Genomic DNA, 287,780 nt, shown 5'->3' on the forward strand with positions numbered 1-287,780 from the left:
CCACCGGCATTAAATAGTTACGTATTATAGAGCCTGTTTATTACTAACGGTACGTTTTGCGTATTATGCACGTAGGCACGTGTGCCGCTCCTCTGCACCCATACACAGTGGTGAGACACACATCAGTGGCAAAGGCAGGGTGTCATTTTGACAGCAACACGCTTGCTAACAGTCATTTGATTCGGCACGACCGCTGACCCCTAATTTCCTTTATTTTTCACCGCTTTGTTAAAAGGCGAAGGGGGAGCGGCGGCTGTCACTGGTTCTTTACCCTTTCCCTGGCCCTGCTGTCCATCTCGCCGGCTGGTGGCTCAGTGAAATTGCTGCACGCCATAATGGACTCGGGCATTTGGGCCGGCATACAATGAATGTTGTTGTAATTTCCGCTGTCACGGGGCAATGAAATGGCCCGTGTGAGGTTTTTTTTTTTTTTTTTTTTTTTTTTTTTTTTGCTTGTTGCCCCTATGTGCAGAGAGCAATTTACATGGAGACATTAATGTAACTGTCATGTTCCATCCAAGAGCAGTGAGACAGAACTGCCAAGAGACACCGGCTAGGGCTGAGGGTGCAGGAGATTGAGCTGCAATAGCAACTTAATGGAATTAAGTCAAGAATTCCTGCCATTTAATACTGCGTGGAGGCGAACTGAGGGAGGAAAAATAAAGAGGAGCATAGAAATAAGCACCATTCAGAAGTGTGATGTGATATTACAGATTCTGTTATGCATATGACTACATATAAGAAACCCAACACATTGTTCATTCATAATTAACGAATGAACTTTGTGATGTACAACAATTAATCACAATAGAGATTCATTCATTAGACTAATGCTTGCGATAATGTTTAATGACAAATCAGGCATATTATTAATAATTTATTAATTATTAATAAGTAAAAAGAAAAGAAAGAAATATATATATATAAAATATATAAAAATATATAAAAATAAATATACACACACACACACACACACACACACACACATATATATATATATATATATATGTGTGTGTGTGTGTGTGTGTGTGTGTTGGTGTTGGTGTCAATTTATACAGATATAGTACGTCACCATTAATCAAGAAAACACAATCAAAATCTGTAGCCCCCGTCTTTGCATGAGCCTTCTGCCAATCTCGGCTTATCTCGCTGGCAAGTACAGTAATTTCGAGTGCGGACAGACTGTAGCCCTGGAGTCATTTGGCTCCATGCACAAAAAAAATATATGTACGTCTGATGTTTTCATTAGCCATTGTTCCCACTCGAAGCTGTGCAATTTTGTTCTTAAACTGCAAATTTGCTCCCTGTGGGTAAAATGCTGCACTGCAAATAGACAAAGAAATAAAGTGTGATGTTTCGGATTTTCCTCCAATTATTTTGCAAGCCTGGCCATGTGCAATAAAAATCCATAAAGCGCACATAAATTGGACCGCATATTTGTTTTCCAAGTCTGGGAAATTTTACCACGTTTGTACAAGTGACCACACTGTGCTGCGCGAATAGTTTTGCCCTATTATTGCCCATATCAACGCACATGCAAATTCACATATGCCACATTTGACAAACGTTCCGAGGAGAGCTGGCATAAATGCACTTTAGGAGTATGCGTGCGCAGAGCGTGACACTAATTCAGTTGTTTATTGTTTACCCGACACATACTCCCCACTTTCTGCTCCCCGAGTAATGCATCGAGGGCCGCCCGAGACCAGGCCTGCCCCTTCCGTCCCTCGCGCTGACAGGAAGCTTTCATTCCGGCGCCGGGGTCCGAAGTGTATTGTGTTTCTCTGAGTTGGAGGTGCTGGTGGGGTGTTAGCGGCAAAACAGTTTTCTCTGTCAAGAGACTTGAGCGAAGGGGAGAGCCCTTGTATCCTCACATTAAATGTTCAAAGCGTGGCTTGTTTTCAGGATGGAGGTGGGGGGGGGGGGGGGGGGGGGGGGGGGGGGGGGGCAGCACAGGGTCCAGGCGGTAAATGGAATGCATGCTGGGGTGGCCTTTTTCATGGTGATTAACTCCACAGACGGACAACCAAGGGGGACACTGGCTGGCTCACATTAATGCCTTTTAGAGGTAGACGGCTGGTGCGGCTGGTCTGAATGCGTCTGCACCGAAGAAGGGAGCAGAGCGGGCCGGAGAAGAAAAGAGAGAGAGTGAGAGAGAGCATTTCCCATTGAAGAACGCGCCTCTGCCCTCCCAGTGTATACTTTAGACACTCTCCGCATTTTATTTAATAACGGCCTGCCACGTATTCCTTTATTTCCCTCCGTGGATGGAGGAGTGCTGACATCTTTCATTACCGCAACCCCCCCACTACCACCATGGACACACACACACACACACACACACACTCACTTCCTATACCCCAAGTGTGTATGCTACTAACCAAACGTTTTTTAGAGCATCGGTGTGGAAACTGCATCGGTTTGACCTTCCGCAGAAATAATAATAACTATAATTGTTGTTAATTAGATGTATAATTATTAAATAAATAAGCCACCCCAAGTTCACCTTCCTCGATGCTCCACGTGTCTGGGTGTCGGATGCTTTGAAGGGCGGATGATGAGGTGGGGGAAATCGTTTGGTCATGGCTGAACCCGCGCCGGCCCGCCTGTCCCCGAGCATTGTGCTCATTTATCATTAATGATTCATTAATGCCCTCTTCACTAATTCATAATCGTTTGCGGAGCCCTAATCTTAATTGCTTGCTATGATTTCGATTTGGATCGCGGCCAGGCTCCCTCTCTCTCTCTCTCTCTCGTTTTTTTTGTTCCAGTCAACAAGAGCCATTATGATATGACACGGTGTAAACAGTTTGCTCGGAACAGTAATGGATCATTTCCTCCGGTTTATAAGACTCCTCTCACCATTTGGGATCTTTCCACCCCAGACTGTGCCAAAGTTTCCTGTGTGTAATGTAGAGAGCGTCGCTGTCAGTGAGAGCAGAGGGCGTTCGTTCGCCCAGGTGGCACCAGTCTTGCATTCACAGTATCACTTGTGTCAAAACTGTGTGCAGCACAATACACAGCAAAGTGAATGTCAATGTTCTTAATACACACCCAAATCATATATGTAAATGAGTAAAATGACTTGATAAAGAGAATAAAGGAGATTTTTACGTTGGGTAGTTATACATTTATAATACCTATGATACACATTGATTACCTTTAGTCTTCACACAGACATAAAACGGGTGCGTTTATGTGCTATTTGTGTGAGTGAATGTAAATACATTTAAGGATATTGGCTGTGTGTATATATATATACACACACACACAGCCAATATCCTTAAATATATTTACATTAAATATATTTACATATTTACATATATGATGTTAATTATGTTAAAATACATGGTCCACTGAAAGACATTAAAAAAATTTGTGTGTGTGTGTGTGTGTGTGCGTGTGTGCGAGTACCTGTATGCTCCCACTGGCCCCCCCACTTGTCATTTAACCTCAGTAATTGGCCTTGTGTGTCGTCTCTCTCTGCGCCTGACCTGTTGCTCCTCTCGTCTCTCTCTCTCTCTCAGGCGTTTCAGAGTTATCAATGTTTCACTCGCAGGCCCCCCTTGCGTAGTTCATCCATCTTTTACTGGCTGCATTGTCTCCGCTGCTATCATTGTTAAGGCTCCCCTGAATAAATCATTCAGAGCCACGGTTTTCGTGCCCGGATGAATAAAACAGGAACGGCATGCATGAAAAGTGAGATAAAAATACATCTTTTCCTGTGTGCTGTAACAATGCGCTCCGGGAGAATTGAGTTGGAATTGACTGTGATATTGTAGAACGCAGAGCTCTCTGCGGGATAGAAGAGAAAAAGTCATTTTTCTGAAACACAGACTTCAAAACTGTGAGGTTTGATGTCTTAGTCTCAGGTTGTTAAGACTGGGCCTCAATTGATTTAAACACTTTTGACCAGAATGGCAAACAAAATCTATGAAATTATTAGCTTGATATCAAAAGAATTGTAGCTTTTCTACAGAATCATCCTTTGAGAAACTTGAAATAAAAACGTTATATGTATTCCATTACAATTGCATAATAGGATTCAGAGGCTCTCAAATGTTAAACAATTCTGAGCCATGTGTATTCAAAATGTTTTTTAGGATATACTATAGGGTTTTAATATAACAACATTGGCAGCATTGATCCCTGAGGATTAAATTCAAGAAGAAACTCTTTTAAAATATTCCACCGGGATTCTTTTCTGAAAAAAATGCATCGCGTTTATGGAACGTGGCAGTCTTGTAATGAGCTGTTACTGTCTAATATAATGAGGAGGGCACACTGTAGCACTTTCTCAGTCTGACATTTCACACGTCTGTCACACACACTGTCTGCCGATTTTGTATCAGATGCCAAATTACTATTCACGTTTAATTTTTGCTTATTATTAATACAATTCAATATTATATTACTAATATATTTGCATGAAATTGCATGCTGAAACACTCCTTAACCAAGAATACATTATGAGAGAATCATATCATATTGCGGCAAATACATATAAGAAAGAAAAAGATGTATTAATTAACTACTCATTTGCTAAAAATTGTGTCTTGAAGGAATCTTTCTATGCAAAGTTTCAGACACGATGAAGGACAGGATGATGTTCAGCCTGATGCAGAAAATGTGGCCATATTGTAAATGTGGTGCAAAATCATGGTAAAATCACATTGTAAATACCATAATTGCGCATAATGCCGTTGTTGTACCTGCAGGTACTGGAAGAAGCGCCACAGACCAAAAGCAGGCGTTGCCAGATTGTGACCAATTCCCTCATTTCCTCCTGCGCATTGATTGGTCAAGTTTAACACGTCAGATTCTGGTGGAATGTCTCACCACAACACTTACGCTTAATTAAACCCGCATAACAACAAGACGGATGTCACAGGCGTAATCCTTTTAGCATTCTCCAGATCTTTTGAGGGCGTGTGTTGATTGCCGATTTTTTAATTGTCGCCTCTCATCTCGTGCTGTTCTGTCTCTCCTCTCTGTCTGTCTCCTGTCCTCGCCATCTTTTGCTCTGTGTCTTGCTCAATGTGCATCACAAATTCTTCGCCTCATTCTAGCGCCAGGCAGCACACGGCGTCTACAGTCATTTAATAAGTACAAATCAGACTGGAGTTGAGGAACAAATATTAGTAATGATGAAAAGCCCTTCAGGCTCGCGATTCTCTTTACAAAATGACTGACTTGAGTGTAGCAGACGAGCGTGTATTAGGATGTATACGCCGCTAATTACTGATTAGTATCGTGGCATAAAACATCCGAGTCATTCAGCGCCCCTGTAATTTTTCCCATGTTTAATAAGCGTCACTGAAGCATTACCCTGCCCTGTTGCCGACAGGACACGCTCGCTCTGAAAGGGGGTAAAAAAGAGGGAAAAAAAGAGCGGGAGACGCAAGCATGCACGTGAGCATGCGCGTGCACACACCGCTCTTTTAAGTGAGCTGCTTTGAACACATCACTTAAATGTAATTTGGTGTTTTATATGAGATTTATTCAGAATTAGGCATAATAAACAAAGCATGCCTCCCTGTGCATTCCGATAAGCCGGAGCACATGTCACATTCGCCCCCCTTGACAGGTCTGACTTCAAAAAGCACAACGGTGGCGGTGAATAATGAAACAGATAAGTTGCGAGTGATTACTGCACTACTTTGCTTCATCTCGCTCTTTGAGCATATGCTTAGTATGAAGCATCACCCGATCACCTAATTAACTCCTTCTGCGCTACACAACAAAGCGACTTCTCCTCCGAGCTGTTCTGGCGCGTTGCACCGACACAAATGCGTCGTGAGCATTTATAATGTAAATTGAATTTGAAGGTGCCATACAGATTGTTAATAGCTTGCAATTTGGGAGTGCTCGGCTATTTTACCCTTTTAGTGTGGTAATAAGAGAAGCATGGAAAAATAAAAGAGGCCATGCGAGGGGGGGGTCTGGAAATACATGCATGAATTTCTGTCTAATTTGCCCTTTTTTATGCTTCATGAAGGCAGTGCCATCAACACATTCCTACGTCTAAGCTGTCTTTTTTTTATATCCGTTGGGTCGATATCCATATGTAAAAGTAGGCTAGTAGTAGCACTTCCTAGCCTACAGCTAAGACTTATTTCTGCTAGTTTTCATGCAGCAAGTCAAGGGCCCATCAGGAGCCTCAGATAGTTGTAGTGAGTGTACAAAAGCCACAATATCTGTTGGTGTGTTGACTGGCTATTGACAGTTATTTTTTTAACTTATGGGTTATAAATTATTTAGGGTTAAATGTACAGGAAAACATTTAGGGTACTTGGATTATTTCATACTTAATCTGTTGGCAACGTTGGGTTCCCTATCCTGTCTCTTGGGCTGAGGATACACGTAGCTATGGTGTGAGGGCATGATGCCCCTGGTCCACCAGGTGTCACCAGCTCACAGGTGAGTTTCACAGGTGTACCAGGTTTGTGTCATGATGTCATGGACCCCCTGTAATTTGTTAATTTAAACTAACCTCACTGACCTGTCCTTGTGTATGCTACGTTCGCTCGTTTCATTGTTTTCTGTTCAGTGTACGCCCACCTAAGTGTTTAGCTCATGTCTATGTTCTAATCCTCTGTCAGTACTACAGTCAAATGCACATTTTGTAAGGATATGTACTGTACTGTGCAATGCGAATATTCAGCTATGAATATTAACTATACTCTTTCCTGGCCAGTAGCAGTAGTGGGAGCCCGTGTACCACAGTTTTGAGAACCAAGGGTCTAGACATTCTATATAAAAAACTGCAGATAAAAAATGTTGAAACTATTTGTTTCTGAGGCAGAGGCTCTCCATGGAGGTCACAGAAGGGAAGTGCAGACACTTCTTTCCACCGGCCGCTCACACTGCGTTCGCGTAATAAGTTCTCTATGTGCTCTGCTGGCCTGACCAGAGGGTAGTGCCGCTAATAAGAAGTGGCAGCCTACATGTGCTCAAATACACACAGACACATGCCTGCACAGGTAGGGATCATTTGGCTTTGTCTTCAGGCTGTGGTTCAGTCTAAAGCAGCAGGTAAAGCCTCGGCAAATTATGGCCTGGGGGCAGACTTTTTTTTTTGCCCCAGTGTTCGTGGCTGTTTGATGCCGTCTGTCTGGAATTTATGTATTCCCATTATCACAGACTGGGTTTGTTTTCCCTGTTATTCTGTTCTGATGACATGTCAAAATAAAGAATATCTGACACGTTTCATATGCAAAGCGTGAATTTGCCAAAGGAAATTTGTTCTCAATTAACATGTCTGGTCAAACGAAGACAACATTCATTTGAAAGAAAACAGTGAATCCAGTGCCTCATCTAAGCAAACCAAACCCAATACAGAATTTTTACTATTTCTGTAAGGTTAAATTCATTGTGTTTTAAAGTACTGTCCTACAAACCAAACTTCACAGCATCAAATTCTGAGATTTTCTAGATTTCTATTGACCAGCGTGTTTTGAATAATAATTTTGAATATCTCTTTCTCACTGAGCACTACTTCTGCAGCTCTCATTCTAAAATAAGCTTTCAGGTGTGCATGTACAGTATAGGGTTTGCTCTTGTGCATGGGGGTCTTCAACTAACTGAAGGTCAGGTTTCAATTGATAGTGTGAGTGGCCAACAAGTCCAGAGAGAATGAAAATTTTCCATTCTGATGTGTAAACTCTTTACATTCTGAAATTGTTGCATTTGTTCTCGTAATGAACGTTGGCAATCTTGCCATGTTGGTGTGTTTTTCCCCAGTTGTTCACATATGGTTACCCACATCCGTCACATCTGTCTCCTCTGCTGAAAAACTAAATACGATTTATAATTTATATATTTGGCCTAGATTTCATTCCTCCCCCCCTTGACAATTGGCGATTGGAGGAAATCTTCTGGAAATGCGTCGTGTTTGTTCAAGAACCTTGCTTGGTTGACAGGTCCTCTGCTCTCTGTTTATTTGCCGGATGCTAAATCCGTCCAGAAGTCAGCTGGTACGACAGAGCCGTGCATTTGTGAGAATGTAGGTGCTGATTGAGCTGATGGAGGAGAGGCACTCATAGCTGTGAATATGTCAAATGTGGAGGAAGAAAATCATGCACTGGCAGCGAAACAGAGGCAAATTGTGTTTGCCGTGTGTGCGTGAGCGTGTGAGAAAGAGAGGGTTGTGGGGTCATGGGGCTTTGCCTGATGGTAGGACGTGATTTTGTTCTCTGAGTATGCAGGATCTGTTTGACATGCTCAGCGTCTCGTCTCTCTCTGCTATAGGCTCTGCTGGCTATAGCTTGTGGTGCTCCCAGTGGAGTAGGCTCTTTCCACTAACAAAATGCAAAATACAAAATTAATAAAAACACCCTTTGAAACTGACAAATATGCCTCAGGCAAACTATCGGCCCGCCGGCTGCTTAAAATTTAATCAGTATTTTTTTATATATATATATATCTTTTTTCATTATTTATTTTTTCCACGGCCATGCTGATTTTTTTAATAACACGTTGCCAAGATCGCGTCTGTGTACAAAGTTCCCTCCCCTTCAAGAATTACATGTTTAATTGGTTCTGACATTTCATGGACTCTCGCTCCCTCGGGGTGTCTCTAGCTAATAAAATAAACACAGGGGCTTTATCTCTTAACCTCAGTCCTCAGCCGTTCCCAATGCCCGCCCGGACCGTACCAGCCCCTAATAAACGTCCTCTGCCCATTAGGCTCCTGAGTGAAATGGAAACCACTTCTGCCAGAGCTGATGTTGTTTAGTTTCATGTTTACCGCTTGTTTACCACGTTGTTGTTTTTTTCTCCGACCAGTAAGAAAGAAGCATATTGTTGACTCCAAGTAATATATATATATATATATATATGCATAAAATTTTCAGAATCTGTTATGGTGTCTCAGTAATGGATGTCCCTCCACATAATCAAATTAAATTAAGATGGGTTAATAAAAATCAAGCGTGACAGTCTAAATCCTATCGCTGGTGTCAATCAACATAATATCATAATGGCAAGAAATACCGCCACAATCGCACTCAATTATTCATTGACTTCTGAGAAGCCGCTCAACTTGAGGCTAAATTGATGTATATGTATTAGTCATTCAAGGAAGAATTTTCATACTATAAAGTGCCAATGAATTTGTGTGACTTGTTATGTTTTTTTATATTTAAATAAATACTAGGGCTGGCAATCGATGAAAAATTTTAATTAAATCAATAATCAAATTTCTTATGACTTAAGTCCTGCACCTTATTTCAAACTGAAAGTCCCTTTTCATCATTAGTGATCTATGGTGTCTTCTTTTGGAATAAACAGTATTCTTGCTCCATTAATGAGTGTACTCTCCATTATAGCTTGCTGGTAAAGTAAGCATAACGCTAATGCTGCTGCATGAAAAACCGTATATTGTAGCTTTGATGAAGATGTTTCAGTGTTGGGTTGCAGGAAGCCAGGACGTCATTTGGGAGCAACAGGAAACTGCTGATTGATGAGAAAAGAAGCACCAAGTAAACATCTAAAATAATCCCGACTCAGGCCTGATTGTGCGAGTGCTGATGCGCTCGCTTCCTTGCCGAAGTTTTCTCTCTTCGCCGAGCACCAACCTGAAAGTAGACCAGTGGCCCCTTGTTCTCACACGTAAGTGCATCTCCCCCCTGCAATAAATTCCACATGGCAGGGTTCTCTCTTCGGCGGAGAAAGCCTCCGGTTTTGTGCTACTTTTCCCCTCTTTCGTGTTTCTCAGTTATTAATTGAGATCATGAGCCTCCAGTAAAAGAGCAGGGCCAAGACAAGAAATACTTGAAGTCCTCCGTCATAAATATTCAATCCCAATATATTATGCATATTATTCTTTAAATACCACATAAAATGCACTTTTTTTGTGACTCGGTCTTAATTTTGCATATGCTTTTAAGTAGTATACATTAAATAATAATTACCATTAAATTGATGGCAGAGGCAGCTTTGGTTTTGTCAATCAAGCCCGGCCAAACCCTCTGTGACATTCCTGTCTCCCATCACTTAGTGTTGCACGGCCGTCATTGTTGGCCTCAGCACTTGCACAGCCAAGCAGAATCAGCAGAATTAGCTGCACTTAAAGCAGAGAGAAGTGCGGCGTGGCGCGGGGACGAGCGGCCGCGGCTCATTCGCATGCTCCCCACCTCGCGCTCGGCTCCAAAAAAAAACCCAACCCCCTTCCAAAAAAAAAAAAAAAAAAAAGTGGGCTGTCAGAGGCGAACAATCCTCTTTATTAGCAGCAACGGCGAGCGGTAATTGTCGTGTTTGATGTGGGCGGCGGAGGCAAGCGGCCATATTGGTAAAAGCCGGTATTGATTAACGTCTGAGGCCTGATCGCGCGAGCTGCTCGGGCGAGACGGGCGTAATTTAACAGCGGCCTGCTCCTGGCTTTCTGGGCCCGGAACGCCGCTGAGCGTTACTGGCTTCGACGAGCCGCCGCTGTAATCACACGGCATCAAAACACGGCGGGCCCCGCGAGGCCGCCGCCACACAATGAGACGACTGCGGCGAATAACACATCATCGGCAGGAGTGTCGGGGGAAGAGTGAGTCGGTGCTTCGTGCTTTGTGCTTCCTGCCGTCGCCAGATCCTCGGTTTCACCCAGCCGACAGCCAATCCCACGCCAACGTCTCCAGAACGCCCCCCCCCCCCCCCCCTCGCGTCTCAGCCGCGTAACTCTTTACGGGGGGGGGGGGGGGCGTCTTTGATCTGAGCGATTTGCAAGGGGCTTAATTATACAAACTGGATAATAACAATGGAAACAACAAGGCGTCTCGCGCACGCCTGTGTTTATACAATATACCCTCCCTCTGTTTACAGGCGCGGTAACACCCCGGAGTCACATTACCGCACGCACCCTCGCACTTAATTCTCAGTTGTGCCGAGCATTTCCTGCCACGAGTCGGAACAACAACAACAAACAACAATAAAGGCTTCTTATTAGACAAAAAGGGGCATCATTACAGATAGATAGCAGCAGAACGCCGTCGGAATTACTTCCAATTAACTGATATGGAGTCTCGTCCCCTGATTCGCCGCTCAGATCTTGGCACTTTCGAGCCTCCGGGGGGAGTCGAGCGAGCACAATGAGGAAACGCTGCTAGTCTGCACCCCATAATAATTTATTAACTTATTTTGCACTCCAGGATGGGGCGTCAAAGCCTGGGCCTGCCGATGGTTCGCCATCGGCCCTTCAGGAACGTTCGTTCTCTTCTAAAAAAGCTTCTCAATTAGCAGGTCTGGAATAACTGGAGAATCTTTTATTCTCCGCCAGTCGTGCCGAGGTCTTGTACAGTTAAAGAATACAAAACCTTAGATGTACTTTGGAGAAAGCGGGACAACCGGTGTAAATTTTTGATGCGAGACAAAGCCCTTTTTGTCCGACTGAGGGAGAATGGCTGGCGAGCGCGGTTGGTCTCCTGCTATTCGGAGGGGAGTTTCGCCTCATGCATTACTGCCGCATTAATTTTGGAATCATGGCCCTCTTTGAGTTCAAATAATGAGCATTTAATTATTGACACCAGATGAATTTTTAACAAAGGCGCCGGGGCTTCACTTGGTTGGCCGCATGTGGGGAAGTTTTAAAACAGGCACGCTGTGCTTATGACCCAGAATCCTCGGCCTTTCGCAGAAAGGCGCGCCCATCTTTCCTCGTCCGCCTCTGAGCACGATCAGCTGCATTATGGCCCATTAAACGCCGACCGGTAAATAAAAAAAACTTTCCATGTTATCGTCAGATTGCATAAAACATCACAAATGTCCTGAAATAAAAGCCACTTATTTTGCCGGTGCAACATCGTTTCCTGGCGAGGGACTTCGTTTCATTTATAATTTCACAGATAGCCCCGGAAAGGATTCGCAATTCATCTCGGCCCCCGATGTGAAGTGAAACGCGGCCCGTGCCCGGGGAGCGTTATTTCCTGATGATGTCTGACGAGCTGCTCGCTGCCATTGTGAAGCTGTACTCGGGGGCCGCTTGAAGTCCCAGCGTCGAAGGCCCTGTCACCGTCCCTCCCGCCCCTCCCTTCCTATCGCATTGAAAAGCCCTCCACACACTACCCCGTGCCACCCCTTAAAAGCCCCTCAAAAGTATCTTGTGTGTTCTGGAATGAAAAAAGGATGAGAGATTAGGGGATGACAGCCTGCGAGAAAAGCCGGAATGAGAGATCGTCTGTTTTTCTGTGGTCCGGCTGCGAGCTCCAGAGGAAATGACTAATTTAATGCTTGTTTTAAGAACTTTCTCTTTGTCACTTTCCTTTTGGAAGGGGACACATCTGGTTCCGAAAAAGTTCCGGCCTCATGCGTCAACTCTAAAACTCAGACTGCGTAACGCTACATCTGATATCACAGACTTCCTGCCTGATCTGCCCACTGTGAAACATCCACAGTCTTTGTGTGTGTGTGTGTGTGTGTGTGCGTGTGTGTCCAATGGCTAAACGCAACTGTCCCAATCAGGATGATGAGGAACTTCCTCTGCCCTGGCCGAGTCCTGCAGCAAAATGTGTTTAAAATGCCAGCACTTCACAGCGAATCTGCTTCACTAAATCACAGGCCTTTGCATTTTGGCTCGATCCGGCCGCCAGCTCCCTCCGCCGCGGCGGGTTCCCTTTGTAGCGGTACCGTATATCACGCGCGCGCAGATCCTGCACTGCAAGTGACCCACGCCAGCTGACATCTTAATTAAATCTTTAGGATCCCGTTAAACCTTTTTATTGGACGGGAGAAATATGGGCTTGTTCTGGAGCCAGGAAGGCCACATGATCCCGCCGTTCCCCCCCCCTCCCGCCGGATCTTTGGCATTGGACGTATTCACTCCGTGCTGCACATGCATTCACTTTTTATGCTTTTTTTTCCTGGCATCAATAGGTGGAGCCTTCACCAGTGACAACACGAGCCCTTGGGGTCCAGGGTGTGGATGATCATTTATTCACCCAAATGCTCACAGGGCGCCCCCCGCGAGGCCAGTGACAGCTGAGAAATGTCATTACAGAGGCTAATGAATAATGAAACCCATCGCTCTGTGGCCATATTTCCAGCCTCAAATTTAATTAACGCCACTGAAGGTCACTTAAAGCGCGTCGCCTTGTGAGGTTTTTTTTTTTTTTGCGACTTTATTTGTGTTGTCACAATGTTTGCCGACGAATCCGCCGACGGATTCGTGCCTGGTTTCAGGGGAGAAAAAGGGACGTGTCTCAGCTTCTGTGTGTTTAGCCTCGCCTGTTTAACCCCACATGTGAAGCGCACTTCCACCAACAAGTGGGCGCAAAGGACACAGAATTCCAATGGCGCCGATTTGGCAACGGCGCGCCATACCTTCACACAATGTTCAATCAGGGCTCGTGCATTTCAACGTGTGCCAAGTGAGACAGAACGGCAGATTTTGCAGATAATTTACGCCTTTTCACATGAATATGATTCTGAAAAAAAAAAGTCTCTTTATTGTAGCCATTGTGCAGCATTGGATGTAGGCGAGCCTGTAATGAAATCCTGTCGCACTGCATGGGCTGGGTGGGTCTGCTTCGCACCCCGATCCTTCGTCACTGACCTCGGCGGGACACCGACTTTCTCTTCCGCCACCCCCAGGAACAACAGAAGGGCGAAGACTTCCTCCGCAGCATCCGTTGTTCCCCACAAGGTTTTTTTTTTTTTTTTTTTTTTTAACAAATTTCCTGTCAATCATCCCCTTATTAAAATCCAAACGACAATTTACTCCATTTTAACCTTGTGTCAACACCAATCAGCGTCTGTAACCAAGATAATCAGTGGCCAATATCATGCATATTTCCATGTCTGTATTCGCAACTGCTCCCTCTCGGGGCTCCTGTTTCTCTGCGTTGGAGACAGAAAGGCAAGGTTAATTTTTTTAATTGGCTGTGAAAAAGGTAAGGAGAGTGTGTCTGTCTTTAATGTGGCCTGCTTGCCACTAATTGCCTGATTATTTTTTGACTGGGTCTTTGTGTTTTTTTTTGTTTTTTTTTTTCCATTATCTCTGTAGACCAGTTATAATAAGAAGGCGTTTATTAGCAATTAGTTTAAATCATTTTCTGGAATTTAAGTCAGTGCAAACAACTGATGAAATGCATATTATTTCGTTTTTTTTATTAGCAAATATCCTTTAAATCTATGGCCGCCTGCATGTATGAATATGCTCTGTGTGTTTATTGCCTAAAACAGTGGCTCTCAGTCCCCTCTCCTGCAGTACAGCAAGCCTGAAAGTTCTCATTCCAGCATTTGCTTAATTAGGATCAGTTGATCGTTAACCGAGTGCATGAGGCGGCCTGGAAGCCTGGAAGCCCCGAATCGCGCGCCGAAAAACTGCTGGGCCGCGGGGCCTGCAGATTTAATAACAGCTGACATAATAGTTCTGTGCTCAGGCACGTCCATCCATCAGAGGGGGAATCGCTCCGCGAGTGGCACCGAACGAGAACGAGTGTTTCAAATTAAAAAAATAACCCGCGCTGCCGAGGGACTGTCCCCAGAAGAGTCCCCGCTGGTTTGCAATGTGCATTGTCATGTGGTGCCTCGGGTGATGTCTCTTCATTATCCACTTATCCCCTAACAGCCATGTTCCACATCCACTTATCCAGTTATTCCGAGCGCAGCTCCGCTCTGAACTTGGGATGGTTTTCTCGTGCACATCTGTTTCGGGGGGGGGGCGATTGGCTGCAAACTAAACACAAAAGTGGAAGAATAAAGTCAATGGCAATGCCAAAAAAGCAAAAGATTTATTTTACTGTTTACATGCAAGAGGCCACAGTGTCCAAGGCGGCAAATCACAGCTCGAGACGAGGCCGCCTCGTAATTCCCTTTTTTGAAATTCTCCCTACAGTGGCGATGGAGTTTTGTGTCTCTTCCTCATGCCGCTTGGCACCGGTTCTGATTAAACCTTGGAACTTTAATCACTCCTATTCAAATAGAGCAGCCACTGATTCTAGCGCAGCGTTATTTAGCATCAGAGCGATTTGAAGGGCCGCATTAAAAGACAAAAAAAAAAAAAAAAAAAAGTGCACATACACATATGCTAGGCCACTGTCCAGCTGGGGGGGACTCTGGACGGCGTTCGGACCCTCACCGTTGCCGGGCATAGGAGAGAAAAGCACGCCTCGGCCCACCTGCCACAATGAAGGTCATTCTTGCAGCATTAAAGAGAAATCCGTGAATATGCTTTTAAGTGCCAAAGAGTGAGACCTTTTTTTTCTTTTACTCTCTCTCTCTCTCTCTCTCTCTCTCTCTCTTGAAGCTAGCATCAAGCCGCTAATGATTTTAATGAGAGCTCCTAGATTCATATTTTTTTCATAGAACACATCACACTAAAACAAAATCAATGAGCAACTTTAATTAGAGGCCTTTTAGACTGCCTCCGCTGTATTTTTACTTTTTTTTTTCCCGCTTCAGCCTCTCCGAGCCTCGCCAGATGAGAGATGCTGGGCTGTATTTAAACCCAAGTTATCTGACATTTAGATGTAAGAGGAATAAAAGGAAGGGAAACAGCAACAAACACGGGGACAATTTTTGACAGTTCTTTGTCACACAGGAGAGAAGAAAGGGTCTGACTGTGAGACAGTACTTTGAAGCCCTGGAAATTTGTAATGAAAAATTTAAGCTACATACAGAGAGAGAGGGAGAGAGGGAGACAGGGAGAAAAGGGGGGAGAGAAGAGGAAAAAGTCAAGCCATTCATTTGGCTCTGCATACATTAGTGCTTGTAATTCAAAGGTTTTGCCATGTGTTTTTGTAATTTTGCCTCTAATAAATATCTTAGAGAATTGCTTTGATATTCCAAGATTGTCTCCATTAAGAGAAAAGAGGGGAGGGGGGGAGCGTCAGGACCCTGGCTCTAATGAGAAGGTCATCTCTCTCTAATTATCACAGGCAGCTCAGACTCAGCCCATCAAAGGGCCCCAGGAACGCGCCGGCTGCAGACAATACTCTTCATTTACACACACACACACACACACACACACACATCAGTGTAGCGGGTAAACAAGCTCCGTGTGCACAAGTATATATCCTGTGTTGTATACACGGTGGTGGGGGGGGGAAAGTGATGTTCCCCTGGATCCGGCCGGGCTGCTGAGGGATACTCGTCACCCCGGAGCCCGGGGGACCCAAATTGTTCCACTTTATCAGCGGCGGGTAATTTTACCGATGCATCGCGGGCGTTAATCCTTCACAGGCCATTGGCTGTCTTCGGCGCGAGCGAGCCGCGCCACTTCTTCCCTGCCCTCCGCCTCAAATGAGGAGTGGAGGAGAGCGACAGGGGCAATCCATTCATGCTGCATTTATTTTAAAATAATTAAAATGTGTGTGTGCGTGTCTTAGGCCTTTGTGTAACGATGCTGAGAAACAAATGATAATTTATTTATGGGGTGAAAACAGGATTGGGGAAATAGCACACACGTTTCATTATTAATGACATTTTTCAGGCAGTCTTAATTTATACAGTCCTGTGATATTTTTCCCCTTCTTTTTTTTTTTTTTATAAACCAAGCTGGAGACTGATGGGGGGAAATGTTTGCGTTGCTGTTTTTGTGTAGCGCTGATGCGTCAGGGTGATAGAGGCGGATGGCGGTTCCACCCACACAAAAGGATCCAGCACACAATGAAATGTGGGAAATGAATGTCATATGGACAGGGCCTTTTTGCGGCCTTGGCCTAGGCTCCCGAGTAAATCACGCCGCAGAATTAATCCATTTAAGGAGGGTCAGCCTCGGAATGCCAGAGTACAGTCACAGTCAGCTGCGGCCGAGCTGCCAAGCCAGTACCTCTGAGTAATCCGCTCTGCGCCGGAGGCCAATTCGGCTTCCAGAAACTACGGGCTGGCCCACCAACGTCACTGTAGCGCTGGCTTTGGTGGCGAATGAGTCAAGGCTATGATGCACACAGGGCTGTGTTTGTTAATCACTGAAGAGCAGTCGCTAAACGAATTGGAACCAGTGGCATCAAAAGGCAAGGGAGGCTTTGTTCTGACTTTCTGTCTGGCTTGTTTATGGCCTCTTGGTCCTTTGAAAATATTGTGCGGCTGAAGCAGATGAAAATGCACTCACACATGGAGACACACAGCACCACCACGGTTTTCATATCTCTGGAAGAAATTTGTTTTGTTGTCTTGTGCAATGTCGCCGTTCGCAGCTCATTTTGTACATTTGTTGCCCCACATGCTGTAACGATCCGTCTGCCATGCGGTACACGCCGTGCACAAGCCAGCGAATGAACGGCCGTGTGTGGAAATAAAACTGTATGAATCGGATTTTGACAAGCATGAAATGGCTGCAAAATCCCTGCGGAGGACAGTGAGGTTGGTGGTTCATTGAGGAAGGTTCGTGACTGTCTTTCTTTAATGAGTCTCAGACACCCGAGTGTTTATTCAGAGAGAGTAGAAACCATGAACCGGCCGTACATCTCCGCATCATCTAATGATGATCTTGCTCTGGCAATGCAGACCCTATGGTCTGTTGAGACTGTGTGGATGCATTGTTGAAGGTCATGTTTGCCTCAGAACTCATTAAATAAGTGTAGCAAGTCTGACTTTGGTAACTCAAGAACGATATAGATACACTAATTACACATCTAGGTTATTCATTAATTATTGTATTAATCTCTGCTCGTCGATTTTTTTCCATAGATCATCAACAGCAGAAACCCTCTGCAGCATGTTTCCTTACACCGTGTACCATGTTTCTGTAAAAGTCTAACAGTGTGTAGGTTCTCAGAATGCCAAAAAAAGTTTTGACTGACTCCATGGTCCAATATATACCAGTATCCTGTCCGTTTATGTGATGCCATTTTCCTTCTTCCTGGACTTCCTGAGGTTCACAGAGTACACATGACTAAAAAGGGACTTGAGGCTGTGTATAAACAGAGAGTCAAAATGAACTGCACGCCTCCTCCCTGGTTTCTAGTTGATCTTAGTGTGTAGGTAAAATGTATTGATTAGGTTTTGGACCTTTTGTTTGATCTTGTGTTAGTCCGAGGGTTTTGGTTTTAGGCCTTGTGTTTGGGCTACAGATATGGATGTTGAGTTTTATGGATTGGTATATACTTTTGATGGTGATTGATTTTTTGTTCTTATGTGTTTTGGGAGTTTTATCAGCAGTGAATAAAGAATTGTTCTGTGTCATTCATCCATATCCCATTCTACACTGATCATTTGTTGTGTCCCATCACCCCTAGCACCATTGAGACATAGCAGTGTTGTATGTTCTACATTTCAGCTCCACCCTTTGACCAATATAGTGTATGAAGATAAACTGATCTTTTAAATTATAGACAAATTGGAAAACTGAGGTAATAGACCGAATAAAAAACTACTGAATGCCTACTAACATTCTGAGGGTCAGCCAACATGGGTTGAGGAGAAAGAGTTAACGTCTGGCTAATCCTTTTGACTTTTTCAGGAGGCCCCAGGGGGAATTGATGAAAACTAGTTATATCATGTGGTTTAGGAAGATTTCATGAACCCCTTTGAGGTCTTGTTCAAATCAGGAGATAACATTAGCACCTGTAAGCGCTTGGATGGAAGTCTGGTTAACAGAAAAAAAAAAACAGATTTCACAGGCACAATGCCACAACTGGCCTTTATCCATTGTGGGATTTAGGACCACTGTTCATCCTTAATTTACATTTGTCACTCACTATCCATAACCACCCACATAGTCCTTTTACTCAGGGTTTCAGCTGCTGGAGCTCATCCTGGGACACTGGGCAGGTACTCACCAAGGGCAGGGCGCGCACACACTCACACCTACGGTCAATTTAGAGTCAGAAAATCGCCCAGTGTGCATGTATTTGAACAGAGAGAGGAAACCAGAGAATGTGGAGGACACGCAGGTCAACACAAGGAGACCATGCAAACTCCTCACACACAAGGTTTGAGCCAGGTTCACAACCACTTTTCAGCCCTATTTTTTCATTTATATAAACAAAATAGACATGGACATGTTTGCTGATTTCTTCAAAATAAGAGGTTTGGTATTTTGTGTCTACAAGAATGATTTTAGTCTAGTCTTTTCGTCAAGTTGTCGTTTTAGTCTTTAAACTAAAGGTCTGAGAAATTTAGTGATACTGTAGTCAGATTTATCCATGAATATTTTAGTTTAGATTGCCATAGATAGCTTTGTTATCTGATTGTGTATAGCGGAAGTGACGTCATCGGTGTGAAGGGATGGGGGATACAAGAAACAGAAACTGTGATATAAAAATGGGATTAAACAAGAGGAAATAATGTCTTGAAATTGAAGAGAGATTTTAGTTTTTATCTTCTAAACCATATTTAGTATTTTTTTTTATTTAAATTTTTCAGTAATATTACATGATATATTTTGTTACAGTTGGTCATGACCAAAATTTAATAGGTGACGTGAACCAGGCATACTACATCCTAACAGGTCTAGTTGCTGTTCATCAATTTCATGAATTCATGGCCATAGATGGAAACAATTGGAGGAAAACTTGGATCTGAGAAAGTTATGGTATGGAACATTTTGCACAAGGGGCTAGTGCAAGGGGCTTGGCAACTTTATGGCCATTGTAAATTATTAGTGCAGTTTCTTCCAAGCAAGCTAGACTGGCCAAATGGCCTCCTCTCATTTATACATGTCTTATGCTTTATGTGGCTCAGCCCAAAAGACTTTTATTACCACGAACAAATTGAGCACTATTGGTATAAAATGGACTGATACCCATGCTCTCAACATTTGAATTGGAACGTTTTATTTAAATAATTTGATTCAAAAGAATCCAATGCCCAAAATGAACACTTCAACAAAACAGCTCATCTTCTCCAACTCCAGGCTAGCATTAAATTTCTGTACAGTAGCACTCTAGTTCAGGAGTTCTAGTTCAAGCTCTTGTGATAATACAAGTGTTTCCTTTTCCTCCTCTTGTAGAATACTGTATGTCTGTTTCCACCCCACTTCTCTAACAGCCTTATCAATCGACCGCCGCTTTCTGCAACAGCCTCTGACCCCTAATGGATTTCAGACGACATCGGTCTCCAACCTCATGCACACTGAGCCTGGCTCTAACATGACAACCATTTGCCTCTTCTGATGTGTGCATATGTGTGCACTAGAGTGTCACATGCTGACCTGTCCCCCGAGTCGTCCTTGATTGTATTCACTCTGACAACCTCCAGCCCCAGCACACAATCCCAATGAGCCTATTATCATGACAGCCTGTGCACACTGTGCATTCTGGGAAAAGTGGCACATAAAAGAATGATCAGGGGAAGCTTTCAGACAAGGGGGGGGGCTGCTGAGGGGGTTGTGTGTAGACCGGCTCTTTGTTGAACAAAATGGAAATGCGAAGGTGGACCTGTTGAGAACCCCTTGCGGAGTTTGTAGCACTTGCATGTGGCATTATGTGTGGTATTATTTATACGGGGCTGCCAGACTAATACTGTGCGCGGGTCTCCCCCCGGAGCACTTTCTGCCATCCATGAAAGTCGCAACGAGAAACACCCAAAGTTTCTTAGACAGAGACCCTCTCACCAGGGACCTTCCTTTCTGCAGACTTCATACACTGCTATTGACATAATGCATCTGTGCCGGCTCAGATAAGCATTCTTTTTCATCTCGCTCCTTCCCGCTGTTTCCTCGCATTTTATTATATTTTCTGCATCTAGCCCACACTGCATTTTTAAAGGAGAACGTCGAAAGAAGTCACTTCACATCTATGCGAGTGTGCAAGTGCAAAACAGTATTTATATGTGACAATGATGAAACAAACAGTGCATTTCATTTGCAAAAATAAAAAAACTGAGAACTGAAACCCACCCTATTGACTGCAGCAAATTGCATGCACTTATCAAAAACAGAAATCTAGCTGCATCAAACATACTTTTTTTAAAGTGTAAGGAACCTGAGATATAGATGCATGACATGTATTTAAGCATCATAAAACAGGCTTATTACACATTACATTTGACAGTGTTTATATGTTGACAATTTCCCCATTACTCATATTAATAATTCACAAGTTTTGGGTTTCAGCTTTAAACTTTGTTCTTTATTTATAAGAAGTAGTCAGTGAAGCAGGAAGGAACTTGAGTCCATGCACTCTGCACTTTATGCATGTTTGCACATTTTTACATTTTCCGAATTACTTTGTTATGCAAGAAATAGATATTATATTCTGTAATTCACATTATGTGTCTGATTTTTTGACTGACAGACTATCTTTGTGTAAGCAATTATTTTGTTAGATGTCATCCATTATATTCATGCAAACTAAATATGTTGATTTGCCAAACATACCGTTCCTGAAAAGTGACTTTTACTTAGTTTGATTCGAATTTTGATTAGAAGTAGATTTTTCTCATTAAAGCATTTCTATTATCCACCAATAAATAACATATTCCATTTGCATTTGAATCCCCAGTAAAGCACAGTAAGTTCCACCATAATTAGACAGAATTCACTGTATGACGAACCCTAACTCTAATTTTCAAAGACTGTTTAGTAGTAATATGCAAGAAAGCCTAACTGAATGTACAAAAATGAACTGTCAGCTTTAGGGCTGCAAATAACGATTATTTTTTGATTAATCATAGAATCGGATAAAAAAAAAAAAAAAACAAGAAAAGCATTCATTTCCAATCCTTTATTCAAAAACAGAACCAAAATCTCACAAACATGTTGCTCCTTGAGCTGTTATAATAATATTAAAATAAAATAAAAATGGACTAACACAAAAAACATACACATGTATGCTTTACATCTGCCAAATATAGACTTTTTTTTTTTTAATAAAGTGCCACCTGAGCTGCCAGAACGATAAATCATTAATAAAAAATTAAAGAACAATACAAATCAGAAAATTTAACAGGATTTGTTTGAATGTCAGAACTTGTGTCTCTACACTACACTGCAGATGCACACACTCACAAACGCTCACACTGACACACACACACTGCAAAAAATGCTTTTCTAACTTAGTAGTTTTGTCCTGATTTCAATCCAAATCTCTAAAAAATCTTAAATCAAGATACATTACTAGACACATGAAATAGCATAAGAAATTATGTCTTGTTTTCTGATAAAACATCTCAGAATTAAGTGATTGTTTATTTAAAACAAGCAAAATTATCTGCCAATGGGATAAGAAAACTAATCTAAAAAAAAAAAAGTGAAGTGATTGTCAGATGTGATACACAGCAGCACAGCACACGGTGCACACAGTGAAATTTGTCCTCTGCATTTAACCCATCACCCTGAGTGAGCAGTGGGCAGCCATTACAGGCGCCCGGGGAGCAGTGTGGGGGGACGGTGCGTTGCTCAGTGGCACCTCAGTGGCACCTTGGCGGATCGGGATTCGAACCGGCAACCTTCTGATTACGGGGCCGCTTCCTTAACCGCTAGGCCACCACTGCCCCTTATCTTAATGAGATATAATGTCAAACAGAAGTTTTAAGCATCACTTAATTTTCTCATGCCATTTTTCTTGTCTAGTAATCTTGATTTATATTTGGACTGGAAACTAGACAAAATTACTAGGTAAGAAAAGCTTTTTTTTGCATTGTAGCTATACATGACAACAGACTGAAAAATGAATGGTCCAAAAAAGGCTAGTGAATAAAAACATGTCTTTAGTCTTTTAATGCAAAGTAACTATAGCACCCCTGCTTTACTACTGTTATTAACGAGCTAACGCTAACTCGTCATGCCTGTCAAGCTGGATGACGGGTAAACATTTACATTTACAGCATTTATCAGACGCCCTTATCCAGAGCGACTTACAGTCAGTAGTTACAGGGATAGTCCTCCCCTGGAGCAAGTTAGGGTTAAGTGTCTTGCTCAGGGACACAATAGGAGAGTCGTCCATGTGGAGACGCAGAGAACAGTCCGAACGCTGTTTCATCCCCCCTCCACACCTGTAGGTGGCGCTGTAAGTCCCTGTCTAGTTCTCCTCCGTGGTGAGTAAAACACCAGCACCAGGGACATTACGTTCCTCACTTCAAAACGGAACAAAAGTAGGATTCTGTAGCTACTTACCCTGCTGCTGAACTCCCTTCTTCCTCCTCAAACACTCCAACATGTTTGGAGTGTTAGTAGCCTGGGGTGGTAGTAGCCTAGTGGGTAACACACTCGCCTATGAACCAGAAGACCCGGGTTCGAATCCCACTTACTACCATTGTGTCCCTGAGCAAGACACTTAACCCTAAAATTGCTCCAGGGGGACTGTCCCTGTAACTACTGATTGTAAGTCGCTCTGGATAAGGGCGTCTGATAAATGCTGTAAATGTAAAATGTAAATGTTTGCGTTTCAGGTGCTGGATCATTGCCGTGGTGCTCCCGTGCCGTGCCATGTCGCTTTTGCATATTTTTGCGCAGATTTCTCTGCCTCCGCCATGTATCTTTCCTCTACCTCCGCTTTTTTTTTTTTTTTTTTTTTGCTCCGCGCTGTCTATGAGGCGCCAAACTCTGCTAGCGTCTGTGCGCGAGAGAGACCGAGTGTGTTCACTCCGCTCCGCGCTCAAATAAAGTTTTTTTTTTAATAATCAAACGTCTCCGCGTTGCGCGACATAACGAATCGATTAGGAAATTCGTTGCCAACTCTTTTAGTAATCGATTTTTATCGATTCAGTCGATTCGTTGTTGCAGCCCTAGTCAGTTTAGATCTGCTCTTTGTGGTCTTTATTGTAGTCTTTATTATAGATTAGATATTGTAAGGAAATTCGAATGAACTGAGGAAAGCAAATGTTACATGGCTAATTGTAATACACAGATGGCTTAATATATCAATAAAATAAATATTTGAAGGCATCGTGTATGCATTAACTATATTTATAATAAAGATTAAAAATAAACTGCACTGTTTAATTTAATATATAGTACAACTATGTATTAAATTGTTATTGCACTTGTGTATATTTTTGTGTCATGTACAAAATTAGTGTGTTTGGTCATCACTACTAGACTGTATTTCTCTAATATTTCGGCTGGTTGTTTTTTTTTTTTTTACCAAATTTCATTCTTCTACTGACAACGATTGAAGCCCATTACTGAACTACTGCATCAGAAAAAATCATTTGCACAGGATATGTATGAAAGGGTTAACTGCATTGTTTAGTCATCTGTAGCGGGTGACATTCTTTATGCAAGAACGACCCCTGATTAGAGGGTGAGCTTTAATGGCAACTAATTAGCTAACCTCTTTAGCCCAGGCGTAATGATCAAACGAGCTGTCACAGAGTACCTGTTACAATGATCCTCTCGCCTCTTGATATGATATTTTATTCCACCGCAATTATGCCTCGCCCCCTCCGCTTGCACCACGTGTGTTTATTGCCTGGAGCACACATGTCAAATGAAAGAGCAGCTTATGCACCTGATATTTAATTATTGCCTCCTGCACTACTGCGCACAATGGGGAAATGTCAAAGCAGCAGCTAATGCACCACGACGCCACGCGCTCCCAGATGAAACGCAGAGGCGTCTGTCAAAAGGAAGACAGGAATATTTACCTTTTGGATACACTACCTTTACCCTTAATCTTGATGTTACATTTGGAATAAAGTTTGCATTTCAAAACTGGACCATAATTACTTAGTCCTTATATGTTACATGAATTACTATCAATTAAGGAAGCTGTAGTGCTGTCATTTGAGAGAAAAAAAACATATATCAATTTTTTTTATTACCACAATTAACAGAACCACACAATTGTCTTCCAGTCATCGATAACAGATCATCAAAGATCACCGAGCACTTCTCTTATTGAAAGTCAAGTCTTAATTTGGTGTGGCTGATAAAATAACGAGCTTTATGCCTTAGAGAGGGAGAAGGCCGAGCATGTGTTTTTAATGGATCATGAGGGCAGGATTAGCTGAGTGGAAGGCTGTAATTTAGAAGATAATTTGCTTATTTTCTTTTTCTTCAAACCATAAAACTTTTGTTCTTCTTTAACCAGCATGTGAGATTCCAAAGATGGGTGTCTCATTGGTTGTGTTTTTTTTTTTATCGAGTGTGTAAAATGTGATTCTTATTATAATTACTGCATTGAACACACTGTTTGCCCCATCCTTAAAAACCAAAATAGCTCATTTATAATTGACTTATTCTTCTCATGTATTGAAACATTACATGGTGGTCAGAATGTTCAACTCCACCTCTTTCCATTTTTGAGGCACTAGCAACATTTTACAAAAATGAGAATTGCTTTTTCATTTCTCTTTCAAGATATATAGTTATTTGAATCAAATTGAATGCTTTTTTTCTTTGACATTTTTTCAAACCTCTGTGGACCTCTCTTGGCCTCTCACACCCTAACATTCTGCCAATAAATACATATTTATGAATGTTTATTCCACTGTCAGCACTCCATTCATAGAGCCGATCTGACTGATTAATGAATGTTGCATCAATGCATAGTCTTCAGTTATTGATGGTAATAAACAGTAATAAACATCAATAAACACTGCAGCTACAGCACTGCAGTACCTTACTGAAACTTCAGACGTTTTTACCAGTAACAAACTACCAAAATAAATAACCAGGCCATGGTCATTGTCAAATATTTTCATTTATTTTTATCCAAATGTATTTTATTTATTGCTTTTATGTGTTGCATTTTTTTCAATTGGTCCATACATCCATGCAATTAGTCTTTTTTTTTTTTATAAAATTATATATTTTGTTCTTATTTATTTGGTACAATCCTGACAGACATGACCAGCAGACAGAGGAAAAAAGAGAGAGAGAAGTTGGAGACAATGTGGACATATAGTGGAAGCAGAGGGTGGAGGGGAAAAATGGGGAGGAGGGTTTGGAGAAGGATAGGGAACAAACACCGACCAGAAGATACATACAAGAAAAGAACCAGCAGAAAAAAACACAGCAACAGGCAGCTTCTATATAAATCACATTAAAACACGGCCCTTATGTGTAGCCCTGGGTGCACACCTGTGTGTGTGAATGCGCCCATGCCCACAAAGTTTCCCCATTTAAGTGGTTAATAGTGCTTGTGAGAAGCCACAGCCCTGCCCGCCCCAGCACATGAAGGCAACATGTAGGAGGCCCAGAGACCCTCACGGAGGGCACAGGAGTCCTAAAGAGTAATTGAAGCCCCCTTCCCCCTAGAAAAGGGCAGAGGAGAACCCCGGACCAGGGAAGGGGACACCTGACAGCCACAATACAGGAGCCCCAGGGGGCCACAGCGGTGAGCCTGCACCAAGGCAGACCAGCGACCCAGAGATCCAAGGACCCCCACCCCCTGTCAGGGACCCAACAGAGCCAGGAGATCCAGGACCCGCCAAGCAGTCCCCGGGATTGAGCCAGTGTACTACTGGGCAGCTGGCCCCAGATGCTGAGATCCGGCAGTCGTGGGCATCATCCACTGGCATGGAGTGTAGAGGTGGGGGATTGACTCCCACCCCTGGGGAAGCCTGATATGTGAGGTGGAGTCCAGGACCTGCCACATAGTCATAGACATGCAGGCACCCCCAAACACAAGCATTCGTTCCCTACATACACACATATGCAGATATTCTCACAACATGGAGATTGGAGACACACATCGAGATTGTCCTCTCGGCCCCCAGCCCCAGACGGTGAACAGGGAGCGAGGGTGTGAGAAGACCCCCTGCCCCGCCTCGCCTGCTCAAATATATTTAAGTTGTGATGAAGGTGGCCACATGGGGACAGAAGAGGAATACCAAGGACATACACCTGCACCTCAAGGCCCTACATGCATGTTGGTACGACGGAGCAGGAGGGGGGAGACATTTAGGGATGGGGAGGAAAGGATTGGGGGGCTTGGCACCCCCCGTGGAAGCCACTCCCCTGCTGACCCCCATAGGCACCTCCACTCCTTGAAATCCACCCTGTCTGTGCGTGCTGTGAAGATGGACTTCGAGGGTGTTGAGATGGAGTGAGTAGATGATCGGTGAGATAGGAAGAGGGAGAAGTGAAGAAAGCATACAAAGGTGGTTGGGGTGGGGTGTAGGAGAAAAGAGGAAAGACTGAAGAACGTTTTTGTGGAGCCTGATGTTGCAGGATCTGTTGTGACCTCAATTTAAATAAGCTAGATAAATGATAATGAAAGAAGAGGAGAAGAATAGAAGAAAGAATAATCAGGTTATGGTCTGGAGTGGTGTTAATACAACCAGGGAAGGGTATTGGGGTCCATGCTGACTATCTACAACAGAGAGGTCCATCTACAACAGAGTGAATAAAATAGATGTTTTCATAGTTGGGGTCCTAGTGAACCGGAATTGATCTCTTCATCGATGGTAACTTAAGCACGTTGTAAGTCGCTCTAGATAAGGGCGTCTGCCAAATGCCGCAAATGTAAATGTAAATGCTGATGACAGCTCAGGAGAACTTCTGGGAACTGGTCATTTATTCCTTTCAGCTCTTCACCTTCTCCTTCTGGTTAAAGTAGCTGAATTTGGCCATGACGTGGTCTTACCAGGCTTCTTCGATGGACTCTTCCGAAGCGGATATTTTTCACAGTGTCCTCTGGAAGCCTCAGATGGGTCTTGATGAATGATTTTACAATGATTTCAGCATCTTCTTCTGCAGATTCTGAGATGGCTGAAAACACCAGGTTCTCTCTCATGCTGAGGGCCTGGAGATTGATTACAGTCTCTTCATTTTTTAAATTTTCTTCCCTTAGATACGTTACCGTATCAGTTAGAGACTTGACCGAGTTCAGTAGAGATGCATCTTCAGCAGAGTGTGTTTCCACCTGCTGCTGCCTGAATTCCAGCGATCCTCGGTGCAGAATCTCAACCAGCGCCAACCTTGCAACCTTCATCGAGTGCAGGATGTCGCCTAGATGGAGGAGAGTAGCTCATTTTTGGCTGCTGAAGGTAAACTTTGGCTTCTCTTTGTCAAAACCCCAGCCCGTGAATTCATTTACAGCATTTATCAGATATTTACAGCATTTATCAGATGCCCTTATCCAGAGCCCTTATCCAGGGACACAATGGTCGTAAGTGGGATTTGAACCTGGGTCTTCTGGTTCACAGGCGAGTGTGTTACCCACTAGGCTACTACCACCCACTACCACCAATTCCTGAAGAGTTTCTAAATTCTCCTCGCTGTCTTCACCTACAGCCTTTCCGGTCTGTCCCCTACCTAAGACTGATTGCAAAAAGACATGCTATTAGTCTTAATGGCATAAAGAGCTGCGCACGTTCTGCATGCCCAGATGTGTGTGTGTGTGCACTTTTTCACAGGCAGTTCCCATGTTAGGTGCGAGGCCTGCATTAGAACGGGTCCGTTCCAGCATCCTCTGTTAAGGAATTTATTCACGTGCGGCAGCCATCAACACACGTTCTATCCTTCTCTTACTTCGCAGTACAGAGGTCTGGCGGACAGATTTTAGGGTGTTCTCTCGAACGAAGGTCAAAGTGCGTCTAACCACGTCAGAATTTCAACGTAGGTTTCAAGGTGCAGCAACCTACTCTAAAAAAAAAAATTGGCCCGAGTCTAAACCGTTTGCACAGAGCCCAGAAGTCAGCAGGCGAGAGCGGCGGAGGTTCGGGGCAGATTTTCCCATCGCAGCTCAGACTTAGCGGGGAGCACCTGCTCGCTAGATGCAGATTGGGCGCACAGGCGGTGGAAGTCCCTTCAGTGCGCCCCAGATGCCAATATAACACAGATGTCACGGTGTTGTTCCAAAGCCACAATCACAACATATGGTAATTGCTGCGGAATTATTTTCTGGAAGCCTCCAAACCAGGGCTGATAAAGTGGAGAAGTCAGCTACTTAGGCTGCCCGGAAACGTCCAGGGCCCACCAGGTAAAGCCATTAGCAGCCGCGACTGGCCCGGCAGTCCTGGCGGCGCGGGGGTGAGCTGTTCCGCAGACCTCTGAGCGCACACGCCCTGGATGTCCTCCTGGCCGGCCCGTGCGAATCTGAATATACGCTCTGATCCGACACCGGGGGGGGGACCAGGGGACACGGGACACGTAAAGCCGCAAAGCGTTCCCCTTTCCGAGAGGAACAGAGCCAGGCAGAGGCAGCGTGTGAAGGCGCGGTAGTTTCACGTGTCGCCACCCGACTGAGTCGGGAAAGAGCAGGAGGTGTTAATAGTAGGGAAGTCGTGCTGCCGAGGCTGAGGTGCAAGCTAGAGATACCCCTCGCCTGCGAACCCGCCATGTTGTTCCACAAGCCTTCAACATCTGTCTGAAGCCCTGTAGCTCCGCAGCTCACACCGCACGCCGACACAGGGCACTGGCACACAGCGGCTTCCGCGCCATTTCTGCCAGTTTTTCAGTTATTATGTTTGTTTTTTGCTTATGAAAATGACATTTTATGCACTTTTAATACTGCATCGAAAAAAAAATCAATACTACAACTCATAAAACTACAAATGCAGTATTATGTGCAAATGTTCACAAAAATCATATCCTAAGCACATTGGAGCTGTACAATTGTATTTTTATATCTGTTGTATATCTTTTGTTTTATGCAAAATTTTGGAATCAGAATAAACAAGGAGGTGGTGTAACAATAAGAGATGAATTCGATTTCGAGCTATAATAAATCCGTGGATTTTTTTTCTTCCCCGTCATCCTTTAAATGAAGTTGTTTGAAGGCTGTGTGGAAAGCGGCGGCTGCCGGGGCGGTGTGTTACCTGTGAGTGTGTGAAAGTTGTTCTTTCTCTCCCCGTGGCGGGTGGAACATACACATGTGAATTTGGCCCTTTCTCCATTCTGCGCTCTCATTCATTCCCGCCAGGTAAAATTGAGCTCTGTGTTCTGTTTTTTCACCGGAGCACGCATAAACACACACACACACACACACACACACGTCTACATACAAACACACTCAGATCTTTACTGGCCTGTGGGGTTACTACTCCTGTCCTTGTTCTCTTTTCACAGCAATGTCATTCTTATTTGAGTTTTTGGCGCCACCATCTGTTCTTTTAGGGAAAAAAAAACACAGTTTCCGCAGAAATTCACTGGACAAGGTGAAAAACGCACAAGTTACACAAAGACGCATTTTGTGCCCAGTCCTGATGACATGACTCGACTGTTCCGGTTTTGTACTTGCAACCAATTCCTAACGGTGAAATAATGCTCCATTTTCAGAGCGCGTTCGGGGCGAAGTCTGCCCCGCCTTTACAACTCGGCTGATGCTTTTTAATCAGCCAACAGAGCGATTACTCGGCATAAGCATTTCAAAAGGGGTGTTTCGGTCCTGCTCTCACTCTGCCTGCCCCGCACCACGCACCCTGCGCCCTGCGCCCACCCCGCAGGCTGGAGGCCTGGGAGTAATTGGCTCAGTGCTGCTATTGATCAGAGGTGTATAAAAATGCCATGCAAATGTCAATTGTTAAATTCATCGATTAAGCGGTAAAGTTGCTAATCCTTGGGAGGATTTTCCTCCCTTAGTCTCGTGGCAGCGCTGTAGAGTATATAAATGAAGGGGCTTTTAATGAAGGAGCATATAAATAAACATTGGGCTCTATGGAGATTGGAGGGGGTCACTGGGGTAGGAGGATTAAAAAAAAGCAGTTTCTTCCTCAATATTAGTCTCATTTATATACTCTTGACTCGTTTATCATTTCTACATCATTTATGCCTGTAAAAAATATCATAATTGTATATAAAATACATATATTTCTCATTGTTGCTTGAAGGACGCCTTTACCAATAAATATGGTTCTGATCATGATGAATTGTTCAATGATCTTTGTTCTTTTCAAGCAGCCTTGGTTAAATGTAGGGCTGGGTGTTGGCACTACATTCTCAATATGAAAATAACACGATACAGACAGCACACAATTTCATCTCCATTATTTCAAAGGTTGCCCTTAAATTGATGATCGATTTCATGGTAAAAACAGCAGCAACTGTGCAAATAATATGTGTCGAAGTAATGATGATACATACACCAGTATCACTGAAGCATAATTTCTTCGGAAAACTCTGATCAGTCACATTGACTGTGCTTAATGAATGGTGGCAGTATTCATAATCAGCGCTGTTATGATCCCAGCGTTTTTATCAGGCTTATTTTACTCAATGGTGTCCCTGTTTGAAGGACCCTCGCCCTCACCACTCTCTCTCTCTCTCCATCAGCAGCGAGCACTGTAGAGGTTGAAAGAAGGTAGGTGGTGGACGGGATGGAAAAAAGGGAGGAAGGGGGATGGATGAGAGTGTGTGCAGAACAAGAGAGGGGCAGGTTGTTTGAACAATCGATCGGTTCGGTTCTCATGCTGACCCTGCTGTTCCCTGGTTACTGTTGCCGTGTCGCAGCTGCAGACGAAGGAACTCTCCACCGCAGACGGACATCATGTCCTCTCTAAAAGAGTCCATTAAATTAAACTAACTAGAACCTGTGGCAACACATCCTGGATGATTTAGAATTGTGATTGTGTGGAAAGTCCTGTGCTCTTCCGTGCACTGGAACACATGTATTTACATACTGTGCCACTCTAGAAGGAGAGATGCATGAGATTCAGAACCAGAGGGGCACAGGTGGCATTCCGGCTGAAACGGTGATCTGCGTATTGCACCCTTCAGCTTGCAGCATGGCACAAATCCATTCATTTTCAATTACAGCAATGGTAGTCGTTGAAAACCAGCAGATTCATTTGGATCAAGCGAGAGGCATGCTGCTTTGATCCTCCTGTAAAGTTGGTGAAATTACTCCCGCTTGTGTTGAATTCCTTGCCATAGAAATCAAATCAGAAATCTGAAAGCAGTTACTTCTGTAGAGCCCTTTCAGTCCAGAGTTGCCTTGCCCTGTCTGTCAGGGAAGTGCATGGTGCAGATGTGACTACTGTAAAGGTTAAATGAAGTCTAGACAGCTTCATAAGGGGTGAGTCCCATTGAGGATTACTCTGAAAGAAATAAAGTGATGTGATTGTCATTGTACCACACAGCATCACACACAGCGACACAATAATGTATTTAACCCTGCATCACCCTTACTGAGCAGTGGGCAGCCATGAAAGGCGCCCAGGGAGCAGTGTGTGGGGACTGTACCGTGATCAAGGGGACCTCAGTGGTAGCTTGGTGGTTCAGGATAGAAGCTTCAGTTCTGTTTGTTTTCACTTGTATTGTCATTTTAACAGCAATTCAATATTTAGTGGATAATATATCATTTTGGCCTGTTAATAAAAAATTATTATACATTTACAGTGCATTTTTATTCGTAGACTACGATATCAAAGGTGAGAAACAAAAATCCTCTCATCCCTGGGTTTCAAACTGTGTCACTCAGGCTCCCTCTAGTGGCACTGGCCAGGAGAAACAGCTGCTGCAAGTTTAAATAGAAATTATTCTCAATATCCTCACTTCAGTACTATTAATATCTTCATTTGCTACGTGTTTAACTGCAGTAGTGAATGTCAATAATTATAGTGATGATAATAATAATAATAGTAAGTAGTAGGCTTTTTGAATAACCACACAACCACCCAGCGTCCTCCCCGCTCTGCAGCAAGAGCTGTTTTATTCTGAGAAGCAGTAGGTACTTCCTCTACCGAGTCCCACTGCGCAGACCCCTGTCAGTACACTAAAGCCAACAGTGTAGAATTAGCCATGCAGAAGGTGGTGGGTCCAAAGAAACAAATGCACTTTAGATGGATGGGCATCTAACCCCCCCGCCCCCCACCCAGTCTCTGTGGTCGTAATAGCTGTCTCTTCCAAGCATAGGAGACTGAATGATTATACAGACGCAGATATGTGAAATGCTGGATAAATGTCCATTTTCTTGGGGTTGAATTGCTTTTGACTTAATGATAAATAAATATGCTCCAGTTTCTACAATGAAAAAATACGAACTCGCCCTCCACCCGCTCCTTACCCCCTCCGTTCAAAAATGAAGGCGAAAAAAAAAAAAACTCTCCTTCTAGGAAGCAGCCTTTGATGTGTAATATTCTGTTTGATTTTCCCATTTTAAATTACATTTGAATTATTTACATGGGCTGTTATGGTGTCTGAAGCAACAGTGTGGACATTGTTTAGTTGGGTTTGAGTCGGCCCGCTCCGCACCCTCCTTAAACTACGAGCAAAGAAGGCAAAACAGGGGAGAAATGCGAGGGAGGGGATATGAGAGCCCCCCCACATGCTTCGTACACACACACACACACACACACACACACAACATACAAAGCAACCCAATAGAAAGCTATGCCACAGTTAATACAACCAGTGGTGATAATGACATTGACATCATTCACCTCTCATGTCCTTACCTTTCATACAGTGGGGGAAATAATCATTTGATCCCCTGTTGGTTTTGTACGTTTTCCCACTAACAAAGAAATGATCAATCTATAAGACTGATATAGATTGCGGGCAAACTTACAAAATCAGGGGTTCAAATATTTATTTCCTCCTCCTTATCCCACACAAAACCAGTCGTATTCAGTTATTTGGCAATAACTTTTTTCATTGTTGTTTTATTTTGCTCGCTGTTGCTATTTAAAAAACTGGGTAAACAGACAGGTTATACAAATATCCGGTTCTCTAACTACATTAGTCATTTTTTACTGTAATGCAGTGATGCTGGACACATAAGAACCTGCGGTGACGAAGACAGGCAGCGAGCAGAGAGCTGGATACAGGAGGCAGAGGCGGGTCGGTAGATTAAATAATTATAGCCATGCACCAGCACACGTGTGAAGAGGGAGAACTGAGATTGTCACCTCCTGCTGCTTCGCCTTTAATATTCACACTGTGCCACCAGTGACATCCTGTCTTTGGGTGGAGAAAGACACACAAAAAAAAAGCAGGAGCAGGGTGAGAGCGAGAGTGAGAGAGAGGCAGAGGGTGCACAGAAGTTTTCTGTGCAAAACGTTGGACTCCATTTGCACAATCAAAATGTTGGGGCCAGTTGTCACAACATCGCCTGCCACCTGGCTTCAAGTACTCTGTGAAAGGAGAACGGCGCCGGAAAGAAAGGCGTTGTGATTCGATGCGAGGACGTAGTAAATCCTCCAGTACAGCTGTGATATCTGACGCAGCTTTTGAAAAAAATGTTTCATTTCCTTTCATATTCTGGGTGTCTGTGAACGGAATCATGATATATAACAAAGAAACCTTTATACACACACCAGTCAAAAAAGTTTGGATGCACCTTCTTTGTGGCGTTAATGGAGACTAAGATGGAGCCATTTTGAAGAATCCAAGGCAAGAAACATATTTAGTATTTGTAATTTCAGGAGAATGTGTGTGTGTGTGTGTGTGTGTGTGTGTGTGTGTGTGTGTGTGTGTGTGTGTGTGTGTGTGTGTGTGTGTGTGTGAATACATACACATACACAGTACAGGCCAAAAGTTTGGACACACCTTCTCATTCAATGTGTTTTCTTTATTTTCATGACCATTTATGTTGGTAGATTCTCACTGAAGGCATCAGAACTATGAATGAACACATGTGGAGTTATGTACTTAACAAAAAAAGGTGAAATAACTGAAAACATGTTTTATATTCTAGTTTCTTTTGCTCTGATTACTGCTTTACACACTCTTGGCGTTCTCTCGATGAGCTTCAAGAGGTCGTCACCTGAAATGGTTTTCCAACAGTCTTGAAGGAGTTCCCAGAGGTGTTCAGCACTTGTTGGCCCCTTTGCCTTCACTCTGCAGTTCAGCTCACCCCAAACCATCTCGAACTGGGTTCAGGTCTGGTGAATAGACCTGCACAATCGGTTGGACCAAGGATGGATGACGTATCTAGCGTGTATTTGTGACTTTGGAGCTGATTGAGATGAAAACTCAACATGTTGACGTGTTTGAAATCTCCCTTAGAGAAAACCTTGCGGGTCACGCCCTTGACATGTACAGCATTAGTGAAGATATGGAACAAGTCCTCGCCATCTCTCAGGTGACTTGCATCAGGTCAGTTGTGAGAATGTTTCCTCAGTTGCAGTCCAGTGTTTTGTTTATTGCCTATAATGGTCACATTATAGGTCACATGCAGCCCGAGGATCTTAGTACAAGAGTAATTTACAGTTGGTATTGAAACAAATAAATAATTGTCATAATTTTTTATCAATACAAGGATAAGGAGGGTACATTCTTTGTTGACTTGCCTTTGTTCGATCCCATGGTGTTAAATTAATGTATTTCTTTTTATGTGTGCATGTGTCTGTGCATGTGTGTGTGTGTGTGTGTGCGTGTGTGTGTGTGTGAAAACATTGTCTCTGAAAATGATTATGCACCCACCCACAACTCTGGTCCTACTGTACATTTTTTACCAACTGAGATGCTGAGGTGTAAGAAGAGGTCATGGACCTAAAACCATGATCCAAACAAAAACTGGATGCATAATTGATGATCCACTGCATCATGGGAAATCTCCCCCTAAATGAGTAAATAAACCGCATTGTAATGTTCGAGGAGCCTGCCCCTCAGTTAAGTAAAACTTGAATCCCCTCCATTAAGGGCAAAGACGGTTGGGCTTTGAAGATAATTAGCAAACACGCTCTGGAACGCTGGCAGGGCCTGGCAGGTGCGTTTGATCAGTGACATCAGGCGAGATGCGCGCTGACAGGGGTGGGATGTCGGGGGGGTGGAGGTGGGAAGGCGAAAGGGAGGAGAGGCAAAGAAGGGGCTGGAAGTGTGTGTGTGTGGCGGATGTGTTGGGGAGCAACTTACTGAGTCAATTTTAGCATCAAAACAAGTACAAAGAACCTCCTTTAAAACCAGTGCGAGCCAGAGCTGATTTGAGATTTAATAAAAAAAAGGGGGGCAAGCGTGGACCGTGCAGCAGAAACTAGCCTCTTTTCAAGCAAATAAAAATTCCCTTATTCTCCAAATAAAGACAGAAGTGTGACTAACCCAGGTTCCTTCTCTTTGATTTGCATACTCTTATGAGTCCCTCTGAAAGCCATTAAATAAACCTCAGTTATGTCTGCTTATGATTTGTGTTCATTATAAGCTGTGCAAGATGATGAAATGGGGCGGCATTAAAAAGAACTTTGAAAAAGTCATACTTTTTGTAGATGGTTATACCAGTGGTTATACATTCGGATGAGACCGCTGAATAATTGAGAAACACAGGGAAAGCAAATCCTGTGTTTGTACCAGTATGGGTGGCAATCGCGCCCCAACCTTGTTCACCACCACCTTTCACTACGGCCTCCTTCCGTTGACTTCCCTTGACTCGTTTCTGACATGATCAAAAAGGTATTTCAGCATTTTAATAAAGTCCTATTTCATCTCATTCTGAGGTAGTCTGGCCTGTTTTTTTAGTGTTTTTATTGCTTCACATGGCATCCCCAGGAGTGGTACCCCACTGTGGGCGTAGTACTGGTCGAAGGAGGACAAGTCTGAGGACGGGGAGAGTTACCTGTGGCAGGGGAAGTATCGTGGTTTCAACCGTCCCCCTGTGCCCACGATCCTCTCCCCTTGATGGAGGATGAAGACATTGAGTTTCCGCACCCACCAGACCCGGAAGCAGTTGCCCAGTTTCAGGAGAACAGCTGTGTAGTGGACAGAGTGGAGTGGACAGAGCCAGAGGGGCAGGGTTGAGCCGGGACAGAGCCCGACAAAGCTGACTGAGTGTCCGAGTCCACCTCCAGTGACAGCCTTTGTGTTGTGCCCGAAGAGGTGGTGGCTCTGTGAAGCCTAGATGCCCATGGCACTGAATCAGGCATGAATGGGTTCTAATCACAAACATCACAATGTTTGAATCTTTGTTTTTGTGAAAAGTCCCTGTTTTGCTTATGTGTTTTGGCCATCGTGGCTTTTTTCTTTTTTTCTTATTAAAGAACTTGTTAAGTCTCTGTCTGATTTTATTATTATTTCAAATCAAGCAGGGGAACACCGGATTGTAATCTTATTAATAAAAGATCAGCTGACAATGTCACCTATAAATTAAGTAGAGCCCAGAGGGGTACACTCTTCCCTCACACAGAGATATCACAACAATATCAAATAATCTTTTTACACATTGCACCATTAATTAAATACCTGCAAACAATGGAGCCCAACTCAATAGGTTTTGTGAGGGCTCATTTGGTGAGTTTATATATAAATGCTACTACTTCAAAGTCAAATTAAAGTTGAAAAGGCTCGTAATAACAATTAATTACCTCTTGTTGTGCCCCCCTCCCCCCTCCATTAACAACTTTCACTGACTGAGACATTCGCAAGGCGAGTCTTTAACATTTAAGGACCACAAAGATACATTTCAAAGCGCTGAGCCCTGCCTTTGATGTGAGTATTCTCTGTAGATTAGATATTATTTTAAGATCCCTTTGTTTAAAAATTAATTTTTATTATCGCTGCATGAAATGCATGCCAATTCCCCACACAACCAACCATCAGTGTAATTAACATCTTCGATCGAGACCATACTTCTGATAATTAATACAGACTTTGTACCTCCCCTGTGATCGCTGGCAGGCCACGGCTCTTCCCGAGCAACCATTCATTTACCGAATCAGTTTCATCCTAATAAAAAATGAAACGTGAAACTTTAATGAACAAGCCTTGACAGCAATAATGATAAAGACTTTGAAACAACACCAAGGCCAGCAAGACACGCAGCCGAGCAGAGCTTGTGTAGAGTCATCAAACCAATTAAGGCTGGTGATAAATATTAAAGCCAGTGGGTGTTCAGAGAACACGACTTGAAAAATCCAAAGCTGTAAACAAGTGTTTTTGAAAAGACTGCCATTAAATCTGTGTTCCAGTGAATTAGAAAGCATCAGCAGACATCGGGGTAGCTATAATTGATCTGTCCATAAATTCAAAAGGAGGATTGGTGAAACCCAGTGTTGCAGAAATATTTGTAGAATTAAGTCATTTCCTTTACCTTAGACTACATGTAAATGAACTTAATGAAAGCAGTAGAAATGTCCATGCAGAATGCATTTGTTAAATTCCAGACAATGTCAAATAATATATGATCCTTGCAATAAATTCATTTCATCTTTGTGTATGTGTATTATTTTATCAGTGGCATCTGAAATGTTGCCTCTTGCAGAACATGTTTCCCTCCGGAGGGACCTAAAGTGTTTGGTGGAAGGGGCACTGCCAGAAGATACAGAGCATGAACAAATCCTCGCCTGACCCACAAACACAGTGGAACCATCATCTTCAGCTCATCTGGAGAGAGACTTGTTTTTGGTAAAATGTGGTCTGGATGCGCCTCAGCAGATAAAAGCAACATCATCCAGTACTTTGAGCATTTTTATATCATGTTTTAATATGTATAGGATGTTTTGTAATATATATGTTTTGTTGCTTGTAAAATATTTGCGGCTTGTAAGTTTTAAAATGAAAAAAGTGAAAGTGATTGATTTTGTCGGAAATGTGTGAAAATGTGTCTAAATGTGTCAAAAATGTAAGTCATCCCCCATAGTGATTGCCATATGGTGATTCATATGTCCTGAACAGTATGTGGGGACTGTACCTTGATCAAGGGGACCTCACTGGCACCTTGGTGGTTCACTTTCTTACTCGCTAGGCCACCACTGCCCCATAATTTAATTAGGCATCCTCTGATATATCTGGTATCATTGGTATCACCTGATTTTGTACTGCGTGACTAACATTGGATAATATTTAAAACAGAAATTTTGTATGATTTAATACATTGGTACCAAATTGAAAGGTATGGTTAGAGTGTGAACAGCCAAATGACTGAATAGTTAAATTTATTTTTCAAATAATGATTTCTGGTTTAAACCTTAAACCTTATCCTTATGACAAGGATCTTAATGTATATGAGCCTTTTGGGGGAGGCAGACCCCCCATCAAAACTCATGTCCTAAAATGAAAAGTGGTCTCCAATGTAGATAAGAACCATTGACCCTCCAATAATAATGTCTACAGAGGGCTTTAGAATTTTAAATGTAACATAATTGCATTACTGTTCATTATATAAAATTGCATGCAAATTGTTCCGATAACAAGCTGCACTCATTTAAGCCTTAATTAAATGCTCACTTGTTTCTACTATGTGAACAACGTACTAATCTCTCACAAAGGGGGTTCAATTCCCTCTTATGTGGAGCACATGGGATGGGGGCACATTGAGGGGGGGGGGGGCGATTAATTAATTAATTAATTAATTAATTAATTTTATACATAAAACGCAGTATGTTGCCCTAGATCTGGGCCAATTGAACCCCAATAAACTACAAGCCATTAAGTTTGATACATGTCTACAGTGGCCTATGACGTGCACATGTGGATCATCTTTAATCCATATAAAGGAGAATGATCTATATGCATTCTTTATCTTACATATTTAATATTCAATCATGCCTTGAATGTATGATTTGAGACCATTTAATGCATGGCTTTTGAACAAAAGGAACAAGACAAAAATACAGCTCAAATGCATGTCAACCAAAAGAATGAAGTCAAGACCATGAAATTAAACATTATATACAGTTTCAGAGATTAAATTACCTAAATTAATGCATTAACATAGTGCATTGATGTGTAGATGGGAGATCAGGGGCATGGCAATTTTTTTATTCACTGTTCTTCATCTTATAAGTTCTTTTGCAGTGGGAAGTGATATAAATGTACAATTTCATTTCAAGAGGTACATGATACGGTATTCAATTTTTTCCTTCCATACCCATTCAGACACATTTATGACTTTTTTCTTCTTTTATACTTTTGGGAATTAAATTGGGCTTTATGCTGTTATGGTACTTTCATTATTTAACTAAAAAGAGCTGACAGTCAAAAGAAACACCCTGTCATAAAAAGGCCTGTGTGTTCATATGAAATGTCTGGGAGGTCCATTCTGTCCATTTTTTTATCTGTCCACTGGCCCTCCTCATTTCAGTTGCTACATCTGATGACCACCTCATTTTACCTTGTTGAAAGTGAAAGTGAAGTGATTGACCGAGGCTGCTTCCTTAACTAGGCCACCACTGCCCCAAAAGAATCATGGCCAGTACAGGGGTCGAACCCGCAACCATGGCGTTATTAGCACCATGCTCTAACCAACTGAGCTAACCGGCCTTGAAGTGTTGAAGTGAATAGTTAAAACAACACCATAACCTGCCTAATGTCACAGAGGATCCTTGGGACAACAGGATTGTCCCTGAGTGCTGATTGCTGGCCACGGCCAGTTGATTCCCCACAGGTGACATCTTCCATATTGCAGCATCCCTGCATCAGCGCTGCGAACCTTGCGAGTGACGGAAGACACGTGTGTGCTCAGACGCTGGTATTTTGTGTCTTTGAGAGCCTTGGTTTTTGGAAGTCTTGGTCATGGTCTGCAGCGGTGTGCCTCTGGGGTCTTGACTTGTGTGTTGTGTTTGGTTTTCAGGTGGTTCATGTATATGGAGTGATCCCCGTGTGAGTGGTGCTTTTCCTTCCTCCGTTTTCAAATCCCCGGCCCACAAGTAGAGCTCTATATGTTTGTCCATCTTAAATAAATGTTGTTCCATTTATCTGTGCCTGGGTCCTCCTGCTGCAAGGGGCCTGATTTGTACAAAACTTAACACAAGGCCTTTAACAGCAGTCTATGTATTGAATTATCGATAGCTCTCTGTGATTCAGAAAGGACCATCGAAACCTGACTTCACGCACCATATCTCCAAATTGAATTATACATTACATGAGCCCTTTATTTAAGTGAAACCAGATGAAGAGGCCAATGACCAGGGGATCAAATCAGCAACAATCTCCAATTCAGTCACCACTGTCTAAGCACCTGCACATTTTATAGAAATGTGTTCGTGGCCTGAAAATGAAAAGCCTGAAGGGGAAAAACCAGCTGTTAAGAGAGGAAAAAGGAGGAAACCGTAAAAGAAAGTATGGATTAGGTAAAAGGTGGCAAGGTTGCCCGATCACATTGAGAAGTGAAGATTATTTTTAACTTCACTCGGGAAGGGAAGCCACCAGCTGGATTTCAATGAGCGAGCAGAGAGCCTGTGATTGGTTAATTACTGCAGTGATGAATATGCTCTCAGCTGGCAACATCTTAATTGATGCAGTGAAGACCATCTAATTTCTTAAACCAGCGTTTTCCAACCCTGGTCCTGGGTCTGTCAGTAAGTGTTCATTCAAACCACATGTCCTCAGGACCTGCCAGGACCTGATCATCGGTGTGGCCACAGGGATGGCTGGGGGTGACAAGAAGTCATGTCCAGCCAGTTTTTCAGACTTGTCTGGGTGATTAAACATTCATCACGTCATTGGCACATGTTCGTTCTAGTAAAGCTGCTTTCAGACTGAACGCAACATGCTGTTTTTTTTTTTTTCTAGTGATTGTCATTGTGAAACATTTCAGCACAGCACATGGTGCACAGAATAAAATGTGTCTTCTGCATTTAAACCATTACCTTCGTAAGCAGTAGGTAGCCAAGATGGCCGCTTGTGGAGCAGTGTCTGGGGATGGTGTAAAATAGATGCAATGAAGGGAGGGCATCAGAGAATTGCATTGAGCTTGTTCATCTGACTCCACTAATTGGATGTTATCTGGACGTACAAAGGCATGGCACAATAGAAGTTAGAAGGAAAGAATAGTTTGTAGTTTATTAACACAGGTAGTTTACTATTGTAGTTGGAAATATTGAATGTAAAATGGTACCAATGTTACAGAAAAACCCAAATTAAAGGAAGGAGACTGAGAAAGGGAGAATGCTGGGAGCCAAGCTTCAGAGAGGGAGCCTGGACCTGGAGAAGTGGGGGAAGGGGGTCAAGAAGCTATGGAAGAAACCCCCAAAGGAGGAGGAAAAATAAGAGATGGTAACTACGAAGAGAACCTCTATTATGCCCGGCACTACACTTGCAAAAAAAGATATTCACAGACCAATCAGATTGTCCAAACAGAACTCCTGATACAGGAACAGAGTTGGCATCAACAAGACTTTCCTGTCATGGCACCTCAGGTGATTTGTTGGCCTTTTGGCACCCTGGTGATGCCTTCTGCTCTCAAACAAGAAGTTACAGCTTGGAGATAAATTGGGGGTTTTCATTAGACTTAGAATTTCCAAACTTACATCGGTACCTTGCTCAAGGGAGCCATAGTGGCACCTGGCGTTCCTGGTGTCAGGTGAACGCAACCGTTTTTCTGCTCATTTGAGCAAATCACATGGGCGTTCTGTCAGTGACGAGCTCGGATGTCGTCAAATAAACGCTGCATGCAACACTTTCAAACTACAGTTTTTCTTTACTTAACTGCATAAACTGATGTGGTTGAGGGAAATTAAAAACTTCAGTGGAACAATGACCTGCCACCCACCACCTACGATCAGCCACCTTTTGATTAAATGTGTGAAAATGCTAATAAAATCAAAAAGATCATTTAAATACCATTAAACGTCCAGTGTAGTTCTTCAGAAATTTTGGTTCGCATTTAATTAGCTTTACACAAATGTTAATAACTATAAGTGTGAATTATTTTCACCTAACAAACTTCTCTGGCATTACAGCTGTGAACAGGTTTACCACACGAATAATAAAGCGATTTGCATTTTAGTGAAAATATGAAATGCTGAAGAAATGGTAGGCACAACAAATGTATAGCAGATACTTTATCTACTATACTTTAAAGTGTTAAATCCCTTTCCATGCCCACCTTTCCATAACTACTCAATAACTTTCCACACACACATATTATTATTATTATTATTATGCAAACTAAGAATCTATGCTCAATTAAATAAACAAAAATAAAAAAACATAAAAAAGCACTGCAATATGCTCTATATTTTAGTGAAAGTGACATGTGACAGTGTGGGGAGCAGTGTGTGGGGATGGAGCTTTGCTCAGTGGCACCTCAGTGGCACCTTGGCTGTTTGGGATTCAAACTGACAACCTTCCGTTTCTGGGCCACCAATGCCCCATACATTGTTGGCTTGGCATGACCTTTGATATTGATAACTGAGATTAGGGGCTTCTGTTCAGCATGAGGAAATGTGGACAGAAAGGAGGAAGAATTGAATCTGATTTTAATGGACCTTATGTCATCCAGGCAATTTGTGGCAAGCGGGCTACGCAGTCTAATTCCGGAGGGGCAATTTTAAAGACCAGATACAACATAAACCCCAACCCCACTGATGTGATGTCCCGTGTCAGGGATCCCACAAGGTGCCAGAAGCATGTGAGACCAGTAAAACTTCCTCTAGCCCAGAGCTTCTGACAATAGACAACTGGCCTGGTTTTTCTTTTTAAATAAAAGAATGAAAATAAAAATATATTGGACACACCTTCTCATTTAATGTGTTTTCTTTCCAACTCCTTCAAGACTGTTGGAAAAGCATTTCAAGTGACGACCTCTTGAAGCTCATCGAGAGAATGCCAAGAGTGTGCAAAGCAGTAATCAGAGCAAAGAAACTAGAATATAAAACATGTTTTCACTTATTTCACCTTTTTTGTTAAGTACATAACTCCACATGTGTTCATTCATAGTTTTGATGCCTTCAGTGAGAATCTACCAATGTGTGAAAGTGAAAGTGAAGTGATTGTCACATGTTATACACAGCAGCAAAGTACATGGAGCACACAGTGAAATTTGTCCTCTGCATTTAACCCATCACCCTGAGTGAGCAGTGGGCAGCCATGACAGGTGCCCGGGGAGCAGTGTGTGGGGACGGTACTTTGCTCAGAGGCACCTTGGCGGATCGGGATTCGAACCGGCAACCTTCTGATTAAGGGTGTAATCACTGCCCCTGGTGTAATGTAAATGGTCATGAAAATAAAGAAAACACATTGAATGAGAAGGTGTATCCAATCTTTTGACCTTTACTGTATTTAAACATTTACTATAAATACACAATTTGAAAAGGTTGTCTGTTCAAATCCCAATGCACCAAGGTGCCACTGAGCAAAACCCCACACACTGCTCCCCAGGCGCCTGTCAGGGCTGCTTGCTGCTCACCAAGGGTGATGGTTAAATGCACAGGACACATTTCGTTGTGTCACCAGGTGCTGTGTTTCCCAATGACAATCACTTCACTTTCGATGTCACTTAAATCTGCTATTGATTGTACTAAGGTAGAATTTTTCGAAAAGGCGTCAAAAAAACATCAGCACTACTTTTTAAGTAAAATAGCTTGGTTTCAGTCATGTGGTTATAATGACATCTGATTTGTGCTGGAGGGCAAGAAATAAAAATGGAGAAAATGTCTAGGGAGGAAAGTGTTTAAGTGCTTTCCAGTGTCTAGACAGCAATACAGGCAATTAATTACAAAAATTTGTTGGACATGGCCCATATCTCATGAGTAAGTTTTTGATAGAACTCGAAGATATGCCAACAGTCAAGGCTGTTGATGTTATAAAGAACTCCCCTAGCCTTGCCTCTTCTTTACATTTTACATTTACGGCATTGATCAGATGCGCATATCCAGAGCGACTTACAATTAGTCTGGCAGGCATTACACCTTAAACCTGTCTTTCATTAAACATGTCGCTGTTTTTTACACCAAATGCGTTGCGAGTGCCAGTCGGTGGGCCACAGTTTAGTAATCATCACGGCTATATGTTACTGTGTTACATGGCTCACCGAGTCTACATAAAAAAAAGTGTTATCAAATTCTATATATGTAGATTAATGTGTTAGCAATTTTTCATTGTTTACATTTTTATGCCCGCGTAAAATGTATTGTGTAAAACGTATTAAATATGATAACAGTGTAATCGGTGTCTTGAGGGTCGCACAAGCTATCGGTGGGAACTCGTCACACCGCGTACTGACCTGCCATTTGTGGAAAAGAAAACCAAACCAACCAACCTTGTAACAAATGCAATTTTGTGCTGATTTCTTGACACAAAGGAGTTCATTTTTGACATTTATGTTGTGAGGTGTAACTGTTCTTTTTAACAACTGGAGCACCCGTAAACTACAGAAAACATGGACATCTACTTCACTTTCTGCAATTCCAGCTGAATTTTGCGCCTTGCCGTGACATCACAAATCGTCCACGTCTGCATCACAATGCATTAATTTTGTCATCCCTAGTTACCACCCAGATCTTCAGTTGGATTAGATGTGGTGGGACATCGAAAGATATATACGCAGTATGAGTTTGTCCGCTAAATAGAATTAATTAACAGGTTTTCCATCCATTTCAGTTTTGAGCAGGTCAACAGCTAAAAGTGAACTGGTTTTAAGTAGCAAAAAATGAAATTGATGGGCCACTGTTGGAGTGTAATCTCACCCCAGACTTCTGATGGATCTTCTCATCCCTGGTTTAAGTGTCTGTTTATTCTTGAATTTTAAGATGCAAGTGATAGTCATCATATTCTCTTCTCCTACACCCTCATTTTTACCAGCAGCATTTGACTGAAGTAACATAAATTGGAAAACTTTCTCATTCCACTCTTAAAAAAAAAAAAAGAAGAAGCTGACAGTCAAAAGAAACATTCTGCCATAATAGGGGCGGTGAGATGAATCTGAGCTGGAGATCTGAGATATCTTACGCTGGGAGCCTTCATCCTTCTTTTCAGTTATATCAAATTATGCTTTCGGATTCGGTTTCCATTTCGCTGGACAGGTTTCGGGTTCAGGCTGCAAGTTGCCTCGAGAAACACTTTTGACATCCTTCACATTTGAGTGCTATTAGATCTTCGCCAGCATCATTTAAGCTTACAGTTGTCTCCTTTTGTGCACGGAGCAAATGCATGAAAGTTTAGAGTGTGTACTTTAGGCCAGTCAAGACCGGACTTCTGCTGAAATGCCACCGGGACGAGAATCCATCGTCCCCGAGTTGGACCAAGGCCCTGTGTGGAGAGCGCCGAGGATACTAATACGTCTGAAACTTAACACAAGGCCTTTAAACAGTGGTTGTGCTGCTTAATGGGGTCTATGTGTTGAATTATCCATAGCTCTCAGTGATTCAGAAAGGACCATCAAAACCCGACTCGCGCACTCTGTCTTGTAATTGAATTATACATTACATGTGGCAATTATTTTGCGCGCGAGCCAGACGAAGAAACCAATAACCAGGGGATCAAATCAGCGACTGTCTCCACACCCCTTGTGACCAATTACATCATCGCCGTGTAAACACCTGCACGGCGCGTCTCCACGCCCGTGACTTACTGAGGTGGGAGCACGGCCTTTAAGACGAAAAACTCTCACAGAGAAACGGGCCCGGCGTGTAAAATAAGAGCAAATCAACAAAGACCTCAAAGTAGCTTTCAGAGAGAGAAGGTGGTGAAATGTTTGGTTGCAGCAGGTTGCAGAATCACATTAACAAATCAGAAAGGGGGGAAGAAAAAAAAATGTGTATTTGAAATATGCGGAGTGCTATAATATCGTTATAGCGGCCTCGGAACGGAGCTATCAATTATTCAGCGTTGTTTAGCTCCAGGCTGTATTCTGTGCATTACGAACAAGGGTCTGATTAAGAAGAGTGCGAACACCACACAAGCAACAGCTGTCACACATCTTGCCGGAACACTGTGCGATCGCTGTTGATGCAGATACGGTTCGCTTTTGTCCAAAATATGCCCAGCTATTGGAAATCTCAATATCAAGTCTCATTAAACGGGGGTGAAAAGAACACTGGCGACATCAAAGACCTTTTTCCTTTTTTTTTATCTTTTTTTCTGACCAGTGAATGCTAATCAGAGTGATTTCTTGCACAATCTTTGCTTTAGAGCAAGAGCCATTTTCAGCAGCTGCTACCTTGTTCTTCCTGTGCAGAATTATTAATGTCAGTCTGACTGTAATAGAAACGTTAGGGCTGTTCAAAATCCAAAAAAATCATCTAATGCTTCAATCATCTTTTCACATTTAACAGACTGTAATTGTGGATAATTACAGTACGGGCCAAAAGTTTGGACACACCTTCTCATTCAATGTGTTTTCTTTATTTTCATGACCATTTACGTTGGTAGATTCTCACTGAAGGCATCAAAACTATGAATGAACACATGTGGAGTTATGTACTTAACAAAAAAGGTGAAATAACTGAAAACATCTTTTTTATTCTAGTTTCTTTGCTCTGATTACTGCTTTGCACACTCTTGGCATTCTCTCAATGAGCTTCAAGAGGTCGTCACTTGAAATGGTTTTCCAACAGTCTTGAAGGAGTTCCCAGAGGTGTTTAGCACTTGTTGGCCCCTTTGCCTTCACTCTGCGGTCCAGCTCACCCCAAACCAACTGGACTGGGTTCAGGTCCGGTGACTGTGGAGGCCAGGTCTCCACTTTTTGTTAAGTACATAACTCCACATGTGTTCATTCACAGTTTTGATGCCGTCAGTGAGAATCTACCAATGTAAAAGAAAATACATTGAATGAGAAGGTGTGTCCAAAATTCTGACCTGTACTGTACATAGTTCAGACTAGTTCTTTTGTATAATATCCAACTAGCATTGTACCTTTTTAGAATAATGTGAGGAATCATATTTTTGTAAATGTAAAGTTCTAGAAACCTTCTGAAAGGCCGTGTCTAATCTGAATCTCCAGAAACTAAATAAGTCAGAATGCCCCTTCCACGTCTGTTTGCTGGCATATTTTCCTTCCACTTGCCGCATATCCACGGTGAGTGGCGTGAGCTCAGAAGTTACATTTACATTCAAGGTCAGAAATGCTTTTAAAGTCTATGTTAATGCTCAAGCCAGTGGACTCTCGGGCCGAGTGGTGGATCTTGCCTCTGAATTAAGGCCAACAACACAACAGGGCTCATTAGAAGGCCACGTTGCGGGCCGCTTCCGTCACTGGCTGCCCCATTAGGCAGGAGACCGAAGTGGTGCAGCGTTTCGCACAAAAAAAAAAAGTTGCAATAAAAAAAGTTTCCCCTTTAAATGCAGCTGCCTTAAGTTGTCATGTCCACCAGGCGACAGACTCCATTTGCATAAACAAATTGAACAGCATTGACCTTTAAAAAAAAAACTGTTGACTTATAATGAATGGATAATTGTAACAGCTACTCTGGATATCTGAGCCGTTTTTCGTCTCTTTCCACTGCCCATAGTGGGGCTTTCAGTGAAAGATTAACCGCCCTTTTGTGGATGGTCTTGCTTATAATATTAATTAAACAAACCGCTGTAAGTCTAGAATGAGTTACTGTACCCTGCAAGAGGAGAGCTGCCCTCTTTCTTTGACTGCCTTCACACTGCAGGACAAATGTGGCCCAAATACAAATTCTTGTGCATATGTGGCATATGTTTTTTTCTCATAATTGTATGAACAGCAGTCACATGGAATCAGTTTTTGCCACAATTCAGATTTAAGTCACTTTAAATGTATCCACATCCAGTTCCTTGCATTGTGGAAATCGAAATTCAAGCGAATTCTGCACATCTCTGCATCTGGTTGGCAAACACGGAGAAGCACGCAGAAGTCAGCCTGTGGCAGTGGGCCAGTGCAGTACGTTCAAATCTGCTACTGGCCACATTTACAGGCCAGTGGTAACCCTTTGAGGTTCTGAGCAGGCAGGTGACGTCTGGAGATTTCCACTGACCTCCACTTTTGACCTTCACAAGTGTTGCGTAAGCGTGTATCTGAAAATATATAAATCGCAGTCCATGACTGTGTAAACTCAGTCTTTGACACTGGGTTGAACGTATAAGACCTTGTATTTGCATGTGCCTAAGGTGGAGGACAGCACTTTCCTCGGTGGCATGCCCATGTATTGGGGGGTGGGGGGGTGACGAGGATCTCATGAAATAAAAATTGTGTGATGGGCTGGGGCACTGCGATCCTCTGATGTGGGGAGAAGGAGAGAATGAGAGAGTTGCCGCTGGAGAGGGTTTTAGAGGAGGTTAGAACATCCACAGGCTACCAGAACCAAGACACGCAGAACCAAAGGACTTAACATCAAAAGAACCGGTGTTTTCAGCCCTTCTGTGTGCTGCATTTGCATTGCATATTTTATGAATTCCAGATATATCTTCAGATTCTTCTCTCCATTGATAATAGTCGAGAATCTTCCTGGACCCCTTGCTTCCCCACCTCCAGAAATTTCTTTGTGTTGTTCATGATATTTGTTCTGCTTTGAACCTTGTTTTTTTTTTAAGAAGAAGAAGAATTTCAATTTCTTTGTATCTTTGTAATACTGGCGGGAGATTTCTACAAACAAGTGGGCATCGCTGACCTGCGCTACAGAGGACGCTGCCCAGAAGGGCAAAAGAAGAAAGAGGAGCGGGTCTGAGTCGGTGTCTGCACATAAAAGAATCAAAGTGACCTATGGTCTGGGCCAGGCCTTGAAAGAAATGGATGACAATCAAAAGGACAAATGTGTCGGTTGTCCCATGCGACGGGCCGGGGCGAATGTGAAACGGCCCGCCAGCCCTGTGATGTCTTTGACCTGCCGGTTCAAAGCCCCCTGTCAAACCTTTGGGCCTCGCCCTGAACGTTGCTCCCAGACAAAGGCTTTGTTCATAAAAAAACATTGTTCCTTTGAGGCAGAATGCCACAGAAAGATCCAGAATCATAACAAATCAGCGTTTAAACCCCTGTTCTGCTGGGTTAGCAGATATAAAATTTCTTTTTTTTTTATCGTTGAGCTCTTCTTTCATGGCTAGTCAGGGTGAATATAGAATAGTATAGCTCCTCAATTGGTGATTGACGGGACTAGTTTTTGGTTGTTTGCTTTTATTTCTATCAAAAAGCAAAGAACTTAAATCAAGAGATGTAAAGTAGAGGACGGCTGATGTTTGATCTCGGCAGCGCTGAGCGTAAACGTCTGAGCAGGCTTCACAACGCTGGACATTCATCAGACTACCTGCCATAACAGCACTGACAGTCTCGGGCCGAAACCGCCGCTGAGTGCTCGGATAATCTCCTGGCAACTTGTATTCATGCGGAGGAACTCCCTTTGGAAACATCAGGCTTCCGTCTGGTTAAATTCCATCCGCCCTGTCTTATAAAAATGTATAAAATGGAGTGCAGGGAAGGTCGCCCGGCTGCAAAAATAACCTATAGCCTTCACTGGACCTACAGTCCCTCACAAGTGGGGCTTTGTGAAGCGGCGCACAAGGGCAGCTCTGTGTTGCCGTAGTGACCGTCTCCGTGGAAAGGTACTACAACATGGTTGTCTGTTCCCCATGATTCCCAGTGCAGCTTGTAGTTGCCAACACTGAGCAGGAGCTACTTAGCCTGTGGCCATAGTTAACCATGACAGCAGAGAGAGAGAGAGAGAGAGATAGAGAGAGAGACTCTCAGAAGGAACCAAGTTCACCAAAGGACCACATGCTGCAGTCTGATGATAAAAGTGTGGCTAGGAGACAATGTGCAGCTTACTGATCCTCGCTGTTCTGTAGAGCGACAGCCCATATTCAATTAGAACATTTGTATTTTTTTTTACAATTTTTTGCTTGTTTTTTTACAGACGAAATTGCCCGTTTTGCAATTAATTCATTGGAATGAATCAATTAATTTCAAACTAAAGCCTGCTAAAAATGCATTTTTAAAACTGTGATAGAGACCAGAGATGGGAAATGACAGGAAGAAAATGTTATCAGCATATCTGATCAACATACAGGTCAACAATCAAACAACGGTTAATGACTCTTTTATACCAGTCATGAATCTCAAGTAATGAGCCCTGTGTGGCCTTACAAATCAAAGCAACCTGCATCATTAAGGCAGCATTCGGCCGCGTATCGACAGCGAGCCTTCATTTGCGCTTAATGACGTCTGCATCAGTCACAGAGGCATCAGACATTGTATTTTACGTTATGTTTCATCGTGTGTAGGGCAGAGGTCATTCCAGCATGCGGCAATAAAACAAGAAGTGTGTCGCGCCGGCCTCCAGCTTAGCGCTGGACAGAGCGGGAGACAATAATGCGGCACTTACGGGCGATTACGATGGAGAAGTTAACTTTGATGGATGAACAGAACCACACACACAGTCAGCAAAGTCCACAAAGCTCCAGCTGTTCAACAGATTGAGAGTAAAAAAAAAAAAGTGAAATATAAATACATTACATCATCAACCTATGTTGATTTGCATGAATTAATGTAATAGATGTTTGATTTATTTATGTACCCTGATTGGAGAGCCCATCGAATTTGGTATTATCCTCCAGCTCCTCCCCCCTCTTTGGGCTTCATGTCATATGATTTCAAAGTGATCAAAGGCACATATAGAAGATCTGTAAGGATCCAAACTAATTAGTAATAGTTGGGGAACGGATGATTATAATTATGTCTGGTGATGACAGGTGTTTGTGGTGGTGGGGGGTCTGGAATGGGAGGCTGTCTGAAAGACTCAGCGTGGCCTGCAGAGATGAGCTAAACTGCTACGCTTCTGTAAATTACCTTGGATGCAGAGTCACAGTTTTAAAGTGTGAAAAACGCGGTAAATCCTCCATCCGTCCTAATTTCTGTCATTAGCTCTCAACTTGGGTTCGGTGCTGACAATTTTTCTTAATTACATAACACATACAGAAAGTTTTAAATGCACCCTCCTCCATATTTTACATTGGCAGGGTCTTGGTTTAAACCTGTCTTGGTTTAGTGGCTCTCGTGGCACTTTGCTACCATCTTGAGGCCTGCAAAGCAAATGACAGTGAAACCCACCAAAATTCAATCGTCCCTACAACGCCACAGCAGAGACAGTCACCCTGCATTAAATGCACCCTTATTTTAGCAAATAAAGGTCTGTAAGAGAGACCAGCTGTAAATTTGAATTTGAACTTCAATCCACATATCAATTTGCATAGTAATCTAAAGTCATTTCAAAAAGCATCTCATTTGCTGAATGTCCATTTAAATGTTGTTTTTAATTAAAACATAAGTTATTTATTATTTCGCTCTCTGAATGCAGATAAATTCTGTAAGAAGAGGACTGAATTGGATCTTGCTGAGACTGAATCACATTTCTTTCTTCATTATTTTACTCTCAGCACAATTATAGGCCGTCGGGTTATGTTCTTTTGAAATTTAATGCTAGCAATGGAGATTCTTGTGAAAATCTTGAAAGTGTGAGAGAAACTTTCAATTGCATGAAATCTAGATCAAATACAAAAGTTTCATTACCACTGGCATGCAGGGAGGCAAATTAGGCTCTGGAATTATGTAAAATTAAACCCAGAAGAGCCAGTTTCAGTGTTCGCTATAGTGCATTATGAATATAATATGAATGTCTTGTATAATTGAAAAGGCTCCTTCAGCATGAGACGCGGTGAGACATTGTGGAGAATGGGCTGCTGCCTGTGTGAATTTGAGCTATGTTAAAGAGCTATGACAAAAATAATAAAAAATCAAGGTCAAGGGTAACTTTGGAACATTAAATCCTGTTAAAATCTGAAGATGAGTGAATATGCATAGCTGAACAATAATGAAGTTCATTCAGCAATGAGCCAAAATAGACAAATAATGTAAGATATGGGGTTCATAGTTGAGTGACCGTTTTTACCAACCTTTATAAACTGCCCTGATTTAAATTAGAAAATTGGCAAGAGCCTTTGATTGGTTTGATCAGCTGTTTGAATGGAGCACTTTCCTATGAGCCTGTGCTTGTTTTTTTTTTTTTTTTTTCCTGAATGTCTTGCTGCCCATACATAAATAAATAAACACGTAAATAAATAAATAAATAAATAAATAAATGAATGAATGAATTAATTAATGAATGAATGAATAAATAAATAACTAAATAAATAAATAAATAAATAAATAATACATTTATATTGCAGGGAATGTTGTGGTCATATCTGCCTGGAAGCATGCTCTAAATGTTTTGTCAAAAGATGGGAAAGTAGGAAACAAACCATATGCCTGACTTTAACATAGCATGTAGAGACTTTCACATGAAGTGTATTTAGAATCAAGTACAAACGTGTTCTAAGTTTATGATGATTCATGCTGGTTTCTCATTCCACTCTTCCCCTCATTTGAAATGATTAAAATTCTACTTGAAATTCCCAGGTTGCGCCACAGAGGGGCAGTATTGCACATCAGTTTTCACCCCTGTATAGAAACTGTACATTGCATGAAGTTATCAGTGTTATCAGGACGGTGCTTTGCTCAGTGGCACCTCACTGGCACCTTGGCGTTTCGGAGATTTGATCTGGCAACCTTAACCGCTAGACCACCGTTGCCACTGAACATGGTTTGTAGAAATTCAAAATGATAAGCAAAAGAGAAGGGAGTTACAGTAATCCAGTTGTGAGATTACTTGGGACTGAGCGAGTATCTGGGTGGCCTGTGTTGATAGATACAGTGCATCCAGAAAGTATTTCCACATTTTGTTAAGTTACAGCCTTATTCCAAAATAGATTAAATTCTTTCTGTTTCCTCATAATTGCCCACACAACATCCCATAATGACAAAGTAAAAAAAAGTTTACTTGTAACTGCTCCCAAAGATGCATCAACAAAGTATTGAGCAAAGGCTGTGAATACTTATGTATATGTGATTTTTTATAGATTTGGCAAAAACTCAAGTAAACTTTTTTCATGTTGTCATGATAGGGGTCAGGCATAGAATTCTAAGGAAAAAATGCTTTTAATCAGTTCTGGAATAAGGCTGTGACATATCAAAATGTGGAAAAAGTGATACGCTGTGAATACTTTCTGATCCAGGGCTGAGTTATGCTTATGTATCTGAGAACAACATAATAGCAATTTATGTATCTTACTACAAAGTAATAGCAATAACATTCGAATTCCATGTTTCAAAAATTTCATCTTTGGAATATGTTACCATCAGATTGTAATAAATGTTTTGTCCAATCCACTAATATGGTACATTAAAGTTTTATAACTTTTATAACTATGTTTTTTTTTTATTCCACCATACTCGCTTGATCATTTCAGCTGCATGCTACCAAGTAATGATTTAAAATCTGAAATCTCAGTAAAAAGTGTCTGTATAGATTTTTTAAAAAGGATTAAATGCCGCTGTTTTCTCCATGCCCCCCCTACTACTGCTCAACTCAACAATCTTACTGACCTTCATAGTTGGGTCAGTAAGAATGTTCAGAATCAAACACCTCCATGAGGTTCCTGTTCAGTTTTAAATTCATTAACAATCAAATTCAATCTAAGCTCTCCTAAACAGTCCCGGCATCTGCTGCAACAGTTAAATGGATGAAGATGCACATTCTATCAAATATGGGTTTTTATCCTTCCCAACATGTCTCTGTATCAAATGTGATTAATTATGTATAAGGAAGCCATTTTGCAGTGAAAGCAGTCTGGCTGACCAGATCCATGTTACGAGTCTTCAGAGGAATCTGTTTTTAATGAACCTTGACCGAGTTTGTGAGGTACAAACCGATGTTCAGACGATGTCCCATGAGTTTTAAGTAGGACTATAAGCTTCAAACAACAGACATTGCAGGTCACTGAACATTATGCAACACTGAAGTGCTCCACGTCATCCTCTTTCACCAGACATTACTTTTGGACCACAGGAATGCAGTCATAAAATAATCTACTGTCCCCATAAAAAGATGATGGCCTGTGGTTCGTAAACTGATATTGTCTGCAAACCACCCATTGCTGGAGGACTTGGAGAATTATTTTCTTGTCAGGATTACATCCCATGTACAACATGATTTTGTTATCATATAGTAAGAGTTTTATTGATTAAATGCTGAAATTTAAATTGATTTCCCTACACCTACAAATTCAATTCATCAGGTTCTCAGCTAAATCCCATACCAATACCAACATGAATGCAATATTTTGGATTTTAGTTGCCCTTATCCAGAGCAACTTCCAATCAGTAGTTACAAGGACAGACACTCAGGGTTCAGTGTCTTGCTCAGGGACACAATGGTAGGAAGTGGGGTTTCAACCTGTGACTTTGTGGTTAATATGCGAATGTGTTGATTTTTACATGCCTGGTAGGGAGCAGTGGTGGCCTAGCAGTTAAGGAAGCGGCCCCGTAATCAGAAGGTTGCTGGTTTGAATCCCGATCTACCAAGGGGCCACTGAACAAAGTACTCCACACACTGCTCCCCGGGCGCCTGTCATGTCTGCCCACTGCTCACCAAGGGTGATGGTTAAAAGCAGAGGACACATTTCGTTGTGTCACCGTGTGCTGTGCTGCAGTGTATCACAAGGACAATCACTTCACTTTCGTGCTGTCTTATTACTGTAGTAATTGCACTGCAGGGTAGTGGTGGCCTAGCGGGTAAGGAAGGTTCAAATACCGAACGTCCAAGGTGTCACTGAGCAAAGTACCATCCCCACGCACTGCTCCCCGGGCGCCTTTCACCAAGGTGATGGGTTAAATAGAAGGCCCATCTACCGATTAACAACAGCAACAATCATCAGCCACATTTAGGTTGTTGTCCTGTAAGAGCATAAAACATGAAAGGCAACACTATACACAGGTGAAGAATAGCATTGGTATGGGCACTTGTACACACCATACTGGGATCCACCTGGCTGTTTAGGGGTCCTGTTTAGATGGAACTATGCATTAAAAATTGAGAATATGCTGAGGTATATGAGCAGTCAGGTCCTATCAGTATGCTCTCCTGATACAGCGCTCTGCTTTTCAAACCAATCTGTCAAGATGCCTGGTTTCTCTAATGGAGCTATGCGTTATTGATCTTGGGTTACACATGCATGCTCAGTCACACTGCAGATAGGCTTTTATCAGTTGTTTGGGGAAAACAGATGTCCGCTAATGGGCCTATGGGAGCACATACTATCACAAGGCCTTTTGACTACACTCTATCAGAATAAAGGGGTATGAAAATCTTTAATTGGTGGTATCTGGTGGTATCAGTAACTGTTGCATACTCCTGTTGTCTTCTTATGCTGCTGTGGAATAAGAATGTAGGATTCTGTTCTACAGATTTATTCAACATTGGCAATTTTGGTTTGTTAAGTTAAAGATCATGTATACATGTGTAGTGAATGAACATGTGTGCCAGAGATAGGTTGAGATTACCAGATATCAGATTGAGATCAAGATTCAATCATATCTACATTTTCCTATCCGGAATATTTTTTTCGCTCCAAGCAACATATTATTCACAATATTTAGGCAGTGGGGGCCTAATTAGGGGCAGTGATGGCCTAGCGGTTAAGGAAGTGGCCCCGTAATCAGAAGGTTGCTGGTTCAAATCCCGGTGCCACAGAGGTGCCACTGAGCAAAGCACCGTCCCCATTGCTCCCCGGGCGCCTGTCATGGCTGCCCACTGCTCACCAAGGGTGATGGTTAAAATCAAAAGACACGTTGTCAGTATGTTCTGTGCTGCAGTGTTTCACAATGACAATCGCTTCACTTCACTATGTTTTTGGTAAGAAACCTTCTCCAAAAATGTGAATAAGCTGAAAAACAACATTTCAAATAAAGTCCCACATTGATTGAAAACTGCGAGATGCCTAGCACGAATATTAAATTCTTTACATAGTTGAATGTGCTGAGAACAGAATCAGACAAACATTATCGATGGAAATCAAATCCATTGAGGTCTGGAGTCACACTCAAAATTAAAGTGGAAAAACGCACTAAAGGCTGATCCAACTTTGATGTAATATCCTTAAACAACTCAAAATGACCAAATTTTTGTTGGGTTGATTTGTGGGTTTCACATGTGCTCAGTGTGAACCTGCTTTCATCTGTGAAGAGCACAGGGCGCCAGTGGCATATTGGCCAATCTTGGTGTTCTCCACCTGTGACCCCCACCTGTGGACATAGGGAGCTCATGCCACCTTCATGGTGTCAGTTTCTGACCGTTTGAGCGGACACATTTGTGGCCTGCTGGAGGACATTTTTCAGGGCTCTGGCAGTGCTCCTTTTGTTCCTCCTTGCACAAAGGTGGAGGTATTGGTCCTGCTGCTGGGTTTTTGCCCTCCTACGGCATCCTCCACATCTCCTGATGTGCTGGCCTTTCTCCTGGTAGCGCCTCCACGCTCTGATAACTATGCTGACAGACACAGCAAACCTTCTTGCCTCAGCTCGCATTGATGTGCCATCCTGGATGAGCTGCACTACCTGAGCCACTTGTGTGGGCCGTAGACTCCATCTCATGCTACCACCAGATTGAAAGCGCCACCAGCATTCAAAAGGGACCAGAACATCAGCCAGAAAGCATAGGAAGTGGTCTGTGGTCACCACCTGCAGGACCACGCCTTTACTGGGGATGTCTTGCTAATTTCCTATAATTTCCACCTGCTGTTTATTCCATTTGCACAACAGCTTGTGAAATTGACTGTCAATCAGTGTTGCGTACCGAGTGGACAGTTTGGTTTCACACTTTGGTTTCAAAGTGTGATTGACTTGGAGTTGCATTGTGTTGTTTAAGTGTTGCCTTAATTGTTTGAGCTGTTTGTTTATTACTTTATTTTTTATTTTTTGCTTCAACTAATTACAATATTTAGTCATTGTTTTAAATATAATATTATTTCAGCTATTTTAATGGCTGAAAATGTTTTTTTTTAAAAATGCGCACTTTATTGAATATGACTAAAAGTTGACTAAAACCGACTACGGTATTCTTACACACTTTCTTTTCCCCTATAAACATTTTAGATGTAAGATATCTAAAGCAGGAAATGAAGCCACTGGAGATCCAAGGTTTTTGCTGACAGTTTGGGGGCTCAGAGTAAGTTAGGCCTGTCACCAAGACATGATTGTTTGAAACACTTGAAACACACTGCTGGCTTGACCCTAAACGCAGAGGTCAAAGGCGAAAGGAAGTGGAAATATGCTCTCTAGCATTCATTTCCCTCGACAGCTCCCCCTTAATGAGTCAGCATTTTCATAAAGCTTCATGTTTCAGCGTTGTAATGCTGAACTAAGTGACAGCTGAACCATATTTTATGTAGAAAATTACTCTTGCATGTGCAGGATTTTGCATTGATCCTCTTGTTGATCAAGTCCGTCACCATCAACTGGAACTAGGTTATGCGGATAACATATGTTTTATTTTAGACATTAGCATATTTGACATCTTTTGTTTCATGAACATTTTACGACTATATCTATTCAAGGTCCACATGCATGACATTCTGAACCTAAATATTTTTTATTTGGTAAACACAGACACTTACATCTGTTGTGATGACATTCTATTACAGAATACAGTATATTGTTTTTGATATATTGTTGGTGCTGTGAGTATTATGGATAGTTGCTCATGGTCTATAATAAGGTTTAAACATGTAATGATTTTAGAATCATACATTTTCACATGCTTATTACTGCAGTAATTGCAACTAATCTGCGTAAGTGAAGAAAACATCTTATTCAGTGGATGGACAACAAGAAACAAATCTGTCAACCCTCATGTATCTAAAATACATTTTAATCTTGCTTCAAAGCACATTTGTTACAATAACGAATATCTGCTTTCATTTTTTTTTTGTTCTATACAGCATGGATGTCATGTAAAGTGGTTTACATCAAGGCACAAGACACAGCCATGGACAGGATAGCATCTGGAGATGGAGATTTTAATGTTGTCCCTGAAACCTGCAATGTGCTGCAGACAGAGGAGTGTGGATCACGCTTCACATGCCGGATGTGCTCTGGGCTGCCAGAGAGAACAGAACCATGCTTCTCCGCACTTTCAGAACGGACTTGGCTACACAGACACTAAGCTTCCTCTTAACACATGTAAACAGAAGTGTTACATTATTCTTGGATCATTCTCTTTTTTCTTTTTGGATTTTTTTATTTTTGCTCCAGAACAAAAAAAAAAAAAAAAACAAGAATTAATACTGCATTAAAAAAAAAAAGATGAGCTGGATGCAGGAGATCAGTGCTGTTTGTTTGGAGGCCATTTCTGGTGAGGGTACAGAGGTTTCATTCTCAAGGGTCTTGTATAGGAGCTGATGTTTTCTTACAATGTCTGCAAGAAGAAAAAAAATGTGCAGGTGTTTTCACCAGTCACCTTGAAACTGAATGTGGCCTCGTGTGAACTGTTGAAACGGTTTAGACTTCTCACCAAATCCACTGGCCTGTGAATTACACCTGGCTGCTGTCTCTCCTTCGCCGTCCAAAGGCCTGAGCGCCCACGTTGGTGGGGACGAAGTTGCTGTTGGCCATCCCCCCCGACCGGCTCAGGAAGTCTGCCAGGCGATGGGTCACGCACGTGGCGGTGTTGCAGGCCCGCTTCATTGTGGTGATACTGCTTTTGGGGAGAAAGGAAGTCAGGAATTCTTCGCTTACCTAATCTGTACATAGACTGATTAGCAAAAAACATTAGATTCCTATGCAGTTTTTTTTTTACAAATTTAACTTGAATCAGTCAGAGCTTCAAACACACAATGCAATGTTGGCATGATGGCCTTTTTAAATGTTTGATATTTGGTTAGTTTCTTACCTGATTATGTTGAGTTAATTTGCTTTTATAACAGACAGTGTATATTCCGATAAATGCCTAATGCATATCTAACTAGATACTAACGCTTCACATAATTGTCCTGGGGGAAAATTGTTTATTAAGATAGAAACAAAGACACAGAACAGACGGGTTTTTTACTGCTGTGAAATAGTGCTATATCCATTGACAGTGAGTGCACATAAAGCTTTACTCTCTAACTGTAAGATTTTCATTTCAGCACTGAATAGTTTTCTTTAGATTGTCTTGAAGTAACATGTTGCTCTGTCTAAATGTATTCATTAAAACATAAAGGGGAAAAGTAAATGAAGTAATCTCAAGTCATTTAGGGCAAGCAGAATCCACATGCAGGGACACTCTCCCACCAGGATGGGGCTAGGGCTAGGGCAGCTAGGGCCGGACCATGCAGCTCAGTTGCGCGTAAACTGCTCTCCATAGCCTGCAAAGAGATCAGTGTCCGGCAGACTGCGCCTCTTCCCCGGCGTGCCCGCTCCAACATTGGTGCGGGGGTACGTCTGCAATTTGTGCAGCTCCTGAGAGAGCTTGCCCAGTGCGCAGGTGCTGAGGTTGGAGCAGCGCTTGGACAGAGGTCTGTCTGGGCTGTTAGGAGAGACAACATGCAGGAACAAACTCATAGAAACACAGTCATGCACAGAACATTCCTTCTAGACCAAGGCTGGGTGCAATGATGTAATATATATAGATCCACTATACACACACACACACACTGTCATGGTCAATGTCCATCTGCAATATTGCTTAAAAGTCCATTTGCAAATTAATGATGTACTATGAATACCAATATCCTGCAGTAATTTCTTGAATTGTATTTTTCTTTAGGTAAATCTGGCACTTTCTTTATAATTTCAAATAATAATCAATACAGTCCATTGTGACATATTGTGCAACATATTGTACTATTGTAATAATAGTACAATATAATTTACAGGAATTTTGTCTGCCCCAGCCTTAGACTAGTATACATTTCAATTACAGGCTCAACATCATGCAGTTTTTGAATTGCATCCTCCGTTTTTCATTAAAATTGCACTTTGCTAGGGAAAGTCCATCATGCTGCCACCCGGTCCTCAGATACTGAAGTAGCACTGCAGGATGATACTCAGCCAAATGACGTCAGCCATGCTTCAGGTTTACCGTATGAGCCTAACTGAGCCAAGAAGCCCAGCCTCCTGCCATTCACAATGCTCTTTTGGCCATGCAGTCTACCCCGTTGCCCATATCTGCATTCCCATTCACATGCACTTCACGAGCAATCAGGCAGCTCATCGGTTTCTAAAATAAAAAGGGTGTCCCATGCAACAGCTACACTCTGATAACTCAATATTCTAATCAAAATAAATTTTTCCTTCAGTTTTTCCCTCTGTAATTGCTACACATACCTCTTTCCTGCATGACAGCAGGCCTGTCAGCTATTGAATGCACTGGCAATGAATTTCAGGGAAAGGGTTTCTGTTTCTCACCGGCCGAAGACGTTTATGTGACGGGCTAAAAAAAGAGTCATTTAAACAGCAGTTCATATTTTGCCAGTCGCCCGCTTTCAGAATTAAGGGACTGTACCTGTTGCCATCGTTGGCTTGCTGCTCCAGGTCCTCTGCAGTCATTTGCACAAATTCTTTGGCGATGGCGTTGAGCAACCTGCGTGTCTCGTAGTCCGTGAGCGTGACTCGATTAGGCAAGGACTCCAAATCGGATCTGCACATGAAGAAGTAACATTCGTTTTGCCCTAAAATCCGCATCTGCGCAAGACAAATTGTTGTCGGGAGATTTTTACTGTAACGACTACTTATATTAAAAGCTGCTGTCAAGAGAACACAGAGCCATTATTTAAACAATCCACTTTAAGCACCCCAGCTAAAGGTTGACAGGTAGCCAAGATCTAATTTATGGCAAAATCAATATTGTAGTAAGGACAGAGGTTCCTGGCAGAGGCTCCTCGGATAAAATCTCTTAATTCTCTCAATGAAATTACGGATTTTTTTTTTATATATAAAAGCAGAAGGTCTCATGCGGTGATCTTTTTCAAGGCAACATGCAAAACTACACTGTTCTAAAAATTAGATAGTGAATTTAGTTAAAGCCTCACCTTGCAGGAGCAGCATGTAAGCAGGACATCTGACAAATTATCAAAGCATAAGCGACAAGAAAAGAAGAAATCTTCAACATAACCATGGTACCTGTAAAAAAAAAAAAAAAAGAGAGACAATTTGCAATAAATTGCAATGAAACACACAAAACATATGTCCAGTGAGACTCACAGTGAAATAAAAATCATGCCACTGTCGTTTTTCTTTTGCCCTTCAAAGGCACAGTAAGTGATCCTAAGGTTACAAGACAGAAGTCTAACTGTTATGCCTTCCAATCCAGGCTCAGGGCAGCTCATTTTCACACGCTCTAGAACTTCCCTGCCACTGTCCAATCTTCTGTGAAGACCCTCATCCAGCAGCACCAGAGACGCCTCAAGTCTGCACTGCTGTTCTTTTGCTCTCGACTAAGCCAGCCACTGTGGCTTTTTGCCGGAGTGATTTTTATAAATACAAGGAGCTGCTGACAGAGGCTCCTAAGGGACCCCGTGCATTAGTGTAATGAGCTGCGGTCCCTGCCGAGGGGCAGAACAGCAGCCCGTTTATCCTTGAGAAGGCGACCAGCCCAGCATTTCTCCACTGTCGGAGCAGAAGTGGACGCCGACCTCGTAACCCTCACAGATCTCACAGATCTGTCATCTAATAACAGATTTAGGACAACGTGCACACCGACCAGGTCCCTGAGTGGAAGTAGCCAGATGTTTTCTCTTACCTTGAGTGTTAGAGCTGCTGCAAATGAACAGAAAATGGAGGAAAGTTGGGTTAGTTCAACTCGTAGACCAATTCGGTGAGTCTGTTGCATTTGGCTACTATGCAGCCCCTATATACCCGCCACTGCTGCATGCATTGACTGTGTAGCTGTCCCACTGACCAATCTGAGCCAATCGAAGAGCTCCGCTTCGACAGACGCCCAATCGCCTGTTCCGTTAGGTCAGTAGAAAAAAGGGAGGAAAAAAAAAAAGAGTACAGTACTCCAGTGACATCATACCCAAGTCACAAAATGCTCCATTCACAAAAATTTGTCATTCACCTGCACCGCAAGGTATAAGCTGGTGGATAGAGAAGTATATAAATCCCCAACTGCATGCTTTAGAGCTACATGCCATGTATGACAGTTGATTTGCATAATAATAATAATAATAATAATAATATTAATCTACTTTATTATACCTTTTTACATAGCAATATTCTTTTTTTAATATTGAAAGTAGTGACATCAAGTTTCAGTCAATTTATTCGATTGTTTGCGCTTCCTCTTTCAAGTGGCCTCCAATGAAAATCAAAGAGTGGCAAATGACATGATGGTTTTTGGGCTGTTTCTTTCTATTTTTTTTTTTTTTTCTGAGCCAATTACAAAACTGTTTGTCAGGGGGCACCATTTGATTCCCTTTACTTTCCATGATTGGTTGAGGCTCCATAAAGCATCTGGAGCAAGACGCCTCTTTTGCGTCACTGAGGAGCCCCATTAGTGCGGATGGGCCTTTTAAGGCTATTGAACTGAGCGCCAGACCGATGACAGCTCCAGTAAATCAGGGGAATTGGAGAGCACTGGGGTCCCCCCCAACTATAGACACACACACACACACACACACACACACTGCCCCTCGATGGACTGCGTGGAGCACAGAAACTGCAGTCTCCCCGCCTCTCCGTAATGAATTACCACTTCCGGCCAGCATCTCTCTCTTTTTTTTTTCTCGCGGCAATCCAGCCCTTTTCCAAAGATCAGTGAATTGTTCAATTGATAAGCAAATTCCGGCTCAAGTTTTCGTCTCAGTGAACAAAATAAAAGTTTGAATCGATACTGTAACCTTTCCAGGCGAGCAGTGCTCCAGCGTTCCATCGTCTCTTCCTCCTAGACTGAGTTATTCCAAAAGACAGATAATCATTTTTGCGAGAGATATAAAAAAAAAAACATAAAGCAAATTGCACCGTGCCTGCCTGGTCTGGAGTGTACATGGATGCATGCACGATCGGACCAGATGTTCCCATGGTTCCTCTGCAGATAAAAAAAAAAAATCAAAATCCAGTGGGACCACCGAGGGCTCCATAATTACTGATAATAACTCTTCTACGTCCTGAAGTCCATATTTACCCCATTAAGACCAAGAGCGAGCAGTTCTAATCCCACACTTGTGCAGAGAAGCTTTTCCTGCGTATGTGTCCACTTGACCGGGTGTTTGGCCACCTGGCAGAAGGAAGATGGCCAACGTCAGGGAAGCGTTCGTCCAAGAGCCGCCCGGAAGGCAGCTGCCCACTTCAGGTGGAGAACAAAGTTTTCCGAGCGGGGCCACGGACATTAAGGAAATGAAACTGAATTAGAGAGCGCGGCCCATTAATCAGACCTTCGCCACAATATCGTCCCACTCATCGCTGGGCCTAATAAAGCCTCCCACTGTCCCCAGCTCCACTTTATTTAATTGCGCGGTAAAATTTGTGATTTGTTTTCATGCAATGAAGAGGTAAGCAAGGTTGGTTCATTAAAGCGGCGGAACGAAATCCGGCGCTGGGAAATGGGCCGCATGCACTAACAAGGGGCTTTTCATTTACCGTTCAATAAATCACCTTTCCGTGTTATTTCATTAGCGTTGCGCTCTTTCGGACACCCCCGGAGCGCGCTGACCGCACATCAGCTGAGACAGGGGGCGAGAGGCGGCGCCTTATTTCCTGTGAACGTCCTCATTAAACACCAGTGACAAATCCCAGTCTTTGAGAAGGATCCCCCCTCCGGGACCTGTTTACAGAAAGAAGGCCGCAGGACGATGCTGCTAATGAGGCTCAAGTCACAGCAGAGCGGCTGATCGAGAAGAGAGACGGCGAGGGGTGGGCGGGCGGAGGGTCGCGCTCTCACCGCCGAGCGAAAGCGTCTACGTGCGTGTACGAGGGGGGCGGGGCTCTGCGTGACAATAATTCCCCAGATGTAGTTCTGAGTGACTCCATCTTCTTCCTGTAAGCGGGTAAGGAAGCAGACCCGTGATCGGAAGGTCGTGGGTTCGAATCCCGAACCGCCAAGATGCCACTCAGCGTCCCCAGGGTCCATGGCTGGGAGTTTCATAAGCAGCACCGTGTGTCACGTCCCCGTCTACGGGCTGGGAAACGTGACAACGAAGGAGAGGGATGTCTGAGGCGGGAATACACACGTACCAGGCCGAAGTGAAATATTGTGCTTTTACTTGCAGTGAGAAGTGAACAACCAACTAGAACCTAGACATAACATAACAACAACAACCAACAGGACAAACAACACACCATAAAAGGAGAGACTATACAGTTTTACTTAACAAAAAAGGTGAAATAACTGAAAACATGTTTTATATTCTAGTTTCTTTGCTCTGATTACTGCTTTGAACACTCTTGGCGTTCTCTCGATAAGCTTCAAGAGGTCGTCACCTGAAATGCTTTTCCAACAGTCTTGAAGGAGTTCCCAGAGGTGTTTAGCACTTGTTGGCCCCTTTGCCTTCACTCTGCGGTCCAGCTCACCCCAAACCATCTGGATTGGGTTCAGGTCCGGTGACTGTGGAGGCCAGGTCTCCACTTGTGTTCATTCATAGTTTTGATGCCTTCAGTGAGAATCTACCAACATAAATGGTCATGAAAGAAAGTAAAGAAAACACATTGAATGAGAAGGTGTGTCTGTACTATAGGCGGAGCCATAAAAACCCAATCTCCACCCAACAGACAGCCTAAGAGAGTGAAGTGAATGTCACATGTGATACAAAGCAGCACAGCACACAATGCACACAGTGAAATTTGCCCTCTGCATTTAACCCATCACCCTGAGTGAGCAGTGGGCAGCCATGACAGGCGCCCGGGGAGCAGTGTGTGGGGACGGTGCTTTGCTCAGTGGCGCCTCAGTGGCACCTTGGCGGATCGGGATTCGAACTGGCAACCTTCTGATTACAGGGCCGCTTCCTTAACCGCTAGGCCACCACTGCCCCAAAAGGGAAACTCACCCCAAAACCACTCTACGGCCCAAAGGACTCAGATGTTGACCGAATGATCCACACCTGCCAACACCCAGCTTCCTTATATCTTGTCACCATCGGTTGTTTTAGTCAGGAACTGGCCTTTTATGTATGGGTGATATCCTTAAACATGTCACACAATGTTTTATGCAAGAAATGAGTTTCATTTTTGTTTTGTAGGTTTGCCAACTTTTATTTTTTAACAATTATCCTGATCTAAATGAGCTTACTGTGCTTTAACTTGTTCGTAACCATGATAAGGCTGTTTAATGTAGATAAGAGTGCTGCTTGCATTTATTTACTCCCCTCCTTATAAGGCAGGTGAGCCTAACAAGCTCAGCAAGCAATGTAAGCAAGAGGTGTTTTTTAAAAAGTGGCCATCATATCTAGACACTGGAGTGTTAATTCATTTAAGACATTTTTATACTGCTGTAATGTAAAATACAGGCTAAATTTACAGACCTGTTAATTAATTAATCTTTAATTTACCCTCATTTTACACCTTAAAAAAAATGTAAAGTACATCTATATATATATATAATCCACAAAGGTGAAAAAAATGGTATTAATAATTATACCTTGCTTTATTAATATTTAATTATCATGAAATCACAAATATAATGACATGAATATTGCATCATGATTTAGCAACATTATCAGTTATTAGATGTGCTGAAGTCAAAGCATATGTAGTAAATCATTAAAAAAATGTTTTAGTTTATGTCCCAGTGCGGTACTTCTCACGCTCGGGTTCTAAATTGTGGATTAACGTGGAAAGAGGCGCCCTCATAGCTGTGATCTCTGACATGGGCATGTTGCATAGGATCAGCGGATGAACTCAAACAATAAGAGCGCCTAGTGCACAACATGGGCCTCTAACATATAGATGTATTGTTTTTATTGGGTCAGATTATAAGAATAAAAAATGTATTTTACGTAAATAGGCACAAGGCACTTTATTGGTATCATGGAGCCGCTCATATGAGGACATTACTGCAGTGCATCCCATTCAGAGTAACGCACCCCAAATCATAATTTGACAATGTTATAAGAGATGGTTCTTGGGGCAATTATGAGGTCGTTTTTGTCTGCGATTGGCCGGTGGGGATTTGGGGGCGGGGCTTTTCTACTGCTGGGAGCTGGGGGGAGGTTGCCCCTACCCCCAACTCCGCCAGTGATTAGAACTGACCTTTAACTTGCCAAAAAAGGGTCCCATAGCGCTCCAGGCCAAAGTTTACGGCCGCAGGCCTGTGCGTTCTGCACACTGCAGGTCTGCAGCACGACCACGTGCGCATGGAAGTTATATAAAAGAAAAAAATCCGTCCCGTTCTGCGGATTTGTTCCCATTAAGAGGTTTTGCGACACGCTTCCTTGTAAATGGAACGGTGGCGATTTCACGAGAACGCCGCCATGTACCTGACATTGATTTATCGAGAAGTGGGCGTGGCTACGTTCGAAACCCAAAACGGATCAATGGTGTCCGGCACTGGCCGCTTATTTTAAAAAAGCTTTTCGGCCCGCCGGGCGATCGCTATACACTTCCAGGGGGGGGGGAGATGCATGCAGAATTATAATATTAGTAAAACCACCGGGCGCGTTGATTCGTAACGGCGGAGGTGGAGGTGGTGGAGGGGGAGCAACATGTGCAAGATGATCCACGAGTCTTGCCGGGGAGAAGAAGTCCCCCTCCTCTCGCCGCACTAAGGGCGACTACTCAGGATGGGCTCGGTCGGCCGACTGGCATCTTACGTCCCGCTCTCCTCCAGCCAAGCCCTGTGCGCGCTGGGCACCTTGGCGGTGACCCTCCTGTTCCTGGTGGTCGTTCGGCAGCTGGTGAGGCAGCGGAGACCCCGAGGCTTCCCCCCCGGGCCGACCCGGTTCCCCCTGATCGGAAACATCCTGTCGCTCGCGTCCGAGCCGCACGTCTTCATGAAGAAGACCAGTGAGACCTACGGACAGGTAAACTGGATCGTTCCAAAGCGCTGTCTTTAAATCTATACATTTTTGCATTTTTTTATTTTAGAGAACTGGCATTAGTGTTTTTTATACTGGGTGGGGAAAGTGGCTTTTCAGAGGGATTTTCGGACTCGCCTGCAATGCTTCATTAGGTGGCACCTCCTAAAAATCCTAAAAAGCACACGGGCGGATTTTTATACCCTGTCAAATTACGGTTTGCTGCCTGCAACATTCACATTTTTCCTCCCTTTGTTAAGCCATAGACGCGCCGTCATACGCAAGGGACCGTCTGTAAAAGGGCATTTAGTGAAAGAACGAACAAGTCAACGCGTATATTTTAAGTCACAGCATTTAAACATATGCATGTTTGTACAAAATTAATATATATCCTATGTTTCTGCAACAAAAGACTTTGTTGGGTATGCACAGGGCACACAATAGGTGCGTCCCTCATGTCTGGTGACACCATTTATGAGCTCACAATTTTGTGACCTACACCAGCCAGGTCGTTTTGTTTTGTTTTGTTTTGTTTTGTTTTGTTTTGTTTTGTTTTGTTTTACTTTACTTTACTTAGCAGAGACATTTATCCAAAGCGACTTACAAGAGGAAGACTGTTGTGGGCTGTTGTGCCCGCTGACATGGGAACTTCATGGACCAGGATTATCCCAAAAGATGTCTCTGCAATCAGGACTGGTCCCTACAAATGCGTATTTAGGCGTCTTTGAAACTTAGCACCCATATGAATGCGGCGCCCAAGGTTTTTCCTGCTGAACATTGCATTCGCTGGCTAGCCTTCTTGTGTCCTGCTGTCAGCAGTTATGCAGATCATCAACACACACGCACCTGGACTTCCACAGAACACCATCAGCCGTTGCATTGTTAGTCCAATCACCTATTTGCACTTTGTAAGAACTTTCAGTGGAGGGTGGGTGATCACTGCCCCATAAAAAGCATATTGCATTGCCAACATTTTGCGCTATATAGTATCTCTTGTGTAGGATCAGCGCATGTCTCCCTCTTTTATACTTTTTACCTGGGTGCACTTTTTAAACGCTCCCTTGACAGTGAAAAGATGGTGGAAGAACTCCCCAACAAAAAAACGGCCACATCAGCCAACATATACTGTAGTGTGTCCTCCGGTGACACGAAAAATGTCAGTTCGGTCCACGCGTTTATGGGTTTGCAGTAAAAGTGCTGAGGAGTGCAGTTTTGAGACAGGGTTTGGGTCTGCTGGGGTTTCTAAGAAAACAGAGCAGCTGTACATGATGCGATCCAGATGATCACATCTGTTTTATTTTCTCCGCAGATTTTCAGCCTGGATCTTGGCGGCATCTCCACCGTGGTCCTGAATGGGTTTGATGCCATCAAAGAATGTCTTTCACACCAGAGCGAGGTGTTCGCAGACCGGCCCTCTCTGCCGTTATTTGTGAAAATGACCAAAATGGGAGGTGGGTTTGCAGTGCTTATGGTTGCAGTAAAATCAGTGCATTTTGTTAATTCAAACCTGTGATGCTGGAAGAAGTTCCTTGCTCCCAGTAAAAGGTTGTAGCCAGGTTGACTACAGGCAGGCCCGCACCCAACACATTTGGAGGCCCTGGGAAGATTTTAGGTGGTTTCTCCTGGCATAAATCCCACTGCCAGTTAGTGTTGTTTGCATCAACGAACCTTTATGATGTGACGGTTATGTGATGTGATTATTATTATTACCACTACTACTTAATAGGCTTTGCTAAGCATGTACATTCACGTGGGCTTATTCTTTTCATTTTAAGTCACATTAATTCAAAGCACTTTTACACTATTTTCCCTCCTTTGTTGGTGGCGCCCTTAGCGTTTGCCTATATTGCCTACGCCACAGGCACATGACGAACTAAACCAGGCAATTCAGTGATTACAACATGTTGTAATTAAATTAGCGGCTGGGGTCGTGGCTTTCACCACTGTGTGGGGCCTCCCCTGCTCATCTTCAAGTGCCGTATTTTATAAATGCACCATCAATGGTATTTTATGTGCTGTCAAATTAAGTCCCTCTTTGTTTTCCCACCCCTCTGTAGGACTTCTCAATAGCAAATATGGCCGCGGGTGGATTGATCACCGGAAGCTGGCTGTTAACAGCTTCCGATACTTTGGCAGTGGCCAGAAGATGTTTGAGAGGAAGATCTCTGAAGAGTGCATGTTCTTCTTGGATGCCATAGATGAGCACAAAGGCAAGCTGTTCAACCCCAAGCACCTCATAACCAACGCCGTCTCCAACATCACCAACCTCATCATCTTTGGTGAGCGCTTTACTTATGATGACCGGGACTTTCAACACATGATTGAGATTTTCAGCGAGAATGTGGAACTGGCGGCCAGTGGGTGGGCCTTCCTGTACAACGCTTTCCCATGCATTGAGTACCTCCCCTTTGGTAAGCACCAGAAGCTCTTTCGAAATGCTGCAGAGGTTTACGTCTTCCTCCTGAGAATCATCGAGCGTTTCTCGCAGGGACGGGTGTGCCAGTCACCCCGGCACTATATCGACGCCTACCTCGACGAAATAGAACAAAATGTCAGTGACAAAAACACGTCTTTCTCTAAGGAGAACCTTATCTTCTCCGTTGGAGAGCTCATCATTGCGGGCACCGAGACCACCACCAATGCCCTCAGATGGGCCATCCTTTACATGAGCCTCTACCCCAACATCCAAGGTGGGTCAAAATTTCATTGTACCAAATAACTCCTGATGAGTAGCTGTGAAATGGCGTTGCTGAAGACTGTATTTTCTGTACAGAAAGAGTGCACAAGGAGATTGACAGCGTGCTGCCAAACGGAAGACCACCCACCCTGGAGGACAAACAGAGCATGCCCTACGTGGAGGCCGTCCTTCACGAAGTTCTCAGATTCTGCACCATCGTACCGCTGGGGATCTTCCGCGCCACCTCACAGGACGCCCAAGTGAGTGGGTACACCATCCCCAAGGGCACCATGGTCATCACCAACCTGTATTCGGTTCACTTTGACGAAAAGTACTGGAGCGATCCGGGCATCTTCTGTCCGGACAGATTCCTGGACAGCAACGGTAACTTCATCAGACGAGAGGCTTTTCTGCCATTCTCATTAGGTATGTCTTCCTCCCTTTCCACAGCTCCATACTTTTAAACCTTTATTCATCAACTTGTTGGCTACATTTCCGAAATAGAGGTCTGAGCATGTCAGTTTCGTCACACTTTCCAGGTAGGAGACACTGCCTTGGCGAGCAGCTGGCCAGGATGGAATTGTTCCTGTTCTTCACCACCTTGCTCCAGAGGTTCCACCTTCAGTTCCCTAAGGGCTGTTTGCCCAGCCTTTCTCCCAAACTGGGCATGACTCTCCAGCCTCTGCCCTACACCATATGTGCCGTCCGGAGACAGCCTTAAATCCTTGTCCCTCTTCTTCAAATCGCAGCAGCCTCAGGGGTTCTTTCCAAGAAACTCCAGAACTTCAGTCTGAACGTTTTTTTTTTTTTCCTACATCTTTACTCGAGTGCGAAATCTGACCCCTCGCCCGTCTACCACTGAATTTCCCATTCTGTGAACCGGCTCCCTCTCCGGTTTCACAGAAACCTCCAACACTCAGACTATGTTGCGGGTTGCATCATGCGCGCAGCCATCGACTGAACTTTTGGCAGCCGTCCGGTGCCTTTGACTAACGTGGAAACTGTGTGAAAGGAGGTTCATCTAGTCAATGATTGACAGGGTTTGAGAGGCTTGTGCGGTGGCGTAGGGGCTTGTACTGTTTTTTCTTTCCTCGAAATGAGAACATGCAGTCCTGCCATTCCTGTAGCTCCTCCCCCGGGGAGATGTTCTGGGGGTATCACCAAAAAAAGCACATTTCTACCTGATTCCACTTACTCATAAGACCTCTATGTCGTACCACATTATTATTTTTTGCTGTCTCTTGATGTTTTTTGTACTGCAAATAATTTGCTAAAAATAAGACATGAACAAATGTATTACAGAAGAGAAATAAACTCTTGATTTCCACGTCTGGCTTTGGCAAAACGCTCCCGAAAGAGTGTCTGAAGTGAAACGTTCTCCTCAAGTGACCTCTCGTTTTGGCCGGGGCCACACACTCAGAGCTGGACTGAATTAATGAGTCATGCATCACCCCAGACAAAGGCGGCCGCGCTTCACGTGTTCGGCACAAACCGCTTAACAAGAGACAGATGTGAGCCAGAGCCGGCTGCGATTACCACGTTTCCCCACGCCAAGCGGGACAGGGGTCCTCGGCCCCCAAAATGATGCTAATTCCTGGGCCAATTTGGAGTTTGGGTTCCATTTGGGTGCTTTGCCCTGTATGGTTGCATTAGACTCTTCGGTCTAGTCCAAAAGCACAGTCAAGGTGACCCTGAAGTCTGAAGTCTGCGTCCCTCTGCAGTTATGGCACAAAATCCATGCATCCATCAAATATATATGCAAGTTCTCTCATTGCATCAGTAAAATGTAAAACTAATGTAATGGCAAAATAAATAAACCAGTGATTAAAATTCTACCCAACCCAACATTATGGAAGCCAACTCTGGCCATAATAAGTTTATTTAATCTTTATGGAAAGTTATGGAAAGTGAGGGTGTGAGTATGGTGGTCAAAAATGTGAAACGACGACCTGTGTTCCAGGGAAGTGAGTTTATAATCATAAATGTATGGAAAATGTTTAAAATTATTTGGTTTGAGCGCTTAAACAAAAATGATCAATTTGGGACATTTCCCTTATTTGGATTATTTATGGGTGTATAATCTGATATTAATAACCCCAATAAGGAATCATCTCTTCATAAAACACTCCTGGTCTTCATCTTGAAAATGAAACAAGACGCCATATGCTGCTTAAAATCATCCATGGTTGGTGCTGATGTGCAGTTGATGGTCCACATAATGGAATTTAAAGGAGGAATGTCACACCCCCTTCCCCGACACCTCCCCACCGAGACCTCTGGGTGAAGTTGCACCTTAAATCTGCCGTACTCTCGCACTCTAGCTAGAAAAATATAAGAGCCACGGGTTATTTTAAGGGCTGGTGTTTTATGACAGATATAAATAACAACAAAATAAAAATTCCCCCACAATTCTCAACAAACAAAAAAAAAAAGCCTGAACGGTTATACTGATTTCTACTGTTGCTACATAAAAGGTGACAAGACAGCTGTTCATAAATGTTTCAAAGGCAAAGGGTGTCACGGTGGTGCACAGACCTACACATTGAGAAGCCAACAAACAATTTGCATTCACACAACATGAACAATAAAATGAAATAAAACTTTAAAAACATAAAAAAATAAAAGGAAGTGTGTGGTGGGGGGTGCAGGTAGACTATTGTCCGGTCTGATGACACACAGGGAAGAAAAAAAAAAAACGCACACGTAGACAGCATCGTACAAGGGAAAGCTGAGACTGGCGAGAGGCGCTGAGGTGACAGGGCACTACTGACCTACACAGACTGCTGCTACTGAACAGGATCTGGTCTTAAAGGGTGCTGCTGCGTGGTGGTTTTTGTCCTTTTTTTTTTTGGAACATATCTGATGTTCCTGGAGAAGAAAACTGGACTGTGAGCAAAAGGAAACAAGCTTCTGTCACAAGATGCAAATCACAGTACCTGTGCACAATTCCTCAGAGCAAACGCTCACACACACACATACACACGTACACACACACACCAGGCTCCCACGCAGAACCTCAGTGCATGAGTGCAGCATGGTCCTGCAGCGCTTGAGGTGACAGCACCGAGCTTAGAAACGGCTGGTGGGCTGGAGAGTGGTCATGATTAGGAACACAGACAGTGTTAAAAAAAAAAAATAATAATAATAATTACATTTAAAAAAATGGGACAACGCACCCTAAAACTCCACATCTTTAGACAGTAGAACAAACTCAGGAAGCAGATGGTGATAGGTACAGGTTCTCCATGTACAATGCAGCTATATGTAGAAAACAGATGGACTCAGCTGATTAATTAAAAAATATAATATTTATATATATTTATATATATGTATGTATATATGCAGATACTCTTCCTGTGCAGAGGTTAAACACTTTTTGGTAGTAAAATGTGCACATTTATATCTTATTCTTTTTAAATATACTACTTCCTTTGATTTTAAAACTACCCACTGGAGAACTTTCTTCTTCTGATAAAATATCTGTTTATTAAACAGCGGTGGAGGAGCATGGCGTGCGAGTCGCCGTTGCCCCCGACCGCTGTACACTTCTAGTGGAATGCCTAGAGTTCTCGCTTCAGACAAAAAATATAGAACTATTGATATTAATCCTGCCTCATGTTGAATAATAATAAAAAATAGAAATATTTTTAAAAAGTACAGCTTTCCAGGCAATACCCTGGATCACATCAAACTCAACCACTGGCCTTGGTGTATGTGTGTGTGTGTGTGTGTGTGTGTGTGTGTGTGTGTGTGTTTATGATGTGTGATTTGGCAATGTTGCTTTTGTGTGTTTGTTTCTATGAGGATGGATCGCTTTCTAGACCATTTCTAAATTGATGGATGGGGAATGGGGAATTTGATAAAAACAGACCATTTTCAATCATCAAATGCCTTTTTCTTTTGATTCATAAGAATATTTTAAAATTCAATTAAATATAAAAAAAATGATTTGTCATATTGACAAGGATTCTGAGAAACTGTGAAAACAAGAAATAATATATGTGTGTGTGTGTGTGTGTGTGTGTATAAATGTAATATGTATGTGTGTGTGTGCATATATATCCCTTCATGAGAACAGCTTTCGCATTATGGTTCGAGGGGGAAAAAATAAAAATCATCAGTTGGCAACTCAGCATTCCTGTAGAGGACAGAATACACACACGCGCGCACACACACACACACACACACACTCACACGTAAAAACACATCAACAAACAGACAAAAAGTATTAAAAAAAAGGCAGGTGGTACACACATTAATAAAAAGCATCAAAAAACGATGCAGGTATAACTTTCCACTTCAGTCAAACGTCATTGTGTCTCCGCTTTCCTTGAGACCAAGTCTGTGATACAGTGTTTTGTGTCGCCAGCATGAGGAGGAAACCGCACTGGTTAAGTGCAGGATAACGTGGCCCAACTTAGTCAGACCGCCGTAGACAATAAATGTTCGGACAGGCACATTAGATTCATGTTTCGACGATATTCCTGAGGCTGAGCCTGAGAGCCTGAGCCTCTCCACATTTGAACTGTTCGCTTTGGTAACGGGTGTCACTTCAATGTGATTTTGTTTTCCTTTACTTTTAAATGTATATATGTATGTGTATGTGTGTGTGTGTGTGTGTGTGTGTGTGTGTGTGTGTGTATATATATATATATATATATATATATTTTTTTTTTTTTTTTTTTTTTAATCTTTAGATAAGTACCTATGGGAGAGTCAAACAGTTCGCAGTTCATGGCAGCATCACAGCCGGTTTCACCATGGACGGAACGGATCGAGCCTGCTTGGCTCCTCCCTTCAGCAGAGTCCTCGTGGAGCTGCGTTCCGTCTCTCAAATTCTCCATGGGGTTGAAAGTGCATAGGAGTGGGGTTTCACGATTGCAGCAACGATCCTCTCACAGTAGTAAGGCATTTTTTTAAAAATGTATGTTTGTTTCGTTTCTTTCAAACGTCATCGGTTGGCGTCTGAGTCTGAGGGTCGACACAGTGACGATTTCGGCATGTGGACACCCTGCAGGGTCTGTTTATGTGAGAGTGTGTGTGTGTGTGTGTGTGTGTGTGTGTGTTGGAGGAAGAGGGGTGCTCGCCCTCACTCTACCCCCCTCCCTGAGCGTTCCGACTCGGTGCGCACTCTTCCTCCTGCTACTGGCGCTCTTCCTCCTCCGCTTCTTCCTGAATGGCTTGGATATCGTCTGAGGGGGAGGTGGAGGGCGGCAGGGAGGAGTCCTGTTGCTGCTGGTGTTTGGCCAGCTCTTGTCTCTTCTCCTCCTCCTCCTCCTCGATTGTCTTCTTCCACACCTTGTGGTTCTCTGTCAGGTGCTGCATGATGCTGCAGAAGAGCCGACGCCTGCCCTTTCTTCTTTCTGTCAGAGAGAGAGAGAGACAGGTGGGGGGTAACGGGCGTGTGAGTAGTTCAGGTCAGAAGCCGTCACCACCACAGTCACATTTACATTTACATTTACATTTACGTCATTTGGCAGACGCCCTTATCCAGAGCGACTTACAACGTTTCGCTTTCAAGTTACCATCGATGAAGTGATCAGTTCCGATTCATTAGGACCCCCAACTATGAATACAATCTTTTTATTCACTCTGTTGTAGATTCTGTACACAAGTTCGACAACAAGGAAGTTACAATTTAATCTAAATATTCTTTAAAGAGGAAGGTCTTGAGCTGTCGTGTGAAGGTGCTCAGTGACTGAGCTGTTCTGACCTCGAGGGGAAGTTCATTCCACCACCGAGGGGTCAAGACGGAGAAGAGTCTAGATGAATGTTTTCCTTTTACCTTCAGAGATGGAGGGACCAGGCGAGCAGTACTGGAGGCTCGGAGTATACGAGGTGCAGTGCAAGGTGTAATAAGAGCTGTGAGGTAGGATGGTGCTACTCCATGTTTGGCTTTGTAGGCCAGCATCAGTATTTTGAACCTGATGCGTGCAGCTACTGGGAGCCAGTGGAGGGCAGAGGGGTGGTGTGGGAGAATTTGGGAAGGTTGAAGATCAGTCATGCTGCTGCATTTTGTATGAGTTGTAGAGGTCGGATGGTACATAGTGGTAGACCAGCTAGAAGGGAGTTGCAGTAGTCCAGTTGTGAGATTACTAAGGACTGAACCAGTATCTGGGTGGCCTGGGTCGACAGATAAGGGCGGATTCGTCTGATATTGTAGAGAAGGAATCTACATGAGCGGGAAAGATTGCTGTACAGAAATTTGTCAGAAAATAAAAGAAATGCTTAGCCTGACAGACCCTCAGACGTTTGATTTTCTATTTACCTATCCTTCAAATTAAGATCACTTCAAATTAAGGTTGGGCGAGATGGCAAAAAAATTCTTGCACAATATGCTTTCCCATATCAAACAATTAGATTTTTTGAACGATTGTTATCACATTTTTTTTGCTATTACCATTCTGACTGAACAGACTGAAACTTTAAGGAAGCGGCCCCATAATCAGAAGGTTGCCGGGTTCAAATCCTGATCCGCCAAGGTGCCACTGAGGTGCACCGTCCCCACACACTGCTCACTAAGGGTGATGGTTAAATGAACATTTCGCTGTGCTGCTGTGTATCACTTCACTTTATTATTTATTATTACTTCACTTGCTCCATGTCGCATTGTCGCATAACCAATATGGTGACCGGCCCTTTTCTTTTTTGCCAGCTTTACGCATTGAGCCCCGTCACTTGGTACCGTGTGCATTGCTTCTGTATTCCAGCACCTCAGTAGCCGGATATAATATCCAGCGGAATTTAATCGCAATCACTGATCGTATAATAGTCCAGCCTTACTTCAAATTGTTCGGAAGACTACGACGTTGTACTTAATCAGAACTTTGATCAAAAACACGTACTTGGTTCAACCTCATCCTCCAAGTCATCATCTTCCGTTTCAGCATCATAGGATTCATCGTCCTCCTCTTCCTCATCAATCCAGTAGCCGGGCAGGAGGCCCGCGGCATCGTAGGAGTTGCAAAGTGGCCCTACGATGTGTGTGATGAACGACTCTTGAAGTTTGGCGAGCTGCGGTGAAGAACGGTCCATGAATGGGCTGATGGGTAATCCTAGACTGGCCTCCTCGTCACCCTGAAAAAAAGGACAGAGGTTGGATACACCTTCTTACAAGTGAGTTTTTTTTCTATTTCACAGGGGTTTTCTACCAGCATTAATTATGTTACATCTTTGTGTAAAAAAAAAAACTCAATTTGGATAATTGGAAAAATAATTTCCAACACTAAGAAATTAGTGGAGGACTAACTGATTATATCACGGATCTATAAGAATAAATATGCTATATATTTCATTTCTAAGACCAATATTTGCATCTAATCAATAATTATGCATGCTGTTCTGATTTAATCTGTTCTCATTTATGCTTCTAACATGTAATTCTTCATAAATAACCCACACAGCAATGACACTGTTGTAAAATATCACCTGCCATCTTTCTATGAATCAGACACAGCGTTCTTTGTAATGTATAAGAGTGAAATTACACTATTTTCCTGATCCTAAAGCCACAGCAATGCATTTCTGGAAGCCAGGAACATTCCATACTTGCTCATAAAACTCGTTGACGATGCCTTCTGTCCACTTTAGGTGGATATCTCGGCCTTTGGCTGGCCCATTGATATCTGCCAACTTAATGCACACTTGGCACACCAGCAGTCTGTCGTTCTCATTAGTCCAGTCAATTCCTGGACTGTTCACATCATTCGCCTATTTTTAGCCAAAGAGAAATGGTAAAATATTATTCAGCAAACTGTGAGAAAAGCTGAATAAAAAAAAGCAGCCATTGCTGCAGCAGTGTGTTTCAGTCAGCCCTAAGTTTAGGTTCTGGTTCTCGGAAAAGCTGCATGCTGTAACAAAAATGCTACAGCAAAAAAAGCAACATGCAAGTTGGACTAAGATGCTGCTGCAACCCCACTGACCTTTGCATTAAACTCTGCAAGGAAGTCAAAGTGCTTCTTCAGGTCTGTGGCGAGGATGGCTTCAATGACGAGAAAGCGAAAGCGTTTGAACTCCACATGGTCCAGGTTGGACAGAAAATTGTGTTCCGGCTGGGACAGCAAGAGGCTCCATGCAGCTGCAGCGTGGTGGTTTTCCAAGACTGACCGGTCATTATACAGCACCGCCTGTGGTGAGGACACATGGGTGACACACAAAAAAGTCATGTCCTGCTATTAAAAAAAACACAGACTCATCACTTCAATAGCTGCACAATTAACCACAAATGACGTGGGCCACTTTACAGCCCATGAATTAGTAATTACCTGAGGAGCATTAGTGGCTACGAGGAATGCATTTGTGCGCCCAGGATGGTCATAATCATGCATGGCTGCTGCTACATATAGGGCCATAAGCTCCAGGGCCGGAATGTTCCAGGCCAGGCATCCGTAGCTGTCGTCTGAGATGCTGGAGGTCTTTGAGGTGGCATAGGGAACTCGGCCCGGTGAGATCCCATTGTCAGAGTCTACAGAGAGAGACAAATGTTCAAAAAACACAACCTTTTATTTCATTTACTGTGAGGTATGCTCCCATGTATGTTTGTGTGTGGTATTCTGTTTGTATGTGTTTCTTTTAAGGAGGAGCCTTCGAGGGAGGAGCTCCATGCAAACTGGCTCCGCCTTCTGCTTGTTCGTTGGCCACCACAACACATATAAGGAAACCTCAGAGACTTCCTTTTATTTTTAAAAAGTTTTATTTCATTTTATTGTTCGTGACAGAGTATTTTTTTACTCAGTTTCAGTGTAGTTGTGTTCTGTGCTTAGGTTGCTTCGTGTGTTAGACCCTTCGTTTGTGTGTGTGTTTTGGTGTTTTTTGATTCGCTGTAGTATTGTTAGTAGTGGTGCCTGTTCATGGTGTTAGATCTGTTTATTGCTGTAAATACTAAAAGCACTGTTTGTACATTTGGTTTAGCAATTGTGTGTGTGTCTGAACCCTCTTCACACCTTTTTGTGGATGTGACACGACTTTCTATTTCATGGGTATCGCACCTGCACAGTCTAGTGAAACTACTGTTCTTGCAAAAATAAATCAAACTCACATTAAACTATTATAGGCTGTAGCACTGTAATGGCATTTAAATATCACTTTTCATGCAAATGCATGTGAGCTGGTGTGAAAGTGATTGTCATTCTGATACACAGCACAGCACATGGAGCACACAACGAAATGTGTCCTCTGTTTTTAACCCATCACCTTAGTGAGCAGTGGGCAGCCATGACAGGCACGTGGGTAGCAGTGTGTGGGGACCGTGTCTTGAATTATGGGACCTCAGTGGCAACTTCCTTACCTGCTTACCCCATGGTGTGAGGTTAAAGGTGCCCTAGGGATTTACATAAATAAATAGACAAAACGAGGGAGAAACATGACCTTTAATGACGTTTGTGCATGTGACGTATTGACTGGTGAATGTTTAAACCAACCAGAATGGCAAAGAAGCTTGTGAGAGAACTGTCAATCATGGGGCTCCTCCCATGTGTCTACAAAAATCAATAAAGATTGTGTTCTGAGTGATAAACAATTACCACACCAATAAAAGAGGACAGTATTCAAGAAGGCACCGTTGACCTTTTAGTATACAAGCCCCCCCCAACCCACACACACACACACACACACACACACAAAAAGAACCTCAAAAGCAATAAAACAAGAACAGGATGTGAGGAAACTCAAGCATGCATCTCATTAACTGAAGTGGTTAAAATGATGATGATTAAAAAAAAAAAACAATACATTCTATACAATATTGTTTAATTTCTGCAGATTTCACTTTCTTAGCTGCAGTGCCAACATGGAAAAATCCATTAGGACCAGAACGCTGCACTCCGAAATGTTCATTCAGTGTCCATAAACCCTAATGTGGTCACTTCACTGTGGTGACTAACACCTCGACATCCCGAACGCTCTGGGCGCCGGAGACAGATGCAGGTTACGGCAGTGGCTGGGTGACTCAGACCCCGCTCCATTTGAAAAATTAAAAGGGCCATCAGCCGAGTTTAAAATAAGCCCTTAAACTTGCTGATCTCAGCAGCAGGGGTATCAGCCCCACATCTCAATCACAACAGCGGCACCCACCCTCTCTCTCTCATCTTCCCACAGCTGCCACTCTGCTGGGGAGGAGAGCTGCTAAGGGGCGTCCACGTGCAAAGCAACTTCAATCCAGCTGACGTTCCGGTCACTGGTAGCGATGGAAAGTCTGCCGAACTCGATTTGAAAGTGAAGTGATTGTCACACGTGATACACAGCAGCGCAGTGGACACAGTGAAATTTGTCCTCTGCATTTAACCCATCACCCTGAGTGAGCAGTGGGCAGCCATGACAAGCGCCGGGGAGCAGTGTGTGGGGACGGTGCTTTGCTCAGTGGCACCTCAGTGGCACCTTGGCGGATCGGGATTCGAACCGGCAACCTTCTGATTATGGGACCGCTTCCTTAACCGCCCCGATTTGGTGCCACCCTTCAACCCTACAGGTCACTACTGTCACTTCTGTCTTGTGGGGCAGAGGTGGCCTAGGAAGGAGACTCGTAACAAAACTTGATCAAGGTATCGTCCCAACACAGTGCTCCACCACTCACTAAGGGAGATGGCTTCAACGCAGAGGACGCATTCCATTTATGTGCACCATGTGCTTTGCTGCGGTGTATCCACAACTTCTGAAGAACCATTTGGGCCACCAATTCCACCATGTGCTCATGCCTATCGACAGCATGAGAAAACGGGCAAATCCGGCAAATTCCAAACACACAACTCCACACACACAAAGTCCGGATTCGTACTCTTGCCCTTGGAATCGTGAGACAACGGCACTAACCACTGTGTGGCACTACGCGTCTTACCTGTGTCACTGCCAGTCACATGCTCATTGTGGATCTGCTGGAACCCTGGGATTGGCCTTGTGGTGAGGTACCACACCGCATGGAAGACATCAGTAGCATGGACACGGTTATGATCTGAACAGGGACAAGTTGTTGATAAGGTTACCTTTCCACAACATTCCACCAACAAACAGATCACCTCAACTAATAAAGTGAAGTTCCAATGGCGATATCATCAAACATCTCGAGTTCCGCACAGACTCACAGGGAATATCCCGATAACCGTTCTCCAAAGCACAGAAGTACGTCATGAATTCCCGGACGGGGATTTTAAAGATTTCAAACAGTCCTGTGTCCTGGAACAAAGTGTAGGCAACCTGAGGGAAATCAAAACAGACAGAACCTCAATTAACAGCCACACAGGAGGAAATCTACAAGAAACCAATTCCCCCAAGAATCACCGGGCCGGCAGAGCATAACAACAGAAAGCCGGCGAAGGTGGAAGGCCTCGCGGAAAAACAATGTCATGCACACCCAGAGCGCCCATCACAGTCACTTATGCCGTAGAGTAGCTGTCAGTGGTTTTATTTATATATTTCAAACTTATGTCACACTCTGACTGAACCGATATTTACGGACATCTGATGTTTACTGGATCCAAGAAATAGACCAGGTAAACTGAGCCTGTATGTAGGTTCAATGCACAAAATGGACAACAATGCTTTCCTCCAAGGACAAATCAAACAGTGTCCACCGTTCTTGTGTTACGTCTATTTAGTGAGGAATTCTGTTGTTTTGTGGGATATGAGATGAGAAGCATGGCAAAAGCAGCTTCTTTTACACCAGAGGACTAAACGTGTCCCAGATTGGGACATGTTCAATCGATTCCTATTTCAATCGATTCCCCCAAATCAATTAATTCACTGATCACTGGGAATTCTCTTTCCCACTCAGTCCTCTCTAACAATAAAATGGCCTGGAATGACTGGGTTTAATGGGTTGTAGTGGAGCCTGAACCTCCATGGGACACCGTATAACCATATAAACTGCTGCGAAACATCAGCTGGTTTGTGAGCAACATGATAGGAAGAGTTGCAGATGAGCGTTCCATTATTGACCACACTGAAACACCAACTGTTTTGACACCAGCTGAAGGACTGACCGATTTCTGAGAATGATGCTCAGTTGACGGGACAGATGTAAATAAAGGTGTGTAACAAACTGGTTATTAATTACAATGAAAGTTGAACTACAGAAACTTTGCACATTGAACACCACAGACAAGTTCAGGACATGACATCTCAGGTTTTTGATTGATCAGAAGTCATGATGCAGTTTTTGCATAATCAAATCAGGTTAACAGGGCACAACTCGTGCTGTACTGACATAGCTGAGAATCCGGCCTGTTTTCCCCCCGGTTTTGTCCATCAGGTCGAATATCTGGAAGTTCCAGGTGTTTACTTTCTCCATCAGGGCATCCTGGTCATCGAGAATGGGGTCCAGTTTAAACTCCTCATCACCCTGAAGATGAAAGTTAGTGGTCAGCAGGAAGACAACATTTTTCGGGGATTAAATAAAATTAAAAATGTAAAGACAAAGTGCATCATGACTCACACAAGATGCACTTACTTTCAGCGAAGCATAAACAGAAAATTGGCAAAATCACAATATTCACATTAAAACGGCACTACATCAAACTGCAACATAAGTTTATTTTTTTCCTAATATGTGTTCCTATTTTGCCAGGGTAAATAAGACATATCTTAGAATTTGATTCCGGAAGTTCTTAGCTAGAACTCAAGTGAACTCTAACCTCAGCCGCAACGTTACACAATAAAATCGAAACATCCATATCTGTACGAGGAGCCCTGCGGGAGAGTGGGGGAGAATTTCCGCAACCCGCGCCCGATTTACCCTGCCGGAGAACTTTGATCTGTTGCTCAAAAGCTGATCTTCTTTAACAAGGACTATAGCATCCAATAAAAATGTGCGTGTGTGTGTGTGTGTGTGTGTGTGTGCGAAAGAGAACATGAAGAGAGAGCCAGTAACCGTCAGTGCATTTCGGGTCAGGCTCAAGTGACTACTCAGCAAACTGCGGAGGCCGTGCATACGTGACTGAGCTCAGAGACGTAAGACGATGACTCACAGAGCGACACCAAGCTACTAATGTTTCCTCTCAGGACCTTTAAGCAACAACACGCCACAGTGCATTATGGTCTTTTTGAAGGGCCATTACGTCCAGTTTCCCCCAATAAAGCCAGATAATGTATGAGAAGTGAATGTGCTGTCAAACTAACATTATTCTAATGCGTAGTGGAATGTGTGCCGATTAGATTACTATTATCATGTTACTAATAAATTAGTGTTTTCTTAATGCATTAATGTTCAAGAATACCAGGGAGTAATCTCGCTGGGTGGCTCTCTTGATTCCAGCATCCAAAAACAGTGGTTCTAAAGAAGAGGGTTATTGATGTAAAAATATTAAGTCCACCATGGCCAAGTCAGCTAAGCTTAAACAAATTAGGCCTTCTTTTTCTGTCACTATCACTATTTTTGTAGTTGCTTATTTTGGCTCACTCTTATCTCCTGTCTCTCACCACCACTCCTGCATGATAAACTGCCTGGTCTGTCCCGTTGCAGATCACCTTCCTCACTGCCCTACTTTTACAACCACCGCCTGCCACCGATTAATGTTAAGTTATTCGTTCATTTTTTGCAAATGGACTTTAATTTTGTTTTCTAAATGTGGCTTTGTGTTTCATTTGAATATGTCTACACCCCTCTGTGGTTAAATAAATGCAACACTGTGTTTTCATGACAGTTGGACAGCGCTGTGAACTATGAACAGAATGTAACGGTGAGCTTCATGAGCATGAAGGCACCTCAGACTCCTTGTTCTGCTGGTCTTGTGAGGTCTGTTCCTCTTCCTCTGTCTGTCCTTCACTACTGGCGTCAGGAGTCTTCTGGTCCTGTAGCTCTGCCTCCACGCTCTCCTCTATGATCAGTCTGTCTGCTCCATACTCTGGGCCTTCACCTGCTGAGACACCGACGAGAACAGTTGCAACTCCTAAATCATCCAGTGGTGGGTGACGGCCTCTCCCAACAGAACAACTCTTTCTCTACACACATAATATCATGAAAATAAAGAAAATTCTGCAAAAAAAAAAAATATGATCAATGCTTACAAAACTGCTTGTAGTTCAGATAAAGAGTGGTTCTGGTTTCACTGTTTTGACTTTTGAACAATACTCTAAATGGGTGCCATTTTCAAACTCCACCTGACCTTACACCAGCAAACAATTTCTGTGCTTATCAGATCAAAAAACCTTCACCCTATATGTTCAACCAGAGATATTCATGTGTGAACACATTAAGCTGACTGTATATTAATGCAACATACCCGATCTTCTGCGTTGCGGCTCTCCGGGCGAGGGTCCATGGCTCTCTGCTGATTCTGGCGCTAGCCCGCCCTTGAGCATCTGCCGGCCACAGCTGGAGGAAAGAGAGGGCATCACTCAGCATCACCTGATCAGCTCAAGAAAACTAGGAGCCACCGCCACAGAGCCAGACATCCACGGTCCTGAATGCCCAGGGTAAGTTGCTGTGTTTCAGAGTGGGGGGCAGCAAAACACAGCATGCCAGTGAAACAACACCAGATACAGTCTGCTTCTTCCTACGGCATGAAGTCATACCTGGTGCAGACAGGCACAGAGGACATCATGCGCAGCTGCTGTAAGTCGGGGGAGCTGAGCGTGTAGCCCGGCGGCTTGTGAATGCTCACGCTGGGCCTGGTCAGGAAGTCGGCTGTGTCTGGGAACTCCACCGGGGAGCGTGTGACCAGAGAGCAGCCTGCCACCGGAGGACTGTGGCTGGGCGAGTTGACAGGACTCAGACTGGGGGACGTTCCTTCAGACAGAGACATCAGGCAGTTCAAGTTTGTGAATATTGTTGCCAGCTTATAACAATTTTTAGGGAAACGGAAATACTTTCAGAGCTCATTGTATTCGGAAGATGGGAATTTTAGACCCACTTTTAAATATGGATTACATGTATAAATTAATCTGACTGCATACAGAATGAACACGACTAAAGTTAAAGTGAGTTAGTGGGTTAGACACTCACCTGTTAACCTTAAGACCACAAACTCCCAGGTTTACTACCATTGTGTCCCTGAGCAAGACACTTAACCCCTGAGTGTCTCCAGGGGGTCTGTCCCTGTAACTACTGATTGTAAGACGCTCTGAATAAGGGAGTCTGATAAATGCCGTAAATGTAAATGAGTGAATAGTAAGCAGACAGAACAATGTCACAGTCATCTCTACCTGAGCCAATTCCAAAATCTTATCACCTTGAAAGGGTGGGCAGACTGGCAGTGTTATATCAAGGAATATTATCTGCTTTTCAGAGGCCGTGTAATTCAATAAATAAACTCCAATGCTGCCAGGACCGTAGTGGAAGCATAAAACAAAGTCAGGAACACAGTACAATTGGGAAGAAGTAAAAAGAAAATTGTGACACCCACACTGACTAATACATGAAGGTCAGACGATCAATTGTCAAGGATCAATGTTACCCGAACAGCTGGAAAAGTGTGATCGGTCACTAACGCAGCACACTGACCTGCTCTCCTGGGAATGGCGTGGTACGTTAGGGTCACAGAAGATGACCTCTGCTTGGGGATGGTCAGCAAATTACTGTTGGGGCCATTGGCAATAGATCCTTGGCTTTGGGACGGAAACATGGGGACCACATGAGCATGCTTGTTAGACATAACATTTCTAGACAAAAATCGATGCTACACTGTGTATCGACAGGGTTTTTTTTTAGTGACTCAAGGACCTTTTCTTCCATGAGAAAGAGCTGTGTGTGTTTCGTTACGCTTCAGATTGCAATAATAACAACTGAAGGTCTGACACAGCACCCTGGGTAGATGCTGGAGTGAGTCATCCAAAAGTTAGAACAATGCCAGCAAAGGCTTCATCGGAATCCATTATTGGACCCTTTGCCAACTGCTCTGTTCAACACTGCCACCCTGAGGACACGTAGGGGACCTGCAGGAGGACCATGGAACACGAGGCCAGATGAGGAGGCCAGATGAGCAGGAGGAAACTCACTTGCTGCTGGTGTAGTCAGGGTGGCTTCTCTTGCCGCCACGTTCCCAGCGGGAGGACGCGGACTCCAGGGAATGGGGGAGGGGCGAGGAGGCAGAGCTCCTCCTAGGCTGGGTGTTAGGAAGGCTGTTCCTACTGCTCAGCCCCTGCGAGAGAGAAGGTCAGAAACAAGGTCAAGGTCTCCCTAGGTATTTAGTCAATTTCTGTGGAAGACCATTTTTAGAATTGGTTACTCCACAAAGAGCTACAGTTTCTTTCTCAAAGCTGTCAAGATTGTGCCTGCCTCACCTTTATAGGTTTCCTCTCCCCCCGTTCGGTGGAATCCTCCATCTCCGTGCAGGGGTAGAAGCCAGGGAAGGGGGTGAAAGGATTGACCCGTGGCCGACACGACCCTGAGAAGGTGCCCATGAGGCTGCTGATGGTGTGCAGTGACGTCACGACGTGAGGGGACAGGGACGAGTCAGTCAGCAGCTCCGACACCAGGTTTCGCGCCTCGTTTATGACCGAGAGGTCTACACCATTCCCAGTGACTGCACCCTGCAAGCCAACAAACCAACACGCACACAGACACACACAAATACTCAGTTCAGCTCCAGTCATTCTCACACTTCAATAAAACAGAAATCCTGCTTTAGGAGACATTTTTCACAAATGTTAACAATTTTATTACTTATTCACGCACTTCCATAACCGTTTATTCCTAAACAGGACTGCATAGGAACCTCAAAGGGCGGGAACTTACTTACCGCACCACACACCATATACTCACACCTATAGAAAATTTTGAGTCACCAGTTCGCCTAGTGTTCATGAGTTTGGTTGGTGTGAGGAAACCATGAATGTACAAGAGGGATCAGAAAATAGTTATCCTGTCAGCTACAAAAAAGCAACACACAATGGGCAATCACAAATAATAATCTAATGTCAGGTAAAGAAAGTTGTGGATCAAGTTAAGGACATCTTTGGACAAAGAAATTGTGAGGAAAGCCTACCAGGACTTATGTTGGTAGAAAGGTTTATACACAGTACAGGCCAAAAGTTTCAACACACCTTCTCATTCAATGTGTTTTCTTTATTTTCATGACCATATACGTTGGTAGATTCTCACTGAAGGTATCAAAACTATGAATGAACACTTTTTGTCTCCACTTTTTGTTTTTTGTTAAGTACATAACTCCACGTGTTCATTCATAGTTTTGATGCCTTCAGTGAAAATCTACCAACGTAAATGGTCATGAAAATAAAGAAAACACATTGAATGAGAAGGTGTGTCCAAACTTTTGGCCTGGACTGTAAATGATGTTTAGACGCACACGCAGACAGACGTTTGAGTGCTGCCCTCTTATGGTGTACCCTGTCAACGGCGGCTGACGTCCCTCCACTGTGGCACCTCAACCAACTGGAGGGAGGAAACTCCCCCTGCGCGCGCTGTTTAACAGCAAACCGACCCCACGCGCAGGAAGGACACGAGACGTCTCCACCACGGGGAGGCCGGGTTCTATTCCCAGTTCCCGCGGACGTCAGAGTGCACTTTTGTGAAAGCACACTTAAAGAATAGCAGTTAATGGAATTATGAGGGTTTTTTGTGTGTGTGTGTGTGTGCGTGTTTGTGTGTGTGTAGCAGGGCCTCAGAGTTAATCCATTTCCAGTGACGAGACGCACACACGCTTAGCTCATCCTATCGATTGCATAGAATGTAGAAGCAGCCTATTTTTTTTGTTGTTGTTGGAAGCGATGTAAAGTAATAAAGTAGAGTGGTCCTGCGGCCACGGCTCATGTGCTGCTGAGGGAAAATGAAGAAGTGCACCGCGCACACACACCCCACCCCACCCTCAGCATGGTGACGTCAGTGAGGCGGGCCTTATGCAACCCGCTCACGCTCTGACGCCTATCTCCTGTCCAGCATGCCCGCTGTACCCGCTCTCCAGCTGAACTGATTTATCAGTGACGGGCAGACGGAAGGCCTACGCAGGCCCGGCATGTTGGGAAGTGTGTGTGTGTGTGTGTGTGTGTGTGTGTGTGTGTGTGTGTGTGTGATGCACCGAGAGCTGTAAGAATAACGGACCCGGGGGTTTGTGGCGTTGCTCAGCACAGCAAACATCCTGTTTCACCTGACGTGTGTGAGGTGTGCAGTGGGGACCGAGCCCCATGGCAGAGGCTAGACACAAACACTAATTACCACACACACACACACACACACACCTACAAAAAAGTAAAACCCTGGGACAAAATTAAGAGACTGCAGCAATTTTTTAAATGTTCTCCATTTGTTTCTTATTTGAGTTCCTGCAGATAAACACATTATAACAGTCATTAACAGCCAACTTTATGCTCATTGCCAAGTAAAATAAATAATAAATATTAGTGTCCAGAAGTGGGTTTTCCTGTGTTTTTTGAGAACATGTTCAGGTGACCATCAGACCAGTATCACATTAAGTTAAAGAAGGTGTGTAGGTGTTATAATTTCACAAATAAAGAAATAGATAAGTCTATGGAGTGGTCTCTTAATTTCCTCCATCGGCGTGTGATGGCTAAAGAAACGGCAGTAAATTATACACCGCAGATGAGACACGGCAGTGTATTAGAAAGCAGAGACAATGCCCAGACTCTGCACTGACCTGATACTGGGGCTTGTACCATTGTTTCAGATCCCAGTCCCACAGGATCATCTGAAAGACAGGACAGGCGCGAGGTTAGTCCACATTCAGCATTATTTCGTCATTAAAAAAAAAAAAAAAAAAAAAAAAAACAATCTGGCTTGCTGCATGTCTGCTCCTAAAACGTGTTTTAGTAAAAACTCAAGCTGTTGCTTGTGCCCTTTTCCATCAATATTCTTGAGTGGTTCTCTAAACACAAGATGCTTTTTAATTCCCACCCCCTCTGCACAACATTATTAAAAAGAAATGCAATACATTTATTAAATATACACCCATTAACTGCATGTAAACCCTGTGGAATTATCTGCTTTTCTGCATCTCTACCTTTATTTACACAAGCTGTTCAACAAATACGTGGCTGCATAAGACGTGTTTGGCCTTCATCATTTTGACGTTAAATAAGACAAGCTACTTAGATAAAGATCAGATGACATTCTTTCACCCGTCACAACCGAAGGCAGACCCACACCCAGTCCAAAGTTGGGCTACATCAAGGTTATGCTTCCACGGGCACAGTAGACAACAATGTCTGGCCGCCTGTCTAATGAAAGCGCGTGGTGTGAGGCGGCATTGTGTCACCGCGGTGTGAACAAACTACGGAAGGCTGCAAGCACGCTCGCGGGTCCACGGGTCGAGAGGCTGGGCTCAGGCACTTTCGCAGAGGGAAGAGAAAGAAGCGAGCAAAGGGAGAAAAAAGAAAAAGGCAAACCGCCGCGACCACAATGAAACGTCAACAATGGCGCTTTCAGATGCTATCTGGCCAAACTACGTCAGAGAAATGCATTTCCAAGTTATCTGTCAGGCGCAGCGAGAGAGAGAGAGAGAGAGAGAGAGGGAGAGAGAGAGAGTGAGAGACACGAGAAAAAAAAGTCGCCAAACTGGAGCACACTCTTACAGCACTAGTGTGCTAAAGGCCTGCAGATAGGTCCCTTTTTTTGAAAATGTTTATTCAGATCAGCATGCGGGCAGCAGTACGAAGATTTGTGAAGAACGTGCGGCAATGCATCGCCACAAAAAGACCCTACATAATGAATTGCACTGATACCATATATAAGTGCAAATCTGTTGCTATGTGGAACCCTAAGTGAACACTTGTTGTGGGTGATGCAGTGCTGTCTTCAACCACCGGGTGGAGTGCTGGAGGTGAATGTGCTTGTGGACAGCGCGTGTATGTGTGTGTGTGTGTGTGTGTGTGCAGACACAGAGATCCAGGGAGCGCGGACCTGACACTGGCCATCTGCTGCATGGGTTCACTTACCCTCCACCTTGAAGGTCCAACAAAAGTAATGGCCTTTGGTTCAAGAATTATAGCGCTAAACATGCGTTAATTAGGGCCAATTAGGGTCGAGCAGCATTTTACTTATACGACATCGGATATCGTCATCCACACCTCATCAGAATACTTTTCCAACACGTTAGTCAGGAGTTTTATTTTGTGCATCAATTGCTTCCAAACACAATCCAGCTGTATTGTTTGGGAACATTCAGCTCACACCATAGTACCAGTGTATAACGTTACCAACATTACTTTAATCGCAATACTAATGTGATTATTTATGACTGTTGCAAAAATAATAAAAAGAAACTTAAGCTTTCATTTCCACAAAGAAATGTAAACAGTGCGAAGCGATATTCACATGCATCAGAGTTCCTATATCATGCCACTTGTGTTATCCAATCAAAACAGCGAGTCAAAAGTAACCAAAGTGAAATCGTATTTCGGTTTTTAGATCTCTCAGGCATGGTGCTGACCTCTTCATCAATGGAGTCAGGCAACCGTCCAGGCGGCAAGAGCCAGCCCAACAATTCAAGTGTGCGTCTGCATACGCGTTGTGATGGTTTTTTTTTTTTTTTCAATGAGATGTCTTTCATTGATCAGAAGGAGTCGGCCCCGTGTTTGTCATCAGCATCTGTTAAACACAGCAGGACATTCAGTACGGCAAATAAGCACTGCCATAGCAACGCGACAGAAAGCAAGCAAACAATGATACAAACGCCATGGCGACGTGGCGGCGGCAGAGAGAGCCGAACTGACGTGCTGGAATTGGGCTTGTTGGTGCAGGGGGGACCTGTGGGGCTATTCTGCTCTGGCTAGCCGGTCAGGTGTGCTCAACACAAACAAACTGTCCAAAAATGTACAAGATTTTTACAAAAATGTGGAAATTAAATAGCCCAGATTAAAATGCAAACAGTTTAGGTGCATTCGTCTGTGTGCATTTTAAGGATATTACATGCAATCAATAAATAATAACAAAAAGATTGCTTAATCTATTATTCATATACTCACAATTGTTGTTAAAACTTACTGATTTGCCCCACTGATCACAGGTTTTAAGGGGGGGGGCTACAATAAACTGAAAGGCCACGGTGAGACAGTGCTCCCGTCGTGGGGGATACGGGTTCGGGGACAGCACGTGACCCATTACCCGGGACGTGCGCGGACTGACGTACTGTAGCTAACACACGCCGCCTCTCGGTTACACATTCCCCTCATTACCGGCCCATGAGCTTACCCAAGGCACATCCTATTCTTTCCGACAGAGATTACCTTGGAGAATCTTGTGGGGGGGAAAAACATGTGGGCCTGACGTATCAAACCGTCAAGCGGGCAAAACATACACGTTTAAAGGACCAGTTATTGTTTTTTTCACCAGATGCTGTACACATGGCAGTTGCGCTAGTATCTTTTTTTTATCTTTTATCAAGGCTTCCAGTAAATTATTTGGTGCTTATATAAAAGGGCCTGCTTATCTGTTATTATAAGGCAATACTGTTATATATCAGCGTGATAAGATGTTTACCACTCAGGTAAAATAAGGTAGCACTACACAGCCTGGGCATTTGGACATAAAATAGAGATAAGGGCCCTATTTTCAGTAACAATTGTACAATAATATTTCACACCACAGCATTAAATAAACAGCCTTAAACTGCCTACAATTAAGTTCAAAAATTAAGTTCAAAATATAATGTCTTCTAGATGATAAAAAAAAACAGATATGAAACCATCCGATATGAAGTGGAAGCCATGTGAACTCAGGAGCAAAAGGAAAGGATACAGAGAACACAAGTTATGTTGGCCTACTGTCCTGGCTAGACCCTACACTGTTAAATGACTGACCTGCAAGCAATGACAATACAGAGTCCCTTTAATGAAAATATATTTTCTGCTGACAGACAACATTGTTTAATAAAGAAATAAAATGGGAAAAAAGAAAGTCCTGTCTACATCTGGCCCCATAAACTGGTTTCATATTAAACTATTTTTAACTCTTCCACTATTGTTTAAACCATATTTAAATCTGCAGAGCAATTTATTTTCACAATTTAATATCCACGCCCACAGCTGCACAGGAAAAAAAAAAACATTTACAGCATTGAAATCTTTGGTCTGTACACAACTTCATTGAACGCAACTTCACCCAAAGGTTAAAACAGTTCTCAACAACAAAACACTACAATGCATGAACAAAAAAAACAGCAAACCATTGCAAAAACTATTAATTTAGAAAACGCATATTCAAACTGTACACAGAACACAACGGGTAACAAGTACAATAAAATAATTGTGCGTACAGTAAAATCCAGTGTGGCTGCTCTCCAGCGGGGAGAGCTGCTGATTTGAAGGGATGGCCATGGGCTTGTCAGGAGGAGCTGGAGGGGCCATGGAAAATTCTTGGGAATGGAAAGGAGGAGTCGTGCGGGCGGATGGGTGGGGGCATCAGCATCACTCCGTGCTCTTCACACAGATCTATCACTTCTATCCACAGGTGTTGTTCTGGGCTAGAGCTGCGATTGGCCGAGTAAGCCTGTACTTCGCTCTCACATACACACACACACTCAACACTGCCCTCAAACAGAAGACTTTCCAAACTCCCAACAATTGAGATAAATTTCCTTGGCTTCAAAGTTAATTTCAAGGTTTATTTCATGTTTCAAACAATACATGCAACCAGCATACTTGATCTTTCACCACCCTTGGTTCGTATGTGACCTTCTGACTGGCTGACAACAGCACGGCATCAACTGTGTTATTCTAATTATGACAAAAACTTCATTTTTGTGATGGAACAGATCTATGGCCCAGCTGTTCCTAAGCAACCTGTATTCACATAACACCTAAACACTGCAATAATGTGGAATGATATTTAAAGATATGTGTCATAGTGACAGTAACGTGAGACGCTGTCACTCCCCGGAGTTCTCACAGCCAATCAAAATGCCAAGTTGGTACTAGATGTGCTACCACAGGGTCCCTGCTGGTTTAAGGAAGCCAAATTTATGACTTTTTTTAAGGCCACTTTCATCAAATGTAAGACCTTGCATCAGGGTCATCAGCTAGATTTGTCCAAGGGTCAAAGTGTTTTCTCAGCAGACACAAAAATACAGAATTATTTTATATATCTTTAATATAATTAATATATTATTATTTGATATGTGAAATTCTGTAATTATTTGCCTGCTGCAAGCCACTTGGGGGCAACAGCAATATTTTCGGTTTGTTATTTGTGACGGTTTTTGATATGGGTGAAATGGGCCGTTTTTTTCAGGGCTGAAAAGTATGCTCGCCTGAGATAATTTTTTTAAGTACACCCTTAAATGATAAATTCTGGTGAATTCTGTGGAAATAAATGAACTACATTCAGACATTTGACGAACAAACCCATTATATTTTCAGTAGCATCTGTGTAGAGAGCATCAGAGCTCTTGAGACCATGGGCTTGGTAAGCATGTTCAGTAATCCATACCTGCTTTTAACTAGTCACTTGTCCACCCAATTTGCTATTAAATATATAATAGAATGTAAATACAAGAAAGAATGTCACTACTAAAAGACTTTATCTTCTCAGACAAACGGACACGGTACCGATCACTGTTTTCATCTGGCTGGGCAGACATACTTGGCTTGATTATGCGCATTCGTCTCACAAGCCTTTCTCAGCCAATCAATGCACAATGTAACACACAGTGACGCACAGAGTAAAAATGATGAGTGGATTAAGTGTGGATTTGCATGGTGGAGATGCCGTTACGGAAGATGCAAAGAGTAAGAACACGCAACATCGCCATCAGACTTACAGCAATAAATGGGAGAAAGACCCCAGTTTTACTGGGTGGTTAAAGCCTCTAGCTAGCACTAACAGTAACGCTTGGATTAAGGACAGATTGAAGGTTTCATTTGATTTATTGGGTAAGAACTTTAAACTCTGGATTTAAGGAATACTAGTCATTTTTTTTATTTTTAAGGCCTTAATTTTGGAAAATCAAACCAAGACTCTTTAAGGATCCGCAGAAACCCCATACCATTACAGCAAATAAAATAGGAAAATGAAACAATTTTTAGTCCTTATCTAATGTCATCAGATCTGTGTCACTGCAATGTGAATGTAAATGTAATGTAAACCGTCCAACATGGAACTATACTGCGACTGCTGTGCGTCTAAAAGAAGAATAAAAGGAAAGAAAAAATGAGCTGGAGGTAAAGGGCAGTCAGAAGGTCAGGCTGTTAATGCACGGCTGATGAACACTTAAGGCCAACTGTCAACACAGGCGAGCCTTGGCTTAACACTTCAAAAGCCCAACAGTGACATACACAGACGGCCCATCACAAACTGATCAGCCTTCCGTGGATCAGTGTTAGCGTCTGTTTTAGACATCAGGTTGCGTGTTTGGGGATCCGCTGAAGGAAGGGGGGGTGCGTGAACAGTCAACTACAGTATCTATGGTTCATCAGACTGGGGGAGGGGCTTCTGTTTGGGCTTGTGGTTCACTGTGTTGATGTAAAGGCCAGCTGTGGATCCTCATTGGAATAATAAAGCTAGGAGAGGCTCAAGAACGTATAAAAAGAAATGAGAGGGGGGAAAAATGTTTTAAATGCTGCAGGCATGTAAGTCGAAGCTTTCGAATATAAATGGAAAATGAGAGGGAGACACCACAGTAACGGCAGCCTTCCCCCTGCATAGTTGTGACCCAGGTCACCCAGTCCTGGCGGCCCTCAACCTCCCAAATGCCACCTCACACAGTGTGAAGAGAAGATAAAAAAAAACATATACATCTGCATCAAGAAAATGGTCTATGCAACCAACATCTGGCACCCTTTTCTAAAGTTTGTGTAGGACTTCGAAGCTAATTTAATTTCTATGCCGTTATTATTATATGAGACATGAAATGAAAACATTTAAGACAACTGGCAAATATTCCCTGTAATTCTGGTACCAATATTGGGCAACCTTTTCTTAATTTTGCATAATATTTGGATGATAAATTAATCAAGCTAAGTTTAGTAGTAGCCTAGTGTACAACACAGCTGCCTATGAACCAGAAGACCTCAATGTCACAGGTTCAAACTCCTTGAGTATTTCTTGGGGACGGTCCCTGTAACTACAGATTGTAGGTCTGATAAATGCTGTAAATGCCAGTGTCTTGATTATTATGCAATTTATTCCTATCTTCACACTGGTAAACATGTTTTTCTGATGTGGTGTGCACTTACATGTAAGTGAGTTTATATTGAGAATACATATGTATGTGTGTGTGTGAGGAAATTGCACAGAGGTGTATACAGTGCAATTAACTGCAGAGCGTAAATGGGTGTGTATGGCTGCTCTGCCTGTGCGATTTGCAGCAAACCCTCGCTGAGGTCACCTGCCCACAGCCAAGCCAGATGCAGATGACGCAGGTTCGAAAAACTTCCGTTAGCGCACCAGCTTCTGGCCCCAGCGTGGAGAGGTTTCGACTCCAATGCTTTCACCGTTGAATGTGACACTAGACACGTGTGTGTGTGTGTGTGTGTGTGTGTGTGTGTACATCGAGCGGAACCCTGTCCAGTCAGGCAGTAAATTCGAGGCTGAACGTGTTGTGTCGTTGTGTGTAGTGAAGCCCCGGCTCTGAACTCTTCCCCTGGTGATGTTCAACCCCCCCCCAACCTCCAACATCCACGTTTTTCTTCAAAAGCCTCTCCTTGCGGACTCCAGCTGCACAGCTTTCACTCTTCTCCAAAACCAACAAGCGTTCAATGCACACAAGACATAACAAAGATCCACTTTCTCATCTGTACTTACAAGAAGCTCTTAAATTTTGGGTGTTTCAACATTCGTTTAGCAGCATAGATTCTATATTCTATTGCCCGGTATATGCATTGCTTGAAGGAAAAAAAAAAAAAAGAGGAGAAGATTTAAATCGGCACTACATGCTTAAAATGAAAAGAGTGGTACTTGTGCGGCAAGTCGTACGTTTGCCTACATTTGCTCGACGCTGAAAAAACTCGACTCGGCTGTCAGTCTGCCGCTCACACTTAGAGGAGTTTCTTGTGCTGGCGACTCTCCAGCCTAAGAGGAGCTTGCATAATGACAAACACGTGTTTTGCAGCAACAACCGAAAAAAAAAAGAAAAAAAAAGAAAGAAAAAAAAAAGAAAAGAAAAAAAAATGCCACAAGCTGAGGAAGGTCAACACTATTGCGTCAATGATGAACTTTTTCCCACAATGGCGTGCTTCACATTCGAACGGCCCATTTGCAGCGCGCTCAGTTCACAAACGGCCCTCGCTCTGTGGGGAAAACAAAGAGCTTTGCTGCAGCCATGGAAGGTACAGACATGCAAATCCTTAAGGAATGGTGCTAAGACTCAGATAATATTCATAAAAGGTTCGATGTTTTTTTTTTTTAATGCATTAAATCTTTGCAGGGAATTAAACAGCTTTCTGTGGTATTTTGTGAGGGAAACGCAGCTAAATTAATCTAAGTGAGAAAAAAAGAACAGTGCCTCAAGCAGGCATTTGACCCAAACTTTAAAATGCAAGAAAACTATCAAAAAATACCCAAGAATAATCTAAATCTATGAGACTATTAAACAGGGACAGGACACAAAAATTATGTGGCAATATATTTAACATATTGTGATATTATCATCATTGTCGGCAGTACCTTGTGATAGCATCATTTCACTAATTCACACCCCTCTAATCAGAATACGTTTTGCTTAAAAAGATAATGAATTAATACTGATGAAATAAATATATATATATTGTGTTTCTAAGGGTAACAGAAAGTAACTCCATTTTGAACTCAAGCAGCGATCTGATGCACAAATGGGACACGGCTGCTGGCTCGGAACTTGTAACAGTGAGAGTGATGTGATGAAAACCACGGTCTGTTCTACAAAAAACGAAGCAGAAAAAATTGTAAAGTTAATTAATAATTATTTACATTTTTTTAAAAGAAATATCCTATTCTGCACCGGCCATAAAACCCTGTTAAAACCCTTAAAAATGTTTTTAACTATATAAATAGAGTAGACCTGAACTGCTTACTCTGACTTGCAGGACATTGAGCACATAACTTTTCATTTTTTTATGAATGTTATTTAGTGGATGTGTCGCGGTGAAGAGAAGCGAAAACAGAAAAGGAAAAGAAAAAAAAAAAAAAAGAAAAAGACGCTGCATTTACTACACATTTTATTACCAGGTGCAACATAAACATGTTTTCTTCCGCTTTGCAAGCCACAACCACAGCTACGCCACAGCCGGCCAGGGCAGCCGGGCCTGGACACGGCTCAAGTGAAAACAGGCCTTTTCATCTCGTCAGATCAGAAACACCACGCAGTGGAACGGACTGAGCACAGGCGCAGGCTTCACGGCTGAGCTGTCCGGTTTGCCTGCACGTTAACAAAGGAAAGGTTTTATTATATATATGAATTATATTATATATATGTGTGTGTGCGCGCCTTTCACTCATCCTCCATATTATTTAGCAAGAAACGGCAAGCAAGCAAGCAAGATGGCTGGAGGGCTGGATAGGTTTCATTTTTAAACGGAGCGTTTGATCCAACATTTATTGCAAACTACTTAGTAAGTCATACCCCCATAAACAAGAGGCCGACAACGTTTCATGCAGGTTAGGTTTCATCTGCGAACCAGATCCCGCGTTGACCTGGACCTCAGCAATGCGCGATCGCGTCCGACAACAAATAGGGCTACATGATCTGTGAAGGGCCACACGCCGCCAATGCCCTGCCTTCGAGATAAGACCCCGCCGGCTTTTGTTTTCATTAGTGAATCGGCCCTTTCATGAGCAGAGCCGAGTTTATCAAGTGGCTTTCTGACCTGAGAGTGCCGGGGAGCTTGGGGCTGCACCATCACGATCATGGCAACCGTTTGGCTCATATCGCACTGGAAATTCATTTTAAATGCAAATCAAGGATATATCAGCACTAAATGTTTTTGGTTTGAAAGTTACACCGCAGATGTAAGCGCTACAGATGAATAGCTGAATATATTGGACATTGCGATTAATATTGTATGAAAGTATTGCAACAGGCATCAAATATCATATTGAACATCAGGTTCTCTCATGGAGTCTCAGTCGCTTTCACTGAAAAGCATGAAATGAACGCTCACAATAAAACGCCTCTTTGCGTTGGGTGGGTAAGTGGAGGAATGCGATCTGAGACACAGCGCCGCTTGTCTTGTAATGCACTGTCCATCAAGACTGCAGCTATTCATACGGGACGGATACTTTGCTGTGTGCCATGTTAAAATGGCTAATATAAAAAAAAAATATTTGTTATGCCAACAGGTTCACTTTTTATGACCTTTTGTGATTTTTTCTTTTTTTTTTGTGAATTTATAAAACCTACTTTACTGCATGTGAAGTGCTGGTATTTTTAATATGAATTTTCTCAATGAGACCAACTACGACTGCTACAGTCGTCAATAACCAGCTTGCTGAAGGCCTAACGCAAGCCTAACACCTAGATAATAATGAAATATGAATTGAAGTATTAAAAAGTAGTAAAACGGTAAAATGCAGGATGTGAACACAGCCCGGAGAAATGGAAAATGGAACAACAATTCCTTCACACGAACGTAATTTTTCTGCAACCCAAACTCCCAGACTTCCCTCTTGTCACATAGAGGAAACAGTTATATATTTTCTGCAAATGACTTTTAAAGGGAGGAGCAATAAATTGCACTTCCCAACAGACTGACGTTTATGCTGCAATTACCGTGTGAATGATGGAGGCAGGATTAAAGGCTGTGAAGCCACGGCGGCCAGAGAGCGTTCAATGTGCACGTAATAATGTGTGTGTACATATCTACATATATAATGTATTCATTTATTGTTATCATTTGGTTTTAGGGGAGGTGTCAGGGTGATCTGCGTGTACATGAGCAGGAAGTACCAGGAAGGCCTGGCGTTAAAGTGCTTAAATGAACTTCTGTCGACAGGGGGTTGGAGGTGAGACACACACACTCACACACAGGAAGGCTACACCTTATATGGAGATGGCTGTCAGATTGTAGGGCCTAGAGACCTTGTAAGGGAACATCTGGCTTTATCGTGGAATCAGCGTGCTCTCTTCACATAAACAGAGCCGCCTCTGGAACTCCAGCCAACGTGGTGCATGTGAACGGCGCCGGCGAGCGGGCCGCCATCTATCACGCCGCAGCACCCCTGAGAAATCTCCTGTTGACAAGTAAATCATTTACAAACAAGTGGCCCGGCCCCGGCCTCGATCATCGGAGCCGTCGGTCAGCTCACCTGACTCCCGCACGCGCTCCGCACCTCAAGCTGACAGCCGCACCGAGGTCCGGGGAGCTGTGTGATGGTCACTTCCCTGGTTCCAGACATTAGAGCCTTCTTAACGAGTGCTGAGATGCATCATAACTACCCAAAAGTCATAAAGCACGACAGGTGAGTTTCTGCAAACACCAGACTAATATCCTGGAGGAATTTGTGTAAAAAGAGTGCAATATGAGATGACAATACGAGTGTTCAGAGTCACAGTGATTGCACAGTGACGAGAAATTTGCTTGTACCTTTCAATTCTGTAAAATTATGAAACAAATGCGCAATGCCATCATTTTAAAACCTGCCCATTGAACACACCTAATGTTGCTTTGAAAAAAAAAACAGCTTTGATAAAATATTTCAACAACTCCACATATTTCTATGCAGTTGAATGCTGTATTGAGAAATCCTCAGATTCTCTCAATAACAGTAAAAGCACATGCATCATATTAAACCCTATTTTGGGAGTGCATGACTCCAGGGTTGCTGTATCTGAATATCATACTTTTAAAAAATATCATATAGCCACATATCATATAGCCACCAAAAAAATATCAAATATCATATAGCCACAATATCATATAGGTCTGTAGAATATTTGTATTATTTTTAATATAAATCAGTATTATCACCTAGAGAAAAACCAAGTGAGAGTCATAATAACTGGACAGGGACAGTGTCCCAAAGGGCTACTCTGTGTGTGGAGCGGGGGCGGTGAGGGCCGGCCCAAATCCCACCACCCTCCCCCTGGGGACATGAAAGGACACTGCACACTCGCCAAAGAACAGGCTAATGAGGATTTTAACACGCGTGCCACACTACAGGTACTACACCACAGATCACAGATAATGCACAATATTTTCCCTTCTACCCCATCCTACTTTTCTTTAGTACCCCGTAATTCAGTGTCCACGGCAGTTTTCATACAAATAACACGTACAGGGCAGTGCGCAAATACAGACATTTATCCAGTGGCCTCTCTTTGGGACTGAAACGGGCCTGGTTGTCCGTTTCGGGAATGGCCCTCAGCATGAATGAACTACCGCTCTCCGGATATTCGTCTGCGCTGCACACGCCGGGCCAAGCAAAGCGGCAGCAAAAAAAAAAAAAAAACAACCCTCTCCTTAACACTCCTCATTAGTCACCGTGCGAGCGCAGCCCCACGCCAGCGAGCGAGGCGTCCGAGCGAAGAAACAAATATCTGAAATGACCGCGCCGCTGGAAAAAATCCACAGATTTGCCTCCTCGTTTTGGGGAGGAAGAACAAGGCTCCCTGCCTCAAGCTGCCTGACGGGATTCTCCCCAGAGCCACTTAAACAATGGCCCAGAACGCCAACGCGGGCCGGGCGTGTTGAGCGGTGATTAAGGGAAAATACCCTGGGTGGAGATGCCAAAGTCACGTCGCAGGAATGTGATGGCAACGAGAGATTCCATTACCGGCGGCGGAGAAATCCAGCACGTCGGTGAGGCCGGGTTCAGCCACAGTTAACGGCCGCGGCGTCCAAGGCCTGCCTCGACGGTCTCCTCGGAGACTAAATAAAATAAATTGCAGGAACGCGGAGGCAGGGAGACATTACTTGCGATGCGAACATTTCACATCCCCTCCAGTATGTCAGTGGGCCACTCTTGACATTTCCCAGAAATCATTTGTGTTTACTAAAAAACGAGGACGTTTTCTTTTGGTTTCTTTCACGATGTCGAAGGAAACGGAAAATGACGTTACGTGCTCAGGTTCTAGTCAGCAGATTTGCAGGTGCATGCTACTCCTCAACAGCACAGCGCATCGTGATGATGACGGCACATCGCAATGCTTATATTAAAATAAGATGACATGAAAGATGTGCATTACGGGTTGCTATAAACTCTAAAGCCCTTATGTACTATGTTACCTTGATCACATGGTAGTTCCACAATTTGGCGCTTCCATATATGACGCTGAATAGGAATAATCTCATCTCAGGGCCCTATTTTATATTGAAATGTCAGTGAAAAATTTCATTCATCAAATTTAACAGACAAAAAAAGCGTAACTTGAATGACAGTGTTTCTTTCTCCAAGTTCGTGCAAGCCTGAGCCAGAGTTAAAATGAACCCCACCAGGTTCTGGCATCGCTCATCAGCTGTAATTTACACTTTTAAAAGGAGAATATGGAATATGGAAGCAACACACGCAATACCATGTGACGTGGTTCACTTCGTAAAACCAGCAAAGATTCTACAGACCTGCGCTAGTTTTAAACATTGTAGTTGTAAACGTAGAAAAACATCTTACGGGTACTATGTACTTCATATTATACATTCGTCTGTTTTCAATGAATTTTCCATATTGCAAAACTTTTTCACTTGCATATTTGGCAGTGCTCTAGACTAAGACTAACTTTCTGCACTGGTTGCACCTTTTCTTAGGTGCACCAAATTTTCTACGGGGTCGCTTTTAAAAACAGTTTTACAGGTGACCTTTTTTTTGGAAATTTTGACTTATTCTTGTTCTTATTAAATAACAATCTGGTTACCATAAAGTTCTGTGTTTGAAGCGCAATTCTACATGAAAGGTAACTTGCTGAAAATGTGTCGGTGCCTAAAGTGCTCCACTGAGCTGAAATTAAAACCAGACATATTAAGTGCAAGTGTTTGCTGTTTGATCTGTTTGCTGCTGAAAGGCAGTGGGAAGAGGGGACACTGTGCCAGCAAAGTTATCTAGGGCTGAACCGATTACTCAAGCAACTCGAGATATTTGAGGTAAAACCGTTTGCCTTGAGGCACCATTTAATTAATCACCAAAGTGCATCTATTTTCACATCACTCCCGCTTTGCAGGCTACTGCGCAGCACCGGTTTCATTGTTTTTACAAATCAAAGTTTTAAGGCGCGGCAATTTATTTTATGCTCTATGGCAATGGCGGACAATTAAGATATCAGAGTGTGTAAAAGGTTGCAGCACCTGAAACAAAAGCATCCTCGCGTGAACTGCGCTTCTCCAAGTTATCGTATTTTTATGATTGCTAACAGGTTTGTAGCCTGTGTTACAGGGCTGCGTATTTATATGATCTTATGCGATTGATGATAGTGAAAGTTTCCAGCTCGGCCTTGAGAAATTTACTTTACTTTACTTTACTTTACTTTATTTAGCAGACGCTTTTATCCAAAGCGACTTACAAGAGGAAGACACCAGCAATTCTCGTTCGATTTCTATAGAATATTGAGTTTACAAACTAAGAGCCCTGATAAGGCTCAACTTGTCAGCGAAGAGCATGCTCAGAGATTGTTAATTGCTAGACGAAGAAAAAATTATAATGTATATATACATTTTTGTATTGTTTTGTGCAATACAAATTAGCATCTTTGGTGTGTGTTACTTTTATACCCCCAAGTGTCCCAGAAGTTCCCGGAATCCCGCAAATTGCATAAAATATCAAGAAAACTAGAGCAAGTAAACAAGAGCGTTAACATTTGCACCCCGTGCTCACATGACAGAATGAGAAAGACTGCATGTGCATGTGTGGATCTCTGCGTGGGTTTCCGATTCCACAGACAAACAGCATCCTGATTGGTTTGCTTGGTAAAATAAGCCAATCACTTTTACTTCTCTGGGAGGTTATGATAACTTCAAAAACTGATGACTGTTATCAGTACAGTAAAGCATCATGAGCCTATTTTAAATGTTGTTGCTTCTTGGCATTGGAAATAATACACTGAAATTATTTACAGCAAAGAAAATAATAGTAATTAATTGAAATGGAACAATAGTAGTAATTGAAATGGAGACTAGTTCCTGGCAATTGCCAAAAAGCAAAATCTGAGTTGCGTAAATAAATTTGGCCATGAAAAATAAAGTTTAAAAAATTTATAAAAATTGTACATAAACCAGTCAGGCATCATTCAAGGATTCATTCCACTGCCAAGCGCAGATGGCACATTGGGGTGCTTATGCATCGTTCTAATTAACCGGAATTAGCAAGATCAATGTAGCAAACTTTCTATACTTTATATATGAGCAGTGGCCCATAAATGAAACAGAAAATGATTTTTTTTCATATTTTCAAAGTGATGTCAGACTTCAGGACCCTGAGGACTAATAGAGGGTAAACAGGAAGTATGAAGGCTTTACATTTGATCAAAATCGGTTTTGTGTTCCATTTTTTCTATGTAACACACCACTGGTTGTTTTAATCTGTGCTTTATAAATAACTAGACTGACTGATCTGTGCTGACATAACCAGATTCAGTGATCGGCATCGGGTTTATTGAGCTCGTATCTAAGCCTGATCCTTTGCTTTACGTCACACGGAGATTAAAACGAATGCAGGCAGGAAAATGCAGAGCTGGCAAATCCACAAAGTGGAATTTTACACCCGACATATGAGCCGCGAATGGTTGAACCATGTCAGACCAACCTGCTACGCTGAAACACTGCCGGAGAACTTATGACCACCTGGAACGATGAAATTGTGAAAAAGAAAATCTAAAAATGTTTCATTTGTTTACATTTGAATTTATACCCTGTGTGGTGTTCATATTTTTGTCAGTCCAGTGTGCAGAGTCAATGAAAATGGGCCAAATTCAAGGAACCTCGGGTGTCAATTCTAATTATTTTTTAAATTGGTTCCAAAAAATGTTCTTAAGCATATTGCAGAAATGTAAAATTGCCAATAGGCTAATATAGTACATGCTGTAGTATATGGTATAGGCTAATAATTATATTAAAAAAACTGCTCTAATTTAATCAAACAATTTTGCAAACAATTGTACTACTAACGCCAGCCTGGTTCAGGGAGGATCTTGTCTCTCCTTGTGTGCACAGAGCCTGCCGGTCCTGTTCTACACTCGGAGCTCGTCAGCAGGCACGGCAAAAAGCAGCCCCGTGTGAGCTGGTGCCCACTCTACCCCCCCCCCAGGCTGGCGCGGTGCCCCGTCAGGGTAATACCAGCCAGACAACGGCGCAGCCCCGCGGCGACGCGGCCGTCGTCAGGTGTCGCGCCGGCATCGGGTTGCGGCATTTTGGCCCTGAAGCGGAGGCCTGTCAATCACCAGCCGAGGCCTGGCGTGGGTTCTGAGCCCTGCTCATCAGCGGGTCCTTGTCAGTGGGATCGGCCTAATTACGGCGATGAGGAGAGACCGAGAGACCGGGCATCTGTACACACAGCAGCTGTCACTGTTTTCCGTATGCAACCACAAGCAAATGAAACACACACACACACACACACACACACACACACACTTATTTAACCCATAACAGCTTTTCTAAAGACAATACTCTCTGCAGGCTCTTTAGTTTTCCACCTCGGACATGCCGTCATTAACGGCTGAAATTCCTCTGTTCGCGCTGCTGAAAGCGCGCGGCAGGCCGGCGCTGCGCTTTTCAAAGCAGGCCGAGGAATCTAAGTCGCGACCCCGCCGGGGAGCCTGCGTGCGTCATCGCTGACAGTTTGGGTGGGCCGCAGACCTCATTTCATCCGAGGCGCAGTAGGCGGCCGTTTAAAACGTCGCCGGCGGAGCGGGCCGCTCACGTGGTTCCTGTGGCTGCCTATCTCTGCGCTCATTAAAGGCCTGAGGCTAAAGTGGCTCACTTATCACTAATGACACAACACATAACTCTTAAATGACACACACACACACACGAACACGCAGCGCGCCGTGCGAAAGCTGCGAAAGCTCTTCTGAACCGGACATAAACACACTCGGTCGCAGAAACCGGAAAAAAAAAAATACGAAACATTTACAAAAAAAAATCATCAGTAATTGATTGATCAGCTATTTGTTTTTAATTGCATTGTCCTCTGTGCGGCGAAACACACGCGCAACGGACAGAACATTTTTTTGTCTTAGAAGGCCCCGTGTTGCTTTTGGGCCCGCGCGGGTTTCGCTGGCGTCGCTCCGCGGCTCTAATCTCCAGACAGGCTCTGAGGGAAGCCAGGTACGAACTGGACATAAACCAGAGCCCTAATACTGAACTGTTTGTAACCGCCGATAAATCAAACGGACAACGGTTTTCCTTTTTTTCCCCGTCTGCCCAGTGCGAAGGAATACCTTGCGTGAAAGGAAAACACAGACGTGGTCTGTGCGAAATTGTCTTATTTTAATTTTTTTTATAATTTCTATTCGGCACGGTTCTTGAACTCTTACGAAGTGCATGTGAGTTTGAGCAGGTTCTTCCGCGGGACGGCTTGGGGGGAGAAAGTCTGCAGCACTCCCGCTCCGGCGGGATACCGGGAGACCTTCCTCGGGAGCCGGAGGCCGACCCCCCCCCCCCCCCACTCTCTCTCCTCTGACGTCATCGTAGCCGGGACGCTTGGGGGAAGGGCGGACTGCAACTTCGAATTTAAAAGCGTTCAGCGCTCTGCGTTCCGGGCCGGTCTTCTCCGGAGCGGCGCTGGGACGGGGTCTGCGCTCCGGATGCCCGAGTTTAGGTTTTCGTGGCAGTGACTAATAGGGCTCCGCAGTTTTGCCCTTTTCAGCAGGGTTTGCCCTCAGCAGCTAAACACACAAACCTTCCTCTGTAGCCGCGACTGACGTCAGCGGTCACCTAGCAACAGCCTTTTGGTGTAAAGGCGGCAGCGCCGACACTGTTTTCAATTGAAAGAGAGCGAGAGAGGGATGGAGGGATGGCAGGGGGGGGGGGACAGAGCGAAACAAAGAAAAAATAAAGCACGAGCGCCTGAGCGTGCGGGAAAAGTTTGTAAAGTGTTGCGCAGTTTACGACACGGTAATCCTGTCAATTATTTCCCGACATTTGTCTCTCTCTATTTTTTTATTCCTGTGCATGTGTATTGCAGGGAAGTAAATAAATCGGTAATCGGCGCATCAAAGAAAGAGACTTTTACAGATCACATTTGGCGTAAAGGTAGACGTGCACCCGCAAAAAAGAAAAAATAAAAAGACGTGCGAGACAAAGCAAATAATTACAATGCAGAGCACCACAGCCGTCACACGTCCCCCCCCCCCCCCCCCCCCCCCGACCTCCCACTCCCGCATTAAACACACGCTGGACGCATGCAAAGTTCAACAACCTCCCCTCGGACTTAAAAGCTACTAAGCCACCTCAAATGTTTGAACTGCGGGGTGCCTTATGGCGCAATAAAGCTTTCAAGATAAACCATGCAGAAAATCCCAGATCCACTTACATGAATGGGAGAGAAGTGCTGATAGGGAGGCTAATACGGGGTCATGGGGGTTGGGGGGGTGACCTTTTTTTTTTTCTTGAAAAAAAAAAACATGGGAAGAAAAAACAAAAAAACTCCATCTAGATTTTTTTTCAGAGACTGCAGGTATCATCACCGCGTCGTCTCGGCCTCTCTCGCTCACACGCTCACTCCCAACACCGCCAGGAACGAGTTCTGCCTGCTATCGAAGCTGACGCAGTGAAGCGTACCTTGCTCAGCGATACTATGCACGATACTAGACTTGTGGAGCTGCGTGGAAAAGAAAAGAAAAGAAAAGAAAAGAAAAGAAGGAACTCTGCTTCACGGGACCTGCTAATATCCCATGCAAATCATTCGGCCTGCATATCTGCAAAGCCTGAAAGTGCCGTACAACCAGCATCAAAACTCGAAGCACTTCTACCAGTCCCTGTGTATGAACTGTGTCGTAGAAATAAGTCATGCTTAACTGCATGCGTGTCTTGTTGAAATGCACGCTTGCATATAGAAGCTGGCGAAATGTTTGGCGTCTTGGTGCAGCGGCCGAGCGGGGAGGCGGCTGTAAACGGCGCCGCGAGCGCCTGCAGGTACAGTACATACTTCTGCAGTCGGCTTGGCCGGGGCTGCGCTACCCCGGGCGCTACACAGAACAAGCTAATTGCTGCCGATCGTGACGCAAACCGGTTTCCAGGGCGACGGAGTTTTGGAGTACCCGCTCCTGCATTTCCTCATCTGTTTGCACTCAGAGCAGCAGGCTGACAATGCAGCGGCTGCATCCTGTTTCAGAGCGCAGGCAGGCAGGCAGGCAGGCAGACCTTGTTTAACCCTTTCACAGCCCCGGAGGAGAATACAAACATTTTTTTTTTTTTTCTAATTAAACTGACAGTGAACCCAATCTTGCATTCAACAGTTATATCGACAGCAGTGAAAAAAAAAAAGTTACACTCTTACAGCATGCAGGAACACGTGTATGTGGTTAATGTGTGTGTGTGTGTGTGTGTGTGTGTGTGTTTCCAGTATAAAAACAATAAGAATAAGTGAACAGCAAATCTTCTAGGCATTCAATACTGTATGCAGTAAAAAAATTATGCTCTTACAGCATGCAGGAACGTTTGTGGTTAATGTCTTTGTGTGTTACCAGGATAGAACAAGTAATACTAATACTAATACTAATTAATAAAAGTGTAATAAACACATGTTCCCAAAGCATAGGAAAAAATAACACTGCTAAAATGTTATTCCATCACCTGTCGTTAGTAACATTTACTACATTTACATTACAAAAGGAAAACAGATACAGTGCATATATTTTTATTTTAGAACTGTTTTTATGCCAATCTGTTACAACTGCATCCATTTCATATCCAGCACGAGTGTGAACAAAGCTACATCTTTTTTTAACACAAAGAAAAGAAAGAAAGAACAGATTCTTCTCTTCATGGCACGAGGCAGCTGCCAAACTCTACAAGGCGATAAGTAACATGCTTTTTTTTCCCCCCGCAGTCACACTTCGGTACGTCATTGCACAGTGACGTAAATGTTATATCATTCCACATGGCTGGAGAGGAGAAGAACGTGACAGCAGAGCGGCGCTCCACCGAGCCGCCCCCACCCGCTTTCTGTCCCCCCTCCCAACCGGCCGCTGTTCTCCCCTCGTATCTCTGACCCCACCCCCCCACCCGGCCCAGCCCACTGTCACAGCCACGGCTCGAATCTCCGCTTTCTCTCGGGGTCTCGTGGCCACCGTACCTGCCCTCCTCTCTCCCCTGCGAGGCCTGGCAGGTGGGTATCGGAGCGCCTGCTACGTCAGTCATCGATTCTCCATGACACAGCACTGCGGGATACTATTACAGCGCCCTTCACCCGCCATGCTAAGCAGCATGTCAAATTCCGCCGTGGAGGGAATTTTACAGCCCATGCCCCCACTCTACGGCTGCTAGAGTTTTACTTTGTCTGACGAAAGGCGTTTTTTTATTTCGTTAAAAAATGTGTGTGTTGTCGTTTTTTAATTACAAGCTTCGCCCACCAATATTCAACACTGCAACACATAAAAACAGCAAGGCTCAAGACTCAGTCGGCATCAGCCGAGACGATGACCAGCCCACATTCAAACAGGACTCAGAAAAGCCCATAATATTAACATTAACATTAGTATTAAGAATATATTTAAAAAATATATTGTATTATTAACACATGAACAAATCCAATACTACTAATTTTTAAGTGTAATAAAAAAAATACACTTTACACAAATTGCACAACTGAGTTTGATGTGGGCATAATATCATAATACCAGACACATGCTGAAAAATTAGAATTTCCTGAAAACGTCTTGAAAACGTCCTTTCCCGAACACAAGCTACGAATAAATGCAGGTAAACTACAATTTTCCACCATAAAAAGCAGCACATTCAGCAGCACAATTATAAGTGACAATTATACACACACACACACACATATATATATATGTGTGTGTGTGTGTGTGTGTGTGTGTGTGTGTGTGTATAATTGTCACTTTTATCTAAAGAATAATAGATAACCAGTATAAAATGGTCTACCCATTATAATATATTCTATATGTCTATATTCTTTTGGAACGATAAACATAATTCTCCCCTCATCCAGGCCTGTTTTGTGACACGGTCCTGATGTGACAGAGGTTAAAATCTACCGCCGCTTCATTGGTAGTTGACACCGAGGGATCAAACCAATCAGACACAGCTGACAAGTTTCATTACTGGAGACACAACATCCTCATCAAGTGGAGCTCCAGAATTGTAGTGCCTACCATGTTCAAACCACATCAGTGGTGGGTGTGGCCACAACAACACCAACATGCAAAACATTAATTGCTCTATAATTAGTATTATAGCACTTTTTTACATCATAAATGTGTGTTATATATTTAATTACTTATTGTATTATAATTGTACTTATAATATAATTACGTATTGGAGCTGTGTGGGTAATTTATGTTCTGCTGTTCAGGCATTAGAAATACAATCGTGGTTCATGGTGATGTACCTGACAGGGGCTTTTCTCGGGTTACGTCGTGAACTCTTAACGTCTGCTCCTCACGTAGCACCCGTGACGGAGGTTCCTGGTCTGAGATTCACTGAGAGTCACCGAGATCGGGTGGTTTGTGAAAACCACCAGCGCCTGCACTTTCACGCATGACCCCACACACGAGTCAGGAAATACACCTCGTTTCAATCCACCCTTTTTATTTTTGCTTCAAAGTCTGAATGATCAGGCTGAAGCGATGGCGTGACTGAATCGTGTGATGTGTCGCTGCTACGCCCATTTCCAGTATCAGTGTCGTCACTGAGCGCTTAAAACTTTGAGGGACAGCATACAGAAAAGCAGGCAGAGATCAACCTATCTGTCGCATTCAAATTAGTTTTTTCCCCAACGTGTTAGTTATAGGTTCAACAGAAGGAGCAAAACAAAAGCAAATGGGGCGTCACACAATTACCTGGTAAATAATGACACCAGAGACCTCATAATAAATCATTAGGAGGATGGAAGCGCTTAACTCAGATTCGCTGAGGCTGAAATCTTAGCAGACGCTCAGAAAAGCTCTCACACACGCAGGCACACACATTATTAATCACGACGACTGCAAATGTACTACTGCGCGACTCCAGCCAACTGTGTCTCTGGTCGTTCGGTGGTTCCACGGTGCTCAACACAAGACAAATCTTTCTGATTGATGAAGAACCATATTGGGTGGAGTCTGATCTATCGAAAGTCGTTTTTTCTTCTCCTGGGACCTTAGAATGCCTGTGATTTCCCTGTAACTCCTGCCTTCCAAAACGGTTCACAACACATATTAATATTAACAGTACTTTCTTAAAAATTACAATCAGGTTTTCTGATTACAAGAATCAATACATAATAGGAAGAGTAAACAAGATGCAGTATTGTAGTTGTAGATTTTACAGTAGATCTGGAGAATGTTGAACTTGCAGATGCCGTAATGCATGTGCCAGTAAGATACTCTACTGTTACTACGGTCCCTGTCATTAGGAATGGCCTGGATTAGAGCTTCTGTTAAATGAAGACAAGCAGATGAATAAACATCTAATTCATTATCTATCATTATGATGATTAATTAGTATTCCATATTATATGTAGTATTAGATTTAGTATTTCAGCAACTGTGGTCCTAGACACGTTTTTTGGACTCGTCCATTGATGTCAGTCGGGACATTTCTGTTGTTTTGTCACAACTTCTTTTTATCCACATCAGGGGACTTCATAAAAAATCGTTTTGCAGATTGTTATAGTCGCTGACTAAAGAGATTCAGTGACATTAAACCAGACATCAATAACCTACAATAACAAGCGTGGATGCTTCTCTAAAAAAAGCTCCCTGGACTGGGCCAAGTCACGACAAACTTCCTCGTGCTTCAGATTTACAGATATGCCGACAGCTCACAATACGCGAGTTTAAAAGGCAACAGATAGAGCGGCCCTGCGAGGACGATGACGTCCGCGGGGTTTTAAAAGTTAACCAGACCTGTTAACCTTCCACAACTTCCACTTGACTTGCCACTCTCCGTATCTTCAGAAACGGCAGAATGTTTAGTGTTCCGTCACAGGATGCCGGGACGTCCCACGTGTCCCTTCTTTCGCGAAGGGCATGACAAACGTGTCAAACAATGGACAGAAATAGCCCCGTGGACTGATTCCCGGGCCGGCAAAACAGTCTGCTTTCCTTCACGTCGGGATGACGCCCACCGCTGACCGCTCGGCGCTAAAATAGCGCCGAACAGAGGTGTCCAAGGGCCTACGCCGCACGCACTGTTTTACTTTTCCAATGGTCACATTGACACTGGCCGCTACCGACACAAACCTTTCCTCAAATACAGCAACTCCCCGCCCGGTTTGTGTACGTTAAGGGACATAACGTGGATTTTAAAAGGTCGAAACGGTAATATAACACAGTGGACTTGGCTCGCGTCCTCTTCTGGCCCAAGCTGATTGGACTTTGTTTTAGTTGAGGCGCGTGAAGACCTGGGGCCATCCGGCCGTGGTTGCACCTTCAGTGCCATAATCCTGCCGTGACAGGCTGTAGACGGGCACGAGCCCGGCGACGGTGAACGTGACAGCAAGGCCGCTATGAGTCACGGGTGCCAGGGGAGAAAGCGGGCAGTTTTGAACGCAGGGTGCCAGCAGGACAGTCACGAGGGCACCGCGCACCAGCCTGTGCAACAAAGTGTGCCATATTTCACCCGTTGCGACCAAAAAGCATGTACGGCAAATGAGAAGATGACAGAGAGTAAGAATAAAGAAATCTGATCTAAAATGCTTACTTCTTGAAATTCTGAGTAATAATAAAAATAAGCATAATGAATGAGTAACGCCAAAAGGAAGAAAAGTGCCCCTGCTGTGAATGATTCGTGCCAGACATGTTAAACGTATGCAAAGTGACGTTACAGGTCACCAGGGTGACCAGAGCAGAACGCCCCATTCACATGTTCACCACCAAACTGGTTCTTCACTGGTCCTGGAATTTCGGACTGAGCACGACGCTCAGCGCACAGAGAGACCGTCTGAGCGTGCATCGCCGAAACCACGGCGCCGCGAGCAATGTGCTGGTAGCCTTGCCTCTGGACCGGAAGACCCGGGTTCAAACCCCACTTACTACCATCGTGTGCCCGAGCAAGACAGCAAACCCCGAGTGTCTCCGGGGGCGGGGGACTGTCTCTGTAACTACTGATTGTAAAGCGCTCTGGAAAAGGACGTCTCATAAATGGGGGAAAATGTAAATGTAAACAATGTGTTTATGCAGCATGCACGTTGTATGCATTTTATTAATGTTGCCGTGCATGACAATATGCAATGCATTGCCACATCCCACCATCTATCTTTGCATTTTTGCACATTTACACATTCAGTACTGTCAGCGTTTAAACGTCCAGTTGTGAATGTTTAGTTAGATGCTCTGCGTGCTGGTAACTACTCTTGATTTTTTTGTATTTTGCATGATGTGAACAGTCCTGTGCTTGAAATGACAATTAAAACCTACTTATTTACCAGGTGTGAGCAAGAATTAAAAGTAAATCTCCGTTGCAGGTATAGGTAGTCGTCTGCATGACGTGATGGACTTTTATTGGCAATCTCACGGGTGGCTCCCAGCAGCTCGCTAGAGGTCAGTGACGGCGTGCAGGTCTGCTCGGACCTGTACCCTGGTCTGAGTAAAGGTCTCGGAGGTGCACCGCCGTCCCACCACGTGAGCAGTGCCGATTCCTCGCTGCACAGCGTGCGAATGAGAGTCGGTGTGCGTTGCAGGTTATTAATACTCAAAAACTAAAACCCTGAGGAAGTGCGTCTGCGCTGCTTCCGGGGGGGAGAAGGCCGCTGAATTTGTAAAAGTCGCGGCTAGTAAAGTAAGTCTAAGGAACAGTGTGCATTGCACTAAACTTTGGACCCCTGTCTAAAGCGATTTAAAATTCTGAATTGAGACATATGTTAGACTCGTGCATGCTTACAGCAGGTAACTTTTTAATCGGCTTGCTGGAATTCAAACAATCAACTGGACCTGAAGTTACCACACCTCACCACAAATATACGTAAAAAAAATACGCGCACACACACACACACGTCCTTAAAAAAAAAACTTTACAGATACCGGAGAAATAAAAAAAGTTTTATGCGCAATAAAGCAGCCGTTTACTTAAGACGTGAGACTGGCCAGACTCATTTTTATAGGCCAACAGTAAAATGTACAAAATAAAAAGTAGAATGATAAAAAATTATTATAATAATAAATTGTAATAGTTGTTGTTACTGTTTCTACTATAACTATGAATTGCATAATAGTAACGTTACGCAGGTACAGCCCATTCCAAGTTATGCTGGTAGAGCAACATCCACGTAATTTATACATTTGAATACACATCTAAAACGACATTATAAATGTCGTACTAATCTGCAGCTAATGTAGATCTCTGGACGAACGTGGAAGACGCCGAGAGAATAAGAGATGTGCACCAGGCGTGGATGGGGCTGCTGGAAGGCCTCCTACCTGCTCCCTGGAGATGCAGGGCAGAGACGGCCTGCGGGGCATCTTGCAGCTGCCGTAGTAGCTTGTGGACGTTTCCCCCAGGGAGACGCAGCTGGACCTCCTCCTCGGCCTGATCACGGGCACCTTCTCCTCGGCGCCGGGCGCCCTGCTCGGGGCTTCCCGCGGCGGGCAGTAATGGTCGAAGCACAGCGCCATGAGGGAGCCGGAGAGCCCGGCCAGGCACGCCAGGACCGGCCGCAGCAGCGGCGGCAGGCAGCCGAGGCTGGTGAAGGAGACCAGCCACACCAGGCTGGCGAACACCAGCACCAGGACGCTGTGCTTCAGCTTCAGCGTGGGCACCAGCGTGAGGCTCCCCACGCAGCCCAGGACGAACAGCAGCCGGCCCGCCATCTGCATCTGCTGCTGCTCCTCGCCCCACTGCGCGAACCGCAACACCAAGAAATCCCCCAGGTAGCACGACGCCGGCAGCGCCGCCAGCCAGCCCCCGCCGCTCTCCCGCTTCTTCCTCCGCAGGTAGAAGGTCAGGAAGAAGTAGGCGCAGCCGACGCTGAACAGCGGGCTGACGCACTGCGAGAAGAGCGACAGGAGGGTCCGCAGGTCCGCGGCGCCGGAGAGCAGGAGCGACGCCGCCAGCATCGCCAGCGCGCCCCCGTAGAGCGCCGAGAGCCGCGGCAGCCCGGAGCCCGGCAGCCCGCCGTCGCACAGCCGGCACAGGCTGAACAGCGCGCCCCGCCGCCGGTCCGGCTTCAGCGGGGTGACGCAGCTCTTCACGTAGCCGTTCCTGAAGCCCTCCGCGCCGTCGTGGTGCCTGCTCCTGCCGTGAAAAACATCTCCTTCCTCCCCTACAGCCATGTTCTCGGCGCCAGACCCTCCGAACGCGCCTCAAGCGGTCATGTCCCCCGGGTGCGTCCAGGCGCTAACGCTCCGCTACATGACGGCCGACGGGCTCCATGGCGGCTCGGTTCGCGCTCGGGCTTTGCTACCTTTTTTTTTGTGTGTGTGTGCGTGTGCGGCGCGGAGGAAAAGAAGGTGAAGTGTTGTTGTTTCTTTCGCCTCCGACGGGTTCGCGGGCGCCTCCTACAGACGCGACAGTTGACCGAATAATGAGCGCCGGTCCCTCCAAACTTCGTTTTTTTTTTTTTTTTTTTTTGGCGCGGGAATCGGAATTCGCGGAGGGCATTCCGGCTCGTTTCAGCGATCCGAATCTTTTGACTCGGTTCCACTGCAATGTCCGGCTTTGTTCGGATCCCAAACGACTCCTCGCCGAGTTCAGTCTGACAGCTGGGGGATTTCAAATGTACAGTACGGGCCAAAAGTTTGGATGCAACTTCTCATTCAATTTGTGTTTTCTTTCTTTTCATGACCATTTACGTTGGTAGATTCTCACCGAAGGCATCAAAACTGTGAATGAACACACGTGGAGTTATGTACTTAACAAAAAAAGGTGAAATAACTGAAAACATATTTAATATTGTAGTTTCTTCTAAATAGCCGCCCTTTGCTCTGATTACTGCTTTGAACACTCTTGGCATTTTCTCGATGAGCTTCAAGAGGTCGTCACCTGAAATGGTTCTCCAACAGTCTTGAAGGAGTTCCCAGAGGTGTTGAGCACTTGTTGGCCCCTTTGCCTTCACTCTGCGGTCCAGCTCACCCCAAACCATCTGGATTGGGTTCAGGTCCGGTGACTGTGGAGGCCAGGTCTCCACTTTTTGTTAAGTACATACCTCCACGTGTGTTCATTCATAGTTTTGATGCCTTCAGTGAGAATCTACCAACGTAAATGGTCATGAAAATAAAGAAAACCCATTGAATGAGAAAGGTGGGTCCAAACTTTTGCCCTGTACTGTACTTATATCTTTACATTCAACAACTACGTCCTAGATGCCTAGAATCACTAAACAAAAGAAAAATGAAAAAAAAAAGATGTTATTATTGTTATGACTAGTATTTTCCTTACCCAAAGCACTGTACACAAATAAAATATAATTACAGCCTTTAAGCATTAATAAGATGCATAGTAATATTAATAATATAATACTCTCTGTTATATTATTTGAGCGTGCTGAGGGAGGACATCACACTGAGCAAGGTTTCTTTCACCTATGGTGACATTTTATATATATATAAAATTTGTTATATATTTATAAATATATATTTATAATGTGTTAACGATGTGGTAATTAAGTAAAGCATTGATGTTAAAAATGAATGAGCCACAGAGCAGATGAATAAGAGGATGAAATTAGGTGAAAGGTTATAATATTCAGCAAACATCTACAGCATAAACTACAGTAAAGTTCAAAGGTTTTAGGCAGTTTTGAATTAAAGGTTATTCATCTTTCCAACAGTATCTCTGAAATCATTCTGGAAGGCATAATCTAAAAACAATGATAATTAAAACAAAAATCAATATTTAACTAGTGTTTGACAAAGGTTTACATGAACAAAATTACTTGCAGCTTAATATTTTGTTTTTCACTGGTTTATATTGGTGCCTATGACTTTTGCACAGTACTGTGTACTAATATCTTTGTCAGGAATATGTTCTTGGAGGATTTGGTGACACCAGGGTTGTAGAGTAATCAATGATACGATTCCCCTTTGCCCACTTCCACAGTCTTCTCTTGGTTCATTAATATTAATGAGTAACCCAAAGCCACTTCTACACTTGCTCTGTAACATTAGCACAAGAAACACTTATTTTCTTTTGCTATATTTCTAATACAAAATGTGTTTTACATGAAATCTCTCCTCTGTAATCAATATGGACATGTAACAAATTCAGCATCTGGAGTCCTCAGTCTGTCCACGATCAAGTGAACAGCCAGTTCTTGGGTTGTTGTGGGGCATCCCCCACATGCAGAGTAATGCAGTGGCAGTGGTGGCCTAGTGGTTAAGGTTGCCGCTTTGAATCCCAAATTCGCCAAGGTGCCACCGAGCAAACCGCCGTCCCCAGACACTGCTCCCCGGGTGCCTTTCATGCTGCCCACTGCTCAGTTAGGTGATGGGTTAAATGCTGAGGACAGATTTGGTTGTGTCACCGTGTGCTGTACTGCAGTGTATGACAATCACTTCACTTTATTGGACTCCAAAGACACATAGAATGAGGTAGGACCTCCAAAGACCCCATCATAGGGATCTTGTAGCATTCATTGACTGTTTTATTGGCTCATAAATTAGTGTGGATCCATTAATCATTCTTTATGGTTTGACAGCAAATGATTTTTGAGCACTAATCAATAAATCCATTAGCCTTTTTTACACTAAAAACTCGCAAAATGTTCCTGTGGGAAGAAGAGGAGAAGAGGAGGCCGGTATTCCTTACATAACGCAGCCAAGAAACCGGAGAGAGCATCCAGTAGTAATGGCGCTCACGCCCCTGAAGGGGGCGACGTGCAACCGGCGTTGCCGCGTCTGCAAACGCGGGGGGGTGACGTCATCACCCACTGCCACGAAGTGAGGCGCAAACCGCAGCACTGCGAGGGTGACGGTGAGTGTCCTCCGCCGAAACGACACGTAGCCAGCGAAACGTCGAATCGTGCTTGGCCCCGAAAAGTGTGCCGTGGCGCACACGTTGTCGTAAAGACCCACCCGGCCACTCGCACAAACTTTGCCGCGGTCCCTGAGAGCTGTCGTTTAATAGTCACTTGTTGGCACAAATCGTCCGCCTCGTCGATTGCACACGAATAGGCGTTCCTGGTGAAAAATGTGTTTTATATATAAAAAAATATATATCCAGGAAACTTAACGCTACTCGCTCGCTCGTCCCCGCACAAGGAACGCGACGCATTCGCGTAAACGCGGCCGCTTCGGCTTTTCGCTGATATGTACGTCATGTGGCGACGCCTGCACGGCGCCGCGAGGCGCCGGCCGGTATTGACAGATCTGCGCGTCCGCGCCGCCGCTCCGCGCTGTACCCTTCCGCCTGCAGTAGAAGTGCTGAGGTTTGGGTAAGCCGCCATTTTGGATGTCTGGTCCGTTCCTCCCTCCGTCGCACGTAGAAAAGATTCCAGTGGCTGTCTGGCGTCGTTACGGCTGGTGAGTGCGACTCGGCTTTTCGCGGCGCGCGTTATCGCGAACCGAAGAGCGCTGTCGTCAGACGCGGGCACGGGCGTGCGGGCTTTCGGCGCTGGACTTCCTCGTTCGTCCGCGCAAGTAGTTGCGTCCGGCGGTGCTGCAGAGGAAGTGGCCGTGCGCGGAGGTGCTAACGGCTTAGCCACCGAGCTAACAGCCGCTTGGTAGCCGCACGTCCGCGGTTTGCGAGACGAGTTCGGACGCCCAGCGACGCGCGACGCACTGTTCAAGCGGGCAGGCCGACGAGCAGCCGCTGTCGCGCGTCATGTGAAACGCTAACGCCAAAGAGCCTTGAGGACAGAATAGCACCCTGGCCCGTTAGCTGACTGCTAATGCTAGTCCACCCCTCGAGAATGACTGAAGGGTGTTGAGGTGTCCAGACGCGGACGCAGACCGGAGACTGCAGTGGCCTGTGACTGCGATGGATTGTCGGCTAGGCGTTCTTCTCCCCGCCCGCCCTGACCCCAATCAGCGAGAAGTACGCTGCTAGCGGTCCGGCTAACTTAGCCGCTAGCTGCTCGTACTTCGTCATCCGCCGGAGTTGTTGGCGCAACTTGTCCCCCTTTTACGTCAACCTTGCTCCGGTTAACGCAGAACAGGGGGCCGTCCCGGCTGCTGCTGCTGCTGCTGGTAACTAGTTCGGAGCGAGGTCCCTGGAGCGGGGTGTCAGCTGATCGGCAGATAATGGTCAGTTCAGATGGCTGTTTAAATAGTTTATGGTCGCCGTCTGCACAGAAGCGGGCGGAGTTATGCGAAAGAGGGGTGCCTAGTTCACGTTTTTCGGCACATCTTCACTAATCAAGTGGTGTGTAAGCTTCCAATGGTTCTTTTACTCGACACTGTGGGTTCTTTATCGTTCAGGTTAACTATTCCAAGAATTCAAGGGTCCTTCGAGCTTCCAGTTAGTGTGGCACTGCATAATAGATGCAGAACTGTGGACGGAGCCTTCCGTTAACAAACCAGAAGTAAATCCAGCAGCCGGCCAGGGCCAGATTTCCCACTGCTTCATCATTCCCTTTCAGGAGAGGAAGGGATGTTTTCCTTCGATAAAACAGAACATGCGTTTTACAAAGGTTTAGGAAGCATTCAGTGCTGTGTTAGTTTTTTTTTTTTTTTAAAGTTGGTTTCGTCTGCTTTTGGTCTGTAGAAAGCTTATTTGTCTGGTGACTGATGAGTTGTATGAATGGGTGGGTGTGTTGAGGTGTGTGCCTGTCGAGAGTAGGAGCAATGGTCACGTGTTTGCTGACTGGGATGACTTGAGTTTCTGTGGGGTGTTGCACAAAGCATGCTTGCTGAGCCTCACTCACACTCACGTATATATGTATGAATCCATCTTTATGGAAATATGTGACAAATATAATTTTAAGAGTGCATGCAAAATCTTATTTAGTGCTGACAGGAGCAGAAAGGGGTTCGTTGGCTGTGAGCTTGGCCGGCGCCCATTTAAAAACTGTAGCGTTGCTAATTGGATGTTTGCCTCCTGCTTTCATGGTGGATGTGTTTTCTGTTGCCTCATGGTTGCTAGGCCGGGCTGTCTGCTTGTATTCCTTTGCGGAGCCTCTGGAGAAAGCTGGCTCCCACAGCCAGGATGAGTTGAAAGCCAACAGTGACTGCTGATCAATATCATAAACAGCACATCACTTTGAAGTCCCTCTGATCATCTGCACGTCTTGTCTCACAGTCTTGTGTCTTTGCATTTTCTCTCTTAATTTAGTTTTTGAATTTGAGCCATGGACTGAGAGAGTTTTTTTTTTTTTTTTTGTGCAGCAATGGCTACGTGGGAAAGGTTATGTAGTTACAAGCTGCAATGGCAGTTTTTATATATATGATCTAAACTACTTTTAAGAGCAACAACAGCTCCAACGCGTCCCACAGATACTCAATTAGACTGAGATATGGGCAGTGTATCTGTCAAGTAAATATCTTGAAAGAATCCACTGCCTTTAGGGAAAACTGTTACCATGACTCAGTGAACTGAGACCTAGGTAACATTCACATGAAGACAGAACACTGAACCAGAATATTGCACGGAGTCTGCCAGCATGCTTTCTTCTCATAGTACATCCTGCTGGTTAATGGCGTACATGCAACCTGCTATTAATCAGACCAGCACACCTTCTTTCTTTGCTCCCTGGTCCAGTTCTGATGCTGTGACATAGGGATGAGTGATATGGCAAAACAATGGATCTCAGTATACTTTCCCATTTTGAATGATTAGATTTATTGATAGATTTTTATCTGAATCTTTTCGGATATTGCCAGACTGAAACCAAACAAAAGATTTCTCTTTTGAGATGATTTAACATTAATATGAGTTCCCCTAGCCTGTCTATGGTCCTGCAGTGGCTAGAAATGGTGATAGGTGTAAAGGGATCTTTGGTCATTCTGTTTCACCGTTCAGAGAAGGGATCTGGATTTGTTCCTCTTGTGTCGTCATACAGGGAAAGGTTACCTCCCCTTCCTCATACTTTTACTGGTCAGAGAATTGTCCACCCCTCCCCTGTAACATTATCTCCACCGACCGTCATGGCTTCCCAAGTTGCGAATCATTGCAGTTGCTCGGAGATTGGATGTTAAAAAGAGGACAAAAGTTCAGTCATGTAAGAAGAACCAGTGGATAATTTTTTTTTTTCTGGAAAAACGCAGACATGACGTCCTGTCAGCGCCAAAAATTTGGTGGGTGGTGAATGGTGTTGATGTAATTTCTGAGAATGCCCGCTCAACTTCTATAGGCTGCTCTCCTCCTCGTCCCGCCTCTCTCCTCCTCATTAGCATTTAAAGCTACAGACACCGAAACGGCGCGTCCTGGTTAAATCTCATTGTGGGACTGGATCAATGTGGCTGTAATTCTGAATTTAAACAAGGCTGAATTTCAGAAAGAGGCTTCAGATACTGTATTAAGATACCACTTAGACCATATAAAAGCAAAAAAAATATATATTCCTATTAGGGTGCCTTCAACATATTACACCATGACATTATCTGCCCTCCTCAACTGGGTTTCCCAGCATTTTTGCTTTTTGACAGCTTTCTGCAGTGGACCATGTCACGTTGCTGTAGTATTCCAGCACTTTGTCAGCCATGTCTGCTCAAATCTGATCAGAGATCAAGTCAAATATTTCCGTGATCATTGATCGAGATCGCATAATTGCCCAGACTTATGCTCACATATTACCAAGGATCCCACGATACGTATCATGATACAATTATATCATAATATATTGTGAAACTGTTCATATTGCGATATTCTTCAATTTACTGAAAATGTAAAAACAGCTGAAATACAAGATGCTAAAATCGGTCTGTCATGTTTTGCGATTTCACTCTGAAGGCAGTAATTCAGAACCCAACTAAACTCCCCCCCCCATATACAGCAGATTTGCCCGGCAATGTGTCTCCATCATGGAGGTTTTCAATAACAGATTTGTGGGCTCGTCTTCATCTGACACACTCAGTGGGCAGTTCAGTAGTTGCCCTTCCTTGCGTTGCTATTTTTTATTGTTTAGTTTTTGACGCCCAAGTGGTCTGACATCACAACTTGCCGACTGTTCCCTTACTGCCTAATATATCCACCCCTTGACAGGCGCTACATTAACAGTATTAATCCATGTTCTTCACTTCACCTGTCAGTTTGTGGCCGGCTGGTAATTATGGCGAGTGCCCTGTGTGAGGTACCCCTCTCTTTTTCCTGTTCCCTTCTGCTAAGTGCCGAGGTAGGCATAATCAAACAAACCTGCTCTATGACTATGAAATCAGTTTTATTTTAATCCTAAATTCATTTTTTCAAATGAATTCACTCAAGCTTAATTCTTCTGAATTCTATGTTTTCCATTGCAAGGATACTTATTCACCTAAAACCGTGATTATGGAGTGGATGTGGAAAAGAATATGCAATAAGCATTTCAAGCCATAGGGCCCTATACACGTTTGCGAGTGTAAATCTTTTTCCGACTTCCTGCTGCCCTATGAAGGCGTGTCAGGGTAACTGCTTTGTTGACATGGGCTTTACTAACCTGCTGAATGCCTGGGAGCCAGAGGTCCATGGCGGGGTCACAGAGCGGAACACTGCCGCTTTTATCATGCGAGCTGATGTGGGGCCTTGCAAGCTTGACCTTGGTGAGAGTTCCTCTGGGCGTCGCCTCACGACCATTTGCTGAGTGCAGGTCCCTCCGCACCTTTGTTCACTCCCTGCCCGTTCATTACGCTCAGCCCAGTGGGGCTGGGAATTGAAAGATGCTTTCGGATTGTCTGGTCCATCTGGAGTGTGTGTCTCCAAGGTCGATGCCAGCATGGCTTGAGAAAGTTGCACTTGGCAGCCGCTCATTCATCATGCAGTCATGCTTTTACAGAGCTTGCCGTTTCCGGTGGATTCTTTTTGCTGGATAAAACTGAAAATGTCATATTTGATTGAAGAACACATTTTTGTTGCCTCTGAGTGTTCTGCTATGACCGTTGCTGTTTGTAGGAACACAGACTGTGTACAATATGCTTCTTTGTTTCTAATTCCTCTTTTTACTTGAACATGGAGCGGCCAATGTGTACATCACTAAATGTAATTTGTACAAATGACAAGGCTTTTGAAACTTTACACTTAATTTTTTCTGCGTGTTTATGTTGTAGAGTTTACCTTGTGAATGTTTCTGGTCCAAGTCAGGGGTGTAGCAGGTCTCCAGTGCATGGTTACCTACACTTGCTGTGATATAACCCTAGATTATTTTAGTCCAAATAATCATAATAAAGTGAGATGTAACGCTTCTCCCAGGAGATGAAAGTTAAAAGCTTTGTTTTCTGTTCATTTTATTTAGCCTGCTTTCTCTGTTTAAAAAGCTTACACAGAATTGGGAGGATTAAGCTTTTATGCATAAAATAACCTCTGTCAATAATTTGGGTCTAAGTGTGCTCATTGAGATTTAGAGTTTCTCATTTATCACTCCTTCAGGAGCACCGGTCACATTAAAGGGGACCTGGAAAAGCCAGTCTCCGGCTGGAGTCTTGAGGAATGTGGACTCAGTGACCCTCCCTCTTTCCCCTTTGATCAGGGGCGGCCATATCGGTTTTTGCACCAGAAAACGGCATCCCGAAGGGAGAAAAATGCAGAGAGCAGCCGCTGGGATGCCGTTTTCTCCTCGCAGCTCTGGCACACGACCCAACCCGACATCTCCCTTTAGAGTACAGTCTCTGACCTCAGTGCAGCTTCATTTATTCGACATCATCTCTCGCCTCTCTTTTGCGAGCCGTGGTCTTGCTGTGAGGTACGTTTGAAAAGTCAGAGCAGGCGAGGTCTTCAGCGGAGCACCAGCAGCCTCCATTTAAGCAGTCAAGTGAAAGGAATTGTACAAAAGAGCTATATTTATTCATGAAACATTTGACGCACCTCGTACCCCCTTCTAAATGTCATTCCCGCTGAGCCACTTGCGTGTGCCTCATTAATGCCACCTTGGCTGTGCCGCTAGTGACCATGCTGGTGACCCTTCTTGTGAGAACAAGTGCCACCAGTGAGCCATGTTTTACGGTGGTAAGCTCCAGTGAGATTTGTGCCTTCACTGTGGGAGGCTAATTAGATATAACAAGGGCTTCTCTCCCTCCTGTATCAACCAGGACACACCCGCTGCCTGACACTCAACCTCCATGATGTGATGGAAAAATGGATCACGTACATATCTGTTGTGTGTTCATATGTTCAGGTTTCTGGGATTTCTGGATTGCCATATTGGAGCGCTGTAAACACTGCGATTGCATAGGCCGCTCCTTAGTCTGGTTGCATTTGAGAGGAGTGTGTGTGTGTGTGTGTGTGTGTGTGTGTGTGTGTGTGTGTGTGTGCGCTCCTTATTTCTGTGTTCAGTGGCGAATCAGCATTTCACATATCTTGAGTTGGTTATACCATGCAGTGACATGCAGCACTGCTTTTACTGGAAATGAGTAAGTCTTGACTTTTTTTCTCTTTACTATCTTCATGCATGATGTTGACAGTATTTGCTAGTTTAGATGTTGAATTTCTCTTCTTGGTATACGTTTTAAGTCTTTTGTTTGTCAAGTTCTTAGAACCGTGAACTTAGTACTTTTTTGGCAATTACAAATAAAAAACAAAAAAACAAGTTGGTCCCTGTAGCTGCCTTGGAATTTATTAGAAAGTTCTGTTTTCTATTAAAATGTTTGCTTTTCTTAAAATCTATTTAATTTCTAAGATTTACCAAATTGCCAGATGAAATTGACCGTTTTGGTCCCTCGGGAAACACAGACCTTGTGTACATTTTATCAGAGAAAGCACTGTTTCAGATTTAAACAATCTGTGATACTTTTCAGTATTCAGGAAGTACACCCTACATGATGGTTTAGTTCTTTGTAATTCCCGTTCCAGTGGCAGAACATTAAATTGTGCCAGTGTACGTTGTTTTTCATTAAAGGTAGCTGGTTAAATTCCTAGTTGTATTCGTCATAGCAACCATGAATAGGCTTTTATTGAAGACTAGCCTTTTTTGACTTGTCATTTCCAACAGGAAGTTGCTTTTTATCTCGCTGAGCATCATTTCATTAGACCCTCTTTCAAACTTTATAAAAGCAGGTTGCTGTGGCCTGTTGTATAATTCCAGTTCTCATGGCTAAATTTACTTTAATTGCGATTCATTTGAATCTGGGTAACCTGGAAAGAAACTATTCTGAAATAGCCAGTGAGCCACATGAATGTCACAGCCATTCTTTTGAATAACATAATAAGTAATAATCTGGGGGAACAGCGTTTGGTCCGCTTTTCCCTATTCCAAAATGGATGGAGTATCTCACGCTGTGGAAGCTTCGTTAACAGATAAAAGCGCAGCTTCCTTCTGGGAGGGGGAGCTGTGAAGCTCTCTTCACTCTTCACCGAGGAGACACGTCTAATAACTCGTTTTTGTCTGTGTGTGTGTGTGTGTGTTTGCTTGCCTTGTCTGTGGGTGAAAGAGAGATGGTTCATTCGATTTGGCAGCCGAGATTAACACACACTTCTTTCAGCTGGCTCTTCAGTGCAGTAAACAAAGCAGAGGTCCCGGGCACTCCTGATCTTCCCATGATCTTCTGCATCCCACTCATGCGTTTCATATATTTATTCATTTTCTGCACATCGTTTGGCGAAGGCCATCCAACCATCTGCGTTAGAGAGCCTCAGTAGGGTGGGACCAGGACATGGCCTGCTCAAAGTCAAGTGTGTGCGTGTCCCCGTTCCTGTGTAAAACAGGCCAGTGCCAAGAACACTCCTGCCATGTGCGACTTGTGCTCGTCATTGTGTGACTCATAATGTCATCATATTTTATGGTGTTTTGCGATGACTTCTTTCATCCCATCCAAACAGCAGGGGTGGAAAAAGGAAAAGTCGGGCGCAATATATCTCAAATATCACTTATTCAAAGGGGCTTAAATTCTCATGCCGGCCCTGCTTATGTTTTACTCTTGCAAGGTCTGGTTTTATTTTTCACACGCACTTACTGTTTTTTTTTTTTTTACATTTGTTCAATAAGAATATAGACATCATAGTTACGCTTTGCAAAAATGATTTCGATTTTATAGGCTGATTTATTTCTTGAGTCAACTCTTCACACGTTCTTCACCCAAACATTGCACACATTGGTGCAGTAAGCATGCAAATATATAATATTGTTTTTCTATGTATGTGTCTGCCCCCTCTCCCAGTTATGATCAGGTCTCTTCAGCTCCCTGTTCACATGGGGAATCCAGAAAGAGATTCCAGAAACTTCCCTGGAAGTGAAGCAAGACTCCGTTTGTGGAGTACTTTAAATTCTCTACAACTGCGCTTAGTTTTTTTTTTTTTTTTTTTTTTCCATAAATGCAAATTGGGTGCATGTCATTGGCATGGTTGCCAATTCTGCTCCACCTGAGCACCAACTTTGGGAAGAGTATTATAGCGTGTGACTTTCTCGGTCAGATCTGCATAATGCCAGTCTTCATTCAAGCAGTGCCTGCAAACAGCAAGGTTGTAGTCTCTTATATGATTTTGTGTGGATTTTGGTAATGCTATTATGTTGAAGCTTGTTTCATTAGTCACCAAGTTTCCTCTCATATAAATGAATTCTGTGCAAGGTTTGATTTATTTTTTCATGTGCAGTTACATACTGGTTTGTTGACATTTGTTCAATAAGAATATAGAAATCATAGTTACATTTATGCACTGCTCAAGCTGAATGACTCTGTGTTCTCTGGCGATTAGAGGTATGACCCTTCACTGGTCTCACGATTCCATTCCGATTATCAATGCCGCGATATCGATGCCTCACGATGCAGCCCATACATTTTTTACTAAGTCTTGCAGTGTTTTCAATTACAAGAGTTAAGGTCTCGTACAGCTGTGTGGATGCTTTGATTTGCTACGATGAGCAAGGAAATTGATCTGTGTTCAGTCCGCGCTCCCCTGACGCCACAAACGGCAGAAAAGTATGGAATAAGGGGTTTCGTCTCATTGCCCTGGCCAGCAGGTATTTGAGTGACTGCTCCGTTCCCGGAACTCTGTCACTGCGAGATACATGGGCTTCAAGGACACACAGAGGTGCATCAGCTATTACCCATCACATATGGATCACATCATAATCAGCGTATTCTTTCAATACTTAAAATTGGTTAATTGTGTGCACAAATCTCATTCCACATATGACCGCAAATGGCTGTTACCTCCGTGCCTTCGCATCTTGCTGTGATGGGGTTCAGAGTTGTGATTGGAAGTTCGGCTCTTTTCAGAGTGCCTCATATGATTTATCAACACACAAAGTATTCATATTTGACAAGTAAGCCAAAATATGAGGCTACAGATGCCACAAGAGCCCCTAGTTCTGCGGAATGGAGCTGTCACTCAAATATCAAAAATCAGCATGTTTTTTCTAAACTCCCAGTGAGACTATAATGTCAAGTTGTAGATATCTGGACACTCATAGAAAGACCAGCTTTTCCTCCATTCCTGCTTCGTGTGTGTGTTTTTGAAGTGGCAGAAAGAGCACTCACTCGCTTGGATTCTATTGGTCACACAAAGCGGTCAAAGGTCAACAAAATGACTGTGGTGCCAGACTAAGGAAACCAGGTGCCGCACCGCAGTGTCAAACTTTGTGTACCCTGTAGCAGCTACAGTCACTACCGGCACTACTTTTTAACCCGAATTTTTAAACTGCCGCCAGAAAATCACCAAGCAACGTCATTATGATAGAATCGATTATGTTCTACACCGCAGCGATGCAATATCGTCCAAGTCTGCATCAAGATGTATTGATTATATGATTAATTTCAACACCCCTACTGGCGATATCCTCTAATGTGGCGTTGCCATGTCAATTGTTCAGTTGCTGCCAAATCTGTGACGTGCTGGAGGGATGAGAGCGTTGTCGTTTTTTTTCCAACTTCCCAATAAAAGAGAGAGCGTTTGATGCTTAGCAGTGATTTGGCAACTCTAAAGTCCAACAGGTCTGATTATATAATTCTTTCAGACCAAAAAAATCCTCTTGGTCTGTCAAGAAGCTGCTGAAAGTGGTGGTAGGGGGTACTGCACTTGCGCACACATTGTTTTATCATGGCAACCTAGGTGTCTTCAGTTGCGGGTCCATGGTGAACTGTGCAAATATTTGCGACTTTAGTACGTTCTTTTGACATTGACTCTTTCCCCACCAATCTACTGGGGACACAGCGAGGTCTGGAGCCATCTCTGGCTGTACCTACATTTACATTTACAGCATTTACCAGACGCCCTTATCCAGAGCGACTTACAATCAGTAGTTACAGGGACAGTCCCTTCCTGGAGACACTCAGGGTTAAGTGTCTTGCTCAGGGACACAATGGTAGTAGCTACTACCACCCTCGTACCTGCTGTTGCGCCATGTTCTGCCAATGCTCTTCTGTGTTACACGTTGTGCCGTTCTTGTTACTCGCCCAGAGAGAAAGTCTGGGATTGCTGTGTAAAGTAACCTTTTGGCCTAATACAGACAAAAGAGAAAAAGAGAGCTTGGGTCATGAGTGGAGCAGGGGCTGGACTTTGGACGTTCCTTGCATTAGACAAAACCGAAAAATCACTGTCTAGAGCGTTAACTTTTAAACAATTACATAAAAAAGACACCGTGTTCTTTGGCTGCATCGATTGTTGAGTAGCTAACGTTTCAGCAGTCTGGTTAGCATGGTGGAGGATAGGTCGCGCTGTGGAAGTGGGCTTGTGCTGACATCCCCACTCCCGCCCGTCAGTGTGTAAATAGGTGAGAATTTAATCTTGCCGGCATGCATGTTTTCCTCTTAATTTTTAATCAGTTTCGAGCAGCCTGAAACCTTAGTCGTCTCTGAATGCTCTAGAGAGAGAATGGAATTTCACATTCAACTCGCACATTTTAACTAGTTTTGCTACGCCACCGGTATGGTGATGTTAGAGTCCCCCCCCCCCCCCCTTTTTTTTTTTTTTCCTTCTTTATATATATATATATATGTCACACAAGATACCAGAAAATCAGCGAAGTGAAAACTGCAACAGATTCAAGACTAAAGTAAAGTGTGATTTGGATTTTTTTTTTCCTTTTTATATATATATATATATATATATATATATATATATATATATATATATATATATATATATATATATATATATATATATATATATATATATATATATATATATATATATATATATATATATATATATATATATATATATATATATATAGGATTGGATATATATATATATATATATTGGATTTTTTTCCCCTTTTATATATATATATATATATATATATATATAAAAAAAAGGGGAAAAAATCCAAATCACACTTTACTTTAGTCTTGAATCTGTTGCAGTTTTCACTTCGCTGATTTTCTGGTACCTTGTGTGACATTATGATGTTATTTAATAATTGTGGAAACAGGTATTACTAACCATGATATTACTAACCACTTGCCCTCTTTCAAGGCTGTTTACACTCTTGAGTAACAAATCCACTGTTTGCAGTTAAGAGCTGTAAAGTGTAGCATATCTTCAGAGAAACACACCATTATAATGCTCACTGCTCAAATATATGAATAAAACACAATTTTCTTAATACTAATAAACAGGATTTTTACATATAGTGTATATCGTTTTTTTTTCACTATTTGTTGTGGAACCCATTTAATCTTCATTTAGGTAAATAGATAAACACCGATGGTACCCACTGCCCTTAAACCTCCTACAATTTCTGCTCATTCATTATAATAACAATAGTAGGTACTAAAGCTCCACTGCATTCCTGTGCTCTCCAGAGGATGCCAGCTCCGATCAGACTGCGGGAGCTGATCCGGACAATCCGGACGGCTCGAACCCAGGCGGAGGAGCGAGAGATGATCCAGAAAGAGTGCGCCGCCATCCGCTCCTCCTTCAGAGAAGAGGACAACACTTACCGCTGTAGAAATGTGGCCAAGCTGCTCTATATGCATATGCTGGGGTATCCAGCACACTTTGGGCAGGTGGGATTATGTGAAATATTCTTATGTTGAGATCATTCAAAGCACTTGTCATTACATCACATACTTAGAACTGATTTACTTATTAAACGCATTTTTATTTTATTTATTTATTTATTTTGCTCTTAATTTCCTCCTGTAGCTGGAGTGCCTGAAGTTGATTGCATCCCAGAAGTTCACTGATAAGAGGATAGGTTATTTGGGAGCCATGCTGCTGTTGGACGAGAGGCAGGATGTCCATTTACTAATGACAAACTGTATCAAGAAGTAAGTGTTGAGTGTGGAACATGTGAAGCTACCGGGGGTGGCCTAGTTATATTGTTTGTTTGTTTTTTTTTTTGGTTCCCACCCAGCTGAAAATGAATAGTCTTGTTTTAAATGCATCTATAATTTTTCACCATTTTTATTATTCTCCAGTGATCTGAACCACAGCACACAGTATGTCCAGGGCTTGGCCCTGTGCACTTTAGGTTGCATGGGTTCATCAGAGATGTGTCGCGACCTGGCAGGAGAAGTGGAAAAGCTCCTCAAAACATCAAACTCCTACCTGAGGAAAAAGGTACTGATCTGTTTCCTGTGTTATTCTACTGGTATTCTGTTGTACTAAGCTGCATCACACAGGTTCAGAGATGGCTAGTAACATGTTACATTTACTTACTAGTCACACTACCTACTTACTAGTAACCGTTTGATAATGATGTACTTTATGGGAGGTTTACAACTGAACTATTTATACTTGATTACATTTGTGAATTTGCTACATTGGGCAACACTTGACTGCTTACTCATTTTAAACCATTTATATGCTTTACTTTTGCCAGACAGATGCTGCTGGTAGATCTCATATTTTACCATTCAGACATAGAAACATCGTTTCACCAGTCATGTGTACCCGTGCAGTCACATTACCAGGTGGTTGTAGCCTAGTGGGTAACTATGAGACCCGGGTTCAAACCCCACTTACTACCATTGTGTCCCTGAGCAAGACACTTTACATTAAGTTGCTCCAGCGGGACTGTCCCTGTAACTACTGATTGTAAGTCGCTCTGGATAAGGGCGTCTTATAAATGCTGTAAATGTAAAATTACCGCACACAAACTGATCACACAGCAGACATATGGAAAATGGCAGATGCCATTGTCTCCTGCGCTAAAACCAAAGGTTACAAAGAATACAGAATCCCTGTCTTTCATGTCGACCCTATTAGCGCTTGTTAACATTTTGTTAAATGGTACCATAAGCCAAAGTAGTGGGGCAGTGGTGGCCTAGCGATTAAGGAAATGGCCCCGTAATCGGAAGGTTGAAATAGACATTTTCTGTAGAGGAGGGAATAAGCATTATCGTTTAGCTGTTTTATTTAATATACCAAGGCTAACACACATAATTACCATATATAATATAGTTTATACGCTAAGATTTATTCTATTAATAATTTTAATTGTACTTAAATAATGATGATTATTATTATTATTATTATTATTATTAATAGGAAACTGTCTGAATTTTTTTCTGTCTGAATACATTGTTTCTAAAAATAAAATAAATGAATAAAACCAAATTACAATTAAACAGTTATTCTCTACTTGAGTAGTTTTATCACTAGCTACTTTAGTATCTTTCTTGACTACTTTTTATTTGTACTTCAGTATTATTATTTTGGAGTAACTTTAGGAAAATATTTGGCCTCTCTACGTACCCCTGCCCAGGACAGACCTGCTCATCATGCATGCTGTTATTTACTTTAAGCACAGTGGTAGTCACTGGAGAAATTATTTTTTAACATTTCCACAGGCAGCTCTGTGTGCGGTCCACGTCATCAGGAAGGTCCCAGAGCTCATGGAGATGTTCCTCCCTGCAACGAAAAACCTGCTAAGCGAGAAGAACCATGGTGAGATGTGGAACAAGGCATGGGGTAAAGAGGGATGTAATTCCTGAAGCTAGATCATTGGACGCGTTACCCACTGACAGTAGTTCTGGTCCTTGTATTTTGTATATAGCCCTTAAAATTGGTGGGATATGCGCTGTGGTGGCCTAGCGGGTAAGGATGCGGACTTGTAACCGAAGGGTTATAATTCCTCTGTTCCAAAGAGCCAAATCGTCCACACGCATTGCTACCCGAGCACCTTTTATGGCTGCTCATGAGGGTGAGGGGTTAAATACAGAGGACACATTTCATTATGTGCACCACATTATCAAGCATCACCACCAATACTACTGGAATCTTGATCATGACCTAGATTATTTTAAAATGATAGGATTTTATATATATTAATACTAATATATTAATATTGTATTTTTTTATATATGATATGGTAATCAGTCATTGAGCTAACCACAAAAAAGAACCATGGCGTAAGTTGGAATTTGAAGTGTCAGGGTATGCAAGGAGTAGCAGCTTGGTACTAGAATGTACATACCAGCGACTCTTAACCTCCACAGTGGCACGAGCCCGGCTTCCCCATTCCTCATCCAGTAATCAGCTCTTGCGTGTTGCCTGTGTACAGGAAGGAAATGTAAAGTTTTGCCCAACAGTTTTGCATGTTAATTTGCATTTGTCTGCAGCATATTTCTCTGCCATGTTGTGGACAATGGAAATCTGTGTTACTGATGTTATGTTTGTTTGTTTACCAAAATGTGGAGCGTGTGAGATTTTAATGCCATCTTTTAAGCGCTATAAATGTCTCTCACGGGTCTTAGAAGCGAACGTAGGTTGCAAATGTGCGTCACGTTGATCCAGCTTTGTGAGCTGTTGGTTCCCCTGTTCCTCTGTTGCTCCAGTTTCTCCAAATATGCATTTCATTTCTATATGACATTTATTTCATCATCTGCACCACACCACACATCTGATCATTTTCAATGCAATAAATGTGAAAGGAGAATTAATGGAAGAAATGAATTTTATTTTCAGTTGCCTCACAGACCAGATAAATGCGCATGTCAGATTATTTTCTGTATATATTGACTTATGCTTTAAGTGCAGTATGTAAATGACTGTGTGTTCTACAGGTGTCCTACACACATCTGTGGTTCTGCTCACTGAAATGTGTGAGAGGAGTCCAGACATGCTGTCACACTTCAGAAAGGTATTGATTGCGTTTTTTCATTCTGCAGTAACCATATGCCAAGTTGTTATTAAAATACAAATGCCTTAGGTTTAATTTAGTTATATATTTAATGCATTTATGTTAAATTAAAACCGTTTGGTTTAATTAGGTTTTCGGTTCTTTTTTTTTTTTTTCTTTTTTCTTTTTTTTTGCCTGAAGTGTATATGTCGGTTATTTCTCCCTTTCCCCTCTGCTTGCTCCCTTTCTCTTTCTTCTTTGATACCTGCCTATCCTCAGCCTGAACTGCAGTGTCAGCACACCCACCCCTCATGTTCATGATCGTAACATTATTTTAAACGCTCTGAAAGTGACTCTCTTTCCAGTTTCCCCCTAACATCTACCTCATATTTTTTCTGTCATTTGTCTGTTACAATTCCTGCATTGTGTTAGAATGAGAAGGTAAGAGGACATTCTGGTTTATTAGCTGGTTGCATGCTCTCAACAACAAAAATTAACTTCAAAATGGTCAAAGTAGTTTTTTTTTTTTTTCATCTGTGTGTCTGGATTTTTTTTTTATATATTAGATAATTAGAAAATGCATTAATTTGATCACATGGTTCTTAAAATTTGGTCAATCAGCTTAGGCGTTGGAATACTGATCAGCATTATTGCAACCCGAACAGGTTAAGGTAATTTAATTGTATAGAAAGGTTTAATTACTGCTAATGAAGCAGATGAGCTCTGGGGCTTCTACTGTTTCTTGCAAATGACAGATGTTCAACAGTCTGATCTGTTTTACCATAAATAAGCTTATTAACCAAATGAAAGATAATGCACCATTTAAGACACAATCTCGGTACTGTGAACACTATAAATGTTTATTTCTTTTGGATAAACATTTATCAACACTTTCAGCCACTGTCTCTGTGTTTTTAAATGTTGTTGGTCTTTGGTTAAGATTCTGGATGAGTTTGGGTTTCTTTTGACCTGTTTCTGATTCGTCTGTGGACTTGTCTCATTCCTTATGTTCTAGCTTGTTCCGCAGCTGGTGAGGATCCTGAAGAACCTCATCATGTCCGGTTACTCGCCCGAGCATGACGTTTCTGGCATCAGCGACCCCTTCCTGCAGGTCTGTTTTTAAAAATTGCTGCATCCCATCTGAAGTCCTTGTTCATTCAAGATCTTTTTGCTAGCACAGCACATGATTTAATGTCAATATATGCATTTTAAGATGACTGAGGTGCTTCTTTTACAACTTTGTGGAAAATGTGTGTCATATTTTCAGTTGCCTCATTGATTGTTTATAGGCTGTTCACAAGGCATTCAAGCCATACTGTTACTAACCCTCAAGTCAACAGCCGGTTGGTGACACACTCAAGTCTTGTGAACAGTGAAAGCTCTAGACTAAATCAAGCATCCTTGCACACTTTTATGTTTTGATTTTTAACCTGTAGACCATTGAAATGGGAGGAACTTGATAACTAGTCAGAAGGGCCTTCTCTTTGTGACAGCTCGGCAGCTATTTAAATTCCTAACTTTAATATGGGAAATGATCCCAGATTAATTAACATGCTGCGTATGTTCTTCAACTGTATTATATACACTGATCAAAAAAAAAAAACTTTTGGGACACAAAATTAAGACATTGATTGAAATGAAATTTATTTGATTTCCATGGAGATGTGGTTTTGGAGTCAGTGTGAAAAAACACACTAGAGGCTGTTCCTAATTTTATGTAATGTTCTTAAAACAAGTCAAAATGAGGCTCAGTAGTGTGTGTGGCCTCCGTGTGCCTGTATGACCTCCCTACAATGCCTTGGAATGCTCCTGATGAGGTAGCAGGTGGTCTCCTGAAAGATCTCTTCTCAGACCTGGACTACAGCATCTGCCAACTCCTGGACAGTCTGTGGTGCAATGTGGCGTTGGTGGATGGAATGAGACATGATGTCCCAGATGGGCCAAATTGGATTCAGGTCTAGGGAAATGCCACTCCACACCCTTAATGACCCACTACCAAACTGGTCATGCTGGACGAGGTTGCAGGCAGAGGATGTTGCAGCAGAACATTCTCCTCAGAGTCTCCAGTCTGTCACATCTGACATCTGCTCATGCTCTGCTTTCATCTGTGAAGAGCACAGAGGGCATGTGCTCCTACTGTTCCTTCTTGCACAAAGGCGGAGGTAGCGGTCCTGCTGCTGGGTTGCTGCAGCAAGATGCACTACCTGAGCCATTTGTGTGGGTTGAATATTAAGTCTCATGTACCACTAATGTGAAAGCACCACCAGCCCACCAAAACATCAGCCAGAAAGCATAGGAACTGAAGTGGTCTGTGATCACCACCTGCAGGACCACACCTTTATTGGGAATGTCTTACTAACAGCATGTGGAATTGTCAATCAGTATTGCTTCCTAAGTGGACTGTTTGATTTCAAGTATGATTGACTTGGAGCTTCATTTTGTTGTTTTAAGTGTTACTTTATTTTTTTGAGCAGTGTATATTCACTATATGAAACCCTATTTTATTCGTATATATCTTGTCATGCTTTTTCCTTCTCGTGATTTTACAGGGTGCACAAAATGAAGTTTAAATCTTCCTTTACAGGTCCGGATATTGAGGCTACTGAGAATTCTGGGAAGGAGTGATGATGACTCCAGTGAGGCTATGAATGACATTCTTGCACAGGTGTGACTTTAGTACATGCTTTCAAACCACGTCCATCAGTATGTTCAATTAATGGTGATTTTATCTTTTCTTTTTAGGTCGCGACCAACACAGAAACAAGCAAAAACGTAGGCAATGCAATCCTTTATGAAACCGTTCTCACCATAATGGACATAAAATCAGAAAGTGGTTTAAGGGTAAGTTGAGGTTAGAAAAATATTTCCGTGCATTTAAAAAAAAAAAAAAAGGCTTTGTTGTATGGAATTGTAAAATGTGTAATTAAAACACATTTTCCATTGTCAGGTGTTGGCCATTAATATTCTTGGGCGTTTTCTACTCAACAATGACAAAAACATCAGGTTAGCAATTCAGTGATCTCAACTAAACCACCCTTGTCTAATTCTAGGCTTCTCAAGATTAGTTTACTGTACCATATCCTTTCATGCCCAGGTATGTGGCTTTGACGTCCCTGCTGAAGACTGTGCAGACGGACCACAATGCTGTGCAGCGGCATCGGAGCACCATTGTAGACTGTTTGAAGGACCTGGACGTGTCCATCAAAAGGTAAATGGTGAAACGGTGCCGCGTCTGCTTTTGTGTCAGAATCTTAGGCCCAATCTTTGTTTTCTTTACTGTTGTTGCATTTTTTTTTCCAAGGCGTGCAATGGAGCTCAGCTTTGCTCTGGTCAATGGGAACAACATTCGGGGTATGATGAAAGAGCTGCTCTACTTTCTGGACTCCTGTGACCCAGAATTCAAGGCAGACTGCGCGTCTGGTGTGTTCCTAGCTGCTGAGAAGTAAGGCTTACCTTTTTTTTTTTTTTTTGACTGTCATGGAAGTCGTGCACTCTGAACGTTGGTGGTGAGGGTCGAGTTTACTCTAAGACATCTCCAAACCCTCTCTGTGTGTGCTACATTTATTATTCATGTGCGTATCATAAAAGTGAAGATTTGCAGTATTATGTAGGGCACACTCAGAGTTAGTATGGCAGTTTTTGCAATTTGATATGTGGGGGATGAGAGCTTGACACATTTTTTTATTCTGGAGGTGTTCTGTCTCCTTAGCCTGAGTTCAAAGGCCAGTACGGTAAAGGCCTGGGTAGTCTGTGTAGAGCAGAGAACCGCTTATAGCGTCTAGCCGATAGCCCGCTACTTTTTTAAAAACATATTTACGTCTTTTACAGTCTTTTTAGGATACGGTTGACACCCTTGTTTTCTGAGCTCTTTCACAGCTCTGTATCCTCACGTTCAGTAACAGATTTCCTCTGCTCTACCTTGCAGGTATGCACCATCCAAGAGGTGGCACATAGACACCATTATGCGGGTTCTGACAACGGTAAAGCCCTTTTTCTGTTTTATCTGTCATCCTTTTTATGTAGCTTGTAGCTGTTGAGTGATGAGAGCATTGAGTGATCCATCGACTGAAGACTGATGACCACCAGAAACCCTGACAGCAGCTCATTAGACATCCAATATAGAACATCGCCTGTGTGAAAGTGGCATGGTTATAATGCTTATTTTTTCCCCTATAGGCGGGGAGCTACGTTCGGGATGACTCCGTCCCCAATCTCATTCAGCTCATCACAAATAGTGTGGAAATGCATGCCTACACTGTGCAGAGACTTTACAAGGCACTGCTGGATGACATCTCTCAGGTATCACGTCTGGCTCCTATCCCGTACAGCTGGAAAAACTGGGCTGGTTGGCAGTTTGCGCTGCATGGTTTGGTTTTAGATACAGGTTTAGTTAGTCCAGCTTAACTCGTGATTGACTTCTGATGCATCCTGTACTTAATGTTTTTGGTCTCCCACAGCAACCTCTGGTGCAGGTGGCATCTTGGTGTATAGGAGAATATGGAGACCTTCTGGTTTCTGGCCAGTGTGAGGAGGAGGAGCCCATCCAGGTAAACTGGTCCCCACCTTTCCCCTCTCGGTCTCTCTTTGCAGATCTGTCACACATCCCACCACTTTTTTCATAATTATCTAATTTGTGTGGATCCATTTTGAAACAGGTCACTGAAGATGAGGTTTTGGATGTTTTGGAAGGTCTTCTCGTGTCCAATTTGTCTGCCCCTGTTACACGTGGTTATTCACTGACCGCTATTATGAAGTTGTCTACTCGTTTTAGCAGCGTCAAGTAAGTAAATGTACCAATAAAGCTATTGAACATTCTTTTAAAATAAACAATGGGGTTAATTAATTGTCCAGATAAGGAATCTAATTCTTAAAATCTGCTTCTTTAATTAGTGTTTTATGCCTCTAATGCGACACTGTTCATTACCTTTCTATTTTTAAACGTGAAATATACTGCTATACTATACTACATATACTATGCCCCTATATATATATACTATATATAGGGGCAGTGGTGGCCTAGTGGTTAAGGAAGCGGCCCTGTAATCAGAAGGTTGCTGGTTCGAATCCCGATCTGCCAAGGTACCACTGAGGTGCCACTGAGCAAAGCACAGTCCCCACACACTGCTCCCCGGGCTCCTGTCATGGCTGCCCACTGCTCACTCAAGGTGATGGGTTAAATGCAGAGGACAAATTTCACTGTGTGCACTGTGTGCTGTGCTGCTCTGTATCACGTGTGACAATCACTACACTTTCACTATACTATGTTTTTTACTTTGCAGTCGTATCAAGAAAGTAGTATCCATATATGGTAGTAGCATAGATGTGGAGCTGCAGCAGAGAGCTGTGGAGTACAATGCACTTTTCAAGAAATATGATCACATGAGGTGAGACGTCAAACAAAAAAAAACAAAAAAACAAAAAAAAAAAAAGTGTCCTATCGAACATTATTACTGTTGGTCAAGCTCTCTGTTCTCATTTTTTGCCCTTTTTGCCTCAATCTAAACTCTCTCCCTTCTCATTGCAGGCCTGCTTTATTAGAGCGCATGCCAATCATGGAGAAGACTGCAACTAATGGCCCGTCAGAGATTGTGCAGACCAATGGAGAGACTGATTCCACTGTGCTAGACACAAAACATCCGCCCACTATTACTCAGCCACCCAGTCAGGTAATACGACCTCACACACTCACACCCACCCCATCTGGATTGTGCCAATCCAGTAGTAACACTCCCCTGCACCCGCCCAGTGTCCTCCTTAGCAAACCAATAAAGTTCACATGACTGTGACGTTTTCTGTGGTATGCATGTTCAGAATGAGATGTAGATAATGAATCACATTCTTCTGGTTTAAATCCATACCATACCATTTGTAATTAGTTTTGTAATTACTTTTTTAATAAAACTTTAATCAAACATTTTAAGGCATACAAGCCACAGGAGGAATTCAAATCCACTGCTTGTCTGATGAAAGGAGGACCCCTGCTGGCTGACATATTACCTTGGTCCACAGTCATTTCCAAGATTAGTCTTGAAATGCCACAGCCTGCTGTGCTTGGATATGTTGTCCAGCTTAGATCTTTGTGTAAAATGTAATTTTGAGCCTCTCTTTTTGTTTTAGTACTTTTAGTATTTCAGCTTGTGAATTAAGAGTGTAGAGAAACTTCATACAAGGTCAGAAGTGCATGAATCTGTGCAAAGCCCTAGAGGACACTGATCTTTGTGTGTGTTTGGCGTCCTTCAGGGTAATGATTTATTAGACCTGCTGGGTGGCAATGACGTGGTGCCAGTCATCCAGACATCTCTGCCCACAAAGCCACCCTCAGCTGGGGGAGAGCTGCTGGACCTGCTTGGTGACCTTTCTCTCACAGGTAGGACAACCTCACTGTATTATTTCCTAACTTATCCTCATCAACTACCCTCTCATCCAGATCTTATTGGCCTGTGTGTCTGGATTACATTGTTGTTTTTATATTTTATTATAATGTGTATTTTTCATGATCACTTATCTCAGACTTGGTAGGGAATTCTCTCAATGGTACTATTAACATTCAGCTGAAAGCCCAATATGGAGGTCTGAGCTTTATTTCTTCACTTACTCCACCACCTCCGTCTACCTCTGTCCTTTCCCAGGTGCTCCACCCCCTGCCCCTGCCTCTGTTCCCTCTGTCCCCATGTCCCAGCCCCCCTTTCTCCTGGATGGCTTGTCATCGCAACCTTTGTTTAATGACATTGGCACAGGTAGGATTACCTTCTGTTTGACTCCATCATATCGACTTAAAATTGCACTTTTACCCTGCTGCGGTTTTTGTGTGAGAGTTGTGGGTTGCAACTCTTCTGCAGGGCTGATAGCATTCAGGTGGCACATTGGCTGAGAAAAAAAAATTATTTGATTTCCATGGAGATCTGGTTTTGGAGTCAGTGTGAAAAAAATCAGGTTTGGAACCGGTAATCATGAGCAGGCTTCTGCACTTTGTGAGCAAGATAGCTGCTCTATGGAACTAGCGGGAAAAAGTTTGGTCACGGCACAAATTAGATCCCAGTCATAAAGCAGCAGTCCAAGCATCACACCTCTGTCCTCCTTGAGGCAGCATGTGACACATCTTGTTAAACACAGCCTCTTGCCAGAGTTTTAAAAACATCTATCTGAGAAGCTAAAGTGAGCTATATTTTTAGGTTTTCTATTTAGATTCTATCATTTATTAAATAGCCAATTTTTAAAATACACTTTAGTTTGCTAGTGTCCTTTAGTCAATGGCTACTAATCAATTCCTAGTTTACTTTGGAGTACTATAATTGTCACCGTCTGACCTTTCTTCCTGTGCCTGTGGTATGTCCATTGGTTGGGACTAGCTAAAAGCAGAGATGGATTACTGAACAGGTCCAGGGCTCCCTTCCCACAGATGATACTGTAAATATAGGCTTATACTGTGTTAGTTCATCTCATGTCTGAATATTTTTCATTTATTTCTGCAAAATTGGTCATCTTTAAAAGAAATTCTGACTGTCTGGCATACCCATGGATCCTGCCAGACAATAATGATGATCAAGGTTATACTCAAGCTTTTTATATATCTGGGCCCAGGGACCAACAAGTTATGAGTTAAACGAGTGTTGCGTACGTAGCACCAACACCCATGCTGGCCTCCCGAGCATGGAAAAAAAGTTCAGGCTCAGGATTTTTTATTTTTGCTCTCAGCCCTGCTTCAGTCTTGTTGTGTGTTGAGTGACACAAATTACCTCTCCCCAGGAATCCCTCCCATGACAGCGTACAACAAGAACGGCCTGAAAATAGAGTTCATGTTTGAAAGGTCCAACCCCAACCCTAATATTGCGGTCATCACCATCCACGCCTCCAACTCCACAGAGGCAGACATGACTGACTTTGTTTTCCAGGCTGCAGTACCAAAGGTAGTTGTCCCAGTCATTTCTTCAGTTGCATCAGCATCACTAGTTTAGTTAAGCAGCCTGTCTGTGCTCTTTATATTTTCTGCTTGACTAACAGTAGGCATTTGGGGTGAAGCATGGGGTGCATCATGGCTTTGTTTCTTCTCCCACAGACATTCCAGCTGCAGCTCCTTTCTCCAAGTAGTAATGTAGTCCCAGCGCTGAACCAGGGAAACGTCACACAGGTCATCAGAGTACTCAACCCACAGAAGGTAGGGCAGCTTGTCTGCTGCTTGACATTCATCTGCCGGTGCAAACATTTATTTATTCTTTTACATTTATTCAGAAGCTTTTATCCAGGACAGCCTAGAGCAGTATAAGCTGGACCGGGTCAAGACATGTCTGAAGTGCAAAGTGAATAAACAAATGTTAACATAGAGTACTTGTAAAGCAAGTGCTTTAGACAAGAAATGGACACTGAAATTGGTTTTGATTCGTAAGTCACGGGATTGAGTGACCCGATAGCGGGTGATTCCGCTGGAGCATGTCAGACGTTATTTTATTTCATCTATCTTTCATGAGCTGAACATAATATCCGTGGATGGCACAAGCTCGCCAGCGTGGCGCAGAGGGCGCAGCCGGTCATGTGACGCATGCGATATAGTCATGTGGAAACTTAGGCGGCACTGGTGGGATTTGATTTTGCCATCCTGCCAAATTTGATTTGTCTTGGAAGTGTAGTGGATAAGAGTTGGACACAACTCGACACTCCCCTGGCACGCTGTAATCTTATCAAGAAGGCACCAGCTTTTATCTCGGCTTGTGGAAATATCTGACTTCTGTTAAATGTTTAGGGTTTATTTATTCAATGCCTATTACAGCACAGAAAGTACTGCTGTTTCTCATTGTGAGGAATTAAGAGCCTCAGAAATACCGAGGTTGCCAACACATTGAATACAGAGGACGTGTCATTTTATTGTTTATGCCAATGATCCACCTTACATACTGTAAATGATTTTATGTCCGTAATTCTGTTAAAATGTTGATCGGTTTCTCTGCTTCTCTCATCTCTGGACCTGCAGCAGCAGCTGCGAATGAGGATCAAGCTGACCTACACTTACAAAGGCTCCCCTGTGCAAGACCTGGCCGAGGTCAACAACTTCCCTCCACAGTCCTGGCAGTGATGCACTGCCGCTTGTTGATACAGACCCCGTCCCCTCACCAAGGGAACTATGGGAAACAATCTCCCCTCCTCTGAGGCCACCACGACATCACCGCCAGCGGCTGCCACCGGGGCTGCAGGGGAAGCAGCAGAACCTTGTCAACACCGTGACATTGACAAAGCTGATGCGTCACCGCAGATATCAGAAAACATATCTGGCTACTAATCAGTCTCTCTTTTGATTTGGTCTCACTTCTGTCTGTCCTTCATAATTTGCCCACAGCTATCACTCACACACATACGCACACACACGCACACACACACACTCTTGCCTGGCAGTAACCCCCACCTCAGTCGCCTCCTGCCATCTTAGGAGTTGCTAGGGAGTCACCCCACCACCGAAGTAAGAGGCTCATTGGTCAGATCAGACGTGAAAACTGATTCTTTTTGTCGCGATTTTAAATCTGTGTGCTTAGGACTATCTTTTAACCCTGAACAATTTGAATGACAAGAACGCTGAATTACAATTTGCACCTTATTCTGCTCTCTACTCTTCCTTCTGGCATTTTCAAACCAATCACCCATCTTGGCATGGGCGTTAGGAACCGTTTTTTTTTTTTTTTTGTGATTAGTTTATTTAGCTGGGGTGTACCGTCTTCCTGGTTGCAGTACAGCATTTCCACTGAAATTATATTATAAATTGAGAAGTTGCTCTTTAATGTTGAACACTGAATGCACCAGGTTTTAAATTGTTTTGCTTTATTCCTTTCGAGCAGGTGTAGAGGAAATTTTCGAACGTTATATTGTCTACCCATTGACACATTTTACGATCATTAGTGATTTGGTGCTTGCTTGCCCCGCCCCCAGTTGGAAAAAGGAGAGTTGGGCTAAGAAGTAGTCATGTAAAGCTCAATGACTTGGCTTGCTGCTGCTTATAAACAGGGTAATGGACTTTTTCTCAATTATTATTTAAAGATTGTCTTACCACTGTATTGTAGTGGAAGACCTTTTGACCCCCAGGGGGGCTTAGGCCACTGAACAAGAAGCCTGGATGAGCCAAAGGTCAACTGTCCACTAAGGAATGTGCCTTTTGGACATGCTTGGCCTTTGAGTGAGGTTGTCCTGCTGACTGTTTTGGTTAAACCCCTCCTGGGACTCGTGAGGTTGACGAGAGGGTGCCCGCCTACATCAAAAAAACATACTGTATCCCAGTGGTGTTCTCTGTTTTATGTACATAATTCAGTAAATAAACTGGCCATCAGATGACTGACTGACGCAGGGTGTCTCCTAACGCTGAGATTTTTTTTGTGTACGTGTTCTGAATGTACTTATGATCTTTTTTTTTTTTTTTTTTTTTGGCCCGTGTTAAGTTTTTTTTATTTTATTTTTTTGCAATGTGCCTTTTTCAGTCATTGGTATATATGAAGCCTGCAGTAGGGTCTGTAAGGTCTTGATGTGGTTTTCCCTCTTGGTGGAAGCGAGGTTCAGTGAGCTTTTTTTCTGTTGAAACCTGGAAGTTTGAAGTCATCTCCTGATTTAACTAAAGTGTCATGACTTTAGGTGGAGCTCTGGTCTTGCAGATCAGGCCGTTGGAAACATTAACCTAAATACCTCACATTGTGTCGTCTGTCTCTATTTTTTTTTTTTTTTTTTTTTTTCGGTTGCCACTAAACAGCACAGAGACTGCTGCATGCTTTTTTTTTTTTTGTTATTGGGACATGGGGACGGCAAGCAGGTTGTCCACTTTTACAGCTAAAAAACTGCTTTTGTCATCCATAATTGGACTGATTTTGCTACGATGTCTACTCTTGGTGACCAAATCAAAAAAAAAAGAAAAAAAAAGAAGAAACTTTAGGAAATATTTTTGAACGATGCTATGTGTATATGGGGTATATATTTTTTTTCTTTTTCGGCAGAATGCTATTTCTGTACATATTGAGGGCTTTTAAGATGCTTACTGTCCAGTTCATTGCCCTTGTTTAGATAATGACATTTTTCTAACTTCCGATACTGTACACACTGTACATTGTCTTAACCCCCAGTCCAAATAGTCTCATTTAAAGACTTACCTTGTTCCAATGTATCTTAAAGAAAATGTATTATCTGCTGTATATTGTATATAATTGTAAAACAATACCAATCAGATCAAATAAAATACAGTTTGAAGGCCTATTAAGATTAGTTAGGGATTGTAATTACCAACGATGGGAGGCAATGGTTAAATTGGCTTTTTTTTTTTTTTTTTTTCTCCCCCTCGCCCCTTTTTTGCCCCTTGAATTTCTTCTTCACGTAGCACAGTTGGCCATTTCTGAGCGGTTACTGGGTGATGGGCATTAGAAAGATGGCTCTGGGGCTGCATTTGAAGGGCAGTTTAAAAAGAAACACCGCTGTGGAAAGTGCAAATGGCCGATGGGCCAAAGTTGGCCTTAAAATGTTGAGTACCAGAGAACTGGCTTTCAGGTCCCCCATTTTTTGTGGCAGAGAAAATTTATTTCTTTGGGTATGAAATGTCTTTGTAGCTTTGCTACCTACCGGTAGAAGTGTTTTTCCTTCTGGCTTTCAGTGACAGATTGTTAGTGGGTGCACCTCATGGGCCAGGCAGGGGCTGAGATGATCATGTAATGGAATGAGCGCATTTGTCATTGTACAGTCACCAAGGCCGGCCGAGTCACATCATGCTCGTCTGCTCCGGGACTCCCCCACCCGCCTTCTTTCATCCAGTTCTCAAGTGGCATGCGTTTTCTCTGTTCAGTTGCTGAGACCATGGGGAACCCACTGGGAAAATTGTGGCCATGTTGCTCCTGTTCGAAGTTCTCAGTGTGTGGTGCGCTGCGCTGCTCTCCAGCAGGGGGAGCCACAAAACCATTGGCTGTAGGCAAGAGGAGTAGCGTTGACAATTTCCTCTTTTTCTTCCACTTTTTTTATTTTTTATTTTTTTTATTTTAAATAAATCATAGTTTTTTTTGTTTTGTTGTTTTTTTTTAAGCTTTCTACAAATTTGTGAAGGATTGAGGGTAAATTACACTGGAGTTATGGCACTGCTGAGTAAGAACATGAAAGCTCCTCTGTGCTGCTTTTTTTTTAAGCTCTTACCTTTATTTCTTTGATGGGTCTGCGTGAATGAGACTGCGTGCTTATGCATGCATGCACATCTGTGTGTGTGTGTGTGTGTGTGTGTGTGTGTGTGTGTGTGTGTGTGTGTGTGTGTCTCTCATTTTCAGCTTCAGAGCTGCATGTGAGAACCAGTGTAAATAACGCCATTTCTTACTACTTTATGTAAACTTTGGAAAATGCAAGAGAACAGTTGTAATACCACAGATTTACCACATCTTATTGATTGCTTGTACATTTTGGACAGAAGGATACTGTAATACAGAAGAGAGAGTTAGTTTTTTTTTTTTTTTTTTTTTTTTCTATTCTGGTCTGAGGGGGAGGGTAAATCAGAAAATTGTCTGTAACTGCGCCATGATTGGCAGGTGAATTTTCTCATCCATGCAACAGTCAGGAGTGTGCTTGGAGAAGTATATTTTCCTTTCCATGCTTCCTTTTAATTTTGTGAAAAGAAAAATGAATTTTTTTTTTTTTTTTGAGAAGTTAAACTATTTGTGCCCCCTAATTTTACACTGGCTGTAGGCCTACCACCACATTTGATTAAACTGATGGGGAAAAACTGAACTTTCCTAATGGGTCTGACGTTGAGCTGAATCAAAGTCCAGTGTCTTCAACGAGTGAATGGACTGAACATATTAAAGAAGATGAGTTAAAACACGAGAGGCTGTAAACTATTAGATGGGATATTTTAGACGTATGCTGTGTATTATTGTCTTTGGGTTGGATAAATGATCAAGAGAATAATAATAATAATAATAATAAAAAAAAAACTCAAAACTTGTTAAGTGTGTTGTCTTCTCTCTGGTTTGTTGCTTGCACACATTCTGGACTATCCAGCATACATACGGTTCTATGACCGTTTGTCAGTAGGGTTTTTCATCTTCCCAACAGTAACTGAAATAGTTCAGGAAGGGCCCATCTAAATCACGCTACTAATGATGAGTTAATAATATAGAGATGTGCTACCAGAACAGTCTACAGATGGAGAACATTTTGCTCAGAGAACAATAAATAAAATCTAATTGCTTGCTTCTTAAATGGTATTGCGCAGTATTTTGTGTGTGTATGTGAATGTGCATATGTCATATGTGTGTGTGTGTGTGTGTGTGTGTGTATATATATGTGTGATTCATTAAAGGAACAATGGCGTTGCGTTGTCTAACTGTTTGCACTGAAAGAAATGCACTGACTTCCTGGTGCAGGTATTGATCTATCAAAAATGTTTAGGAATCCTACGGAAGCCCTTCATGATTACAAACAAAAACAAACTAATCTGTGGTATACTTATTTGCTTATTGATTTACTTCCAAATCTAATGTGTTCCCTCCGTTCTTGTAAAAGCGAGTGTCTTTCTTTCTTGTAAACTCCTTAACTGTCCAAAGTTTAAGGATGAAGGCGTGCTGGGATCCTGTAATTAATTAAGATCTAATTATCTCTTCGTTCGTAACGTAATAATGGGCCAGAAAAAGAAAAACAGACTCTTGGAATTAAAGGTCACCACTTCCGGTGAGCGTGCGTGCGTTAATCAACCCCGGCACTGAAAGCGGCATATGAAAAAGATTTAGCCCCGCCTCCGTGGTGTTTGTTGATTGGCTCAGCTCACAGCTAGGGGCGGCGCTTCATGGATAATAAATTGCCCCGCCTTCTTTATGTCCATTGGCCGAGCAACCTCGGCGAGGCCGGAAGTGCCTTGTGAATAGTCATCAGCACCGCCTCCCTAATGTTTATTGATCGGGTCTATCTGACAGCCGTGAGGTTCGGTCTTATTATGGCGTCTCACCGAACCAGGATGGGCTTTTTCTGCCGCCTCCACTGTCGGAATTTACCAGCCGTGTGCTGCGACGCTGCGCTCGGATTTCTCGCCTGAAGAACACCCGCGACATGAAGGACGAGGGCAAGACGGCGGAGACGGTGCAAAGTACCGATGCCGACCGAAAAAATGGAGGCGGCGTCGAGCATAGTGGGGCTGCCAAGGGAGATCCGCCGAACCCGGTGGTCCGCGAAGCAGGAGCCCGCCAAGCCCCGGCTCGGAGCGGCGGAACGGGCATACGGGTCCTGAAGGTGCGCCGGGCAGCGCGTCAGCCGCCTGCGCGCCAACCTCGCGTGGGAATCGATGAATGGTGGTCGGATGTAGGGCCGCGCGTAACCGTGCCGCCGTGCACCGTCGCGGCTGCATTCCGCAACAAAAAATGCACAAAACCCGGCATCTTGTGGATCTTAATGCGTGTGGTGTCCGGAGTGCACCCCAAATATCGAACGCTGTTAGTAATTACACAGTAATAAATCCAACAAGAGTAATAACAGCTGTTATTATGAAGATGTTTGTGATTGTGACTTCATTGGGGTCTGGACGGGTTATGGCGGCCGGTGGAACCTCCTGTGTGTGTCATGACGGGCCGGCTGTGATGGAGCGATGAGAGCTGCGCTACGTCAGGTGGCAGCTTCTGTCACATTCCTTTAAGTGGCAGGTTGTCTTGATCACAGGACGTGTGGAGAGTGTGGCCATGGTCCACCATGAGTGGCATTTGAATATGCGCGTGTTTATTGAGGTGCACAGGAATGCATGCATGCTTGCAGTGTCCCCCTCTGTCGATTTATTTTCTCTGTGTGCGTCCCTGACCTTGCGTGCGTACAACTTGGCCTTTGGTGATGCCGGAGATTTCCCTGCCAAGCGGACTGACTGCTGCCTCGGCCGGGGCCTCTGCTGTAGCTGCCGCGCTCCTGCTAGGCCCAGGAAACCACAACAGCGTGGGAGGATGACTTCATCAGTCTGCCTAATGACCTGATGCCTGGCTGAGCTGACTGCCTCAGACACAGGCACCCGCATCACTGGGGCGCTGCGCGTTAATATCTGGGCCTCGGCACTGGGCGACTTGGGTGCCGAATCACCTCACGTTCATTTAGAGCCATTACAATCATCCGTTGCTACTGGTGCATGTAATAAAGTGCAGTATTTCAATTAGTATGCTAATGATACGATTATTACATCGACATTAAACACGCAATACCAGAAAATACATGCCAAATTCTATATTTTTAGCCCACCCTATCCTAGCAAGATCAGCCAATCAGTACTGATAAAACTATTCATCAACTGAAATGAAGGGATATTTAATTTGAGGTGAAGTTAATAGGTGTAGCGATGGCATCTAATCTCGGTTTTATACCCACTTCCCCCTTTCAGCGCAACATGAAGAGGAACGGCAGTCGAGGGTGTGTGACCAGAAAAACTCGGTTTGGGTCCCGAGAGCACGACTGGCTGAAGGGGGACACTCAGCGCGGCTGCGTGGTTATGTACGGGGCCACCGAGCCCCCCGCCCCGGTCCCCGGCCCACAAGCGTCAGGCACGCCTCAGCCAGACCTGCGGCTGGTGCTGTGTTCCACCAGCAGCACCGTGGGAGAGCTGTGCGCCCAAAGAGACGGACAGCAGGACCTCTACCTGCAGCTGCACGGAGACCTGATCAGGTGACAGCCTCACACACAGTCATGCCAAAACCACACAGGTGCAAGCACAAAAGCAGTAGCCGCCCTTAGGCTCTCCTCCGGTCTCTCCGGTTTCCTCCCGCCCCTCCAGTGGCGGAAGGTGTGAGTGCGTGTGCCCTGTGGTGGGTGTAGTTGGGCTTAGTGAGATAGAGAAGCTCTGTTATTCTGTACCTACATATTTAGATCACATTGCACTTTTTGGCACCTCTGGTGAGGCTGATGCACACCTGACTTCTTTACAGTGTCGTACGTTACCTCTCCCTTTTGGCTTGGCCTGGGATCTTACTAAGGTGGAAGGGTGCTGCCCTGCCCACCCAGGCTCAGTGGTTTACATTTACATTTACAGCATTTACCAGATGCCCTTATTCTGAGCGATTTACAACCAGTAGTTACAGGGACAGTCCCCCCCTGGAGCAACATAGGGTTAAGTGTCTTGCTCAGGGACACAATGGTAGTACGTGGGATTTGAACCTGGGTCTTTGTGTTTATATTCGAGTGTTACCCACTAGGCTGCTACCACCCTTTACTTGATGTATAATACCTTTGCGTGTATTGTGTTGTGTTCTTTGAGAAGAATATATATATATTTAAAAAACACACACACACACACATACACGCAAACACACAGATCACACAAGTGTAGACACATTTTGGCCATTTAGGCCATTGTGTCTGTCTGTCCCACTGCATGACACAACATTTCTTTTCCTTGGTCCAACGTTAGCCTGGGACAAGCTGTGCATAACGGAACAGAGACACACAGACCCTGGGTGACCCATGGAGAGGAGCGGTCACCGTCTGGGTGACTGCTGGCCTCGTGAAAGGATCCAGACGTTCACACCAGTGTGTTACATGGTTGGATTACACCCTCTCTTCCTCTCATCTTCAGGATGAAACCGGGAAGTTTCTTTTTTTTGCCTCTCAGACTATTTTTGGTTTTGCATTCTTCCGCGCTATGATGCATTAAATAGGCCGCAGAGGATAGCACATGAACAGGGCTGAAGTCCAGCTTTTAACACGATCCTGTCCAATTACACACCTTGTTGGCTGTGTGCACTTTGCATCGCCGTCTCACATTGTCTGGCTCAGCTGGAGCTAGAAAACATGGCTACCTGCGGATTTACATTTCTTGTTTTTTCAAGGCTTGTGCATGAAGCGGTCGCGCTTTTGGGGCCCTCCACAAGTGGTCGGCACGTGGTTCTGGGCCAGATGCAGCAGGAACCTAGTCGTCATTAGGGCCAGAATGGACTGATGAACATTTTATTCAACCCCTGCCTTGTGCCATTTAAAGGCTAAGATCATAAGATCTGTCTGTGTGTGTGTGTGTGTGTGTGTGTGTGTGTGTGTTTTTCTATCAGCATGAGCTGCTCGGGACGTTGACTCTGGATGTTGAGGATGTTCAGTTGGTAAACTGGGGTCGATGGCTCTTTTTCCTTCATTGTCCGGTTCATTTAAAGGAATCAGATGGCTGTGTGTGTATTTTTCTTATCGGTTGTAGCTCTGCTGAGGAGTCTATTTAAGTAAAATGTCAAATTTTAGATTAGTAGGGTGGTAGATTAGATTTTAGATTAGTAGGGTGGTAGTAGCCTATTGGTTAACACACTCGCCTATGAACCAGAAGACCCAGGTTCAAATCTCACGTACTACCATTGTGTCCCTGAGCAAGAATCTTAACCCTAAGTTGCTCCAGGGGGGGACTGTCCCTGTAACTACTGATTGTAAGTTGCTCTGGATGAGCGCGTCTGATAAATGCTGTAAATGTAAATGTAGATTGAGCATATTTTCATTGTCTTCACTAAAGCTTTGAAGAATGTAGGGTTCCATTTGATCTAGACATGATACAACATATGTTATCACAAAGACTTCAAGACCAGATAAGCGTATAAGTGAAAGTGAATGTGTGTGTGTGTGTGTGTGTGTGTGTGTTTATTGGAAGTATGTGCGCCCTGCAGACAGAAACAGCCTCCGCCTGGCTCTTTTCCACCCAAATCCCATGTCAGGTGCTGGGTCTTCCAACCAGCAGACACCAGCCGGTCTGGTAAACACTGCCGGCTGACCACAGTCGCATCAGTGAGGGGGTGTGGTGCCCAACAAAGGCCCCCACACAGACACACACAAATATTTACACTAATGGCCGTATCGTCCATCCCCACCGTGTTCCGAAAAATACAGAAGAGAGGGAGACTTAGCCTCCTGATGAAATGTGTGTGTGTGTGAGAGAGAGAGAGAGAGAGAGAGAGAGAGAGAAAGAAAGAGAGAGAGAAGGCTAGAGGGAGAGAGCAGCCATTCTGCAGTGTGTGCTCTGAATTTGAAGGTGTCCCTGACACACAGGAGCACACAGGAGCCCTGCTGTCCCCTCCCAACGTGGCTGTAGCGCAGCGGTGCTGAAACGGCCTGAGTCACATTAGAGCTGAGGAGGAGCTCCAGCCTGGGCTGCTAGGAACCCATCTGCATCAGTGAGAACAGCTGGTGTGTGGGTGTGTTTGTGTGTGTGTGTGTGCGCGCATCTGCCTCAGCAGGCCTACAGGAGGACGGGTGTGTGTCCTGATAAGTGTCTGCAATCAGATATGAGCATAAATGAACACCTATGTTTAATGGAGAACTTTCCAGAGAACAATGGATGTGTCCATCAAGCTGGATGTGTGGCCCTCATGCTTCACTCCAGTCCATGTAAAAACATCAGATTAAATGATGCCGATGACAAGATTCGTCAAATGCTGGAGTTGATGGGAGTTGTGTTCTCTTGAATCTAGTAATGTGTTAGCTTTTCTGCTTATTGTCCTAATTTGGTGGTTTAATTTGCTTTCGCCGAGCACTTAAATGAACACGGCGTACCGAGATATTTAATGTGACAGCAAGAGAACTCCAACTGAGAAGCCCAGATAAAGCAGGGGCTGGGATGTCATTGTCTTTGGAAGAAAACGTAGCGTGACTGCCTATGAGTGAGTTATGTGCAGACGGACCGTGTCCACATTGTGTATTATGCATGTGTGTCTGGGTGTGTTGGTACTTAGAACTTATGTATTAGCAAAGACCAAGCACAAACACTTTTAAGGAAATACTACTCATAGTTAGCTGTACAATTATGGTCCACTTGTTACAGAGTAATTACCATGGTACCAAAAAAAACTATGTAGGGATTTGAATAAAATAGAATAGAATAAAATGTCTTTATTGTTAATGTGTACAATATGTCTTGCACAATGAGATTTGCAGAGCAATCAGCATACTATCAATATAAATAATGAAAACAAACAGGTAAAAGAAAAAATATCATAAATAGATTTTTGTGTTTTCGTTGCAGAGATCTCTATGTTTTTGTGAAATAGATAATTGAATTGGTACTGTGCGTTTAAACACAGAATTACAGTTTGTTAACATATATTAACACTCATCTCCCAAGCGAGTGGTGTGTGACTGTACACAGTTTAGTACTTCATGCCGCCCCGCTCTCCATGTCCGCAGGAGGCTGGACCCTTCTGAGTGTCCTCTCCAAATGGTGTACGACTACCTGGCAGCCATGGGTTACGAGGACCCCCTCCGGATCCAGAGAGAGGCGGCCAACTCGGACCTGAGCTGCATGATCCGCTTCTACAGCGGTGAGTACTGACCCCGACTGACCCCCCTCCTTCCTGGTCACTGAGCGCACCAGAGTCCCCTGGCCCCGAGCCTGGACCGGAGGCCAGTCGCCGGAACTGGCTGGAGTGTTTGAGTTACAGCCCAATCTCCGAGCTTGGGAGAAGCGAGTAGGGGGGGGACTGCAGCGTTGGTGAACTTGCTGCCTTTTTTTCTCTGTCTAATTCGAGTGGAGTTGAGGAAGGGTCCCGTTTCTCATGCCGGTGATCTTTGAAGTGTCAAAAATGCTAAAGTGTCAAAAATGGAAACGTCTGACGTTCCTTACTGTACAGCATCTGTGATGAGCATGTTCTCTATCAGAAACACTGAAGATCTCTGTATGGTTTCAACATCCTACACTGAAAAAAAACACTGGCTCAACTGAAGTAATCTGTCACACTAATATTTCAGCATTGCCATAATGTGAATAAACCAAAACCAAACAAACCTGCTGTCAGTAGCAGTGTTGCCAGATCCTAAATGTTGAAGTATTGCATACACACGTGATTTCCAATCAGACGTTGCTCACAAAATCTGCTTCAATAACATCAATAACAATAAATATCATAGACTGTTATAGTGTGTAATGCAACTTTTACCTACAAAACGTTTCTAAGAACAGCGCCTCTACCTAAAAACTGGGGGCTTTCTCCCATTTATTGCTGTAAGTCTGATGGCGATGCTCTTTGCGTCGTCCGTGACTGCAACTCGGCCATGCAAATCCGCACTTAAACCTCTCATCGTTGTTTGCTGTGTCACCACGTGTTCAGCAAGGCAACTGAAGCACTGCATTATGGGATCTGTAGTTTGTGTGTTATCAGCGCTTCATATCGGCGGGCCATTATAATAGATCTATATTAAACGATCGTGAGTTTGACACCATTGTGTTGCATCGTGCATTGATTGGCTGTAGAAGCATGTGAGACGACTGCGCGTAACAGGCCAAGTATGTCTGCGCAGTCAGAGGAAACAGAGATCTTTACCTGGTCGTGCTAATGAAATACCTTATGGGATTTCTAATTATTGATTATTGATCATACATCGTACAGATTCCGTATGAACATTTTTTTGATGTTTTCCACCAGCGTTCAGCGAATAGAAGTTATCAGAGTCAGGTTGGAGGCTGGTGTACGGACCAGGAGATAAATTGCTGTACGAGGTGCACTTGGGTGTTTGTACAGAGTGCAGAGTACATATCTTGTTGTTGCAGACAGCAGTTGGCAGTTTTGAGGGAAGTGTTCAGTGTCGGTGACCGACCTGGCTGTTTCTGTGCCTCGGCCACCAAACACAGGATGTCATGCTGCCATCTCACAGTTTAATTTTGACTATTTATTATAATATTGACTATTTGAAGAGCTTATAGCTAAAGTGAAAGTGAAGTGATTGTCATTGTGATACACAGCAGCACATGGTGCACACAGTGAAATGTGTGCTCTGCTTTTAACCATCACCCTTGGTGAGCAGTGTGCAGCCATGACAGGCGCCCGGGGAGCAGTGTGTGGGGACGGTGCTTTGTTTAGTGGCACCTTGGCGGACTGGGATTCCAACCGGCAACCTTCTGATTATGGGGCCGCTTTCTTAACCGCTAGGCCACCACTGCCCCAAACATACGTTGTTCCAGGTGAGGCAGTTAGCATGTTGTGTTCAGAACCCGATGCAGTTTGATGGACTACTTGTTTCCCCACAATTCTCTGGGTGTTCATTAGCACTGAGTAAAAGCGTTCCTGATGTTCAATGGCACTGTTATCTGCAATTTGTTAGTGACTCAGCTTACAACATTACAAGCACATTCAAACTGTGTCGTTTATTAAAGTAAATGAAACCACCAAATTAGGACCATAAAGTGAGCATGCTAACCAGCTAGTGGCTACTCGTTCTCTCCTCAGTCATGCCTGTGCCCGACAACAAATTCTCACAACCGCACAACCACAGTCAGCCACTCTACTGGCGCCGACCATAAACAGTATAGCGTGGGAATTTGTAGGATTTGCTAAACCAAGCAGTTGCTAAACCAGTCCCTGTTGGAAGTACGGTGGAAAACAAGGCTGTGGTACGCGCCATTAGCACTGACGCGTCAGATTATTCCATGTTTAGTCTTAGAGACGCAGTGCTGCAACGCACGCGAGGTGGACCGCTTTGGGATAATAGTCGAGTGTAAATGATTAATTGCCCTGCACCTTGATAGTGTAGCGGTGAAGGTGAAGCTGGTGTTGGTGAATTGGCATCGACGTTTGTGTGTAATATGTGCTTTAAGGAAGACTAGGCCTGCATCCGGCTGTCCTCCCTGGGGTCTCCTCCGGGTGACAGTTGCCTGAGCGTGGCCGGTTGCCGATCGGCTGTCCCCTGGGCTACCGGCCTGCATTGTGGACACAGCTATCGGTCAGGGCACAGAGGAGAGCCGAGCGGCCCATCGCTCATCCGCCCCGTCAGCCGGCTCCTGTCAGGGCCACGCCGGTGCTAAGCCCCGGCCCCCGTGCTTCTCTCTGATTGATGGCCGGGGTCACTCAGGCTTTACTTTGCAGCCGATTCGGCAGAGAGAGGTGTATCTCATTAGTGAGGTTAGCCTGAAGCCGCACACACACACACACACTTTCTGTGTGTGTTAGTATGTGGGGTTTGGCAGGTCTAATGATCCTCTTAGTGGCTCTGATAGGCTTTAACATGAAGGGGAGCAGGGGACCTGATGTTCTGTGATGTCACGTCTATTAATAACCAAGACGCTTCCACTGACTTGCATGCATGTGCGAGCAATTGATGAATCAGTGTGGATGCATTCATTTCTTTCTTTCTAGCTTCCTTTCTGTTCTCTCGCTCACGCACGTCCCATGCGCAGCATGAAGGCGTGTGAAGCTGCAGATCGAAGCTCCAGCTCTCGTGCAGCCTGAGAACACACAGTGGCTTGGTGTTTTCCTCCCAGCGCATTAAGCTGTGTCATTTCCAGTTCCCCAGTTTGCATGTGTGTGTGTTTGTGTGTGTGCATGAGAGAGAGAGTGAGAAAGAGAGCTGACTGTTCTTGTGCTGGTGATCTGAGTGGCCTGGTGGCCCAGAAGCTGAGTTTTTTCCCCCGGCCCCTTTTGTTCACTCGTGGGAAAACAGAGAGCCCGAGCAGTGAAGTCCTCGCCAAAATGGGGTCTCCTGGCATCTGGACAAGGGTCTCCAGAGTCGGCGGAAGAGAAAGAAGCTGCCCCCGGCAGGAACTGGGCTCTTTTACATACAAACATTCATCATGGCGGGCACAGTTCAGGCCTCAATTATTCTTCGGGCCTCAATTATTCTTTATTTCAATCTTTTCACCTACAGTAGTTTAGTTTAAAACTTTATGTGGGCATTAAACGCAATTCTGTATCATTTTACTAGAAGAAGTGACATCACAAGACGTCACTCTGTTAATGTTTAAGGAGCTTAAGAACCAGCAGTGTGGCTGGAGTTTGTCTTGCCGTTTTAAGTAACATTTAAAATGTTCTGTAAGGAAGATTCAGAAGTGTCATAGAGGTGTAGGAGTTATTCTATGTAGTGAAATATGACACAAATCAGTCTGTGACACTGTGCAAAAGCTAAGTAAATGAAAGTCATTTGTAGTCATTTGATAAGAAAACTTACAGCTGAGCAAATGAAATATATAGCAGTGTGCAAATGTAATTTAATGGAAACAGAGAGAAGTGACTTTCAACAAGATATAACAGAACAGCCTAAAGCAGCACAAAAGCTGAATTGGATTCACTAATATATAAAATATTCAAGTTTGCAGGGTGCACCAAGCAGAGCTGACACATTAATCATGTGACCCAAGCCCCTCCCCTCGCCCTTGCTTGGTAGTTTTCCATCTGATTATCATACAATTTAATCACTTGACCAGTACTTGCATTTTTGAGCAGGCAAATTTAACATAGGCAATAGACCCATGCAATGTCCCATGTAACATTTTTAAAAGTTTTGCGCTTAATTATTTGCATGATTTACTGCATTACCAGCCATATATGATCTTGTCATGATTTTTTTCCTGATTTTTCTACAATCTATATAACACTGGATATTATTATTTATAACACTGTCCATATCTGGCAATATTATCAGCAACGATTCTGTGGTGACATGTTCTGGTGATCTGGTGTCATCAGCCACGGTGTCGTCAGTCACGTTGGATTCACATCTCTCACATCGAGCATCATGCAACACTCTTTGCTGCTTCTGTACGTAGCAACGGTGTACAATTATATACAATTATATTTTTAATTAAAATAGATATGCACATAGGTATGTGTGTGTATATGTGTGTGTATATATATATATATATATACATATATCAAATGTAAATTGAGTGTGCATTGTTCTGAAATGTTTTTAGATGTTTTGTGTTTTATGTCATTTCAGCTGTTTGTTTGGTTGTTGTGGATTTATTATTTTCATGTCCTTTAAATTTGATTGTGCAGATTCTGTGGAAAGTGCTCAAAATGCCAGCACATTAATGATCGGGCAATCAGTTTGATGGGTTTACAGTGTTTGCAGTATTTTTAAAGCATTAAAGGGTTTTGGCTTCAACGCCATAGGAGAGAGGATGGCTCAGACAGCTGCCATGTATCGGGGATCACAGGCTTCTGCTGATCTGTCAGAGCTCTGTCTGTGTTGCTGTACTTTTTGATGTGTGGAATGGGAATGTGGTATGGAATAACGTGTCAGGATTATTACAAGTTAAGTGGCTGCATTGTCCTGCGCTCCCTGCATGGCAAAGGTGGCCGTGTCTGCATGCAGTGAGCACAGGAGCAGCCACCAATCGTTGTTTCTTGCTCGTGACAATATAGCTTTTTAAAGTGGGATCAGTGCATTTGGGAGAATTGAATCAATTCTATTAGCGACTTACCAACAATTCAGTTCGGCAGAAAAGTCAATGGGAACTGTTGACGGCTTCAGCGTACTTGCATTTTTTTTCTAGCTTTTGAAACTTTTGGAGAAAGTGAAGATTGCATCTTTTTCAATTTAGCTGGCTATGCTTTTCAGTGGGGAGGTGTAGGTCTAACTCATTTAAGCTCTTGAGCCATGATATTTTCATTGAAAACAGATTTGTGAACCCACGCTCCTGCCCTCTCGGAGCGAGCGGGCCAGGTCGTAGTGTTAGGATTAAAGTGAAACAAAAACATTAATAAACGCAGGCTTAATAAAGTACCGTACGCTCTTTAAGAAAAACAGGCTCCGCAGTCCTAGAGTCTCCAGGCCGCTGGGCATGGGGGTCAACCGGTGCAGCTGCAGCTCCCCCTCCAAATCCGTTCGGAGCCCGTCTGAAATAAATCATCTCTGCGCTGGGTTTTAGCGCCTAATGAATTATTGATCTGCCAGGAGCCAACTTATCAGGGAAGAGAGTGAAAACTAAATAAAGAGAGCAACAGCTCGAGAGCGAGAGAATGGAAAAAGAAACAGGCGAAGGGAGAAACTCCCGTGTCATAAATAGGCGTGGCTTCGTGTGATATGCAGCCAGGGTTCAACTCTGTGGCCTTGGAAACAAGAAAATGTCGGATGACATGAATACAGATCCACACAATATCGCACTGGTCTTGTTTATTTGCCTCTTGCCATAATGGTTTCTGTATTGAAGAAACTGAAGCCATTTCTATAGGCATTTCTGGGTTATCTTGAGTTTTCATTAACGCTTCAAAGACTAACCGAAACTTTGGAGGCTGTTTAAATTCCCCCAATCAGACCTTTTTGAAGTTTAATGACTTTTTTTTTTTTATGAAGATTTGATGAATGCGCCTCTGAAGGGGGTCTCAGCGCAACATGCTTGTTGTTACTGGAACGCCGATGCTGAGCGGCGGTCTAAAGTACAGCTGCGTCTACACCCAGCACCCACCCTCCTCACTTGCCGGCCCCTTTCTGATCCAGCCGAACACGGTTCAAACAATACATGGCCGACTGTTCATTACTGTCAGAGCTCAGGAAGCTTATGTCAAATGGTTATCTTATGCTTATTTAGCCTTTAAAGTTCCATTAGAGAGATAGGGAGCCATCTCGCTCATCCTGGCTGAACTCTCATTACAGGAAATACAGGTGCTGAACCATGAAAATAATAATAAAAAGGGTCGAATTAGCAGGAGTTGATTTTACAGTATAATGGAAATATTATATGCCATCGGCATGGGTCTGGTACATTTGCTCTTTCTCTAATGCACCGTGTCTTTGTCTGCATGTTAAAAGATAATGCCATTATGTTCTAAAGGATTCATAATCTATGTGATTACACTGTGATAGCTTACAGTGAGCACAGGTTGGAATTCCTGGAATGTTTACTAGGCCTCAGTTGCAGAAAGTCACACTGCTGAATTACGTGACTCACACCCAAAACTTTAGTTTTTTGTTTTGATGTTTTTTTTAAAGATCCCATGACATGAAAATTTGACTTGAGCAAAGTACTGAGCAAAGCACTGTCCCCACACACTGCTCCCCGGGTGCCTGTCATGGCTGCCCACTGCTCACCAAGGGTGATGGTTAAATACAGAGGACACATTTCGTTGTGTCACCGTATGCTGTGCTGCATTGTATCACAATGACAATCACATCACTTCTGCATTTTTTTACACTATAGAATAAAACTTAAGACTATGAAATAACACATGTGGTTATGTAATAAAAAGATAATAAAAACAAAGCCAACAAGGCAAAACGTCCAAATCAGGGAGCTTTTTGTTGTGATGGCAGCATTTCACACTGGGTTTTCGCTCTCAGCTCTGAGAAAATGCCCGAGTCAGTCAGTCTGCCAGCCAGCAGAAGCCCAATTAGAGCTGCCCTCTCGCTGTCCACTTTGGCCAGGTGCCTCTACCTTACCTTCTAGGAAGCGCTGCAGATCCTGCCGCACCAGATGTCCACGTCAGCCCGGATCCACCGGGACCCTCGCCAGCTCTCAGAGTTCTTCTGAAGCTCTGTGTATAACACCACTCAGAATGGTGACTTCTCCGAAGCAAATCACTGTACTGGAAATCTGTGAAATAAGGTAAAAAATAGTGTGAGGGACCCTAGAAATGGACCCTATTCCATTTGTCACAAAATGATTGACCTGTACCTCCATAACAAAAAAAAGCTGCTTAGTGCTTCTAAAGAGTGTACAAAGCAATGTCACACGTGGGTGTCTGGTGCGTTTTATGAGGCAGTGGTGGCCTTGCGGGCAAAGAAGCAGACTGATAATCAGAAGATTGCAGGTTCAAATTCCGAACCGCCAAAGTGGCACTGAGGTCCCCTTGGTCAAGGTACCGTCCCCACCCACTGCTCCCTGGGCACCTTTCACTGCTGCCCACTGCTTATTAAGGGTGATGGTTAAATTCAGAGGACACATTTCGTTGAGTGTCACTGTGTGCTGTGCTGCTGTGTTTCACAATCACAAAATCTCCCATAGTCATTTGAGTCGGGTTGAGGTCTGGTGACCTGAAGGTTCATGTCATGTGAGTTTCCAGAGTTACTGCTTATGTCACCTGGACCTGCCACTGGTAATACCTGTTGTGCATGGGGGTGTCAGAACAAGTCTGACGTTAGTGAAGACTCCTCTGTATGCTAGATCTGAAATTAGACAAGAATTTAGTTTTATTGTTCAGAAAGTAAGGTGCACCTGTATTCAAATTTTATTTGTCACATACACAGTCATACACGGTATGATATGCAGTATATGATATTGCGACTGCTACGGACCACAGTATTGCAAATGTTGCAAGTATACAATGAAACCCAATATGCAAATATTGCAAACATAACCAAATATTACACTTTTACGTATTTAACATAAAATATGTGTAACTGGTTGGGTGAAGGTGTGCAAAAGAGGGAAAGACAATGTTTAAAAAAAGAGCAGTACAGTAAAAAGCGCAAAGATTTTGTGCAAAGTGATTTTGTGCAAAGTGATTTGTGCAAAGAGTCCAGAGTGATTGGAGGTGAAAGTGCTGGTGTTCTATGTACTGTTGTTGTTGAGAGCTCGGACAGCCTGCGGGAAGAAGCTCCTCCTCATTCTCTCTGTGTTGGACTTCAGGAAGCGAAAACGCTTCCCTGATCGCAACAGAGAAAAGAGTCCATTGTTGGGGTGGCTGAGGTCCTTCACTATCTTCCTGGCCCTGGTGCAGCACCGTTTGCTGTAGATAGATTGAAGGTCAGGGAGCTTGGTACGGATGATTCGTTCGGCTGATCGAACCACCCTCTGTAGGGCTCGCCTGTCCTGCATGGTGCAGTTCCCGAACCAGGTTGAGATGTTTCCCATCAGGATGTTCTCTATGGTGCAGGAGTAGTTCCTGAGCACCTTGGAGGGCAGTCTGAAGTCTCTCAGGCGTCTGAGGTGGTAAAGACGCTGCCGGGCCTTTTTCACCACGGTGTTGATGTGACAGGACCATGACAGGTCCTGCGTGATGTTAACACCGCGGTAACGGAAGCTGTCCACTCTCTCCACTGGGCTCCTGCTGATGACAGGGGTCTGGTAGGTCCTCTCCTGCTTTGTACTGAAGTCCACTATTAACTCCTTTGTCTTGCTGACGTTCAAGTGGAGATTCTTCCTCTGGCACCAGTTCACCAGATTTCCAACCTCCTCCAGGTAGGCTGTCTCGTCGTTGTCAGAGATCAGGCCCACCACGACAGTGTCGTCAGCAAACTTGATGATGGTGGTGGAGTTAGTAGTGGCTGTACAGTCGTATGTGTACAGGGAGTACAGCAGGGGGCTCAAAACACAGCCCTGGGGGGCTCCAGTGCTGAGGGTGATGGAGGCTGAGACGTGTCCGTCCATCCTTACTGCCTGTGGTCTCCCGGTTAGGAAGTTGGAGATCCACTGACAGAGAGATGAGCTGAGTCCCAGGTGCTCCAGCTTGGTGGTGAGTGTGGAAGGGATTATCGTGTTAAATGCTGAACTGTAGTCAATGAAAATCATTTTAACATAATTTCCCTTCCGAGTGTCCAGGAGATATGTGATGGCGTCGTCTGTGGATAGGTTGGGGCGGTATGCAACCTGTAGTGGGTCGAGTGTATCTGGTAGTGAAGAAATGATGAAGTCTCTTACCAGCCGTTCAAAGATCTTCATCACTACTGAGGTGAGGGCTACAGGGAGGCAGGATGGGTTTTCTTGGGGACCGGAACAATGATGGACTGTAAAGGCGTGGTATCATGATAATGGAACTATGGATCCATCACTACTTGCCTCGCATTTTCTCTTTCATTTTCATATTCAACTGTTCTGTGACCTGTGAATGGGACCATCATCATCCTGGACGACATGTCTGCCATCAAGGTGTTTCATCTTGGGCGAATGGTGACTGCTTACAAAAAACCTCCTCTGGTGTATACAGCCTTCACCCATCTGCTGGATCATAACATTTCAACTTCTCGTTAAAATCTATAACCGGACTGTCATTTCCCGACCACGGCGGCCCTAGCCCTTCAGAGAGAGAGCAGGAGTCTGGCGGGATGTTCAAATTAGGAAAGCTTGTTGACATCTTTCTGAAGAGTCAGAAGGTTGGGATGTAAATTAGATTTTTTTCTTTTCTTTCCCCATGCTGCTAAACTTATAAATAGCAGCACAAACGGGTTGCCACTTTGTCCTTGATCTTCTTTCTTGAAAGCATGTGGGAAAACACACCTTTATGTCAATATCAGGGAGGTTTTGCGCTGAATTTCAGTTAACATTGTTGTGTTTTGTGTGCTGTTGGGCGACTGCTTTATCCAATGGATGATGCGGTGCAGGAACATTTTCAGATTACGCTGTCCCTCTGGCATTGTTCGCGTTTTGTTCTAGCATCTGAGCATCACAGCAGCGGGCTGCTTTCTCAGAACAGGATCTTGTTCCTCAGCGAGTGTGTGTCTTAGAACGATTATAGATTTGCGTGTGTGAATGCGGGTGCATCTTTTTCCATGCTCACCGACACCCTGTAGAGAGTTGAACCTCTGTCTTTGATGGGTCAGGTCATCAGCTCTTTCACTCTCTTGCTCTAAGTAGTCAACAGCTGTGTGTGTGTGTGTGTGTGTGTGTGTGTGTGTGAGAGAGAGAGAGAGACCCTCAGGCAGTCCTATTGATCTCCAGATGCTTCTCCTCCAGGAGATGTGTCCCTTATCGGCCTCCTAGACATCACAGACCCTGGCTGGCAGACACCACAGCCTGATCCCTGATGCGTCACATGACAGGGAGAGTCCTGCGTGTGTCAGCTTATCAGAATTTCTATACGGGCATTAAATAAAAAAACTAAATGAAAAAAAAGGAGGTAAAGGTTGATCGTGGCCTTTTTATGACCGGCAATTAACTTGAGTGTGCTTGAGGCTTTGCGCCGACTGCTGTTTGATCTGTCCTTCAGAGCCTCAGCAGTAGCAGGCGACATAATTAGATTGAAAGAGGCGAGTTTAATGTGACAAAACGGCCCGTCTCATTCGTCATGTTGACTGATGCATCTGGGTTAGCCTGTATCCTTTGTATCTGGTATTGTGGGAATGTGTGTGTGTGTGTGTCCTATGTCACCTTTTAAACAATGTCCTCTTCCCAGTACAGAAATTGATATTGATACTGTACATAACTTTGAATGCATTAAATATGGCAATAGTGTATGTAACATGAGTGTGAGTTAGATGATGTCATCGTTTTCAATTCCAGTTATACAGTTATTATTGGTTATAATTACGATTGTCAATGTTTTTCATTGGATGTTTAGTAAGCAAGTGTCACCGTGGCTGTTTCAGTTTCCTCAACTAGAGATATATGTGCTGCTGGGGGTTGTCTGTGTTGTATCTGATTACACACACAGCCCCGCTGACAGGCCCATGACACACCAGTGTAGGTGACATCACTTGCTGGCAACTCCTGTCCTGCCCCAAACTCCCATAGAGAGCACATTAGATGTGCTGTTTCCTGTTCATATGGTCATCTGGTGGGAATGCTCTTTGTCTGTAGATTTTTGCTGACTAACATCACCGATTTTTTAGTATGATTATGAATTTGTGATGCTTGGCACAGGCCTTGTGTCTTATTGTATCTTTGTGTAGATGACTATTACAGGTTATATTATGTCTATGGAATATGAATTTGTGTGGTTGTGCTATGTAGTATATGGTGTAAGGAGGACCAAGTTTATTTACAGGGAGTGCAGAATTATTAGGCAAATGAGTATTTAGTCCACATCATCCTCTTCATGCATGTTGTCTTACTCCAAGCTGTATAGGCTCGAAAGTCTACTACCAATTAAGCATATTAGGTGATGTGCATCTCTGTAATGAGAAGGGGTGTGGTCTAATGACATCAACACCCTATATCAGGTGTGCATAATTATTAGGCAACTTCCTTTCCTTTGGCAAAATGGGTCAAAAGAAGGACTTGACAGGCTCAGAAAAGTCAAAAATAGTGAGATATCTTGCAGAGGGATGCAGCACTCTTAAAATTGCAAAGCTTCTGAAGCGTGATCATCGAACAATCATGCGTTTCATTCAAAATAGTCAACAGGGTCGCAAGAAGCGTGTGGAAAAACCAAGGCGCAAAATAACTGCCCATGAACTGAGAAAAGTCAAGCGTGCAGCTGCCAAGATGCCACTTGCCACCAGTTTGGCCATATTTCAGAGCTGCAACATCACTGGAGTGCCCAAAAGCACAAGGTGTGCAATACTCAGAGACAAGGCCAAGGTAAGAAAGGCTGAAAGACGACCACCACTGAACAAGACACACAAGCTGAAACGTCAAGACTGGGCCAAGAAATATCTCAAGACTGATAAGGTTTTATGGACTGATGAAATGAGAGTGAGTCTTGATGGGCCAGATGGATGGCCTCGTGGCTGGATTGGTAAAGGGCAGAGAGCTCCAGTCCGACTCAGACGGCAGCAAGGTGGAGGTGGAGTACTGGTTTGGGCTGGTATCATCAAAGATGAGCTTGTGGGGCCTTTTCGGGTTGAGGATGGAGTCAAGCTCAACTCCCAGTCCTACTGCCAGTTTCTGGAAGACACCTTCTTCAAGCAGTGGTACAGGAAGAAGTCTGCATCCTTCAAGAAAAACATGATTTTCATGCAGGACAATGCTCCATCACACGCGTCCAAGTACTCCACAGCGTGACTGGCAAGAAAGGGTATAAAAGAAGAAAAACTAATGACATGGCCTCCTTGTTCACCTGATCTGAACCCCATTGAGAACCTGTGGTCCATCATCAAATGTGAGATTTACAAGGAGGGAAAACAGTACACCTCTCTGAACAGTGTCTGGGAGGCTGTGGTTGCTGCTGCATGCAATGTTGATGGTGAACAGATCAAAACACTGACAGAATCCATGGATGGCAGGCTATATTGGTGGCTGATTTGTTTTTGTTTTGTTTTTGAATGTCAGAAATGTATATTTGTTAATGTAGAGATGTTATATTGGTTTCACTGGTAAAAAATAAATAATTGAAATGGGTTTTTTGTTAAGTTGCCTAATAGTTTTATGCACAGTAATAGTCACCTGCACACACAGATATCCCCCTAAAATAGCTAAAAATAAAAACAAACTAAAAACTACTTCCAAAAACTTTGATATTAATGAGTTTTTTTGGGTTCATTGAGAACATGGTTGTTGTTCAATAATAAAATTATTCCTCAAAAATACAACTTGCCTAATAATTCTGCACTCCCTGTATAATGGAAAGTTTTATACAAAAAATGTGTGTGTATGTGTGTGAGAGAGAGATAGTGTGTGATATATGATGTATAGAGGTCATGTTTAATATGAATCCATTCTGTCCCGTGTGTTTGTGTGTGTGTTACACAGAGCGGCCGGTGAATGCTGACCAGCAGGACCGGACACTGTTAAAGGGCGTGTTCAACGTGCGGAAGGGCAAGACGCAGCTGCACAAGTGGGCGGAGCGTCAGGTGATCCTGTGTGGCACCTGCCTGATTGTGGCCTCAGTCAAAGACAGCCTGACCGGCAAGATGCACATCCTGCCCCTGGTGGGGGGAAAGGTGATGGGTCACGGTGACACCCAGCCCTGAGGGAGGAGAGGCAGGGTTTCTCCCTCTGTTCTCCTCAGAGGGGGTTGAGGACACCTCATGCTGAACACAGATAAAATAACACAGCTGCAAATTAGCACACGAGGAACAGAGGAACATCAACACCACCCACTGTGTCACACACGTCACACAGACTCAACATACAAATACACACACACAGAGACATCTGCACAGACATCTACTTTCTGCTAGTATATGAGACTTGACTGTACTTACAGTAAAAAAAGTCATATTGCTAACCAATCATGTCCTTTCTCTTCAAGCATTCTTATTTAACTGATTCTTTCATCTGTAGTATTGAAGAATGCGATGTAATTGGCTCTTTAAAGAAATATGCAACTCCTCTGTGTGTGAAGGTGGAGGAGGTGAAGAGGAGGCAGCACTGTTTGATGTTCAGCTCAGCCGGGCCACAGGCCCAGACCTACTTTGTGAACTTTGACACGCTGGCGGAGTACCAGAGGTGGCATCGGCAGGCCTCTAAAGTAAGTCCTGCTGTCTGGCACGTGCCTTTTCCACAGTGGGTGGAGTTTCATTAGCACTGTAGTCCCACGAGAAGGAAAAACATGCGTATGAAAAGAGAAGTCGTTGTCATTGTCAAGCCATTTTTTGAGGAATGAATATTGTAGCAACTCAAGGATGACTAGTGACTCCGTTCTTCATTGGCTGGAGGCGGTGACTATGAATACAGGCATATATATTGGGTGTTGCATTTCATCAGATGAGTACTAACACTCAGTTCTTTGGGTTATTAAACATGGATAGCTGGGATTATCATTCGGTGGATGCGTCAGCTATAGTTGATTATGGAAGAAGAGGCTATTAAAAGGAGACTGCATGGATGATGAAAAGAGAGAATAGTAGTGGTCCCAGTGGAGAGCAATGATGTGCTGTGGAACACAAACACACTTTTTTTTTTTTTATAAACAGGATCTGATTCAAGGTCAGGAAAGCCAAGGTCAGAGAAGGCAGTCAGCATTATCTGGTGGTTAACCATGCCAAAAGCTGCAGACAGGTCTCAAAGGATCAGGATGGATGACTGGGAGGTCACTCTATGAGAGGAGGGTGTTAAAGCAGGCTTACTTGAGCAGAAATACTTAAAGCCAAATTGGCAGAGAAACACAAATAAATGGCAGAAGGAATTGTAATGGGAGGAGTGAAACTGGTTTGTGGGTTAGGAGATGTTTTATTCAAGAGAGAGTTCTCATAATAGGCTGGATCTAGGAAATAGATGAGGTGAACCAAGTTGTGGAAGGTCCAACCTATATCCAACTTTTTAAGTCAATGTTATCATTAAAGATGTACAGGGAAAATTCAGGAAACATTTAGTGATTTTTGGAAGGTGTAATGCAATATTCTATGTCTGTTACTTAGATATCTAGTAGATATCTTGTGATAAGCCATGATAGTGTGTGATTGTGCTTGTTTTCCATTAAAATATGAAATGGTGCAAATAGTTTGTAACAAAGTTTTGGTGAGTGTTAAGATCCCCGCGAATGGCAGGACATGTCTTCACTAGAGCGTTGACTTGAATATCACCTTCACCTTCACTATGGTGCATTTTTGAAGCCCTTGTGTCCTTTGGCCCATCCACTGGTAGACAGAGATCTTTGTGAGCATGTGACTGGTCTCCAGAGCTGTCTGTCTGATACATTTCTTTCATTAGCGTCCCAGTTGCTGTGGCAATGTTACTTCATAAATGATCAAAGATCACTGGGAGGTACCATTGTATTCAGGTCATGTGTATCATTCACTTCAATTTCCATAGTGCTTCTTTAGTGGAACACAGACTCCTAAAGATGATCTCATATAGGGGTAGACTCTAAATAAAGAGTGCCCTTTCATGGCCCTAGGATGATTTTACACAGTTCAAGCAGAAAATAATGTCAAAACAACTCAAGATAAGATGAGCTTAGTTATCTGGGGTTACATTAGTCTTTAGAAGACAATCAACTAATGAATACTCGTTCAGATACTTGTTCAGTCCCTAGTAATCTCACGACTGGATAACTGTAACTCCCTACCTCTGAATGCAATCTGGCCTCTACAACTAATACAGAATGCAGCAGCATAATTCATTTTTAAATTTCCCAAACCACCCCACTGCTACGTTCCCTCTACTGGCTCCCAGTAGCTGCCCCACCGCATCATATTCAAAGTACTGATGCCGGCCTACAAAGACAAACATGGGGTAACACATCCTACCTCACAGCTTGTACTATACCTCGCACTCTCCAAGCCTCCAGTCCTGCTCCCCAGGTCCCTTCACCGCATAAGGGACGAGGAAGACACTCATCTAGACTCTTCTCTGTCTTGTCCCCTAGATGGTGGAATGAACTTCCCTCAAGGTCAGAACAGCACAGTCGCTGAGTATTTTCAAACGGCATCTTAAAAAGGGAGTTTATTGGTTGCCTTTGCTTTTGGGTGGTGATGTGTTTGAGCGAGTATGGCCTTTCTCTTCCCTTCAGTCCTTAACTCCAGCATCTGTTCTCCTGCACCTCAAATTTTCGAATTACCATCAGTTCCATCCCTTTCCTTCCGCCGGTCCTAACAAGCTCAGCGCACCTCCGCTGGGGCAGAGCTTCCTCGTAAGGATATGGAGATGGGGGGGGGGGGGGGGTAATACTCCGAAAAGTGAAAATCCAATTAGGCGGAGTTGAGTGGTGAGGCAGCGGCTGCATGGGTGGGTCTGTGATAGGGCAGAGATCCTGGGCTGGGTATGGAGGACCAGAGCGAGAGAGGGGCCAGGGGGGATTAAACGGTCCGGGGAAGAGGGGCAGCGAGTGGATTTGGGGAACTTCTTGCCAGCTTGGAAACAATCATGCCTTTGTGTGTGTGTGTGTGTGTGTGTGTGTGTGTGTGTGTGTGTGTCAAGCTGAACAGTAGCGCTGATTTGGGCCAGCCTGCTTAATGGGCTGTTCGTGCCTTTGAGGTGCAGGGATAATGGCCAGGCAGGCAGCATCAAGAGCCACAAGACAGTGCAACTCATGCTATGGCCCGGATACGAATGTGCTCCTCTTTCAGTTGTTCCTTCAGATCTTAAGACACAGCTCTCAGCGAGCAGCGGCAGTACTGGAATGATGCAGTAGTGTGGTGCAGCAGTTTGCATTTAGCGAATGTGTTACTACATAGCATGGGACAAGGACCAGATTAAGGGACCTGATTGGTTTAGTAAATTTACCGTCTGGATTTTAACATCTTATCTTGTGGCTTTCCCGTAATCCTGCATACACACCGGTCCTTTAACATTGCATTCCAGGGTATCCCAGTGGAGAGTGGGACTGAGCTGCTAGCACTTCCTTTCTACCTGAAAGCAACATTAACAAACAATCAAACTGCACTATATTACTAATTATAATTATTGCCGCACACGTTTTCTGTACACAGGGGCTACTGGTAAGATTTGCACACTTCTAATAAAGTGGTTGGAAAAGCTAACCTTATTTGTGTCAGAGTGTTGATAAATAGCTGCAAATAGCTGCAGATGGAATGGGGCTCACTGGAGTCGTTTGGCCTAATCCCCAACGGTCCTTACTCGCACACGATTGTGGATTACTGAGCACTCATATATTAGCTGTCAGACTGGCCTGCCTGGCTGATGATTGCTGGTGGCCCCGTGCATGTCACATGTTAATGACTGAGCATGGTGTTAATGACTGAGCACTGGACTGCAAAACATCAAAGGGGAGAACCCGAGAACAGGGCAGTTGCAAGTGTCACAGGCGACGTTGCATCTGTAAATGTATTCGCCTGTTCCACAGGCCCTAAAGGACCAAGTGATATTAATCACGTGTCCTGCATCATGGCGGGAAATGTTTACTGCATCACGCGCGACATCACAGAAATGAAAGTGAAAGTGAAGTGATTGTCACATGTGATACACAGCACACAGTGCACACAGTGAAATTTGTTCTCTGCATTTAACCCATCACCCTAAGTGAGCAGTGGGCAGCCATGACAGGCGCCCGGGGAGCAGTGTGTGGGGACGGTGCTTTGCTCAGTGGCACCTCAGTGGTACCTTGGCAGATCGGGATTCGAACCAGCAACCTTCTGATTACAGGACCGCTTCCTTAACCACTAGGCCACCACTGCCCCCAAGAAATGCCAAATAAACAAGTATTCGGTTTCTCAATTTGTCTAGTTTAGTCTACATGACCTTTCTGTGTCTTCATTCTGTAGAAACCATTATCCACAGTGGCATAAATTCCAGGGACAGTCCCCTTGAGCAACTTGGGGTTAAATGTCTTGTCTCAATGGGCTTTGACAGGCCCTACAGTTGACACCCCACGCACTTTGACCCTTTCTGCAAACAATGCAAAATGAAGAATAAAAAGGGAGAAACCTTGGAAAGGAATAAGTAAGAAAGGGAGTGAGCATGCAGTAGGTGTCAGAACAGGGTTGGTGTTCAAGAAAACAGTCCAAAGGCTTAAGACTTAGGTTGGTATTGAATGGTCCAACACGGTGAATGGGAGCAGTCACGAGTCCAAGTTTGAAGGTAGGAAGTGGGGTTTGAATCTCTGACTCCAGGTGCATAAGCACAGAAGTTAGGTGCACCCATTTTTCAAAGGCATTGCATTTAACAAGGCAATTTTACAGGTTAAATTGCTCTCCCTAAAGGCAATATTAACTTGTAAATGATTAACTAACAATCTGGTTAACATTAAGTTCTTTACTTGAAGCTCAATTCTACAAGAATGGTAACTTACTGAAAATGCATTGGTGCTGAAAGAAATGAAAACAAGATAAATTAAATAAAAAGAAAATCTAAATTAAATGTGTTTAAGCGAATGAATGACTTGGTGGAACGGTGGAACTTTGGATAAAAGCGTCGGCAAAATAAAGTAAAGTAAAGAACGGTGAAATGGTTGTCGAGCTCATGCGGTAAATGAGCAGTCAGCAAACATAAACTTCCAGTCTGTAGTACCTATCCTTTGTGTATGATTCTCTGCTTACAATTCAGGGGGGTGTTATTACTATTACTTATCCAAATGCCGCACTTCAGTTCTTACACCTCAGTTTCGTGCGGCATTCAAAGCCACACCCACCCAGTACTACAGAGCAGCTCCCTTAAAGTGATATTTGTGATGTCACAATGACAGCCTAGGAGGGAATGGATATGGAGTCGTGCAAAGGTGAACTGGTAGTTATAATGCAAAATGTCAAATTTGTATAAAATATCTACTACTATACAGTATGTAGTATGTCTTAAAATGAACTTGTTAACAAGCTACTCCATGGCCCACCATGGAAGGGTTTCAGGTAGACTGTGTTCTCATATGATTGTATGGATACAGAATGACACATTCCTCCTCTGCTCCTCTGTAGGTGGTCTCTCAGACCATTAGCCTGGTGGACTTGTCCTGCTACAGCCTGGAGGAGGTACCCGAGTATCTATTCTACAGCCAGGACATCACGCACCTCAACCTGCGACACAACTTCATGACCCTGGAGGGCCCTGGTGGCCTTCTGAACTTGCCCAGGTAAAGAGCTGAGCTTCTTCCTCAAACGAATTTGATTGCTTGTCGTGGACTGGTTTTGGTTGTGATTTTACCACCATGGAAAAGGTGTATGCATGTTGCTAACGACTTGACACACACCGCTGTCCAAATTGTGTGGTACCCAGGTGGAAGTTGACCAGTAGGAAACTCTGGCTGTAGGTGCATGTAAAGATGAAATCTGCCTGATAGCGTGTTTTCTTTTTGATGGGTGGACAGAATTTGGATGAGCGGGTGTCGTCATAGGTAGGCAGACTTGTTCCCTTTGTGTTAAGGAAGTCATTGACCCAGATTAAAACCTGCATTTTTAATAGAAACCGTACCATTAAATGATGCCCGGGAGTTTTTGTTCATTTTGTGTGATGCATGCGCCATCACTGTACAGAGGGAAAATCTCGGCTCATTGTTCCGCCGGGACGAGGGATGAAATGAAGCAGTTCAGAATCTTCCTCCGCAAGGCTGAAGGGACACTTATGTCCCATCGACTCTGCAGACAAATCCGGCCTATAGGAATGAGCCATAAATGGGCAATTACATCAGAGATGATGCTATTAAATGTAATGTCAGGGGACATGTGGGACACATTAGCAGACGTGTTGAGAAACGCAGCAGAAGCAGGAGGGCTGGGAGCCGCTGGATGTGGGTACTTGGGGTAATGAAGGCAGGCAGAGAGGGGAGGGGATCACTCAGGGGACCGCTCAGCAGCGGTGAGGGTGGCACGCGGTGCAGCAAGAAGGCCAGGGTGTGTCGTGGTGTGGTGGTGGAGGAATCAGGCTGGCGAAGGGGGTGCCTTCAGGCGTACGTTGGCAACATCAGGGTCAGAACGAGAAGGAGGCAAGGCGCTAAGAATGGTGCAACAAAGGCAGTTGGCAGCAACAAAGGGCAGAACCACAATGATGAGCGGGCGAGGCTCCAAGATGGCGGCCGGATGTTTACAGTGTGCGCCGACCCTGCTTGCATCTGCTTCCAGTGTGTGTGTGTATGAAAGAGGGAGAGAGGCCGAAAGAAAACGAATGGAACACGTTTGGGAGAAAGTCTGTGTGACTGGGTAATTTTTACACATCGTTGCTTTGCTCTCTTTTTCTCCCTCGTGGCCCCTCTCTTCCCACCTCGCTCTTTACCTTCGCCCTCTCTCTTTCTCTTCCTCTCCCCTCCTGACTGTATATTTAGTAACTCCCTGTCGCAGTGTGTGTGTGTGTGTGTGTGTGTGTGTGAGTCCAGACATATGTTGTGAGTCAGGCAGCCACCTCCATTGCTTGCAGGGTGCAGAGGAGCAGTAGCCATTACCCCCTGGCCCCTTCCACATCGCTACGCTCATTACGGTGCACTTCACCAGCCCCCAGTCGCATCGCCGCGGAATGCAGCGGCAGGGCCTGCACTTCCTGTCTGGGGTCTTTTATGTAATGCCATTATTTATTCTCTTTTTGTTTTATTTTCACTGGGAAGATTTTAAAATCCTGCCTGTCTCAGTTTCTTCTTATGCATTTGTGTGTTTGGCAATCTGTCTGCCTGTCTAGTTGTGTGTGTGGAGTGTATTTTGTTTTTACAACTTAGTGGGGACCAAATGTACTTGCCAAAACAGGACGTTTTAGTAAAAATGGGATCATTCTGTTGTTGTCCACAAGGAAAAGCTTATTCGCAAAAGATAAATATGATATAAAAAAAACATGGTTCTCCTACAAATTGAGCTAATGTCCTGCCAATTGGCCAATTCTTTTTGTAATAGTCAGCAATAGAAAGAGGCTGTGATGGCCAAGTCCTCTCATGGTAAACAAACATACATCAGCATGTTTGTGTGCCCTATGATTAGTTCCATGAAATCATGTGAAAATAATAATTAATGACCATGTTTCCAAAAACTAGGCATTGTAGAGTAGTGTACCCACCTCTTTCCTTCATGTCCGCCCATCTTTTCCGCATTTCATTTCCTCATCCTGTGGGGTTGGTGGGTGCCAAGCGGGTACGGAAACGGACCCCTTGCTGGTTCAAGTGCAGAACTGCAAAGGTGCCACCTCAGGTGCCACTGAGCAAAGCGCCGTCCCCACACACCGCTCCCCGGGCGCCTGTCATGGCTGCCCACTGCTCACCAAGGGTGATGGTTAAAAGCAGAGGACACATTTTGTTGTGTCACCATGTGCTGTGCTTCAGTGTTTCACAATGACAATCACTTCACTTTCACTTTCCATTAGTTGCAGATTTGTGTTGTGTTAGATCTCTGGTCACAGTTGGCGGCAAGTCCATGTGCATCTTTAGGTTTTGTCTGGCGACCATTAGTGACCACTAAATCAGACTTAAAATGATGTAATGTGAACTAGTCTTAAAGTAATATCATGACCACAGAGAACAGAACTTGCTCTTTTGCTTCTGTGTGGGTCTGTTCTGGGTTAGCGGTCCGACTGGGACGATGACCGTCAGCATTATTTATGGTCTAACTGGTGTATGGAATTAAAACTCCTCTGTTGTTTTCATGTAGCAGATCTAGTCACCCTGGCGTGAGTCTCTCTGTCTCTGTGTGGGTTTGTGTCTGTTTGAAAGTGTCCGTGTGTGTGTGTGTGTTGGTGGCTGCTCTGGCTCTGGGAGTGATAAGGCTGTGACTGTAGCCCCGTTGTGAAAAGGCCCGAGTGGATTGTCAGCAGCTCTGTGTGAGGAGGTCACTGGAGGCACTGGAGTAATTACTGAGCTCCGAGCCGCTCTGTCCCCGCGCCGCTGTCAAACGAGGCGACTAGCAGACAACAGCTTGTCTTTGTGTTTGTGCTGCTCGTCTCTGATCTGCATCTTTTCCAGCCTGATGGAAGAGAGGAAGTGAATGCGTTGTGGCCCTGGTGTTCTCCTGCAAATGCCAGATGACTGTGGGAACTCTGTCCCCGCAGGTTCTTCCAGCTGAAGAGCCTGAATCTCTCTCACAACCGCCTGGGCGTGTTCCCCGAGTCTGTGTGCGACATCCTTACCCTGACCGAGCTCAACCTGTCCTGCAATGGCCTCCACACTGTTCCTCCTCGCATCGGCAACCTGCAGAGGTGCGTATCTCTTCAAGCCGCAGCCAGTCACGAGCTGAGATCTTCACCTAATTCCTTCACGCTGCTCAGCTAGATATGTACAGTATGAGCACCTGGACAGACCCCACATACACACACTCACCCTAATTTTTACAGCTGACACAATCATGTTGTCATGACAGTAATGCCAATGATGTTTGGCAATTTTTCAGGTTCCAAACTGAATTCACTTTGGCCCCAATGCTATGAACGGGTTTCACAAACCACTGTTGGTGGAAACGGAGCATGACTCATTTACAGCATTACATTTACATTTACAGCATTTATCTGACGCCCTTATCCAGAGTGACATACAGTCAGTAGTTACAGGGACAGTCACCCTGGAGACACTTAGGGTTAAGTGTCTTGCTCAGGGACACTATGGTAGTAAGTGGGATTTGATCTTGGGTCTTCTGGTTCATAGGCGAGTGCGTTACCACTAGGCTACTACCCCCCTATGACTCAATCTGCCTACACCACTCCAACCCAGTTCTCCTTGTTGTGAAGTAACTGTGAGAGCATCACACAGAATACTGAATAGACCCATGTCTGTAGACCAGTTGTTCTCCTGGGCCCAGAATATTTTCACTTTATTGGAGTGATTGGAGAAATCACGCCTATGAACCAGAAGATGCAGGTTTCCAGTTTCAAACCCCACTTACTACCATTATATCCCTGAGCAAGACACTTGACCCTGAGTATCTCTAGGGGGACTGTCTCTGTAACTACTGATTGTAAGTTGCTTTGCATAAGGGCGTCTGTTAAATGCTGTAAATGTAAATGAGAACCCTTGCCATGGTCTTGTTGTTTGATTTATATGTAGGCCCATCATTTATAGATTTAAGTGAAATATCTTATTTGACAACTATACAATTAAGGGTGAAAATCTTCAGAACCCGCTGTGAAATATTTTTGGAACTTTTCACTGCTGCAGACCGTTTTGTTGGTTATTAATAACCTCAAATACAAATTGCACTCCTAGAATTGCACCCTATGGTGCCTGGTTGCAAATCCTCTCTTTTACTTCCAGAGAGGAAAGTCTGGTCAAATTCACCTTCCCTTTGTGAGAAACTCCTTTTAGCATGAAGAACTGTCTGCAGGTTTCTTCCTCTGGGTCGTCTGAAATGCCAGCATATGATAATGGACCACGGTTCTCAATAAAGACTTCACTCGACTGCTGATGAGAGGGGACATTTTGGTGCTCCCATGAGGAACTGAGGTTGTCGCCGATACTCTGCGATTCCACGCGTTTGTTCTAAACCACACAGTGCTGTTGGGCATCCCCAGAGGCATTTTTCTTTGACCCCCCCTTTTTTGGTTTTGTTACCTCATTTTAATTGAACTAGTAAAAATGCAACTCTTTCTCTTATTTAACCAGATTAAATCAGGCTTAAAATTCAGCCTAGATTTAGTGCTCCCGGTCTACTGCTGTTTGCTGTTTGGGGGGGGGTCATAATGGAATTTTACATATTTGCTACCAACTCAATGTCTTTTTATGGAAGGAAAGCCAGTGTTTAATCCTTTTTTTGTCAGTATGAAATGTGCTAGAGAGACATTTAAACCACGTGCTGTGTTATATGCTACCTATATTCTCTTCCCTTTAAGTGAAAAATTAGTCAGACAGCCTTAAAACTTTTGTCTTCTGACTCACAATATAAAATCCCTGAGAACTGGCCAGTGCCAGTGGCAGCAATAAATGCCAGAGACACAGTTTTTCAAATTTGCGTGGCTGACCAAGGCCCGTGTGCACAGAAATCCTGACCAGTGCATGGTCTAGTGCTGTTAAAAAGAGGAAATGCGGCCAAAGTGTTTAATGAGCCACAACGCTAACACTTATTATGCTTACACTAATGTCTAATACTCACTTAGATCGAACAGCATGACCGCACAAAGACTTCATGCTACCAAACGACTTTGCATCGTAATGAAAGAGAACATTTTTATTTTTCTGTGCCAGTGTTTGTTCCTATTTAACATTTAAGTTCTGCACTTGAAAACCCCAAGCATGAAATACACTGTTATAACTCCATTTATACTGTTAAATTACATAGCACTGACATTTGTGCAGGCATTTTGTTAAGGGCACTGCTGCATTAGCCACTATGCTAATGGAGTTTTGGCAGTTGCTAAGATTAGGCTATTTCAGAATATCCAACCTTGGGACTAATAACCAGGATTATTATTACTGCGATTAAAATCAACAGGACCCATTTATTGAAAATATGTCATTCTTGTTTATTTGTGTACAGGACCAATTATAGGACATGCTGGCTTCGTGGCGCATGGTCGGCAGTATATGCAGCTTGCTGCCATATTATTAAATACCGTTTCTACTAGACAGAGGAAATTCTCCGAAGCTAATAAGGAGTGTTCCCCTCGTTCCCCAGCCTGCAGACCTTCTCTCTGGACGGCAATCACTTGAGCTCCCTGCCGGAGGAGCTGGGCAGCCTAACGCAGCTCTGCAGCCTGGGGCTCTCCTTCAACAACTTCCCCCACATCCCCAGCGTCCTGGAGCGGCTGAGCGCCTTGGACCGGCTGGCCATGGCTGGAAACAGGGTGGGGACCCTGGAGCTGAGCTGCCTGGCCAGGATGAACCATCTCAAAAGCATCGACCTACGGTGAGGCATCAGAGAGCTCGGCGTGAGGCTGTCTTTGTCTCCACCACTCACTCTGGCTGTCTGTCTCCATTTCCTGTATGTCAGGGTAGACATGCATAATGCACGATCAATAGACAATGGTAATGTAATAAGTGGGCCCCATCAGTCCTTCAGTTAGAGCTGTAAGTGAAGCACATCTCCACAGGTGACCTTTCACGACCCCACGGAACCGATATCCATCTAGAACCACCGGTCATCATGCGGTGATGTGGTTTTGATGCTACTTATTCGGCATACTTTTCTTCTCCTTTTCTCATTCTTTTGTGGTTGGGGGGGTGGCATCTCGGATTGAAGTAGACAATAAAGTCGTTAATCCGCCTCTCGTCTTTTTTTCCCTCCTTTCGGGTCAGTTTTTCACTCTCCCGCTGCCCCTCACCTTGAAGGTGAGCTGAGTGAATTATTCGGCGTGGGCTGTTCTGTGGATTTATGGGGACCTGGCACACCTGCTTTGGATTAAGGAGCCAGTCGGCCTCATAAAAAGCAGTGCTGCCGCTGCCGCGTGAAACCGCAAGGTCTGGAGCTCATCAGAGAGCAGAGAGAGAGATAGAGAGAGAGAGGGAAGACAGGTAGTGAGTTGAGGAGGATGGGCAGAGTGGACGTACGGAGAAGGACAGTTGCTTCTTGCAAGAGGAACTTGCGTAAACAGCAGATGTGCCCGCCAGCTTTCGAGCCAACCTGTCACGATTCCATAAATCACCGCTCACCACGCACCGATGGCCAGACATGGCAGAACGGGATTAGGAATAGTTTTCTGCCGGTTGGAGCTCCTTGCCACTGAGATTCTGGCCAGAGAGGCCAAGTTCTGGGGCTCCAGAACTTGTCAGAGGTCCCTGACATTAGTTTTTTATACTGAAATTATCCCAAAATTGGTGGCCTAGCGGTTAAGAAAGCAACCCCCAGAAGGTTGCCGGTTCGAATCCCGAGCCGCCAAGGTACCACTGAGGTGCCACTGAGCAAAGCACCGTCCCCACACACTGCTCCCCGGGCACCTGTCATGGCTGCCCACTGCTCACCAAGGGTGATGGGTTAAATGCAGAGGACAAATTTCACTGTGTGCACCGTGTGCTGTGCTGCTGTGTATCACATGTGACAATCACTTCACTTCAAAAAGTGTTCAACTTGATTGTGCGTAGTCAAGTGTGAAGTGATATAGACGACTCGAGAAGACACACCCGTCAGAAAGCAGGTTAGAATCAGTAATCTCCCTCTCACTCCCCCTGTGTCTGTCCAGTCTCTATAGTCATATGTACACAGATTAAATTATTATGTTAGTTGGACTAAAATGTTAGTCTGACTGAATTTATTCTAAATTGAACTTAAGCTCCTCCAACAGCTCCAGCTTGCGTTGTCAGTTGCGTCCAGTTGAGTGTCACCTTCTTGACCTTGTGTACTGAAATAAAGACAGTCGTTATAACCATAGCTCGAGTGAACTATGCATGTAAACATACTGAGTGTTTGTGTTGTTCCATGCTGTTTTGTTTGTCATGCTGTATTTTGCAGCTGTAAGATGTACTTATATTATTGAAAAAATTGTTTACATGGCTTGGATGGTTTTTAGTCTTATTCTGGGTCAAATGATTGTGTCCACAGTCCAAAGGCAAGCAGGTTATGTGTATGTGTGTGTGTGTGTGTGTGTGTTGCGTAGACTGAATGGGCTTCGGTGTGTGCGGAGCGAAACCCTTGACCCTGTAAAGCAGCTAACTCACCTGGACGTACGTGACAACTGCCTCTGCACCCTGGACCTGAGCTCCGCCTGCTGCCTGGAGAGTCTCCAATGCCAGCGCAACCAGCTGGGGGCGCTAACACTGAGCGGCTTCACCCTGCGGACGCTGCACGCCAGCAAGAACCGTGAGTGCAGCCTACTCGCCCCTCTCCCTCTAACACGGCAGGCTCTGCACACTTACGTAAGACGCAGTCTCTCACTGGCCTGCCTATTGGCCGCACGTTGGGTTCGGGCACGGGGAGCGTGCCAGCTGCCAGTGCATCGAATTCGCTTGAATCACACGGCCCGTGCGTGCACACGCATTCACGTATACACACATTCAAACTGTTTTCCGCGTGGTTGTGATGATACGTGTTCCCTCACAGGGCTGAACACCGTGAACGTTTACCCAGTGCCCAACCAGCTGACTCACATGGACCTATCACGGTGAGGCACGAACCATGTGACCTACATACTTCTTGAGGCAGAGCACCTGAAGTAATACATTTGCCACTGTCCCCAGTTTTATGTAAAACCTATTAACCTCATGAACCTGTGTGATCGGTAAAAAAGTGTGTTTAAATGTGCAACTGTTGTTGATGTGTTTTATATACGGAACACATACATTTTTACCTCTTGATAGTGATAATCCTGAAATACACTGCATCCAGAAAGTATTCACATGTCTTTTCCATGTATTCTTATGTTACCTTATTCTAAAATAAATTAAATGCATCTTTTTCCTCGGAAATCTACACACAACACCCTATAATGACAATGTGGAAAGTATTCACAGCCTTTGCCATGAAGCTCAAAATTGAGCTCAGGTGCATCCTGTTTCGCCTGATCTTCCTTGAGATGTTTCTGCAGCTTTATTGGTTTCCACCTGTGGACAATAACAGTTGATTGGACCTGATTTGAAAAGGCACACATCTGTCTATATAAGGTCACACAGTTTACAGTTCAAGTCAAAGGAATTATCTCGAGGCACAAATCTGGGGAAGGTTACAGAAAAATACAAAAATGCTGTTTTTGAAGGTCCTAATGAGCACAGTGGCCTCAATCATCCATAAGTGGAAGAAGTTTAAAACTACCAGGACTTAGAGCTGGCCGGCCACTTAAACTGAGTGATCAGGGGAGAAGGGTCTTAGTCAGGGAAGATCTTAGTTAGTCAGGACCAAGAACCCCATGGTCACACTGTCAGAACTCCAGATGTCCTTTGTGGACAGAGGAGAACCTTCTAGAAGGAAAACCATCTGCAGCAATCCACCAATCAGGCCTGAATGGTAGATTGCCCATACGGAAGCCACTCCATTAGTAAAAGTTTGCCAAAAGGCGCCTGAAGGTCTCTGGTCTGATAAGACAAAGATTGAACTCTATGGTGTGAATGCCAGGTATCACAGTGCTCCTCACCAGGCACATCTCATCACCAGGCCAATAGCACCCCTACAGTAAAGCATGGTGGTGGCAGCATCATGCTGTGGTGATGTTTTTTCAGCTGTAGTAACTGGGAGACATGTGCTGTGAATACGTTCTAGATGCACTGTATAATCCCATTCCTTGTGTCACACAAAATATCTAAAGACTGTATTGGCAGTCAAAGTTATCTTTCAGTTCTTTCCATTTTTTCGTTGGAAAGTGGCAAAATGTCACAGAAATTCAGACCGTGTAATGGATTTTGAGGGTATAGGTGAAAGTTTGGAAGTATTGTTGTGGTACATTTTTATTTGCCTTTTTTGTCTTATTTGCTTTAACCCTGAAAACGATATATTTCAATGTGACCGCCTAAGAATACTCATTGCTCATTTCTGATCACATATCCTCTTTTGCACTTTTAAAAGTATTTTAAAGTATTTTTTTGTTTCAAATTTCATCTTCAGTATTTCAGTCTTTTTTCTGGTTCCGTTCAGTGGTTTTCGTTGAATATATATAAAATGTCACAATATACTACTGTTCCAACAGGAACCTTCTAGAGTATCTGCCAGACTGGGTGTGCGACAGCAGGAAAATTGAGGTGCTGGACGTCTCCCACAATCTGCTGTCTGAACTTCCCACCAGGTGAGTGGACAGGAACGGTGCCTGGCTCTATTCCGAACTTCCCTCTAAGTCATTCATTCCCAGTTTGTGCGCCTCAGGCCCAAATTGAGTGCGATTGAGTCGCTGTTAGCCTTGCAGCCGGACTCCATCCCCAGCACTGTGCACTTGTTTATGAGACAGTGGACCATATTAATGTGATTACACTGAGGTACAGTGACTGGGATTAGAGTCTGGCCAGACAGAGCACCGTAAATGGGATCTGCTCACTGACAGATGGATGATGATGCGACTCGGCCTCCCTTTTTCCTCCTCGCCGTCTCTCTCCCTCCCGTCTGTGTGCATCTGCAGACGGCAGAATCAGGAGAGGTCTGGTCGCATCAGCATGTCCCGTTGAACGCCAAATTGCACCCGTTTACATCGGAAACAACCAGAAATAAGCAACATGTTATTCAAATACCCCTGCTCATGCAGATGAGACTTTTACAGTTTTATTTATTACTGTGCAAGGAGTTTTTTTTTTTTTTTTCCGTGACTCCCGATTTCTCTCAGCTTTCATAAATGATCAAATGCACAGCGGGGGACCAGTCAAAGCCCCTCATCCCTCTTTTTCTCCCTTTTCTCTCTCTCCGGCAGACTGCTCAGCAGCCTGAGCCTGAGGAAACTGCTAGCTGGCAACAATCGTCTGCAGAGCCTGCCTGACCTAATTGACCACGTCCCCCTGGAAGCACTCGACCTGCAGCACAACAAGCTAGGCAAGCTCCCGGAGAGCCTCTTCTACAAGGCCTTAAAGTAGGTCACTCCCCCTGTCTGTCCCGTTCTGCCTCCTTTCCCTCCCCGTCTCCGTCCCTCCATCAGTCTGTGACAGGTGATTTGCGGGCTGCAGCCGAGATGCTCTCAATTTGTCGACTCAGTCTGAAATCCCCTATTCTCACATTCCCACCACGAGGCCCAGCGTCTTCCTCATAGATCCACACGCACCGCGTCTCTAGCCACGATCTTGGGGCCACGTGATCACAGGTCTGTCTCGGTGTTTATGGTAATCCAAGACACGCTCTCCCTCTTTCTTTCTTGACCCAGGGCGTGGTTCTGTAATCTGAGCCAGCCCAGTCTGAAACGTCTCCCATTTCCCGTCCGATAAATCACTTGATGACCATTTAGAGGCCTCATCTCTAACATCGAAATGAAGAGCGGCGATGACTCAAAGTGCCTCGGTGCTTTACTGTAAGATTGGGTGTTTTTCCTCAGCTAAGTGTTTTCAAATAGCTGCCATTAGGTGATGTAAGGCCTATTGATTTTTTTTTTTTTCTCATGCTCGGAATTAGCAAAAACATTATGAACCATGAATTTACATTTTACATCAGTGTGTTGCTATGAAAGCCATTACTCTGGACTGAGCAGCATGTCCTTTTCTGGGGTTTGCTGACAGCAGTCCTTACTTTGGATGTCCTTTCTGTCTCCCTTTTAAGCTTGAAGTACCTGAATGTCTCAGCCAATGCTCTAGAGTCCATCCCTCCCAGCAGCCAATCAGAAGAGAGCCTCAGCACTTTGCAGGAACTATACCTCACAAGAAATAACCTGAACGAGAACTGTGCTGCGCTGCTGGTGGGGCACCAGAACCTCCGCGTCCTGCACATGGCCTACAACCAGCTGCTGTCCTTCCCAGCCAGGTACTGTGCAGCTGCACTGTGCTGCCCTCTAGAGGACAGGAGGCCGCTGCCGTCTCCTCACTCCGTAGAAATGCTTTCCTGACCCATCATAGGCACTCTTTTTCACAGATTCTTGACCTTCATGCCCTCCCGTATAAATCTATTCAGTGTTTTGCTGTGAATGCCGCAGCACTGGGAGGTGCATGAATTTCTGCCTGTTGTGCTCTGATATTTCGACCTCCTGTTATTGTGCGTCGGCAGTAAGCTGAGCAAGCTGGAGCTGTTGGAGGAGCTGAATCTGAGTGGGAATAAGCTCAAGTCCATTCCCTCGACTGTGTCCAGCTGCAAGAGACTACACTCGCTTATCGCTCATTCCAATCACATCAGCGTCTTCCCCGAGGTCCTCAACCTTCCCGAAATCAAGGTCAGATCAGCTCTTGTATGGGTGTGGACGTATATAAAAACACACAGTTAGTATCATTTGACACTTATTTCACATTAATCATGTTGTAATACCCAAATACATATTCAACTCCGTATATACTGTATACTGTTATTGGTTACCAGCAACATTGGTGTATTCTTATCAACTAGAACATCCTTGCACATCATTAAGGATTTGTTTTCTTGTGTATCATGATATCACACATCCTTTTAGTTCTGCAGGTTAAGTGTGTGTGTGTGTGTGTGTGTGTGTGTGTGTGTGTGTTTTATAAAGCTGGTGGATGTGAGTTGCAATGAGCTCACTGAGATCCTGCTGCCGGACTCCTTACCTGCAACGCTGCAGGAACTGGACCTGACTTGTAACCACAGCCTCATACTGGAGCACAAAACACTCAACCTTTTTAGGTATGAATACACACACACACAAATCTCTCAACGTGTGGGAGTCTATGTATACATTACCAGTGTTCTAATACATCAAATTTAAATTAATTACCCGACCATGGATGAATAGAATCATGTGTTCCGGAGTTTATCCCTACAGGTAAATTATGGAAATGTGAGCAGAAGAAATGGACATACAGAGCACGTTTGATGTTCCTGCATTCTCCGTACTATTTAACTGCAGTCACATCACCACCCTGAAGTTGGACCAGAAGCCTGCTGCTGCCACTGCTGCTGCTCCTGGTGCAGGGGATTCGCTGGGCACCTCCACGCTGTGGGACCATGGCTATGCAGAGATGAGTGGGCAGAGAAACAAGTGAGCCGCACCCATATGTGTCTCTGTGTGTGTGTGTGTTTCACAACTGTCTATGTCTAGCTTTTCTGTGAAAGGTCAGAGTTCAGCGCTGACCTCAGGTCAGTGGTTTGTTCTTCCTTTGGGAATAATAGCGCTGGCCACTACATCTTTAATAAGGCCACTGTTTGTACCTGGCCACCACTTGTGGGGTTGTGAAATGCACACGGTCACAGTGTCGGTGTCTCATGTCTCTCCCACCCCCTGGGTTTGCCAGAGTGTATGTGTGTTTGGGTTTTGCACATTTGTGCACAGCTTACAGGTTGTTTATACATGGAGCTAGTACTCTAATGTCACATTCATTAGATGCACGTGTGACTTGGTAGCAGCCTGCTGTCCTGAAATGTAGACAAGGGGTATTGCAAGCGCAGGGAACGGGCGGGGTTTTATAACTGGGTAATAATGGGATTCTTCTTTATTGGTCAGACTGTGTGTCTCCGTGCTGGCAGTGGACCACTTCGGTGACAGTGTGGAGGCAGCCTATGGGATCTTTGATGGAGACCGCAACGAGGAAGTGCCCCGTCTGCTGCAGTGCACCATGGGAGACGTGCTGTCAGAGGAACTGCAGCACTCAATCGTGGACAGTGTGTACATGAGCAATACTTTCCTCACGTCACACAGGTAGAGTTGCTTTCGTTATCTCCCTTCCCCTCACTCTCCCTTCCTCTGTCTTCTATTTAGTACTGATATTTTTTACAGTTTTCTTAGAAACAATAGAGGGACTCACCTGATTATACTGGTCTATCAAGTTTTCTGTAAGTAAAATTTTGCCGGAAATCTGTGTATTGTTATATCCAGGTTCCGATTTCAGTGCACAACGTTTACAACATTTATCAGACGCCTTTATCCACAGCGACTTACAACCAGTAGTTACAGGGACAGTCCCACCCGGAGCAACTTAGGGTTGAGTGTCTTGCTCAGGGACACAATGGTAGTAAGTGGGATTTGAACCTGGTTCATATGCGAGTGTGTTACCCACTAGGCTACTACCACCCTACATTGGCAAAATAAAATCAAAGTTGCCACTTCACCCTGTTTCCTGCATGGCACATGTGGTTAATTTGGTTGCATCTGCACATATGTTTTGCAGAAAGCTTGGCATGGCTGGGCAGAAGTTGGGTGCCTCGGCTCTGCTGTGTTACATTCATCATGAGCCTTCTGAGCCTGGCAGCTACTTCTGCCTCACGGTGGCGAACGTGGGCACGTGCCAGGCGGTGCTCTGCCGAGACAGACAGCCCCTGCCCCTTTCTAAGGTCTTCAGTCTGGAGCATTGTGCAGAGGAGATGGAACGTGTCAAAAACACGAAAGCCATCATCACTGAGGTAGGTGGTGATGTCCTCACTATTAAATTTAGTGAGTGCAGTTCGTCATTATGTAGTCTGTGTTGCTGTTCTTAGTGACCTGAACATCTTTTGGACTTTCAGGATAACAAAGTGAGTGGAGTGACCTGCTGCTCACGACTGCTGGGCTGTTCCTACCTCTCGCCATCAGTGATCCCCAAGCCGTGGGCGCGGACAGAGCCCCTGTGTCCTCAAGATGAGTTCCTGATCCTGGGTAACAGAGCACTCTTCCAAACAGTCTCCTATCAAGAGGCTGTGAACACGGTCCAGGCTGTCCGCGATCCCCGAGCTGCGGCCAAGAAGCTCTGCACTCTGGCTCAAAGCTATGGTTGCCGCGACAATGTTGGGGCTGTGGTGGTGGCACTTCATATTGGGGAGGACAGCTGTACCTGTGAGCCACCACTGACCACCAGCACAGGGGGTCCTGAGGTCCGGGGAACTGTACCAGCAGCCATGTCAGCGCCTGCGCCCATCTCCGTGCCACCCATGGGAGACCCAGCCACCCCTTCCTCTAGTAGTGGCATTGCTTCTGAGTTTAACAGTGAGACTTCAGCCTCAGAGGTTGGGAGTGAGGCCGGTTCCACAGCCTCTGATGAGCACACATCCAACTCTGCTGCCCGACCTGAACGACGCTGTAGCCTCCATCCTACTGCAGTGACTATTAACAACAGCACTACAGTTCCAGGGGTACCTGGGGGACCGGGACCAGGTAGTGCCCATCCAGCTTTATTCCAGCGACAGCCATCTTGCACCACCTTCTCCAGCAACCAGTCCGACAATGGACTGGACAGTGATGATGAGGTGCCCCTGGAGGGTGTCATCTCAAATGGGAGCAAGCTGGAGGTGGAGGTGGACATCCATTGCTGTGCTTTCCAACTACGTTCTGGAGCCCCTGAGAGTCCCAATGAGAAGGACTTCCGTGGATCAGACTACCCAAATGGCAAGATGCGTCGCCAGAACAGTGTGGTGGTGTCCACCACAAATGGATGCCTGCTGGCTGTTTGTGGCCGGGAGATATCTGACCTAAAGAAGTCCCCCTCTACATCCAGCCTGTTTGGAAAGAAGCTCTCCAATGGCTCTGTGGTAGTCCCAGAGGATAGCCACAACCTCATCGAGGTGGCCCTGGAAGCTCCTAAAAAGAAATCGGGCTACTTTGCAGCCCCTGCTCAGCAGGATCCTGAGGACCAATTGGTGGTTCCCCCTAGCCTGGAGCAAGAAGTCAGGGAGCAGCTGAGGGGGCAGAGCCCCATGGTTCCAGGACCTCCACTCCCCTCCACACCCCCATCTGTAAGAGACACAGACTGGGACCACTCTCAGACTCCAGTCCCCGGTCTACCTGCAGCCAGCATGCAACAGGAGGTCTACGACACGGCCTTGTAAGACGGTGTCAGTCTAAGGTGTCTCTTGGACATAGTGCCATACAAAGAAGCCAGACGTGGCATGTTTGTGGTTCATGTGGGATATTCCAGTTCATTGTGTTGGGAGCCCCGGGCATGTGATTGCAGGCTGCCTGCCTTGGAAGTGTTAGTTGGGCATTTGCAAGAGTAAATTTAGCAAGTCAGTGAAGTATCAGGACCAATGAAATGAGGTCTTGACTCTACAAACCAAGGCAGGCCATTGTCCCAGCCTGAACTGGAATACCTCATGTACAGTACTGCTTAGATCTCATAAAATTACCACCCTTTACATCGAAGGTCACACGTTACTTAGTAGACTTTGGTCTAGTCTCTCATCTCAGAAGCCTCCTTGTTGTGAAAGTCTCAAGGGGCTGTCCTGTGACCAAACAGTGGATAAAAGTGCCTATAGTAGATGACCCTTCTCTGGGGGGAGGGGTCTTTAGCATTTTGACGCTCACAGAAATTAAACCGCTGGTGTCAGTGCCACCAGTGGTACATCTCATCTTCGTATCTCTCTGTCAGACGATCGCTTGTTTCTTTTATTTACTGCACTATGGAAGGATGGAAATAGCCTTGCCTTGTTGTTTGGGAACATGCTATAAGGACACACAACAAGCTAGAACAAGAAGAGGGGCGAAGGAGCAGTGTCCAGGTCTACACTAGGTTCTAGCATTTTCAGTATATAGTAGCTCTCATAGAGTCATTGGAGCCCTAGTGCACAAAACAGCATGCCTGGCCTTACTCAACGCATCAATTGTGGCATAGTTAATGGCCTGCCGTAATTGGACGGACAACATTTTGCCCAAATCAAGTGCTAGCAACAGTGCACCTTGCTCAGTGGATGGACAGGAAGAAAAAACTTGAATTGGATTTGAAAAGAAATAAGAAAGAAGAAGAAGAAGAAAAATTCTGACGTGTGTGTTGACACCACTGGAGAGTGAATGATTCATTACGAAAGGCCAGACAACACCTCATGAGTTTGGCTGATGTGACAAGTGAGTACCCATTTCAGTGTGCCATTGTATGTGGATGTGCTCTGCATAGACTGTACATCCTCCACATAGACAAATACAGGTTTATATGCAGTACTCCTGCTCTACTCAGCTGCTCTGCATTGGGACCGATCTTTCACTACTAACAAATTCTTCACAACACAACCATATAGTGATTAGTGTAATGTATTAAATGAGGAATCATGGTTTTTAGAATTCCAGTGTTAGAAAAAAAAAAAAAAACGATGCATATGATGTATTGTATGTATGTCTTTTTTGTATGTGTGTTTGAGCGTGTGTGGTACCAAGGTAATTTTTTTTTCTTTAGCTTCTCATTTCACGTGTTTTCTGTTTTAAAATAGGGTACCATAGCTTACTGGGGCTTTTGAAGTTACAGAGACCTGAGTGAAGGTCTGTGAAATGCGGTGAGGGGTGAACTTGGTGTACAGTGGCCACAGGGCTGCGTATTAATGGCACAGGGACTGATGCAAGTAAGACACATCAAGCATGACTTCTGACAAATGTGATGGGGACTGATTGCTTGTCACCTGTGACTGGGAGAAGGAAACATAATGTGAAAACGTGTCACTTGTCTCATTTGTGATGCACTCAGTGCCATTACAACACGTAAATGGCATTTTTTTTTTAACACACTGGCTCACAATCCAAGGAAGCAAATGAAAATCCCTAAAAATAATGTGCAGAAACTTGTACAACACAATATGCTTCTTTTGTTGCATATAAACTTAATGTAGGGAATGGCATTACAATGGCATCTTAGGCCGAAGCAGCTAGAAAGGACATCTGGTGGTTACATTTGCAGAGAACCCATAGTGATTCAGGCGTGGCTTTCTGCTAGCATGGGGTGTGTTATGTGGGTAGTGGCCTAGCAGGTAAGGAAATGGACCATCCCCACACGCTGTTCCCTGGCGCCAGTCATGGCTGACCACTCCTCACTAAGGGTGATAGGTTAAAAACAGAGGACACATTTCTTTGTATCACAATGACAAAATCAATCACTTTCACTTTTATGTACTTTAAGGAGAGTAACAGGCATCTTAAATAAAGATCGGCAACACACAGACAATCTTTGAGACTCTCACTTTCTTTCACCAAGATTGTCCGGGAGCTGATGAAGTCTTCCTGTTTCAAGGCTGGCTTTTTATAATTGCATTATAAATGCTAAATTTCAATGCAATGCTATTCGCACACAAGCGTAGCTCAGAAGAGCCGTTGGCTCTGTGCTAAACTACTGAAAGATGTAATATATCCAATTAGGGATATTTCATTGTCTGCAAATAGATTTTGGAAAGGTTAGACGGAAGCTCCTAATGCACTCATGCTGGTGCAAAGCCATTCGAGGGATTGTTTTGTGCCGTGAACACTGGAAAGTGGTGGGAGATTGGTTAAAGATTGAATTTTACCATACAGCGCTGGTGATGTGCTGTGACAGTGTTAAGCCACCTGTACCAAATCGAAAGCACTTTGTTTCACATCCATGTTGGCAATATAAGCTGAGTTGATTTTGAGTTGCAGAGCAGTTTTACTGCATCACCTTCTGCCTCATCCACATTTGGAGATTTCACTTGGTTTCCATGACGTCTTTGTCGTACCTGTGCCAAAACATGTTTGTTTTCCTCAGAGCATTGAGATACCAGGATTTATGTCTCCCCATTCTTCCTTGGCTGTAGGAGATCATTCATTAGTTTACAGAGTTGGGAGAGCCCGACCCCCAGTTCTTCTAACACATCTCTACATGAACATAATCACCACTTTCACTTTTTAATCATTATTGTTTGCGTGTTTCGCACTTTTACACAGTTACCATTGGGAAGTTGAAAAACCTTAAATTCGTTTCATTACTGACTAAAACCTTTGCACAGTACTGCTGCTGTTGTGATAAGGAGAACAGATTGCTGTGTCTTGTCCACCCGTTGTTAGACTCATACTGCATATCATTTCTCTTGTGCCAAAGGATGAGGGTGGAACACAAGAACCCCAGGTTGTAGAATCAAATGAAACCTTGGTGAGCTGTGATTTTATTTCTAGTACTTCAGTTTTGTCTATTTCTATCTTCTGGTTTCTGTTTAAAGGTGAACCAGTTTAGGAAAAAAAAAAAACAGTATTATTTTTGGTGAGGACTGAAATCTCAGGTGGAAACTTTAAGCTTGACCTTTCAGAGCTCAGTGTCTTGAACGTATGTGACTTCTAGCAGACGATGAAGGTGAAATTCCCTTTAAAGACAAAGTTTAAACAGGTTGTAGTCTTCAGATAAGATGTTGAAAATTTAACACAATCCAACTGATTTGACTCATAAATCGTTCACAATATGTTTTATTCCAGAATTTCCCTTGGAATCATGTGACACTGTGGAAGCACTTTGTACATAATTCAACTGAATCTATAGGATATATATTATTATTATTATTATTATATTAGTATTATATTAGCTATTTGCTGAAATGCACATTAACTCATTGGTCTTGAGTTGTGATTGTTCTGGCTGGACTTGGCCAAACACATTCAGTCTTCTCTAAGAGAAAGTCATGTTGGGGAACTCTACCGTACATATTCATTACGTGGCGACTGGGATGATTTATCTTTCATTGCAAAGATGAACTTCGATTTTAAATATTTGGGTAGTAGGGGTGGTAGTAGCTTAGTGGGTAACACACTCACCTATGAACTAGAAGACCTAGGTTCAAATCCCACTTACTACCATTGTGACCCTGAGAAGGGTGACTGTCCCTGTAACTACTGATTGTAAGTCGCTCTGGATAAGGGCGTCTGATAAAAATGCCGTAAATTTCAAATGTAAAATATTTAGGTTGGTCTCATTACTGAACAAGATTTGGGCTCCGTTTGCAGATATGGGGTTTTTGAGGTGGAAGCACACTTAATAGGCGCTGTTGATAACAGATAACGGGAAGCAGGTCGTTTGATTGCACTTTGTCGGGTGAACTCATGCACCCTGCTTGGGCCATTTTCTTGTCAGAAACCCGCTGACTGTGTTGGCCTAGCCGGGCCTGTTTATTCCAGACAGTTCTTTACCACAGATAAGCAAAACCTTTTCCCTTTTAATGACCAATTAGTCATTGCAACTTTGCGGTATATGGAAATGTGAAATTGGAAAGGGTTTCAATCCCTAGTTTATCCCCAAAGTCTGATAAAATATCAGATATAATGCTAGATTTACGGTTGACTGTGTGGGAACTATACCCCGTCCAGGAGAGGAATAATTACAGCAAGCAGTTAGGAATGCACAAAGGATGTTCCTTAACATGGAATAATGCAATTAGCTTGTAGATAATTAAAAGGTTAACAATGTTGAGTGGCCTACAACCTAGGATGATTTTTTTTTCAGTGCTCACTGAACACGTACAGTAATTTAGCATCCTTTTGTTTGTATGTGTGTATGTGAAAGAGTGTGTGTGTGTGTGTGTGTGTGTGAGAGAGAGAGAGAGAGCACACTGTGAAATATTCTGCATCATATTTGACCATTCGTCCCCTCTCTTCCCAAGTGTTTTTGTGGGTAATGTGTGTGAACTCCAACCACGTGTGGCCCCTAGTTTGCCAACGGGGAACGTACTTGAGCCATTCAAGTGCTTCACTGTCCCCTTTAGTGTATCTAGCAGCCAAATATCCACCCAGATCTCAGTACCGGTACAATCTTAAATAACTTTTTTTTTTCTTTATATTTTTTTCTCCTTTTCTTTTACAAACCAAAAACAAAAAAAAATGTTGAGACACTCTAACACGAAGAAGGTGAATGACGCGTGCGTGCGTGTTTGTGCACACAATTACGCATAAACATTCATGTAACAGCGTATGTTATGAGTACGATCACGTTGTACTGTAGATGTGCACGGTACTGGTTGTGATGTTACTGCTATATCACATCAGCAGCGATACAGGGTATAGGTGAAGGGAGCCAGCTGGAGCGACCGAGATATTATATCCCTTTAATTTTCTTCAGAACAGACAATGTACTATTGTGCAGGACCGAGTACCATAAAACTATGTAAATATATAGAGAAATGGACAAAAAAACGACTGTGTGTTGTTGTCAGGTATCAGAATTTATTATCTTTTCTTAAATAACGTCATTGATTTTACAATATTTGCATTTTTGTGAGAATGGGATCAAATTGAAATGTTTGTTTTTGTTATATTCCTCCCACAATCAGTAACAAACTGTGCTAAACTATGTGTTTTTCACGCACTGTACATGTTCTCTCATTTTGAATGAAATTTACAGTTAAATGCAACAAAGCTCATCTGTGACATGCTGTATGACGTATTTGCGTAGGTTTATGGTTCACTCTTTCCAGACAGGAGGATGGGGGGATGTTGCAGTTGCTTGCCATGTGACCAAAGTTTGATCTCACCATCATTTCTGTACATTCTTTTTTCTAGAGATGCTTGAATATTTTCTCTCAATGCCAAGAAGCCGAGGTTTATTTTTGTACTTCATTGTTTCATGCAAATTTATAGGTCCTCCAGTACAGAATCTTGAAGATTTGGGGATTCTGTGGTATAACGTCACCCATCGAGATACTATCTTTTGTTTAAGATACTAATTATTAATGTATTTAATGTCTGAAGCATGCCCTATATAAATGAATACACATAATATAAAGTATATATGAAAATGTGATTAATTTGTACGAATATTAACATTTTATGTTTATATGGCATTGTTTTGAATATCTGGAGCATATGATATTTTTATGTTTATATTTTAGCCTGCAGACAACTGCTGAACACACTTAACTTATGTTAAATATTTAATGTAATTAGTTATAGGAAATAATTTGTGTTGCTTTATGATTTAGGAAAGTGAGCACTTTTGCTGTCGGTCAGCCAGGAGTTGTGCCCACGTTGAAGAGTGGGTAGTGGTTCCTCATTTCTTTTGAGATGCTGCTATGACTAGTTTTAAGCAGAAAAGCTGTATTTTTAATTACCTTTCAGCCAAGTAGCAATAAAAATTTATAATGTGTCATGTGTCCAGATGTCATCTTTTCCCCCAGATCTTCACCTGTGATGGATTTCAGCACTCTTTTGCCATCCTTTGGCTAGATCCTCCTCCCAAACGTCTCTGTAAATACGCCTTTGGCTACACGCTTGCACACAGCTCAGCAAGCTGATCGCCCAATAGGAAGATAGGAGCCTATCCCAGCTAAAAGAGGACACAGGCAGGAACCAGCCATGGAAACGGCGCCAGGTTCACTGCCAAGGAAACACACGCTACAGCAAACCACGGTGTTATTGCACAGGATTCTAACTCAATATTAAGCCGGCAGGTTCAGACATTTTGCAAGAACCGAAACTGGTTGGCATACCTTAGATAGTGGCTTATCATTGCACAAAGACCACCCGTTTCACTTACTTCTAAGGATGAGCTTAATTTTCCAGTAACAAGAGTCATATTAAAAAGACAGTTATTTATTAAAAAAGTATTAAAAATGCAAGTAGTTGTGATTATAAATCAACTTGTACAAATGATTTATAAAGGGTAGTGGAGTCTATAAAACCAAGTGGTGCAACCTGCACATTAGTGTCTACAAAAATATTAAAACCTTAACTTGTTATAAAATGCTATTTGTTCATTTATATCAAATGAGTAATGCTGACAGCACTGATTATGAAAAAGTGTTAGAATAAATGCAAAACCTTTTTACCTTTTTTCCTTCACCAGAGGACCATCAAGACAACACATTTGTTGACTTTTACTATATATATATATAGGTACAACCACAAGTGCTACAAGTTATTGGCCTCTGTCTCCCTCCACTTGCGTCCCTGCACTTTCCGGAAAGCCCTGATGGTCAGAACTGCACAAAAGGAGAACAAGATAGTACCCAGAACTCCAAACAGTCCTCCTGCAATGTCAGTCCCACTGAGCGTGCACCCAAAACCCTGGTGACCTTTGCTCTTGTACATCTCCTCCCTATCTTTGCACACACTGCTACTGTAGGACTCGTTAATCTTGATGAAGAAGAAGGCCACAGCAGGGATGTAGCCCAGGGCAATGAGGCAGTTCAGGATGGCCTCCACTATCAGCACAACCGGCCAGCGGAATGGAACACGGAAGATGCCCAGGGCCAACATGGCACAAGCGTAGCTCATAAGTGCCCCTCCACACGCCATGCTGAAGACATATGATGGCCGTCTGAGCTGGTAGAAGAGTCGGTCGAGTTCCTTCACACGCTCCGCCTCGGCACCAGTGAAAGCCTGGGCTCCTCCGTAATAGTACTGGTATAGCCCTCCGAGGCTGGCCAGATCAAGATACTGGCCTGATGAGCTGTAAGGCACCCCGGCACAGATGATGATCAGCATGTTCAGTAGCACCTCCATTATCTGGCACATTCCTAGGTGACACATTAACCAGAAAGAACATATTATTCTTATGTCCTTTTAAAATACCTTAATTATTATTTATTTGGAATATGGTGTTGTCCAGAAGCATTAAGTTCTTGTTTGCTCAAACTGCTCAGGTATTTGAAACTGAAACCATTTAACTTTATTTAATAAAACATGATCGAGCATGACAGTACATCTACTGTACAGTATAAATTAATTTACCTTCTGAACACAACACCTTACCTCTGCCTGTGCCAAGGTATCTGAGATTGTAAAGTGCTTCTTCTTGTGGCTCACAGATGTGGAATGATTCTGGAGACTCTGCGTGTCTGTAGCAATAAATCATTCATATTTAGATCACTTCCAAACACAGTGACTTGGGCACAAACATTTCATTAGCACTGGCCGATATGAATAGACTGAAGGATTTGTTGAAGCATTGGTCTTTATGCAACACAGTCATCATTGATAATGGACATTTTTTTTTCCCAAATCTGGACCTAAAACCCAAACCATGTTAATTCTGGCTATCTTCAGGCTGGAGACACGGGTCAGATCATCTGCCCCACGACCTCAGTCCGAAGTAAGTTTCTTCATCTCAGCATGTAAGCTGTATTTTCATCTTACTCTTTATGGCGGCTCTGATGGTACACATCATGACTTTTATCCTGGTTGTGCCTCCTGTCTGTGTAGTCCTGTTCAGGGTAGCATTCTCCTCGGTGTCTGTCTCTTTTGTAGTAGTCCTGCGTGTCCCTCTCGGCCTGTCGGTCATATGAAGACCGCTCCCGGTCGTACGGTTCCCTTTCTCGTTCCCTCCTGCTGTATCTGTTCGCTTCTGGCATTATGTCTCTGCAAAAACACACAATTCCAGGATCTAGAAGTACAGAACATGGTGGTGGGGGAGAAACACCGCTTCGAAACTGAGGTGACAGTGAGGTTTGGGGTGTGCAGCTAGACGAGATTTAGGATCAGGGTTTTTCTGGCCCACATCATGTTTAGCAATTTGTATACGTTCCGACCACGCGTTTCGTAAAAGTAACAGCGTCTCAGTGACACACATTAACGCGGATAATTATGAAAGGCCCAACTAACGAACAAACAGAAAGGAAGACTGAAGTTCGCGTTGGCAGGCTAACAAAAATAGACAAACAAGCAGTGAAAACGGACAAGTGCACTTTCACTGTACCTTTATTTAATCACACCAAACCAGGATAAAAGATAAAGTCCCTTTCGTCGCACTTGTTGTTTTTGTTTTGTCGTCTTAACACCGCAGGTAAAGTGGGAGGGGCTGACTGAAGCGAAGCCCCGCCTCCTTTAGCCCCACCTGTGGCCGCGTCTTCTTCTTCCTTCTTTCCAGCATTCGCCACCCTGTGGGATGAGCGACGCGCCCCGCGGCGCGTTGCTGCCGCCCACAGGTCGAGCCGAGCACTGCAGCTGCGGTTCGCTGCTCACATAAAAGACCCCACGCCCGGCCAAACCAACTCACTGCGCTTATACGTACATCTCGGCTTGGACACAGAAGACCACAAACCCCACAATACGCCTAACCCTGAGCTGCTCCAGGGGGACGGTCCCTGTAACCACCTGATTGCAAGTAGCCCTGGATAACAAAACCTCCAGCTCAAAACGAGTTGATTTCAGACGAAACCTTCTGCCAGGCATCTACCTGCTCAGGTCTTCTGCTGGCCACTGCGTTCCCTAACTGGACGCCAGTCCCCACACGATCTGCAGTGGTGTCCACGAATCCCTTTTGTATCCCAGCTTCCACACATTCTAGGGACCAGCTCCTGCTGCTGAGCCCTGTAGAAGACAATAATGCCTATTGTGCGGTTTGCTGGATTGCCGTAGGCGGAATAAATTTGCTTATTTGGCCAATGAGATGTTGTTCCTTTGCTCCAGGTTTCCACGGAGTCCTGCCTGTTCAGTAAGTGCCTGTTTGAATGCCTACATTGCGTACGGTACGTATTATAAATTGACCTCTGGTTCTCTGAATGAGCCATTAACTATTTTTTTAAAACTCTGGTCTAAGTTTAAAAGAAAACAGTAGTACTGCTAGTGCAAAGGTGAAATCTTCTACTCATTTATGTGCCGTTTTTTAAAATGTACATTGTCACAAACAAATAGAACCGTGCTTAAAGCCCTAGGTGAGCAAGCCAGAAGCAACAGTGGCAAGGGTAAAAACTCGCTCTAGCAGGAAGAAAACCTTTAGATGAACCTAGGCTCAGCATGGGGAACCCGTTGTCCTCTGCAGCACTAGACTACAATGAAATACGTCCAAAAAATTATGGTACATGAAGGTTACTGGAGTCTTCTTGTGCATAATGAATTAGCATCCAGGTAGTTTGTTAGGATCCCAGCAGGTGACAATCAGATGGGGTCAGCGGAGGGCCAAGCAGGACAGTCCATGGAGGTCGGCCATGTCACATGGTCATGCTGTACCAGGCAGGATACACCATCCACATTGGAGTGGATGGTGAAGGATATATTCACACTATTACAATATTATTACAGTATTATTATTTGTCCAATAATATATTATCCTTTCAGTAAATTTTCTATTCAAAGTTGTTACTATATTTCTTTTTTATGGAGGCACTGGCTACACACAAATGGCACCTTACACAGCACTGTGCAGAAACACCAGTGCAAACCAGTGAAATAAAACCCCTGCTGCAAGCTGCCAGGATTTTTTTATGTTAAATGATTAAATTGATATGTTATTGATCAAATATTGATTTATTGCATAATTTCTTTATTTTCACAAAAGAGTGACATTATGTGTGAAGAGAAAGAGACTCCGTTCTCCTGTTGAGCTCTGAGTAGCAATATATATATATATATACACACACACACACACACACACACACATATATATATATACATACATATATATATATATATACACACACACACACACACACACACGCATACATACATACATACATACATACATACATATATATATGAGCTCTGAGTATATATATATATATATATATATACATACATATGCATATACACACATACTGACATATACATTACAGGCCAACAGTTTGGACACACCTTCTCTTTCAATGTGTTTTCTTTATTTTCATTACCATTTACATTGGTAGATTCTCACTGAAGGCATCAAAACAATGAATGAACACATGTGGAGCTATGTTGAATGAGAAGGTGTGTCCAAACCTTTGGCCTGTACTGTATATACAGATACAATCACAACACTTCTCTCAACAATCACAACACTTCATAGAACTCCAATACACTCCAGCACTTTCACTTCCACTTTCACTCTGGACTCAATCCCCCCCAGATTTTTTTCACAAACTCTTTGCTCTTTTTTTTTTTAATTTTCCACTTTTTCACTTTATACTTTACTTCACTCATTTGCACACCGCCACCCTACCTGTTACACATATTTTATGTTTTATGTTAAAGACATAAAAGTGTAATATTTGGTTATGTTGGCATATGTGTACTATGTGTACTGTTCATTGTGTACTAGCAATATTTGCAATACTGTGGTCTGTAGCAGTCGTCAAAGCATTTCACTGCATGAATTTTAGATACTACACTACAAAAAAGGCCTACAATCACCCCCACAATCAAACTATTTGGCTGAAAACAAACAAACAAATAAATTGAAAAAAATTTAGCTTGTCCCTTCTTCCCTTTTTGGGGCAGTGGTTAAGGAAGCGGCCCCGTAATCAGAAGGTTGCTGGTTCGAATCCCGATCTGACAAGGTACCACTGAGGTGCCACTGAGCAAAGCACCGTCCCCACACACTGCTCCCCGGGTGCCTGTCATGGCTGCCCACTGCTCACTCAGGGTGATGGGTTAAATGCAAAAGGACAAATTTCACTGTGTGCACTGTGTGCTGTGCTGCTGTGTATCACGTGTGACAATCACTTCACTTCACTTCTTCAACAGAACTTTGCCACTGCTTAAAGCTTTTGCACAGTGCTGTAGATCTGTAGTCATTGCACATGACAGGCCACAAGTATAAAAAACTTTACAAAGTGCAACATTGCCAGCTGTATTTTTTTTATTGCGTCACGCATATAAACGAGTGAAAGCAAGCGTGTGATTGGACATTTTTTACTACTGTATTACGCCGAGCGGCCCTACTGGCTGCGCGTCAGACGCACGGCCCGCCCCCGACGCACGCCCCGCCCCCCGACGCGTACGGCCCGCGCGAGAGCGCGCGCACCGCTCCGGCGCGTGCTCCTTTCCGCGAAGAGGCGCGAGACAAAGATGGCGGCGACGGTGGCGGCGGGAGCAGCGTGATCTGCGGGAGTAGCGGCGACACCGAGCCAGCCAGCCAGCCAGCGAGCGAGCAGCCGAGGCGCAACTTCCCATCGCCGCCACGGGCGAAGATGTCGCAGTAGGGCGCAGGCCGTCACCGCCGTCCGCCACGCACGTTTCCCCCGCGCGCGAGCGTTCGTCTTCGGATTGAGGAGACGGGGGGGAGAAAACCCACCTCACCGGGAGCATGGCTTCGCACAGCAACCAGGTAAAGCGGAGAGTGGGGCTGGAACGGAGCCCGCGGCTGCAGCGGCTCCTCCGTGACGGTCGTCGTTCGCGTCGCGGGTTTTTATTCCCGTCTAATCTCGGTCCCCCTTTTTTCTTCCGCGCGTGGTAAAGGCCCCGCGGACCTGCTTATTCACACGGCGGCTAGGCGGCTAACGCTAGCGCACATTTTCACGGGGGCTCCGACCGACTGGCCTCGCCCTCCGGTTAACGGGCCGCCGGGGAGGTCACTCCTCCCCGCCGCGGCGGCCGCCCGGTCGGCCAGGTGCTCCGTGGCCGCACCGCGTGCGGAGCCGGGCCGCCTCGTAGGCCCGGCTCGATCCCCGCTAGCTCGGCTAACTCCGTCACGCCGCTCACGGCCGCGTGTTCGTCTCCCCCCCCCCGCCCTCGTCCTCAGCGCGGAAGCGTGCAGCGAGCGTGCCGGGCAAGGTGGGCGCTGCGCCCGGGCCTGGCGACGGGCGTCGGGAAGCCCATTCAAACCCTCCGCCGGAACAGAGGCCTGCGGTGCCGGGAGCGGATCTCCTCAGTGAAGCACGTTTCTAACACGCATGTCAATACGAATAAAAATTCGGCTCAGGAAGGGCCCGACTTTGGTGAAGTACACGCTGGCGTACCTGCAGCGAGTTCTCAAACTTTCACGTTTCCCCGACACACCTACTTTTCCCAGATCGCAGGAGTTTTGATGCAAACTTGCACACAACTGTCTTATTACTTTTTCCCCCCTCGTGTAGTAATAATGTCACTCGTGCAAAACTGTTCGAGCCGCCCCACGCGTGGGCCGCGTTTCGCGTACTTTATTCCCGCGACGTGCCCGCTGTCCCCCTCGCCACGGTTACCGCGTGGAGGCGCCGCGGCGGAAATAAGCTGAATCATAGCTGATCGGCCGCCCTCCCCTCCCCCGTCCTCCTTCGCTGAGAGAAGTCAAGCGGTCCGCTCGTCTGCTTAACATGTGTCAATTATCGATATGTTGTATCAGTTCATAAAATGCCAGTTATCGATATGTTGTATCAGTTCATAAAATGCCAGTTATCGACATGTTGCCTATTACAATGATTATTGGGATAGGATGCTGAGTTATTGCAGGGTGGTGTATCTGTGAAACTGTGCGTAAGAATGGAAAGTTTCGCATTTAGTGAGGCGACGTTTTCAACCCATCCGTTCATTCCGGTCTTGGTAAAACTGCCGGCATAATGATTGTACTTCACCCCGAGTCTGTTATTTCAGCTGCGATCAGTCACTGGCGGCGACCATCTCTGCAGAACATGTGGTGGGGACGTGGCGGGCAGGTGAGGGCGTTTCCGGTCCCTGGCGGGGGGCGCGATCTGCCCGTCCTCGGAGGGGCCGTGAGCTGAATCGGGAGCAGCTGGTGGCCGCGTCTGTGAAATCTCCCGCTCCTGATTCATGCCGCTGCTAATGGCATATTACTTAATAGCAATGGTGCCATTGTTAGTGAAGCGGTTCGCTCGCTCGGTGACTGTCTTCGGTTTTGTCCTGAAGCGGAGCCCTACGCTCACTTGTGCGTTACAATGTCGTGCCAGTCATGCCCAATTTGACTCGCGTGTTTAAGTAAGCATCTAGCCATTTATGAAATTCTTTCACCGGCAGGCTGCTTAGAACCTCACATTTGTTTGTTCTGACTTGTTACGTGCTGCTTAGTTTGGCAGCGGGAAAGAAAAAAAAAATCTGGTTTTGCACCCATGTTCATCTAATAAGGCCAGCCCCGAGGGGGGTGATTTTGACCAAATCGGTTTAATCGGTGTGAAAGCGGAGTGTTGTAACCTGAAAATCCGGCGAAACTGCCCCGGTCACCTCTTTATCTGGAAGGTGTGTGTTTTACAGATTCATTCCTGTGGCTCCAACCCAGTCGTGTTTCACGTCTTGTTGAGTCAGTTTCGGCTGTTTAGTTATTTATTGTTATTATTGTTTTTCATTTTACACAAGCAAGTTTTTAAATCTTTTCACGGGTTTTAGAATTTAACAGGTTAACTGAGTTTGTAATTCCACCAACTTGTAGGGGCTCTTGCACAGAATGTTTCATAATTTCATAAACCACACACACACACACACACACACACTCTGCGTAGTGTATGACCCTTGCCCCTGTAGGGGATGGTGAGATTGTGTTACTCAGTTTTGGGCTAACACCGTGACTCATAACCACGTGGCCATGACCATTTATCAAAGGCCAGCATAAAACAGGTATTTTGATGATTAAATATTTGATTACATTTTGTAATGTCTTTGCATTTTTAATTCAAATGAACTTTTAGGTCTGAAAGTAATGTTGCTCCGCTGGTGCATGTGGAAATAATACAGATGGCAGTTCAACTTTGAAGGGGGGGGGCTTAGCGTGGTACGCATGGCACGCCTGCACTAAAGGGGCGAAGGGACATTCTTTCTGTTGTGGTCGTGATTAGCCACCCAGAGGCGGCTGGATTACGGCTGCCGCGTTTGTCACTTGTAGTGCCGTTTCAGCACACCGGCGCTCTCATTTAGATTTTTTTTTTTTTTTTTTTTTTTTTGTGCACATGTGCTGGAACTGCACTTTTTCACCCTGCCTGTCCCCACCTCTTTTCACCTCCCTTCTGTTCAGACGTAATGGCAGGATTATCTGGCCGCAGGGGAGAGATTGTTTCACTCTTTTTAACCTTTTACCCCCCCAGACTGGATGCTAGCTGTGAAGATTGAAGTCGAACCTGAGCCAGAAGTCTTTGGTGGGAAAACGGCAGTTTGTTGCGGGTGTTCCCCTTGCTGCTCCCCTCTGAGCAGAAAATGCGAGAGACTTTCAGTTACAACGTTAGTGCTACTGGGATTAGGTTAATTATAAGCAGGGGTGAGGCCAGGTTATATGCAGGGCAGTGTGTTCAACTTACATTTACAGCATTTACCAGACGCCCTTACCCAGAGCGACTTACAATCAGTAGTTACAGGGACAGTCCCCCCCCTGGTGCAATTTAGGGTTAAGTGTCTTGCTCAGGGACACAATGGTAGTAAGGGCGAGTGTGTTACCCACTAGGCTACTACCACCCTTTTACTTGAGCATGAGACCCTGGTGCTACCGCTGGAAAACTTTTGCTGCTGCCGAGAGGACTGGTGCATGGCTAGTTTTAGAGCAAAACTGTGCAAGATTAGGCGTTTTGGCTCATGGGCTCCACCTTCTGGCGCATAGGATAATTAACTTTACTGTGGGTGTCAAACAAATTGCAGGTAGAGACCCCAGGGCTGTAGAGTGCAACCTAATTTCTCAACGATCAAACTAAAAAAAAAAAAAAAAAGGTGGTCGCAACTGTTCAGTGGAAAAATCTCAGTAAACAAAAATCTCAGTGATTCACACAACACACACATTAGGTCCATGTCATGTTCTAAACCAATCAGAGATCATAAAGGGCGGGGCCTCCTCTGATTGGCCGTGGTCAAGATATTCCTGTACTTTTGAAAGTGCGCGTGCTGCAATCAGACAGAGAGGTGAGTAGCCTGGAGATTGGATGTAGCCACGGATTAGAGCATTAATCAGGCCTTAAAAGTTAGACACAAACCTGACAAGTACAGCTTTTTAAAAGCCCAAAATACAACATTATTGTGTCTGTGTGTGCCAACCAACATTCCAACATGCTTTGCACGTGTTACGAGTCTTTTATACACTTTTGACGTCATTTTTCATGGTCATCCTCCCCCACCACAATGCATCTATAAACCACATTACATGCAGTGATAAATGTACTGGCCAGTGTACTCTGTCCCCGCTGCCTTTCTGCAACAGTTCAATACCTTAATAAAAATTTTCTTTTTATTTAACTTGTCTTAATTTCAGCTCACTGAAGCACTTTAAGCACTAACACATTTTCATTAAGTTGCCTTTCTTGCAGAATTGTGCTTCCAGTAACCAGATTACTTAATCATTTAAAAGTCAATATTGCATATATGGACAGTGATTTAAAAAATGAACCTGTAAAACTGCGGTGTTAAATAAGTTGCAGCCAAAAATTTTGTTCACCTAAGAAAAAAATTTGACCAGCCAGTGCAAGGAAGCACCAGGACAAGGTTGTGCAAAGTATAATGAGTATCATAGTATCATGGTAGTGACTTATTAATACGCCGTGAGGACAGGCTGGCAAAAGTGAAATCGTTGTTTATTTGCATGCAATTTTACATTAAAGGTCAGTGAATGAAAGTGCCACGCTCAGGACGGATAAATGTCAATGTCCCATTACCAGATCTGTATGAAGAGTGCAGAGCTAGGTGCAAATACCACAGCGTGATAAAAAGTTAGCACCATTCTGGCAAGAGCTTTATAGGCTCGAGCAAGCATTCCACGGCCAGAGTAAGGACGCAAGAGCCACGGATCTCGCTGAACGACCCAAACGGCTAGTTTGCCCATTAGACCACTTGTAGTAAAGTGCTAATGACTTTATAATGGCCATGGTGCTGTGATGTCCATACTGGAGATGAAGGTAGATGTGTGATTATGCCTCTGTGAGTGGTTTATTGATGGAAGTGCATGTGAACCACAATTAACTCTTCTTTTTGACTCCCATCTCACGTAGCTAATATCTTCACGACATTATCAGATGGATCTGCCCTTATCAACACAGGCCACCCACATACTTGTCCAGTCCCTAGTAAGCTCACTACTGTAACTCCCTTCTAGCTGGTCAGAGTGCCATCAGACATCTACGACTAATACAGAATGCAGCCGCCTGACTGGTTTTAAACCTTCCCAAACCACTCCCTCCACACTGGCTCCCAGTAGCTGCCCCCTGCATCAGAGTCAAAATACTGATGCCAGCCTACAAAGAAGAACATCGGGTAACACCATCTTACCTCTCAGCTCTTATTATACATCACACTGCACCTTGTATACTCCGACCCTCCAGCACTGCTCGCCTGGTCCCTCCACCGCTGAAGGTACGGGGATGACACTCATCTAGACCCTTCTCTGTCTTGTCCCCTAGATGGTGGAATGACAGTCAATAAAATGATTGTATTCATAGTTGGGCTCTTAGCGATCCGATTACTTAATTGATTGTAATTTGTAAGCATGTTGGTCCAGGGTGCCCACCCTTTGTTTCTTAGGTGCACCAGCATAAAAGTTAGGTGAGCCAAATTTTTGACAGCATCACATTTAACAAGGTAGTTTTACAAGTTCACTTTTCTTTTTAAATTGCTCTCCCTATAATATTGACTTGTAAATGATTAACTAACAATCTGGTTAACAATAAGTTCTTTATTTCAAGGACAATTCTACAAGAAAAGTAACTTACTAAAAATGATAAATTTAAATAAAAAATAAATCTGCCACAATAATGTCTGGTTCAAATCTGTACATGTTGGGCTTTGGTCTAATTTTAAGGCCCGATTGAAGCCCTAAACCGTGGCCACATCCACTCTTGTCTATCTGAATTCAGCATAAAATGACACCAATATAATGATTTTTACTTATCTTTAATAATATATAATTGTGTGCACACAATATCTAATAGTGCATTTATCTCTTGATTTTCTGTATTCAGTACATCACCCATCCCTTATATATCTACCTGGGCAGGTGATTCTTTGATGTAGACTTATAGTATTAAGTGGTGCTTTGCCATCACTTGAGAGATCTCTTGCAGCAATGTGGAGAATAGAGACATGCCTTACTGAGGAGCAGAAGCAATCATTTGGACGTTGTGGGATTTGAGGGTCAGTAGTTCAGCGTGTAAAGACTGCCGCTGCGAACGTCATCCCCCTGGCGAGTCCTGGCTGCTTCTGGCAGTGCCCGTCGTGTGAAATATGCACGGCTGGAAACTTATTGCTACATGTACCCCCAGATTCCCAGTGTGCCGAAAATACTGCAGAATGTGAACATTCCCAACACAAGCCCAACTTTCGCATTGGCTTCTAAAGAAAGTTTGGTCAGTCTTTTCATAGTCTTGTTCATTACTTCTAGAACACGGCCATATTTGGAGGAATACAAAGTTTTGGTCTTAAGCTGTTTACGCATTCCTCTTCATTAAGCTTCAGACAACTGATTACGAAATGTAAAAAAAAAAAGTGGGCTGTCTGTGTATACATTAATAGGTGTGGTTACTATAGTTGTTTTTATTGTCTAGTTTTAACTAGTTATGCTCTAGTCTTTGTGTCAAGCTGTCATTTTAGTTTTTAGTCTTAGTCACGTCCATACCCATTTTAGTCTAGTCGAGTTTGTTGAGCATTTTTTTAAGGCCGCATGATTTCCGCAATGTGAAATACGCAGATGGAATCGCGGAATCCAACAAAGTTCGGAACAATACCCAAACGGAGGGACAACTCTTTGATAAGAACATGTGACAACCACTTAACTCTTATCAGAAACAGGGAAATGCAAAAAATCAGCTTATTCACAATGTGATTTGTGTAAAAAAAAAAAATTCTTTGCATAAAATGCAAATATTGTTTACATGTAAATGGTTTACAAAAGCAAAGAGTAAATGCCCAAGCCTTTGTTTAACAGTGATTATTTATGTCTAGTTTTGTTGAGCAGAATGTGTTCATCTAGATTGTCAATGAGAACTGACATTTTAGTAATTGAAAATTGTATATATTTGTGTGTGTGTGTGTGTGTGTGTGTATATATATATAGTCAAAACCAATTCATGATTAAAACAAGGTTATTGGATTATATCATTGTCACCTTAAAGATTCAAGAATACCTCACATCTCATTCAGACACAGAAGATGGTCTGATTTGTTCTATGTTTTTCCATTTTGTTTTCTTTTCCATTTCACTTCGTCATTCGAATTGGTAAACCACCATGTTATTAATATGAAAAATGTTACATGTTGAATCTGGGTCCTTAGACTGGTTTCTGTTCCCAATAGTTTCAGTGTGTGTAATATGACAGATGCCATATACTTTTCTTTATTTGTAGTAACCCACTGTGTAACACACTGGCCTATGAACCAGAAGACCCAGGTTTAAACCCCACTTACTACTACTTGTGTATCACAAGTGACAATCACTTCACTTTCACCATTGTCTCCCTGAGCAAGGCACTTAACCCTGGGTGTCTCCATGGGGACTGTCCCTGTAACTACTGATTGTAAAGTGCTCTGGATAATTGCATAAATACCGTAAAAGTAATGAAATTTAATTTTTACTCATTACGTAAAGTGAAGTGTATCACATGTGATACAGAGCAGCACAGCACACAGCGTAATTTTTCCTCTGCATTAAACCCATCACCCTGAGTGAGCAGTGTGCAGCCATGACAGGCACTCGGGGAGCAGTGTGTGGGGACGGTGCTTTGCTCAGTGGCACCTTGGCGGATCAGGATTCGAACCGGCAACCTTCTGATTAACCGCTAGGCCACCACTGCCAATTTATAAGTCCTCTGAACCCTATGATTGTCATTCTCGATTTTGCTTTGATTCCTACTGTAGCGGAGGGCACCTGACTGCCATCTTGCCATGCCAGTGCAGCATGACTCATCGTTTTATGCACTTGTCCTTTGCTTCTTGACACAGTGTTGCTGTGTCACTGTGTTTCTCACCTTGTTCTAAGCCCTCGGGAAATTAATAATGGTCTAGCAGAGTTTTTACTTGGTTGTGATGCTTAATTGAACAAAAATCTTACATTCCAGCGTGGTTTCAATCAGGTGATTGCATACAGTCATCAATGTTAGTATTTATTGGATTAAAAACTAGGAGCTTTTGGATCCTTGGCTACATTTAATGAATTAAATACGTTTCTGAAGTTGACCACATTTTTTACAAATTTACTAGTGGTAAAATCTACATTTGCGTTTGTTATTTTATTGCTATTGAGTCAAGCCTTACTGCTGCCTGTTAATGTTCTCACAAAGTTATATCTCTCTTCTCCCTTCTCTCTTCTGTAGTACATTTTTGGGGAGTTCAGCCAAGATGAGTTCAACCAGTTCTTTGTGACTCCCCGCTGTTATGTGGAGGTAAGAGACCTGAAGTAATTTCTCTCTGTTTCATATTCTAGTTCTGTGGTAGTTTTTTTTTTTTTTTTTGGCAAAAAACTTATTCTGCTGTTATTTCAACTTAATTGATTTTTTACATGATTGTAGATGGATTAATATGCATTGACTGACAGGTTACTTGGAAAATCTCATTTTTAAAAGAGATTTAAATGATTGATGCCTGACCTTGAGAGTGAAGTGGGTTCACACTACTTTATTCTGTTACAGTATAAGTGTGTGTGTGTGTGTTATTATTATATATGAATACTTTTTGGGAATTTTTTTTGTTAAATATGTAATGTTAAAACTAATATAAAGAACCCTGCTGTATATCTTTGCTTTTTATTGGTCAAATCCTATCTTATTTTACAGTATTGCAAGTCCTTGCTTCTAGTTTATTTCACTCTAAAGTACGTTATCTGCATGTGATGTATAATAAAAATCAGAGGTCGTGTGTGTGTCCCAGAAATGTGCTCTAATGATGTGCTCACCTCTGGTCTTGCAGCTTCCTCCATTCAATGAAAAGGTTTCCTGTGTCAGTCATTCGTCAGGTAAGTACAAAACATTCAAACCTGTGAACCTTCATTTTCAACATCTCACACACATGCTCACTCAGAGGAAACTTTGTAAATTGGGCTTGTTTGAGCTTTTACAGTGTTAAATTCATTTTCCTTCTCCGTGTTGAGGACTATGTAATCAGTTTTGTCCAGCACATCAGTTTTATAGAACAGCCCATGTCCTCTGACACCCTGAACACTCTTGACCTTCACCTTGGTTTGTATCGATTATTCAGGGAGTTACTGCACTCCTGCTGTGCCTTACCTAACGGACTCAGTGAGACGGCAGGTCTGCGGTGAGTTGTGGGTCCGATGCAGGGTGCATCACTCCTCCTCTTGCCCTGCAGAACTTAAACCCAGTGTCTTAACACTGACCTGGTGGCTTTCTAAACCTTGCCCTTCCCTCCTACTCTTACCTTACATACAGTCTGTGAAGCTTTGCATGCTTAGATAGCCACTTAATAAAATGCATTCTGCATAGCTGTGCTTTTTGATGAATGAATTTAAGTTATTTTTTTATTTAATTTCTCACATACTGATTTGGATTTTGAAGTTCTATCTGAGGGATTTTTTATTTTTTTTGGTGAATGTATATATTTTGGCCTCTAATCGATTAGCGAAAACTGCTCTCAGTACTGGGGAATGAAGACTAACAGCATACTGTAATCCATGGAGTTCCTGGAATTTTCTAACCACTGAAATGGTCCTTGAAAAGGGGACTTGCTGATGGCTGGACACTCTTTATATTACAATTTTTCTCTGTCCCCTTCAGCATTGGAATAATTTACTAACGCTGTCTTCACATTCAACTTGGCCTCTCTTTCTACTTTGACATTCTTGTATGTGCACACGCAGCCATGTTCTCTGATTTACTCCGTATTTTATAATGTGAGAATTAGTGCATCTAGCTGTCATGTAAATATGAGTTTAGCATTTAGCGGTTTTGAAAGTGCCAGAATAGAGCAACTCGATGGACGTTTTTATTTTCATGGTAAGTTGAAAGCCTGTAATGTTGGGGTTTGGTTTTGAATATTTAGAATGCTATGTTGCTTATGGATCTGGACTTACTGAAGTATTCCCATCTGTAGGAGAAGATTACCAGCACATTGAGTTCGGTGTGGATGAGGTGATGGACCCTGAGCCGGTGGGGGCGAAGGACCCCACATACAAAGTGTCCAGCACCCTCAACCCGCAAGCTCCAGAGTTCATCTTGGGCTGCCAGACATCTCAGATGGTCCAGCAGGTCCCGCAGGACCCGGACGTCCCCGACGGCGGCGACTTCAACTTGCTGGACTGCCCCGACTCTGAGCTGCCCGGAGCGCTGAGCTCCTGCTCTGAGCTGGACGGAATGTCGGGCGGCCTGGGCCAGCGGGAGCGCAAGAAAAAGAAAAAGCGGCCGCCGGGGTACTACAACTACCTGGAGGGCTCAGCTATGGACAACAGTGGGGTTGAGGGGTTGGACGTGGGCCCGGGACTGGTGAACGGGCACTCCCTTAATGTCTCCAGCCTGCACGCGAACGATTCGAGCCCAGATGGTGTCTCTGCTGCCCAGCTTAGCGCCTCCACCCTCACCCCAAACACCACAACCACCATCACATCAACGTCACAGGCTGTAGCTGCCACAGCCAATCAGAGGACTTGTTCTAGCCCTGATGAAACCTCGTTGGACTTGATGAGTGGAGGGGGCTCGTTAGATAGCAACAACATTGCTTCCTTGTCGTCCTCCTCTTCATCCTCTTCCTCCTCTCAGAGTGGCAGGGTGGTTGAGGGGAGCAGGACTGGTGGACAGCGAGCTGATTTGCTGGCCCTTGACAGGTCAGAACAGTTGGACACAAGCAGCCACAGCTCATGTCCGAACTCCACTCCCACCCCGCCTGCCACAGCCGCCAGCCCGCCCGCTGCCCCGCCGACTGCCATTATCGAACAGGAGCTCAGTCGGGTGGCCAACGGGGTGGCGGAGGTGGCTTCTGCAGCCGGCAGCGCGGATGACCTCGAGGACTCCGATATTGGGGAAGGACAGCCGCACGCTGCTGCCCCGCTGCAGGTGGCCCATTCTGAGGCCCGGCCCGGGGTCGACCAAACGCTGGCCCCCGCCCCTTCCAGTGGGGCATCGCCCCACCAGCCCAAATCCTGGGCCAGCCTTTTCCACAACTCCAAGCCCCTGCCTGGGGGCCCGCAGGCCTACGTGGAGGTGAAGAATGCCCCGGTGGTAGTGGCTGTGTGCCCGACTGCCTCAGAGGTGCCTGACAAAGCTGGCGAGGCCAGAGATGGCCCTGTTCCGGTGACCGAGGACCCCATGGCCCTCAAACTGGCAGGTAATGTTTGTGGTACAGCGCAAAGAAGTCTTTGATATTTTATTTTTTACAGCACAGTGATTGGGTTTGTTTTACAGCCCTTGTGTACGAACAAGATAAGACCAGCATGAAGGACCAGTGTCCTGGAACCGCTCGACTGGTTTAATTATTTCTCTGCTGTGGTTTGATAATGAATTCCAATGTGGTTATTGATTACAGACATCAGTCGTTTTTTTCTGTTAACCACCAGGTGGCAGCATCACAGTTATAATAGTTTTGGATTTTTCATTAGTTTTAGTTTTTATTTTGTTTAGATTTTTTTTTTTTTTTCAAATTCAGTTAGTTTTAATTAGTTTTTAGAGGCAGATTTACTAGTTTTTATTAGTTTTGATATTTTGAAATTGCTTAGTTTTAGTTTAGTTTTATTAGTTACAGTGTTAGTTTTAGTTTTTTTTTTTTTGTAAATTAGGATATTTGTCAGGTGCATGAATCAAAATCACCAGAATAGCCTTATCCATCTTAGCTCCGATAAGGTTATTGACTCTTGCAGCTCCGGGTGTTTTGAATTTTGGTTCGAGTGAAGTGGTGAACTTTTTGAAATAATCGAGTCACACAGTCGTGTAGACATTCCAGTCTTAATAAACATATTTACCAATGCTTCTTCTCATTTGTGGTGTTCCTGCATATTTACTAGCCAGCAGCTACTTGGTCGGCGGTGGAAGCAGTCCATTATGGATGCTGTAGGCTTATTACAAAGACGAAAACGAAGGACGTTTTTGCTATAATATTAGTTCGTTTAAGTTCGTTTTGTATACACACAAAACAGTTTCAGTTAGTCTTCGTTTTTTTTTAACTCTTTATTTCAGTTAACGAAAATGCTTTTTCAATTTTAGTTTTAGTTTTATCGTTCGTTTTCGTTAACTATAATAACCTTGGGCAGCATGATGCCCAGTTGCTGTTGCTTCATTCAAATGTGTCAGAGGAAGTTTTTTTTGTATTTACTTTGTGCTGAAATGCAATTTAAGTGGATTTAGTTTTGTTATTTTTATTTTATTTGTGTGTTTTAAAAAGAAGAGTTTGTGTGTGTGTGTGTGTGTGTGTTTATTTATTTATTTTTTACGTTGCACCAGCAGGTGGCACAAGCAATTTTGCTAGGTGTCCATCAGAAAAACCCACTGTTATTCTTTAACAGGGTAAAACTGATAATACAAGCTGTGAGATCTCAAACACAGCTTTCCCCTGTCATTTATTTAATTAAAAACCAAAGCTAGAAAATATATATTTTAGTGAGGTGCTGGTTTAAAGATCAATACCTGATGGTAACATGAAAGTACGTTGTAAGTTGCTCTGGGTAAGGGCAGATGTAGATGCTTGGCAGAAGTGAAGGCTCATTTAAAACTCATCCTTGTCGTCTTTCACTCATGTATACTGGTACGCTCTGCTGTGTTGTAATGTGACTCGATTAATCGTCCCCTCAAGCTGCACAGTGACAGTCTGGGTCTGTGGTCCACCACTGCAATGGTGGCACCTTGAGCTTCCAGCTCTGCCCACAGCTCCTGTCATATTGTGCAGATTATCAACACGACCTGCTCCAAGCAGCGTGAATAGTGGAAATAAGTCATAAAGGGATTCTGCCTGGAAAAAAATGATACTTTGCTGGAATTGTTTAGCTGTTCCTGATGTGGCAGTACAAATGTTGGCTGGAGTTACTAGTGTTTTTGAGTCTGAGGCAGTTCAGTATCCCAAATTTGCCAATGTATGTTAATCAGCCTTATTGGTCCTGAATTTTTAAAAGATAAATAAGAATCCCCTTAGACAAGTTAAGTTTGAGTGAGTGTGGTTTCCATTTATATTCCACCTTGGCATATTCTGTCCTGGTGATGACCATGTCTGCCATTGAAGTGATTCTGGAGTGTGTCTCGTTCAACTTCCGAGTCTCCAGTTGTATAACGTTCATAATAAATAAATAAATCAGTACTACTTTACTGCTGGAATTTACAATTATTGCCTAGACATTAGACATATATATATATATGTCTAATTATGGCCTGGTTGTGCTAGATAGTGCATCTCTGACTGTCAGAAACTGTATTTACTGTACCTGGAGCAGGCATCTGATGCCTACTCAAAGTACCTAGCGAGCCCTGGGTGTGCCTGTTGGAGAATCTTTGGAAGCGAGGCTGCTTTTGTATTTTAAATGTTATACTGGAACCAATACAAATCCATTTGAAGTCAACCTTCCTTTTTTCCCCCATTTTCTTTCATTAGTTTATGTATAAACCATACACTGAATATTCTATAATGATCCCCTGACTTTTTTTTTTTTTTCCGCTTTTATATCGGATTTGGTGGTCCCATAATACTGTATCGGAAGTCTCTTTCCGAAAATACAGCTCTGGTGCAGAAGTTATAGAAGTTTACAAATTACGTCAACACCATTCACAAACCACAATGTTTTCCACAGACAGGAAGTCGTGTCAGCTTTTTTCCAGGGGAAAAAAAAAAAGATCTAAGTAACCAAATGTTTCTTCAGTCTTGTGTGAATGAAATAAAAAAAAAAAATTTATGCTTATTTTTACATCCAATCACAGAGCAACAGCAATACTTTGCACGTTTGGAAGCCATGATGGTCAGTGGAGATAATGTTTTAGGGGAGGGGTGGGAAATTCTCTGGGCGTACAAAGGATGAGAAACGGGGGGTGACCTTTCCCCTTATGACTACATTAGGGGACAAATTCCAGATCCAACCATCTGAGCTGCTGTTCTCTGAACAGCGAATCACAATGGCCAAAGCACTCTTTACACCTATCGCCATCTCTATCCACTTCAAGACCATAAACAGGCTAGGGGAACTCTTATTAATGTTAAATAATCTCACAAAGTGAAGCTTTCATGATTGGGGACAGTTTAGTGGTCTGAATTTTCTCTCATGTCGTCATATTGTACTTATTTGCAGACAATGTATATTTGAATTTGTCACTTTCTCCTTTTTCTGTACAGTCATGATGGTCTATTCTGTTATGAATATCTTTGGACTGTCACGTTACCATAGGAACTCTGTTGAATGACAGCTTATTCAACTAAGGCACAGAACATTTTTTTATTTCTCGAACAACTTGGCAGTTTTTCACTGGTTACATTAACAACTTGTTTCCTGCGTCCTCAGAACTGATCGAGAATGTGAAATTGATACACAAGCCATTGTCTTTGCAACCAAGAGGACTGATAAACAAGGGAAACTGGTGCTATATCAATGCCGTATCCTTTTTGTTTTGCCAGCATGTCATTGTCTGATCTTCGTTTAAAGGCAGTCAGTGTCACCCTTAACCTATCGCCTAAGACCCTTCAGGCTTTGATTGCTTGTCCCCCGATGTATCACCTTTTGAAGTCAATCCCACTGTTCAGCGAGACACAGAGGTCGTGCACGTCTACGCCCATGATGGACAACTTGTGAGTCTTTACAAATGACAGGAAGGAGAATGAAATGGTGCATTTATTCCATACTGACTTCTTTTTATTCTACTTTTTTTTTTTTTTTTTTTTAAAGCGTTCGGCTTGTAAATGAGTTCAGCAATATGCCAGTTCCATCCAAGGCCAAACAACAAGGTAGACTTTTACAAAATGTGCATTAAAAATGTATTGACTAGTTTAGTAAAAAAAATGTTGTTTTTTTTTTGTTTTTTTTTTGTTTTTTTTACCCCTAGCCACTGGAGACAAAGTTGTGAAAGACATTCGACCTGGTGTTCCATTTGAACCCACCTATATCTACAAACTCCTCACCCTCATTAAATCCAGCCTTTCTGAGAAGGTAAACATCTCTGTCTTGTCTGAAAAACTTTCATAATGAACCTGGAATAGAAACTGGAATAGTATCTGCTGTCCCATGTGAAGAACACCTGACGCGGCTTGCACGTACACAAAATTAGTCATTCGTTTCAGAAGTACTGTGCATCCTGTACAGACCCTCGTTAACAAAATGTGAACCAATAAGCAGCGTCTGAACCCTGTGTTCAGGTTTCCACATCCTCAGGCGTCGGCCTGTTCTGTTACGATCATGTGTTTGCTGTCTCTCGTATGTCCGTCTGTGTAGTGGCTGGAGATAATTAGCGCTAATTCTTTGGTGTTAGGGCCGTCAGGAGGACGCGGAGGAGTATCTGGGTTTTACTCTGAACGGACTGCACGAGGAGATGCTGGCACTGAAGAAACTCATTTCTCCACAGGAAGAGAGTAAGGGTCTCATGAGCAATGGATTGTTTAACGAAACCGATTGCGTTTTGCCCTTAATTGTTTGAACGTAAGCTGTGAGAATCCGTGAACACCCTCTGGTGCAGTTATAGATTATATTCACATGGACATTAAAAATGAACTCAACTAATCACTTTGAGGTTTTGTAGTGGTTCACGATAGGCTTGAAAATTTTAAATTGACTCAGGTTTTGTGTAGGTTTGCTTTTACCTGTGGGTGGCAGTCATCCCACAGCTCAGGTCAGAGAGCAATTTAAAAAGCTGCCTTTAATATTTTGAGCCAAAATTTGCCAAACACAATTCACATTTTAATTATTGTTTAAATTTTGATGTTAAGTCTGTGAATTGATTGTTGTAAATACAAAAACAAATATAAAACCTAGCTTGCAAAATGTATACACACACACACATTCTCTTTGTTTCAATGAGGTTTATTATCTGCAGAGGTGTCCACACCTAACGGCCCAGAGTCCCATCCGGGTCTGGTGGAGAACTCCGTGGAAAAGGAGGATGAGGAGGGAGGCAGCGAGGACGAATGGGAGCAGGTTGGCCCCCGTAACAAGACCTCAATCACTCGCCAGGCAGACTTCATCCGCACTCCCATCACAGACATTTTTGGAGGTCACATCAGGTTAGAACGGATTTCAATGCTTCTTGCCCTGGCGACATTTTCTTGAATAAGCAACCTTTAGTTTTCCTTGTTTGTTGCACTTTTGGAGCCAAGATGGTGTTTCACCAACTGATTGCACCTGGACATCATTCAGGGTTTCTCAAATCCAGTATTAGAAGGACACCTAGTCTCTCGCTCTCTCTACCTCTCTACCTCTATATATCTATATCTATATATATTTTCCCCCTTCCAATATGGCGTTCACAAAAGTATGCGCAGTACTGCAGTACCAAGGCTGCCATCCACGGCGCCATCTTGGTCGTATATCCCATCTTGGTCGTATATGCATTGTCTTGATTCATATCAAAATGTACCCTTTTATGGAAAATATTCACCAATAAATGTTAACGTCAGGTCATTATACAAAAAATATATTTTTTTTGGTGCACGTCATTATTGGTCAGTGCCACAAACGTGCCAAGGTTCCCTACCCAGCCCTGTACTCTGTGTCATAGTCACAATGACCCATTTTGTTTGTCGAAGCCATATGAGCATGGTCTCTGTAAGATGTTTTACTGTCAGCTGCTGTCTTTATGCCTGCCCAGGAGTCATACGTTAGATTATTTTGGTTTCCACTCCAGCAGATACACCAGCGAAAGCTTTTTATTGGCTCGTGCAGCACGTTTGGGGTGAGCCGGGGTTTTGGAGGCGGTGATGCCTGGAACCCAGGCAGCTCCCATCTGGCACTTGGACCTCAGTCTGTTAAGACTGAGTCATGACCCGTCCCTGCCCCTCTTTGCTCGTCCCACAGCCCCTACACATCCCAGTAAAGGGCATCTCTCGCAGTAACAGTTATTGTAATTGCCAACCGGTGAAGAAATTAAAGGAGAGAAATGCATGTTTATGTAGTCTTCTTTGTCTGTGCGTGTTGCATTTTGTAATGTTTTTTTTTTTTTTTTTAAAGTCATTCAACACAGTGAGCCAACACAGCTGGGAAATGCTTATATCAAGTCATCGTCGCTAAAGCCAAACATTTAGCATGTTAATGTCACGACGCCAAGAGATCATGCGAACACCTGATCATTTTTAATAGACCGTGTGTGTGTGTGTCTTCATACAGGTCTGTGGTCTACCAGCAGAGCTCTAAGGAATCGGCCACACTGCAGCCCTTTTTCTCCCTGCAGCTGGACATCCAGTCGGAGAAGATCCGCACCGTGCAGGAGGCCCTGGAGACCCTGGTTGCACGAGAGTCTGTTCAGGGCTACACCACTAAAAGCAAGCAGGAGGTGAGGGCTCTTTAATTGAGCACAGACTCCTTTTCTGCTTGGACCTGAATATCATCGTGTTTTTATGTCATTAAAGTGCATAGTGATAGATTGGTTTAAATGGAGAATTAAAGAAAGTATTGCCAATATCAGCAACGCAAGTACTGACACATGATGCATGACACACAATATGGGGAATGCGACAATTTTTTTGCACACTGAACTAATTTTTGAGTGGCTGTGGTTCTCTTTTTGGAAACTAGGTTTATTGCAATCTTTGAAGTAGATCAGTAACAGATGTTATTTTGCTCACTCTGTCTGTGTGTGTGTGTGTGTGTGTGTGTGTGTGTGTGTGTGTGTGTGTGTGTGTGTGTGTAGGTTTTTACATAAGCCTCTGAAATTCCAGTGTGTTTTTGGATAATACAGGTTTTGGACAATGGAAATGTTTACAGATCCTTGCCGTGTTCCTTCCTCACATCTTACAGCCTGTAGAAATGTTTAGTTTGTTTTTGATTCACCACAAAACTCAAACCAGACAGTTGTACCGCCACATTGCTGTTTTGCAATGTAAATGGTGTTTATACATTTCATTTTTTAGGACTGAGTGTTCTAGAGCTTTCTGACTCTGCAATGTACGCAGTCACTGCATTCAAGTCTCATAAACTCAGAGGAGGCCCCTAACTCATCCTTTGCCCCCTACCTCGCAGATTGAGATCAGTCGAAGGGTGACTCTAGAAGAGCTGCCACCTGTCCTCGTGCTCCACCTCAAAAGGTTCGTTTTTGAGAAGACCGGCGGCTGTCAGAAGTTGGTCAAGAACATTGATTACCCAGTTGATCTGGAGATCAGTAAAGGTACGTCTCAGTCAGACTTCCTATTGCATCACGGCCAATCAAAATGCCATGTTGGAATGAACTTAATAGTACTACGCTTGAAGGGTATGGGTTGAAATTAATAATTGATGCATCACGATGCAGACATGGAAGATCGATGCTGTGCAGAAGACAATTGATCACATCATAATGACGTTGCTTGGTGATTCTCTGGAGGCAGTATAAAAATTTAAAGTAGTGCCGGTAGTGACTGTGGCTGCCTGAGTACAGCGCCTTGTTCTCGCACCGTGGTCATTTGATGAACTTTGACCGCTGACTGTGGTGATGTTCTGCGGGACCAATTTCTACCACTTCAAAACACGCACAAAGCGGGAAATTGGAGAAAAAGCTGATCTTTCTCTGACTGTCCAGAGGTCTACAAGATGTCATTATTGTCTTATCGGGAGTTTAGAAAATCAGCTACTTTTTGCGCTGAGACCTTATGACGTCCCTAGGAGTCTATGGATCTAGACTACTAAGTTCTGCAAGTCTTAATGTCTGAAAGCTGACTCATGGTAACTGGACTTCTTTCTTTAATGTAGAGACGTTTCATTCTGCATCCACAGAACTTTTTCAATCTGAGGGAAGTTGGCTTGTGCCCGCAAATTTATCCTCCAGGTTGGTTTCACCTCATTCCCGCCTTGAATAGGCTCATTAAGTGAAACAAAGGCAGGGGAAAGGGGTGGGATGATGTGACAGCCCCGCCCTGGCAGCTCCTCCTGCCCCCATTAAGCGGGTCGTTAAATGTGGCCAACCTGGTGGACGTGTGAATTGGACCTGATTTTCCTGGGGATGGATGAAAGGGCAGCGTTTATAGATTGGAGATAAATTGTGAGGATAAATTTGTGGGCACAAGCCCACTTCCCTCAGATTGAAAAAGTTCTGTGGATGCAGAATGAAACGTCTCTACATTAAAGAAAGTCCAGTTGCCATGACTACTACTAATTCACCTGGATGACTGAGAGTCTTCACAGACATGAAAGTCTTAAATTTGGCTTCCTTAAACCTGCACATACCCTGTTTTTAGCTTCGATGTAAAAGTGATCTATAATGATAAACATAAGGGAAGTGTTAAATAGTACATACTCATTAGGCCACTGTATGTTTAGTTTGAGTGTGTGTTGCATTTAAAAGGTGCCATAAACATTTCAGTGTGTGTTTTGAAAGTCACTTTTCTCCCTGGTGACAACGGAGTGGTTGCTTTGTGTTTTGACACACGAGCTCTGCGCTCATGCATCACCTAAAGAACTCTGCGCCACACACGCGCTCTGCGGCCTGCACGCCTGCCATCATGTCTCCTCACACGTTGTGGAGTAGTCAGGCTCCCCACCTTCTCTGGCTACAGTAACAGCGTGCTCCAACTTGCAGCTTTGCACCTCATTTGTTAGCGTTTTATAATGAGCTCGCGTTTACAGGGCTGAGCAGCTCATATTTATAAGGTTTTGATAGCCAAACCACTGGCACTGCTGTCTTGTTCTCTTTACATCAATGTTGGCTAGTGGGACACCTCCTGCTGGACTTTTTCTTTAGCATTTGGTTTTGTTTATACCCTATAGAGTAAACCGATCAGTGGTTCTGAGGGACATTGGCCAACAAGTAAACAGTCAGGCTGAATCAGTCTGCATTGTAAAGTTATGCTGGGCCTGCAAGATCAGGTTTCCTGCCGTTAAGACCTGGCTGCATCTTACTCTAGTTCCAGTGGGCAAGTGGTGCCAGGTTTTTTGCTTATTTGGACGTTCCTGCAGCTTGTAATCTGGGTTTAGTTTCCAAAGTGCTACAAATGTGGTGGACTGCTCCTTTTACGCTCTGGTTTGGCCGTTGCTGCTTAAAGAAAAACAAACGGTGGTAAAAGATGCTCTTCTTTAATTATTTCTCATGTTTTGTTGTTTTTTTTCTTGTTCTTTTTTCAGATCTCTTATCTCCTGGGGTAAGAAGTAAAATTTTCAAAGGCCAAAGAACCTACAGGCTCTTTGCAGGTAGGCGGTCCTCATGTTAAAAACAAAGCATCAGTCACACAAATACCAGAGTGTCTCCAGGGGGACTGTCCCTCAAACTACTGGTTGTACAGAGCTCTGGATAAAGGTAGTCTTATGAATGCAGTAAAGTGTAAATGCTTGTCTCAGACTATTTCGTCATCTCAAATGCAGGCCAATTTGTACAGAAAATCCTTATAATAGCACCCAAATTGCCATTTAAAATGCAGATGGTTGTACGCATGGTGAAGCAATACAAGGTATAATAGCTGTCAGATGCTGCCTAGATCCATCTAATTGTGTAATTATGGAGCCATCGCTCTGTCTGGCCTTTTTTTTTGTTTGTTTTTTTTTTAGGGTTTTCTCAAAATGTCTTTCAAAATGAGATGGTCCCCATCTAACATGGCAAATTGGATTCAAATTACAGTGGTCATCATTAATAACTTTAATTTTTCTTAACGTCAGTGGCATGTTCGTTGTATCTAATTCTATTCAGTGCTTTTGCATTGAGAGAGAACATTTTTGAGAAACTGAAATCGATTTCAGTGTAGGGATCCCACTGTCATTTTAAACCCGGAAAAGTCATGGAATTTGAAAAGAGGCCTTTTTCTATGTTTAAAACTACAGAAAATGTATGGCCCATGACAATTTTACTTATAGTAAAAGTCAGTGTGATTTGCAGGCTGGTGTAATTGTAACACAAGTGTCCGAGGCGGGAGCAAAGCCCTGTTTTGTAGTTTATGTTGGCAACGCTTCAGAGGGACTGTGCGTGGTGAAGTATAGCAGCTGTTCTCGCTGCTAAGATCAATAGAGTGTATTGCGATAGAGAGGATGAGGATGACCCACTCAGTGCTGTAACTCAAATGAAAGACGAAGGCACTAATGTGGTCTTATTCTGAATCTACCACACATCATGCAAGCTTTCTGGAAATGTCTTGCTTTGATTTATTCTTGCATTGCGTCATTAATTATGATTATTTAACATAATTAGCAGATCCACTTAAGTTGCAAAAATGTGTTTTTGTTCTTGAATCTGTTTTTGTAGAATTTAAGCAACCATCTAATATATTTAATTCTTAGCACATGAGAACTTACAGGTTTGTGTAACTGAGAGCACCATGTATAGACCAGTGATGCACAAGCTTTCAATCAAATGGCATTTGGTTCAACTTTCTTTAACTGATGTGGCCATTGAAAACTACCAAATTGTATTATAATCAAAATATTTCTTTCGATGGGTCAAAACATATAAATACAATACTGATTTAAATGCACACGTATTGTGTACTGGGTTCTAGTTATTTTCTGTTATTTGTGATTGGTAAAGAACTGTAACACAATAACCAGGTCTGATGAAGCATCAGTAAGTTATGTCTATAATTATTATTATTATCTTTTTTTAATAAAATAAGTTTTCTTCTAATTTACAGTTGTCTATCACCACGGTAACAGCGCTACTGGTGGCCACTACACTACGGACGTCTTCCACATCGGTCTGAATGGCTGGCTGCGTATTGATGACCAGGCAGTGAAGGTCATCAACCAGTATCAGGTGGTGAAGCAGACCGCGGAGCGCACTGCCTACCTGCTGTACTACCGCCGCGTCGACCTGCTGTAGAACACCCACACACACACACACACACACACACACACACACACACACACACACAAACCACTTCCTCTGAGAACACACACACACACACATGATTACATACACACACAATTCAACAGGAACACTGCCCAACTTATCTTGCAAGAACCCCTCTTCCCTGTTATTCCTCTGTTCTGCCACCTTGACCCTCCCTCTGCTTTTGCAAAGAGCCAGCTTTTTCCAGCAGTAACCTTTTCCCCGTTGATCTTTTCTTGAAGTGATAGACAAAAAAAACAAAACTAAGAAACTGGAAAAAAAAAAAAAAAAATCATATATATTGAAGTCTATTCGGAGCAGGTTTACTGTAAGGCAGACCGGGCAGAGCTGTGGGACTGTTGCATTGTGGGGTTTGTGGGTTTGGACAGTATGGACCTGAGACTCTTGTTATAAATCCTCAGCCTTGCTTGGACGTGCACAGCAGAACCATGCAACCAGGCTGCAGTGGATGGATGGCTGGACACTTTTTTTTCTTTTTTTTTTTTTTTCCCCTCCCTCCTTTAATATAATTTTAAAAATTGCATAGAAAAATCTAAAGGGGAGTTTTTGGCCTATATTACAGCAGTAAATGGAAATGCAAATCAAAAGATGTCTGAAGTTTTGAAGAAAAAAAAAAAAAAAAAAAAAAGCCCCTGCACCAGCAAAATTACGTGTAGATTCTTAGGGTTTATTTTTTTGGTTTGTTTCTCACTTCCACCTTCTCTCACCCTCATCTTCCTCACAACCCTCCAACAGTAGGTGACTGAAATCCTGGCTAACCCTCTGAGCCATGGAAAAAGACGAGAAGAAGAGTGGAGCGGCCAGTGTGGTTTCTGGGTGTAGAATTTCGAGTGACTGTAATACATTTTAATGCGCTTTAGGAAAGAAGTGATGAAAATAAGCAGAGCGAAAGAAAACAATAATGCTTCTGTGCACTTAAAGTTAGATGTGCACATTTTTGCAGCTATTTAAAATTGGGGCAAACAAAAAAGTATTAAAAACAAAGTAATAAATAAAAAATAATAAAGTAATTTTGGTCGAGGTATTGGTGAATGTCACCTTGGTCTGCTCCCTCACGGGCAACTGTGCTTGTTCTTAGGCTTTTTGTGTATGCACATGCATATATTAATGAGAAATGTCCACCACTGGACGTCACAATTAAACCTACGTGGGCTGTCTCACTTCTGCAGGGCTTAAGAAAAGTCAGGGGACTCCCTCATCTCCTCTCCCCTGACTAATTAGTAGCACTAATAGTTCAATGGCACCTCCTAAAATGGTGTAGTACAACCGGCACTGCGTCCCCTGGCTAGTCCCGCTAGAGCAGGGGACCCACAGTTCCCATCCTGGAGGACTGGGGGTCCTGAAGGGGTTCATTTTAAAAAATAAATATATTTTTAATAATTATTGTTAGTGTTTCCTTTGCTACAAAAAGACCTGATATAACTAACCTGCTCTACAGACCAGTCCTTTCGTTAGCTCAGTCAGGCTCGCTGCAGTTGTGAAGACACTAAACTGTGCTGGGGCCCCGCCTACCAGGACTGGACTTCTGCACCCCCTGCTCTAGAGGTTTCTGAAGGGCGCACGGTTTACCAGCAGCTCTGCCCACGACTGTGCATCGCCCTGCAGCGGTGTGTGAATCGTCTGTAAAAACTTGCTTTGAAGCTGTTCCCTGTGTGTTCTGTGGCTGGTGTTTTATCTCCTTGTCTCTTTGGGGCAAAAGTGGAGAAGCAGGGGGGGACGTCTTCGCAGTGCCACAAATACGCTTCCTCACTAATAAAAGTGCACAAAACTGACTCACTTCTACCTTTTTGTTTTCCGGTGCGTTGCGTTATTCCCAGGCATAATTATCTCCCCCCTTTGTTTTGGGTTTTTTTTCATGACCTCATCATGTTTCCATCTGAGTTGGTAATTTGGAGAGAAAGTTCAAACCAAGGCATAGAGCAAGGCTAAATAAAATAGTTGAAGTTTCATGCTTGATCAAATGTATTTATTTTTGTCGTTTGACCGTTTCCACCAAGGCAAGTCTTTATTTCTTTTCTTTCCCCCACAGTATTGTAGATCAGCACTGCACCTTAACTTTTATGCCTGTTACTTTGTGGCTTTGGAATTGGGTTGCCGAGCAACGCAAGTTACTCAGGCTTCCTGGAACTGGCTCTTTGTGAAGTGATTCTTGGACTGTCCCCTCTCGTCCCCCTGACAGGAGCAGCGGGGAAGTGCGATCTGCCAATTAGGGTTTTTTTTTTTGTTTTTAAAACCACAGCACATCACCAAGCAGGGCAAGGACCTTCACAAAGCATCGATAAATCCTCCTGAGCACACACGCTCACGTTTCTAATGATTGCCGTTCCGCCAAAGCTTCGGCCCAAAGCAACCCAGGATGATTCAGCAGAAACATATCAGATGTTTTGCTTGCTATTTTTTTTTTTTTTTTTTTTTTTTTGTCACATAAAGGAAGTTGGAAATGCCATTTTTACGTAGGTGACTATTTTCCATATGTGCATTTGCTATGTTGCTTATTATATAGAGATTGTTGGATATAATTGCATAAAGATTTTCTAAGCATAGATATTATTTCTTTATTTTGTGACTGTCCTCTTTAGTCCTAATTTGCAAATTAAGGTTCTATAGTTTAGGATGCGAGTTTACCCAAATGAAACCAAAGGTTGTTAAAAGTTGTACACTGGCCTTTCACCCTGGTTGAACTGACACAGCAAGGAGAGAGAAATTTTTAAAAAATAAACAAAAATTTACATTTTCCGCTATGGCTGCACCACACATTCTGCTCACCTTCTTGCCTGAGTTGGATCGTTAATATTACTGCAATGGACTAGAGTAATAACTGTTTAATTAATGTGGGTTCAGTTGTGCAGATGGCCAAGATTGTCATCTCATGCATATGATTTATTCCCCCCCTCCCCCCACCTTCTAAATTCCAGAAGCTGTGTTTTATAAGGAAGATGTGAATTTTGCAGTTCAGCTGGAAGGCTTATTCATCACCATTACTCTTGAACTCTCCACCATCTTCCCATGTTCCTCCAGTCTTCTAGTGATCAGGAAATGTCCTGGCATATAGCTTCTATGATGTCCTGTTCTTTTTGTGCTTCCTAACACTTGTCTGCTGAGACCTTGAAAGTGTTGGGAAATCATCGTTGGGAAAGAAAAAATGCAAGCTGTATGCTGTTACATCTTCAGTCTACAGCGGTATTACTTTTAGTTTATTTTATTTTTTTTCTCTTTCAATGGTTTAAATGAAAACTTGTGGAGGGGAATAAAAGGTGTTTCTCCTGAAGTGTGGTTGGGTCACTCCTTTTGAGGTATTAAGAATGTTTGGTGGTGATGGCCTCTTCCAGTTTGCTGGCTTCCTGCTGAAGAATGTGCACTGTAACCAAAAGAATGAAATAAAACGAGAAACTGACCCTCAGTCTCTGTTAACATGCATTGTACAACACTTGTACCTTTTTCTTTCTTTCATACAATAGCTTCTTTAGCACATAACTTGAGAGATGGAACATTTGCGTATCAGTACTATTATTTACAATTTATATTTTTGAAAATGTTAAGAAATAATAAATGTTTAATATTGGACTGGCTGTTGTCCACAAGGTCACAGTTCTGACAACGGCATAGAATTGCACTCAGTTCTAGACCTCCAATCCAAGTTCATCTAGTTTCTCCTGGGGAGTTGCTGATTCTGGTCAGAGAGAACTCGTAAGTCTGAGATGGCAAGTTCAAAAAATGGCTGGTGTTGTGGTGCAGTGGCTCCTGACCCTTTTCCCCTGAAGCCCCCCTGCCACTACTACAAATGAAATACAAAACCTTTTTTATTGATTTATTTTTTAATTGAACACTGGATCAACTGGATTAAGGGGCCCACTCCCTTGGATGAGAAGCAGCCCCACACATGAATGGTCTCTGGATGCTGGACATGAGAGGACTGATTGTGGTGTCACCATTTGTTCTCCAGACAATCATTTTCCCAGATGCCCCAAACAACCCGAAATGGGCTTAGCCAGAGAAAATGTCCCCAGCAGTCCAATCCCTGTACTTTTTGCAGAATATCAGTCTTGACACCAGGCTATCCTCCAAAAGTCCACTGGTGGCACCCGACCCCACAGCAGAATGATGTCCTGCTTGCCTTCTTCACAACACGTCTCTCCTTGAAGTTTTTTTTATGATCCGATAAATGGTTGATTTAGGTGCAATCTTAGCAGCAGCAATATCCTTGACTGCAAAGCTGACTATGTGTTTCCCTGCAGGTAACCATGGTTAACAGAGGAAGAACAATGATTTCAAGCATCACCCTCCTTTTAAAGCATCCAGTCTGCTATTCTAACTCAGCATTGCAGAATGATCTCCAGCCTTGTGCTCCTCAACCCGGTCACTTGTGTTAACAAGAGAATCACTGTAATGATCTCAGCAGGTCCTTTTGTGGCAGGGCTGGAATGCAGTGGAAATGTTTTTTGGGGCGTTAAGTTTGCAATTCATCTGATCACTCTTTAAAATATTCTGTAGTATATGCAAATTGTTATAATAAAAACAAAAGCAGCGAACTTTTTGAAAACCAGTATTTGTGTCATTCTCAAAACCTTTGGCCATGACTGTGATGTTCGGACTCGCATCACTTTTAACTGTAGCAGGTTTGAGAGTTTATTGGGCCATTAGCGAGCCAGCCAAAGGAAAAATTCACTGAAACAAGAAGGTATTCTGAGATGAACCCATCCTCCTCTGGTCAGCACTGGAGTGCCCTGGGCTGGTGAGAGAAATAACACACTTGTCACCCAGGTCATGCATCCAGTTAACATCAAAACACCAACATGTCCTGGAAGGTGAGTCCTCTACTCGGGTACGCGTCTCACTCGCTCACTGGCCATTGTCACTTATTTTTGGTCAGGCTGCTGGAGCCCAACACACATCTACGGATGATTTTGTGTCGCCAATCCACCTAGTGTACGTGCCTTTGGGCGGCAGGAGGAACCGTGCCAACACGGGGAAAGCCTGGAAACTCCGCAGACGCACAGGGCCCAAGCCGGGATTCGAGCTCAGAAAACTTGGTGGTTTGAGGCCACGTTGCCGCAGCCAGCCGGAACCTGTTGCTAGTAAGTGAAGGCCAGCCTGTAACTCGGGTGAATGTGGTTCCTTCCGTGTCTGCAGCCCCGCTGACACATGGTAGACATAAATCCAACATCTGCCAAAAGAATATAGCTGTGTAGAAAGGAATAGTATATTTTATATTCACTTACAACAATACTCTGCCTTGGTTTTAGACATCACAGCCCCATAATTTGGGTTTGTCTTACATGGAGCAGCTCCTTGCTGCTGGTTCTCAGTCATGCCGCTCCTCTCAAACAAAGTCCAGACCTTGAGTCGGGAATGTCGACCATGCCGGCCCCCATTCCTGGCTTTAGTTCCTTCCTCTTCACTCCTCCGCCTCGGTCCTACCTCTGACAAAACTGATGCCCGGTGGATCTTATCAAGTCTCTCACCCAAGAGCCATTTTTCAGTCATAATTTCATTATAGTTGTATGTCACTGTATTCCTGTATTTTCTGTATAAAAATGGCTTCATGGTCATCAGGCCTTAAAAGATTTAGACTTTTTGGAGCCCTGACATCCCTCCCAAATGTTCCATTCCCATCATGCCCGTTTCCTTGTCAGGGACACCATATTGTGGTTCTCAGTTGCTAAGGGAAACAAACAGATGGGTAGTTGTCCCCAAAGGATCTCCTCAAGCGTCTGCTAAAATAAACACATTTTATGTCTGCGCCTATTCTGTGCCACCTAGACCCATCAGTATGACATCAGTGTGGGGTTGGGGTGTGTTGTGTACTTGGGTTCAATAGTCATGCGTGGTTTCTGCTCATAAACCAACGGACGGGGGGGATAATAAAGTTTCCAATTAAAGGTCAGTCTGGTCTGAATTGCTCTGATTTGTAACCCTGCTTAACTAATTGAGCACATGCTGCACAAGCGTGAACGTCTTTCTTGGATGCAATGAACGCTTGGGGACGACCTTGGACGTCTTTTTACATGTGTGTGTGAGAAGTGTCTGCATTGTGTTCTCCAATGTGAGTCCCTGCTCTGTGCCCAGTGTCTTGGTATCGGAGAGCAAGTTGGTACTCACATGAACAGAACACGATAAAACAGCGCCCTCCTGTGGACAAACAGGAATTCTTCTTTTCTTTTCACTATTTTAATGACATTTCTTGAGTTGTCCAGCATTTCAGTTGGCCTGCATTGGTTCACAAAATGCAAAACAAGGAGGTAAAAAGTCACATTGGCTGGAAGACAGAGAAAGTGATGCCATGTGTTGCACTGTTGACCAGGACCTCTGTTTGAACTGTTTTACTGAAGGTTTCTCTGGAGATGCAAGGAAGCCGATTCCGTCATTGGTTCTTTTCCTAAAGCCCACTATCTATTTTCTATCCAGAGGGATCAGACAGCAGAAGAAGAGCCTTGCATTTAAAAAAAGAATAAATCTCTGTAATTAAAAGTCATTCTTAACTGCTGGTGAAGAGTGCCATTGCCATGGTTGCCATGTCATTGTTAAACTTGGCAGCCACCGCTTGTATCTTTCATTCTCTTTTTCTGTTCAAGTAAGATCCAATGTAAATATAAATACTGGATATTGCTTGTAAGGCGAGTGTGGAGTTTATTGGGATCCAAAGTCCCTTTCCCACAGCTCACTCTGCACGTCTTGTCTTGATCACCAATTCCAGATTGGGAACGGTGTTTGCTCTTATATGAGCACATACAGAGGAAATGAAAACACCTCCATCTTTAGCGAGCACATCGACCCATACAGTCCCTGTCCAGCTTCCAGCGGCATGCAACATGTGCGGCCCGAGCCTTATTTTAGGCTTGTCGCCCATGTTATGGTATGCCCTAAAACCTGATTAGAATTCCAGTTCTTGACCCAGCCTGGGAAGGGGTAGATTAATAGAAAGGTCTCTTTTTCATCCTATGCTACAGGACTATAAACCGTTATTGGGGGCAGTGGTGACCTAGAGGGTAAGGAAGCGGACCCGTAATCGGAAGGTTGTGGGTTTGAATCCCGAGCCGCCAAGGTGCCACTGAGGTGCCACTGAGCAAAGCACCGTCCCCACACACTGCTCCCCGGGCACCTGTCATGGCTGCCCACTGCTCACCAAGGGTGATGGTAAAAAGCAGATTTTGTGAGCTGTGCTCATTTCACTGCATAATGACTGAAAAGCATATGGAATTACGTGAACAACTTTTGTTCTAGGCTTTTGGTGGGTCAAGGGGACGGAATGGCATCCTCAGACTTGCTAGTGCTGATAAAGGTTCTTCAGTCATGAATCTGGGCTTTGGTCCTCATCAGAGTAACGAGTCAGTAAAAAAAAAAAGTGTGACGTGACCCCACGTCCTGTCGTGTTCATTCTCTTGCTAAACACCCAGCCAGAGCTTCTGCTTTCTTGACGAAGATGTCGTCAGTGGCTCTCATGACATGACCCTAACCTGCAGGAAATGGCCTGATTCGCGGCGACGTGTGGAGGGGATGAGCGGACGGGGCTCCGTCTGTGTGGTCCGCATTTCTTCAATATTTCAGAGGTTCGGCGAAGTTCAAGGTTCTCCGTGTTGCGTTACTGTGGGCAAGGTTATTAGCCAGTAGAGAGACATGAGGCTTTCATCCAAAATCAGCATAATGGCAGTTGCCTTTTTCTGCATGAGCAACAACAACAATAATCATCATAACAGTAACACTATTACTATGTACTACACACATATATACACACACACACACACACACACACACACACACACACACACACAAGTTGTATTAAAATAAGAAAATGACATCTCTAAACACTGACATTTTTACATAACGCATATGACCTAATGCATTATGCTGTTATTGTGTTGAGATTGTTATTACTACCGTATTTAACAAATTATCTATTAGTTACAGACTCTATGTCATAACAATAAGTGAGTGTTGTTTGCATATGGGCCAATTTTTGTGTGATTCAACTTTTTTTGGTTACTCCACTGACGGTGATTTACATTCTTTGAAATTTCAATTCGAGCTCTTTCGTCAGAAAGAGTCACAGCCTGCCAGGAACATAGTCTTCTTGAGGGGCACGGGGGAGTGAACAGGATGAGTTCAGAGGCTTTTTTCTCCTTGCTCTCCCCTCCTCACTCCTTCAGCTGGGTCTCCTTCTCTATAAAAGGCGGTGAACAGCCCCACTAACGCCAGTCACGAGCTGGCCAGTTCCTTTGCTTACTTTCAGGATCACTGCCAACCGGCACAGATACTCCACTGCTTATTCAGAGTTTCAGAAGGAGCCTTCAGGTCACAGAAGGCTGGATAACTGGAAAGCCTGAAACTCCAGGGATTGTGGTAAAATGTCTTCGTCTGCTTTCATACATTAATGCAATTGCTGTCTTTTTATATTAGAGTTTTTTTTTTCTTAGCACAAATTTAGGCAAAAAATCGTCTGCGCTTTCTTGGTATTACTCTCATTTTAAAAAGCTGAGTTGTTCTGAGTGCTGCAAGCCTGGATGCAGATGCATGGTCAACAGATGGATGGAGCGACGGGGTGGTTGAGAGGGTTGGGCAGGCAGAAGGAATTTTGTGCTCTAGCTGAGTTTGCAGAAGATGCCGACGCAGGCCCCTGTAAATCCACATGTGGTCCGGGCGCCGGCGAAGCGCTCGACCCGTTTATGAGGCTGTTCCCAGGGTAAAAACGGCGCTCCTTCAGGTAAAAAGCCTGATCGCTTCCAGGATTCGCTGTCGGCTCCTTTAAAGGTTATCTATTGGAGGGGGGGGGGGATTTTTCAGTTGTGTTTGGCCAATTGGTCTGTCACACACCGGTATAAAATTCAGGATAGACATGAGAACCGCTGCAGGCGTGGGGTTTTGTTTGTGGCCAGCGCTGCATGGCCGGGAGGTTCTATCAGGCAGTCGAGCGACCAGAATGAAGATGCCATTAAAAAAAGAGTGACATTTGGTGCTTCTTAGACTATGGAATGAAAGGATCAGACTTTCTCACTGCTTTCTCATTCACGGCGCTGAAAAAATGGTTCATTTTATCAAAGAAAAGACTGTTGCTCTACCCAGTTAACACTCCTCCCATGTTTTTGGATGGGGAGTTCGCGGGTCAGCCAGAGTCTTCGGCGAGGTCTGAAAAATGGCAGCCCAAACGCGAGAGCTGAGGTTTATGACCCTGTCCATGTTTGTATTTGTGTGCATTCTCATGTGCCAAGTTCTATGATAACTTCTAAAGAATTCCAACTTTTCCTTTTGGGAAAAATAACAAAATGTGCCAAAAAAAAAAAGAAAAATCTCGGTCTGATTTCAGTGATAAAGGGTGTTTCCATAGGAAACTGCCACAAATGAATCATCGTCATGACAGATAAGCATGGAATTAATTAGACTCCCATCTGCACAGTGTTGCTCACAGCCTTCACTCATGGTTAGGCTCAGTAAACGTGGCTCGGTGCTCCTTTGTTAGCAGCAGGGTCTCATGGAGCAACACAACTCGGTGGCCTGCAATAACTTGTTCAGAAGTGACAGAAGACATGAACGTGACATAGCTTGTCCACAACAGTGATGAACCATCTCTGCTCTCCGTTCCTCCCTTGATTTCTCTGCATGTAAGGGTTGATGTGTTCAGGGTATACTTAATACTCTCATAATGTATGCCGGTGTTTCAGTCCTTTCTTACTGAAGAATGCCTCACAATGAATTATGCATGAATCACTGTTCATGTTCAGGAAGGAGTGCTCCAAGATCGCTGCTTTCTGCATGAAGTTGGACCTGCCACATGCGTGCATGCCGGAGAATTATGACCCTTGAACATGGGTTGCGATCAGCTATGTTTCATCACTGTGGAACTCCCCTGGCAGTTCTATGAGGACTGTGCAATGTCAGAACCTGATGCCAGTGTTTTCGCTTGGAGCTTCTGTTGGAGTAGGGAAAGGGGTTATTTGAAGACAAGGCTTGTTCAGGCCTTTGTGTTATTTCTTTAGTTTTTGGATTTACCTTCGTTTAATACATCAGATTCAACTTGCCTGTCAGGGTTGTGGCCACCTTCCTGAGAAGTAAGACTGTGTCTACACAGATCTAGCAGCATATGCTGGTTGTCATTTCAATCTCTGCCTATTTTTCTTGTTTGCATGTCAGCTTATGCAGAAGTCTGTTGCAGTGCATTGTGCAAAAAACACACTCTCTAGTCTCCATAGCTCTACGTAACTCACCAAGTGCTTTTGCCTGTGCCTAGATCTCCTGCCTGTGACAAAAGAGAGAAAGAGCACCACGCACAGAGCCAGAGCGCCACCATCTTTCTCACAGAATGCCCAGCCTGATCACGCTCACCCTGCTGGTCCTGGCCACCAGGCAGGCGGCTGCCCTCTTCCTGCCCGAATCCAAGGAGCTGCAGCAGTTGCTGAGTCGCTACCAGGACGAAGCAGAGGCCAACAGGACTGATGGCATCGCGCCACTCAGACGTTCGCGCCGGGCCATCTCCTGGTCCGACCGCGAGGAGATACTGCAGCTGCACAACAAGCTGAGAGGAGGGGTGTACCCCACTGCCTCCAACATGGAGTACATGGTGAGTAAAGGGCAGCCACAGCAGTGTTGCAACAGGACAGCGGAGTTTTGCTTCTTGTTTAGATGCCGCTGAAGGCCGCTGACCACAGCAGGGCCGCTGGAATGTAAACGGCATCTGTGACGGACTCCATGTATAGTCTGTATACCTCCAGCTTGGAATATTTCCAAAATGAGGGTCCAGAACAACAAAAAAAGAGCTCCTGGTCAAAATGGACTCTATTACAGGGTCATATTTTACACGATCTTGCATTTACAGGGTGGTAGTAGTCAAATGGGTAACTAACTAATCCACTTAATACCATTCGGTTCCTGTTTCTACCAATTACTAGTCATATAAGGCCAGAGGGGTGAAAAGTGTACTTATGTGCACTACAGGCCAGAAGTCTGGGCCCAATAAACATGAACAATATGCTGCTCTTTCAATATTTCATTACAAAAAAACATTAGAAATTCTTACAAATTAAGTGAATCTAAGTGGCTGCTTATGTAAAAGTATATGTGCGGGTTTTATCAAAATCGCCACCCTTGCTTTTAGTAAGGCGGATTCCCTGCATGTTTTCCTGCGATTTCCTCCCTGAACCTTTACAAGCAGCAAAGTTAATGTCATCATGGTGTTTGAGGAGCGGAGCTTGGGTGCTCATGCTCTTGCGGCAAACAGAAAGGCCACGTGCTGAATTCACGGCTCTAGTTCCAGAACTCAGCACTGGTGCCGCCATCAGCTGTGTTCGTGCAGAGGTTATTACACACACTTTAAGCTCCCTGTGTGTGTGTAACCCTGTCATTGCATGGATATGCAGGATTAAAGCCATGCATTGTGGGAGAAGCTCCATATAAGGAGTGGTTTGAAATGGGCAAAAGTAGCACATTGTGGGAGATCGAGATTGGCTTGGCATTGATTTGAAAAGGTGGGTCGATTTAAAGGGTCAGTAAGTGTACTTGTTTGTGTGTGTGTGTGCATGTGCATACATCTATTAAATGCATCTGAGTGTATTGGTAATAGAGGCTTTTTGGAAGACTTGCTTGGTGCCCAGCCGAAGCGGAAAAATGCCAGTCTCAACCTGAGGTCTGGAGACTCTCATGACCACAGCAGAGAGGGCGTGTGTGTGTGTGGAAGAGAGTGAGGCTACATGGACGCTAACCGCCGAGGCCCTGGAAATTTACTGGGCATCGAGCAGGGCTTCGGTACGCCCTTCTCCATGCCGTGTGTGTGTGTGTGTGTGTGCATCCATGTGTGAGTGAGTGGGATAGACGGGCCTGTGGGTCTCCTCTCCTTTCCACAGGTGGGGAGGAAAACAGTGGGAAATGTGTCTAATTTTGCCCTGATTGCAGTGGATTTGTAGTGGAAGGAAGCCAGACTCTGCTGTGCTTGGCTGCTGATCAATGTTGTACTTGTGTTAAAGCTCCATTTCCAGCTGACTTGTGCAGGAAGACTTGTCCACGGGAGCTTTCTAGTAATCTGAGCTGTATGGTGTAACTTGGTGCAGAGTGTGTTTCACTGTCTTGCCGTGGTTGTGAATCTGTGTGTGTAGGTGTGGGATGACGAGCTGGAGCGTTCTGCCACACACTGGGCTGAGCAGTGCCTATGGGAGCATGGGCCGCATGATCTACTCAGCTCCATTGGTCAGAACCTGGCAGTGCACTGGGGCAGGTAAGACAAACACAACGCACGCATGCACACAAACACACACACCTGGAATGGCCATTCCCACTTCTATCTCAACTGAACATTTGCCATAAGTAACCACTGCTCCATGTCATCACCAATCCTCAACATGTAGTGTCCCTGTCATCCTCACCAAAGTAGTGTCCCTGTCATCCTCACCAAAGTAGTGTCCCGGTCTTTCATTACTCCATTATTTCATCCATAAAATGTTTAAATGCAGGCTTTAAAACATCATTGCTCACTGAAGCCTTCAGATAAGAAACCAAGCAGTTGTTTTATTAATTAACAATTTATTTTTAACATTTGCACATATTTTTTTCTTTATAAGTTTCACCCAGCAGATTCCTTTTAATATTTGTAAGAAAATCTGAATTGTTCTTTGTATGAAATTTGAAATATAAATAAACTTGCCCGGCCTTACTTACTTTGTCAACTACTGGCACTAAATCAGGACCAGAAACTCTGAATCCTCCAGGCCTCTTCTCCACCCAAAGAGGTTTGAATTGAAAATTGTCTGACTAGTTATTTCTAGTCTAGGCCTCATCAGTCTAGTCCTGCATGATGGTAGTTTTGTAGCAATCCCAGTGTGGCAAATCCCAGGATGTACAGTAGTGTCGGTGAAGAGAAGATAATGTGAAGTAATCCCTCTCTCTTGCTTTTTTCCACACACTTGTGAATGTATCTCTGCAAACACAGACACCGTTTGCACAGGGAGCAGCACACACAATACACATTATTCAGCCCATCTGTTTATATGAGAGAGAGAGAGAGAGGGAGCTGGAGAGAAAAGGAAAGCAGGAGCGAGTACAGAAAGCCCAGTCTTTACAGTGAGGGCCGTTCTCCGACACACAGCTTCATTGTGTGCCCTGGCTGGTGCCCTCCCTCAGCAGGTGCCATTCCAGCAACCTTCTCCCTTTCTCATTACCCCCCCCCCCCCCCCCTCTCTCCATCGCTCTTTCTCTCGCTTTCTTTCTTGTCTTGCCAGCTGAGCGATGCTGCCAGGGGCAGAGTTTCTGTCATCTGCCGTACTTATTAGTCTTTCTCAGCGCTGTGAAAGGACATGTGTTCTCCCATCCAGTGTAAATTGCTTGGCCCGGGACGGATTCGGGGTCCCTGATTCTTTGTGTGCAGAAACAAGAGAAAATGGCCTTGCTCACACACCCAGTGTCCGATGTGAACCTGCAACTGATTGTCACCTTTTCCCTATTGCTATAGATACCGCTCTCCGGCCTACCATGTCCAGGCCTGGTATGATGAGGTGAAGGACTACACCTATCCCTACGCCCACGAGTGTAACCCCTGGTGCCCCGATCGGTGCTCCGGACCCATGTGCACCCACTACACCCAAGTGAGTGAGCAGATTGAAGGTCATGGTCATGGTGAATGATTGCCTTATTTAATGACACAACGAAATGTGTCCTCTGCTTTTAACCATCACCCTTGGTGAGCAGTGTGTGGGGACGGTGCCTTGCTCAGTGAGATTCGAACCAGCAACCTTCTGATTACGGGGCCACTTCCTTAACCGCTAGGCCACCACTGCCCCAATGGAGATGTGGCAACACACTGAAACACACTGAACAGATGCTTCATGAATTCTGTCAAATTTCGGAGTGATTTATGTCTTAGCGTGCACACAGACTTCCATGTGCAGCTTGTGCCGGCACCTCCTCGCGAGTGTGTAATTTGCAGCATGTGTGATGGCGCTAAGAACAACATGTGCATCGCAGACTTGGCCACCATGGCCGCCAGCGCCACTGCTGATTATTGGGTTTCCCGTGTAAACATGCCGAAGCAGTGGTTCTGCACACAAAACCACCATGGCAGCAGGCTTCCCCCACTGATATACATTTACATTTACAGCATTTATCAGATGCCCTTACTCAGGGTTAAGTGTCTTGATCAGGGACACAATGGTAATAAGTGGGATTTGAACCTGGGGCTCCTGGTTCACAGGCGAGTGTGTTGCCCACTAGGCTACTACCACCCATGGTATATACGGCAGGGAGGCCATGCACATGTACATGGTTAGTTCCGGTTCTACAACCTGATTGGTCAAACCATGATAAAATAGCCAGTTGCCACTACTTTTGCTTATAAACTGCATTATTTGGCAGAAGAATGTTAACACAGTTTTTTAAAGTATTACTATATGCAATTTTATAAATACAGAGTCTCAAACAAGGATGTAATCAAAGCCAAAATAGACCGTTAGGGGCCGTTTTCTCAAAAGCCAGTAGGGTGCGTCCTTCCTTTAAAATGCAGATTGGCAGTATGTCTTTTTTTTAGGGTTATAACCCAATGTTCCCTTGAAAGAATTTGGATCTGCATTTTCCATAATTGGATCAACAAACTTTGTGAAGTTATTAGGCCTTGTAGAAAAGGGGACCAAGTGTAATGTGTTCATTCATCTTCTCCGAACTTGTCATTACTGATCTGGCAACAGCTCCTGAAGACAGGAGCAAATAAAACGCCCTGTCCTCTCAGATTTGGCTCCGTCGGCGGGATGGGCCTGTGAAAACACACTCCCTCGCCCAGCTCCATTGCTGAAAACCAGGTCACCGGCATCTGGAAGCTGTTTCCAGACTCGTGGATCTCTCCCCTGGATGACCTGGATTCTTTGAAAACGTTCCATGGACCGAAGGAACGGGTCCAAGTCCACATCTCTTCTGTGTAGCTCCAGCAGATCCTATAGGTGGGAGAAGAGTTTCTGTCATCTTACCAACAGGCAGAAGACGCTTGGTTTTCTGCCTCTGCTGAGTCACTGCCTCAGTCAGCACTGCTGGTGGCCTTTGTAGACCCAGTAAAGAACAGGAAGGCCATTCCTGTGGAAGGCAAAGTCAACCACGAAGCAGCTGGCCGCAAACCCACACCGACGTACATCGAGGATATCGTTGCCATTTGTCTTGATTTGTGAGCATGTGTGAGAGGGGCAGGGACACGGGAATGTTCTGAGTAAGCACTTCTCATTCACATGGACTTTGGCCGTCTGCCGCTCTGAAAGGGACTACCCTCCATGAACCCGTGGCGTTTTCACGGGGAGTGACAGGAAAAACAAACCTTGGAATTGGTAGATAGCAGGTGAGCATGAATTTGTTTGTGTGTGCACCAATTTGGGCGGCCGAGGGATCACGGGAGTTCACGGGAAGCAAACTCGCAGTCACACTTCATGTCCTCCTCCTTCCGCTCGCAGAGGGAGAGTGAAAGAGTCGTCTCTTCTCCAAGGGTCCCCAGTGGCCCTATCAATCTGTCACAATTTCCTCAGCCTCTGAACTGCTTCCTGTGTAGAAACAATGGGGCTCTCTGGGGCAAAGGCACGATGAAGTCGGGACCTCGGTTAAAAGAATGTCATTCTGAAATGATTTACTTAAAATTGATATTTTGAGTCAATTATAGCAATATGTAATGCACAAGTAGTCACTATATTGGCCACATTGCACAGCAACTGCTGACAAACCTGAGACCAGAAGGTGTCAGAACACGACGCTGGCAACAGGGGTGATGTTATTTCCAAACATTGCTTTCAATTTCTATGATCATCATTTCCAGGAAATGCAAAACTTGCATCAAAATTCATGCTTTGCATTGTACACAGAGGTGAATGTGAAGGTTCTTGTAAAAGTGCATGATTTGTGCCTTCATTAGCAGATGTTTTAATGTATTAAAGTATTAAATGTGATTTCTGAAGTTCTATATGAGTCCTAATTGATTAATAAGAAGTGTCTCTCTCTGTTTTTTTGCAGCTGGTCTGGGCCACAACCACCCGTGTGGGCTGTGCGTTGCACACCTGCCCAAGCATGAGCGTGTTTGGAGAGGTGTGGGTGAATGCTGTCTACCTCGTATGCAACTACTCACCAAAGTAAGAGCAGCAGCTTCATATTAGCTCTCCTCCCCAGTGAATAAAAGCTCGTGCACATGTGTTAAATCTATTTACCTTCGGCCTGAGAGCTGAAAGGGGGGACTGGAGGCATTTTAAGTGGATGTATATCTCAAGGTTATTGTGCCATGACGCATTGGGAGCCATCCATATGAAATGGTCTATCTGCAGGAAGACAGAAAAATTGAAAGACAAACAAGGGTTGTTCTAGATTGGCTGTTATTTATATGCTATTTTCCCCTCCACTTGTTACATGGAAAGCTGCAGATTTACTGCAGAGCTGAATGAATTGTGGCACAGACTTATTGCACATCTGAGCGAGTTATGGTTTCGTGAATTATTGCAAAGATTTTTTTAGGACGGCTGCATATTAATGCCCTCGCTCTCTACCAGGGGAAACTGGATTGGAGAGGCTCCGTACCAGCATGGCCGCCCCTGTTCCCAGTGCCCACCGAGCTATGGAGGAGGGTGCAAGGAAAACCTCTGTTACAAGGGTAGATAAAGCGCAATAGACAACACACTGGAATTACGTAAGTGTGTCTGTGTTGTTAATGCTATGAATTTTGTCCCCAGGAGACACCAGCGTGCAGCGTCCAGAGACAGAGGACATGAATGAAGTTGAGCAGCCACAGGTGCCTGTCCAGCCCCGGACAACCCCCCCCAAAACTAAACCCAAACCCAAGCCTTCCAAAAAGCCTTCTTCCAAGCACGACTCTCCAAGATTCCTAGGTAATATTTGAGAGAAATGTTCCAGTAACAAATAATACCTACATAAAAGCTTACATTTCAAAGCTTAAGTCTCCTTATTTTGTTTTTGTAGCCCAGAACATCAAATGTGAGACAAAAATGCGGGACAAGTGCAAAGGACCAACTTGCACCAGGTTAGTACAGATAAAACAGGGGCAACGTTTGCTTTGATGTAGAACCAAAGATTTACCTACATCTGTTTCTACACAGGTACAACTGCCCTGCTAACTGTTTGGACAAGAAGACCAAGGTGTTTGGGACGCTCTTTTACGATGTGGTATGTCTTAAAAATGTCACTTTTTTGGAACAATTCTATTTTCAATTTGGAATAATAGTTATATGCACATTTCCAGCAATCAAGTATTTGCCGTGCTGCAATACACCATGGGGTCATTGACAACAACGGTGGCCTGGTGGACATCACGAGGAAAGACAGTCTCCCGTTCTTCGTCAAAGCCACGAAAAATGGCATTGAGTCCTTCAGGTAGATATCTGCCTGTTGACTAATGGGTTTGAAAACATAACACATGCAACTTGAACTCATAAGTGGCTAAATTCTGCTTCTTTTTGCAGTAAATACAAACCTGGAAATGCCTTTGTTGTTGCTAGAGTAGAAAGTAAGTATCTTTTTGATCCGAAGGTGGTAAAAAGTTCTCGTACAAAGCATAAGTCCCACCACGTTTTGCTTGGAACCCGTGCAGTGAGACACCTGTTCTGGCAAATTAGCTCATTATATTTCCCTTTACCCATTTATATGCTGCACTTAGCTTTAATTTCAGCATCAGTTCCCATAGGCTCAGGGGCCTTGTGGCCAGCTGATTGATAGACAAATTTGTTGACTAGTGCACTACACATCAGCCCTGGGCGAACGGTTGCGGTTACAAGCATATACAGGTGTAGACTCTCGCTTTCCCGACCTCATTTTTTCCACCTTTGTTTTCAATGGGCAAGTTATTTGCTTCCTGTTCCTAAGATTGGAGTTTGAGTTTTATAATCTGTCTGCAGGGCTGTCGGTGGATTGCTACTCTACAGTTGCTGAGGTTTGCCCTTTCAAGAAGCCCCAGGCCAACTGTCCCAGGTACAGATTTATGTTGTTTATATGCAAATCTATAATTGGGCTAGTTGCTGTCTGGATTGTACAGTTGATGTTTGTTGACTTCACTTTCTTCCCGCTGCATTCTTAAGGGTGTTCTGCCCAGCGAACTGCAAAGATGAACCATCCAACTGGGCCCCTGTGATTGGAAGCAACGTCTATGCTGATGTGAGTTCTTGTGTAGTCCTTTAATATTCTGTGAGATCTCAATGAAGGGAATTGACCACAAAAACCTACTTAGCCGGTGTGAACAAGGAGAGGAATGTGTGAAGCTGGTGGCCTTCCCTGTCGGAGGCTATCCAAACCACAACCAGCTGGTCACTGGATCTTCTCATAAACCGGGCCATTGCTGGCATAAAGAAGCCCAGCTCAGAGGCAGGAGGGGGTCTCTTTCAGAGATCCATTCTTCCAGTGTGACAGGTCTATTTCCACTATGCAACAGTCATCTTTTGCTTTAACATCAGTCAAACTGGGGAAAACTTGAGTAATATTCTACAAGCAAATCAAGAAAGTGAAATGAAGTGCAGTATGTACTTGTCAGGTCTTTGGAAGGGATACGAAGGAAGGAACAAGGCAAGCTGGGTTCTTAATGTCACCTGGAAGTGCATTGATTTGTTCTATTTAAGATCATGGCTTTATTAATGCGTTGAACTGGCGCAAGGTGGACATCCACACGCTCATATTCAGGCAAGGGAATTGGTCTTTGAACCCATTGCCCTTAGATGAACCTCCTTCCCTTTGGCTCATTCTCGTGGCACTCCACTTCAAACACTGCACCCCTGTCCAACTGGCTACACATCAGTGTGCTCCCAAAGAGAGCATCAAATAATTACACCCACTCTTCGAGACCAGCACCAATGTACAAAAAAAAAGAAACAAGCATAATAATGAACCGGACTAAATAGTGGCAGCTCAACCATACTAGATTTGAACTGAACTCTTCATGGGTCATCTGAAGGCCAAACGGAAGAGCTAGGGCATGTCCTCAGAGGGAAATGGGACCCTGTAGGGGCTCCGGATGCAGGGAGGTGAACGGGTCTTTGCCAGCTGGGTGATAAGGGCCCGGTGTTCGTTCATTGCTGGCTCAAGTCCAGGCGCCTGCTTTCTGGACGCAGTTGGTCCTCCCTTATAATGCCTTGAAAGCGTCCATGCCTGAGGCCTGGCTTCCCTGAGGCTGAGGTCATGTGTTTGTATGAAGGATTGCTGTCTACCATATGGACTCTACAGCTGGACCTCTAAACAGACACCCATGTAAACAATCACTGGGCGCTTGAGAGGTGCTTACTAACTGGTCTGAAGTGGTTGCAAACCTGAAACCCCATCTTTTACCATGTTCACAGAGCTCAAGCATCTGCCGAACAGCAATCCATGCCGGTGTCATCAAAGATGATGGCGGTTACGTGGATGTCCTGGCTCTGGAGAAGAAAAAGAGCTATGTGGGATCCCTGAAGAACAACATCCGGTCTGAGAGGTACCAACTCTCTCTCTTTCGCTCTCTCTCTCTGTCTCGTTTTTTATTTGTGTGGTTTTGAGTGTGGATGGACCACACATGCTTATTCTGAGTTAGCACTCAATGGAGTGTGAAAATCGAGGAGTGCAGGCCCAGGGAAACCCAATCCTGCAATCAAACGGCCTCCAGCTCAAGCTCCTGATTGATCGCTCCCTCGCATCCTCTGGCAAACGTTATAATTATCTAAAAAAATTATAACAATGACTAAGATTACAATGGAGTGTAATTCAAGCCCCCACAAGGAAAAAAAAGCATCATTTTACAAGACGCCCGCTGGCCAAGATACTTTATACATTATTACCAGAGACATAATCAGGACCTATTCGGTTACCCAGCTACAGTGGCTCACTCAGTGGCTCTCTGTAGCAGATAATTACGGCAGGTCGGATGCCAGCAGAGGCCACTTTCATTCTAACATTACCCAACATGGCAGTGCTTCAAGGACGTGCCACTAATGAATTAATAACAAAGCGTTCAAGCCAAGCACAACAGCCAATAGCAGTTGTTGGAACGGCCGGAGGCAGTGGGGCCACAACACTGGTTAACAATGGACTAGTGTTGGACTCGCGCTTTCCAGATATGCCCTGCTCAAGAGTCCTTGTGCTTTAAGTTTACTAAAAGGTCACGTCTGGGGCAATTGTAATAGCTTGTTACTGAACCTTTTTGCATGTGCATCCTGCATCCTCACACTTTTTTAAATGTCTTTATTTTCAGCAAGAGCAACATGGAGGGAGGTTCATTCCGTGTCTTTACAGTTCGGGAGTGAAAGGAAGTTCTCGTCACACCCATCATGGCTTACTGGACCAGTCAAAATGTCTACAGAGGGACAAGGTTCCCCTGCAGTAGGTGCCTGGGGTAGGGGCAACCACTCTATTTGGTTTTTGACCCCAACGGGGAGAAAGTCTCCCTCATGGACCAATGGGTCGCCTGCTCTGTTTGTCAATCCGAAGCACTACTCAAGTAATTGAGTGTTTTTTCTTATAAAATTGTATTTTACACATTTTACCACACATGTGCGATTAAACTGGAGATGCTGAGTGTGGTAACATGACATTTTAAACAGCAGTGCTGATTTTCTGTCTCCTTATGTATGTCTAAAATCAAATATCAGATTTTATGATTTTTTTAAACATTTCTTTAAATACAAAACCAGTCCTTTAATTGCTATAATAAACAGGAATGTATATTGATCACACTGTATTTAATCGGTTCTGTACAGATTTTTTGGTTCTGATGTTGTTTTTTCTGTTAAACTATTTTTTTAATTTAGTTTTTTTTCCATCTTTGCCTTTGGCTGATTCTCAACTTCTGAGTGAATTCGGGGTGTGAGAGTGTCTGTCTGACTGGGTGGAGGAGGAACTTCTTGGTGGACAAACAGATGTGTTGTGTAGGAGGGGGAGAGGGAGAGAGGGTGGGAGGCATGCTTCCAAGCAAAAGAAACCTTTTCCTGAACAGCCCTTACTTCCCATCCAGAATCAATAATGTGCAGACGGTCTTGGTGAAGGTGCAAAAACATTGTAACAATGTTCTACCCCTGGAGCACTGAGTGCACTTAGAGGCTTGGGCTCCCATCGTGATGGTGCCACAGTAATCACAGAAAAGATACGAGAATTTATATATTTAAACGTATTTATTTTAGTTGTGCGAAATGAACCCCGATAATAATGAAATGTGCTGTTTACTATGTGCTCCGATGAGAAACAGAAGAAAGTTCATTTCCCCTATTTCGCAGTTTCAAGTAAACTGAGGTCACATCCATTCCAGAGCGACATTCTGCCAGGAGTGATTTCTTCAGAAGTGAGGCTTAAGTTTCAGCTTGCGCGCTTGGGAATTTTGTAAAATATACAGAGCTTGTTGAACATGGATCTGTCTAAAATGCTTGTACGTATCAGCACAGCAAGTTGATTGTTGGGTACAATGAAGTTGAATGCCTCAGATCCAATGTAGCTTTCATTATGTTACTTGCTCTCTCTGTCATTTATACATTTAGATGTTTTTCTTAAACTCGATTCTATCTCTGTCTCCTTTATTAGCTACCTCAGTCCTATCGCAGCATTCTTTTTTTTAATTGGAGGGGAGGCTATTGCGTGTAAATCTTTGGAAACTGTCTGATGTAAATAGATCTGATGTTTGGATATTTTGTAATGTAATATTTTTATATAAAACGCCTTTTATAATGTTAGTTTCTTTCTATGATATGTGATTGGTACCCTTAATCATTTGTAGAGACAATGAAGGTTTTTTTTTTTTTTTTTGCACATGGTGACATACAAAAAAAGTTTTACTTTTCCTTTTTTGTCCCAAAATTGTTCATTATTGTGGATATGAAAAATATCAATAAATATAAAGATTAAATCAAAATTGAAGTCTGCTCTGCAATTGCTTGTGGTTGGCAGTTTAGCTCATGTTATCCCAGCACTGGTCTAAAGGAAGAGGTCACATGACACTGTGGTCAACCTAAAGGGAGACTTGGTCAGACCACCCAAGTGAATGGGATTTATCCTTGGAAGCGTTTACTGACCATCACACTGACAGGATGGTTTTGCTGTGCAGGGCAGTGTGAGGTCAGAAAAGTTTCAGGTCAGTAAAGTACAAAATTATTTAGAAAAATCATCAAAATCAAAATCATCCATCAATTGGTGTCAATGCAAAAAATATGCCTTGCATATTAGTAAATAATACATAAAAGTCTTGTCCAACTATAACTCAATCTTACTTTTCTTTCTAAGATTCTGGAAAAAGTTGGTGATACTCATTCTCTTGAGATTTTTCAAATCTGGGTACTGAAAGTCCCATAATATGGAAACATTGTCCACTGCTCACTAAGGGTGATGGGTTAAATGCAGAGGAAACAGATGTATTTGAGAATGTATCTCGGGAGGCTAACATGCATGCTGTTATCTGTGGTGTTCCTCTAGGTTCAGTTTTTTGTAGCAGTGTGGACTGAATGCATTGGCCGTAAGCAAAATAAAGCAATGACAGGCAGATAAAATTCAATGGGTTCATTGCCAATTATAAATTACACTATAAACTCCTCAGCAGAAATATCAAGCTGCAAAAACAACACAAGCAAATCCAAAAGTCTGAAAATGAAACAGGACTCAATAAAGCCAAGCTGGAGGTGGTCCTGCCTTATGGTTGAATATAGGGAACATGGCTAAACTATTGTTCCGCTCATTTAATAACTGTTAATAGACGCGTGTCATGATTCTTTCTCTGCCTCATTGGTCACAAAATTTCTATAATTATCCTAGGGTGTCAAGAACAGTAACAGTAAAAATCAAACTCTAAACCAAAATACTACCCTCGTCTTGTTACGTTAAGAAACCATTGAAAAGTATTGGCCCACCCTAAGCTTTATATGATATATGTGACACCTAGACCTATATGAATAAGGGTGTGGCAATAGTTTCAAACAGTGCTTCAACACCCTAACATTAAATGTATGTAAATGAGTTTGATTCTTATGTCAAGTATGATGATAATCCTGGGGGCTATCATACGTTTGCTGTTACTACATGTCATATTATATATAGGCAGTGGACGCTGAACTGATCTGTCATGGTGAAGAGGGAGCTGAGCCAGAAAGCAAGGCTGTCGATTTACTGGTCGATCTACGTCCCAATCCTCACATATGGTCATGACCTTGGGTAATGACTGACAGAACAAGATACAAGTAGCCAAAATGATTTTCCTCTGTAGGGTGGCGGAGCGCAGCCTTAGAGATAGGGTGAGGAGCTCGGACATTCGGGAGGGACTCAGAGAGGAGCCAGTTGAGGTGGTTCGGGCATCTGGTCATGATGCCTCCTGGACGCCTCCCTGGGGAGGTGTTTCAGGCATGTCCTGCCGGCAGGAGGCCCCCGGGTCGACCCAGGACATGCTGGAGAAATTATATCTCCAGTCTGGTCTGGGAACGCCTTGGGGTCCTGCTGGAGGAGCTGGTGGAGGTGGTTCTGGAGAGGGCTGGCTGGGATTCCCTACTTGGGATGCTGCCCTGCGACCCGGACCCGGATAAGCGGAGGAAGACGACGACGACATTTTATATATACATTTAGATATTATATTCCTAAAAAAACATTTTTCATTTGCTGTTGTTATTCAGGCAAAGATTTATGGGAGATTGTGGTACAGTGACTGAAACCGTGTTTTCCACCACCATCATCAAAAATAGTAAGGCTATCCCATGGAAGAATAGTGTCACATCGCAGTTGACAGCAGACAGCATCCAGAGCACACTAAATCTGTTCTGACTTGTGGCAGTGAAATGCTCTATTTAGAAATGTCATGGAAGTGCTTGCGTTGTTTGTATTGCTACTCAAGATAAGTGACCTACGTTTACCTGACTAAGATCAGGCGTATCCAAATCAAATCTATAAACAGTGTTTAAGGACTTCGGCCTCTGCAAGAATAAGAGCTGGTTGCACAATAATGTGTGGCATTAGGAAGATTTTTTCGTGAAACTGACAACAGGCCTTTGACTGAAGTAGAACATGTGCTTTGGGGAAAGGGCTGAAAAACGTCTCTCACTGAAGAAAGACGGATGACTGTGATGACTGCAGACGTCTGTCTTCCCCTTTATCTTCATCATCTCAGTGCCAGTTTTTAGGCCGCTGGCCTCTCACATGGTCCTTTGATCTGTTCGAAGCCTTTGCTCTGACAAATGCAGCATTGTTTCATTTCACAATTTATCACAAAATGTCACCTGGCTTACATGCCACCCGTCCAAAATAAACAGTACAAGATTTCAGAAGAATTTGAAATCCTATGAAGACCACACAAGCATCCAGTCCTGTTTCCTCATTACAAATTAATTGCATCTGAATATCTGACATCAATCTAATTCCTGTCAACCTGTATAATCCATGTGATGAGCATGTAAATAGTCATAACATCATAACATAGTCATATTGCGTCAGGAATATGCTGCAGTGGAAACTCAAAAGATGTCTTATTATTGAATTATGTCTCTGAATGGTCCATTACAGTAGCGCAACTGGGGTTATATCAGGACATACTTGGACAAAAACAAACACTGACTCCTGAATTCAATTAAAATGAATGATTTTGAACATTCTAAGTGCTTTTTCGAATGTGGGGGATTAATTGTACAGTTGGGGTTTCTGGGGGAGCTTTTGGACCCCTCTGACTTGGCCATGTGGGAGCATGCCGAGCACCTGCGCCCCAGAACACGAAAGTCTGTCTGACAAATAGAGGAATTCTTTATTGGCCCTCAAATGAACCAATTATCATAATGGATTTGTTGATATGAATGCAATCCTGAAGGACGGAAAGCAGAAGGAGCAGCTTTTTCCATCTGTTCATCTGTAGTACCTTCTTTGTTTCACCTCCTGAAATTTTCTCTTGGTGATTGTTCATAGACTGGCTGACAGGACAATTTAGCAGCATGGAGCTGCAAAAATATCTCAAAGCCAACTGTGCATACAAACAAATATTCACAATCAAATGCAAACATCATTTAAATGCTATCTGACTCACATAAATCATGCAACATACACACACACACACACACACACACACACACACACACACACACACACACACATATATAGTATTTATATATTTATAAGTGTTAACTGATTGATGTTATAACCCATCCAATCCACACATGCACAGAAATCAAACGGTTGATGTCCATTAATAAAGTGCACACCTGCTATGGACTCATTTTTTCTGGTGATGAATTGCTGCTGATCACCAATAGAACGCAGATGTGGGCCTTTCCTCCCACTCAAACCTGCTCTTGCGCTTATATATGACGGGAGGAAAATGTCCTTTGTGAGGTTCTCTTTCGCCAAAGAAATTGCTTTGTAGCACAGCTTTGCTTTTGAATGATAATTAACAGAGCAGGCATCTCTCTCATTCACTATTTCATGTATAGACTGCCAAGCTGCCAAGTGGTGAAGAGACGAAAAGCTCCATTTGAACCCCAGATAATAGAAATATCTAAATGTTGTGGATTTTCAAAGAAACCAAAGGATTTTCTACCAACTGTCTGCTTACAGAGACATGATTCATCAGCATTAAAGTGGCCTTATAACAGAAAGACACACAGGGCCCTGCAGAACCACAATATGCAAACAGAGTAGTAAAGTTGGTACAAGCTGGTGCTGGCTACACAATATCTACGTTCGTCTCTGCTGCAGTTTCCATTTTTTTGTCCTGGCTGTGACGCATTTCCCTGCTTGCAAGATAGCGCCAGCATTTCAAACAAGGGGACCGTCAGGCAGGGCATGCATGGGTCTTAACTCTCAGGAAAGGGCTGAACTCGCTGGCGTTTGAAGAGCACACAACATAAATTTGTGTTGTTTTTGAGCGCCGCAAACTTTTTTCTTTTCTTTTCCACAGAAAGGAAAATAGATGAGCAGATTCCCCCGATAAAACGCACTGGAAATCCTCAGACTCCAGCCCTCGAAAGGAACCTGCCTTTGCTGTCTTCACTGAATGGCGGATGTAATATGACAAATGGCAGGACACGTTGATATTCATTTTAAAATATTCGGACTAATTCATTCCTGCCCTCCATTTGATGGCTGTTTGCACAACACCCTCAACTTTATTATTTTACTGGCAGTAGGTTCAAAAAAGTTTTCATTCTTTCTTTCATTTCATTGTAATTCAAAATAGGCTTACCGAAAAAGGAAGAAAAAAAAACACTAATTAAAACCGCAACACCAATTTGCCTTAATTTTTTATTGATGCTGCCTTTGTGAGGTTGTAGGCTCTTGAGAATATGTTGCTAGACAGTGGACATAAAACATTGAAAAAAGGGGTTAAGTCCTCCAAGAAAAAGGAGTACTTTTCTCCGAAACTAGCCCCATCTGCAAGGATTAGCTGAAGATGTTGCATAAGTCTGGTGCTGTTGATGTACTGAGGGTCTGGTTTGGGGTTGAAGCTGGTGGGGAGGTTCCAAAAAGCAGTCAGGGTCTGACAGGAAAGCTTCTGATCTCTCAGCTCTCGCTCATGCATGGTTTCCCTCCATGGGCTTCCAATGACAAACTGTTAAAAAAGCTTTCAAAATTGCTCCAACTGCTAAAAGTGCACAAGGCGAGTCTCTTCATTTAGGGGAAGCAACAAAACAAGCAACAGATGCGAACATTTGCCACATCACAAGGCTGTATTTCCAACTCTTCCTTGAGCTTTGACTACTTTGTACCTGTTTTGGTTGCACACCCAAGACCTATAATTTAACTGCAAATTTAAGGCTAGGCAAAGAAACACATGGAATGAAATGCAATGAAAACGCAGTCACCATGCACCATTGATCAATTGGCATGAGTTGAACAAGCGACACCATCTGATAAAATGGGACTTTCGTGATAACTAGGACATTTATCAGCGCTCTATTGTTTGGAATTGGTTCTGTACGTTTCACATTTGTATCCTGATATGTTCAATCACATCAACTGGCTATTGCATACTATGCAACAGTTGTATACAATTATGTCAAGGCCTGACTTTGTGTAAGCAAAGCCCCTGTTTTTGAGAGTTGTGCAAATGTGTCCTCTTCTTGCCCTGTGCTGCCATTGTGACAGAATGACTTGACCACATTTTGGATGCAGACAACTCAGCCCTGATGTCTGAGGTGGAGGATTCCTTCCTTTCACCCTGATTGTGAGCGCCTGATGTTCAGTGCATAAATGTATCCTCATTGTGTCTAGCCCTCATTGGGTCATTGTGTTTTTTCCTTGTCTTTTGCCTGTTACCCTGTTCTGTATGTTGTTGTCGTTGGTAAATCCCCTGCTTTTGAGAGTTGTGCAAATGCGTCCTTTTGCTGCACTGTCCTGCCGTTTCAGATCGATGGATGTTGGATGGAATAGCAGCTGGTGCTTTGGTCTCGGGTGATGACAGGTACCTTGGTTGTCAACGATGAGGAGATGGGACCGATTCCTGAGTAGTGGTGGGGGCTGCGGCTTCTGCGGGGTGTTTTGGGGGTTTGTGCTGCAGCTGCAGTTTTCCTCACCATGGTAGCGTGAGGTCATGCTTAGGATGGAGCACTCTATGAAGGTGTCGTGGAGGACATGAAAATTTATCAGTTCTGATGAATTTACTGCAAAAAATCCAAGATGTGCAACGTCTCTCATCTTCAAACCAAAAGTCTGTCCACGCTTTTTCCACTGTGAATTTACTAGTGCTGAGCCAAGTTCTCCTTTTTCCAGGTGCCATAGTGTGACAGTGATAAAATACAGTAGTGCTCTCCTCGACCTTGTGAAAGTCTCTTATCTCCAGTGCGCCTAATGGCACGAAGCCCCATACAGGGAAATATCATTGGAAACAACCTGTGTCATAAAGAGTTGCATGTCTTGAGTAAATCTTCTCCATCCATCTGTCAAGCCTAAGCCTTGGGTCTGTTAATATGGGGCTGCATCGCTGAAGTATCTTTTATTTACTGTACGTATTACACTTAACCCCCAGTACCACTAAATTAAATAAAAAAAAACGATCCATACATCCATTTATGGAACGATCCATAAATGCATCTAAGCTGTTCTAAAGAAAAAATCAGTTAAGCATTAATATGACTTGCATAACATATTTTATAAGCTATTTACTATCGATTCCAAATGGTAAAGAACACTTTTTGGACATCCTCAGTATGACATGACTCATTTTGGCTGACCATTGGCCCGGGAAATGTCCCTCATCCTGCAGCTGCAATCTATACCGCTAATCAAGTGGTCACCATCAGGTCCTAATTCATTTTTCACCCTGGATGTATCCAGTCTGTTCGTTTTAGCCACGCGGATCAAACACAAAGTTCTCTTTTGTCACTTGGGGTGCTTTATCTTCCTGACAGATCAATCGCATTTTAATGTTCTTTTTTTTAAAGGATTTTTTGCCAATTCTTTGATTAACGTGTTTATTTGGGGGAGGCAGATGATGTTGGGGAGGCAGTGGCTGTTGATAGAGCGGCGTGACATATTGTATTGTTATCAAGTGAACGCGTTCTTATCAGAGTTTTGTTTAATGCCAGATTTCATCAAAAGGAAAGACATCCCTTTTCCCTCAGTACTCTTGTGCTGTAGTGACGTCATCAGCACAGCGCCTTGACTTCATGATCCTGCCAACGAAAATGTCACTCATTCCGGGCAGTTCCCTCGAGAGGATTTTTGAAGGGCGGGTGACGGATGGGTCATTCTCAGGGCCCAAGATCCCATTCGGCCGGTACAGAAACCCCTCCTGTTACTTAGCCGTTGGTGCTCTGGGAACGGCTTGGTTCCCAGACTTGAAAAGGACAGACGTGTGCATCACAGACCAGTTCATGGCATTTCCTCTAGAGCTTTAACAAGCTGGGATGCTGGGAGACATGAACAATTACTTCTCTTTTTTTTTTTTACCAAGCTTTATTGCTGTCTGTAATGTCAATACTTTATGCATTGATGCATTTTACTTTACTTAATTTTACTTAATTATTTTTGTCAGCGTACTGGCCATTCTTTCCTGTTGAATTGATAATGATTCAATTTCTGGATTATCTTGCTTATTGTATAATAAGCTTGATTTTTCGGGTCTCTTAAAGGATGTTTAATGATGTAAAATAACAATGGTTATTTTGTTCTTTCTAGACAGCACTTAACTCTATCTAGACTTGTGGGGTTTTATTTATGCCTCAGAATATAGGCTGCTTCACTTATTCTTTCATCATAATCAGCTGGAGGAGTCTGACGTTGAGTAAAATTGCCAGTGTGTCTTGGAGCCATGAATTATGTTTGGGGTTGGCGGTTTGTCTTGACGTCTGGACCCACTCACTGCTTGTATATTTCACTGTTTTTTATCTGAAGGGCTGCTGTGGCAAACCAGAGTGTTTCCACTTTTGATGTCCCTGAAAAGACATGATTTTGACAGCACCACCCAGACGCCATAGCAGGACATTGACGTGCGTCATTGCTGGGGACAAGTGTCTTTCGGTCTAGCCAAAGACATGTTGTCGAGAAACAGATCTGGTGCACGATGCTCATCTACTCCGTATCAGGCATTGAATCAGTGAGTTCCTTCATTTGAACTGATGAATCGGTTTCTGGTGGTTGTTCAGGCTGCTGTCCATAAAGTTCCCATCCTAAGAAATTAATGATGCTCATGGAATTTCAGAAAATGTATTGATCATTGTCAGTTACAGTGGAATATTTTCACAATTCTATGCTTACATAAACCTCAATGGTTTATTTGCATGTTGAATATCCTTATCTGTGCCGGAGCATAAAAATACATTCTTCCAAATGACTTTTTTTCTGGGTAGTAGAATTTTGACAGGTAGACAGTTGGACTTTGTGCGGCCATTTTTCTTAGTTTGTTGGTTTGTCATGAAACTAATGCATCATAATTTTACTGTCCGAATTCAGGGGTGTTTACTGTAAAAAATAAGAAATATTTCAGAAAAAAAAGTGCAGAGGCTGAAATGATGTTCACAGAGGGTTGGTGAAAATGTCTAATTGATCAAAACTATGTACATGATTAGGGTGGCAGTAGCTTAGCATAACATGCTTGCCCATGGACCAGAAGTCATAGGTTGAAACCCACTTACTACCATTATGTCCCTGAGCATGACACTTAACCCTGAGTGTCTCCAGGGGGGACTGTCCCTGTAACTAAGGTGCTGTAGATAAGGGCATCTGATAAATGTTTTCAATGTAAATACCAGTCCCTGCACTGGTAGGCAAGGCCTTGATGTGACACAAATGTTGTCATGTTGGGCATCACCTACATCTGCTGGAGGATGCATCCATTGCAAATGCATTTTAGCCAGTTTCACCTGATTATACATGCACTGGTAAGCCTTGTCATTTTCCCCTTAAACTAATTTGCATGTGTCAGTAGAAGCTAAAGCAGCACCTGTTTTTATGAAATGGCCATGCCCAGCACCACACCCCTTTCCCACCTCACCCCGGTAATTCCTAATTTCTCATGTTTAATGTTGCTTTTTGCCACCACACACATGCAAAAATGTGCATATTAGGCACACATGTACTATCTTTGTAATGACACATTGATGCCTATTTAGTTATAATGACAGAAGGAGGTGTGGTGGACTGGAAAAGTAATTGAAGGCATTCTTGTTTTATGCTATAAACACTGATGGGAACCATTTTTTTTCCAGTAACAGGGTAATCTAACCAGTTACTGTTTCCATGGTTAAAACACATGTGCAGCTAAGAAACAGAGGCACGTCATCAACATTTACATATTTTAACATTTTAAGTTACTTTCCTTTGTAACTAGTTACTTTTAAAATTTTGTAACTATAAAAAATACTTTTTTGAAACAATGTGCCCAACACTGGTTCTAAGTGTGCAACAAGACCCATTAACCTTAAAAATGAAGGTTGCTGAGTGTTTGGTTTAATGCCTATGCACCATGTGAGGGAAGCTAAAAATCAGAGGGATTCCTAAAGACACTAAATGGTGATTTTGGAAATTTGAGACCAAATGAAACTGGACTTTTGTGAATCAGTGCTCTTATTCAACCAGGGATTGGCTGGAGGAGGGACCCGCTGTTTAATTTGGGTCGTACCTGTGGGCATCTCCTTCGGAGTCTGCTGTTTGTAAAGGGCAGGGGAAGGTAATCTGTTTCCAGGGCTATATTTAAACAAGTCTGTTTCCTGCCATAAATCCAGCATGCAGACTCTTGTTGGGTTTGAAAAAGAAAAAAGCATCTGGAAAACCCTCAGACTGGAAAGAATGGGACGTTTGCAGAATATGCCTGTGTTCGGAGTAAAAAACGGAGAAGAAAAATCCCCTGCATAGCTTTGCGAATGCAGAGTGGCCCAAAGATAACCAGATGTGTCATTGGGACCCCGGCTCTTGTCACTTTCCGTTGTGCACGTACAGTAATTGAACTGTTTCGCTGTCTTGTTTTTTGAGATCATAACACAGACTAATGGATTCATTGAAACCAAAACTGTCTTTGACACAGAATGGCACAATTCAAACTGAAGCTGGAGGATGATGGCACTGAGTCATTAGTGAAGTGTCCTGGTCTGTCTGCTCCGGCCTCCATGGAGAACCTGGCGCCAGGCTTGAAGCTCCAAGGTGGTGGCCAAGCCCATCATGGTTTCTGGGGTTATTGTTTTAGTACGTCTGTAGCTGACTGAAGGAATACCCTTCCCTCCCTCTGCCTTATTTATTCTCTCCTCCACTCCGCTGTTTCCTGCACGCTCGCTCGCCCGTGTTTACATTTGACGTCTCTCGCTCGTTCTCCCGACGGTGGCCTGCCGTCTTCTCGCGTCTCTGACGTGGTCTGGTGTTTTTACTGCGCTTCTGCTGCTGCCCAAGAGGAATAAACCTCACGTTTATCTGTGATTTGAAAATGACAGGCTTGTTTTAACAGCGATGTTAGTTTACCCACCATGTTCGTCACCAATTTGGAAAAAAAAAGAAAGCTTGAATGTATTTGAAGAATTGGTGTAACAATGTCCGGCGTCCTGGCTGCTACATGGCTTTCAGGATGTTAGTGATGGGTGCAGAACTGGTCTGGGGGTTGCTGGGATGGTTGGAATGCTTGTTGGTTTGATGTCTTGCAGAACCAGATTTGAGGGGAACAAATCTCTCTCCCTCAGTCAGAACCTACTGTACCTACTGAAAAATGGGAGATCTTTCACATCTACCATCTCCTTCTAGGTAGAAAGCAAATTCCAAAGCTCATACTGATGGTCAAGAGCGTCCCGTGATTGACTGTGTCAAATGCATCTGAGAGGTCAAGGAGTACGAGGACTGATGCCGCTTTGGCTGACCAAGCAGCGCATATCTTCTCAGTGGGGCCGAAAGTGCAGTCTCTGTGGAATGTGCTGCTTTGAAGCCCGAGCGATTAGGATCAGGTGAGAGATGGAGAGAGAAGGTTCATTGTAGACAGCACGCTTGAGGATTTTGGACAGAGAGGTCAGAGGTGAAACCAGTCTGTGGGTGCCAGAGGGATCTAAGATGGGTTTCTTCAGCATGGGAAAGATTCTGTCTCTTTTGAATGCTTTTTCTCATTTTCTAAATTGAAATTTTATTTAGCTACCTGACTGTTTGGTTATAGACAAAAAAATTGCTTCATGCCTTCTTGGACAGATTCCGTTAACAACAGGCCTTCAACAAATGACCTTCATGTCTCTGCTTGAGGTATCTACCCCTACATCACCTTCAACAAGCAGCTCCAGTTTCACCTTTGATGTTTTCTAATGGCAGTCTGTTCCCTCTTTGAAGGTTTAAATTTGTAACACACACTCTTACAATAGAATACACATAAATATATATATATATATTTATATATGCAAACCGCAGTGGATAGTGATGTAATGATTTATGCTTGATGCAGAAGGAGAAGCTCTTGGCATGTGTTCTGATTGATACAGAGGTAAAACGGCAGTAAACCAGGATGCGTTGATGACGTCTGCCAGATGTCTACTGCTGGACAGCTGTTCTACATTTGGAGCAAAGTAGGACCCGGGCCTGTGTTGTTTGCCATCACTGACCCATATTGCACCAACTTAGGTGCGGTGACTTGATACAGGAGAGGAGACAGAGCACTTTGAGATTCCTGAAGAGAGATGTACTGCATAAAACAACTCATCATCTGCTTTCTGTTCTTCTGGGGGCGTATTAGCCTAGTCGATAACACACTCACCCCAGTTCAAACCCCACCTATTACCATTGCGTCCCTGAGCAAAACACTTTACCCTGAGTTTCTCCAGATGGACTGTCCCTGTAACTAGTGATTGCAAGGACCCCTGACATATGCCGTAAATGTAAAAAAAAACCCGAAAAATATTGAGCCAATCACATTATTGCACTAATACAAGTGCACAGTAGCACACTTCAAATAAAACTACATCAAGCAGCTGAAGAGAAAAAAACAGCATCATGTTTGTCAGATTATGAGTTATATAGATTGAGTTTTAAGGGCTTGAAAAGTCCATTCTTTTATAAAGCAGCCTGGACTGTAGCTAGCTACTGAGAGGTGAGACCTGCCTAAACGTGCATGTTCATTATTCCACGCAGGGTGCAGTAAAAAAACGGATTCATATAGGACACCCAAATTCGTCCCCTGAGAGTCCCGCTTACTACTGCGAAATGATCGTCATCTCACGTAACCACATTTAAAAACCACACCATTAGGCTGCTGCTGAATAAACATGATGGCAGTGCCCCGAGTTTCACCCTTCCTCCTAATGTGAAGTACGGACGGGATCTGATATTTTCCCCATGATGTAGTCCCCATGATGAAAACATGTGAGAAAACAGCACGATGTCCCTTGTTTTTATGTCTCTGGGCTGTGTGCGAGTGTGTGCAACCGATTGCGTGCACATGCTCATGCGTGTGTGTGTGCGTGTTAATGGAAACACTCGGAAACTCCTTCCAGTTGGAGCCCGATATTTCCCAAAAGCCCCGTCTTGGTGGAAAAACACAGGAACCGTGTTTATGCTCGTCTGTCCCAAACGAAGATGAAACCAGGTCATCTGAAAGCGCTTACCTAAAATTCGGAATTTGACCCAGAGCTACACGAGCGGGGGGAAAAAACGAGTTCGCGTGGGCCTACGGAAGCGAGACTACAGGTCAGCAGGGGCAGCCGCCGAGCTGAAAGGCCCAGTTTGTCCAGTGTGGCTGGCCATTCGCTCTCGCCCTCTCCTCTTCTCAAACAGAACAACGTTGAGGCCGAGCCAAGGCAGTGTGGAAAAGCCCAGCTGGAGCGCCGAGAGGCCGCGAGGACGGCCAGCTGGAAGGCCGCGCCCCGCAGCACAGAAGAACTATCTTTTCAATGGGAAGAGTTGCGGAGTGCATGCGTGAGAGCTGCTGCGAGGCCTGAATGAAAGACCCCGGTAAATAACCTGAATAATGACAGTTCCTGTGGGTTTCTACCCATCGTGCGCTCCTCTTCTCACAAATCCGCAACTAATTCAACAAGCCAGTGGCTCATTGTTGAGAGAAGTCACGCTGGGCTGCGCAGATGACAGGTGACTCGCTAGAACTGCGATGCAGTTACGACTCTGTCCTTCAGTCGGAGCACATTTAGGACATTAAGTAAACGCTGCAGGCCTGGTATGCTCAGGGCCGGCTTTACGACCAATAAAGACATCAGAGGTACTTGAGTTAGCACTTCTGCTTTGGCAACCGTTGCCAGCAGTCTGGTTGCGTACGTGTGCTGCACGTACGCGTCATCCTGTTCCAGTTCTGATCTGGCATTTGAGGCTGGAACCCCGCACCCCACAAAAAGTGTTGCCAGAGTGCTAGATTTTCACAAGCGCTTCATCTGGTTCTCCTTCGCTGTGCTGAGTCACAGTATCCCCACCTTGGCCCTGTTGTTGTGACCCTCTCACCTATGTGACCAGGGCCACCACGCTTGTTAAATTTTACTCGACTTTCATCTGTCTACTTAGTTCCTGCAGGTCGGCACTTTGAAGAAAGTTCCAGAGAAAAGGAATTACACATGTATCTTGGAAGGTCCTTCAAAAGATTTACCATGGAGGTTGTGCTTAGCCACCTTTACTATAAATCAATAGGAGCGCTGCAAGGCATTACATGACGTGTTGTCAAAAAGTCAGGCTCGTGCAACTTCACACAATTCTATGAAGTCCTGGAGAATAATCTGCTATTTTAGAAAAAGGTCAATTTCACTTTTCTCATAGTGTTTCAAATCAGTGTTCATTGGTCTGGCCATTTTGGGGTAGGAGGTCAGTGTTTGCCTTTGGCGCCCTCTGCTGTTAATTTTACATTCATGCCCAGAACAGTCGCTCCTTACATGGTCGTATGAGTTTTGTGATCATTGAACAAGAGAAGAACTAAATTAAAACAAGCATGAAACAAGTAAGGAACACACACAAACACAGAAAATAAACAAACCGGTTAAATTAGTTCATTTTTTATTGTATTTATTATTGCATCTCACATTTTTCATGTTCTCCTGTCACACATGTTTGAAATGATTAAATATTAAAATAAATTACTTTACATTTTTGGGCAATACAATACTTATGATGTTTTTATGATAGACTTCTTTATGATAAACTCACATATCTGCCACATAAACTCTTCCATAAATAAGACATTCATTAATAACAGACATATGTAATTTAGTTAAAGGCATTTAGTAGCATTTTCACCATTTTATTCAAATTGATAACAGCATTTATTGTTGTATTTTGTAGTAAATGATTCAGTGACAGATCTTTTGTGTGTGTGTGTGTGTGTGTGTAACCTCTTAAAGACATGTGTGCACAGGAGTGAGTGGAAGCCTGTTGTCCATCTCTTGACTCATGCTAGCTTCCTCTGCAGAGCTGAACACCATGGCACCCGTGTCTGAGGGTACAAGAGGAACCCCTGGCATGGCTGTAGGGGGGGAAAATCAACAGGTCACGGGCTCTCCGTGTTGGCACAGGTTTCCCTAAGTGATGTTAAAGTGATTGATTGTCATGTGACACACCACAGCACAGCACCCAGTTCAAGCAGTGAAATGTGGTCTCTGCTTTTAACCCACCACCTGAGGGAGCAGTGGGCAGCCATGAACGTCACCCAGGAAGCAGTGTGTGGGGATGGTACCTTGATCAAGGGGACCTCAGTGGCACCTTGACAGTTCGTGATTTGAACTCACAGTTTGCTTCCTAAACCGCTAGGCCACGACTGACCACCCCTGAACACCACCTCCCTTCATCTAAAGCCATGCGCACTTGGTGGGTGGGGGATTCTACATTGTCTGTGGGTGTGAGTGTACAGTGGTCCGGCTGTCTTGTTGACCACATGATTCCAAGGTGAAAATGGCCATGCCGCCCATGCTTAATAAAACGTTTTTTGACATTTCACAACTACTTTGATGTTAGGTCACCATGATGTTACTAGCGCTTTTCTCGCTGATCCAGGTATGGATCATCCAGGTATGAATGTTGCCCTGTATTGGTTACAATACCGGCATTATACTGCCATCATGCCTTTGGGAAAAGGCTAAAGAAACCCTGTGCTGTCCAGCGTTCCGTGTGACTCTGTCCAGCAAACAAACGCCTACATGGAGTCTGGGCCACATGCAGGAAAGCAGCGTCTGAGGTTTCACACACCAGCAGACGACTGTGGGACAGGTCAAGTGGCTAATTTGAGTCCAGCTAAATGTCATTCTGGGTTTCATGCTGGGATGGACGGGCTGGGATCTGCATCAAACTGTGGTAGGTAAAACGGCCGCACCGAAATGTAACAACTGTAGATATGTAATCACAAGATCTGTGACTGGCCAGAATTGTTGAGCCTATGCATCATTATGAAACCATCATTTACCCTTAGTCTCCAAAATATGTTCATCCTGTTTAGTAACTATAACGTAAATATCTATCAGAACTATCCCTGACCTTTTAGTCTATTTTTAGTCAACTAGAACTATAATGAAAACGTAATTTTTCACTTTTAACTTTCCGTGGAAACAACTGAAAACATGTTTTATATTCTAGTTTCTTCAAAATAGCCGCCCTTTGCTCTGATTACTGCTTTGCACACTCTTGGAATTCTCTCGATGAGCTTCAAGAGGCCTTGAAGGAGTTCCCAGAGGTGTTGAGCACTCGTTGGCCCCTTTACTTCACTCTGCGGTCAGTTCTCGATTGGGTTCAGGTCCGGTGACTGTGGAGACCACTTTTTGTTAAGTACATAACTCCACATGTGTTCATTCATAGTTTAGATGCCTTCTGTGAGAATCTACCAACGTAAATAGTCATGAAAATAAGGAAAACACATTGAATGAGAAGGTGTGCCAGACTTTTGGCCTGTACTGTACTTTAGCTGTACACGTGGACTCTAGGTTCAGGTTAGAAAATGGTTTAAATGGTATTATGTTCTGAAAGTGACTGTTTTTGTCATTGTGAGGCACAGCAAGCACAGCACACGTTGACACATCGAAATGTCCTCTGCTTTTAACCCATCACCTTAGTGAGCTGTGGGCAGTCATGAAAGGTGCCTGGGCAGCAGTGTATGGGGATGCCACCTTTCTCAATGAAACCTTGATCTTTCAGGATTTGAACCCTTTGGTTAAAAGTTCGCATCCTTAGCCACTAGGCCACCACTGTCACAATTTTTTAGGAAGTCACACTGTCCACATTGGGGATGCTGTTCTAACTTGGGCTGGGACATGTAGGCCATTGGTGAGGTTTCGAAGAATGGGGCAGCATGAACTGGCAGTGACAAGGTGCTCTTTTTAAGATTTTTACATTCACGTTAAAGGCATTTGCTCTGCGCTTTGAACTTGGCAAGGTGGTGCTTGGGCTCAGAAATATTGTTCACTGTCTGCTTGTCTGCTGAATTTGAGAAAGGCTCCGCGTAGATTCAACATGTTAAAATGATAAATTGAACCAAACTTACCAGTAGGTACTGGCAGGATGACTGAGGTAAAGTTGCTGGGCAGGACAACCGGACTGCTCAGAGGATCCCGGGGAATAATGGGTTGTCCAGCAGGGTTGAATCCGAGGACTTCTGGATTGGACCCTGAAGTTATGTTGCACAACCACGCTTACCGATGTGTCACAGTAATTTAGGAGAAGGGTTTCAGGTCACCCACATTATAAGTCAGATGTATATATGTGTGTAATTCAATTCAATAAACCTGGCTCTGATGCTCTAGTGGCTGCTGCTGTAGACGCAGTGGCTGCTGCCGAAGCCCCCTCTCCCAGCAGCATCTCCTGCAGCAGGCTGTCCACGCTGGCTTCTCCCAGCAGCCGCGCAAGTTGCAGCTGCTCCACCATCTGCCAGGCCACGCTCTGCAGAGGGGGCAGCATCAGCAGCAGCTCGCCGAAACGGCCGCGTTGCTCGCACGTCGCTTCGTCCAGCAGCACCTGCGCCTGAAAACGCACCCGCCGCACCGGCTGTGGGCTCTCCAGGCCGGGGCAGTCTGAAAGGTTCAAACAGACGCGTGTGATGTCTAATGTGGTGCCACCAGAACTGATGCGACATGGGGCAATTTCTACAATAGCATGTGAAGAGGACATATGGAGGAAGTTGTGCAGGACCTGACTCCTCAGATGTCTGCTGAAAGAAGAAGATTAATGTAAAGGAGCTTGTTTACATTGACATTGACATTTATGACATATGACTTCTAGGAATATGTGTTTTTACCTTTTCCCATCCCATTGCATTACATATTGCATATATTAGCAGTTGCTCAAGCATTTCACTGCATATCATACCGTGTAGGACTGTGTATGTGACAAATAAAATTTTTATTTAATATTCATTAGTTACTAGGCAACATGAAACATTTACTTTTATAATGAATTGGTGGGCCAGACTTATCCTGATAAAATACTGACCATTTTGCACATCTCAATTCATTTGCACATTTCTGCTCATTTTACACGTTTGTCTTGTCTTGTCTGTCATTTTTATCATGTTTATTCGACAGAAAAGTTCGACTTTTCTCCTACAGAGATAACCTGTACAGTATTTAAGCTTTAGTTTTAGTTAGTATAGTTTAGTGTGTAGATACATATATATTTTTCTTTTTTACGATTGCACTATGGGGGTGTCTGTGTAAAACATTATTTCAATATTTTTTATACTGCGTATACTGTTGTACTGACAATAAACCAATCTTGAATCTTGAATCTTGTGGGCCCAAGTCACTGTTTGTTTGCGGAGCCATTACAGACCGGTCCTCACACAGCCCTGAACATTGGGACTGCATGTCTAGCTGACCTGGCACTACCGCACTAATAAGAGACCGTCGGATATTAATAACTTTCCCCAGAACACGATGAAACTGTGGCAACTGGACTAAAATATGCCAGAGTTTGCCAGAGCAATGATGTCATTGACTGGTTAGAGTGGGACGTGTTGACCAACCAGGGGCAAAGAAAATGATGGCTTTCAGGCAGGCAAACTCTGAGTCCGTGATGTCCAGCTCCCTCAGCGGCCTGACCAGCTCCTCCAGAATGCGCGCTGCTACTTTGGACACCTCCAACTCTGGCCCACTCACGGGGATGACAAAGTCGTTTCCTGTGACAGGGAGATCATCATGGGAATTCCAACACAGTGAATATGCGCTGGATCCTGTGAACCCAGAGAGGTAAAATTTGACTTTTTACCCAGGAGGATGATGTCGTTGTAGGGCATGGAGCGGCGAGCCACCCCCAAGATGAGGTGCTCGGCTGAATGGGCTCGTAGCAAGGCCACCTGCACACAGACACACAGCGGACAGTCAGAACGCGTAGCCGTGAAATCGAGCACCAGAGTCGATCACAAGACACACCCTGTCGTCCACAGGCAGCTCACAGAAGTCCGGAATGCGCTTCGCCCACTCCACCAGCAGAAGGAGCTGCTGTTTCATGGATTCACACACGTCCCCCACCAGAGCGATCTTCTTGGCGGTGATGTCACTGTGGGCAGCAGGAGTCCAGGAGGAAAACTGTAAAGAAGCATGATGGTTGAGACACACACACAAAAAAATGTATTTGACTATAAATCAATATCATTTCAAATCAATATCAAATAAATCTTATTTATTTGACTATAAATCCTGATTTAGATTCAGTAGTAGTGGTAGTAGCCTAGTAGACCAAGGTTCATAGGCGGTACAATTGTGTGCCTGAGTGTCTCTAGGGGGACTGTCCCTGTAACTACTGATTGCAAGGTCCTCTTTATAAGGGCGTCTGATAAAAATGTAAGTGTAAATTTAATTTAAAAAACAGTTTTTTTTTTTACGTTGAATCACTTTTTGTTCCATTTTTCCCACAAGTTAGCACTAAAATTTCTTAGATGAATAAATATTCTCAGGCGTTATCATTCCACTGTGCCTTAACGTTGGCACCTACAAAACTCCGCCTGGGTTGTCCAGCCCACCTGTACCTACTGTAATGCCGAGATGAGTGGTGAGGTTTGCGTGTGCTGAGTTGCGAACTCACTGTTAAGATGAAACCAGCATCTTGAAAGATGAAACAAACTAGATGGACAACTGAGAATGTGTAGGTGCTGGAGCTTTGTAATCTTCTCTGCAGCCACTTTTTGGACTGGGATGGGCTTGTTTAGGATCACCCCTTGACATGAAAGACACAGGGACCGGGTCCCAGAGGAAAGCAGCCCGGCCTCATTTTGCGGTTCATTTGTCAATCATCCAATTAATTCTGCTTCATTCCTGGGGCATGTGGAGAGGATGTCTGGTTGATATTATGCGTTTAGAGCAAATTGAATGCTGGCACAGAATCCAAGCCTGAGCGGCACGATTAAATAGGCAGTGATCAAATTGAGTCCCAAGGCAATTTGGCCATTCTCAGAAGGTAACCGAAGCCAGCGGTCAGCGCTCATAATCTCTGGGGATCTCTAATGGCTGCCTGTCTCAGAAACTTGAGGAAAGAACGGCCTTGACTTTCTCCCCCTGTGTACCGTTCAGTGTCTCCGATGATGCCGAGTTGAATTAAGAGCGTGAATACACTGGGGTCAGGGGTCCGACGGATGGCTGCTCAGGTCAGCGGTAAGCGCTTCCAGTCGCCTCCTCGCCTGAATCCAGCTGGTTTTGATTCCCTCCTCCACTCAGCTCCACCCGAGTCGGCTAATTGGATCGCCGTCTTGTTTTGAAGCCATCGGCTTGTTATGTTAACTCGTGTCGCTGAAGTGAACAGCCCTACCTGCTGGGTGCTCGCCTCGGCCTGCAGCAGCACGCTGATGGACAGGCTGCCCGCCGCCTGGCCCTCCCTGCGACAGCTGATGCGGTCCCGCTCGTTCTGCACAGCTGGGGATGACAGGGAGGCATCTGCTGGGCACATTCTACTTATTTTTCAAATTTTTACATAAAAAATGTTCTTTTTTTCTTGTCTGTCCAAGTGGATACTTTCCAACAGAGGAACGTGTCTCATCGTGACATCTCCCGCACTCTGCTCATAGAAGGAAACATGATCGGAATATCGTCTGAACCAGGCCAGACGACAAGGTCCAATCTCAAGGCAATTGGTCATGAAAGCAGCCAATCAAGTTGCTATTAATCCCGAAAAACAGGTCCTTCCAAAAAGTGGGGTACTGAGGTCCCCAATACAACACAAGGGTTAGAAAACACGGCCATTAACTGTGAAGAAGATCTTATGCGCCTCACCCTCCTTCCTCATGCCTGCTCTAAAGCACTTCTTCAGGCGGCAGTAACGGCACTGGTTCCTCTTGTCCTTGTCCACAACACACTGCCTGCTGAATCTGCGCACATGAACACATGTTTACACACACATGACTATACAAGAACTATACCAAACTTGCGTGAAGAAAGAAGCATATGGACCTGATGAAACTATAGTTGTTTTAGTATTTACTAATTTAGTAATTAGTCTTAGTAATGTCCAGACTCATTTTAGTCTAGTCAAGTTTCAGTCAACTAAAAGTCTGAGCATAATCATAATTTTACTCCCCGGGCGCCTGTCATGGCTGCCCACTGCTCTCTCAGGGAGATAGGTTAAATGCTGAGACCACATTTCACTGTGTGCACTGGGTGCTGTGCTGTGTCACATGTGACAACTAATCGCGTTCATAATAATCAGAACTATCCATGACCTTTTAGTCTAGTTTTAGTTAACTAGAACTGATGAAATTTTGTTCTAATTTTAGTCAATGATCCAATTCTATTTTAACCCAGTCAGTATAGTACCTAATAGAACAATAACAATATTTTCTTTTAGTCAAACCCATTTCATAATTAAAACAAGGTTATCTTATTATTATATTAATGCTACCATGATTATAGACTGAAGAATACAGTACATGCATTCCAGACACGGACGACGCTCTGATTTGTTTTGTGTTTTTCGACTGATCTGTTTTTGTTTTCTACGTCATGGTAAAGAAAGTGCGTCCGTCAATCACTTCGTCATTTTCTCCCAGTCATCTGCTCACCCATCCTGAAATGTAAGTAATGTTTGCGCATTGCATAAGTGACGTCTTCTGTTCGACCATGAAACAGAAACCGCTATATGGTAACTATAAGAGGAATTAATGTCTTGTCTTGTTTTCATCAATGAGAATTAAGGGACATTTTAGTAAATTTCTTGTAAAACATATTAAGTTTCAACAATATTACCTGATATATTTTGTTGGAGTCATTTTCACATGACCAGCATCTCGTCTCGTTTTCATCACAATAAAGTTTGTTGATGAAGATGTTTCCTCACAAACTGATGGGAACAACGCTATAAACATTACTGTCATGATCCGGTCCGGCAGGGGCCACTCCGGGTCCAGAGTTCGGACCGGAGATTCGTGTTAGTCTTGTGTATTGTTTACTGATTGTTATCACCTGTGTCTGATGTATAAAGCTGCCCTGTTTGTGTCTGCCACGTCGGGTCATTGTTTGGTGATGTTCCCCTTGTCCTGTCTACCGAGTATTAAACCCCTGTTTCATGACGTTGTGGGTATGCGTCCTTATTCTTCGCCATGTCCAGCCTGCGTGACAGTTACAGCCTGTATGTGTATTTACAACAAAAGTTTCCCTCAGATGTGAAATGTTGCATTTCTGTGGTGGCGCGGCCAAGAAAATGAGATGAAATTAGATGAACCCTGTCATATTGTGCACCAACAGCTGTGAAATGACCTCCTCACATGTCCGTTTCTCTTGTCTCACTAACTGAAGGTCTAGTCAAGAAACCAATGTCTTTGCAGCACATTTTGATGCTTCCAAGCTTCTTCGCTGGTTATGCTTCATAGGCTGCCAGATGGATCTAAGAGGTACCTGCATGTGTAGGCGTGGTTCTTCCGCACGCTCCTCCTGAAGAAGCCTTTGCAGCCATCGCAGCTGGCCGCGCCGTAGTGCTTCCCTGTCGCCCGGTCTGCGCAAATTGAGCACAGACTGCCATTGGTCTGGGACAGTAGATGAGCAGGTCCCGCCATCAAAGGTTCTGTGAGACCGGAAACATGAGAAATGAATTTGGGGTCAGTTTCCCATTCGTGGATTCTAGGCAAAAGGCTTTTTGAGTGGAGAACTTCACTGAAGTTCTCCACGAATGGGAAAATAAACATAAGAACTCATTTATTTTTATATCATTTTGCGAACAAGGAATGGTTGCATTTCTGAGGTCGTCAGGTCTTGTGGTGGATAAGTGCAAGTGGTCCTATGACAAGTGATAAATAATCACTGTAATAATCTTTTAGAGTGATGAATGGAAACCCCAAATCCAGGTTGACACACAGACACGCACGCCATCCCACCATTTCTTTATGGGAGAACGGGGCTAATCTGCCTTGTTTGCCAGGCCTTATGAGAGCAGTGGCAATAAAAGACTGTTATTGGTGGAGATATCAGCCACCTCGGTGGCCACCCTCTGAGGAGCGCAGCCTCTTATTACTTGGAGAAAGAAGAAACTCCCCATTTAATTATACCCGTCACAGGTCAGCGGAAAGCCAGAGCCCGTGCAGCCATTTCCTGGCTAATTGTGCTCCGCGAGCTCGCTTTTAATTCAATCTCCCCGTGCGCTGGATTAAATTGCATTCTCTCGCTACTCAGTTGCACCCGAATTGTCTCAAGCAAATCAAGCACACAATTTGTGTAGAGAGCAGCGGGGACAACGGCTCTTAGGTGTAATGTATGTAAATGGCGCACTTAAAACGGAGCGGTAAGGGGTTACTGTTTAACAGGCTGAAGGCTTGTTTTTATCTTTTTTCTTTCAACTGTTCTTTCTTCAAATCCTGAGTTCATCAGGGTTGAATTAAGAGATTACACAGCGTCTGCCATTCAACTCGGCTCTTAAAAAAAAAAGTGAAGTGATTGTCACACGTGATACACAGCAGCACAGCACACGGTGCACACAGTGAAATTTGTCCTCTGCATTTAACCCATCACCCTGAGTGAGCAGTGGGCAGCCATGACAGGCGCCCGGGGAGCAGTGTGTGGGGACGGTGCTTTGCTCAGTGGCACCTCAGTTGCACCTTGACAGGTCGGTATTCGAACCGGCAACCTTCTGATTATGGGGCCGCTAAAAGTGTCGGGAAGACGTCTTGATTCAGCAGCCCAGTAATTACAGAAAATGAGATTATATTGATAGCCGGGGTATTTTTGTTGGCCGCCGTATAAAATGAAGGTTCGACCTGCAGCCTTTTCTGTCGTGAGAAAACGCGCCCCTCACCGAAAGTGCGGAGGCGACGTGTAACATTAGGCCACTCGGCGTGTTACTCTTGGCCTGTTCCTCAAAGGCAGCCACTGACCAATGGCATCATTCCGACAGCCAGCCAGACGGGCAACGTCCTACGTAAACACAAGCGCAAAGCCCGCATGCCTGATTGCAGTTACCAGTTATTGCAGAGCAAACGGCACGTTATGTAAACCTACGAGAGACTCGCCGGATTAGGTCTAATAAAATGAATGGTGATTACTTTGGGAGCCGACCAGAATGAAAGCCGGCTGGTTGACATTAACGATTACTGATATCGTCAGAGTGGGTACATGTCTCAGGCATTCATGCTGTGTAACTCATGACGGCTTCAACTAAACATTAATGGCACAGTGTGAGGTCACCAAGCATTTCACACACACACACACACACACACACACACACAGATTGGCACCACAGCAGAGGGTGACTTTTTCTTTCTTGGTGACCTTTGTCCCGCTCCAGCTACAGCCTGGCTGAGGCGGGGTCAGGGCCGCACGTACCTCCCTCGACAGGAAGGACTTGCATGCTGTCAAACTCCAACATGGTGTAGGAAGGGTCGAGGTTCGCGCTGTAGTCTGAGGATTCCAGGTCCGTAGCCGTCCGCTGGATTCTCATGGCACCGTGTCTCCGGCTGGAACTGGGCCCAGCAGTCTTCTCAGGCCGGGGCCGCTCAGGCGGTGGAGGAGAATGGCATCGGTCTGGCGGATCTTTGAAATGCTCGCTGCTTATTCTCCTTAAGCCAAAGCAAAAATAAATCCTTTGTGTCTCCGCCTATGGTTGTCCCCAGTCGAGAGGTATGTCCAGAGCCATAAATATGACATGAATGAAAGCAGGTCTTCCTGTGTCACTGTGCTTTAATTGGCTGTCTCGCTGATAAATACCATCAGTCCGCTTTGTGGTTGTCCAGGTCGTTTGCAGCGTTTTATTGATGTGTTGCGTCCAGAGTCCCATTCAGAAAAAAAGGAAGCGCGCAGACAGGTGGAGAGAATGCAGGAGAGTGAAGACGAACTGAAGAGAGAGAGAGAGAGAGAGAGAGAGAGAGGGACACTGACTGTGATTTTGTCTGCCTGTTCAATTTTCTCTGCTCTTATCAGAGTTGAGAAAAGTGTTGTGGGGGAGGGTTTTGTGGCAAGTAAACATGAGTGGGAGAAAGAAGCTGCATCATAGGTCAGAGGACAAATGAAACAAATGTGACTCAGGACTCATTTCTGGGATTAAACTTTGCATATATTTAGATTTATGGTACTTAAAACAGTTCAACAGCTCAGTAACTTTATCTAACTTTTCCTCTGCGTTTGATAGACAGAGACAGAGCCGCTATGTTCCACTTTGAGCACTGGGGGCAGTGTTGTCCCTTGAACAGGCTCTCTGGAGGGGGTGGAGCCTACCTTTACCTTTGGCCCCATACTGTGTTTGCCAATCTCTGCGTGGAGTTATTGATCAGAGCCGGAGAGATAAGATGGCTGTAAACAGAACCTCATCCTCTTAAATTGTTCCCAAATAAAATGCATTGTGTAGAATTTCACACAAACATGGGCAATGGGGAAATTAAATGGTAAAAATCTTCAAAAGACAAAAAAGATAAAATGAAATGCATGACCCAAATTTGAAAAATATACTGTATAACCTGGTAAAAACTATATTATTTCCTGTAAGTTTATGATCTGAAATTTGCCCATTATGAACTTCTTAAAACACAATATTTTTGAGAAATATTTACATTAATTGGGTTCTTATGCATATTTAATTTCAAACTAATGGTATTTGCAGATCATGTCCTAGTGAAATAAACAGGGGATTTTAAATGATATTAAAGCCCTTATGTAAGTTGCACTGGACAAATGCTGTAAATGTTAATAAAGTATTAATGACTGTGTGTACAAAGATGTGAATGAGAGTGTACCACAGTTATTTTATCATGTTCAGTTATGTACATGGTTCACTGCAGTACAGGTGTGTTGAGGTGAGTTGTAGTTTGTGTTGTAAACCGGTGTAATTTTCCGGCCATGTTGAGTTTGAGGAAACGTGACAGACCCCCCCTATCTCTGTATGCGCATAATACACAATGCTGCGGGAGCTACTGTTCTGATAAAAGCGATTGCATGAGGCAGGAAATACACACACTATCCAGCTAATGTCACTGGGCGTCACAGTACAACGCATCATACGTGCTTCTGCTGCATATGCCAGAAGCCGTGCACTGTGCTATACATTGATAATTTAACACTAAACACAAAGACTGTCTGCAAACAGAGAAGGTCCAGTTAGCTTGTCCCACTGGAAGGTTAATTATTTAGGCCTTTATAGTGCCATTTGTAGAAAAAGAAAAAAAAATGCAGCAGAGAAATTGAGAGAGCGTGAGAGAGAGGAGGCCATATGATTTTACAAATTATAACAAATTATATGTCAGACCACATATGAGCTTCTTGGGAGCAATATCCATCATGCTTTGCTGTAATGGGATTTCCTCGGTGAGCAGCAGTCCTTCCTTGAATGTCACAGTGGGCCGCAGGTCAGACCTCCCCTTGCTGGGCCTCCAATGCTGCAGCTTTGTTGGGGTGATTGATGACTTATAAGAAACTGTCAGTCATGCCACAGATGTGTACGCCACCATACAGTCTAATGTGATTACAATCCGCATACAAAAAACATGATGCAATACATTTAAATAAATCCTGTGTCATATTAGAATCATCGCCATTTGTTAAACAAAATTAATGCATTGCCGAAAATGAACATTAGACTTTCAAAAAAAGGAACGTCTACACCACCTTGCACGTCTGTCTCAGCTCACGTGCACTAGATAACTTTTAAAAATAAAGGTTGAAAATGTATTCGAGTTAATTACTTACGGAGATTTACTTTAAATGTTATGTGCAACTCAATCCACCAGGGGGAGACAGAGTACAGGATATGTAATAACCACACGCGCCTCTTGGACGCACACACACACGCAAACACACACACACACACACACACACACACACACACACACACATACATATATATATTTTTTTTTGGTAGAAAGGCAGAAAAGATCAATGATGCAAGCACCTTATCCGCAAAATCTTTCACTTCACTAGTCTTTTTTTTATTGCCTTCATAAGAATTACAGAACTGGCATGCACATGCCCTGCACCCTTGATCTCTGGCAATATTTAACCAAGACTGCTTATTATTGTGATTATTTTTAGCCTGTCAGGGTATCACCTCATCTGCCCTGGGGTGAGTCTGATTTGTCAGAAAAGAGGAATTGATGGCCCATGTGTGTACCTGGGGCCGCTCTACCTTTCTTTCTTGTTGGCCGGCGCTGTGATTGATGAAGAGAAAGTGGCTGTATTTCAACAGGAGGGATGCAGTTCGTTTTGGGGAAATGCGGAGAGCAGCAGAACATGCCTTGGCCAGGGCTGCTTAGCCCGATCACACTTTAGTCCCTAATGCAGGTTGGCCTATTAAAAAAACATAAATAAATAATGTCAGCGGCACTTCTTTAGCAAGTTCAAGCCCGAAATTCTTAGCGATGCATTTCTAATTTCCCCGTCAGGGTGAGTCAAATTAAATTATCGTTTGAACTGAATCATTCGGTCGGATGGCTTTCTCCTAATGCACAAGGCACACACATGCACTGTGAATACAGGCTACATACCATGAATTTATATCTTTAAAGCATACCTGCATAGTGGAATTTAATATGTGTGCCCCGGTGTGCCATAATATGGACTATTTATGACTAATTAAAGTACAGTATATTCATTTTACAGTAGAGTACGGGCACTAGACATAAAAATCTGTCACAGCACTTGCTGCTTTAATGGACATGACAACAGAGTTGACCTTAACTGTGACAGCGGAGGTCCTCTCCGGTTGGCAATGTCATTTCTACAATTCACTACTGTACTGTACTGTGAATTTATTCCCAAATCATATGAGATTGAAAAGTTGATAACATGCATGCCAGTACAGTGGAAACAGAGCTCAGCTATTGTGAAGGCCTTTGTAAATACAGCACATTTGGACAAAAATTGCATGGAGGACCCAAGCAAGTGATGCAATGATGTGGAGGGTGAAACTATTGTGTCATTTACAGTACAGCTAAATTAATTTTCATGTAAAGAAATTGTAATAAAATAACAAATGTTGTGTTTCATTATTTGAGGAATCCCCTTGCCAACAAATAAAAGGCTCTAAAATCCCACAGAGCTGGAATCCAGAGGAAGAGGAGCAGGCGCTAAGCGAATCCGCCGGTGACATTTCTCTGACAAAGGACAGCGCCTCTCTTCTCGCCGTCATTGTCTTCCCTGTCGCACGGGCACCTTTGCTCTTTCAGCGACCCTCAATCTGATCATTGGCTGCTAAATAATTGAAGTTATAAATGAAGTCGCTCCTGTTGGCGACTCGGCAGGAGGCGCCTGGAACCTGGGGGACGACTTCTTGCAGCCTGTGCGGCTGCCCTTCACCCACTGCTGTGGACGACTGGGCTCAGCAGCACTGATTGAAATTTTTTTTTGCCCTGGCATTGCACCATTAAACGAAAGACTTTGTCTCTTAAGCTCATCTGCCATCTTGATGGTGGGAGACCCCACCCCATGAAGTACTGTACCCTGCGTGGCACAAATGCCGCCTTTTAAGACAGTAGTATTTCCTCCGTTAGAAAAAAAATCTGGTCTTTGTAGTTTTATTCCAAAAAAGGAGGGGATAAGAAAGCTGCAAAAATTGGTTATAAAAGCATGGCAGGCGAATGATTTAGTGGGGCAATAAAGAATGGAAAGGTGGCCATTTATCATGGCAGCAAGCTCACCAGGAGAGGGCCTGTCATGGACACTGCCAAGTCTGGGAGCCGGATCCCGGTGTGCCTCAAATGACCCCCCAAAAAGGACTAAAACCGATGACATTTCCAGACCGTTTAAGAGAGAATCTGGTTGCTGACAGACTGACCTGTCCATTGGCCACGAAGCAAACTGCATCAAAAAACAGTGAGATGTTGGCCGTACCTTGGTGATTGAAGCGTGCTGGAAAACCCAGGATCAGTGATGTTGTTGGGTTGGATAAGAGCAAGACACCAGGAAATGCTGCAATGCCAAATTATAAGCAGTGGATCGTGGTCCAAAAATGGACACATCAGTGGTTACCAGAACTTGTATTTTACCAGATTTACCTGTTGTTTTAACTTATTTTAATGCTGGCTAATTATGACCAATGTAGAAAAGTAAATATGAAAACCGGCTAGTACCGAACTTTGAGTGGCCCTGCCTCATTAACTACTATTTTAAAGACGCTGATTGTTAAGTGTTGCAGTTAGACATAAATTATTTCCTCAGAAATCGTGATGTTTGACAACCTTGCTGGGAAGAAGCTGGTTCTCATGGTGGACCAGGCATGTTTTCAGCTTGATCATAACCACTAAGACAAGCCTTGAGCAGCAAGTTCAACTGGCTTTTGTGCTGCTTTTGTGCTGATCAACTGGTCATATCAACTCAAACCAGCAACCAGCATTAAAAAACTGAAAAATTTACAAGTTAACAAAGTTAAATGTCAATCAAAATAATATGTATTTAATATTTATTTTTCACCATGTCATTTACTGTCTGTAACATTGTAACAACCATTCTCAAGTGACATGTGACCATGTAACAACTGGTGTTTTTTTTTTGTGCACATGGTCTGCTAGGATGATTACGCTCAGATGAAATAGATTTTTTCAGTTGTGGGGGTCATACTTTCACAGGCATATGCAAAAATGATTACGCCAGCTCCATTCATTAGCTCCTATAAACCTCATCTTACTGCATCCATGAGGGAGAAACAAACTGCTGTCAGCGCAAGGTCACAAGTGTTTCCCATAAAGATCCTGGAAGTGGTCAAATAAGGCTCTTCTGACTAGTTCTTTTTTTTATTGGGGAGTCAGGCCACCTTTTTTATTCCTCAGATATTTAGATCCAGTTCTTTGTGTTCATTTTTATTTTGCTCATGTGCTTTATTCTCTATTTTTCCTAAAACAACTGCATTATAAAGACGAAAAGCAGTTTCGATAGAAAAGTTGTCACTTTGTATTTGTAGTTTAAGCTCAAACATGGGCTCTGAAGAAGAAGAAAAAAAAACCCTCTTCATTCTGAGGCCCTCTGCAAACCGACGTTTAATTAAAACCACTTGCACCCGGACTTGCACTTAATGTTTCCCATTAGTCATGTTTGAGGGATTACAGACAGCACCAATGAAAGTTAAAGATTAAACGGAAAACGCAGATGTGCGAACAATGCGGCTTGATATACTGCAATCACAGTTGCTTAGTAATTATGAAAAACTTACCAGAGTTGACAAGGCCTCCTAATTAAACTTGACTTCTGAGGGGAAGGAGATGAGTTTACTTGTAAAGGGCTCCCCCAGACTATATGAGTGAATGCATGGGTTCAAAAGTTCTCCTCTAATGAAGCTCGATTGTCTCCTTGTATGATAAGTTTTCTAATTATTCTTAGCAAATGCTGTGCTTTTATTGAAGGTGTTTGCTTTGTAATAGAAATTTGTAGATCAACAGTATGGGAGATTTGACACTTTCCATTGACTCAAAAGCAGAGAGTCAGTGGAGGGTCAATGGCCCTTTAAAAGCAGAGGTGAAGAGGTGGTGAAGTCTTTTTGTCCCCCATTCTCATTACTGAGTTCCCCTCTTCTGGATCCCACCTGTTGGCAAGGGGAACAATGGAAGTCGGAGACCCGCTTGTACATTAATTAGGCTCTCTGACGTAAGTGTTCCAGTGTCAGGGTTTATGCCTTTAATTATGTGCCCTCTGTTTGACCCCACAGACATGCTCATGTTGAATTTCTGCAGGTTTTCACTGAACCTCCTTAGAGATTCATAAAAAAGGCACATAAAACGATGCATCAAGGGTGCGATGTTGTGTTTAAAATTCAACACGAGTAAAGGCAAAGGGGGTAAAAATCACATCAGGTGCTTTCCTCTAGAGAAGAAGGGTGGAATAAGTTAGGGATTGAACTGTAATTCATTTCCAGAGTAAGCCCAGCTGGCAGGCATGGTGCACTGAAAAAAAGCACTGATTTGAAATGGCTTAGAGTTATAGGGCCAGCTTGATTATTACACAAACTTCTGGAGATAACACAAACCACCAGCTTTATCGTTGCATCGATGGCTGTAATAGTGCGGTACGGCTGTGTCCTGCTTATGGAAGAAACTGATTTGTGGACTAGAACAGAAAAGCGGAGCCTCAGAAAGGGGAACAGATTTTATGCACGGGCCTCGGAATGAGGTATGAAAGTAATTATTTTTGCTTTTCAGGATTTGGGTATATTTATGGGGCATTTCTGCAAGCGTACGCTGTAATGTTATTTGCAGAAAGCACACATTGTTTGCATCAGGCCGACGAAGGCCGAGAAGAACAAGCGCGATCTGTGACCTTCCAACCTCAGGCACAGATTTCCACCCAGCAAATGACCCTCCGCCTTAGTGCATTAATATTAATGCAGTCAGGGTCTTCAAAATGGCCCAAGGCAGGAGAACACTCTATACTTTACAAAGTGTCATATGGTTTTTACCAAAAGAATAAATACAATATACAATACACATATATGAATCACAGACATATATCTCAGGGAATAAAATAAAAAGGTTATTATATACACACACACACACACACACACACACACACACACACACACACACATATATATATATATATATATATATATATACACACACACACACACACACACACACACACACACACACACACACACATATATATTGTATATATATATATATAAATGAAAAAATTCAATGAATGGCAAACTGGTTGTGCTGATGTTATCTTGACAGTTGGCTGCTGCATCGCAGCATAGAAAATCTGTCCAATTCTGACACACACTCTGCCTCATATGTTCAGGACATATCTCTATCACTTTCTATTGCAGCAGTATTTGCACATTTGTTACTCTGCACCTTCATTACTTGTCTGTCATCCTGGTTGTCTACCTGGTTCATTTGTTACTCTTGTTACTCTCGTTTCGTTTCACTATGTACTGTATACCACGCATGTAGCTGAACTTGAACTTGAACTGATTAAGGGATGGGGGTTCGTCTGATTTCCGCTGCTGAAGGACAAGTCCATTAATGAAGGAACAGCTACAGCCTTCTCCTGCAATATAAACATTTTGTGTTCCTGAGGGGCTGGAGGTTGACAGCAAGAGGGTTTTTTGATCTGATTGATTAATGATGAACAGTGCCATGACATTTGCCCTATTCTGGCTGGACCATGATGGCATCATGGAGTGATATCGTATTTTTGCAAGTTTGTAATTTAGTAAAATAAGTACACGTTTTCTTATCTTTAAGTTTTTTTTTGGTCATGTTCATTTGTAGTAACATATTCTGTTGGTTGATACCATTGTAAAAAGATTATAAAATTTTACATCCTCCTCCAAATGATATGGTTCCCATTTGGCCTGTGCAATGACGGTGTTGGCGGACGAGGGTTAACTGCGGGTGCGGTGGGGGCATGTGGGAAGCCTGGGTCCTTTTCTGGCCCCCAACTGGAAAGTGTGTGGAGAGTAACTGCTGACTCGTGGGACCCATTTACATCTGAGGCACGGAGGGCTTTTATCCTGGCCCGGCCAAATGTGAAATAAATAAAAAGAGAATGGAAAATGGCTGCTCTCTGGGCTGTACCCTTGCTCCCCTGCTCTTTGTTAAAATCCTATCTCTACTGCTCTATTGCCCCCAGCTACATTAAATCCCATTAAATTCACCTTCATTAAAACAGCTCTCTCTCTCTCTCTCTCTCTCCTTCCCTTGCCCTAATGCAGGGCCCTCTCAAGGACAGAGCGGTAATGAGTGTGGACTGGATTTAACCTTGAGGAGAACAGGTTTTCATTTTCAAATCAATAACTTATGCTTCCAAAAAAAAAAAAAAAGAAAAAAGAAAACACCACTAGATCCAGGCTATAATTTCCAGGAATTAATTGCAGGGATTATGTTTCTCCTGCGAAACAGTGATGCCAAAAAGGGTATTTAACTCTAAGCTGCAGTGTACACACTGCATTGAGTTCTCTCTCTCTCTCTCTCTCTGCTGGGTCAGAATTGACAGCTTGCACATTTTCTGTATCAGCAGGCCTGTGTGCCACAGCAGACCCCGGCGCAGCCAGATTGGATTTCAAAGGGTCATTATGCCGCGTGTAAACAATTATGCGACGGGCGCAGCTTCTCCGAGGCGAAGCCAGACTGCGGGCCGGCCCGGCCCGGGATTTTCTACCAGTGTCTGCGAAGCATTGCAGGCCGGTGTCATCATGTGATGCTAAATAAGCCGGAAAATATCAGAAAGTTCCACGGGAGTCTCTCTCTCTCTCTCTTTTCTTTCTTTCTTTTTTTTGATTCCGGCTGTGCCTGCCTGTCACCTGCTTCGGGAGGAATAGGGAAGAGTGTGAATTATGAGCTACAGATATGATTATAGGGCAGGAGGTTTTATTTATTAATAAAGCGCTCGCCTTAGGCGTGAAGTTTTTTTCAGGGCCTCCACAACTTCGGGGACAGGGACAATGACCGACTCCATACAGACATGTGGAAAAGTATTAATTTGTCCCGGGGTGGTAATTTCTGCTCAACGTGTTCATAATGTGAAATGTTGGATCTCATTGTGAGGGTGGGGGATGTGGAGTGTGTGCGATGGGCGGCGGCTGTGTGATCGCAGAAGCTTAATTTTTTAATCAAATCCCCCTCTTTTTTAAATGGGCCTTTATTAAATTACACAGCTCACACAGTGGGAACAAGTCACCGCCAGCCGTAGTGCTGCGTAAAAAGTGCTTCTCGGGATAATTAAATAAAATTAATAATAATGAAAAAAATGCGACTGGTGCAAGAGAACGAGAAGGAGGGAAGGCCCGGCGGGCGGGTTTTTTTTTTCTGTGTTCATCTCTAAATTCATTCTGCCTCATTTTGATTGTTGAGAAGTGTCTTACAACTCACACACACACACACACACACACACACACACACACACACACACAATTACAGTGTGTTACTCTTGTGGCATTAAGAACATTTTTCCGCCTGCATTGAAACATGCGTTCTGTTTCGCCTTGGAAACCCTATAGTGGATCAATAAACACTTTATACAGTTTAAACCGATTAGCCATAACATTATGACCATGCAATTAATTGTATCTGGCACCAAGAAGTTAGGAGTCGATCCTGGATGCTTCTGTAAGTCCCGTAGAATGATAGTTGCCTCCATGGGCCGACCTTATTTTTTCAGCTGGAGAATTTGGAGGCCAAGTCGACACCTCAAACGTGTTGTTGTGTTCTTCAAACCATTCCTGAGCTATTTTTACGGTGTGGCAGGGTGCATTTTTTTACCCTGAAAAGGGACGCTGCCATCTGGGAACACCGTTTCCAGGAAGAAATGTCAGCAGCAATGTACAGGTAGGTGGTGTGCGTCAAAGTAACATCCACTCGAATGCTGGACCTAAGGTTTTGCACAAGAACATTGTCCAAAGCATCACACTGCCTTCCCATTATGCCTATTGGTGACTTTTCTTTGGCAGGTAAGAGACTTGTGATGTCCAGGACACCTTCTATTGCCTCTTGGTATAGCTACGATTGCAGTGGTGGACACCTTCACTAGTCCAAAGCTACACAGCCCCATGCACAGCAAACTGACACCTTTCTATCAGAACCGGTGTTCTATTAGATCAGCATACTTTGTCAAAACAGCATATCTGACAGCTGATACCTGCATTCACCCTGACACATGCATGACTGAACTAGCAATAAGAATATACAGCTTTGTAGATTCATTCTGCGGTATGTTTAATTTGTAGACAGAAGAATCTGTTGGTCGCACATGTATGTAAAGGACCTTGACTGACAAGAAACAACTAGAGAAAACTACAGTAAACTCATACTTCCACGCACCACAGCTACGTCTTTGAGTGAAGCGCACCAAAAATTTAGTTATAAAGTAATGGCATGGGTACAACTGGGTACAATTACTTTCTTTAATTCGGTGGCATGATGGAATGATACACACGAGCAAGACGTGGATCTGATCTGCTCATATTTGATATAGCGAGTGGAAACTCTAGCACAGCCATCCTTCGCTGTCCATGTTTATCAGTGACCTTAAACTTGGCCATGACCCTGTCGCCAGTTCCCTGCTACTGCTTCCTTGGACCACGTTCGGTTCGTCCTGCCCACTGCAGACCAGGACACTGTGATCCTCACTCTCACTTTTTTGGCTTCCAACCCATCAACTTCAAGGACAAAATATTCACTTGCCGGAAAATATATCCCTCCCATGAATGAGATAATCCAACCTCTAACAAGATAATCAATGTCATCCACTTCAGAGTATTATGGGTGGCTGGTGTGATTCCAGCTCCACTTTAGCTTCTTTGTAAAAACCAGAATATAAATATATGTGTGTGTATGTCTATATATATACTGTATACCCATGTGCGCCTGTGCTTGCGTGTGTGCGGCATGTGAGGACATTGCATAGCTGATGGGTATTTGGCGCTCACGCTACATGCAAAAGGGCTTAATTGAGCGTGTAATGAGGATAATTGGCACTGTGATGTGCTGCCATCGTTGGGGAAAATCTCGCCGGGGCACGTTTGTCTCTGTCAGCTCATAATGAGATTGACGTCGCTTGACTTGGTTAAAAAAAAAAGGAACAGATCAGCCCCCCTTCTGTGTTTTTTGTGTTAAAAGTCCTCTGCGGTGTGTGAGAGGTTGTCTTAACATCTCAGCATGTGTGTGATGTTACTTGACGGACATTTTAAATGTTTTTATTTCAATTTTAACTTTGTGCTGGCCTCGTGTGACACCTGTCTATGGTAGAGCCCGGTAGAGCCCTTCAGCGGTTTAGCAGGGCTCCACTGGAACAACACCGTGCTCCACCTCAGTCTCACACTGATCTGGAACTGGGCCACCATCTTTAACCCCGGCACTGATGAATGATCCAGGGACGCCGGTTGAGGCTTTGTACTCGCGGCCCGACCACGAACGCGGTGTGCGGAATGGTGCCGGCGTACCAGGCTGGATATCTGTGTCAGGATAGTTCACGTGCGTTTGATTGTTATGGCTTGTAATGATTTAATTTGTTCAAAATGCCCGAACGTCCTAGATGAGAAGGGACAGATGGGACGGCGAGAATAGAAATGGCGATGTCCGTCCGACTGCATATTTTAGTAAAAAATAAATAAGAAGCGTTTTGGCACTGGTTGCTTTTTTTATCAAGACGAGTTAAAAAGCCCCTCCATCATATTGTAACCGGGGCGAGGCTGGAACACGGCGTCTGGCATAGAGGCCACCACTTAGCAGCTCTGCCCTTACCCGCAGCGTCTCTCAGCAGCGTCTGACTGCTGATGGATGGCGGGTGGTGCGTAACCTGCCGAGGAACCTCTGAGCCAAATGAAAGCCGGCCGGGCGAGAGAAGAGAGGAGCTCGCCGGAGCTCTTCAGTGTGGGCTGGTGTCGAGGTGGGGCCTTGTTTGAATTAGTTTATGGGCGGCAGAAATGAAAGGCACCACGCTGAGATGCAAAAGAGCCCTCGGCCTGAAGGGCCTTTTATTTCGTCTCTCCCACAGAAAGCTGTATTTATATCTTCCAGACCAGTAATTAATCACTCATGGCTTTTTCAGGCCGCCGGTGGTGCACGGCAAAGACGCGACTGGGCCCGTATAGACCTCTCTGACCTCGTAGCAGAATTGCAATTAAAACACCCAGGCTTTAATTTATTGCATGGAGGCATGAGAGTCTGGCTTCTCCAGACTGTGTACCTTCACGCTTCCTAAACAATTATTATTTAATTGAACATTACAGGTTTTATATTTCGCAGGTTCTTGACAGTTTGTATGTAATGGCTGTAGTGGCTGGATTGATAGATTTGTTACGTGCTAATAATAGTAAATGGATAAATAATCTCATTTAAGAGTTTCTTAGAAAGTACGTCAATAAGCTTTAGTGAATTCAGAAGTGAAATTGGATTTATTATCATGCCCGGCAGTGGACATGCTCAGTTCAGAGTTCAACATTGTGTGGGCGCTGTCAGCATTTTAAAACCAGTTGTGTCAAATGTGCTTCGCCGAACGCCAAATGGCGCGTTTTGTTGGAGCATTATGGGACTTGGATATGCATCACTTTGATGGTATTTCACCGCTGCTTCGGGACAAACACGGTAAATCAAATGCATAAATATCTCAGCATGCAGATCCATAGAACATTCTCGCCACTGGAGGTGGGCTGCCTTCAGAAGCAGGCCCTGCCAGCCCAGCGTGAGCCCCTGGCTGGTGCTGCTGTGAAGTTAAAGGTGCTCTTCGCTGAACTTGCCGCTGCCTTTTGAGGAGGGCGCCAGACACTTTTATGTCTCCCTGTCAATTGAACTTTTTTTTTTTTTCATGCAGTGGATCCCCCCCCCCCTCTGGCCCACTGGCAGTGTGCTTTAATTAGATTACATTCTGCGAGTAGCCGTGGTTCAGAATGCCAATTTGTGTCCCAGACTGTGTAAAATTTGCTGTTACACCCAATGCCAAACAGAGCAGGTGAGAGCGGATGAGGTCCTCAGGCACAGAAGCGTCAACTTCTTTTATTTATTTATTATCTTTTTTTCCTTCCGCACTGTCTTCCTGCTCTGCATTCTCAACAGGAGAGCATAAACACGTTAATGAAGTGTCTAAAGTGCAAACGCAATCAAACGCGGTGAGAGACGGATTTTTCATTAAGAGCAATGGGTTTAAAACATTTCTTATTGCGCACGGGCTGGGTTTTGTGCACTTTGTCGGTGATTGAGTTGGCATCCAAAAAGAGAAGAGCTCTGCCTGCTAATTCACTTGCCCGAACCGAGCATACAAAGCGGCCCACGGAGCAAAGCCTGCAAAATGTCAGAAGGGCTCCACGGGGCAGCGTTTCACGCGCAAAATGGCTGCCGTCCAACAGCATGGACGGGTGCCAGGAAAAATGATAATTGTCATAAAAAAAAACCTTCCAAATATCATTAATAGTATGCACCATGTTGCTTCCAATAACAATCCGACTCCGTATTTAGTCTGTAAGAAATCTATAATTTACATTGAAAGTAGGACCCAGTCACGGCGAGCGGCACGGCGTTGAACAGCTGCAGGTCATTAGGCCGGGCCCGGGGACGGCCAGAGGTTCAAAGTAAACATGGAGCCCTTCCACAGTCAACAGCGTTTACAAATGTAGACGAAGGAAGCTACCGAATTTGTGAAGAATGTGCGGCGGGGAACGGGAAGCGAGGGAGCATGAAGGCGGCAGATGGCGAAAATCAAATCCATGCGTCACACGACTAACAGGGCTGCGCGTTTCTTCTTCTGACAGTGGACCTTGTTCTGGATCTTGTTTTTGGTGCTTTCCTTCTGTTCCGAGATGTGTATGTTGCAAACACATGCATGAATGATTGCTCGCACACATATGAGATTTTAGTCATTTATTTTGCATCTTTTTTTTTTTTAGTTTGGACACATTTATCTAATCTTTTATTCCCCCTGACCACTTGGAATGCATACATTTCTTCATTTTTCATAGATCAGAATACCAGTGGGGCTCTGCACCTTATAAAAAATAATGGGCTAAGGAACCATTAAAGAGGTCAGATGAGAGGGAGGTTTCATGAGTCTAATGCATTAATTCCAGGGCTGAGAAAAAGAGAATCCATGCTTTAGTGTCCTGCTTTATCTGCAAATGAATTGCAAATGTCACATTCGACCACGTCCAGAGTGACATCAGCTCCTTGAGCTTCGCAGGCCACAGCTGGGACAAGCCTTTTGGGGGTGCTCATAATTCATCAGTGTCCCAGCATTCCTTGCAATTAGCCTTTGTCGGAGTGGACGACTGAGAAGTCGAGCCAGGGAATGGGGAGGCGAGGATTTAATACACTTGTGGCTGGAATATATTGGCTTTGTCAGTTTCTTTCCCTGGCACCCCCAAACTAAATATTAGCAAAGCGACTGGACAGTCTGTCTGAGGTGGCTGTTTTAAACAGCCTGTCCTTAAATGGTATGAGTGTGTATGTGTGCGTAAGGAATACAAAGAGAAAGAGTTGTTAATGTATTATTCTTTGCAGTTATTGAAAAAAAGAGGCATGGAACCTGATCATTGGTTGAGGGGCCCGATCTCCCTTTGGAATGTCCGAGACAATGATATAACAATGGTATTAAAACGCTGGTGTCATGAAATATGACTGGAGATATGAGGAGGCGTTCAATTTGACTTGTAAAATGGTGGGTTTGATGGGCACAGCAGGCTCGGTTTTGCTTTTCAAAGCTGGGCACCACTTCAGAGGAACCAGGCTTAACATTTGCTTCTTGTTTAACCCCACAGTTTGGAGAAACAAAATACCTCTCACTAGAAGCTGAATCACTTCATTTAAAAGGGGAGAGAGGGAAAAAAGCGATGGTGCGCCATACAGTGCCCATTTATTTCACTCTTAATATTTCAAAATGTCACTAATGTGCATAGGTTGTGCTTTAAAGTGTGACTTGAGGTTGGCTGGAAATACTTTATGGCCTGTATTTAGGGTCTTGTGGAGTAAAATGCTATGCATGTTACCTTTACTGGGTGTAACCTCACTTCACGTTTTGGATATGTTAATATATAGAAAATGAATTCTGCTCTTTTGTAAGATGTCTCTGTTTTTAATATGTTTTTTGATTCAACATAGAACTGACAAAAGAAAATGAGCCATATACTTATCTGTTTTATTCTCACAATATAAAACAAGCCACAGGGTTTTGCCTGGACGCATTTCAGCATCAGCCTTGGTTGCCTGCCCATAATTTACTAATTGATTATCGTTTTTCATAATTGCTATTTAACATTTTACATGATGGATGTGGATTTCAACTTGTTCTGTGTGTTTGCAGCATTCTTAACTACCCTGGTATATACACTGTAGGCCAGAGGTGCGGGCTCACACCCTTATTCAAAAAACAATAATTAAGGAATATGTTCAAAATACTTTGCTGACATGTTTTGAATATTGATATGTTTTGACATGTTTTGAATATTTGATAGTCTGCACCAACCCTTTTATTTATTATTGGTTGTAAAACAAAGTTCTGCTAGAAATGGAGGGTTTGGGCAAATTACTGCAAGTCATGGATTTTGATGAAACTTACATTTACATTTACATTTATGGCATTTATCAGACGCCCTTATCCAGAGCGACTTACAATCAGTAGTTACAGGGACAGTCTCCCTGGAGCAATTTTTAGGGTTAAGTGTCTTGCTCAGGGACACAATGGTAGTAAGCGGGATTCGAACCCGTGTCTTCTTGGACATAAACTTTCACATTCATTCAGTAAATCTTGTTTTATGTGTTTTGAATAGTTTCCTTGTAAAAAGAAAAAATTTAAGTGGCATGTATGTAGGCATAAAAAATGTGTGACGTAGTAAAATAGACTTTGACATGTATGTAACGTAGTTGCGAAACCGTTGCCCTGTGTTGCGTGGCTGCTGCTCATCTGGATTGGGAAGGTCACACAACTGCGTTTAATGCCCTCTGTCCAGTCCGATCAGCAGATTACGATGTAAGTTGCCAGCTTTTTTCCCCTTGGCACAGCTTTAAACCCTACACTTGGTGCATTACATCTTCTGATCGTTTTAATTCAGTAAAGAGAAATTTTTGTCTTCCAGTCCTCTGACGCAGCCCTCTATGCTTCTGTGCCTCATTTTGTATTCGGTGCTAATGCAATGGTTGAAAAAAAAATCTGCATTTAAAGGAGAGAAATTTCTGCTGGCCAGGATCCGGGCACTTGAGGGGGTCTGGGCGTCCGTGTTCGACCCCTCCCGCTCCCCGGAGGTAGGGCAGGGTCATTAGTTTTAGGTTATTTTTTGAAGTGTTCGGCCTTTTGATGTTGGGACGTTCTCTTTAGGCAGCCTGGCCCCAAGGATATTTAATTTCACTGCGGCAAAATTTCCAGTTAGGAATAATTTGAACTGAGCATCTGTCAAAGGAACAGCCGTTTAAATACATTGGTCGCGGTTAAAGAGGCAGAAAATGAAGCCAGATTAGATGGAGCACCTTTCCTGGGTAACCCGGGTCTTGCGGGGAACCGCTATGGAAGTAGCCGCGGTTGGATGTTCTCCCACTGGCTGCTCATTACCCGGCCTCCCCGGCACGGTTGTGGGGTGGGCGTCTTTGCTCTTTTCCTTCTCTTTCCCTGGACTTCAGCAGCCCTGCAGTGGGGGGATCGTCTCATTGTTTCAGGGCCTTGATATTTTATTTACGAATGTTCAGGGGAGTTGGGGGCAGACCCTGGACCTTTCCTTGCTATCACACACGCCTCTAATAACGGGGGAAAGGCTGCGTCCCAGGAGTCCCAGCTTCAAAGATCACCCTGGGTTTCTTTTCTTTCTTCCTTTTTTTGCAGGGTGTGCAACAGGGTATGGGAAAGGGGAATTATTTGGACTATCTGTCAGTCCCTGCCACTGCTTATTGGTATTGACTGGCTCGGTCTGTCGGAGATGAGTTGAGCTCATACTTCGGTTGCAGCCTATAACAACCCTCAAACGTAGAACAAAAAATAATAATGTGATTCATGCGATTTTGGTTTATTCTTTCCGTCTTGTTATTTCGACATCGATAACTTACTTTCTGGAGATCACAAAACAACAGAGGTTGTTATCTCAGTTTCTTTTAAATAATACTCTGTTTGAATGTCAGCACATTCGGCTTTGCGGTAATCATTTTAATTTACATCTTCTTCAGAGGAGTGCTCCGCAGCATCGGAAATGTTGATCTTGTGTAAAAACGCGATACCAAGCAGGAGAAAATTAAATCACGTTCTTGTGAAAAGAAGAGATAACAAGAAACGTGAATTTGTGATCTGGAGATAAAAAGATGAAAAGATAAAAGACTACTTCTGTAGAATCCGCATGCAGTCTGCTCATGAAAACGCTGGACACAGATGTGTCCAATGTGCATGGAATCCTGGGGTCTTCTGTGTCTTAAATTGGGCTTACAGCAGATCGAGAAAAGTAGTTAAAAAGCAAAAGTCTGCAGGATGGTGAGAGTATGAAGGGAGAGGAGGAAAGACAGCGGTAAAAAGGCCCTTGTTAAAGCCAATGAGAAACACAAGTGTCTCTTCACCCCTCCACCCCTCTCCACCTGCGCCGGGGACGGCTGACGGGGGATGAGAACAAGTTGCGTGAGCAGAGCTGCCGAGCCGCTGTCCACAGGGAGAAATAAACAGCGCGTTAGTTCCAGGTCAGCTTGGAAGAGATTGAAACAGTGGAGTGGAGTTTGGAGGTGAGGGGACGTCCACTGTGATTTGAAGGGGGGGGGTTCTCTGTGGGCGCTGGGGATTATTAGCAAGGAGGGACTCGTTTTTGAACTGAGCTTTTGCTGTTGCTTTCTTTCTCTTTACACACACACACACACACACACACACACACTTACTCACACAGCCCTCTGTACTTTTCTCTTCTGGACATGCGTTGTACATTAGCTGCAGCCCCTCAGCCTCCAAACTAAAACCATTACTTCTCCATCTCCATCAGCTTTCTCTTCCCATTACACAAAGCCAGAGAAATACATTTCAGGGCCTCTTTCGCAGGAATTTTAAGCCCTGAGTTTGCCTTAAGGGGCACTCAGACTTCTTAGATTTGGATAAAAATTAAAATCTACATTTTTTTCTCTTCTCCCTCCATTTTATGATTTTTTTTGTTAACCTTGTGTTGTAGAAGTCACGCACAATGGGATCTGCATAATTAACCCAGAGTGGGCAACTCATTAGTATAAAATGTGCTGCTTTTCTGTGTTAATTGTCTATAAATTGGTGCCGTCGATAAATTGTCAGGGGTCTCATCAGTTTGGATCTTGCTTTGGGCTGCTGACACATCTTTGCTGCCTTCACTGCAATGATGAATTGAAGTCAGGACACCTGTTTTTAGGCTATATCAAAAAGTACATCATCTACTAAGTAACAGAACTCAATGTCATATATTTTGTGTTCATTTTTACATTTATTGTGTTACCATATGTTTATTTATTAGGGCTGTTAATATTGAACACATTTTTTTTAAATGACCAGATCATCACCCTGTCACTCCTGGTCTGAGCCTTGTTTTACATTAAATGCATTTAGTCTTAAGGTTTGATGGAAATTCATTCAGAGCTATATGTTTGATGAATCAGTGACATTGTCATGGATTTATACAACAGGGTTATGATGTTAAGAGGATCAGAAGCGAGGAGCGAATGCTTGGTGAGGAATGCCTCGTGCCGCTGGTAGTTCAGCGAGCTATTTAGTATTAAATCATGGTGGGGAGCAGTGGGATTGGAGCCCACATTCAGTTGGCTAATTGTGCACCTCGAGTTGGGCAGAGAGAGACGAGTTAGAAGCCGGGGTGTTTGATGTTGGTGGAATCTTGTTGCCATTATGGGCTTTGAAGTGAGATTGGATGTTTAATAACCAGGAAATGGGAGGTGGTTAGTCTCCCTAAACTTTTCCCTGCTCCCGGTTCCCCGGCTCCCGCTGCAGTGGTGTGGACCTCCTTTGGAATGGGCTGTCAGGGTTGATTAACGAAACCTGACACTGTCTGAGGAGGAACTTGTCCAGTGATTTAAAACCAATCTCCATTACCTGGCCTCTTTTTTTTTATTAACTTGTGTGCCATTTAGCACCCCGTCCCACACTGTGCCACTGTGGGACCTTTAATGTGAGAGCTGCATGGGAAAGAAGCGACCTCCTGATACCACTGATGTAGTGCTCTACGTAGACAGCGTGAACACCATGGAGATCCCATTGCTGGGGAGCCGAGAGCATTCCCCAAGACGCTTCATTTATGTTTTCTAGACTGCCATCTTTCAAGAGTGTTACTTGATCTTTCTTAACATATTTTTTAACACCTGGAAGGTGTTAAAGTGGATTATACAACAGGTCCAGTCATTTGATCATTGTAATTGATCACAACTTCTCAAAGTTTAATTTGATGTGTGTTCATCTTACCAGGATTAAAACATGAAAACATTGACAGAAACTGGAGGTAAAGTGGAGGAGACCGGATCTTGTGTTCAGCATTGGCAGATTGGGAGGTTTTGTATTTACAAAGATCCTGCGTAATGTATTGAGCAAGCCATCTGACATTTAGGTGTGTTAAGTGGTCCCTGCAGTTAAATACTCAACAGTTTATTGTTATTTATAGGATGCATGAGACCTGTCAATCATCGACTTATAAAACACCCATAAATATCATGTTTTGTGTTCCAAAAAATATTTTACACACCAACATATAGAGTAGTTAGTTTCTCCTCTCGTTCTTTCTTTGGTTTTATGTGTATTTACATAAATACTGTATAGTAATATAGTAATACTGTGATTTTACATTATCGAATATGTGCCATGACTATTATAACACTTTGTAAATAAGAAACTCCCATTCTAGCCATATCCCATACGAATTATACAATTCAGTGCATCTTATTATAACATTATGATCATCTTATTATAATATTATAATCTCAGTCACATGCTGTCAGCATGTCTGTCCAGCCAAGCCTGAATGAGGTCAGGGTTTTGATGGGAGAGTGGGCCGAGGTGGACTTTGGAGGATGGGGACAGAAGTCTTTGACATCCATGCGTTGGCACCAGGGAACCGGGAAGAAGGAGGGGGTGAAAGGGCAGGTGGCTGCCACAGAATTTAATTAGGGAGATGGGAGATGCTTTGTCCTCGATACTGTTGCTGCAGGCATTCTTTAATTGGAGAACCATCTCAGGTTCTCCGTTGTCTATATTAGGCCGCCCTCTCTATCGTCTACAATCATTAGTATTCATCCGCGTCTCATCTGCACTTAAACGTGTGAGCGCACTGTAACACACTGTAAGACAAAAGGTAGAATATACTACACAGTGTGGAGTGCATAATGTCTGTATATTCATGTAGACTGAAATGAGTTTGCTCCGTCCATGAGTCTTAGGACCTTATGGGCCAAGGACTTAGTTTCATGTCCCCCTGTCCTCAGCGGGAAATGAGCAATCCCCTCCAATTTTTATTCTTCTTCCCTCTCCTTTTCCTTGCCTGTACGCTCTCAAGGGTGACAGGCCCGGACCCTCGGGGACAGAGGGAGCTGGCGAATGAAGTAAACAGTGCCCCGAGGGCTCCCCGCACGGTGACTTAAGGAGCTCAGGACGTATCAGTATGTATTCAAAAGAGCAGCTTCGCCAGGGATCACTTTTCAAATCCACCGCTTTAAGACCGAGAGAGGGGAGACTTTACCGATGCTGCCTGCACTGTACGCAGTTGAACTTTCAGAAAAAAAAACAGAAATAAGTAAAAGTCCAAATGACAACCGAAACTCCTAAAAATCTTCTGCTGCTAGCATCTTTCCAGCAAAAGATTATGACATCTGATTGCACAAGGCTTTGTGTCTGAAAAGTATTCCTGTCGCATTTGGGAGTTATTTTAGTTTCTGAAAATGAATCTTGAGTCGCTCCTGAGGTCGAATCTTTGAAGAGAACTCACAGAAGACCCATTGCTGGCAGCGCCGTTTCTAATGCACTTAATTAGAGCTTGTTTTGCTGAAACCTGTCGGATAAAGGGGTGTTCGGAGCCCTCGGCTTCATTAACAGAGCAGACCCCAAAATATGAAAGGTTTTACTGGATCAATCGCAAACCGATTAAAAAAGTTCGTTCGGGAATATGGATTACTGTGATAAGTTCTATCTAATGTAATGAGCAATTAAGTTTATTCAAATGTTTCCCGTCTATACCTGACACTGTTGCCAAATAAGTTGATAAAACAAGAATCGCTTCGGAGAGGTGGAGTAAATTGCTTTTTTTTTTTATATGGGCTTTTTTCCCCCCAATCTCCAGGCTGAGTGTTATCAGGTCCGTTTAGGCTAGCTACCAGCGTTTAAAAAAAAAAAAAAAAGAGATTAGCCCTGGCAATAATACTGCCCATCTCTCATTAAAAACCGTAATCGTGCGTAAAATGAGATTGATGGAAATTTATCTGAAAGGTCAAGGAAGGGGGAATTTTCTTGGCTGACACGGGATTTAATGGACAGGATTTTAATTTAGCCGCTTCTCACAACACCAGGGAGGAGAGAAAATCCCCTTTGGGGCGAGAAAGACTCCCCCTCGTATGACTGACGTTCCTGCTGCTGATTTTGTGTTCCAATCCCTCTCCTCCCTACACCCTGTCTGATTTAGTCTGTTGCGTACTTGTATGCGTCTGGTATTGGACGAAGTTTTATTCGTCAGCGAGAATCGAGCATGCAGTAGACGCCTGTGCCAAGGTGACGAGTAAAAAAAAAAATAAAAATAAAAAATACAGGGTCAGCAGTTATAATCCATTCCCTCCCACATCACCTTTGTGACCTGCTGCCTGGGAATCTGGGATTCTGCTGATTAGATCAGCATTTGTTCTTCTCCAGACTTTTACGACTTTTCTTGTTTTATTTCATAGGCCCCCTTCTTTTTTTTGGACAGGGAAGCTTGTGAAATGCCAGCGTGTCAAAGCTTGGCGTGTCCAGTTCCCCCCTTTCCACCCCGCATCCTCCGTTCTTAGTTTATCTCCCTTGATGGGGTGGCAGTGCGTCGGGCGCGATGACTCCCGCGCGCCGTAACAGGATTAGGAAGTCGCAGCGGGCGAAGTGAACGCGTTCACAGCAAAGCTACGTTTGCACTCTTTCTACGCACAGTAGCCAGCAAATTTGGTTTTGATTACACCTGAATTTACTGTTGGCTTCAGCGGTCTTTCAATTTCGACGGAGCAAATGAAGGAGTAATTGTTATCTTTATTGCAGCCTCTGGGGGTGTGTTCTAAAAGATTTATTTAATTCGCCGCGGAACGCAGGTAGTGCCGGATGAAAGGAGCGTGCGTGGTGTGTGTGGTATTTGAAAGAAAGTAAGCTTTGTAGGCTGTTGAATCGCATGGCAGGTTAGCGGGTCCCTCCTGCGTGCCGCTCGGAGGTGTGGACCCGGCGCCCGCTGGTATAAAGGTTCATTTCGAATCTCCTTGAGAGGCCTCTGGTCTCGGAGCCTTGGGTTTGATTGATCGTTGAGCCCATTGATCTAATTTGGAAGCTTTTCGGTTTCTGTTTTTTTTTGTTTTTTTTCGTCCCTCCTCTTTGTAAGAAGCTGAATAAACCTAATTTCGCTGCGCCCCATGCAGTGCCTGGTCTGCTGAAGAGGAGGAAAACACGGCGAATAAATAAATAAAGAAAGTCCAGAAACAGGCCATTCACAGCGGTACGGGATTTTTATAGACTGGATCAATTAAATTTGTCTTATTTGGAACGGTGGGGCTCCATAACTCGATAAGAGGTAATGCGGTTGAAAATGCCCCTCGCTGGGCACCTATTAAGCGCAGCGAATGTTACCGTGGGAGCATTAACATGCAAGGATTGCGAGGGACGCAAGCCCGGCTCTGAGCCAATTAGAATTTACGGGAGGCCCTGCTAAAGCGGGCATTGTCTCTGGAAAAAAAAAAAGGGGGCGCTCCGCTTGTGCCGCCATGCTGTGGGGTCAGAGAGGATGGAGATGGAGCGATGGAGGTTCTGAAGGATGAAAGGAAAGGCTGAAGAGTCTCCAACTTGGTGGTGAAAGGCCAGGGAGAGGGCAGAGCTCCACCACCCTCCGCTCAATTTCCTCTCTATCTTGCATCATCTCGCCTGTGCGGGGTCAACAGAAGAAGGCCGCCACAGTGTGATATAAGGAACAAAATTCCCACACATCCCTGGCAAGAGACAGGCTCAAAGTGGGGTGTTTCTTCTTTGTGCCTTAACAAGTCTAACTTATTTAGGAGTAAAATTTCTCAGTCTCACTATTTTGCAACCTGAAACGCATCTGATTATGTCAGTTATTATCCTGTTATATTGCGATTCCAGTTCCGTAGAACAAAAGTCTTTCATGTCACAGTCACTTCTCAATGATCAGCTTGGGTCGTCTTCGTTGTCTCGGTGTGTCTCTGTGCGTTAAGGAGAACAGGCGTGCCACTTGATGTCTATTAAAAAGAACAGAGACGTGGCTGGCCGCCCGGGGACATGTAACAGGGTCCCCAGCGCCACCAGCCCCTCCCTGACACAATTACCCGCTGATGCCTAATTGGAATTGCAAGCTTCTCTGCCTGATCGCCCACGTCCGCGCTGGCATGAAGTGGCAGGCTGGCGTTCGCCAAGCTGTGTTCTTCGCTGGTGCCACGCTTACTTACCCGGGGCCGGTTTGTGCTTTTGGGCCACTTACGTAATCCAGGCATGTAAATTTGCCCTGACTAATTAGCGTCATCAGCATGCCGGCGTAATCTGATGGGACACACTGCTTCCCCGCTACTCTCGATCCCTGTCCCCGGTCGGCGCTGTCACACATCCTCAGTCCAAGCATGCTGGGTTTCATGAAGTAGTGGCTGGTGGTAGCCTAGTGGGTAACACACTCGTCCATGAACCAGAAGACCCAGGTTCAAACCCCACTTACTACCACTGTGTCCCTGAGCAAGACACTTAACCCTGAGTGTCTCCAGGGGGGGGGGCTGTCCCTGTAACTACTGATTGTAAGTCGCTCTGGATAAGGGTGTCTGATAAATGCTGTAAATGTAAATGTAAAATGAAGTTATATGAAAAGAAAGAATGGAACTTGACCGGCAAGTCTCGGGTGCACTGCAGGTTCAAACCTTACTTTACTACCATTGTGTCCCTGACAAAGACGCTTAACTCTGAGTGTCTCCAGGGGGGACTGTCCCTGTAACTACTGATTGTAAGGACGTCTGATAAGTCCTGTAAATGTAGAGCATCAGAGCATCGACAACAGAAGCTGCTTATATGCAGGGATACACTCTTGCATGTTAGTAAGGAAATAGACCAGAAGTCGTCTTAACCACTCTTCTTTTTCTTCATCTTCTTCTTGATCATCATCATCTGTTTTATGCAACAGAACAGTCTCTGAATTCTCTTTCACTCAACAGGGACCATTCCCAGAACATTGCAGGATGTTTCTTAAGAGTTGCAGCTTGAAGGAACCTGGAACCATGTGATGTTCAGGGCGGCCCTTGAAGAATTGCTGAATTGTTCCAGACTCCGTTTTTTTGTGTTTGGCTGACAGTTGCATGCTGAAAAACATCTAAAATAAAACAGATACTTTCTCGTAGTCCAAAGTAAGCCGCCACAGAACGTTTTTCACATTTATGGCTGGCACAGTGAAGGATCTCAGTCTCTGACCATGGCGTTAGAGCATTAGCTCGCTCAGCTCCGCACGCCGAGCATGATGAGATCAGACTGTAGCGTTGGAACGACGGCTGGGTCACTGAGCATGTTGCTTCCCCCCCTTCCCGTCCCCCCAACCCCACGTCACTAAAAGGCCTATCAGGACAGTGACACTATATGAGAAGGGACACGGCGTGACAGCAGCATTTACACGCCCACAAGCCTGAGCATGACAACATCTAATGCGGTCGTTAGCCAGGACGCGGGTGCGGCGGGACGAGGGAAGCGGAAGGATGGAGTTGAACAGGATCCAATTTGGTTTGATTGGACGCGTTCATTTGCATCCGATTAACTCGCATGCTGACAAGCCCTCAGAACCCTCGGCTTCAT

General features: G+C 43.9%; 9 protein-coding genes, 1 long non-coding RNA gene and 1 other non-coding gene across 19 annotated transcripts; 5 read left to right on the forward strand and 6 right to left on the reverse strand.

Moving 5' to 3' along the window:
• Positions 1-39,815: 39,815 nt before the first annotated feature.
• On the reverse strand, positions 39,816-39,889 carry trnai-aau (transfer RNA isoleucine (anticodon AAU)). Its single transcript has one exon. It is a non-coding gene; the product is annotated as a tRNA-Ile (tRNA).
• An 18,964-nt stretch (positions 39,890-58,853) lies between these two features.
• Positions 58,854-74,659, reverse strand: LOC114766431 (calcitonin-1-like). 2 transcript variants are annotated; one of them, XM_028957229.1, is made up of 4 exons: positions 74,482-74,659; positions 61,184-61,274; positions 60,658-60,792; positions 58,854-59,679 (listed from the first exon to the last, which is right to left on the reverse strand). In XM_028957229.1, exons 1-4 carry the CDS (start codon positions 74,618-74,620, stop codon positions 59,490-59,492), a joined length of 555 nt encoding a protein of 184 aa, XP_028813062.1. In that variant the 5' UTR covers positions 74,621-74,659; the 3' UTR covers positions 58,854-59,489. The 2 variants fall into 2 exon arrangements, with proteins under 2 accessions (XP_028813062.1, XP_028813065.1); XM_028957232.1 differs by lacking the exon at positions 74,482-74,659 and adding an exon at positions 61,894-61,966.
• Positions 63,142-64,602, reverse strand: LOC114766432 (uncharacterized). Its single transcript, XR_003742784.1, has 3 exons — positions 64,572-64,602; positions 63,277-63,369; positions 63,142-63,180 (listed from the first exon to the last, which is right to left on the reverse strand). It is a non-coding gene; the product is annotated as an uncharacterized LOC114766432 (long non-coding RNA).
• Positions 66,866-70,611, forward strand: cyp2r1 (cytochrome P450, family 2, subfamily R, polypeptide 1). Its single transcript, XM_028957228.1, has 5 exons — positions 66,866-67,105; positions 68,409-68,550; positions 69,157-69,789; positions 69,873-70,202; positions 70,316-70,611. The coding sequence occupies exons 1-5, from the start codon at positions 66,866-66,868 to the stop codon at positions 70,495-70,497; spliced, it is 1,527 nt and encodes a 508-aa protein (XP_028813061.1). The 3' UTR covers positions 70,498-70,611.
• Positions 74,660-74,891: 232 nt separating the features above from the next.
• On the reverse strand, positions 74,892-114,168 carry pde3b (phosphodiesterase 3B). Of its 2 annotated transcripts, none has more exons than XM_028957221.1 (16): positions 113,090-113,941; positions 88,316-88,366; positions 85,986-86,234; positions 85,701-85,843; positions 85,207-85,310; positions 84,279-84,492; positions 83,987-84,078; positions 83,469-83,623; positions 81,973-82,107; positions 80,852-80,963; positions 80,608-80,721; positions 78,041-78,240; positions 77,699-77,902; positions 77,325-77,486; positions 76,622-76,853; positions 74,892-75,139 (listed from the first exon to the last, which is right to left on the reverse strand). In XM_028957221.1, exons 1-16 carry the CDS (start codon positions 113,939-113,941, stop codon positions 74,919-74,921), a joined length of 3,240 nt encoding a protein of 1,079 aa, XP_028813054.1. In that variant the 3' UTR covers positions 74,892-74,918. The 2 variants fall into 2 exon arrangements, with proteins under 2 accessions (XP_028813054.1, XP_028813055.1); XM_028957222.1 differs by having other exon boundaries at positions 74,919-75,139; positions 83,469-83,620; positions 113,090-114,168.
• A 2,855-nt stretch (positions 114,169-117,023) lies between these two features.
• ap1g1 (adaptor related protein complex 1 subunit gamma 1) lies at positions 117,024-141,992 on the forward strand. 5 transcript variants are annotated; one of them, XM_028957223.1, is made up of 24 exons: positions 117,024-117,127; positions 128,411-128,614; positions 128,754-128,878; positions 129,029-129,170; positions 130,403-130,499; positions 131,618-131,694; positions 132,106-132,114; positions 132,689-132,784; positions 134,258-134,338; positions 134,416-134,514; positions 134,621-134,676; positions 134,768-134,881; positions 134,975-135,115; positions 135,599-135,653; positions 135,850-135,972; positions 136,131-136,220; positions 136,329-136,453; positions 136,953-137,057; positions 137,198-137,339; positions 137,914-138,040; positions 138,303-138,410; positions 139,420-139,580; positions 139,730-139,828; positions 140,639-141,992. In XM_028957223.1, exons 2-24 carry the CDS (start codon positions 128,414-128,416, stop codon positions 140,738-140,740), a joined length of 2,475 nt encoding a protein of 824 aa, XP_028813056.1. In that variant the 5' UTR covers positions 117,024-117,127; positions 128,411-128,413; the 3' UTR covers positions 140,741-141,992. The 5 variants fall into 5 exon arrangements, with proteins under 5 accessions (XP_028813056.1, XP_028813060.1, XP_028813059.1 ...); XM_028957224.1 differs by lacking the exon at positions 117,024-117,127 and adding an exon at positions 119,551-119,839; XM_028957225.1 differs by lacking the exon at positions 117,024-117,127 and adding an exon at positions 126,910-127,377.
• Positions 141,993-145,574: 3,582 nt separating this feature from the next.
• On the forward strand, positions 145,575-190,427 carry phlpp2 (PH domain and leucine rich repeat protein phosphatase 2). The gene is made up of 19 exons (XM_028956446.1): positions 145,575-145,890; positions 147,014-147,294; positions 150,778-150,911; positions 163,649-163,839; positions 164,244-164,369; positions 169,210-169,364; positions 172,250-172,396; positions 174,802-175,032; positions 176,717-176,919; positions 177,160-177,220; positions 178,736-178,831; positions 179,444-179,599; positions 180,277-180,477; positions 180,718-180,880; positions 181,175-181,305; positions 181,529-181,660; positions 182,123-182,317; positions 182,787-183,018; positions 183,121-190,427. The coding sequence occupies exons 1-19, from the start codon at positions 145,711-145,713 to the stop codon at positions 184,414-184,416; spliced, it is 4,311 nt and encodes a 1,436-aa protein (XP_028812279.1). The 5' UTR covers positions 145,575-145,710; the 3' UTR covers positions 184,417-190,427.
• A 427-nt stretch (positions 190,428-190,854) lies between these two features.
• Positions 190,855-193,707, reverse strand: marveld3 (MARVEL domain containing 3). 2 transcript variants are annotated; one of them, XM_028956928.1, is made up of 4 exons: positions 193,455-193,707; positions 192,416-192,637; positions 192,032-192,117; positions 190,855-191,796 (listed from the first exon to the last, which is right to left on the reverse strand). In XM_028956928.1, exons 2-4 carry the CDS (start codon positions 192,628-192,630, stop codon positions 191,189-191,191), a joined length of 909 nt encoding a protein of 302 aa, XP_028812761.1. In that variant the 5' UTR covers positions 192,631-192,637; positions 193,455-193,707; the 3' UTR covers positions 190,855-191,188. The 2 variants fall into 2 exon arrangements, with proteins under 2 accessions (XP_028812761.1, XP_028812760.1); XM_028956927.1 differs by lacking the exon at positions 193,455-193,707 and adding an exon at positions 192,975-193,334.
• Positions 193,708-195,963: 2,256 nt separating this feature from the next.
• On the forward strand, positions 195,964-220,987 carry usp10 (ubiquitin specific peptidase 10). 2 transcript variants are annotated; one of them, XM_028956862.1, is made up of 15 exons: positions 195,964-196,298; positions 204,172-204,240; positions 204,764-204,809; positions 205,052-205,111; positions 205,904-207,130; positions 210,276-210,367; positions 210,450-210,559; positions 210,657-210,715; positions 210,814-210,917; positions 211,237-211,336; positions 211,798-211,984; positions 213,084-213,249; positions 213,936-214,080; positions 216,009-216,074; positions 217,502-220,987. In XM_028956862.1, exons 1-15 carry the CDS (start codon positions 196,278-196,280, stop codon positions 217,687-217,689), a joined length of 2,640 nt encoding a protein of 879 aa, XP_028812695.1. In that variant the 5' UTR covers positions 195,964-196,277; the 3' UTR covers positions 217,690-220,987. The 2 variants fall into 2 exon arrangements, with proteins under 2 accessions (XP_028812695.1, XP_028812696.1); XM_028956863.1 differs by lacking the exon at positions 205,052-205,111.
• A 4,828-nt stretch (positions 220,988-225,815) lies between these two features.
• Positions 225,816-239,385, forward strand: crispld2 (cysteine-rich secretory protein LCCL domain containing 2). The gene is made up of 15 exons (XM_028957061.1): positions 225,816-226,056; positions 227,939-228,268; positions 229,797-229,915; positions 231,146-231,278; positions 233,671-233,786; positions 234,198-234,298; positions 234,378-234,533; positions 234,625-234,685; positions 234,762-234,828; positions 234,905-235,035; positions 235,125-235,168; positions 235,557-235,629; positions 235,737-235,812; positions 236,985-237,115; positions 237,869-239,385. The coding sequence occupies exons 2-15, from the start codon at positions 228,011-228,013 to the stop codon at positions 237,918-237,920; spliced, it is 1,518 nt and encodes a 505-aa protein (XP_028812894.1). The 5' UTR covers positions 225,816-226,056; positions 227,939-228,010; the 3' UTR covers positions 237,921-239,385.
• A 13,944-nt stretch (positions 239,386-253,329) lies between these two features.
• Positions 253,330-263,169, reverse strand: hnf4b (hepatic nuclear factor 4, beta). Its single transcript, XM_028956616.1, has 10 exons — positions 262,728-263,169; positions 260,811-260,976; positions 259,194-259,288; positions 258,733-258,836; positions 257,361-257,516; positions 257,197-257,284; positions 256,955-257,107; positions 255,720-256,004; positions 255,479-255,601; positions 253,330-253,474 (listed from the first exon to the last, which is right to left on the reverse strand). Exons 1-10 carry the CDS (start codon positions 262,840-262,842, stop codon positions 253,347-253,349), a joined length of 1,413 nt encoding a protein of 470 aa, XP_028812449.1. The 5' UTR covers positions 262,843-263,169; the 3' UTR covers positions 253,330-253,346.
• Between the last annotated feature and the right edge of the window lie 24,611 nt (positions 263,170-287,780).

The sequence above is a fragment of the Denticeps clupeoides genome, chromosome 16, assembly GCF_900700375.1.
Source record: "Denticeps clupeoides chromosome 16, fDenClu1.1, whole genome shotgun sequence".
NCBI classification, from domain to species: domain Eukaryota; kingdom Metazoa; phylum Chordata; class Actinopteri; order Clupeiformes; family Denticipitidae; genus Denticeps; species Denticeps clupeoides.

What these genes read in the sequence shown, in the direction of transcription:
- ap1g1 (XM_028957223.1), top strand. Translation starts at nt 128,414, where the DNA reads ATGCCAGCTCCGATCAGACTGCGGGAGCTGATCCGGACAATCCGGACG. An exon ending in AACAATGACAAAAACATCAG is followed by an intron (nt 134,677 to 134,767) that starts GTTAGCAATTCA and finishes TTTCATGCCCAG; the next exon opens with GTATGTGGCTTTGACGTCCC. An exon ending in TCCAGGCTGCAGTACCAAAG is followed by an intron (nt 139,581 to 139,729) that starts GTAGTTGTCCCA and finishes CTTCTCCCACAG; the next exon opens with ACATTCCAGCTGCAGCTCCT.
- marveld3 (XM_028956928.1), bottom strand. Translation starts at nt 192,630, where the DNA reads ATGCCAGAAGCGAACAGATACAGCAGGAGGGAACGAGAAAGGGAACCG. An exon ending in CATCAGAGCCGCCATAAAGA is followed by an intron (nt 192,118 to 192,415) that starts GTAAGATGAAAA and finishes TTATTGCTACAG; the next exon opens with ACACGCAGAGTCTCCAGAAT. An exon ending in ATACCTTGGCACAGGCAGAG is followed by an intron (nt 191,797 to 192,031) that starts GTAAGGTGTTGT and finishes TGTGTCACCTAG; the next exon opens with GAATGTGCCAGATAATGGAG.
- pde3b (XM_028957221.1), bottom strand. Translation starts at nt 113,941, where the DNA reads ATGGCTGTAGGGGAGGAAGGAGATGTTTTTCACGGCAGGAGCAGGCAC. An exon ending in CCTGCATCTCCAGGGAGCAG is followed by an intron (nt 88,367 to 113,089) that starts GTAGGAGGCCTT and finishes CCTGTCTTTCAG; the next exon opens with ATGATCCTGTGGGACTGGGA. An exon ending in TCAACGAGTTTTATGAGCAA is followed by an intron (nt 76,854 to 77,324) that starts GTATGGAATGTT and finishes CCTTTTTTTCAG; the next exon opens with GGTGACGAGGAGGCCAGTCT.
- cyp2r1 (XM_028957228.1), top strand. Translation starts at nt 66,866, where the DNA reads ATGGGCTCGGTCGGCCGACTGGCATCTTACGTCCCGCTCTCCTCCAGC. An exon ending in CCAGTGAGACCTACGGACAG is followed by an intron (nt 67,106 to 68,408) that starts GTAAACTGGATC and finishes TTTTCTCCGCAG; the next exon opens with ATTTTCAGCCTGGATCTTGG. An exon ending in CCTCTACCCCAACATCCAAG is followed by an intron (nt 69,790 to 69,872) that starts GTGGGTCAAAAT and finishes TTTTCTGTACAG; the next exon opens with AAAGAGTGCACAAGGAGATT.
- hnf4b (XM_028956616.1), bottom strand. Translation starts at nt 262,842, where the DNA reads ATGAGAATCCAGCGGACGGCTACGGACCTGGAATCCTCAGACTACAGC. An exon ending in CAACGACATCATCCTCCTGG is followed by an intron (nt 257,108 to 257,196) that starts GTAAAAAGTCAA and finishes TCCCTGTCACAG; the next exon opens with GAAACGACTTTGTCATCCCC. An exon ending in CATCCTGCCAGTACCTACTG is followed by an intron (nt 253,475 to 255,478) that starts GTAAGTTTGGTT and finishes CCCCCCCTACAG; the next exon opens with CCATGCCAGGGGTTCCTCTT.
- crispld2 (XM_028957061.1), top strand. Translation starts at nt 228,011, where the DNA reads ATGCCCAGCCTGATCACGCTCACCCTGCTGGTCCTGGCCACCAGGCAG. An exon ending in GGAAAACCTCTGTTACAAGG is followed by an intron (nt 234,299 to 234,377) that starts GTAGATAAAGCG and finishes TTTTGTCCCCAG; the next exon opens with GAGACACCAGCGTGCAGCGT. An exon ending in GGACGCTCTTTTACGATGTG is followed by an intron (nt 234,829 to 234,904) that starts GTATGTCTTAAA and finishes GCACATTTCCAG; the next exon opens with CAATCAAGTATTTGCCGTGC.
- usp10 (XM_028956862.1), top strand. Translation starts at nt 196,278, where the DNA reads ATGGCTTCGCACAGCAACCAG. An exon ending in CATTTCTCCACAGGAAGAGA is followed by an intron (nt 211,337 to 211,797) that starts GTAAGGGTCTCA and finishes TATTATCTGCAG; the next exon opens with AGGTGTCCACACCTAACGGC. An exon ending in CCACTAAAAGCAAGCAGGAG is followed by an intron (nt 213,250 to 213,935) that starts GTGAGGGCTCTT and finishes CCTACCTCGCAG; the next exon opens with ATTGAGATCAGTCGAAGGGT.
- phlpp2 (XM_028956446.1), top strand. Translation starts at nt 145,711, where the DNA reads ATGAAGGACGAGGGCAAGACGGCGGAGACGGTGCAAAGTACCGATGCC. An exon ending in CATGATCCGCTTCTACAGCG is followed by an intron (nt 150,912 to 163,648) that starts GTGAGTACTGAC and finishes TGTGTTACACAG; the next exon opens with AGCGGCCGGTGAATGCTGAC. An exon ending in ACTTTCCTCACGTCACACAG is followed by an intron (nt 182,318 to 182,786) that starts GTAGAGTTGCTT and finishes TATGTTTTGCAG; the next exon opens with AAAGCTTGGCATGGCTGGGC.
- LOC114766431 (XM_028957229.1), bottom strand. Translation starts at nt 74,620, where the DNA reads ATGGAGAATTTGAGAGACGGAACGCAGCTCCACGAGGACTCTGCTGAA. An exon ending in TTACATGCTGCTCCTGCAAG is followed by an intron (nt 60,793 to 61,183) that starts GTGAGGCTTTAA and finishes CTTCATGTGCAG; the next exon opens with ATCCGATTTGGAGTCCTTGC. An exon ending in CAAGCCAACGATGGCAACAG is followed by an intron (nt 59,680 to 60,657) that starts GTACAGTCCCTT and finishes CTCTCCTAACAG; the next exon opens with CCCAGACAGACCTCTGTCCA.